This window comes from Mauremys reevesii, linkage group 5, assembly GCF_016161935.1.
Source record: "Mauremys reevesii isolate NIE-2019 linkage group 5, ASM1616193v1, whole genome shotgun sequence".
Lineage (NCBI taxonomy): Eukaryota > Metazoa > Chordata > Testudines > Geoemydidae > Mauremys > Mauremys reevesii.
The window spans coordinates 81,280,522-81,568,879 of NC_052627.1; the positions used below are offsets into that span (position 1 = coordinate 81,280,522).

General features: G+C 41.3%; 2 protein-coding genes and 2 long non-coding RNA genes across 15 annotated transcripts in view; 2 read left to right on the forward strand and 2 right to left on the reverse strand.

The window, feature by feature from the left end:
* The first annotated feature begins 70,689 nt into the window (after positions 1–70,689).
* On the forward strand, positions 70,690–112,067 carry LOC120406655. Of its 3 annotated transcripts, none has more exons than XR_005599453.1 (7): positions 70,690–70,762; positions 70,883–71,051; positions 71,408–71,497; positions 76,253–76,423; positions 79,856–80,002; positions 106,015–106,157; positions 111,931–112,067. It is a non-coding gene; the product is annotated as an uncharacterized LOC120406655 (long non-coding RNA). The 3 variants fall into 3 exon arrangements; XR_005599452.1 differs by lacking the exon at positions 111,931–112,067 and adding an exon at positions 108,339–108,461; XR_005599454.1 differs by lacking the exons at positions 106,015–106,157; positions 111,931–112,067 and adding an exon at positions 80,108–80,196.
* MTNR1A (melatonin receptor 1A) lies at positions 107,995–205,792 on the reverse strand. Its single transcript, XM_039541666.1, has 3 exons — positions 205,414–205,792; positions 200,021–200,217; positions 107,995–109,045 (listed from the first exon to the last, which is right to left on the reverse strand). The coding sequence occupies exon 3, from the start codon at positions 108,909–108,911 to the stop codon at positions 108,177–108,179; it is 735 nt and encodes a 244-aa protein (XP_039397600.1). The 5' UTR covers positions 108,912–109,045; positions 200,021–200,217; positions 205,414–205,792; the 3' UTR covers positions 107,995–108,176.
* Positions 166,245–181,369, forward strand: LOC120406654. Of its 6 annotated transcripts, none has more exons than XR_005599448.1 (5): positions 166,245–166,437; positions 171,927–172,124; positions 173,401–173,438; positions 174,742–174,867; positions 181,276–181,369. It is a non-coding gene; the product is annotated as an uncharacterized LOC120406654 (long non-coding RNA). The 6 variants fall into 6 exon arrangements; XR_005599446.1 differs by having other exon boundaries at positions 171,927–172,087; XR_005599449.1 differs by lacking the exon at positions 181,276–181,369 and adding an exon at positions 179,776–179,901 and having other exon boundaries at positions 171,927–172,087.
* A 63,078-nt stretch (positions 205,793–268,870) lies between the features above and the next one.
* The window catches only part of FAT1 (FAT atypical cadherin 1), a 179,255-nt gene continuing 159,767 nt past the window's right edge, over positions 268,871–288,358 (reverse strand). For 3 of the 5 annotated variants that reach the window (XM_039539918.1, XM_039539919.1, XM_039539916.1), the window contains 10 exons: positions 282,227–283,028; positions 281,097–281,228; positions 280,825–280,988; positions 279,625–280,087; positions 279,120–279,273; positions 278,712–278,822; positions 276,600–277,231; positions 276,120–276,257; positions 271,364–271,399; positions 268,871–270,361 (listed from right to left, as the gene is read on the reverse strand). In XM_039539918.1, the coding sequence (XP_039395852.1) occupies positions 269,736–270,361; positions 271,364–271,399; positions 276,120–276,257; positions 276,600–277,231; positions 278,712–278,822; positions 279,120–279,273; positions 279,625–280,087; positions 280,825–280,988; positions 281,097–281,228; positions 282,227–283,028 (3,258 nt within the window). In that variant the 3' untranslated portion in view covers positions 268,871–269,735. Of the gene's footprint in view, positions 270,362–271,363; positions 271,400–273,909; positions 273,970–276,119; positions 276,258–276,599; positions 277,232–278,711; positions 278,823–279,119; positions 279,274–279,624; positions 280,088–280,824; positions 280,989–281,096; positions 281,229–282,226; positions 283,029–288,358 lie in introns of all 5 variants that reach the window. The other 2 variants (XM_039539923.1, XM_039539917.1) reach the window with 2 other exon arrangements.

The following is a 288,358-nucleotide window of genomic DNA, read 5'->3' on the forward strand; positions in this document are numbered from 1 at the left end:
TTTAATTGGATATATATGCAAAAAGTTTCTTTCAAAGGAAGAAGCCTGCTAAAGAGAGAATATTTATTTAGTATAAGTAGAAAAGATTTGTAGACGGAAAAACTTTTTTTCATATTTTATTAATGTATAATTAGCATTTTCCTCTAAGCACCAGTAATATTAGGTTTCCTCTACTATTGATTTTATTAGTGTCTATTAAATATTTTAAGTATCCATTAGTTGTTGAAATAATAAGCTGCAAGCCAGATACCTGATGTTTGTCTAGTAACTTCTTTATTTTATGGTATGTCAGTGACAAAGCACTCAGCTATGCTTACAGAAATACTTAGGGTGAAATTCTTGCCCCATCTAAGTCAATGGAAAACTCCCACTGGCTTCAGTGGTGCTATAATTTCACCCTTTAAGTTTTCAGATACTCCAATTGTGTGATTTGTGCTTATGAAATTGTCTGTTTATTTATATTAAATGAGTAAATGCAAGCTTAAAAATCAGTCTTTAAATGTTTAATCTAAACCTCCAAAACTTTGGTCTAAGACTGCTAATTGAATAACAGATTGTGAGGAGTAAAAGAGACAGATCATCTATATCATTAGATCTAGTGCACCTCTCCTTGCTGCTTTCAAATGGTTTCCTGCGTTATATTTTCCAGTTCATTGTCCTTCAGTCCAGGAAATTCTAATCAAAATCTCTGCTACTGAAAAAACAAACAAACAATAGCAAAGGAACTCACAAGATGTATAAAGGAGCTGCTGATCTCTTGTAACTCTTCTCCCATACCCTCCTATCCTAACTTTTTTTTTCTTTCCAATCCCTGTTCTGTTAGGCCTTGTTTAGGCCCTATAATATGGTGCCCACCACCCCAGGCTCCCTTGTGGCCAAAGGTCACTCTGCAGCATCCTGCCTTTGTTTCCCCCCTCCTCACTGGGCAAAGATCCCCCTCACTCTTCCCTTTTAATAGGAGAAATAGAAATTCCTGCATTCTTCACCATATGTGACGCTGCAGGGCTTCTCCCCAGCTTAACAAGCACTCACTGGATTCCCAGTTTCCTTTCAGTAGGCTAATTTGTCCAAACATAAGCACATACTGGAAAAAAACAATTCCTCAGCTCACCCTTTGTCGTAGGGGTCCTCCGAGGGGTCCTGTTTCTTGCAGCTTCCCTGTCCCAGCCAGTTTCTGGTCTTTTAGCCAGCTCTGCTCCCTTTCTGGGGCATCAGCCCCAAGGCTACTTCCCTGAGCACCTGGCCCCTTCCCCCAAGGACATACCACCAGAGTTATCTTCACACTTCAGTGGTTCCTTTCCCCAGACACTGCCTGTGCCAATCATTCCTCCACTTCTTTTTGTGTTTTCTGGTGAAGCAGACTCACTTGCTGAGTCTGAGTGCTAAGTACTGGGCACCATGCCTAATTCAAGAGTTAAAGTCTTTCACCTTTCCCAGTATTCTTAAAGAACTGCAATATTGCTTTTTTTATAGGTCCCCATTTGCCTGATGCTCTTACTCGATGTTGCTGTGAACATTTTGATGCTTTAAGGCCTCCAAGCTTTTCATATTCATATCCCTGTTTGGTGGTACACTTGCAAAGGAGATGATCAACTGTTTCCTGGACCTTGCACATCCCATGTAATATATTTTTGTTTGTTTGTTAGAAACAAATTACTGTTTAACTAGACAACCACTGGGTTGATTTTTTTTAAGGTTTCTTTTCCTTTGCATCATTCTTCTTGTTTCTTTAGTTAGATGAACCCTGATAAGAGAAACATGGCTCACTGAAGCTGAGCAAGAAGCTTCCCTCTGCTTCCTATAATTATATCGCTGCTTCCCCATGACTTAGTCATAGTGCCTTATGCTGCTAGTCGGAAATCCATTTCCTGTGCAGAATATGAGTCATCTTATATAGATGAAGGAGGCTGGGAACACCAATCTAGCAATCGTGAGCCTAGTGTGCTCATCTGTGACTCCTACTGATTGGAAGTCTCATGGTCAAGGCAGTATAAGGAGCTTTCCAATTTTTGTTTTGTGGTGAGGTGAAGCCACATGAAGTCTGTATATTGAAAGAAGAGACATGGTTAAAATAGATAAAAACAGACTCTCATGAGAATGCCTAGGCCCAACCCAAGCAAATTAAAACCTAATCACCATCACACTGCCTAGACTCAACTTCCATGTGCTATATAGGGCCCGATTTTACTCATTATGTTCACACAAGAAAGCACAGGGAAGTAAATAGCCTGACTCTGCTCTCAGTTACAATCGTGTAGCTAAGAAAAGAACTGGACCCATTAGGACATAAGAATGGCACTACTGGGCCAGACCAAAGGTCCATCTAGCCCAGTATCCTGTCTTCCCACAATGGCCAGTGCCGGGTGCCCCAGAGGGAATGAACAGAACAGTAATCATCAAGTGATCCATCCCCTGTTGCTCATTCTCAGCTTCTGGAAAACAGAGGCTAGGGACATCATTCCTGCCCATTCTGGCTAATAGCCATTGATGGATCTGTCCTCCATGAATTTATCTAGTTCTTTTTTGAACCCTGTTATGCTCTTGGCCTTCACAACATCCTCTGGCAAGGAGTTCCACAGGTTGACAATTCATGTAAGGCAAACAGACTTTTTTCTCATGTCTGCTTCTTTATGGAAAAAACTGCACCCTTGGAGCAAACTATAGGAGGATTTATCCAGATGGAGTTTAATGGTGTTGGAAAGGTCTTGCATGGAGGAGAAAGACAAAAATAGAAACATTGTATTCCATAAAAGAAAGAGATATTATTATTTTTCTCATAGTATGAGGCACCATAAAGTCACATCACAATGAGCAGTAAACCCAGCACATGGGCGTCATTGGCCAACACTTTTCCTCCACGTTTCAGGGTCTTTCCACAGCCTTGAAGTTTCCCATACTGCATGCCATCCACTCAGCCACAACACTGAACCACACTTGCCACAGGCACCAGTCCCTGCAAAACTCTCATCAGCAGTCTTCCGCCACTCATCCCACCCACGTCTTGCAAATTCAAGTTTTCTCTGTCCGATCATCTTGATGATATCTGGTATCACTCCAGTTATACCCTATATTTGAATAATTTCCTCTTCATTATGCATGTGTGGGAGGTATAGCTATGGCACAGCAATCACCTCTAGCATTTCAGTTTGAAGGCAGAAAGCATCTTAATGTCCTAGTTCCTCAGTGTTCATGGAAAATGCTGGAGAGAAAAGACTGCACAAATTTCAATTTATGCTTTATAGTGGCTGAGTGTCACTAGAGCAGTAGTCACAAGTCCAATTCTATGTCAGATATCTAAGTAATGCATAGCCTCCCTTGTAGTTATGCTACCCAGATGTCTGAAGTGCTCAACACACTCCAATGGCTCCTTAGATTTGGATAGGAATATCTTTGAATTTTCAACAGATTTAGATTTCACTAACAGGCGATAAGTATGGTTTTAAAACATAATGCAATATACTAAAACCAATCAGAAAACTGGGTTCACAATCTTCAACTCCCAGTGGGAGCAGAGGAGGAGAGGAGGGAGAGAAAGAAAGCACTGTCAGAACAATAAGCATAGCTAGGTAAGAGTAGGTGATGACTGGTTTGTAAATGGTATGGCAGTTGTGCCTTCTGCTCTTTCAACCTATAGAGAGAAAGATTAACAGTTCATTTCAGGTTCTAAAGCATTATGATACATGTGCCATAATGTGTTGACTTAAGTTGCATCAAATAAAATGACATAACCAGATGTGATCGAGCTCTAACTGATGTGGAAAAGTGCTGCTTTTTCCCTAGAGGGCAAGAATAGTTTGGGTACCCATGAGAAGTGTTAATACAATGGTGATTAGTTGATCATTTGAAGAAGCAGACAGCCTAATGTCTTTACTGAATATTTCTCAATTCTTTTTGTATTAAACAGCATCATTGGAACTCAGCTATGAAAAAACCCTGATCAATCACATTTCAAAACATAATATATTTGTCTTGTATATATCTTTATTGCAGTTGTCACAAGTTATAACATTACAGAAACATGGCAAAGAATATATGTATTCTTCTAGGGTGACCAAGAAAAGCAAGTCTACTGGTAAGTGTGAATTTTAATGATGAATTGCTATTCCCAGGGCGGGAAGGGGCATCATTGTAAGTAGCTATTCAACACGTCATGTAATCTGTTTACTCGTTGAAATTCAGTTGTAACACATTTAAAATGCAATGCCTCCACAGGACTAGAACAGCTCTACAAAGTTAAAATGTACTCAGAATCTTAATATATATTATGTAGGACAAACATTTAGATTTTATACTAATGACAGGGTTGGACCCATTAACAAAAGTGAACTCAGTGGTTTATATTTACATAAATATATGTATGTGTGTAACTCCCACTAGTAGTTCAGTGATAGTGCCACCATCATATATATTTTTTTAAATAATATAATTTTTTTTTATAATGTGTGTGTGGTCTGTCTTGTCTTATGCGGGGTTTTTCCGTTAGCGTTAGTTAGTAAAACCACAAATAGTGAAAATACATTTTGGGTTGATGAATGCTGGAATATCGCACGACAGAAACACAATTTTTTATTGTTATTTTTTTTTTTTTTTTTTTTTTTTTTTTTTTTGTGTTGCTAAAAATCACGCATGTTAAATGTGCGTAAGATGCGACAGACCTGTATTCTACAGGGTAGGTAAGTAAAATATTGCAAAACACAGCCAGATCTTCGCTTATGCCTATAAACAAGTTTACAGACTCCAGTTCTGTTCAGTGATGAGTGTGACATCAGTTGCAAAGATGTATGAGCATCATCACACTTGTTTGTGGTGGTTTGTGGATTTTTTTTTTCACAAAAAAAAAAAAAAAAAAAATTAAATGTGTTAACACAACACAATGAATTAAATGCCCCATTAACTTGGTCATTTGGGGCAGTCAGTACACAAACTTGTAACACTTTATTAAAAATTACATTTGCGGATCACTAAAACATCCTAGGTATTTTTTTCCACAATAGTCAGTGTGCTCAGCTGAGGGATTAGAGGAGTTTGTTGTGGATAAAAAGGGTCATGGCAAGAAGGGCATAATTATATACTTAGTTAAGACCATAGGCCTCAAAGCTAGAACTGCAGCAAGAGACAGGGAACAGCAAAGCTCCTGTGGCATTTTTCTCCAGGGTAGTTCAAAGCCACACGTTTCAAGTTTCTTAATTAACCATAGCACACTAACAGTACTTTAGTGTAAGTTCCTAAAAATAACAGGCACCTTTGCTGTATGCAGTATTATTTGCTGTCATGTAGAAAGATTGTTCTAACTAAGTGGCTGGTTTTAAATGTTTCTTCTGTACTGTTCATTGGTTATACAGATTTCACAGTAGAAATCTCCTCTCCATAAAAGTAGTACAGGAGCAAATGTAGAAAATGCATTAATTTCTCCACCAGACAACTGTTTATATCTTATCAGACCATGTTTTGATCTAGGGAAAGTAAAGGTGAGCATGATGCCATACAATAGCGAAAATGGAGTTGAAGTGGGTCATGAGCTTAAAAGAAAAAAATGAAAACAGTGGTGAAGGATAATATTTTCTGATGCAAAGGATTTTTCAAGCACTCTTATCTTTAAACAAAGTCAAGAAAGAGAAAAAAATAAAGTGTTTGCAAAAATTTCCTTTTCAGACAATGAAAGCTGCTTATTTTCCACATTTGAAAACCCCACACCAGCCAGTACAAAAACAATTCAAGGTTTGAGATCTTCAGGATTTAAATCCCTACGAAGCCTGGGCCAATATCTATGTAAACATTTTGTGGGGAGAGAAGAGGAAAACTCACCTTTTTCTGCTCAGGTTCACCCTTGTGTTTTCACTGACACTCGACTCGCTAGTCCAGGGGTGGGCAAACTATGGCCTGGGGGCCACAGTTTTATTCTGGCCCTTGAGCTCCAGCTGGGGAGCAGGGTCAGAGGCTTGCCTGGCTCCGCACGTGCTGTGACTCCACACAACTCCCAGAAGCAGTGGCATGTCCCCCTCTGGCTTTGACATGTAGGGCAGCCAAGGGGCTCCACACACTGCCCCTGCCCCAAGTGCTATCTCCACAGCTCCCATTGGCCAGGAACCATGCTTCCGCATAGGAGCCGGAGAGGGGACATGCCACTGCTTCCGGGAGCTGCTTGAGGTAAGCACCATCCAGAGCCTGCACCCCAACCTCCTGCCCCAGCCCTTATTCCCTTCCTGCTCTCTGAAGCCTGGAGCATTCCCCCATCAGAGCCCACACCCCCTCACACACCCCAGCTCCCAATTTCGTGAGCATTCATGGCCCACCATACAATTTCCATACCCAGAGGTGGCCCTCAGGCCAAAAAGTTTGCTCACCCCTGCATTAGTGGGTGTCAAAAGCATTCTCTCTGGTGGTGGCCTTTTCAAGGTCAAATGGAAATGAGTCCCAGCAACCACCAACAACCTACCACCTTAATGAATAGTACTATAGAAGGCTGCAGTGGGGATGTTCTAGACCAGTGGTTCTCAACCTATTTACCATTATGGGCCACATATGCAGCTCTCTGTGTTATGTATACACAATATATATTTTACCGGTATGGCCCTGAGTTGTCACATGGGCTGCAGCTTTGTGCTGTTTGGGCCGCAAGTGGGCCATGGGTTGAGAACCACATGAAAGTAGGCTTCTTTGTCACCTGGGTACTCTCTGTATGTGAAGGGAATCCCCTGGTAGCCAGTTACACCAGCCTTACACCAGGCTGTTTACGGTAATGTTGAGACTATAAACATGCAGCTGGTTTCAGATCAGCTCTTTCTTACCACTATAATGGCATTGTTCATGCACTGTTGCTTTCATAACCCCCAGAGCTCTGGAGTTCCAAAAGGATAATGTATGACACAGTGTTGTCAATTCTCACAATTCTAGCAAGCATCTCACAATATTTAGTTTGTTTGTTTTTGTTTAAAACAGCCCCAACTCCTGGAAACCTGTGATTAAGTGAGAATCTCAGCTTTCTTTAAAAAAAAAAAAAAAAGTGTTTCAGCTTTTTTCCACATCTGGAAGGGCTAGAAACATACACCCTAGAGACTCATTAAGGCAATTAAAAGGAGCCCTCAATTTATTTTATAAAAATCTCATGATTATGAAGCCAATCTTCTTATTGTTTGGGAGGCTGACTCATGATTCTTGAACACTTAGGGCTGGCAGTACTGGATACCTGAGGGGAGTTAGCCATCCACCCCAAACATGTTGAAGGGTTGGTTGTTATGAAAAAATTCAAAAATATGTGTAAGATTTTAGAATGTCCAGAGAGAAAAGTCTGACTGAGATCTTTTATGTGCTCTGCACTTTTTTCACTCCTGCAACATGAAGAATCTTCCATTAAGCCCTCAGGCTGTGAGTAATCCTAATCAGTTGTGCATGTCTAAAATGATAACATGTAAAATCTATGAAATATAGTGCTGGATATAAAGTTTCTACCTGTTCCCACTTCTTACAGGCACTATGCTGAAGTATCAGAGAATCTCTCTATAGTCAAACACAAATAAAAGCATGAAGCTGGATTTAGATTTGAACTCAGAAAGCATAAGCAGCAGCTCTATGATTTCTTCTTATGCAGGTGCACTGCAGGAAGGGAAGAAGGCGGCTACTTTCACTCTTCCCCCTCAAAGCACAATAGTGCAGATGTTGGCATAATTTGGCTTTTTATATGGGATAACTTTCCAAGTCAGTTGCAAGCACCTATGGTTTTTGTGAATCCCCATTAAGGAAATAGACCTAAAATTGCTATAGTATAATGGATCGTTGCCTTTGTAAATGAAGCTGAAGGAAGCTCATTCATTGCAAACTCCTCACATGGTTTGTGCTTCTCCTTGTTCAATACAAACTCATCGTATATAACTTGCAATTTATGGGCTACAGTATCTATCAAAGCTCTGTGTTAGAAAACCAGGAAACTGTTTGCACCTGAACCATTTTTGAAGCTTTGAAATATTGATGCTTTCATAGGCTCAATCTTGCAAAGTGCTGAGTACCCTCTGTTCTTAGATACAATTTGCCCTGTGTAAGAGGCAATGCCCCAGGAGCACACCAGGGACAGAATTGTGCCTCAGAGACTTGAATCCTTCCCTGACTAGTATAAGATTAGTACCACCCACCATGCTACTAGTTCTCAGCTGTGCTGGCTGGTGTGTTGTGCAGCAGAATCAAGGTCCTTCCCATTCTGCATAGGGGGTGTGGGAGACAAGTGAATATCTAGGCCCAGATCCTCAAAGGTATTTAGGCTTTTAACTTCCATTGATTTCAGTTCCATACATTTCAGGATATGGGCCATATATCTCACTTACCTTACCACACCTAAACCAAAGGTCTGAGTAGACTGTGCAGGGCATAAAGCAGATGAGTGGGGCTTACTTCCCCTATGCTTCTGCATAGATGCACAATGCCTATTTGATACATAGCTGGAAGAGTGGTTTTCATCATTTGTTATTGTGACAAGTACAAGATTACTTCCCTCTCTGCAATAGCTCAGTAGAAATATTTCTTTGCACCAGAGAAAATATTGATCCACGCACACCATGAATCTTATGGAAAGAACTCTGGTGTGCTTTTGGATATTGCCGGATCATGAGACATATCTTATTCTACATAAACAGGAGTTCACGCCACCTAATTTGATTAACACAATCTGACTAATTCTTTCCCTTCCCTTCAATTGTAAATCATGTTGGATTAGATATATCTTTTGCAACAAGCGGGAGGCCATTGTTTTTCATAATGGCCTACATTAATTCTTAACATTCTATTGAGAGGGGTGCATTGTGTTGCTTTCTATGCACTTTTTGTAACTAATAAGTTTGGCATTTCCACTGATTCTTTTTATTTCAACACAAAGGGCTAGATTGGGCCAAAGAGAGAGAGAGTAAGCTTGGCAATAGCAGATGTCAAGATGCAGGTGTGTTTTAAGCCCTGCCCCTCTCAGGGAGTTAGGTGCCAAAGTTTGGGTGGAGGGAAGTGACTATTTCTGTTTGGGATCCACAGCTGGGAAGCCTATCCTGGAGTCAAGTGCCTAAACCATTTCTTGCCCTCTTAGACTACTGGTCTATAGAGTAAGTGTACATCAAGCTGGGGTGTAAATCTACAGCACGCTAGCATACCACACCCTACAGCAGGGGTCGGCAACCTTTCAGCAGTGGTGTGCCGAGTCTTCATGTATACACTCTAATTTAAGGCTTCGCATGCCAGTAATACATTTGAATGTCTTTTAGAAGGTCTATCTATAAGTCTATATATAACCAAACTACGGTTATATGTAAAGTAAACAAGGTTTTCAAAAGTTTCAGAAGCTTTATTTAAAATTAAATTAAAATGCAGATCTTATCAGTTTAGTGTGATCCTTGCCCTTGCTTTTCTTTGCTGAGTTTTCCAATGTGTGGTGGCACGTATTTAAATACTTTAAGCTGCACACAGGCTTCTGAGTTATAAGTTGATAACCGTCTGGCAGGAGGTCAGCGGCTGGAACCCCAGATCAGCAGCTGGCTGAGCAGCTCAGCCCGCCCCGCATGCCATCAAAAATTGGCTCGCGTGCCACCTTTGGCATGTGTGCCATAGTTTGCCGACCCCTGCCCTACAGCATGTGTGGACCCTGCTACCATACACTAGAAGTTCTCTACTGTGCTTTAATCTACTCTGAATGGAAGGGAAGGTCGTGTGCACTAAGGAACTTCCAGTGCACAGTAGCAGGATCCACATGGACAGGGTGCATCATGCTAGTGTACTGTAGATTTACACTCCAGCTTGCACTTGACTTGGCACTCACCATTCATCTAGACTATCCCAATTCTCACTCTTTCAGGCACAGTGTGTTTTTAATTATGTACATATATTATGCCTAAGGAGGTTGTGAAGGCTAGAACTATAACAGAGTTTAAAAGAAATTAGATAAATTAATGGAGGTTAAGCCCATTAATGGCTATTAGCCAGGGTGGGTAAGAAATGGTGTCCCTAGCCTCTGTTTATCAGAGGTGAAGATGGATGGCAGGATGGATGCCTTGATCATTGCCTGTTAGGTTCACTCCTTCTGGGGCACCTGGCATTGGCCACTGTCGGCAGACAGGATGCTAGGCTAGATGGACCCTTGGTCTGACCCAGTATGGCCATTCTTATGTTATGTTATATACAGTGTTCAACAGGGCAGATTCCCATATTAGAATATTGTTAAATTCATGGCATACAGAGAAGTTAGATCAGCGGTAGGCAACCTTTGGCATGTGTGCCGAAAGCGGCACACGAGCTGATTTTCAGTGGCACTCACACTGCCCGGGTCTTGGCCACTGGTCCAGGGGGCTCTGCATTTTAATTTAATTTTAAATGAAGCTTCTTAAACATTTAAAAAACCTTATTTACTTTATATACAACAATAGTTTAGTTATATATTATAGACTTGTAGAAAGAGACTTTCTAAAACATTAAAATGTATTACTGGCACACGAAACCTTAAATTAGAGTGAATAGATGAAGACTCAGCGCACCACTTCTGAAAGATTGCCGACCCCTGAGTTAGATAAAAACATAAAATGCTGTTTCTGGGAGGTTGCAATGTAACACTACTTTATTCCTTGCAATCCAGAATCTTAAAACACAAGAACCAAAACCAGAGCGATAGACAAAGCAGGCAGAGAGGAATAACCTTGTTAGGCTGGCTCTTTGCAGACTGACTGCTGAAAGACCCAGAGTTCCTACAGTGCCCGTAGCATGTAAGCAGGACCAGGAAAAACCTGTGAGAATTTAAAGTGATAGCTTATAATTTTAACAACAGTTTTCAATACACTGTCAATATCCCCCAAACAGATGTGGCTAGATCCACAAAGGGGTTTAGGTGCCTAATGCCATTTTAGGCCCCTCTGTCCAAAATTTAAATCCTCAAAATCCCTGCTCAGCTGCTGCCTATACTTGTAAGCACCTAACATCCCTGGAGCTTAATTTTCCCCTTCTAAATTCCTCTAGGTGCCTAACTTTCTCTTGGTGGACATGTGCAAAGCAGTTTAAGTCATGACACCACTAAGCTGGTAGGATTCTCAAACTAGGCTCACTAGGGGGACCTGAGCTGATAGGTGTGCTCAGAGGCACCCTAAGAGCACACCTACTAGATCCAACCCTGCACAAAACACAGCTGAGGCAGTGGCATCCCCCTTATACCGCATAGTCCAGTGGTTAGAGCACTCATCTACAAGATGGGAGACCCTCATTCATGTCCTAAGTCTGCCTTAGGACAGGAGCAGGAACTTGAACCCAGGCCTCCCACCTCCCAAGTTAGTGCCCTGGCCACTGGGCTCTATCCTGTTAGAGCCATTAAACTTTGCATAAACTACTTAAATATTCACTGGAGCAAAGACACCAGTCTGCCTCTCCCAGGAAAGTGCACCAACCACTAGGTTATAGAGTCACTCATGCTCTTTCTGGCCCAATGAAATTTTAAGTATTTTATACAAAGGGGAACAGCTTCAACAAAACATACGAGAGGCTCCATCTTTCTGAGTTGATGAGGGTGCTCAAGACCTGCTCCGCCCCAGGCCCCGCCCCCACCCCGCCTCTTCCTGACCCCACCTCACCCCACCTGGTCACCCTAATTTGAGCCCAGTGTATCCTCTATATTTTCCTAGACTTCCAATCCTTTTGGACTCTTGCTGAAAAAAGTGTAAAATGAAGGCATTAAACTTATAGCTTTTAAAATGCCTTTTGAAGATTCTGCAGCTCGTACTAGTGCTAGTTGGAGTACATGGCATCTGCAGTGTGTATAGGAGAGATTAGGGTTACACTTTTTTCTGAGCAAAACTTGTACTGCACTATGTCTTCCAGAGACGTTTACAGCTCCATCAGATTCACAAGCAGCCATCTCTTTAGGGGTTCAATTTACAAGCATTTCACTCTTCTAAGATGTGGGTTGTCAGAGATGCAGCTGATGTGTCTTCTATAACCTGAACATCTAGAAATTCATCTACTGGCCTACCACTGACATCAAGATAACGTACACAGTAACTTAAAAGCTTCTGAAAATTCTACTCTTAGGCACCTAGCTCTCCCCATGCATTGTATAGGGAGTCTGGGTGTCTAAGAGGTGTTCAGAATTCCACTGGGAAGTTAGGCATTGCAACAGTGAGCCTAAGTCCCTTTTGCGGATCTAGCCAATGAGTTTGTTGCATTAGTGAGGCATGTAGCACTTGGTCAGACTGCTCCATTCCATTTCACCGTCTATTCTTGATTCCTCTTATTCCTCTTAGTTCACTCCCATCGTGTCTAGCCCCCACCATCCCACTGAAGACTCGGTGTCCTGTCCATCTCTTCTACCCATGGTTCGCAGTCTAACTCTTTTCTCCCAGCCCACCAGAGCAACCCTCTATGCTTTGTATTACAGACAGGCTGGATTCTGGGATGTGGAGGGACCACACAGACTGTGTTCTAGAAGCCGATGGCTGACAGGAGTGTAGAGGAGATTTTTTGTAGTGGGAGGAGAGTGGAAAATGGGAGTCAGGACTGATATGCATTCTACCTCACTTGTTCTGTGTGTCTTTCTGTCTCTGAAGTAATGTATAATATTCCTGCCCAAAGGGCTTTTTAATAGGGCTGTCAAGCACTTAAAAAATTAATCATGATTAATTGCAGTTTGAATCACACTGTTCAATAATTATAGAATAGCATTTATTTAAATATTTTTGGATGTTTTCTATATTTTCAACTATAGGATCAGGGCTGGGGGCTCTGGGCTTCAGCCCTGCTTGGGTCTTGGGACTTCAGCTTCTGCTCAGGGCACGGGAGTCCCGGCTCCAGACCCTCTCTGGACTTCAGCCCCCTTGGTGCGTGTGGCTTCAGCCTGGCACTTCAGCCTCCCTCCCCCCTTCCTCCATCTGCAGATCTGGATGCTGGGGCTTCAGCCCCCCACCACCTTAGAAGTTCCATGCTGAAGCCCCCCTGCCAATGCCTCATTCCCTGCCCAAAGGTATGAAATTAATGCATTAATTTTGTTTTCCGTTAATTGATTTTTAATCTATGTGCCTTCATATAAAGGATCAAATAAAACCAACCACAATCTTTCAATTGCACTAGAACCCATGCCTTTGGCATTTTATATTGACCAGAATACTCTACTAATTAGAAAGCATTTGGGAATATTCAGCCAATCAAATCCCATGATTGAAAGAATACTCCTATCCTGCTAGATTTAAATAGATGGTGACTCACTGGAACAGTGGCCATAGCAACAGACTGACTGTAGGGGAGGGATGTGGAAAAATGTTGCTCTTCAAATGTGCCTATGCCAATATAAATAAGTGTGCTATGAGAGCTTTATAATACATGTACAGTCTGTTACAAGCTTCATCTCAGTGCACGTTGGGAATACATTTGAGAGTACAGACATCAGGAAAGAACCAAGCTGTTTTGCTCTGTGGTCTTTCATTGTGATGTTTGCCCTGCTCAGTAAACACCTTTTCAATCAAATGGAGATTAATTTTGGAACAGTATAAACAAAGTATTATGACTAATGGTTTAATATAGTTTATAAGTATAATTCACAAAAGTGAGATCCAAACGTTAATAGAACTCAATTCCAATTTAAAAAAGAGAAAAAGAACAGAAAACCGGAAGGGTTAGGGATGTAAAACGTCACATGCCAACATGATACCCACACAATGATATTTTTAAACACTATCACCACAGAAACATGACCCTCTCTTCACCTGCTAGTTTCCTGGCGTAAACTGACTCCTGAAGTTTAAATCACAAGTCAAAATATTATTTTTCACGTTAAAGTAACAGCAATGAATAATGAAAAGGTCCCCATCATGAGCATGCCCATGAAAAAGAATGATTAGATCATTTTGTAGAGCAGTCTTTGAAAACAAAATACATAAATTTAAAAACCAAAATGCTGGAGGGAATGCCATGTCTTTATGGAACAATGTTCATATCTTCTGGGAATGCTCCCAAAATAAATTTTTCTGCTCTCTCTCCCTAAGGTATTTCTATAGCCCCCATTCCTGTGCTATCTGAGCACCTCACAATTGTTAACATATTTATTCTCACAACATCCCTTTGGAGGAGGCAAGTATTATTAGCCCCCTTTTTACAGGAAAACTGAGGCACAGTGACTTGTCTAAGATCACACAGGAAAGCGGGCTAGAGTGAAGCTAAGTGGCAAGGGTTCTAGGCGAGAGCCTTAACCATTGGACCGTCCTTACTCTGCACTGTAAGTAGAGAACATAGATGCAAGAGCTATTGCAGGAAGCTGGGGCCTGCTCCTGCAAACCCTAACTCCCTTGACTAGTCTTGTTTACTTAACTTGACCTACTCATGTACGTGTCTACAGGATCAGGCCCACATTCCCCAATTCCTTCTTTTTAAAACAATGATTAAAATGACCACAAAAAAAAACCCTCACCCTGCAACAGCAGTTTGTGCAGCTCCTGTCCACAGACTGGGCTCAGCACTCCACTGCAGCTCACTTCCCCTCCGTCGTCATGACAGAGGGGCGTTTGGGCCAAATGTGAGTGAGCAGCGCTGCCACCCCATGGGCCAGCTCACAAGGCCGCTCACTCAGATTTGCTCTGAGAGTTCCCAATTGCACTCCCATATTTGAGCCTGAGGTAACCAATGTGTTGATCACCGAAGGTTGCGAGTCCTCTTCTGTCAACATGGAGAACAATCTCCTGGCTGCTGTGGATAGAAGATGACATCCTTTGTGGCTGATGCTATTTCAGTATCTAGCAGTAAGAAATCAGGAGAGTTTGGAGAGTGCACACTATTTGAAAGATAATGGAGTGCCACAGATAGAAAACTGGAAGGCAGAAAGCACCCACCAGCAAAATCAAAAGTCAGCACCTATGCCTCAGACTCACTGGACTTGGTGCAGTTCTGCTATGCAGGGTTGTGGGATGGGATTTGGGGATTACGTGCAGTGGTTCATGACCTTTGCACACTATGGAGCACAGCGGCACAGGGCCTTTTTGTTCCCAAACATGTCAGGGTGATTTGAGAGCAGGATAGAGGAAATGCAGGGTAACAGTCACTGGATCCATGGCTACAATGATTCATTAACTATTTCTCACCAGGGATGCAAGCGCTTTGGCTTCAGGGGCTATGATGTTCCAGTATGGTAGCATCTACAGAGGTATTTTGTTGTGATTTCACAGCCTGTGGGAAATTCCTTCCCTCACATCCCTTTGGCTCTCACCAGCACACCCCACCTGTGTTTCTGCGCACACCCAGATCTCCCCCCCCCCCAGGGCAGGTGGAGGGTCCGCAGCTATCCACAACTGCCCAGGTGGCTCTTACCCCAACCTGGCTCCAGCTTTCAGCCTGGGTGGGGCCTCAGGGGAAAGAGGAATGGCAGTGGGAAGGGCCTGTGTTAATAAGTGGACAGGACAGACCCATCCACTTTCAAAAGTGAGAGGGCCATGACCCTTTGACACCCCCCCCCCATTGAGTGTAGGAACTTATTAATGATCTAGTAAGAATCAGTGGTTGTTCAACCCCGTCAGACAGGGCAAGCTCTGAAGAACATTGATATTCTGGAGGTCCACAAATGGAAGTGTGAACTTCTGTTCCAGACCAGTGGAGGACAGCCATCTGAGTATAATAAGGAGCTATTTCAGCAGCTAATGTCCAAACAGCACATTGAGGAAAGGAGGGGGCTTGTGAGTTACAGAGGTGACCCTAATAAGTATGCCTTGCCCTGGAATATAACAGACTGCCTGGAGTTCCTACTCCATGAGAAATTTGCTTTCGTCACCAGCCAGCAACAGGTGAAAATTTGTGGTAAACCAACAAGATGCTAAATTATCATGGAGCTGTAACACAGCCTCTTTGCAAGCACCCTGCAGCCATTGATATACCTGACTCACTTTTGTCCTAACAAATAGATTGACACCCTTTGCTGCAGTTTGGATTTGTCAGCAATGGACCAAATAGATGCACGGTTTTGTATAGACTAATGTAACAGCTAGGTTTCTGGGGACTCAGTTCACAGGCAGTCCGGAACTCTGTGTGTGTGTGTGTGTGTGTAGCCAGTTCATAAGGTGCTCCATTACATGGGAGTGGTATGTGAGGCTATCAACAAGTTCACACTCTCATTTAGCATAAGTAATTAGCACATATTTGAAGGGACCATTCAAGGTAGAGTGGCCCACTAACGCCTCTGCAATTATAGAACAAAAAGATGCAGATAGTGGGTCACAGATTACTGTAGTAAAACATAAATCCAGTGTCTCTGTTTAAAAAAAACAGGAGTACTTGTGGCACCTTAAAGACTAACAAATTTATTTAAGCATGAGCTTTCGTGAGCTACAGCTCACTTCTTCAGATGCATAGAATGGAACACACAGACAGGGGATATTTATACATACAGAGAACATGAAAAGGTGGAAGTATGCATGCATCCGAAGAAGTGAGCTGTAGCTCACGAAAGCTCATGCTAGCTCATGCTTAAATAAATTTGTTAGTCTTTAAGGTGCCACAAGTACTCCTGGTTTTTTTGCGGATACAGACTAACACGGCTGCTACTCTGAAACCTGTCTCTGTTTAGTCCATGATTTTTGGTGTTTAGCAGAATAATGAATTTAAGCTCCCAGGCTTGTCTCTTAAAAGTATTGTGCAGGTTTCCTTTGACTTCACACCCCTAGTTGTCACCTACCACCTCATTGGAACCCATGTAGAGTAAAATCAAACAACTACAACCTATACTCCATGGGGTCCTATGACGGCTGAGGTGTTAACGGGCCACTCTATCTTTGAATGGTCCCTTACAATATGCGCTAACTACTTATGCTAAACAATCGGTTCCACCTTGCATTTTGCTGTGATTCTGGGAGTTCCTTTCCCAGATCTGAAGAAGAGATGTCTGTAGCTCGAAATCTTGTCTTATTTAATAAGTAACTATCTATCATTTAATTTATTTATTTAATTTCACTCATTGGTGAGAGCACAAACTATCTACTAGTCTTCAAAAATATAGTTTCTTCTTTAAGACATCAAATCATACATGGTAAATATATATGTATTGTACCTATTTTGCCCCTCATAAAATTATAATAGCAGTGCTTCTTTAAAACACTAAAATAATCTGTGGCTTTGATGGCTGTTATGCTGTTCTTTACTCTGTAATTCATAAGAGAGCAGTTATTGAAATATCTACATGGTACACACTCAGGAAATGTTTAAATTAACAATGCAAATGTTGGAGGGCAACAGGTCAAGGGTGTTAAGCAGGCTTAGAATGTGTAGATAAAGTAGCTTATGCAGCTTGCTTGCAGGCCACTACACCCGTCCACACTTGGGCCACACAACAACACACCGCACCTGAAAACCAGTCCTGCAGCGCTTGCAGGCTGGCTGCACTAGGAGTTGCAGGCACAGCAGGCACCCGCAGCGCGCACTGCAGCACAGCGCTGCTCGCACCTGGTTGCCACCATCCCCCAGCCTCCTCCACCACTCTCTGCTGTTCCCTGCCCAGAAGTGCACACACTCCTGCAACTCCTGTTTTTAAATGCCCCTCTCCAATGTGCTCCTCCTTAAAAATCTCCTTCCCCTTTAAAATTTAAAATCTCCTTGCTGCATCCAGCCATCAGTTATGCACTTAGCAGGTCTGCGCCAGGTTAATCAGCCGCCATTGTGGAGCTTACAGTGCAGCATGCAGCATGAGTGCAGAGGGCATGCAGCAGGTGCAGATCAGTGGTTGGGGTGGCTGCAGGATCAGGCAACAGCAGCCAGCGGCCAGCATCTTAGGGTGCTATCTAGGGAGGATATCGCAGGACATGCTGGGCAGCAATCATAGGGCCGCTAAAGAGCTGAGGAGGGCCGAAGACAAGCTGACAGAAGGATGCAGCAGGGGCCCATCCGATGAGAGGGCCCGGAGGATCCGAGGATGGACGGGTTGCCAGGGGGTGGCCATGGGACAACATACTGGGGGTGACCCAGGAGAGCGGGCCAGGGGACTGGAGAGGAGGGGGAGAGGAGGAGGGGGGGGGGGGAGGAGGGAGAGGGGGGGGAGAGGGGGAGGGCAGAGTCCAGGATGGGGAAGGAGGCAGCCAGGAGGAGGCAGCAGCAGGAGAGCTCAGCAGGACAGCCAGCAAAAGCAGGAAGGAGCAGCAGGGCAGAGCAGCAGCAGCACAAGAGGAGGCAGAGAGGTGGGCGTCTTTAATTTTTTGGGTGGCTGGAATTCTGGATGCAGAGGGGGGGGGGATGGGCAGCATGGATGGCAGAGTGTTCATGGGTTGCGCCGCGAATGTCTGTCAGTATGTCAAGCAAGCATGTTATCTCAGCAATCAGAGCAAAGCTTCATCCAGAGCAGGCCATGCAGGCTCGTGTGCAGTCCATGTGGCCGAGCGCGCCCAGGCCTTGTCCCAGTGACGCTGACCCAGTCCCGCTCAGGCCTTACGCGCCCAGGGCGGGCGCACCAGGGCACTCCTCGGAATCCAGGCACGCTGTTCAACATTGCTCTCTCCATCCTCCAGCTGTTCCAAATAGAAGTCCCGTGAGTCCTGTCTGAGAGGTCTTAGTGAAAGGATTAAGAGATAAGGAGATAAGATCCAACTCTCTAGGAGACTGATGCACTCCCATCCCCCCTCCCTCTCTCACCCAGCCCCTCTCACCCTCACCACTCTCACACTCTCTCCCTGTTCTCTCACTGTCCTTTCCTTTTTTGAGAACTCCCAGTTTCCTTTTGAAGTGAGTTTTCCCTCAAGCAATAAAGAATGTGTGTGATGTAAGAACTTCATGTTAAATAGTGGATAAAATGTTGCCTGTGGTGTCATGACTGTGACTGGTCTGTGTGACCTCAGCTCATCACAAAGTCTTTGAGATTCAAAAAGAGAATGAAAAAGAAAAGATGAAAAAACTGAGAAAAAGAAAAAAGAGAAAAAAAAGAGCAAAGAAAAAGAAGAGAAAGAGAAGAGAAGAAAAGAGAGAAGGAAGAAGCAGAAAGAAAGCAAAGAAAGCAGAGAAAGCATCAGAAAGAAAGAGGAGTCTAGAGAAAGAGAGGAAAGGACCACCGAGAAGCAGCGGAGAGACACCACCATGTCAGCAGCGCACCTCATGCCCCCACCCCCCTTGTGCACCCCCCACCTTTGTGCCCGTGCTCCACAGCCCACCCCCAGCCTTTCCACCCCTGCCTCCTTCACCCACCCCCACCCCAACCACCCACCACCCTACCACCACCCCACCACTCCCCTTACACCACCACCCCCACCCCCCTGAAGTGCCAACCCCACATCCTGGCATCAACCACATCACACAGTGCATTCATTAAACAAACAGCAGCACAACCAACCCAACCAATCCAGACATGCCATGCAAAATGTTGTGTGTCTGTCTGTCTGTTCTTCTGTTAATGTGTTTTTTCTGTGTGTTGTGTCTGTTGTCATTTTTTTTTTTTTTTTTTTTTTATCTTTCTTGTAAAAAGAAAACAGTCTTTATTAATGCAGACTTAAAAAGAATAAAATTATTTATATGGTATATGCAATAGAAATTATTATTAATATTAGTATATGCAACAGAATAAGCAGTGCAAGTTCACTGCCAGGCCAAGCAGCATTCTCTGGCCCTTGCCTCATCTTCTTCCCCCTTCCCCCCCTCCCTCCCTCCCCTCTCTAGCCCTGCTCTCTGCCCCTGCTCTCCCTCAGCTCTGGCTGTGCATATTGTGCCTCAGGACCCCACCCAATCCTTCACATTCCTCATGTTTCACCTTCCCTTTACATCACATATAGCGCAGGATACAGGCTTAGCCAATGCTACAACTTCCCCATAACTTGCTTCAACAGAGCCTTCGAGCACTCCACAGTCAAAGCCCACAATCCAGTCATTGCTCAGTCAACCTGTCAGTCATTCTGTCCCTTTGCCTCCTACCGCTTCCTGTCAAACCCCTGTGAGCCCAGGGCAGGGCTGGAGGCCAGGTCTCAGGATCACAGTGGGCATTTCGACATCCCCTACTGTGATCTTCCTGTAGTCCTAAAATCCCCCTTCCTGTCTGTCTCCCTCTTCCTGACTGCGCCTTCAGGCCATGCCATGCGCACAGGCCAGGCCAGCCATGTGTGAATGTCCTTCAGCTGATGTAAATGCCAGAGCCATAAAATGGAGAAGAGAAAGAGAACGAATGAGATGCCAAGTGGGGATGGGGGGTATGGTGGGAATATATAGAATATCGCCAGAATAGGGAAGCCCATTCCCAAGTTAGGAAACCCATTTGTGCAACCCATCCACCACAGCCATCCACACGTCAGAGTCACACGGTCTTTCTTGCCAGGCAAACTTGCAAATGCTTCTTGCCTTGCATCAACACGCAAACCCCCACCAAACTGGACTCAACCCACTTCCGAGCTGTCTACCGACCGGCTCCTGTCTCCATCTTCTTTTCCCCCCCCAGCCCACCCCGCTTTTCAGGGCGTCAGGGCAGCTCAATCGCAGAGAGGTGCGAGAGCAGGTCCGGGGCGGTCTGATCCCACAATTTCAAAGGCTTTTCACAAAGTTCTGCAGCCTCCATCCTTGACTTCCCAGACTTCTCATCCCATGACCACTCACTGCCACTCAGCTTGTGTTTCGAGCCTCAGCGAGTGCTTGTTGTGCTTGCCGCAAGCATGAATAGCAGCACGGTGTCACACGGCGCGCAGAATCATATATTGATATCGCCGTCACACTCTCACACTGGAGCACTTTGGAAGGAGGAACTGCTGCGTGCTGTGCTGGTGACACGTGCTGGTGACACTCTCAGCATCATCTCTCATCATTGCCAGAAATCCACATTCACAGAGAGTAACAGAGAACACAACACAAGAAGCAATGGCCGCCAAGCGCCGGAATGCTGAATGAATGCTGCGAATGATGGGATGCGGCGCGGGCGCTGAGGCGAGGGAAGCGAAGCCTTTCCCCTCTTTCACTTTTCCCCCCAATACACTCCAGCAAAAAAACGGGCAAAACGGACGAGGTGTTCTGCCCACAATGCACCTCAAACACCTCTCATACAGCGCTGCTGCAGTGTGGCTGCCACACACTGCGCTGGTAGCGCTGGTCAGTGTGCCCACCAGGCCCCCGCACACACTGCATTGCAGCAGCGCTGTAACTCCCAGCGCTGCAACTTGTAAGTGTAGCCAAGCCCAAAGACAGGTTTCAGAGTAGCAGCCATGTTAGTCTGTATCTGCAAAAAGAACAGGAGTACTTGTGGCACCTTAGAGACTAACACATTTATTTGAGCATAAGCTTTCGTGGGCTACAGCCCACTTCATCGGATGCATGCAGTGGAAAATACAGTAGGAAGATAGATAGATAGATCTATACACAGAGAACATGAAACAATGGGTTTTACCATACACATTATATGGAAAGTGATCAGTTAAGGTGAGCTATTATCACCAGGAGAGAAAAAGAACTGTTTGTAGTGATAATGAAAATGGTCTATTTCCAGCAACTGACAAGAAGATGTGAGGAACTGTAGGGGGGGAGGGGAGAATAAGCATGGGGAAATAGTTTTACTTTGTGTAATGGCCCATCCACTCCCTGTCTTTATTCAAGTCTAATTTAATGGTGTCCATTTTGAAAATTAATTCCAATTCAGCAGTCTCTAGTTGGAGTCTGTTTTTTAAGTTTTTTGTTGTAATTTTGCAACTTGTAGGTCTGTAATCGAGTGGCCGGGGAGATTGAAGTGTTCTCTAACTGGTTTTTTAATGTTATAATTCTTGACGTCTGATCTGTGTCCATTTATTCTTTTATGTAGAGACTGTCTGGTTTGGCCAATGTACATGGCAGAGAGGCATTGCTGGCACATGATGGCATATATCACGTTGGTAGATGTGCAGGTGAACGAGCCTCTGATAGTGTGGCTGATGTGATTAGGTCCTATGATGGTATCCCCTGAATAGATATGTGGACAGAGTTGACAACAGGCTTTGTTGCAAGGATAGGTTCCTGGGTTAATGTTTTTGTTGTGTGGTATATGGTTGCTGGTGAGTATTTGCTTCAGGTTTGGGGGCTGTCTGTAAGCAAAGACTGGCCTGTCTCCCAAGATCTGTGAGAATGATGGATCGTCCTTCAGGATAGGTTCTAGATCCTTGATGATGCACTGGAGAGGTTTTAGTTGGGGGCTGAAGGTGACGGCTAGTGGCGTTCTGTTACTTTCTTTGTTGGGCCTGTCTTGTAGTAGGTGACTTCTGGGTACTCTTCTGGCTCTGTCAATCTGTTTGCAAATTGGACACCATTAAATTAGGCTTGAATAAAGACTGGGAGTAGATGAGCCATTACGCAAAGTAAAACTATTTCCCCATGTTTATCCCCCCTCCCGCCGGTTCCTCACATCTTCTTGTCAATTGCTGGAAATGGGCCATTTTCATTACCACTACAAACAGTTTTTTTCTCTCCTGGTGATAATAGCTCACCTTAACTGATCATCTCCTTATAGTGTGTATGGTAACACCCATTGTTTCATGTTCTCTGTGTGTGTGTATATGTGTATATATCTATATCTATCTTCCTACTGTATTTTCCCCTGCTTGCATCCGATGAAGTGGGCTGTAGCCCACAAAAGCTTATGCTCAAATAAATGTGTTAGTCTCTAAGGTGCCACAAGTACTCCTGTTCTTTTTGTAAATAAAGATAGGTAGGAAAGAAAATAAATTATTCTAAACAAAAAGATCAAAAGATAAGATGGACTAACTTAAAATCAATAGATCCAAGAAAGCTTTCAAGTACACTACACTATTTAACTCAGCTCTGGAGGCATAACTTGTCTGCTGAACAATAGATATACAGTGGGGCTTGGAAATTCAAATAGCTACTTGCAGGTCAACTCACTGACGTCTCCTCTTTCAATTGCTGTTAGCTGGGTTTCTTTGTTTTCTATTTGGTTGGTTGTTTTTTTTACATTTTATTCTCCAAAATGGTTTTCCCTGAAGCTTACATTTTATACTGTGTACTCACATGTTTGTTGTGCTCATAAATGTGAATTGATGGATCAAATGTATCTACGTTCCTCTCATAATTAAAACAAAATCCATTAAAGCATCATAAAATTCTTTTTTTCATGAGGATACCTCAAACATTCTTCAAATCTCTATCTTTGGTGCCTGCATTATTGTGGCCTTTTGTGATTGCCAGTCTGCTTTAGTGAGTTGCTCTTTCAGATAGATATTAATTCTTATTACCACATGACATCCTTCTTGAATTAGATTTATATCTTGTAATTTAATACCGTAGTCATTTTCATTTCCTGATGTAGCCAAATCTTGTTTACACCAAAATATCATATTTCTCTTGAAATGCATATATTTGCAATTCTTCTATCTTGTTGGTAATACTCCTTGCTTTTATGAAGGGGAAATCATAATCTACATTTGTGTGCTTTGTTTCTTTTTTAAAAATGAAATGTTCTAGCCTTCCACATTCTCTTCATTATTCTTTTCTAGTTTAAGAACAGTTATCTATCAGTAACTTCCTTTTAATTTTCACAGTCTACTACTATCCTGAACTCGTTTAGTCGTTCTCAACTTATTCACCATTATGGGCCGCATATGCAGCTCTCTATATGTTACGTAGGCTGAAACCATACAAGTAATCACAAGATCTCTGTATGACTGAGAACAGGCCTGTAAATGCAAATAAATCCTCTTACCTGAAGTGAGCTGATCTCTGTGTGAAGTAACATTCCCATCAGTGGAACAGTAGCTGCTCCTAGAGCTCATGCATTCAACTGATGAATAAGGCATTTGGGATTGGTCCTGCTTTGAGCAGGTGGTTGGACTAGATGACCTCCTGACGTCCCTTCCAACCCTTATATTCTATTATTCTAATATATATATACTAGCTGTATGGTCCTGAGTATATCACATGGGCCACAGCTGTATGCTGATTTGGCCACAAGCATGCCACGGGTTGAGAAAGAAGTTTATTCTTTACACCAACCCTCTATAGCAGTAGTTCTCAACCTGTGATCCTCGGACCCCTGGGGGGGTCCGTGGACTATGTCTAAGGGGTGCGTGAAAGATTTAGACTGAAAACTGACTAAACAGAATTCAACTATATATATATATATATATATATACACACAATAGATTTCCAAAGGGGTCTGCACCTCCATTTGAAATTGTTTTAGGGTCAGTAAGTGGAAAAAAGGTTGAGAACCACTGCTCTGTACATCCCAAATGTAACAACTGCAGACATGAAGAATTTAAATAACCAGTCTTTTACTCCCCTTCCTCAACTTCTCACCAATGCATGCTTCGTGTCTTGTTTTTGTGACTGCTGAAAAAAATGTAGCTTTCTTTCCTTCACAATTACAAGTTTTTGTTCTTTACATACTCATATAACCACAATTGCAATTTCCCTACTCTCTCATTTGGCATATTATCTATCTCATTTCTCCATTGCCACTAATTCTGATACACATTTTTTCCCCCTTTTTCTTTTAATTAAGATTCTGGTCTCACTGACAAGATTTTTATTCTGGTATAACTCTATTTACTTCAGTTGAGTTACTTTTGACTTAAATCTGGCCCAGTACATGGATCAGCCCCATTTTCTGCAAACCATAGCATGAAGTTTACATCAATAGACTTGTGTACAGAACTCTAAATTTTCTCTTGTTTTATCATCAACAATCATTTTAGCATTTAATGTGTGTTGTATGTTTTGTCCACTCTTTGCTTACTGTATTTTTTTTACTGCACTTATTTGTTTACATAGACTGTTTATTAGGGTGGCTTGCCCTGGCCTGGGGAGTCTGAGGCTAAGCCAGCCTGATTGCAAGATGAGCCCCATCTGAGAGGCATCAGGTGATCCCAATATAAAAGGCTACAGTGAGGAGGGGTGTAGTAGAGAGAGACTAGCTGAGAGTGTCAGAGGTAGGAAGTGAACTGGGGGAAAACCTCAGGATATGGATGAGCGACTGCTGAGTGTGTGAAAGGCTCCTGCAGGGAAGACCCTGGAGACCAAGGGAGCTGCAGTGAGTAGAAGGCTCCTGTTAAAGAACCTCATGGGGGGCCTAGAATACAGAGGGCTGAAGAAGGCTGAGCTGCAGCCATGTAAAACCCCTGAGGGCTTGGCTACGCTGGAGAGTTGCAGCACTGGTGGTGGGTTTACAGCGCTGCAACTTAGTCACCGTCCACACTTGCAAGGCACATACAGCGCTGCATCTCCCTGGCTGCAGCGCTGGCTGTACTCCTGCTCTGCCTGGGGTATAAGGATTGCAGCGCTGGTGATGCAGCGCTGCTCCGCAAGTGTGGCCACCAAAAGCGCTGTAATTGGCCTCCGAGGTATTTAGAGGTATCCCAGAATGCCTGTTCAGCCACTCTGCTGTTTTGTTGTGAACTCCGGGCTCCCGGAGCTGCTTATCTAAAAAAACAAACACAGCTCCTGTTTGCTCCAGCAGAGGCAGGCACGGGGATTCTTTTGGAATGTTCACAGCTAGTGTTTGCTTGAGGAGAGAAGCAACACGGCGGGGAGGGGAGTCCATTTTGGAGCAGCTGCTTATCTGGTCTGAAGGCTATTTGCATTTAGTGAATAAGAGAGGGGTGGAGGAAGGGGTCCAAACTTTTTAAATGATTGAAGGTTGGTGCTGTGTATCTTCCAGTCCTTAGAACTTGCAAGGCAGGGAGCTGACACTGTGTCAGCTCCAAAAATCCACTCTCTCTGTCTCCCCCATGCTCCCTGTCACACTCCACCCCACCCCCATCTTTTGAAAAGCATGTTGCAGCCACTTGAACGCTGGGATAGCTGCCCATAATGCACCACTCCCAACAGTGCTGCAAATGCTGCAGATGTGGCCACACTGCAGCACTGGTAGCTGTCAGTGTGGCCACACTCCAGCGCTTTCCCTACACAGCTGTACGAAGACAGCTGTAACTCCCAGCGCTGCACATCTGCAAGGGTAGCCAAGCCCTGAGACTTTGTATTGGGACTTAACTGAGGGAAGAAAGGAGGAGGTTTCTCTACCTTAAGGGAGAGGGTGACTGAACTGAACCATTGGGGCCTGGAGGGCGTGTATGTATGGGCTCAATAAATGGGACCTCCCCAGGAGGGGAGTACTGTAATTACCTGTGGACTGAGAGTTAAGGGGAGGAATGTATAGCAGTGCAGCCCAGAGTGATCTCTAGTTGTGAGGAAGTGCTTGGGAGGCAGTAAGCAGCTGTGGTGCTACAGGCTGGCATTTTCTTCTCTACTTATTTGGTCTCATCTCCTCAAGACTTTTCTGTCCTTGTGTTGTGCCTCAAATATTAATACTTACAGATTTTTTTTTCTAGGAGATATGACCCCATTAAGGAATTCTGTGCTTTATTAAGTGACACACACACATGCAGTTCCTGTCTGCATCCCGTATAACATCCCACACTATTAAGCATCTACACTCAGATTAAGTCAGTCTGGAGCCTTTGGAGTCCTTTTGGACACCATGCTATGGGACTCCCATAGAGCATGGTGGTAAAAACAAACAAACATACACTTCCATGTCGGTGGCCAGAAAATTATATCCCATCCTAACAGGCTCAAATCAGACCACAGTGATCTATGCATTCATGATCTCCATCTCTCACTGTTGCAACTCATATCTGGCCATGCACAACTAAAAAAGCTCCAGCTATCAAAAAATGTAGCAGTCTGCCTGCTTAGAAACACAAGTCACTAGAGAGGAAAGTCACCACAGTGTTCTACTCTCTAATAGGCTCCCCACTGTGTACAGGCTCTAGTTTCAGGGACTCTGTCCTGACATTCAAAGCCCTCCTTAGAACTGGCCAAGGTTCTATCCCCATACATAACTATGACTTCCCATAACAGCTGTGTTCAACTGAAACAATTGAACTATCAGCCACTAGGGGATGGCTCTTGAGTGTGAACAAGCTTTCATAGGAGCAGGACCTAGATTATGGATCTTACTTGTTCAGGAGATGAGTCTCACCTGCCCTGGAGTTGCCTGAGAGTGTGGCTGGGGAAAATGCTGGTTGGAGTGGCAAGGCAGCTTGCATTCCTTCCTTCCCAGGAAATGTTCCCATGCTTGCTCCCTTACCCCCTTGCCATAGGCCCCCATACTTTATCCTCCACTGCAGCCCTGCACACCATGTCCTCAAAGGGGCCGTCTGAGCCAGTGTATTCGTGCTGCCATGGGAGCCGCCTCTTCAGAGCCGGGTGACAGACTTTTGGTATCCGGATCCCCTTTTTCAACCAGGCATTCCAATTGAAAACCGGACACCTCACAACGCTAATTAAAATGCATATTGTTTGCTTGTGTCCAGGAAAACCCACAAATTGTGATGTGTGAAGCACAAAGGAAATGCCCTGTTTGTTCTCTAGAGTATAAAATGGTGCTCAGTGAAGCAAACTGTCATTCTGATTGGGCCACCTCAGCTTGCTGATGTTAGGACTGTGTTTTGATTGGTTCACAATGCTTTTTGAAAATAGAACTAGTCAACAGACCACCTACCAAAACAGAATACAAGAAGCATAATACTTTCAGCAAATGGCTTTCTACAAGCCAAAAACACTGCATGAGACATCAAGGAGATCTATAGCTGTTGGCCTACTGACTAGCTAGCTACCAAGGATGACTCCTAGTGGTGGTAACTTCCTTCTTCAGCCCTATAGGAAGGCTAGTGAGACAACAGAGCAAGAGTACATCAGTAGCAATTACTTGAATTGAAATGAAGTTTCTGCCTATTTGGGGGAAAACCATCAATCTGTCCTACAAAAATACAGAGCAATACTTATTTTGCATAAGAAATAAGACTTGATTATTCAAGGTTAAATACATCTCTAGGAGTATGTAATTTAATTATAAAAAGCTTTTAGATTACTTAACTGCATGACATACTTGTGCTTCCCTAATAAGTCTCACCACAGATGTCTAGAAATAGTCAACAAGTAAAGATTGTTGAGACTAGAAAATTTATTAGTTCAGCATAGCACTATTTTAACAAGAAAATGTATTTACATGCACTGAAAAGATAAAAGAAAAGCATGGCAGTTGCATTCTAGAGATTCTTCAGATAACACAATTTGGAATATCACCTGAAACTGACAGCTTGTAAGAGATGGGAAGCTTGAATTAATGAGTTGTGAACTAAAGATTTATCATTATTTTAACACTTGATTAGAGTTAAGAGTTTATAGTAAACTAAAATTAGGATTACAAATATCTGTGATCACAGCTATTCAAGAATTTCCAGAAGTAGCTTTGTATCAACAAGTACATATGTGTGGGTATTTGTGTTTGAAAGAAAAAGATTCAGCTATTTATCTGGGAAGTTATTTTTAATGGAATTTACAGTAATTAAGTCGTTGTTTACATTTCGAAAATGTCTAACTTCAGAATTATTTTTTGGTTGAAATGGTCAATACGGAATTAGGAGAAAATTGTTGTTTGATTAGATATTGTGATTAAACTTTGATCCTTTTTATTTATTTATTTTTTGGTTAAGCTTTAACATTATGTATTAAACTCATTCATTTGAACTTTGTAAAAACTCATGTATCTATCTTTATGTAATTGTACTAATCAAAATAGAATTGAAATTTAAATGTGTACAGATTTACAAGAATTCTTGAGTCTATACTTTAGCTAAGTATGCTTTACCTAGCCTGAAAAGTAAAAAACTGAGACAGGGTAAGGATAACTTTTAGTTAATTAAAACCACTATGCATTGTATGTGGTATTTACTCCAATGTTCTCATAAAATCCAAATAAAAGGAAACTAAATATAGTCTCTCTTCTCTTCACCACAGAAATATTAGGACTGATGAGATGAGTCACCCATTAGGTCCACTGCCAAAATATTTTCCTTCACCTCTAAGTGAAAGAATGTAATGGGATCCATGTATATCCACTAGAATCACAGCCAGTTTGTTTGTTTGGTCATGTTTCGTTTTTTGTTTTTTTTTTTTTTTTGGCATAGTGTCACACTGCACACACTGCAGCTGCAAACACTTTGTCCTCACAGCTTGATCCCTTTGAGATCCAGGTGTGCCCCAGAAGTCTCTTCACCCAGTGCCATCTCGTGCCCTTTGGAGTATTGCTACAGTTGGCATTAAGAATTCTGACCTATGTGAAAACCAAAGGTGACAGCTGCGCATATGTGGGCTGTGAACAGGGACACCATTTCTGAAATGGTACCAGTATAGCTGAGGGACTAAGTTTCCTGACAAACTAGGTAGAGGGCAAGAAAATATCAAATAAATGGAGCCTTGAAAGCCTGATTTATCACTGTTGCAAGAGACTTCCCAATTATTTTTTTTTGCATGTTTGGAATGCGGCAATACCTGAACTTCTGAAATGGACAATTGACCACATTCACAGTATTATAACACACACAAAACCCATGTCAAAAGCTGAAGCTATAATCAAGGGTTTTACTTGTCGGAAAAGATCTCATTGGCATGAAGTAGCTATTTTTGACCTAATAAAGAGCTGATCTCAGGGAATGGTCTGTGGTGTTAAACAACAACTCAAAAATGTGGCTAGGATTTGATGTAGCATTATTTTGGAATGAGCTCACATGTGAGCTATGAAAGCCATATGACTTCATTAAGTGGTGGTAGAATCTTTGCTCAGCTACATCAGGAGAGCATTTTTGCGTCAAATATTTTGTTTTAATATTTACAGTGGGATTTTCTATCATTTCACAGTGGAATATTTTTAGCTCCTTTAAAAGCCAGTACCTGAAAAGTGAGATGACTTTTACAGAAAATAGAGATGCTACCCAACTCTAATTTGAGATAAATTTTCCTGTTAACAGAAGCCAGCATGACTCAGGGAGTATCTGGAACAATATGTAAAGCAAATTGATTTCAATGTGGCTCTGTACACATACAGGAATCCACCCTGAAAGAACAACATGAATGATTGCAGCTATAAACTTTGCAAAGTCCAATGGAGCATTGCTTTAAGGCTATATGCCACACAATCTAATTTAGTTTTGTTGTGTAGTGTGCAAGAAAGTTTGTCAAGAAAGGGGAAATAAGTTAATAAGTAGAGTGAATGGGTTAATCTAAATAACTGATCTAGAACAGAGGATTTAGAAAGATCATCTGGGTCCAGGATGGATTTTATTTATTTATTATAATATTCACTTTGTTTTAAAACAAACCTGTTTAAAATGAAATTATCTCTTAAAACATTTGAATAAAAATATCAATGTAGAATCCATAAGCCTCTTTCCAAATGTGTTAGAGGTTATTTTACTACTATATAAATGTTTTCTCCCTGGTTCTAACTTTTGAGGTCAAGATTTATAAATATGGAACAAGAGGTCTATAATAAGCGCATAATCCTATGGGGGACCTAGGGCTATGCTATGGGTGGAATAGACTGGCATAGTCATCATAGGCACTGAGACCATCCACTGAGCCCATGAGTCATCTTGCATTCCTTTTTATAGCTCCTTCCTATGTGAGCTCTGATTGGCTCAGATCTCAAATTATGAATATTTGACTCCACCCATCAGAAAACTTACCTCCAAGTCCTGGAAAAATACTGATCTGCCCAATAACTACCTGTGCTTGCTTTTGGATGGTTCTGGGCACTTCAGGTAAAGGAACTTACTCTGGCCTCTTACATGTACACAGACAGATACAAAGATTCGGAAATCCATTAATTTCTCAACTGCATCTCTCTGTCTCTAAGCAAATAAAATAGTGCAGTGCGAAAGGTGTGTGGGTTACATGAGCAGAAGCTTTGGACTGTTGTTCATTCTTTTGTTTTTTCTGGGGGTGGAGTTGGAGTGAGGGAATTCTGTAATAAGGGTGAAGTGCAACTAGAAAGAAGCAAACTGGTGTCAAAGCAGGCCACTGTGGGAAGAAAAGACAACATTCTTCAGAGTGCAGCCTCTAGTGTTGATTGCAACACCTGGGAGCTGGAGGAAAAAGACCCTATTCAGGAATATTTTCAGGAAATTTTTACCTTTGGGTAAAAAAGGAACACATGCCAAATACAAGCAGTGCAACAGAGAGACACAAGGCCTGGATGTCAGAATGAAACAACATTATGAAAATTGCTCCTTAGAAGGCAATGATTCTGAAGATGATGATGGAAACATGTCTGAACAATCTGGATTAGCTGACCAGGAAACAAACTTATTTTTGCAGCATTCTTCAGTACTGCCAACCATGTCTCACTATTCTAATACATAAATTGTCATAAATTGGTTTTGGATGGATTACTTACAAATTTCAAAATATATTTTGAAACAACTTAAGTATTTATCAATTACATTTTTACTGTTACATAAGAATGGCCGTACAGGGTCAGAACAATGGGCCATCTAGCTCAGAATCCTGTCTTTTGACAGTGGCCAATGCCAGATACTTCAGAGCGAATGAACATAAGAACATAAGAAAGGCCGTACCGGGTCAGACCAAAGGTCCATCCAGCCCAGTATCTGTCTACTGACAGTGGCCAATGCCAGGTGCCCCTGAGGGAGTGAACCTAACAGGCAATGATCAAGTGATCTCTCTCCTGCCATCCATCTCCATCCTCTGACGAACAGAGACTAGGGACACCATTCTTACCCATCCTGGCTAATAGCCATTTATGGACTTAGCCACCATGAATTTATCCAGTCCCCTTTTAAACATTGTTATAGTCCTAGCCTTCACAACCTCCTCAGGTAAGGCGTTCCACAAGTTGACTGTGCGCTGCGTGAAGAAGAACTTCCTTTTATTTGTTTTAAACCTGCTGCCTATTAATTTCATTTGGTGACCCCTAGTTCTTGTATTATGGGAATAAGTAAATAACTTTTCCTTATCCACTTTCTCAACATCACTCATGATTTTATATACCTCTATCTTGTCCCCCCTTAGTCTTCTCTTTTCCAAACTGAAGAGTCCTAGCCTCTTTAATCTTTCCTCATGTGGGACCCTCTCTAAACCCCTAATCATTTTAGTTGCTCTTTTCTGAACAGAACAGGCTGAAATTCTGGAGTACCAGAGCATGGGGTTGCATCCCTGACCATCTTGACCATAGCCATTGATGGATCTATGGTCCATGAACTTATCTATTGTTTTTTGGACCCAGTTATACATTTTGGCCTTCACAATATCCCCGGCAATGAGTTCCACAGGTTGACTGTGCTTTATGTTATGGCTGGACTTCTGAAAAAAATATTTTTATTGTTCAACGTGATCAAACATCCTAAGTGAAGATGTCCTGTATAAGGGTAAATATTTATTTATTAGGCATTTATGAATTGCAACATTTTAAATTTTTTCCCCAAGCTGTTTTAATATGTTGCAAAAGAAACGGGTTTACATAGCTTTAGATAATCGTTATGATTTACTAATTTTCCTTAAGAACTGGGCTTATAATAAATCATCATTTAAACAGTACAAAAAACAGCTGTAGCAGGAGGAATTTTTCATTTATGATTTTTTTTTAAAGCAGTGTAGTGAGTAATATTTAATGAGCTTTTGTTTTAGGATCCACCTTAGACATAAGAGGTTATGTGACTGTCCCTCACATAGGCAACATGTGGCGGGGAGTGCAGGGTCAAGTGCCTCCCTGATTTCTGCTTGGCCTGCTGTGGAGAGGGCGAGGGAGTCTGCCTTTCTCCTGCTGTGCCTGACCCCTAGCATGCTTGGCCCCTGTCCTTGGCAACTGGGCCAGGTGGAGAGTGAAACGTACATGGCCAGTCACTTCTCATGGTGGCCACTCAGGGTCTCTTCTCTTTGCAGCATGGTAGCACTCAAAAAATATATATATAGAGAGAGAGAGAGAGAGAGAGAGAGAGAGAGAGAGATCTACCTATCTCATAGAACTGGAAGGGACCCCAAAGGGACATTGAGTCCAGCCCCCTGCCTTGACTAGCAGGACCAAGTATTGATTCTGCCCCAGATCCTTAAGTGGCCCCTTAAGGATTAAATTTATAATCCTGAATTTAGCAGGCCAGTGCTCAAACCACTAAGCTATCTCTCCCCAAACAAAACAGTGTATAATTTTAGAGCCTACAATTCCAATCAGCCCCACTTCTTGTTCAGCCAATCATTAAGAAAGACACGTTTGTTTACATTTATGGGAGATACTGCTGCCTGTTTCTTATTTACAATGTCACCTGAAAGTGAGAACAGGCGTTCGCATGGCACTTTTGTAGCTGGTGTTGCAAAGTATTTACGTTCCAGATATGCTAAACATTCATATGCCCCTTCATGCTTTGGCCACCATTCCAGAGGACATACTTCCATGCTGATGGTGCTTGTTAAAAAAACAGTGCATTAATTAAATTTGTGACTGAACTCCTTGGGGGAGAATTGTATGTCTCTTGTTCTGTGTTACTCACATTCTGCCATATATTTCATGTTATAGCAGTCTCAGATGATGATCCAGCATGTGTTCATTTTAAAGATACTTTCACAGCAGATTTGACAAAACGCAAAGAAAATACCAATGTGATATTTCTAAAAATAGCTACAGCACTCGACCCAAGGTTTAAGAATCTGAAGTTCCTTCCAAAATCAGAGAAGGACTGGGTTTGGAGCATGCTTTCAGGAGTCTTAAAAGAGCAACAATTCAATGTGGAAGCTACAGAAACTGAGCCACCAAAAAAGAGAATCAACCTTCTGCTAGTGGCATCTGACTCAGATGATGAAAATGAACATGCATCGGTCCACTCTGCTTTGGTTTGTTATTGAGCAGAACCCATCATCAGCGTGGATGTATGTCCTCTGGAATGGTGGTTGAAGCGTGAAGGGACATGTGAATCATAGAATATCAGGGTTGGAAGGGACCTCAGGAGGTCATCTAGTTCAACCCTCTGCTCAGAGCAGGACCAATCCCCAGACAGATTTTTGTCCCAGATGCCTAAATGGCCCCCTCAAGGATTGAACTCACAACCCTGGCAAATAAATATTTTGTGATGCTAGCTACAACAGTGCCATGCAAATGCCTGTTTGCAGTTTCAGGTGACACTGTAAACAAGAAGCAGGCAAATTGTAACCAGACTTGTTTGTTTGAGCAATTGGCTGAACAAGAAGTAGGACTGAGTGGACTTGTAGGCTTTAAAGTTCTACATTGTTTTATTTTTGAATGCAGTTATTTTTGTACATAATTCTACATTTGTAAGTTCATTTGGGTGAATTGAAAAATACTATTTATTTTGTTTTTTGCAGTGCAAATATTTGTAACAAAAATAAAGTGAGCACTGTACGCTTTGTATTCTGCATTTTAATTGAAATCAAAATATTTTAAAATGTGGAAAACATCCAAAATATTTCAATAAATAGTATTCTATTATCGTGTGATTAATAGTGATTAATATTTTAAATCGCTTGACAGCTTTACTTGTTATACACCGAAGAGCTGAAATCACCGATCCCTACGTCTAGGCATTAAACCTGCTTTGGGGCAGTGTCTCTGACGCAAGAGACTGCCCAGTGTGCACCAGCAGTGAGGCTTCCCCACTAACAGCTGAAATCACTGAGAGCTGTGAGACCTGAAGACATCTAGGCAGATTGGTGTTTGGCTGCCAGGGAAGGAGGCAGACAGTCATGGTGATTGGCCTGCAGGGCGGCTGGTGGAAAGGTGCAGCAATTGGGCAGCAGGGCGGATGGTGAAGAGAAGTGGAGAGGAGCTCTGCAGAGAGGTGCGGCAATTGGCCAGCAGAGCAGCTGGTGGAAAGGATCGTGCCAATTGCCTGGCAGTGCAGCTGGCGGAGAGGAGCAGAGTGGATCCCCAGAGAGAGCAGCCAGCAGGGCAGCCGACAAAGAGGAATGGTGAGTGAGTGCCCAGGCAGCAGAGTAAGTGAGGTGCCTTCTTACTCCCCACCCCTACCCAGGGTGGGAGGTGAACTCTGCAGATGCACCTCTGGACTCTGGGTGTGCTCTGACCAAGGACAACAACTGTGAATGGAGTGCAGAGAAGGGACGGGCATGTTAAAGGGACTATCGGTTGCTGAACTTAAGAAGCTGAGGGGAAAAGGACACTGCCCAACTTACTTGGGGTGGGTCTTTTGCTCATGGTTTATGTTTATAAACCCTGTTTGCAGTGTTTTCCCAATTTAATACCGGGTTACTTCCCTCCTTTTAGTAAAAGTTTCCTTGCTATACTCAGACTCTGTGCTTGTGAGAGGGGAAATATTGCCTCTTAGAGGAGCCTAGTGGGTGGTGTGTAATTGTCCCATGTCACTGGGTGGGGGCTCTAGTGGTTTCATTTTGTATAGTTGAAAAGGAACCCCTAGATCAAGGGTCAGCAACCTACAGCACGTGTGCCAAAGGTGGCATGCGAGCCAATTTTGCCTGGCATGCACTGCTAGCCGGGGTCCCGGCTGGTGGCCCCGCTCAGCGTCCTGCCGGCCTGGGGTTCCGTTCACTCAGCTGGCAGAAGGCTGAGCAGGGCCGGTGGCTGGGAACCCAGACTGGCAGCAGGCATGCTCCCCTTCACTGTGCTCAGGTACTGCAGCCAGGGCCTCCCAGAGGATTCAGGGGGCCTGGGGCAAAGCAATTCCATTAAAAAAAAAGTTGCAATACTATAAAATACTATATTCTTGTGGGGGCCCCTGCGGGGCCCGCGGCCTGGGGCAAATTGCCCCACTTGCCCCCCACCCCCCGGGCAACCCTGACTGCGGCTCCCGGGAGTGTGAGCCGCCAGGGTGCGGGGCCCTGAGCCTGCTGCGGGAGGGGTGGCGGCAGTGGTTCACACTCCCGGGAGCTGCAGAGCCCAAGCGTGGTGAGGAGGGAGCCGGGGGGCTCACAGGGACTGCCGCCTGCATGCATCTGCTGCAGTAGCCCCGTGAGGGGGCCACCGGGCTGCAGCCTGGGCAGGCATGCCCCGCAGGTGCCCCCTCACTGTGCTTGGGTTCTGGGCTCCCGGAAGTGTGAGCTGCCGCTGCCACTCCTGCAGCTCGCCCCCTCCAGCTGCCTCAGCGCGCCACGTGGAGCCAGCGTCTGACCAGCATGGTAAGGGGAGTCCCAGGGGGCAGTCAGGGAGCGGGGGGGGGGGGGTTGGATGGGGCGTGGGAGTTCCAGGGGTCTGTCTGGGGGTGGGGATGTGGGTAAGGGTTAGGGCAGTCAGGGGACAGGTAGGGGGTAGGATCCTGGGGGGGTAGTTAGACATTTTAAAAAACTTGTTTACTTTACATACAACAATAGTTTATAGACTTATAGAGAGAGCCCTTCTAAAAACGTTAAAATGTATTACCTGCACGCGAAACCTTAAATTAGAGTGAATAAATTAAGACTTGGCACACCACTTCTGAAAGGTTGCCAACCCCTGCAACTGAACTCGACCCTTATTACTGCCAACTCTGTCCGGCAGAAGGGTTACATCTATAATTAAATATATTTTCAATTATATTTTTTGTCTGTCTTCTCTCAATTTTGCATAATGTTAAGTTTGGGTTTTTTAAAAATGTTTTCATTTCCAAAGTTGTTGCTATGGGCTTTGAATAAGCCAACTGCATTTTGCATCTAGATGAGCCGTGACCTATTTTTTTCCTTCTGCCAAAAGCATTGCCTTTTAAAACAAACTATAAAAATCAAAGACTTGCTGAAATATATTAGGATAAAGTGTTCACTTCTAGTCCATCAATACAACACAGTACATTGGATTACAATAATGAATGTGCTGCAGCTCATGTGAGCCTGATCAATGAGTTCAGTGGAGTTTTGCCCAAGTGATGAATGCATAATCTCGTGCTGTATGAGATCATCACTCTGATGTTTCTTGTTACAGAATCCCTGGCTGCTACACTGAAGCACAACCTCCATGCTCCCACCTCCAACCCCTAGCGTTTGTGAGTAGAGTTCAGAGTATTACCTTAAAACAGTCCTTATATTTGACTAGTTGTTTCATTTAAAACAATTGGCAACCTATACAGGACTTTAATTTGTAACAAATCACTCCTTTATTTGGGCTTTGCCTTTAAGGCTACACAATCTGGTAGTGTTTTTGTATTTACCATGCACACAGCCCCATACATCTAATTGAATATTTAGGAATAGCTTCAGTATGACTTTGGCACACAGGCTGAAATAATGTTACCAGTTGAAAGGAACACAGGTAGAACAATAGGCTGGCATTTGGGAGAGCTAGGTTCAATTCTCAGCTTTGCTACAAACTTCTAGACTGAGCTTGGGTAACTCATTTAATCAATTTGTGCCTCAGATCCTCACATGTAAAACTGGCCTTTAACGCCCTTTGTCTGTTTATCTATTTAGATTGTAAGCTCTTAGGGCAGGGACTCTTATTATGTATTTGTATAGGACCTAGCAAAATGGGGTCCTGATCCATCCTGGGGCTTCTGGTTGCAACCGTAACACAAGTTATTAATAAAAAAAAATCCCTTATTAAAATTTCCCTTTTGGATCCAGTATCGTCAACCATTAAAATGCTTATACAACATGAAAATAGAACTTCAATTTCACTTCCAATGCTGCTAGTGGCATTTCAGTTACATAATAGCAAGAAATGGTACCGTGCAAGGGAAGGGAGATGTATTCAGACACTGAGCAGACTGCTCTGAAGTGGTTCAATCATTGCATTTCCCACCCTTTGGGACTTAGAGAAAGTGGTGGCAGCTACCTTAATGGTGGCTCTGAATGTCCCTTTCAGAGCATCTGCAGAGCACTTACATCCTTTGCCGTCTTAGCTAATGGATTTCCTCACACAGAGGACTGTGTACGGGAGAGAGAAGTAGAAGGGCTCCTCTGCCTATAAGTACCAACAATCTAAGGCAGTGGTTCTCAACCTTTCCAGTCTGCTGTACACCTTGCAGGAGTCTGATTTGTCCTGTGTGCCCCAAGATTCACCTCACTTAAAAACTACTTGCTTACAAAATCAGACATAAAAATACAGAAGTGTCACAGCCACACTATTACTGGAAAATTGCTTGCTTTCTCATTTTTATTTTAGAAAATAAATCAAATGGAATATAAAAATTGTACCTATAGTTCAGTGTGATACTTGAGCCTGTTTTTCACTTATAAGCCTTCGCTGAAGCCTGAGCCCCAGGTGATGGGGCTGAAGCATGTAACTTCACTTCACGGGAACCCCTATGGCATCAGTCCTTGGACAATTGCCCTGCTACTTGCCCTCCTAGTGCCAGCCCTGCACCTTCAATCCCTTAACCTTGTCCTGTGACTCTGATGGGGGCTGCAACCCTCAGGTTGAGAAACACTGATCTAGATGAGTTGATGTGCACCCTGGAAGACCTCTATGTACCCCCACGGGTACACGTACCCCTGGCTGAAAACCACTGATCTAAGGAATAGGGAGTCAGCACAAGACAAATCAAGCTGAGTCAGTTACTTGCAGCTTAAAACCCTTTGGGTTAAATTCTGCTGTCAGTTACATGTATGCAGCCCCAGTGGATTTGGCCACTTTTTTCAGTTCTTCTAACCCCACCCTGTTCCCCCAGGATATGCTCTATCTGCATCTGTTTGTGTTTTAAAGAACACACATGAGACATGAAATTCTTGTGCAGTCTCAGGACTTCACTTAATTTCCCTCTTCCCTACTCTCAAACTGTAACCCAAATTAACACTTCAGTCATTATTTCAGTTTCTGTTCACAACTTTACACATAATGTTGTTATATGCATTTTACCATAATATTACTGATCAGCAAGTTATGAATTTTCAAATGATACCTTACCAGGGATGTCTTGTAAAAAGATTATTACTGTAGGGTGTATGGTGTGAATACAGGGATACATTCATTCACATGCAGATTCTAATTTTAAATCTCTAATGTACTTTTTCATATGCTCTGGTTTGCAATGTAGACACAAGGTTTCTACAGACAATCAGATAAGTATTTTTAATATAAATTATCACATCAGAAATGGAGCTTGTAATATACTCTTTAAAGGTAGACTTGTATGTTTAACTACAGCATTAGTGTTTAAAGTAGGGTGACCAGATGTCCCGATTTTATAGGGACAGTTCTGATTTTTGGGTCTTTTTCTTATATAGGCTCCTATTACCCCCCCGCCCCCATCCTGATTTTTCACACTTCCTGTCTGGTCACCCTAGTTTAAAGTGACTGCCTTCCCTTTTTCAGGGTCTAAACTGAACTTTCCTTGATTTTGTTAGCAATTGCTTACCACATTCTTATCTCTTTTAGATTAAATGTATGCTTTAAAAGATGGCTTGGGTGACAGATTCTTTAATTAACTTTAATCTACTACTTAACTGTTTCCACTGACTTATATAGATCATAAATATTAAGCACATTTGTGCATATGCAGAAGCATGTATCTATTTCCCTCTTACCACAAATCTCACACAAGCAATGGTAATGATAATTACTTTATTATGGAAACTTGTATGTTAATAAAATGAGTAGTTTATTTAATATTTGAGAGTCAAGAAATTTGTTCAAATGCACAATCGTGCACAAAAACAGCTACACTATTTTATTGCACTTCCATGCTTTAACCTCCAGAGCCACCATCCTCCAATCAACTGGAGATGAAACCTCTTATATGTCAGTCTAGAGGTCTAGCCAATTAACAGACTTTAAGTTTATGGGATTTATTAAATATCATCTTCTGATGTAGTTTGTCGGAATTCTAGTATCCCATACTAGGCAAAGATCATACAGGACACAAAGTGTGACAAACAATGTTTGTACCATTACTCGCTCATTAAAGAAACACACACACACAAATAGATGTAAGAAAGCAGGTATTCAGCTAGAGTGGGAAACAGTTTTTTCACAAAAATATTAGCATAGCAGAAGGTTTATTGAAGGAAGTTCTATATCAAGATTCCAATCACAGTGAGCGGTTCTTAAAACAGATCCTTTGGCCCTTTTTGCAATAATTCTGCAACAGTTGAGTGCTTGACTTTGCAACCTTAACATTGTTTTAATGTAGTTTTTTGGTTGTAATATTTACAGAAAATGAGGAAGCTAATATAGTCCAAAGAATTTTTCTGTTTGGATTTTAAGTATTCTTCTTTCATAACAACTTGAGACAGCTGCTTGGATTTATTACAACACACTTATGAAGGCAATTCTGCTAAACAGCTGTAACTGACAGCAGAATTTGAAGACACTTAGATTGCTCAAACTTTGAATACAGAATTTTGAAGATATATATTGTCTTGTGAAATTTAAATTGGTGGTGATGGTGCAAAAATAGGAAAGATCACAGCTTGACTTCAAGATTCTAGTCTGAGATTGCAGGAATGACAGTTAGAAAAAGACTTTTTTAACTTGCAAAAAGAGTAAATTTGGCATGCAAATCAGAGAGACAGCAGAAATCTGCAAAAACAACGAGGAGTCCTTGTGGCACCTTAGATAATCCCATAATGACATTGTCACACAGTTATTTCTTATAGCAGGCTTAATTTCTCTAAGGACTTGATTCTGCTCCCACTGAATCAATGGGAAGGATCACCCTAAGGACATTATCATTCCAAAATACTGGGATCCAAGGTCTGATAGGTGTCTCATAGCAGAATGACTGCTGACATGCTAGAGGGCTTGTATAAAGGCTCTTATTTTTAAATTTGTAATAATTCTGATATGATTATTTAAAGCTCAGGAACCCATCAACATTCTGGTCTTTCATTGCACTGTATCAAGTGCTTTGGTGGGAGTTAGTCTGAACTGAAATACCATTGTTCTATAATACCTAATAACAAAAAAAATTTCACAAGCATTCTTTGGAACATCCGTCAAGATCCATCTTGCTCTCTCAGGTTAAACAAGATTGGAGCCAGACTGTATCCAATTGTAGGTAATGTGGAGCCAGCTGTAAAAGTACCTCCCAAGGCCCCATTGCAAGCCTTGACATAGAGGGTGACTGGAAGGCAGAGCCGTGATCAGAGATTTGTGTTGGAGGTGGGGCTTGGGAGAGAAGACTGTTTAAGGGATGGGGCCACAGCATGCAGTACTGAAGAAATTCTGTAGAAGAAGCACAGCACAGAATCTCTCCCCATGTGGCTGGAATTCCTTTTGCTGTTAACCTTAGGAGAAACTAGGTGATCACGTAAAAGAATCTTTGAACTAAGATGTTTTTGACATGGAATTTTTATCTGCCTGACTAAATTTTTAAATATATTTAACTGGTAATTTATGTGTAGCTTTTTATATTGTTGCCCAAAATGTCAAAATCAGGTGTGTGCATTAATATAAAATAAAGATGCAAATCCTTCAAAAACTTCTGCACATGCTTTGCTTTAGGCACACAAATAGTCCCACTGACTTTAGTGGGGCTAATGATGTACACGCTTACATCTTTGCAATAGTGAGGCTACAATTATTCCTCACTGTAATTTGCCTTTAGAAATATTTGTTTTGGTTGCAGTTCTATTGTTTCTTAAAACAAGTCAAAAATTTATTTGTCTCAAAGGTTCCCTTCTTAGTCATGGCTTCTAGATAAAACACTTGCTGGTGTAAATTAACCAGCAGGGCATAAACTCTTTTTTCCTACACTATAGAAAATAACTGTGCCTTCCAAGATAAGCTTTAGCTGATTCAATGAACAAACTAGGATTTTTCACAGTGCTTCTCATTCATTTCATTTTAAATTCTACAGCCTTAAATCAAATGTTCTTTATCTATATGACACTGCCAACCTGTGTATGACCCATAACAACTTAACAAGAGACATTACAATTGTAATCAAGACAATTTACTTGTATGTGAATGTCAAAGACTAGACTAACAATCATTAACCCATTCATTTGTAGTAATAGAAATCAAGGGAGAGGCTAAGTGTATTTGTTTGTGTTTACCTAAAACTTCTAACAAGATAAACAATGTAACCAGATTAGTTTGTAGATGCTAATTCCCGTTCAGGTCTTAATTGCTTTACATTATGTATGCAAATTGTTCAGTTAACTTTAAACTTAAAGATGTGAGATACTGCAGGAAACTAATAACAGTATCTACATTGTCTTCCGTTTAACTATCTCTGTTATAATGACCAGCTGTTGTTTTATACTGTACCTGGTTTACCAGTGTATGCATAGTAAGTAGGATGTTAACTTCAAAGTGATGAATTGTCAGTCATAGGCTGTGTTCAAAACACTTAACAGCCCGTTTCAGTTATACAAGTGAAACCTCAGGCCTGATCCTTTCATCTCTGGGCTGCTTAATCCTTACCAGGAAAAATCTAAACCATAGATACCTGGATTACCTTGAAATTCTCATGGAAAAACTCTAACAGATTATACACCTGAACTGCCTGTTGAACTATAGCCCTTTGAATGTATTCCAGAAAGACTTTTACAAATCAGCAGCCTCACCATCTCTGCTATGAAATTGACCTAAGGACTTTACACACATTTGTATGTATATCGATCTCTTAACCATTTATAACTTTCTTCTTTCTTTTTCCTTTTATTAATCTAAATTTAGTTATTAAGGATTAGCTGACAGCGTGATATTTGGGTAAAATCTGAGATTCATATTAACCTGGGGATAAGTGTCTGGTCCTTTGGGATTGGTGAACCTTAAATATGGTGAATGAGGTTTTCAGTAGCTTCTCACTATATTATTCTTGGTTGTCTAAATGGGCTGGAATGCCTAAAGGGGTTCTTGTTAACCAGTGTGGTACTACAGAAGCTCTTTTTTACTAGCTTGGTGAATCTAACTATAGAATAAACCACCAGTTTTGGGGATTATCTGCCACATTTCTTGCAGTCTGCCCTCAGTGTGGCCCATTCAGGCACTCGATCACAATCTATCTTTAAACAAACAAATGAGGTCATGATTTTCCAAGCTCTCTCAACTGGTCTCTAGCATCATCATGTGGCTTTTAATTCAACCTTTGAAATCCAATGATAGCCCAAGATATGCTATAGATTGAATATATAGCCGGCAGCATTTAGGATCTTTTTGATAAGAAAACAAGATCCTTTAGCTAATCTGAGAAAGTCCCGAATAAGTTTAACATATTTTGTGTTTTATTAGTTGGTAAGTTAATACATTCTATGGTATGCATGATGATAATTATTTTCTTGAAAGAATTCCCCCACCCCTTTTTTTGTATTAATTCTAGGTAAAATTCATCTAAATGCAGAGTCCTTGCAACTCCCAATACAAAATGCAATGACATGTTGAACACTTCTCTGCACTGGCAGACTAGAAGACTGTATTGCCTATACATGGTCTGGGGATTCTGCACACAGGGGGACAGCGGAGAAGTAATGTTGAGCTGCTACTCCAGCTCCATGATAATTCTATGCTACCTGCACTTGGAAGTATCCTCAGGAAGCTGCTGATGATAGCTTTGTGGGCACTTTGTGTTGTCACAGCAGCATAAGAGGGCGAAGGAACAACTACAGCAAGGCCAAGTATTTGGACCCATGTTTAAATCTGGAATTATTCTTAAAACCTGTGGTGGCATGAATACTACAATCTGTGTATACTTTAATTTAAGAAGGCATATGAGATGGGGGATGTCTAATATCCCTACTTTTCTATACTCCGGATATTGAATATTTGAACTATTGCCATTAGGTAATATCCAATTTTAATTATCTGGTAAATATAACATTTCTACATTCTATATCAATTGATTTTTATACTTGTGAAAGTTATTCTTCTGCACATCAGTGATGTCCTTCAGCTATGTGGTGAATGTTCTTGTTGGAAAGTTAACTTAGAGGCAGTACCAATAGGAGATATATATCAAAGGATTCCATCCCACGATTTTCAGTTAAATTCATCTCTGCCATATTTCTAATACCTTAGCATGAAATGATTAATTTCAGATATTTGTAATAAAAATATATCCCCATTAATACAAAATATTACCATACATTTGATTTGGAAAAAAATGGTAATATCATCCTCTTTTATTGGGAGGATGAATATGTTTTATTAAAATTAATATCCCATCTTATTTACTGTACTCTTTTCAGGTTTTTCTAATCTCACAACTGAGAAGAGAAGTAGATCACATGTACAAATTTTATATTGAGAAGGGAAAAACAACGATAACTCTAGACAAAACAGATGGTGGCTTAGTATTCCCTAGTTGACAAACATATAATTCATCATGTTCCTTTTGTAATGTATGATAATGGCTCCATTATAATCCATCTGTAAACTTTTATCGAACTCACATGCAGTCAAGAATGATATGCTTCATATTAGATATCCATATAATCTTCCTATTACTACAAATTACATCCAAATTGTCACTTACTAAAAAACCAGCCTGTCAGAGCAATTACCAGTCACACATGGCATAAAAGACAAGAAAACATCTTAAAATAACTGTTATGTGTTTAAATTTGAAATGATTTGCGATTGTCAAATAACAGGCTCAGATGGAATTATTTAATCAAAGTTGATCCAATTAATACAGCACTATACATAATACAGAAAGAATAGACACATTACCACCGTTGGTGTAAAGTAAAGAGCTAGTCTCTGTTTCTGTCTCCTCCGACTCTGGTGGGATGATGGCAGTTTTCACTCCCCAACCTACCTTTCAAGTCCTCTGTCTTTTATAGAGTGTGAGACAAAGGTCTTGTCTTCACTACCGAGGAGATCGATGCTGCTGCAATTGATGCAGCGGGTGTCGATTTAGTGGGTCTAGTGAAAACCTGTTAAATCAATGTCAGAGCACTCTCCAACTGATGCCAGCACTCCACCTCTCCAAGAAGAGTAAGGTAAGTCGACCGGAGAGTGTCTCCCATCCATGCAGTGCAGTGAAGGCATCGGGGTAAATTGACCTAAGTTGACCTAAGTTAAGTCGACTCCAGCTACGTTATTCATGTACCTAGAGCAACGTAACTTAGGTCGACTGATCCCCCAAAAAATCTATGCATGCAAATTTAGGGCCTGATCCAAGTCCTGTGAAAGCTGGATTGAACCCTGAAAGATGATGGTTTGAAAAGGAAAAGAATCTTTAACATTCAAACAACAATCTTAATTTCATGCCTTCTTCCCTCCTGCCCAGTCTCCACATATGGCCCATGGAAACCCTTCCCTGGTTCTACACAAAATCTTTATTTGTCTCTTACACATATTAGTTACAATATTGTGTATTTGCTGCATAGTTTAAACTTCATCCACCCTATTGTACTATATATTTAGAAGGCTGGGCACAGTTATTGCCTCATCTGTAATCTCACATTAAATCCCATCAGTATCAATGCTGGATGCTGAGTAAAACGATATGATCGATATCTAGTGGACTACTTTCATGAGTAGAAGTTATGTTCATATTTATGTGCCTTCAAACAAACAAACAAAAAAGGGCAGTGGTATAAGAATAGCCAGCTGATAAACTGCACATTTTGTGAAATTAAAAGAACTAGTGGGAAAGATCACATGAGTGGTAGCATGAATAAGCAATAGGAAATTCACTTCCTTTTGTATTCTAAGGGACACTATCACTGAGGCAAAATGGATAATAAGTCTACTACAAAAGAAAGATGTAAGTAAAAAGAAGAGGCCAATGGGAAGCAACAAGACAGTTATAAAACAGAGAAGGAATCTCTGACAAGAATATGAGACAAAACACAATATTTTAATATAGTAAATGCAAACTGTAAAATAAAATATAGCCAGTGTAGGGAGTCAATGGCAATGTTTTGTAATTGTATCTAGGGTAAAGGAAAAACTAGGAAGGAGACTATTACAAAATAAGCTTAATAGCATGTTACAGGTACTCAGCTATGGATGAAATACTCCATTTATGTTTCCGTCTGTCTTTAAATAAGATACATTGAGACATATGCAGGAAATTAATAGCTAAGGAGGATTTGAGCAAGACAATGTAGGTATTTGTAGGTTTCTTATCCATCCTTTCCAATCAGCAGCATCACTGAATATTTATTGTAGGTCTTGAAGAATTGTTTGTGAATATGCAGTCAGAAGTAGTCCTCTTTGACGACTCACCAAATACAAGAGAAGGGGAATATAGTAACTGTGTTTAGAATAGAAAAGAAGTGGTGGGGGGGTGTGAGGAAAATGAAGATCAGCTAGACTAACTCCAATGGCAATTAAAATACAGGAATAAGTAATAAAGAAATTGATCTTCAAGCTCTTCATTGAGCAGCCTGACTAATACTAAATAATGATAAGCAGCATGAGCTCATAAAGAATAAATCAAGCCAGAAAAACCAAATAGTGGCATTATGATGTTACTGAAATGCAAAATGTGTAGTTTTAAGGCATTGCTGTGTTGGAGTAAGTGGGTGTGAGTGGAGAAAAGACTATACCATGGTAGCAACTTCTGGAGGCACTGCACCATAAGCAAGCATATCTTCCTCCAGGAGTCCTAGGGAAATGCGGGCTGGAGAAGCCCCTGTTACACCTCAACAGTGAATGTAGAGTTGCTACACCTTGCTCTCACCAGCAAGCTGAGCTCCATAGCCTGCACTAAACTTCCCTTGTTGTTGTGAAGCAAAAACTAAAGAACTCAGATTGTCTCTGGCCTCTATACATGCTCACTATCTAGGTTCCATGGTATGCACATTTATTAACATGAATACAAGATTTCTCTCCTCTCTCTCTTCTCCTACCTCACTCTGTATGGATTTACTTTTAAGTGTGTGGTTTTGTGGGGTTACTGAGGGAAGGCTAAGTGGAAAAATTATGGAGCAGATCCTCAAGGATCCATTTAGAAGGACTTGGAGGAGAGGAAGGTGATCAGGAACAGTCAACATGGATTCACCAAGGGCAAGTCATGCCTGACCAACCTGATTTCCTTCTATGATTAGATAACTGGCTCCGTGGATATGGGGAAAATGGTGGACATGGCATACCTTGACTTTAGCAAACCTTTTGATATGGTCTCCCACAGTATTCTTGCCAGCAAGTTAAAAAAGTATGGATTGGATGAATGGACCATAAGGTGGATAGAAAGCTGGCTAGATTGTTGGGCTCAGTGGGTAGTAATCAATGGTTCAGTGTCTAGTTGGCAGCTGGTATCAAGCAGAGGGCCCCAAGGATTGGTCCTAGGGCCAGTTTTGTTCAACATCTTCCTTAATGATCTGGATGAGGGGATGGATTAAACCCTCAGCAAGTTTGTAGATGACACTAAACTGTGGGGAGAGGTAGATATGCTGGAGGATAGGGCTAGGGTCCAGAGTGACCTAGACAAATTGGAGGATTGGGCCAAAAGAAATCTGATTATGTTCAACAAGGACAAGTGCAGAGTCCTGCACTTACGATGGCATATTGGGCTGCATTAGTAGGAGTGGCTGAGAGAACTGAGCTTATTTAGTCTGCAGAAAAGAAGAGTGAGGGGGAATTTGATAGCAGCCTTCAACTACCTGAAAGGAGGTACCAAAGAGCATGGAGCTAGGCTGTTCTCAGTGTTGGTAGATGACAGAACAGGGAGCAATGGTCCTGAAGTTGTAGTGGGGGTGGTCTAGGGTGGATATTAGGAAAAACTATTTCACTAGGAGGGTGGTGAAGCACTGCATTGGGTTACCTAGGGAGGTGGCGGAATCTCCATCTTTACAGGTTTTTAAGGCCTGGCTTGACAAAGCCCTGGCTGGGCTGATTTAGTTGGGGTTGTTCCTGCTTTGAGCAGGGGTTGGACTAGATGACCTCCTGTCAGGGGCAGCTCCAGGCCCCAGCACGCCAAGCGCATGCTTGGGGCAGCAAGCCACGGGGGGCACTCTGCCGGTGCCGCGAGGGCAGCAGGCAGGCTGCCTTCGGCGGCTTGCCTGCGGAGGGTTCGCTGGTCCCGCGGCTTCAGAGGACCTCCCGCAGGCACGTCTGTGGAGGGTCCACTGGTCCCGCGGCTTCCACTGGTCCCGCGGCTTCGGGAGGTCCTCTGAAGCTGCAGGACTAGCGGACCCTCCGCAGGCAAGCCGCCGAAGGCAGCCTGCATGCCGTGCTTGGGGCAGCAAAATACCTAGAGCCACCCCTGCCTCCTGTGGTCACTTCCAACCCTGCTTGCACATCAGTTCATTGAGGGGCAAACAGGGGCAGCTCTAGGAATTCCGCCGCCCCAAGCAGGGCGGCGCGCCATGCGGGGCGCACCATGCGGGGCACTCTGGCGGTCGCCGGTCCCGCGGCTCCGGGGGACCTCTTGCAGACATGCCTGCGGAGGGGCCGCTGGTCCCGCGGCTCTGGTGGACCTCCCGCAGGCACGTTTGCGGGAGGTCCACCGGAGCCGCGGACCAGCGGACCGTCCGCAGTCATACCTGCGGGAGGTCCGCCGGAGCCGCCTGCTGCCCTCCCGGCAAAATGCTGCCCCAAGCGCACGCTTGGCGCGCTGGGGTCTGGAGCCAGCCCTGGGGGCAAATCCCAATGAGCTTTTATAGCTCTAACTGTACCTGTTACCTCTGAATTATTAAAAAGATATTTCTTAATGATCAGTAATGAATACAGTCATACAAGAGCAGAGGGGATATTTTATTATTGGGTTGTAAATCTTTTTCTCTTAGAAAATAAATCATATAGCTGCTAAGAAGGAAGATCTTGTGTGTGAGTCACATGCCTGGGAGTGAGCAGATCCATGTTCTATTCCCAGCTTTTCCTCAGAATTCCTGCAACACACGGATTCTTCTCCCTTGCAAGGCAACTCAGAAGAACATCTAGAAGAGCTAGCTCTTACATAGACATATCGTTGGGCCAACATGACACCCATATGCCTCATTTTCAACTGAATAGGCACATTGCCTCCCAAGAACTCCAGAGAGCAGGGATAGGGAGTGTGCATGGTACACCATCCCTAGAGGACATGCTACCATATTTGCAAGCAATGTGGAGAAAGTTGTAAGGGGAACATGACCAAGTCTGCAGCCCAGCACCTTTCGAGGGAATTTGTGCACCAAGAGTACCCAGAGTGAGTCCCTTAAGCAGGACTACTTGCAACCAAGTACTATGTGTCCTAGGGTGCAGGACAACAGTAATCTGTCAGTTTATGGTTAAAGAGCACTTCAAATGCCATTATATCTACTAACTGATGATTAGACAATACAGCACTGAAGCACTTGTATAACCTTAACCATGTGAGTAGTCCTGCTATGTTTAAAGTTATTCACATGCTTCAGTGCGTGTAGCAGGGGGGCGGGAGAAATGCTGCTACGCTGGATGGAGTTATGTATTACAACTCCTATGGCGCTGTGTTTTAAAACTATTAATATTCAAGATTTATTTTGCCAGAGGCATCAACCAAGTTGGGGCCCCATTGTGCTAGGAACTAAATTGATACATAGTAAATGATAGTCCTCAGGTGTTTACAGTCTAAAGACATGATATAACAGGTGCATAGACAAACAACTGGGCAGGTTGTCAATGGTGCATATGGCTGTGGGATATTTCTTTTAGAATGAAATCCAAATTAATGAATAAAGCATAGCCTACCGAGAATCAGCTTTGCAGTTGACAAATCCCACTCAGTTAATTGCTCATCTAACTTTCAGCAAGTTCCATGAAAATTTAGCTCTTTATCTCTTAGATAAAAAATGTACTTCTCTCACCCCATTCTCTGGAAACCTAACTACTTGGTGGCTTAGTTGATAGGAGTTCATTGTTTTTCATTTGACTTTCAGAATATGCTATGCAAATATTTGAGTAACAGTACCTCAAAAGGCAGGAAAAAGGCGGCGGGGGGGGAAATGGTTGTTTTTCCATACTTAACTTTCAAAGTCATTTTCTTTCTTTGTGAATGTTTAACAATATTAAAGTTAGTAAAACAAGACTTTTTTAAAGACGTGATGGTCCAAGTATAAATAAACTCACTTTGTATAAACATATTAAAATACTTTATATTTACTTCTCAACCATGTAATTGGTCTCTTTTAATCTGAACTCTGAAGAATATTCCCATCTTGCATGATAAACTATAATCTAGGGCTTCTTCTGAATTCTGTACCACTGTTCTGGAATGTAACCAAGATTTTCAATGGTGATCACAGAATCTGCTTTTCAAACAAAAATGCAATATGATGGGATATCAAGTTATTGAAGAACCCTAAATATAGAGGCAGAGCTCTTCTTCTGACTCACACTGGTAGCCAAACTTAATCAGTTTTATGGGTGTGCAGGGGGGCAGCAGCCTTGCAGAGGTGGTGGCGCCGCTACGGGGGAGCAGCTGCGCCTGCCGTCCCTCCTACCCAGGCTGCGGCCCGGCGACCCCCCCCTTGGGGGGGCTCCTGCAGCAGATGCATGTGGGTGGTGGCCCCCATGCACCCCCAGTTGCCCCCTCACCGCCCTCGGGCTCTGCAGCTCCCGGGAGTGTGAGCTGCCACTGCCTTAGAGCGGTATTTCTCGATGACCAGTCCGTGGACTGGCACCAGTCCCTGAGATCTCCCTGACACAGTTTAGAAAGGCAGCAAGCTAATCCTTGGTATCAAAAAGGCTGAGAAGCAGTGCTTTAGAGTACTTTATATTCACGATTTCTTTTCTATATTTCAGCTGATATTAGCCAGGGAACAGTGATGTGCTCCCAGGGGCTTATATTGATTAAAGAGATTTGCTGTTTCAAAGGGGACTGTTTTTTGTTTTTGAAGGCCAGGGTTTGTGTGCTAGGTACAGTGCATTACAGTAATCAAACCTAGAGTTTGTACAGCTGTAATTTCCCCCAATTCCTGTCAGCAGTTGCTACTGAGCAACCACAGGGGGACCCAGCCACTGGAACTATGCTATAGATCTAGCAGATTTTTTTTCCAGGTTTCACTGAAAAATGAGTTATCTCGAAGAATATTTTTTCATTTCTCAAAACAAACAAGTTGAAACAAAATGTTTAGGAAAATTTACATATTTTTATTAATTCTCAATTTGAAATTGGATGAAAATTCACATCTTCTCTCAATTATTAACTTCCCATGGATCCTTTTTCCACTGGAAAAGTTCTTTAAAAGTTTTTGCTAAACTTTTCTTCCTGTGATGGAGTATATATCTCACCCTGGCTCTGAAAGAGTTAATTGGAGCAGGAGAGATTAATTAGGGCACCTGGTTGCAGGTGGAGGGTGGTCCAAGCCCAGCTTAAAACGAGCCTCATGTGAGGGAGGAACTGATCACTATGCAGAGAGGAACCCCAGAACAAGAGGAGGCTGAAGGGAGAGCAGGAAAGAATTCTGCAGTCTCTCTCTTGGCATTAGCGAATGGCGAGAGAGTGGCAGGGTTAAAACAATGAGGAGTCCTTGAGGCACTTTAGAGACTAACACTTTTATTTGGGCATTAAGCAGTTGCCCAAGGGAAGAGTTGGCCTTGGGACCCTCTCGAGTAGAAAACTTGGCAAGAAGCCAGGACAGAGACAGAAAAGCCCCCAGGGTAGAGCAAGCTCTAGTGGTGAGCCCTGGCAAAAGGACAGGATCTGGGCTTATAGGGAGAGAGCCCTGGGAACTGTTCAATTTAGGGATGGAGCAGCTGATGTTAAGAGAGAAGAAGTTAGAGCCTGAGGAGGGCAAAAGTGGCTTACGTTTGTCTTTTCATATGGGATTTGTTAGACTGCAGGAAAAAGCTCTCCCTAGAGAGGCTGTAGCGGCCTGGAAGATAGAGATGGCTTGTAGCCTGAGAAGAACACAGGGTACACAATGACCCCAGGAAGGGGCTGTGGGAAGGAAGGGCCTGATGACAGGCTGAGGTAGGAAGAAGGCAAGGGAGGTAGCGGGGACATGTGTGAATAGATAGACTTTGCCTGCTCACTACAGGGTCCCTGGGCTGGAATCTAGAGGACAGGGTTAGCCTGATATAAAGGGATAAAGACTTCTAAAAGCCCTAAGAGAAGAGGGTGAAGGATCCTGGGGCCCAGAATTGGGAGCTGAAGACCTGATGTAAGGATATTGAAATGTTGTTGGTGGGACTATTGCCCTGGAATGGGAGAACTCATAATGATCAGGTTGGATGGTTGAATCATGAGAAGAAGCAGACCACTACAGAGCTCCAGCAGCTGTCATCAGGGGCTGTCACAAGGGGAAAAGGCTTATGCCAGCCATAAAGGAGTGTGCCAGCAGTGTGTGCACTCTTCTAGATCCCTCTTTTCCAGTGCAATGTGAAAAGCTAAACAAGCTGGGGAACGTGAGGTTTTTCCTATTTTCTCTCACTTTTCTGTTGGAAAAAGTGTGAAAGGTTTAAAAAAAAATCCTCCACTCTTCTCCACCAGCTTAAAATAACAAAAAAAATTTTTCTCTGCACTTTCCAGAAAGGAAAAAAGGCAGAAACTAAATAAGTGAGAGAAGGGAAGGTGGGGGAGAATCTGAAAACTGAAAGGTATTTTGGTTTACAACAGAAAAGAAATAACAAATTTCAATTTGAAAGCAACCAAATAGGTATTTTTGTTTGTTTTTGAAAAAGAATAATTTTTTTCTCAGAAATAAAATAGGATTTTTCAACTAGGAATAATGTGCTGCCAGGAAATTTCATCCAGAGGCAGCAGAATATGGCTATGCAGAAAGACAGAGCAGGAGGGAAATTCACAAATTCCACTAGAAAATCCTCTCGGAATTTCCCAACCTCTCTGGTTTTCACCATGACTTCCATGCAGGAATGTGGATACTGTGATGTCCTCCTGCTCCACCTCCAGCAGATCTTGCACCCTCCCCAAAACTTTGCAGAGCTCCTTCTGTGCACAGGAGCAGCTCACTTGTGGGATCTTGGGAGAAGTGTTCTCCCAGACAACCAATCTCTTCCTCCCCACTTCAGCATTGACAGAGAGGTACATCCTCAAAAGGGAATTTCCATTCCTATAAAAACATATTGGTTTGAATGTATCCAGAGAAGGGAAACAAAAGTAATTAGACTTATTCTCTATTGTACAGCACCTAGCACAATGTGGTCCTGATCTTGATTGTGGCTTCTTGGTTCTACCGTTGTATGTACTACAAAGTAACAATGACTTAGATAGATGATACCTTGAGCTGGATGAATAATTCAAAGTGAGTAACTTAATCAACTAATTTTTCCTGTTTTTCTGCTGGAAACTTGTCCATGAACAGATTGTGATTTTTCTCTCACACATTTATTGCTTTTTCAAAACTACCTACTTATTTCTGTGAGTAATCCTTGGTCTGGCGCTTGCTTGTGGGCACTTTATTATGAATATTCAGTATTTGGAATGCAAATAATTTTTTATTGGATTGGTCATAGATAAAATAGCGCATTTCTGTTCTGAGAGTATTTTTAGAATCAGGTTACTGGAGCATATATGAACATAAAATGAGATCTCATGCTTGTAGCCTCTCTGACTTTTGAATCAAATGTGCCCAGTACTGTACAAATATTATAATACAAAATAAAGCTCCATAAGTAGATACATAAATATCCAACGGTGCCAAAGCATTTCACAGATGAGGAATATGAGGCTGAGATGGAGACACAGAGGCCACTTCCTCAAAATCACAAACCAAGTCAGTACAGAGTCAGGAATAGAATCTAGCTGTCCTGACTTTGCTGATGAGATTCTCAACCCCTATTCTGCCTGCGTTGTGCTGCCTTAATGAGACAAAATAGGCAGAAAACTAAATGGACAGTTGAGGCTTCCACTGACAGCTCTGTATGTGTCATAGACCCAACATAGCTGAATTTGTCCATTGTGACTTTTACCTCAATCAGGTAGGTGGCGGCAATACAGAGCAGTGCTAATGGGTGAAAATACGAACTATTTGCTTTGTAAAATGTTGGTGTTAAAAAGCTTGTAGAAATCTGGGAGACTGTTATAAAGGTATCACTCATCCAGCAATAGAGGTATGCCAGGTGCTTTACAAAAGGTATAGCAAAGCTCCCTGCTTCAAAGAATTTGGAATCTAAATTAGACATATGATAAAACAATAAATAGATTAAGCAAGGTGGTGAGAGCAGACTACCAGCAAAAGAAAGGTGCATTAAATAAGTAGGATTTAAGGAGAAGTTTTCAGAGAAATATTAAAACAAAGAGTAGAAAAGATTGGTTTTATTTGCCCTCGGAGCTGAAGTGTTTAAACAAAACAAAACAAAAATATGGACAACTACACAAACAAGAAATGCTGAAAATTGTTATGAAGCCCCATGGTATTTAGGAGGCAGGGGAAAATGGGACAGAGGGAGCCCCACTGCCCTAGGGCTGGCAGATGGAGGCCCCACACCTGGGTTCAGGCTCTCCTCCCCACCCCCTCAATCCTGCACTTAGAAGTGGTGGGGCTCCAGCTGTTAGCCCCTGGGTGGCAACAGCAGCACACAGAATTAAGGGTGGCAATAGGATTCTAAGTCTGTTGTGAATAGTCATATTGAGAAATATCAATTTTCACATTGCCTTCCTTACTGCTGTGGTGCTGCTGGCACGGTGCTGCCTTCAGAGTTGGGTGCCTAGTCAGCAGCTGCTGCTCTCTGTTCTGCCTTCAGAGCTGGGTGGTGGTATATATACTTGGGGGGCATAAACAATGACAGACACAAAGAATGGGGCTGTGATCAAATAAATTTGAGGCACTGATTTAGAGCAATCTGTATTGCTTGGTAAATTGAGTGCAAGTAAACAACAGAGATAGCTCAGTGGTTTGAGCATTAGCCTGTTAAATCTAGGGTTATAAGTTCAATCCTTGATGGGGCCATCTAGAGTGAAAATTTGTGTGGGGCTTGGTCCTGCTTTGTGCGGGTGGTTGGACTAGATGACCTCCTGAGGTCTCTTCTAACCCTCATATTCTATGATTTTATTATGGCTAAATATAAATTAATACATCTAGGAACAAAAAATGTAAGCCATACTTACAGAATGGGGGACTGTATCCTGGGAAGCAGCAACTCTGAAAAAAGATTTGGGGGTCATTGTGAATAATAAGCCTAACATGATCTCCCACTCTGATGCTGTGGCCAAAAGAGTGAATGGGATCCTGTGATGCATAAACAGGGGAATCTCAAACAGAAGTAAAGTGATTATTTCACCTCTGTATTTGGCAATGGTATGACCGCTACTGGAATGCTGGGCCCAGTCTGATGCCCACAATTCAAGAAGGATGTTGAGAGAGGGGTGAGAAGAGCCACAATAATGATTAACAGATTTGAAAGCATGCCTTATAGTAATTGAGCTCCTTGAGTCTATCTCGCTATCTTACTAAAGAGAAGGTTAAGGGGTGAGTTGAATGGGGAACAAATATCTGATAATGTGTTTTTCAATCTTGTAGAGGAAGGCATAGCACAATCCAGTGGATGGAAGTTGAAACTAGACAAATTCAGTCTGGAATTAAGGTATACATTTTTAACAGCGAGTAATTATCCACTGGAAAAATTTACCAAGAATTGTGATGGATTCACTGACAATTTTTAAATGAAGATTGGATAGTTTTGCTAAGAGATCTTCTCTAGGAATTATTTTGGGGAAGTTCTAGGGCCTGTGTTATACAGGAGGTCAGATTAGATGATCACAGTGATCCCTTCTGGCCTTGGAATCTATAAATCTCTCATGTAGATTTTAAGTTGTCAGTATTGCTAGAACAGTAGTATATGCTTGTAAGTTATACACAGGAAAGATAACAAGCTCAGCTGAGGAAACTGAGTACACAGTGTATAATGAGACACTCTGTTTCCCAGCTAATAATGCTGCAGCTCCATTGTTCTTGCATACCCAAGTCTTATGGCCTTGGTAATATACAGCATACTAATTAATACATATGTGTGTGTGTGTGTTGACTAATGTATGCTGGCTAAAATATATATATATATTGCTAATAATACAGATAGACAGACAGTGTATATTAATCAACATATTATTATAATTCTTAAAAAGTGGGTCAGGAATCAGAATCTCAGCAGGATCCGTCAAAAATACCTTGTCTTCTTGGGGCTGCTTACAGAGAGAGTTCAAAACATGAGTCTCCTTTTCAGGGAACTTCTATTTGCTGTAACAAAACAGGGAAAATTCAAGTTGAACATGATAGAAAACTTTATCTGAACATTTTCATATATAGAGTAACACTTAGTACTTACAGGGACCAGATCCTAGATTCAAAATTATGTATACTGAAATTATTATTGTAACAGAATTAAAACTCTGGGTTTTTGGTTGTAAGGGGCATCTCTTATCACTCACTGGCACTTCAGAGAAGGGTTTTTGGATTAGTTTAGATGTAAACTTTTGTTATATTTTATTAATATATTTGACATAACAGCATTATTGTTAACCTACATACATTCATTTCAAGTTCGAAATTGTTATAAATACTAAGTTACTAGTAATATGAGACTAAAGAAATGTAAAATTAGTAGAAAAGCATGTCTCTATTTTTCACTGTGGACTTGACAGCATGTGGATGGGCACATCCGCGTTCTAGTAGAGAGGAGGCTAATGACCTCTTCTGGGCTCATCCAGCACTAACCAGGTGCACCTGTGAGGCTTGCTCTCTATGGGGGCGGGGGAGCTGGCTTAAAAAGGGAAAGCTTGGCAGGGGTGGTGAACAGGAAGAAGATGACTATGGTATCTCAGAGACAGCTGAGTACAGAGAGATCAGCCAAGAAAGACACCATTGCAGGCCACAACTCCTGAGACTGCATGGAACAGATATGAAGTTGGGTGACTTGAGAGGAGGGGCTAGAGGCAGACCCTAATTAAAGATATGCATATTAGCTGATAAACCAAACCTCAAAGGCCTGACCCCAAAAGACTGCCTAAGGGAATTTATTACCAACTCACTTAGCCGACCAGGCGGCCCAACGCCCCACACTCGAAGCCAGCTCGACTATGGATGCGTGCTTCTTTATAGTACGAGCTGGGCACACGGAGCTAAATCACACTGACAGGTTATCAGCTCCGGCTTGGTGCTGCAGATCGAACTGCCCAGACTGCTGGCCAGCCCACCTTCGGGCACCACCTACAGCAATGACAATCATTGTCCGAGAATTCTTTCAGCCCACTGGCGCTTGCAGCCATTCCAAAAACTTGACATACATTTGCAACGGCGGCGTTTCCTGCAGCAGAGGAGTCCGGCACATCAGGCGAGCAAAGAGGTCAGAGCCCCGCAGCACCTGAGAGGTCCCATCATCCAGAGCTGGAACAGACGAATCTGATCGGAAGCATGGGAGGGTCAAGCGGAACGGATCCGAGAGGGGCGGATCTCGAAAGTCTCGAGCAAACTCCATGGAAAAGGAACGCTAAGCCTGATGAGAAGCAGTGAAAGCCGGAAAAAACAAAGGATAGAAAAGCAGTGTGGTATCAAAGACGAGGAGTGGCAAAGCCCAGAGACAGCTCCATCCCAGACCAGAGTGGCAAACAGACGCCCGCAGCCCAGCCCCAGACATGCTCGGCTTCTCCGAGGCGCGACGGTGGAGGTGCTGCGGCGGACCCAGTGCCCGGGACCTCAGTGACGGGGTCATGGGGAAGATGAGAGGGGACGGAATCCTCCTCCCGGAGACGACCTGAGGTCTTCGAAGACGGCTTGGAGGACGCCCAGGACCTTTTCATCCCCTCCCTCCTCTCTCCCACCCTCACACCCCTCCTCATCAACCCAGAAATTCACCCCGGTACTCACGCCCCAGGAAGGAACAATTTTTTTTTCAAAAAATAGGGATATATTAAAAAAAACAAAATATATTAAAATAAACAAACAGGGAAAATATATAAAAAAAAATACTATATAAAAAAATAATAAAAATAAAACTATAAAAACAGAAGGTCTACACACATAGGAGAGCAAGCAAAAAGCCTCAGCAAAGAGAAAAAGCATTTCAGTGCTTTATTCAGCGAGCAGCTGAAGCAGCCTGCTTCTCCGGTAGGCCATCCTCAGGTGGCTTACACCATGCTCAGCTACCCATGCATGGCCATCAGCAGGTCCAGGGGCATCCGCCTCTGTGTGGCATCCGCGGCCTCTGGTCTGGTCTGTGCAGGGCTTCTGTTAGCATGGTGGAGTGCTCTGTGTGCCTGGTGATCTAGGTGATGTCGTTTGCATTGCATTGTGGAAGTTAGTACTAACTTTGTTACTTTATAGAATGACCTCGCTTTTAGTTTTACTTAAGAACCTCAGACCAACAGAGTTTTACTTACAGCACTCACCCACAGCCACAAAGGCGGTGTTGCAGGCCCATCTTTTCTGCTTTGCAGCTTCGCTCCGGCAGCCATGCTTTTGCTTCTTGCACATCATAACCAGCAGGAGAGCACAGCTAGCAGGCTTACTTGGAGACACTAGCTAAGCACTAACTGATACGCACTCTGTACACTGGCTTCGCTGGCGCAGCTAATGGGATGCCGCTGTCTCTCTCAGAGCATGCAGATCTCCTGCAATGATCTCGCCATTGTCCGTTCTCGACTGAAACAGACTAGTTCTGACTGTTTGGTCTTCTTGGAACAATTTTGTTCACTACTTAAACTGTGTTTTTTGCATGCATTTGTGTATTTGTTCAAAGAAATCACCTCACGCAGCCTACTTTTCGGATTCCCTTCTGCAAGAAACTTCCCTCGACCCTGGCTCAGACGCCACGCCAAAGAAAAGCTGACAGAAGCAGTTCCCAGAAACTGATGGCCAGAGAGGATGGCCCGCAGCAGCAGAGCATCAGAGAGGAGGAGAGAGGATACAGCAGCAGCACACACATGGAATGGGAGATAATGTGGCGGCAGGAAGACCAGCAGGAGACTCAAACGCTGCTGGTCTAAAGAGGGAGCAAAACGGCTACGTCCGCTTGAGGAGGAGTTCTGCAAGACCGCAGTCAGATGTGAGCCAAGACCGCAGTCAGGAGCCCTCCCCCCCCAACGCAACCTGCAGTGCATCTGCCACCCAAAGTGAACTGTCGGAGCACCCAAAGTGACAAGACCCCTGGGTGAGCACACACCGATAATAAATTTGTAGCACCACAGCACCAAAGCATCAACCGACAACTTCTTTCCAAAATAATCAACCCCAATTGCCCTTAAAGTAAAGCCCCACAAAGTACTGTTTATTAAAAGGCCCGTTCCGCTTGACTGGTTCGTCTCGTTTTCTGCTGGTCTGTGAAGACTACTGGTTTCTTGCCAGGGAGGGTGTCTGAAGACTTTCTGTTGTTGTGTCATGGTGGGATGGCACTGCAGGGCACTGCAGAGCACACAGCACACACACACAGGGCAGTCTGCAGGGTGTATGCTGTGGTGTCACACCATGTGTATGCTGGAGTTGTCAGGGTCCTGTATGGTCCTGCAGGGTCCTGGTAAAGGCATGTCCCCAGAATGTTCAGGCAGGCTTCCCTCATGCCGCAGGCCCGCTCCCACGCCCCCTCCTCCCAAAGATCCCCCCCCTCCCCCTCTCCCCACCCCCCCCCCCTCACCCCCTCCAGACCTTCACCCTCAACCCCTTCACCCCCCAAAACCCCTTTCAACCCCCAAACCTCATCCTCCCCCTGCAAACCCCTGCACCCATCAGCACTTTAAACCCACACCCTGCACCAATGCAAGAATGTTTCAACGAAGAAAGAGAAAATTTCAGTTAACAAAGAAGATTTATATTATTAAAATTAATTATAAATTATTAAAAAAAAAAAGGCCTTCGGAAGTGGAAGTGGGGAAACTAAAGTGGGTAAATGTAAATCACAGGTTAATCAGCTAAAATCAAGACAGTCAAGCAGGAAACTCTGAGGAAAAACGCCTCTCGCATAGCCTCCCCTGATGCATATCGTGTCTCTCTCATTCTTCTCAGCATGTCTGGCTGCAAAGATCAAGCGAGCAGCCTCTCAACCTCCTCCCACCCAAAGGTCTAAAGAAAGCTCTCAGCAGAGATTGTCACAGAGATTGTGGAGCACAGCAGCAGGCACTCACGGGGATATTCTTTCGCTCATGTGAGTCAGTAAAGTCCGCCCCCATTTCACTTGAGACGCTTCTCACCCACACCACACACACTCTGCACTTGCAGCCGGTAGGAGAGTGAAGAGTTCCTTTCACTGTCCAAGGCTTCTGTAGGGGCTTCATGAGCCAAGGCATTAGGGTAGGGCGGTCCCCGAGATCACTGTGGGCATCTGCATGCACATCCCCATTCATTATTTTTGTGGTCTGGAAGAAAGTGCCTAAACAGTGCAGAGCCTAACAGACCCACGAACTGAACACGCCGCCACACACCCCCGCCCGAACCTTGCCCGCCCACCCATGACCCTAAAGTCGGTAAAACAGCTGCACCAGCCAGCACCATTGAAAAGCAGTAGCTGGCCTGAGCCTGGGCTGCCTGGGCTGGCCAGGGATGTGAGGATCTATAGCCCCCCCATCCCCCATCCCCCCCCCAGTTTGGGAATCCCATCGCGATGGCGCTCGACCATCCTATGATGACCTGACATTTCCACCTCACTACCATTTTGCTTGCGGCTTGGGATTGCTTGAATCACAGCAATCCAGCAATCCCCACCGCCAAGTTTGCCCACTGAAAAGTGGTTCTGTCTGGACCTGGTCAGTTTCCAGAGGCAAGTTTCCAGAGGGCTTCTGCCACTTCAGGCTGCTGGCTCCTGCATCCTCAGGTCCTGGCAGCAGGGGGCAGGACAGCAAGTCACACAAAAGTCAATGAAAGTGCCCCCACGCATCCTGAAGTTTTGCAGCCCTCCCAGTCATCCCAGACCTGCAGCACCCACTCCCACCCCAGTCTGTGCTTTTTGTTTCCCTTGCCCAGAATCACCTGACCCATGGCCACCCACCACCCCCACCCACCACCACTCGCACACTGCCCGAGAGGTCTTTCTGAGAGGTCTCACCGCGCTGCCACCGCCTGCTGCCGAGCCTGCCATCTGACTGTTCTCAGCATCTGAAGAGGTGGACGTGTAACGACGAACGGCGGCCAGAAGTGCAGCATATGCACATCAGCGAGCGCTGCGGCGGTGCTGTGCCGCATGTGGCGCAAAACGCGACCAGACCAGACAAGAGCGCGAACAGATTTTTCCGGGCCAAGGAAAAGACAGGGAGGCGGATGACGGTTCAATGAAATGACACATTTTTCCCCCAGCATGCATTGGGGGAAAATCCCAATGGGATGGGCAGCGGGGAGTGGAACTGGATAGCTTCCACACAGTGCACCGGTTCCAAAGTAAGCTGGCCCGTGAATGTGGGACCAGAAGTTCGAATTTGTGTATTTAGTATGGATACACAAATTCGACTTATTAAGGTCGAATCCACAAATTCGACTTAAGTAGATTCGAAATAGTCCTGTAGTGTAGACAAGCCCTAAGAGTCAGAGAACTTTTGCCTTTCTTTTCTTTTACTCTGATTCCCTTCTCTCTCAAGGGAAAGAGGGAGAAAAGGACTTTTTGTTTGGTTAACCCCTTGTGTGCTACAAACAAGGGAAGGACATTGCAAACACCTTGAATTGTGATCTGGTGGGGATGCAGGGGAGTCCCAATCCCCCTGCAGCACATATTAGTATTATTAGCTATTTATCACAGAATACTGTCTAGAAGCCCCAACTAATGTTGAGGGCCTATTGTGCCTCTATACATAAGCACTGGTATGTAGGCACTGTACAAACACATAGTATGAAACAGTCCCTCCCACAAAGAGTTTTTAATCTAAATATACACGACAAAGTGTGGGAGGGGAAATAAAAACAGAGAGATATAATATGACTAGGCCAAAGTCACACAGTAGGACATTGGCAGAGCCAGGTCTCATGAGGTCCAATGCCTTATCCACAGTATGATGCCACCTCTCACACTTTGTATGATCAGTTTCCCTTGTACGGTCATTTAGTCATTTTCCATTATGTGCGTTGCTTACTCAGTAAGTTGGGAAAGAACTGCATTTTAAATAATGTGGTTGGAAAACAAACCCAAATTGGCAGGAGAGTCAGAGGACAGTGTAATGTCTGCAATAACTGATTTGATTTGATTTCAAGTGCAGTGTGTCCTTTAAGCATTACTGAAATTGAGAGCATATTTTGTGCAATTTTAGCATGAAAGGAACCTGTTATGCATTGAGATAGAGGTCTTGAAATAAGTCTGTCGGAATCAGCCTGATTGCCTCTTTTATTTATTATTTGGATCACTGTAGCACCTAGGATCCCCTCTCATGGACCAGGACCCTATTGTGCTAGGTGCTGTACAAACACAGAACAAAGACAGTCCCTTCCCTACGGCGCTTATAATCGAAGTAGAAGGCAAGACACAACAGATGGATAAAAACATGGGAGAGTCCAAGTAAACAGTGAGAAAGAGTTGGACAGTATGATAGGCAGTGGACTCACCACCCTCCTATTGTCAAGATTTTTGTAGGCATTGTGGCAAAGGGAAGTTTTGAGGAGGGATTTGCAGGTAGGTGGTCAGGTGAAATCTTATACCCACTTGGTTCTTCTACACTGGGTGAAAGGACTGGAGTACTGCAAAGGGGTTCTAAAAATCACATCGCCAGTCAGTGAAAAATTCCTTCAGTGTGAGAATGAGGGTAGGCAGTAGCAGGCTGTCCTCTGAGGACCCCCATGCAGCCCTTGGCATAAGGGACATGCCAGGGCCCAGTTGGGGTGGGAGGAGCATATTATGCGAACTTTCAGCACATAGCGCCGCAGAGAATCTGGGCACTGCTGCCAGCCACAGGGAGCTGAGAACAGGCTGCTGTAGTTTAAATAGTCCCCAAGGGCTGTCTAAATTATGCCCGGAGGCCATTCCAGCCCCCTGACCAGCGCAGAATCAGGTGAGCACAAGCATGACTTTAAAGTCATTTTAACCACACCACCTACTGGGCTGAGTGGTCTGTGCTGTGCCTCTTTGAGCCAGAGGGTATAAGCATAACTAGATTCTGGAGTTAAAAGTAGCGGCAGGATTTAGGTATTGGAAGATTCAGATCACAGACACGTGCTCTAAAGTGCACGAAGCAAACTCTTGGATGTGTCCCAATTTTGTTTCAGGGAACTAAGAGTAGAGTCTTTCCTGAAACTCAGAATGGAATTGTTGGTGTTATGTAACTATTGACCAGAGCTGATTGAAGCTGCAGAAGAGCTGGTGCATTCCAAGATTAGCACATCAGAACATAGGACTGGAAAAGACCTCCAGGATTAGTGAGTCCAGCTCCCTGCTTTTGCAGGTAGTCATACAATCCTATTCATAAACTTATCTAGCTCCATCTTAAAACTAGTTCCTTCTGGGAAGCTGTTCCAGAACCTCACTCCTCTGATGGTTAGAAACCTTCTTCTAACTTCCATCTTAAATTTATTTATGCACAGGTTATACTCATTTGTTCTTGTGCAAACAATGTAGTTTAGCTTAAACAGCTCTTTTCCCTCCCTCATATTTACTACCCCACCCTCTGATGTATTTATAGAGAATGATTAGTAAAATACCTACCTCAAAGACTTTAATAATTAGATTAGAAATTTAAAATCATCAGTACAAGCTTAAAGTTCATGTTTAAGGCACCACTTTCCTAATAGACACTGGATTTTTATTAAGTAATTAATAATATGTGGTCACAAACAGACAGTATGCAACAGCCTCAGACCCCAGTATCCAACCAGATAACCAGGCAGAGGCTCTAAACCAGATGAAGATAACATGAAATATACCATATACAGACCAATGGAAAGTTTGGACAGGAGTATCTGACCTCCTTGGGTTTATGGAGGATTAAATCCTGCATAATCTTTTAAAATGACATATCCGAGAAACACCTGCATATGGAGATGAAGAATATAGGAGCCCAATGGGAGGGGAAAATAACCATTAGTAACCCCATCATTGTGACATTTTCTGACAGAAGGAACAAGAAAAACATCTTAAGAGAGATGAAGAAACTATAAGGAATATTTTTTCTTTTGAGACCTGTGATTGAGGCAAGAAAATACTTTGTTTCTCTTAAAAGAAGGCTTTTATCCAGTTAGGTTCAGAAGTAATTTAATTTAATCCCATGCTACACCTGGGCAATATAAATAATGCTAAATCTTTGTTAGAGAAGGTGTCTCCTTGCAGTGATGAAGATGACCAATAAGTGCTGAAAATATCCTGAAAGATGAGACTCATATTTGCTTAGTTTTTCTAGTTGGCTCCCTTACATTTTTATACGGGGTGGGGGGAAGGGGACAGCTTTTAAAGTTAAATCTCCTCCTTTACAGAACTGGATGCTGCATGTGCTGTATTAGCAGTATACATCATTTCCGTTCATCTCTTGTTCTGTTTGGGGTTCTTTGTTCAAATGCTGAAAAAATCCTATTTAATTGTGATTAAAGATTTCATGCTGATTGTTACAGATTTAATTAGTTTTTCTGGTTTCATACATGGATAACTAAGCTTCCTCCACTCCCAAAACTTTGAAGGACTCCATCTGAATATAGTCCATACAAAGGGAATATTAGTTAGCTATTTTAAACCTTGAGTGTTGAGAAATAGACTTAGCCACCCTCAAACAGCTGTATTTGGATTTGTGTCTGAGCATTTCACACTAAACTGCTTTTTTAAAAAAATATTTCCATTTTAAAGGGTAAACTGTCTCATTTAAATGCGTGTGCTCAGCTATAACACTAGCAAATATCTACTTGCTAAAATTTGGCCGGGTGGTTGAAGCAATGGATCTGTGTTATAGTTTAGTTTGGGGGAGGGTGGCTTTAAAAAAAAGCCTCAATGCTTTGGATGAAATGGGAGCCCTACATATAAAATATCATGGTATGTGTCTGTACAACCAACAACTTAAAAAAAAGTATTCTGACTATGAATGGGGAGCAAGGAAAATTACATATACAAGTATGGAAAAGAACAGTTAAGGGAAGATTGAAGGTATTTTAATATTTTCCTCAGTTCACAACTTCCCAATGAAATGTATATGTGTAAAATTTCACATGCATATCTATCCAGAATGCCATGGTATTTAGCCTCCACTCAAGCAAGGACGCCAATAACCATATTTCTCTTCCTTCCTTGTCAGCAAGAGATTACAATTTATTAATATTAGTGTAAGAACCCCGTTGAGCTCGAGCTTAAGCTTGAGCAAAGAGATAGGTGGTCATTCTTATTTCTTCTGACAGCAAGTTCCAGAGTCTTGGTCTGGCTCCTGTACTCACAGATACCTCTCTAATGGTTGATATGAGGAACGTAACTGTCATGGGACAGTGTGGTTGCACAGAGAAGCACAATCTCTTAGGGCTTGTCTCCACTTACTGGGAATCAATGTGTAGTGACCAATCCACCGGGGGTCAATTTAGCAGGTCTAGAGAAGCTCAACTGCCGATCACTCTCTCATTGACTCCACCGGAACGAGAAGCGTCAACTTACCTTATGGGAGAGTTTCTCCCAACGACCCAGCATGGTGTAGATACCACAATAAGTCAACCTAAGGTACGTTGACTCTAGCTATGTTATTCACGTAGCTGGAGTTGCGTAACTTAGGTCGACTTTACCCCGTAGTGTAGGCCTGCCCTAGAGAGCCCTATTCTATCCCTTGGACAGATTTCAAAAATGAAAACTGAAGCCTTGAAATAGATTGTCTGGTATGCAGTTAGAATGTAAAAATTCAAATGTCCTATATAAACACCATAAAAATTGAGAGCATTTAGCAACTTAAAAAGAGAGAGAAATAAAAGTGACAGCATTAAAGTTTTGTCTTTTTGTTTCATTCCATATAAAAAAAAATACAGTCACTGGAGAGTTTAGGATCTTTACCTAGTCTCCAGCTCCATACTGCAATGTGAAGTTTAGGATCTTCACAGAGTCTGTCTCTACTCTTATTTCATTGATGCTCTGAAAAGCATGTGAGCTTCTGTCCCTAGCTCCTTCTGCATCTCTTTACCCTGCCAAGCTTCAGAGACCCACATACTTCCCAAATCAACCCCATTGCATGTTACTGTGGGGAGCAGTTTGCAGGGTTCTCATTATTTGCCTGGTTCTCCTGCATTGACTTTAAAAAATACCTACCACACAGACTTTATACAATGAACATCACTATAGAGTATGATAAGGCCTGTTTTTGTAAAGTAGTATTTTGGTTTTCTCTCTTTAATTTTCAAATGATGGCCTAGGCCCTTGAATTTTTAGGGGTCATGAAGTTTTACACTCCAGCTATATTTTAGCTAGCTAACTCCTCAGATGAGTTACAGAAACAAGGTGGCAGGAGGTAATATCTTTTATTGGCCAACTTCTGTTGGTGAAAGAGACAAGCTTTCATGCCACACACAGCTCTTCCTCAGGTCAACATTGCAAACTCCAATGTTAGACAATTAAAGAATTCCAGTAGTACACTTTCTAAGCATCTCTAGTTTAAAGATCCACTTAAGCCCCTCAAAGTTGGCATGTGCCCTAGTACTAAAGACCTTCAGGGAGAGTTCCACCCTCAGTGCATTGCTATAAACAAAACAATTTCTGCTACATTACACACCTGTGACCAAGCTGTAGCACCATGGCCCTTTAACTCCAGATCATCAGGTTGCAGGTCCCTACCACTTGAGGTAATGGAAACCAGTTGCTGTGGTGCTGAAATATATACTATGGTGAAGCATAATAGAAGAGGCATTATGTTAAGCTTCAGCCACATACAAGAGGGCAGACTGTTCATACAGAGGTACGCAATCACCTTTACACTTAGTTACAACTATCATTGATATCTTGGTTTGATTACAGCCTATTTTCTTCAAACAGCACATGCACAAACTTTCAAGAGATTTACATGGAAAATTTGAAAGGCTACCAACAAGCTGCTTTTGGACTACAGTGACACAAAGAAATATGATATCGGAGTAGAGCTAGGTAAATGAATATTTGAGGCATCTAGAAATCTAATTTTCTTGTGTGCAAACTTTCCTCAAAGAAACAGATTTTTTTCCCTGAATTTGTGAGCTCCTCCTAATTGTTCAGCATATCACTTGCCTGAATTAATGGCTATGGATTAGTCACGCAGTGAGCGGTATGAGTCGTTACTTGTTATGTGTGATTGACTGCCTAACTCGCATAGTATCATTTATTTATTCATTCCTTGGTGGGATTAATGTTTTTAACCTAGGGAAAAAGTGACACATAGAGAATAGCAACAACAAATATTCTTGTTTTCATGTACCTACTCTCTGAGGTGACCTCTACACCGCAGCTGGGGGTGAGATTACAGCTTGTGTAGATGATAGATCACATGGGTACATCTAGCTAACTCACTAAAAATAACAAAGAATCCTGTGGCACCTTATAGACTAACAGACGTTTTGCAGCATGAGCTTTCGTGGGTGAATACCCACTTCTTCGGATGCAAATCTGATACTTCACTAAAAATAGCAGTTGAGGATGCCGCAGTTTGGACTAGGAATGCATGTACATGTACAGCTTCCCCTGAAGCCCACACCTCCACATCCTTGCTACTATTTTTACTGAGCTAGCTAGTTTAAAGCAAATTAAATCCCCAGTTGCAGCATAGATATAGCTGTAGACACCTTTGGACAAGGACTGTATTTACCTTTATGTACAACACCTACCAGAACAGGACCTTGTCATGATCAGTGCCTCTGGGAGTTACCATAGCATAAATACTAAATAATACCCATATTTGCTTTCAAATGTATCCTTAATTTTAAAAGATTTAAAATCAAAGTTTAGAATGGGGTAGATCACTCCAACTGCCCTGTTCTGTACTCTTCCCTGAAGCTCTGGTACTGGCCATTGTCAGTGACCGGATACTGGGCTGGCTGGACCATTGGTCTGACCTATTACGGCTGATCTCATGTAAATAAAACCTAACACTTGGAATTTATTCAATTGTCAGACAGAGCTATCCATTGGGATATGCAAACAGTGCACTCACACCTCTTGTCCCTTTGTACATTGTAGCTAAAACTCTGGGGTTGGTGATTTAAATATAATTTTTTTTCCTGTTTACATAAGGTGGAAGGCGTAAGTAGTAGGAACTTCCCGCTGTAAGGAAAAGGGGGAAATGTACAAGTTTCTTTAATAGCCAGTTCTTGTGCTCTCTCTAAAAATGTGCACAACCAGCACTGTAGCCGCAAGTGGATGTTTGAGTTATGGATGCTGTATTAGTGTTAAATGGCACCAGAACACTCTTGGGGATGTAATTCTCTGGTTACTCACTGGGTTATTTCCATCTCCATATCTGGCAGTTCCAATAGTTTTTTTTGCTTTGTGTACAAAGTTCTAATACAGAATCATTGCCTGATCAATAATGAAGAGAAAGAAAAGGGGAATGTAAATTTTACTCTCACATTTCACTTCCAAATTACATGGGTGACCTTGGTATACTGTAAACACTTCAAATGGAGGCATGTACTTTAAAGAGCATTTCAATTTTGATTTTAAAACTCCTGGCTTCTGAGGCTGTTGTCAGATATGACCACACTGGCTGACGTCTTATTTGTTAAAATACTATATTGTTAATACCACACCATCTTTAATCTGACCTTGATCCTTATTCATAAAGATACATGCCTGGGGGGCATGGATCAGTGTTCACGTCATGTCATGCTCCCTGTCCCTTCCCCTGGCCTGGGCTGGGGAAGCTAATGATCCAACCAGCGGACCAAATTCGGTGGTGAATCCTGGTCATGTGCCCCCTGAGGCATGTTGTTCATACATGAAGAAGTAAATGTCTACATTCAGCAAAATACATATTAAGCATATACCTAACTTTGTATTTCAGAAGTCCCATTGACTTCTATGGAACTAGTCACAACTTAGAAAAGCTTTTTTTTTTCTTTTTCTTTTTTAAGGCTCTCTTAATAAATGTAGAAAACTGGAGTGTGGGGATGGGGAACAAAACAGTATGGTCTTTGATGAAGATCCTCAAAGATATTTAGGTGTCAAAACCCCCAGGCACCTAAATATATTTTGAGGAGCTAGGTCTTTGTGTCACAAACTTAACTCATCCACTGGTTTCACTATTAAAAAAAAATCACCAAAAAACTATTAAACTTACCATTACACAAAGTCCTAGTGAAAATTAGACCTGAGGCAGCATGAATCTAATCCTCTGCTTGCAAGTTGTCTGTGAAGTGACTTCATTTTTTTTCTAATTCCCTTGTTATTCACAGTTGCTAGGCACTTTTTAATGAATACATTTCAACATGTGGCTTGCTGAATCACGTAGTATTGTTTCTCTTCCTTAATGGATAATCATGACTGACTTTTTGAAGGGTGTGAATAACTAACTGGGGTTTTGATTTAGTTTGGGAGAGGGTGGGATCAGTTCAGGGAAAACAAAGCAGGTCTAGAGGATTGAAAACTCCCCCCCCCCTTTTCTACAAGAAAGAATATTCTGATTATATAGGTAGACCCTAGATTTAAAAATACCTGGATTTATTCCTGGATGAGGTTGAGAAAGGTCAAAATCTATAAACTCCAAAGCTAGAAGGCTTAATGGAGAGAGCCTGTCTACACCTCTTCTTGGTGAAAGAGGAAAATCCAGCTGCTGGCCAGTTTAATTTAAACATTATAAAATCCATTTCTTGCAGCTCTAGACAGTGTTTGTGTGGCATTTGGATTCCCTTATGTTCTATTCTTTAGGATTGATGTTAAATTTGTCGTGTCAATATAGAAAAGGGTGTGTGAATTATGAAAGGTATGCCAAGGAGTCACTCTGCTCTCCTGTAGTGGATTCTGGTTGCATACTGAGCCCAGAATCAACAAAAAAGAGAGCAAGGACTCTGTCAGGGAATCTTGCTGTGATCTGTACTTTGATTGAGCTGACATCACTGAACCAACAGCAGAATTAGGTAAGATGGCATTGCTGAGCCACACCTATCAGCAGTGGACCAGCTGAAAGGGATTTAGTTAAGCAAGGACCTCATAGCAGCAAACCTGGATGAGCTGACTTTGTGGGGCTGGATCTGGTAGCAGCAGGCCAAGACAGAGCTGGCTTCTTTGCACAAGTTCCAAGTAATAGGGGACCTGCTAGACCAGGGCCTAACAGCGGCAGATATGATGGAATTAACTTTGCTGAATGAGACCTGACAGCGATAGAGTGGAATGGAACTTGGCAGTGCTAACTTCCCTGACCTGAAGCATCCTCCTGGGGCCACTGCTGAGTGTATGAGGTATTCCCGAATGAGGTATAGGAATTGTTTGAACAAAAGTTTTGGGCTACACAGAAGCTAGATAATTAAAAACGGAGTCAGTGGTATCTGCCATGCCTTTCATACTCTTTTGGTTTTGCTATTTTCCTTTTATTATGATAACTATTTATCTTTTTCTTAAATGCAAAGCATTCATATTCCCTGAGACTTCTGAATGGTTTACAAATCAGAAAGAAACATCTGTAAAAACAAACAGCCAAGGTGTTTAGATTTTAAGTTGTTAACCTGGACATGGACATGGACTAACAACTCAACCCAAGTAGCTCAGTTAGGTACTATGTGCATTCCTACTTAATCCTCTGTGGCCTGACGGTGCTGCGCAGAAGGTGGAAAAACTCCCTGGTTCTCTGTAAAATTAGTCCATGGGAGAAAAAATTCCTTCCTGACCCCCAAATGGATGATCTGCTAGACCTGCAGCATCTGTCAGGCCAGGTTCCCATTGCTAGTTTGGGTGGGTAGGATGAGGCTGCTGGAATGGAGCCAAAAGAGACTTCATATGGCCCCTGCTCCAGGTTAAATCCTGGGAGCTGGGGAATGCTGGCTAATCAGTATCCCTCCTCCTCAGCTGGCCAATGGGTGCCAGAGATGCCAGAGGGGAGGAGCTACCTGGTGTCCCTCAGTGAGTGTCCTCTCCCTCACTGCTGGGACTGTCCCCCTTCACTGCCTGCCCCATCAAGTTTCCCCCACCCATTGAGGCAGGTGGATGGCATATCAAGTTTGATTAAAATGCTTTATTACAGGTTCTCTAGCTAATGGTTTCAAGGACATGACACCAGTGCTCTCATAGATTTGATCCAGCAAATCACTTAGGCACATGCTTAACATTAATTTCTGTTGGTGCAGACTCTCTCAGAATGAGGGAGCTGTAGTCAGTTTCCCTGAACAACCATCATCTTCAAGACTCACCAGACAATCAAGCCCAGTGTTTTCAGAATGAAAGCTCAGATTCTAGAACTACATGCTGTGGTTAAGGCTGCATTGTCCCATGCTATTACTGGTAGCATAGATATGCCACCTGCTCTCCATTGTGATTTCTGTTGTATGTCCATATCTGGTACCTTTCACAATGTTGTGCTTGGTTTCAGCGTGCAAATCCTGTCCTGTTATAGTCTGGTTCCTACTTCCTCTCATTGTATCTCCATCCTTCTGTCTTCAACAGGTTTCGGTCTTCCAGCCCATCAGTGCCTGCACAGGACTGTTTTGCATACCTGTACTGGAGTATTTCTGTGTGCCAAAAAATGCTCATGAGGGATCTGAACCAGGAGAAATAGCCTCATGTAACAATCTCTTAGCTGTTTTCAGAGCTGACTCCACCTTACCATTGCTCTGTGAGTAGGTTGGGGAGAGAATGTGGTGGTCAAATTCCCATTTGTATGCAAATTCCATTTATTTACCTGAAGACAACAAAATTATAGGGTTGAAAGGGGGAGAAGATAGTAGGAAAGGAGTGATGTCCCAGGGCTGATGTCTAGAAGGTGATAAGAAATGTGTAAGCAGCTAGAGGAAAGAAGACCAAGGCTATTTGAACTGCCTTAGCAGATCCCTTAGAAGTCCTTGGAACAGGCTAATATTCAAGATTTTTGGTGGATATTGAACTTATTCTAACTTTTGTGTGGGTGCTGCATTTTAGCCAAACAAATCTTAAAGGCCAGTATTTCTTGATTTTTTTTTATGGCATTAACAGATGGATAGTTGCCATAGCAACCAAGGAATATACTTCTTAACGCAGCTCATTCAGAACCTGTTCAGAACTCTTTCAACTTTACCATCCCTGGTGAGTCAAATGAGGCCATGAGACCATAAAAACTACTTTTATTTGTAAAACAAATGTAATCACATATGAACAGAATAATAATGTACTTCTGGTCCACTTATTTAAAAACAGTTAAAGCCTAGTTGACTCTGTGGCTCAATGGGACCAAATTCCATTAATTTATTCTATCACAATGATTTTCCATGATTATTATTTTTGAGGATTTGTTATGTTTTCCAGGCTTTCTGGGTTCACTTCTTGAGCCTTGGCTCACATAATATTGTCCAGGCAGCTCTGCTCAGAACCTTTTTCTCCTCATTATGATCCAGAGAAGGAAGAGCGTTTGTAGCTGGCTCCAACAGGTTGGCTCCTCAGGCCTTATGCTCTTCAGGCTACTGAGCTTGCCCACCTACTATAATTCTGCCTTCCCGCTCCCTGGTGGTGAGAGAGAATCCAGATCTTCCTCTGAGGCCCCAACTCTTGTAGCATATCCCCATGGAGCAGTGCAAGGAACACGCACTGTAATCTAATTAACTGCCTCTTGTGGGCAAAGGTACAGAGCACGAGCCAACTGCAGGTATGACCCATCAGGGAGGTTGATAGGTATCTGGCTGTAGCAAAATGACAAATTCCATGGCAGACATACTGAATTTTATGGCATCTTGGAAAAATGCCAAATTCTGCAATTAGGAAATTGATTGAGATGAAGGGGGCATATTGCACCTCTCAGAGCTACTGTTTTAGGCTGTCTTTGCAGACCCTGGCAGCTGATACTGCTCTGCTTTACACTTGGTTTGTGTTTTTTAAGGTTTTCTCTGCAACTGGAAAAGCTAGAAATGTTTTATGAAAGCTGAGATTCTGGAGCACAATTTTGTGGCAAGGGGATATATTGTGAGGCAAATTCAGTGGCTGCAGAATCATAGATTATATCTGGCCCTAAACACTAGGTAATAAAAATAAAAAGCCAGAGTGAAAACAGAGCTCCGGGAATTGGATTTTCTGCTTTCTGTCTTTCAGCTTTGGAACTCAGCCCCCATCTCCCCCTCCTTTGTTAGAAATGTAAGACAAACATTGTGCCATGTAATTTCTGAAGCACAGTGGAAAGAAAACACCTAACAGAATATAGTTTTTGTTGGATGGGAGGACTAAAACTCCAGTCAGATGAAAGGAAGGAATGTGAAGTCACATGCATGGACTGTTTTCAACTAAGTGACCTGCTGAATGCTTTCTTTAGCTGCTATAGTCATTGCTCATCATTTTATATATCTAAGAAACGGCAAAATGCTTTCTTAGAAGCAAAATTGCTAATTCATCAATAACAAAATGGCTATGCTGTAACATAAAAACAGATCAGTGAAAAATAGCACTGCTTGATTTCATTTAGACATAAAATTTAATATCTGAAATCAAACAATATGAACACATTTTATATCCTCTATCTAGTTACTTAGATGGCCTGCATCACCCAATATACCTACTGTTAACAGTTCCTAGAATAATTCACATTAGATATCAGAATTGGTGAGATCTTTAATGAATGTCACTGGAAGATAGAATTCAGTTTTTTAACCTAATCAAGCAGATGTTAGAGCTGGACAACTATTACAAAAGATTTTCTATAAATAGTTAAAAGAATTCATTTAAACATTCAAGTTACATTCATGTTCCATTTCTTTTTTTTTCTTTTTTTTTCCTGCAAATGTTCTTTGACCAATCTTTACTAGCATGGATGTTTGCAAGAGACTTATTTCATAACTGCATGGCCAAATATTAATTGAAATAAAATTTTAAATGTACACATAGGAGTATTTTTTTCCAGAAGTGCTTGCATTCTCAGACAGTTAGATCACATGGTATTTTTCTGGTCCATCACTACCACGCAACACAGCTCAGACAGCAAATTTAGGATCTCAAATACCTGTAAAAAGCTGTTTGCAGTCAATCCATAGCATTTTAAAACAATGCAAAAATTAATTGAATTGTTTCAAACAAATAAATGTGAGGAAATTGTACTCTGCTTGCATATGAACAAAAAAAGGCTTCAGATAAAATTAGGCTTTGCAAATAATTCATCCATCTCTACCAGGTTGCTGCAACTAAACTTTAGTTAGCATCTCATTATAACAATCTTTCTATTGTAGAAATCCAAATAAATAAAATCTCAGGGAGGACATGACTCAGAAACCATTATAGAAATTAAAAGAATAGCTGGAATATACATTTCAGCCTTCCCCCAGCACAACTCACTAGGAGTGCTCAAAACCAAAATGGGTAACCAAGAAGGTAACATACAGATTTAGACCAAAGGTCCATCTAGCCCAGTGTCTTGTCTTCTGACAGTGGTCAATGCCAGGTGCTTCAAAGGGAATGAACAGATCAGGTAATCATCAAATGATCCATCCCCTGTTGCCCATTCCCAGCATCTGGCAAACACAAGCTAGGGACACCATCTCTTCCAGTCCTGGCCAATAGCCATTGATGGACCTATCCTCCATGAACTTAACTAGTTCTTTTTTTAAAAAAGAACTATTATAGTCTTGGCCTTCACAACATCCTCTGGCAAAGAGTCCCATAGGTTGACTGTGCATTGTGTGACCACATGTAAGTACATCAACCCAGGCAATAAATGAACCTATGGCACCCAAAAAGCAGTACTTTTGGGAATTAGGTTACAAGCATTTGATGATAAGCACTGTATCCCTGTGATTCCCAGATGTCTCTTTGATAGCCGTTCTCAGGTATGTCAGATAGAGAAGCTAATTAACCTAAAAATACCAGTGAGTCTACAAACAGCCCCATGTCCTGAGGTACCTGCAGCAGGATAAGCCTGTTTGCTTTGAATTATTTGTGCTGTTTGCTTTTAATTACTTGAGCCCAATTGGTACTGTATACATAGCACAATATAAATAATTTGGTGTGCTACAGTAATGCACAGATATAAATTCTGACAAGCAATAGTTTTCCCCTTGTATAAGATGGCAATGAATTTTCTTTTAACAATTTCTTTTAAAGCTATTTCCAAAGCTTGAAAATAGCCATCCTTTCATACATACAGATGAATCATTCTCACATTTCTGTAGATGGTCAATTTGCTGCATAGTATTTGTTAACCCTGAGGTGGTATAATGTACAGTGCTTGCTTTGTGTAGGTGCATGAAGTTGGTGACTCTCAGTAGCGGCCTACTACTTCTAGGAGTACCTATGGGAATTCTCCTATAACCAGGCCCCCCTGCAAGGAATCACTGTAATTTGCCAGATTCTTCTACATGCCTGGTAGCACTGTGGAACAGACTCCCCTACATGGTGTCACTGTGAGTGCTGCGGTACACCAGTTGCCTCTAGATGTCTGACAATGTGCTCTATTTACCACAAGCTTGGAGGCCCCACTATAAGCTCTCCAAGAACAAGGCTTTAATTCTCCAGCCCTTGGTAGATCCCTGGTACTTCATCAGAATCTGAATATTGAGAGGATTATTTTATTAAGACTGCCAGAAAATTAAGGGGGAAAAATACTCTTTCCACACCACCCCAACCCCAGCGTCTATATTTTGGGGATGGCTAGCCAAAGCCTCTGCTTCTCTCAAACCCCCCGAGTCTCCTTGAGGAGCCAGGAAGTAGCCTGACCCCTGCCATAAGGCAGTGAGTTAGGGAAGCCCTCTTTTTGCTCATAGCCTTCCCCCTCTGCTGTCTCCTGGGTTATTCCCTACTGGCGGTTCCAGGAGTACAGGCTGGCTGCTTCTTCCACTTGTCCTCACACCAAGAAATCTCACATGTATATACAAACACACTTCATAGGGAGCCAGGAGAAGGAAACCCTCTTTCTCAGGCAGAGCCAGCTGCTGCAGGAAGCCCAGGGCCAGGTATCAATGCACAAGGTTTAATATGGTAGCCTTAGCATGAGTTCCCTAGCTATCATGCTAAGCCTTGGATCAGGGAACTAGTTAAACCACATTGTTTTCCCCTGCTGTAAGTTTATGACTTCTTCAACATACAAAGCCATTTTAATTGTAATGGCTCCTCTAAAACCCAGCCTGCTATTCACAGGCATCTGGGTCAGTGGCCAAGGGACTCATAGTAGCTATGGGACAGAGAAGCTCCAGCCATATTCTTTTATCCCCAAGCCACACTCTCAAACCTTCTGGAGAGTGTGATGAGAGGTGACCTAGGAGCTGTTATGCTGGCTCTATGACACTTGAGAATTCCCCTACACTGGTGTGATATTTCTTGGGCCAGATATGGCAGCTTTAGGGTCCTTTCCCCTGATGGGATTGTGCAAAACAGCCATGGCATAGGCTCACTGGCCCACATTCTCTCCTAACATTTAGTTAAATAAAGCCAAAATTTCTCATTCCCTGTTGGTGTAAATTTACATAGTGCCACTGAAGGCACCAGAGCTCTAGCAGTTTAGCACATCTGGCCAATCATCACTGTGATTCCAGATTACCACTGGTGTAAAATAGTGATGAATCAGGCCCAATGATACTTGGAACATTCCTGGTTGGACTGAAAAGGTTTATCTTGATTATCAATCTCTTAGTGGTAAAGTACACTATAGAATATCATTAAGAGTCAAAAATGAGATTTTTAGCTCTATAAATACATTTTGTTCTGGTAATGACCTGATGTTCCTTTCTTTGTGTAACTTTGTGGTCAGAGGCAGAGCAATACACCATGAAGTCATACCAAAGTTTTATTTCCTTAGGAGAAGCAGTCCCAAGGCAAATGTACACTGTTTGTTGCCAGACTGACATCAGCGCTTTCTGTTGTCTCTGACAGCAAATCGATGGCTAGGATCTCTCCGCTGTGTTTTTGAAGTCCTTTGGCCAGGATCCAGAATGTTACACGAGCTATTGCCATCCACTAGATGAGGACACATTTCGCTTGTTGAAGATAACTACCAGTTGATCAAAATGGTTCATCCCAAGGACTGAAATGGGCTTCTGATAGGTATACATAAATTATTTGTGAACTTCATTTCTTTACCCACCCCTCTGCCCACCTCCCTGAGCACCTTTTCATTTATAGTCATGAAGAGCTCAGCTAACTATTTACAGTGCATAGTTTAAGGAATTCTATCTTTTTCCACTCAAGAACTGTCCACAAAAAGGTACCACAAGTCAAATTTTGATTATCTGGAATTTGCTTTTTTTTGTTTCTCCCAGAGAATAATTCTTGGTCTGCAAATTGTTTACATTGTGATCACAATTAACATAATTTGCGTTTCATGATGTAACATTCATTTGAATCATAGAACATCAGGGTTGGAAAGGACCTCAGGACTCCAATTAAATCATCCCAGCAAGGGCTTCATCAAGCCTGACCTTAAAAACCTCTAAGGAAGAAGATTCCACCGCCTCCCTGGGTAACCCATTCCAATGCTTCACCACCCTCCTAGTGAAAAAGTTTTTCCTAATATCCAAGCTAAACTTCCCCCACTGCAACTTAAGACCATTACTCCTTGTTCTGTCATCAGGTACTGCTGAGAACAGTCTAGATTCATCCTCTTTGTAACACCCTTTCAGGTAGTTGAAAGCAGCTATCAAATCCCCCCTCATTCTTCTCTTCTGCAGACTAAATAATCCCAGTTCCCTCAGCCTCTCCTCATAAGTCATGTGCTCCAGCCCCCTAATCATTTTTGTTGCCCTTCGCCGGACTCTTTCCAATTTTTCCACATCCTTCTTGAAGCGTGGGGCCCAAAACTGGACACAGTACTCCAGATGAGGCCTCACCAATGCCGAATAAAAGGGAATGATCACGTCCCTCGATCTGCTGGCAATGCCCCAATTTATACAGCCCAAAATGCCGTTAGCCTTTTTGGCAACAAGGGCACACAGTTGACTCATCCAGCTTCTCATCCACTGTAACCCCTAGGTCCTTTCCTGCAGAACTGCTGCCTAGCCATTCAGTCCCTAGTCTGTAGCAATGCATGCGATTCTTCCATCCTAAGTGCAGGACTTTGCACTTGTCCTTGCACCTCATCAGATTTCTTTTGGCCCAGTCCTCTAATTTGTTTAGGTCCCTCTGTATCCTATCCCTACCCTCCAGCATATCTACCACTCCTCCCAGTTTAGTGTCATCTGCAACCTTGCTGAGGGTGCAGTCCACACCCTCCTCTAGATCATTGATGGAGATATTGAGCAAAACCAGCCCCAGGACCGACCCTTGGTGCACTCCGCTTGATACTGGCTGCCAGCTAGACATGGAGCCATTGATCACTACCCATTGATGATCTAGCCAGCTTTCTATGCTTATTAAGTTGCTTTAAGTTGTGTAAGTTAATTATATATTCCAGTCCAAATTTTGCAGTTCATACTTCATGCCGCATTGGAAATTTAAATTGGAAGTTTTACAAACACATACAATTGAAATAAGTTAAGAACTGTTTTCATGAATATTTGTGCTATCACAGCTCCAGCACTCAATGCCTGCAAAAAGTGAACTCAAAAGGATCACAAACACAGTCTCTTTCAAATAAATATTTCTGGAAAATTTTCACTTAGCTTTAGTAAGCAAACTTTTGCTTCTTATAGGAGATGTGTTCTGCATTTTTACCCACATGTAAGAATTTACCTTATGTAAGTGCCTTAACGGCTCAGGAGGGTTCATTTGGGTTGACAAAAACATCTGTGAGGTAGCAGTAACTATCACATTTGTAGGTAGCTCACCTGCTCACCCCTCACTTTTACATTCCCATAATTTCACTTAAAACATCTTGGGTATGTATTAAGCACCATAAGAGTGCATGGTATTTTGTAGACAAACAAAAGGTAGTATGTCTTACAACCTAGTTTAAGACATGACATTGTTTCATGTACTGCATGTTGGGTTATAAGGTGAAAGGAAGAAAGAGAAATATAAGATATATTGCAATTGCAACTACCCTGCTAGTGAAAAAGTTTTCCCTAATATCCAACCTAAACCTCCCCCACTGCAACTTGACAGAACAAGGAGTAATGGTCTCATCTGCTACCCTGAGAATATCCGAGCTCCATTCTCTTTGGAACCCCCTTTCATGTAGTTCCAGCCACATGCACACGGACTTGCTTCCTCCAGTCTCTTCCCTCCTGCAGCCTATGCTCCTTCCTTCAAGTTCCAGGTCGGTTGCCAGAGACATGATGAGAGATGGTGAACATTGACTGAGTAGCGGAGGCAAAACAAGAGCTGCAACAATTAGAACTTTTATTTGCATTGATTAGTAATGAGAAGGTCTTGACTGTTTCACATTTTCTTTTAATGGTCTTAACTAATGTTTGATTCACATTGATTTTTGAGGGGTCCTTATAAGATTTAAACAGATGTTAGAATAATTGTTTTTGAAATGAGTAGGATTTTTGTTAGTTTTGTTTTGCAAAGCCTGGTTTGTTACTTTTTATGATTGTACAAGCTTAGCCAATAATTTTACTAGGTTATACATATTTGGGGTTTTTTTTCCTATACCTTGTTGGATTATGTGTGGGGTTTTTGTAACCTCCAAAATAATAATTTGGAATGTAGTAATCTAATTCAGTGGCCCCGAAACATATTGGATATCTGAGAGAGCTTTCAGAAACCCTTAGTCCTGGGACTGTTATAGATGAAAAATATGAGTGAGTTCTGGTTCTGTTAAATCCTGAATCCATCAAAATTCCTTGTTGTGTTAGCCAGTAGATTTGTTGGGGACTGTAGCAGTGTCCATGATCACTGCATAAAGATCATGGTATGCTTATCAGCATATATTTGCCACTTTAATTGATTAATTAAATACATTTTCTTTCCATTGGCCATGAGTCAGTAATGAAATACCCACCTACTTACCTATAGACATGCCCACTAATACACCTTATCCTGTTCCCCGACTACCTTGATTGACTTTCTGGATGTATAATTTCCTATTTATGAAAATTCTAATTCCCTCCTGATATAAGCAGGACATTTCCTGAAAATTTTTTTTAGCACCATGAGTAAATTGTAATGTCAGCCCTTGTCATGGTCTGTTTACTGCTAATCTAATCTTTGTGAGCATTAACATGCACTTCATCCATAACCAAAACCAATCAGTTTTGTCCTCTAATCCTCTTTATCTCTTCAATTACAATAATAAAGCAAAAATACTTGTTTTTTTTAAAAAAGAGAGAACAGTTTCCTAAATAAGGGGAAACTGTAAATAAGTGAAGTAATAAAATCCTAGCTTTTTGTGGGTGGTAAAGACCTGTATCTCTTAAGCTCTTGGGTGAAGCTTTGCTGTGATATTCTTATGTCATTTACTGTACTCAGTCTTCTGAAAATCCTGTTTATCCCTACAGTTCTAAGAGTTATACACAATTTATATAGCACGCAGCTCATTTATTACCTGACAAAAATTAGTTTGCAATTTTCTCACACTACCTGGTCCTACAATAGATTGTTTGAAAATTCCGAACTCCAAAGGAGAAGGGAGCAGAGGTATTGGAACAGAGGTGACATCTGAACATTCTGAAGTTATTTTGCATCCTGGTAATGGCCAGGCACACAGAAGCTCAGTGGACATCTGGGGTTGGTGGAACATGTGTAAGTCAGTGTTTTTTGGTGCACATTGGTTTGCATATATTTATATTGGCATAGAGCTTCAAATAACACAGCAACACTGAAATTAGTTTTTTCTGTTTTCTTAAGGCCTCGGATCCTGGTGTCAGTGATTACATGAGAATCTCAGCTTTCATTGAAAAAAGTTTCTATCCCTCATGGTTGCAAGGAAAAGCTTGAAAACATGAAAGCAAATGTTCTCAACCCCTCATATTTATTCTTATTTAATATCTTGTGATCTTTAAGCCAAACTCATAATTTGGGGGTGGGGGAGCTGACTCATGACTTGTGAACAGTGTTTCCCCCAGAAATTGAAATTAGTGTTCAACTATTCAGGTGCGGGTGAGGAGTGTTTGAATATATAAGGGGGGGGGGTGAGGGACAATGACCAGGAGGGCAAAGGTGGGCTGCATCACATGATAGTAAAAACTAAAAATGTTTCACAACCACTTTATTAGATTTAATTCATGTTTTAAAATCATAATACACATTTAAAGTTGGTTACTCGTGCCTACTATGAAGCACTACATCTACATCCTTCTTGATTTCTTGTAATTTTGCATAACTCTATTAACAAACTTCTCATATGCAATGCATTCATCTTTGGTGGCTTCTCATGTGTCTGGTACTTCCAGTCCTTATTGATATGTTCATGATCAGGCAGAAGGCAACTTCTTTCAGAACACACAATTCTATTCAATGAGAAGAAAGATTGCTCAATTTTAGCTGTTGTGACTGGGAGTAGCAAGAAATGAATTCCTATTTCTTTCATCCCAGGAAACATAGCACAAAGATTGGGTCAATCCACTAGTCACGATAAAGAAGAAATTGAAGTCAAATCTTTATTTGTTCCTCATATGATATTTCACTCTGTGTTCACATTGTCTATTCTGTCCTGATCACATGGCAGCCCCATTGCTGGTAGTGCTTCGCTCCACTCAATTGTCAATGTTTTATAAGCCTGGGATCTGTAAAAACTACATAGAGACTGAGTAGAATTCAGAAGCTGCTGTTGTAAATTTGTAAGAATCAAGTCTGTGTACTTTACTTTTCAAGCTGGCTTAACAAACATTACTTGTCCTCTTCATGTAAGGAGTCAGTATATGTGCCTTAATTAGTCAACTTCTGAGCTGAAGTCTTTGCTTCTTCCGGTATGTTGTGGGTTTCTTTCTTTCTTTCTTTCTTTCTTTCTTTTTGTTAAATGGATCTCCCTCTGATCCAAATGTAGCTTTTATTACTGGGTAAAGATCTACTACTTTTGTAGCAGATGCTTGGATGGCATTGTTTAATGACCCATGTGATTTCAACAGTAGACTTAGAAGAGAGAATGGTGATAGTCTTCTCTGAACTTAGAAAAAGTAGTCCACTACCCTTACTACTTAAATCTGTCCCATCTCAGTAGGTACTTTCCAAAGCCAGTAATAATGGTTGCAGTAATTTTCAGAGAACAGCCAAGGATTGCTGATGAGAAAGCCAGTGGTTTTCCCAGGTTGGACTAATTTGAACTTCAGTCCCAGTGTATCTTCTATTTTTTCCAAGACGTTCAATCCTTTTGGACTTTTGCTCAAAAAAGAGTACGACAAAGCCATTAAATTTATGGCTTTTTAAATGTCTTTTGAAGATTCTGCAGCTCTTTGTGCTAGTAGAAGTAGATGGCCTCTGCAATGTGTATAGGAGAGATTTCTTTGAGCAAAGCTTGTACTCGACTATGTCTTCTAAAGAAGTTTGCAGATCCATCAAATGCACAAGCAGCCATCTCTTTGGGGTTCAATTTATAAGCATTCCACTCTTCTGAAATGTGAGTTGTGACAGATGCAGCTGATGTGTCTTCTATTACCTGAACATCTAGGAAATGCATCTACTGACCTACCACTGACATCAAGATAATGTATGCAATGACTTAATGCCTGATGCCTATTTGCATTGGTGCATTCATCAGCCATGTATGCATATTTTCTGACAGAGTTCTTCATTTTTTCAACTGCTGAGACTTTCAGAGTTGCACCGCATGCTTCTAACTAGGCAGTTGAATTTCTTGCAGAAAGATAGTGAGCATTTGCTGGTCTTGGATGGAAACAGTGTCCAACTTCAGGATTAACAAGTGACGATGCACTTAACATTGGTCTCCAGTTTGTAGTGTGTGGTGCCTCTTGCTTAAATAGAAAGTGTGATGTGACAACCACGTTTGTTTGCATAAACTGTCTCCAGCATTCTTAACAGCTTCATAAAGTACTTCTAAAATTGGCTTATAAGGTTTTCTTCATGTTGATGCAGTCCAGAGATGTAGTGTTTTGCAGCCTTTTCACATAGGTTGTCAACACTGGCTTTGTTGATCGGTCTGGCAAACCAAGTCCTCCACTTTTACTATATCCATGGTTTGCCCACATCTTAAATACTATGTGCAGTTCTGGTCATCCCATCTCAAAAAAGATATATTGGAGTTGGAAAAGATACAGAGAAGGGCAACTAAAATGATTAGGGTTATGGAACAGCTTCCATATGAGGAGAGATTAAATAGATGGGGACTTTTCAGCTTGGAAAAGAGACTACTAACAGGGGATATGATAGAGATCTATGAAATCTTGATTGGTATGGAGAAAGTGAATAAGGAAGAGTTATTTACTCCTTCACATAACACAAGAACTAGGGTTCATCCAATGATATTAACAGGCAGCAGGTTTAAAACAAAAAAAAAGTACTTCTTCACAAACACACATTCAACCTGTGGAACTTTTTGCCAGGGGATGTTGTGAAGGTCAAGATTATATAACAGGGTTCAAAAAAGAACTAGATAAGTTCATGAAGGATAGATCCATCAATGGCTATTAGCCAGGATGAGCAGGGATGCAACACCATGCTCTGAGTGTCCCCAGCCTTTGTTCACTAGAAGCTGGAAGTGGACAATAGGGGATGATCATTTGATGATTGCCCTGTTCTGTTAATTCCCTTTGAAGTACTTGGCATTGGTCACTGTCGGAAGACAGGATACTTGGCTAGATAGTCCATTGGTCTGACCCAGTGTGGCTGTTCTTATGTTCTTTTGTAAAAAAAAATAATTTTAATAATAAAAATATTTAGTACAGATACTCAAGATGACAATCTCTCAAGATAGTAACAATGTGAAATAACTACCTTGGCAAATAATGCATTTTACAAATCTTGGCCTACTAGGAAATGTATATTTGTATGTTTCCTAGTCACAAATCTAGCATTCTGGAGCAAAGTCACTAAAACGTAGTCCAACAAACAAATGTTCCTTTAACATACCCTTCCCTTCCCCCTTCACTGCACCCCACTCATAGTTGTTGTCCTTGGTCAGGGTCAGTGGAGACCCAGAGTTCAGAGGTGGTTTTGAGTGAGTTCACCTCCCACCCTGGGGGCAGGAGGAGGGAGAAGGCATCTTCCTCGTTCCTCCAGCCGCTCACCACTTTGCTTTGGCTGCTGTTTGTCGTACCAACATTCACTCCACGTCTCTGTCGCTGATGGCTCTGTGCCATCACCTTCTGCTGCCACCTGTCACTGTGACCTCTGAGTCAGTCTCATGAGGTTCCACCCAGGTTTCAATGATTTCAGCTCTCAGTGGGGGAATCTCACTGCTAGTGCAGGCTGGGTTATCTCTTTCACAGAAACTTAGACCTGATAATCAGGTCTATTTCAGAGCTAGTGGTCATTTAACAAAACAAAAGACTTGAGCTTAATCAGCTCTCTCTCTCTCAACAGAGGAGAGGGGCAGGTCAAATAGTGCCTGTGACTCGTAAGCAGAAAGCCCAGAGGTGCTGGGGCCATGAACTGCCAAGCCCCAGCACCAATTAAGCACTGAGGGAGACCCTCTCATTCAGGCAGGCTAAGCAGAGTTCTGCTGCCCTTTACTCATACAATAAGGATAACAACATTTCATTACTCCTGCATTCAATACTAAAGTGATTTGTAACCCAACACCAGATAAAATTGATTACTTGGGCAACAGAGCTGTCAGCTGGATACCTAGGCAGAGTAGGTGTGTTCATATGACTATTGTCTGGTCCTGAAGCCTTTTCCTCTCACTCCCCGGCTCATCACTAGATGTCAGCAGAGAGCTTATTCAAACCTTGCTTACAAATAATAATCTGAAATTATTAGATTGGGCAACATCACCAAAATGAATGCACCAACATTGTCATAAAAAGCAACAGCTGTGTGAGGAAGCTAGTATTTGTTCACACTTTTCAGACCTATTATGCTTTTTCAGATGCAAGTATTTTATCATATACTGTATATGCTTTTAAAGTCTACATTATTGCTTCAATTTCCATTCAAATTTCCAACCAATGACTAAATTGGCAACACTGCATGTAACTAGTTCACCCCTGGGGAGGCATGTTGGGGAAATCAGGGTGTGGGGGAGGAAATCCCTGCTTGTGAAAGCTTGGGGCAGACCATACTGACTTTCAAAGTAACACACAGAAGATTAGTTGCAGACTGTAACTCAGGGGTCGGCAACCTATAGCACGCGAGCTGATTTACTGTGGTACACTGCTGCCAGCCTGGGGTACTGGCCGCCAGCCCTGCTCAGCCCGCTGCTGGCCTGGATGGATGGAACCCCGGGTCGACAGCAGACTGAGCGGGGCCGGCGGACGGGACCCCGGCTGGCAGGGGCCAGCGGACGGAACCCCAGACCGGCAGCAGGCTGAGCCACTCAGCCCGCTGCTGGCCTGGGATCCCGGGTCTGGCCCCCCTCAGCCCGCTGCCAGTCTGGGGTTCTGTCCGCCAGCCCCTGTAAATGTAAAATGTATTACTGGCTCTCGAAACCTTAAATTACCGTGACTAAATGAAGACTCGGCCCACCACTTCTGAAAGGCTGCCGACCCCCACTGTAACTGAGTAACTCTGTGATTATCTGTCCTTGCCCTGGTCCAGAACCATAACAAATCCTCAGGAAACAAATTTGCCAACAATCACCATTTTGACTTAATTCTAGTAGGTTTTTTTTAGTTAATTGTAGTAATCCACTTGTAAACATTGGCAGCCCCATTAGTAGTCTGTTTGTATCTCCTTTACTTCCCTCCTCCAGCTTCACAAGTCATTTCAGAAACCCTTAGCCCAAAAAAGGGGGTGGGAGGTTATTGCAGCAACTCTAGTTCTGTTGTTATGATGCCTGGGTAGAGAGAGGAAACAGAAGAGAAGAGCTAATGGCATTGAAGATGGAATGAGGTTAGCCACAACCTGAGGCAAATACAGACCCAAGCAAAATTACATTTTGCAATCCAGAGCAGGTCCCTGTAATATGTCATCAGACTGTTACATCTTATCACTAAGATGGACTTGGGGTGTGCACAGTTGGTTTTTCAGATCCCCAAATAGCTATGAACTCCCAAATGCACTATTCAAAATACAAGAAAAGACTCAAGGTAACAGCATGCTTTTGAATAGGGAGAGTCATCTCATTCTGTTTGCATGTGAGTGTATGTATGTATTTGGTAGTTGGAGAAATTGGATTATGCAGGCCATGTCACTCATTACTAAAGGGGATCATCCCAGACATGCAATGCATGTTGCAACTCTGTGTGTGTGTGTGTTGATGGGGCGGGGGGAAGCATCAGCACTACATAATAGTTTAGGGCAAAAGTGGAAAACAATACTACAATCAACTCAAACTGCAGGGCAGACTTTGTGTACGCAGAATGTAATTACCCGGATTTGAGCAGGGTCATAACTCTCATATTCTTTCAATGGTATCATGAGGGGTATGCTTAGCATTTCAAGTACTAATATCTTGATTATATGTCTCATCTGAGAAACATGTCCCCTAACATAGTGCTGCAGAATTTGGATCAGAACTGACCAAAAGGGAAGAGGACCACCTCCTACTTCACTGATAACACTTCTTGAAGTTATTGCTGGTCCCATATTCAAGAACCAACCAAACTCAAATTTGCTTAGCTTGTGGCATATGCTGATGTTACAGCATATGCTAGTATGGCTGCAAGTAAATATCAATATGGTTTTAACATGAATTCTTTAACTAACATTGCAGTTCTACTATGTTAAAATATATACCTTTTTAATTGACACAGAAAATTTTTAATTTCCCCCCTTTGAAAAAGCAACAGCAATAACACTTCCAGATCTCTCGTCTCGAATCAGCAAGCAAAAACTCTTAATACTTAGTATCATGGCAGAGTCAAAGGCTTCTGTCTAACAGCCTGGCCCATGATAATAGCAATTTGCAATAATAACTGCATACTGTGCAAACCTGAAAAAAAGAGAAGAATCTGGATTATAGCACATAGAAAATAAAATGATAAATTGGCTGAGGAAATAGGACCTCAATAGTTCAAAATAATCCAATGTTTTTTGGGATTGATGAAACAGTTGATGTGAGCTGTTAATGATTCAGTCACACTGTGGCTTTGAGTAGTCTTACTTTATCTGTGGTGAACTTGCATGGCAGCTACAGTAAGCAGACCCAGTCCCACACAAACATGATTAAAATCAAATTGCTTGGTACCTTTAAAGAACCATCAACTGCTAAAGAGATTTAATCTGAAAATGCAAAGAGAGACGGAAACCAAAAGTGTCATGGGCAGATTTTAGACCGTCTCATTCAATTGAGAAGGGTTGCATTGCAGATGGCTCTTTTGACAAGTTAAAATATTTAGTTTGAGTTCTGCAAGAAAGAGTTGTCAGAAAGAAATGCATTACATTTATTAGATGTGTAACCAATACACCTTCTAGATGTTATAGGAATATTCTATGAAGATTAAAGAGGTGGAAAAATTACTGTTTAGCTGGGTAAATAAGATGAACTTTTCAATAGAAAAATTGGTTTCTTGGGAGGCTGCATTTATAATTCTGGAGAAATTTAACTTTGCATTGTAATGAAATAGTGTAGTGACAAAGATGTTGCTCCAGAACACCCCCAGGCAGCCAGATGCAGTGATGAAGCAACTTCTGCCTCAGCTTCCCACACTTATTTGGCCTATTCCAACTGTAAGAATGTCCTGGTCCTCCTGCCAGACCACATTATGTAGTCCTGCCCTTTTTGATGCATAAGATTATATACTAAAATTCAACCAAAATATATAGCGAAGCCAAGCCTTCAGCTTGACTGGGCTCTACTGGCAGCAGCCTCACTGCATATATGCCTCAGCTGCTCTAGACTACCTGCTTGTTCCTCTTGTGGGTCTTCTCTGAACTCCTCCATTTATCAACATCCTTCTTGAATTGTGGGCACCAGAACTAAATACAGTATCCCAGCAGTGGTGGTACCAGTGCCAAGTACAGAGGTAAAATAACCTCTCTACTCCTACTTGAGATTCCCCTTTTTATTCGTCCCAGAATCGCATTAGCTCTTTTGGCCACCGCGTCACACTGGGGATATGTCTACGCTGGCAGAATTACAGTGCCAGCAGTTACAGCACTGCTCAGAGAGTACTGAAGGGAAACTGCTGTTGTGTGTTCACGCTGTCAGTTGCCTGCACAATAGTGTGTTCACACTTGCGGCACTTGCAGTGATATTTGGAGCAGTGCACTCTGGACGGCTATCCCACAGAGCACCTCTTCCTCTTCTGCCGCTAAGAGTTGTGGGAAGGTGGAGGGGGTCGCGGAGCATCCTGGGTCCTGTCCCAATGCCCCATGATGCATTGCTTCGCATCGCAGCAATCCCTGTGCTTCTGTCCGCATTTGGTGCCATCTTTCAATGGTTTGTGTACTGTGCGCTCCGTCTCTTCAGACTACCAGAATGGATCCCAAACTGTTGACCAATATGCTGCTCTCTCTGACTAAAACGTCACGAGTGGCAGTGGAGTTATTCCTTAAACTACAAAGGCAAGAGGAATGTGATATTAATCTCACCATGCGTAGTAGCTATGACACGAGATTGCTTGTGGCATTCACTGACCACAGTGGAATGCCGCTTTTGGGCTTGGGGAAACAAGCACTGAGTGGTGGGATCACATCATCATGCACATCTGGGATGACTAGCAGTGGCTGCAGAACTTTTGGATGAGGAAAGCCACGTTCATGGGACTGTGTGATGAACTCGCCCCAGCCCTGTGGCTCAAGGACACAAGAATGAGAGCTGCCCCGCCGCTGGAGAAGTGTGTGGCCATTGCATTGTGGAAGCTGGCTACTCCACACTGCTATAAATTGGTTGCTAACCAGTTCGGAGTGGGAAAGTTGACCGTTCAACTCATGTTGATGGAAATGTACAGGGCCATTAATTGCATTCTGCTCCAAAGGACCATGATTCTGGGCAACGTCCAAGACGTGGATGGCTTTGCACAGATGGACTTCTCTAACTGCAGAGGGGTGATAGATGGCACGAATATTCCAATTCTGGCACCAGACCACCTACTCACCGAGTACATTAATTGGGAGGGGGAGGAGTGAAATGCCATGGATACAGACTGGAGCAAGGAGATTTATAAGAGTGTGGTAGTGGTGGTGTCTTGGGGGTGCATGGAAAGAGTTTTTTGCGACAGTGGCTGCAGGGGAGGGAGGGAGCAGAGCTGCTCAGTTTCCAGTTTTACTATACCAGTGTCCACTTGGCGCTCCATAACACTTTTAAAAGCTGCTCCGTGGCCTCATTCTGGTGTGCCACATTCTCCTTTCAGTCCCTCTTCTCACTGTCCTTCAATTCTTGTTTTTCGGCTGTAGGGTGCATCATGACCTCACAAGAAAGTCCTCTTTAGTTCTTCATGGCTGCTTTCTAATTCTGTGCAGCCGTTCAGCCGGCCATAACAAAGAGGGAGTCTGGGCTCCGAAGGTTATCTCTGTGAAGCCAAAACGCAGCATTTTACAGAAGCAGTATTGTTTGCAACACAGAGAACACTGATTCAGTGATTTAAAACACAGCCGCTATTCATATACCTGTCACTAACTGGCTGACACCAGACAAACACATATGAGCCACAAGACCCCCAAAATGGTGAATAACTGTAGGGGCAGAGGAAATCAGTGTTCCTGGACCCTAGTGTACACGGGGCACGTGGCTCTTGGGGAGAGCCAGCACTGTAGGGGGGTCCTGATAATCATTCCTGTCCCCACATTTTCCACAGGATGTGATCATTCTGGAAGATATCTCGCTGCTGAGGGGAGCAGGGAATCAACGGAGGGTCTTCTCCAAGACTGTGGCTTCTGCCCTGGCCCTTATGTGGTTCGCCTATGTGCAGCAATGGTCCTCCCCCAGTGACAGCAGGGTGGCACGGGAAAGTTACCAGGAAACAAAACATCTCTCCAAAGTGGATTGCCCAGTATCTCCATGAGAGATTCCTGTGAAGTGAGGGAGTCAATCAACAACCCTGTTCCACTGCATTTACAGTTACAGCAGTTAGGATATTTTAATCCATTTAATGTGTGCCATGTTAATTTTATATCTCTCTAGTTTTTTTCTCTCTCTCTCTCTCTCTCTCTCTCACAGTATTAAGTCAAATGTCTTACAGAAATCTAAATGTATTACATTAATACTATTGTCTTTATGAACCAAACTTGTAATCTAATCAAAAACATATCAGGTTAGTTTAACAAGATCTATTTTCCATAAATCCACATTGATTTGCATTAGTTATATTACCCTCCCTTTAATTCTTAATTGAGTCCCGTATCAACCACTCCCTTATCATGCCACTGATCAGTGTCAGAATGACAGCCCAATAATTACTCAGCTCATCCCGTTTACCCTTTCTAAAAATTGGCATAACATGAGCTTTCTTCCAGTCTTGCTGGAAGTTCCCCAGTGCTCCAAGACTTATTAAAAATGAACATTAATATTCCAGTCAGCTCCTTAGCCAGCTGTTTTAAAACTCTTGGATGTAGTCAGGGGCGGCTCTAGCCATTTCGCCGCCCCAAGCATGGTGGCATGCCGAGGGGGTTGCTCTGCTGGTCGCTGGTCCCGTGGCTCCGGTAGACCTCTCACAGGCGTGCCTGCGGATGCTCCACCGAAGCCGCAGGACCAGCGGACCCTCCACAGGCACGCCTGCAGGAGGTCCACTGGAGCCGCCTGCCGCCCTCCCGGTGACCGGCAGAGCGCCCCCCGCGGCTTGCCGCCCCAAGCATGCGCTTGGCGTGCTGGGGCCTGGAGCCGCCCCTGGATGTAGTTTATCTGGACCTGCTGACTTAAAAATGTCTGACTTTAGTAGCTTCTGTTTAACATCCCCCAGGGATACTAGTGGAATGAAAAGAATGGTATTCTTACCATCTGTTTTCCCCAAATACACAACATAAATATTTATTTAACACTTCTGCCTTTTCTACATTATTGATAATTCTACCGTTTCCTTGTAGTAATGGGCCAATACCAGTGTCAGGATTCTTTTTTCCTGATTTTTTTTTTAAAGGGTGTTTCCACTCCCACCTTCTTAGTAAAGAAATACTGCAAGATGAATGATCATTTTAACATAATGTGTGGTAAGAATGATTCACAGACTGAATATGATAGTCTATAATTTCACATACTGTGTTTATTTGAAATTGAAATGTGTGGCTTATTTTTCAGGACATATCTAGAAGCCTGTTTTAAAATAGCTACTGTATTTTCCACCTAATGTGGAAATATTCATTTCCCCTAGAACTTCCTTATTACTCTCAGACAACACAGTTTAAATTCGACTGGGGAAATGATGATAGGGCAGACGTAGGAAGCATTATGTTAACGAGATTTTTCAAATTATTTATTAAAATTAATTCATAAAGGCCAATGTCCCACTGAGGCAATTCTCGGAGGACTCATGGCAATGTCCAGGCAATAAACAGCTCATCAACTCAAATCAAACTGTTACATGTTTTAGAGATACAAAATTAAAATCTTCTAAGAAAACCCTGTTTGCCAGGCTCTCTCACCTCCTGTTTTCATCCACTCAACGATGGATCTGACCCTACTCCTGGGAATTTTGCTTTTGACTTCAATGGGAGCAGAGCTGGGCCCCTAACAATGAATATCATGCTAAACTTTTCCCAGTATTTTCAAATTAATAGCTCTGCTTATGCTTATGATGATGATGGAATTTATTTGCATTTGGACTTCAATGATGAAAGCAGTGTAAAATGTTGAAATAATGTAACCTTTTCATTTAGAAATGCTGACATGTAAGTGCCTATCTCTGCTAATTCTTTTGATACTCACTATCTGAGCAATGATCATAAGTGGCCCCTTCCATGCCCAAAACATCAGAGTTGTACTCCCACCGGAAGGGCTATTTTCAATAGGGCAGCAAGCAGGGAGATACAAAGGGGTGTGTGTGTGTGTGTGTGTGTGTGTGTGTGTGTGTGTGTGTGTGTGTGTGTGTGTGTGTGTGTGTGTGTGTGTGTGTGTGTGTGTGTGTGTGTGTGTGTGTGTGTGTGTGTGTGTGTGTGTGTGTGTGTGTGTGTGTGTGTGTGTGCGCACCTAAAAGGGCCATAACAGTGCTGCTTTCCTCCTTTATGTACTCTGTATTTATCAACATTCACCAGGGTTAATTTAAATTTAACCTGGCTGGCTTTTTCTGCTTCCCAGAATATTTTATCCTGTAGTTCAGTACAGTGTTCAATTGACGTGTCTGCCTCTTTAAATAACAGCAATTATGAAAGCACTTTTTTACCATCTAAAAAAATTATCATTTCAGTGAGTTTTGACTGACTCCGCGCACGCTTTTTTTTTTTCAACAACAACAGTATTACACATGCATTACTGACTGCTCATGAGTAAGGTTTGCAGGATCAAACCCTTAAACTGAAAATGCAGAATTTGCTAAAATATTTCTGATGCACTGTTCAGTTGGATTTGATTTCATGTTGGTTAGCTAATAAGATTGGAAGAACAGCATGTATTTATTCTCAGATTCTGCCTTTATTAGATCACATATATAGTAAGTGAGGTTGGTAGCAACACCTAATAATGAGGTTGCCTGTACTTCCCACTAGAAGACACTGTTTTCAGTTGGTTATACCTTAGCCAAACTTAAACAGTTTGGGCTGATATTTTCCATACCAGGGGCAAGGGCACCAGAACAAAGGGAACCAGGGGGCCATGGAGAAGAGTAATCAGGGATGGGGCCTTGGGGAGAAAGGGCAGAGCCTCAAGGAGAATGGGCAATGTGGGGTAGGCCTGGGGGGAGGAGGGGGGGATGCTCTCCACACTTTTAGGGAGCTTCCACGTCTCCTGACCAGGCAGAATTTGTTTTTGGAAAATTTTGACCAAAATAGTTCAGCCATTTGCAAGAACAAGGTTAGGGAGAAATACATTGTTTTGCCCAGGTTAACAATTTCTGGTGGCCTGTTCTTTGTTTTTGGATGAGGGACTCTCAAAACTTGGAAGGTGGGTGGCCTCTGGGTCAGGGATGTGCCTTTTGCCTTCCTCTATGAACTCTGTACAAATGTGGCCAAGCTGAAAAATCCCAGTTCACACGTATTCAGTACAGATGTCTGAAATTTAGCTGCTAACTTTGCTTAAGATTCTGTCAGCACTGGACGTATTCCAGCCTGGGAAGCAGCGCTGGACTGCTGTGGAATGTACTAAGTCCAAGTCTGGGCCCAAGCACCTGTGCAAATAGGATAGAAACTGTCTCTCCTGTGCTCTCAGTGGCTTCCTGCTAGGTCTTCCCCATATGAATGAGAGAGTTGCCTGATATGATTGCAGAGGGCACAAGACTTGAACCTTGCGGGATGGGAAGGAGCAGTAGATTGGAATAAGCAGCCAGGAAGGCAGAAACTGGGAGCAAAGTCTGGCTGGGCAGAGAGGGAAATTTGGGACTGGGAGCTTGGGGTGAAGGACTGGCTAGGCAAGGAGCACTGAGGGTGGGGGACAAGGGATAGGGAGATTGGACAAAGAGACGAGGGAGGGAGATTTTGGACTGACAGCCAGGGGGATGAGGTTGTGGGGAGACTGGAAGCCAGAAAGGGGATATGAGTGTTACCTATCATCTCTGTGTTCTTGGGGAACCAGGGTGCCGTACTCAGCCTTTCTGACTCACAAAAGCCCTCCCCCTTCCCCCCCCCCCGCAGCCTCTACTTGAACCAAAGCCAATCAGAAGAAAGACTTACAAAAAGCAATGAAAAGGCAGTGGGAGACACACCTAAACCCCTCAGACAAGGGTGACAAGATTCAGGAAACTCCCCTAGCCTCATTTGCATCGAAGATGGGACAGGGAGGCATCTCCATTAGTATAGAATAGAGAACAGAGATTCCAAGGCAAGAGCCACATGGAACTCTGGGACCAGGAAAGCACTGCATGATGGGGAATCTCTGCTCCAGATGTTAATGAACCCACGCCTGCACACACCACGCTCAGTAGTTATCAGACCAATTCTAGTAAAAAATCCTTTATTGGTATCCAAAATACTGAAGCTGCCTAATTGCATTGTGAGCTCCCTCAAAGGAACACTGCCCATAGCCAGGAATAATCAGTTCCTATTGTCTTGCCTGGACAAAACAACTTTGGTATACTCCCTTGAGCCATCAGTTTACCCATAAACAAATCTAGTGTTCTCCCTTCAACCATTGTTGTTTCCCTACAAAACCCCCTACCCATGCTCAAGGAAGTGCTCTGATGCCTGGATCCAAAATCTGCATCAGTTCCACTGGGACTTCATCTTCTCCTGACTGATTTGTGCTGGGGCCTCTGCCTGTTTCCAGCACTCTAGACCCTCAGATACCACCTCCACCACCTGGGACCCTCGATTGATTCAAGAGTGGTGAGAACCCAGTGCTCACTCTCTCTCGGTATACTTCTGACCCTGACCTGTGTGATCAGTTGTTATAGTTTTCTAAACCTGAGTTTTATAATCAAATTTAAGTTAGATTTGATATTATAACTGTTTTGTTTGTTTGGCTCCCCTTGCATGGTTATTACCTGGCAAGAAATAACTTTCATGCTTAAGCTAGTTGCTTCGTTCTCTCTCCTTCTCCCCCCTCTTTGGTGTTTTTTTGGCTCCCCATTCGCTCTGCAGCAATGCGCCTCATACCTAAGCTAAAGATCCCTGCAGTGCCCAAAAATCCTGTGGGATTTGCTCATCAACTGGGTTACTATGAGAACAATTGTAGCCTGAAAGTGGGGATAGGGACGTGCTGAACCTGAGACATATGAGAGTGGCAGATTGAACATGCTGCTTGACCCAGCCTGCTCAGGCATACTCTATTCGGGTGCAGTGCCCATGGCATACGCAGGTGACAGCTTGGAAATGCTGCTCGACCCAGACTACTGAGTCCAGGGACATATAAGCCGGGGGGGGGGGGGGGTCAGCTTGGGCGTGCTGAGTAACCCAGTCCTCTCAGAGATGCTCTGTTAATGTGTGTGGGGTCATCTGATTCTGGGGCTGGAAGAACCCAGCCCTGGGGAACATAGGTCCGGCAGGATAGCTCCATTGGCAGGTAACTTGCAGCAGGGACAAGTAGAGCTCCATATGAGAACACAAGCGACACAAGCAGTATATTGATAGAATTACAGAACCCCCCCACCCCAGAAGAGTAACCCTAATAAATGAGCATACCCCAAAGTAATGGGCAAATCTGGTAAAAAGAGAGAGAGAGCGAGCATAAGAAGATGGGAGTGGAGGACTGGGTCTGGCAGGGCAAAGAGCCTGCAGAGAAGAAGCTGTGAGGTAGGGAAATGGACATGGCTGGGCAAGGAGACTGGGACTGTGTGAGGTGGGGAACACTGAGGTGGGCAGTCTGGCGTGGTAAGACAAGGACTGGCTGGACAAAGAGACTGGGACTAGGAAGCGAAGCTGAGGCGTGGAGACTTGTGATGCATGGCCAGAAAGGGCTAAGTGTCCTGCAGGATAAGTGACTCCAATTCAACCCTTAAAGACATATGGGGAGATAATGTTTGTGTTTTTGTATATTTACATATATATGGGTAGTGGTCAACAATGTAACCAACAGTCCCTGTCTATGCTGTATTCTGATAATTCAGTGATCAAAAGAACATCCTAGCATTGAAATGAACTGTAAAAACGGGATACCACTGTATTTATCTCTTTGAAATGTATATAGCTGATAATTTGCAAACGGTGAAAAACAGGCAATTGTCTTATGTTAATTTGTGTAGCTAATTACCGGTGATGGACCTACTTCAAAGTCTCTCTGATTACCTATTGTAAGCCAAGGGACTCTGGCTTGTCAAAGAAGGCTTGAAATTGTATAAAAGATCCTTGGGTCCTGATCCTGTCATCTCAGAACTGCTTCAGCTTAATCAGGGGAAGTTTGAGTCGCAAGATTGAGATCCCAGGTAAGCTGGTATATCCTGAATATGCAACTACAAAGCTCACCATCTCTGCCATGAATCTGAACCTCAAGAATTAAACTCGTTTCTGTATGTATATTGATTTTTAACCTATACTCTCTATTTTCTTTTTAAATAAATTTTAGTTAATAAAAAATTGGCTGTAAGTGTGTATTTGGGTACTATCTGGAATATTCAATAACCTGGGAGGTAATGTGTCCGATCCTTTGGGATTGGTAGAACCTTTTTCTTTTATATGATAAAATAAGATTTTTCAGAAATCGTCATTGTATTTGACTTGGGTACCTGGATGGAGGCCTGAGGCTGGGTTACTTTAAGGGAATTATGTTGTTGGCTTCTGGGCAACCAGTGAGGTATTATAGAAGCTGTTTTGTGCTGGCTTGGTAAACCTAAGTATTGAAATATCCACCAGCTTTGGGGATTGTCTGCCTCATTCTTTGCAGTTCAGTGACCTCAACTGGCTCCCACTGGGCTCCTGGTCACAAGACTGAAACTGGCTAAAAGAGAATAGGATTGGGATAGGAGCCAGGGGGGACAGGTTGCAGGGGAGGAGCAGAAGGGGTCATGCCTGGGGAAAAAGGCAGTGGAGTTTGTGCAGCACACTCCAGAGCCTGGAATGGACCTCAAGATTCCTGACTCTCACCATTCCTCTGCTGCCAGCAACTACTTGTTAAACACACTAGCAAAGTGTCCCTCTCTTTGAATCAGCACTACAGAAAGGTGGATGACCTACTACTATTGTTATCAGTTATTGCCTTAGCTCTCGTCGCAGAGGTCTGTGTGGTGGATCAGCCCTGCTTATGAATCATGTAGGTGCCAATATGATTACACGTGACAGAAAGTCTGGTTTTTTTCACTTTTAAAAAAAAAAAAACCTAAGAAATTTATACACAAAACCAAAACCTGTTTTAAATGACCATACATTGCGAGGCCAAGCACTCAAAAGATAGTAAATGCAAGAATTAAAGTTGCCTGTGCAACTTTAGTTCCCCAATGAGTATGCATTATGATACACTTTTTAATCACAGGATCAGAGTTTTTTTTTTCAACTGGACCCCATCCTGATTCAGAGCATAGGATGGACGTGCTCTGGTGATGAATCAGGATTGTGTAGGGAAGGCGGAGAACTTCTGCTTTCTTTTTTGCAGAAGTTGGAAGGTGTTTAGTGAATGAGGCAGGGAACTGAAGGGAAAAAAGAATGGGCTCAATCTTAAGGCAGGTGAGCACTGCTCATGAGAACTGGACTCTGTTGCAGCCTCTGCCACAGAGTTCCTATGTGATGCTAGTCAAGTTGCCTAAACCAAATGTTTTACAGCTGATTACTGATTTTGTGTTCCTCATTTTCTGGGTCCCTGGGGGGGTCTGATTTGCAGAAGTACTGAACATTCATCTCTGCGACTGAAATCAAAGGGAGCTGGCTCTTGAATATACAGAGTGCTACATAATACTAAATGCTCTGGAAAATCAGATAATAGGTGTCTCAACATTGGTGGATATTTTTTTACCTTAATCTCTCTGTGACTCATCGTCTCTCCCCCTCGCCCCCCCCCCCCCACTTCACAAGAGCATTGTGGAAATAAATTAATGTTTGTGTAGCACTGAGCTACTGTAGTGATGGGTGCCATAGACCAGCCCATGGGGACATTAATAATTCTGACTTCAAAGCAAGGTTTGAATTGTGTGCAGGGGTTTGACTAATGTGCAGTAAATAAGCCCTAGGGTCATACATCGAACAATGAGGTGAACACAAAATATTGAATAGCTGCTCATTAAGTGAGCTCCATACATTCTATGCCCTAAGTAAAGCAGAGGTCTATGGAAAAAATAATATGCAGTAATTTAATTAAAGATTGTCTCATACTGCACGCACATAAGGAGATGAATTGAGGTTGCCCTGGGCAACCGTAATTCTTGCATTTCCTAACTTTGGCATGTTTGACTTTGCAGCCTTAACATTCTTTTAATGGAGGATAAGGATATATATGTATAAAAATAGGATATGAAAAATGTCTCAATGGAGGAGCCTGCATTAGTATAACTTTATTGGTACTATATTTTTAAGTTATAGTAGTTATTAAAATATTTATAAACCCAATGCTTCAAAACTGACAATCATTGGGCTTGAGCCTTTTTTCCTTGTATAAAGAATACAGGATCACCACCTGCTATTTCTTTCCCCGCTATATTCATTAATCCTGTTTCTCCCACTGATATGTCCTCAAGATTTGTGTGGCGCTAGAACAGCTATTCTCAGTAGCTGAAATTACATTGATTAAAAATGACTGAATTTGATCAACTTCATCCATGCAAACTGGAGACCTTTTTTTCAGTGTTTAAATACTGTTAAAACATTGCTAAATGCTTGATTCTGTTGTTTCCATCTTTATGCGCACAACAACAAAATAAATTTAATATATTAAGGCCTTGGGTTTCTTGGTGGTTTCCAGTATTGCCAACTCCAAGCATTCAAAAATGAGTCAGGCCCCCAAAATAATGATTAAAAAAATTGGATGGTTTCTTTTTGCTTGTCTTCTGGTTTCCAAATGGTGACACTGTGGTCACATTTTCAAGCTTTACTCTGCAACAATGAGGGCTAGAAACGTATTTTTTGTTTTAAATAAAAGCTGAGTTGCTCATCTAGCCACTGGACTCCAGGATCTGTGACTGAAGAACAACAGATGTTGCCAGATTCCCAATAAAACCATGACCATTGGAAACATGGTGTTTCATGTCAGTGATAGAAATGCAGGAAAGTATGTTTTTAATACCTCAGCTATATTATATAAGAGGGTGTAATTACACATCTTGGGTTCAAAATCCCTTCCCCTCACAAAGAGTTGGTGTTCTCTTGATTTTTTTTCTTATTGCCTTGTACTAGGATGAGAGAAATTTTACTTAGACCCTGATACTCTGAAGTATGGCCAGGGCACCTGTATGGAGTTCCATTGCCTATTATAGGACCCGGCCCAGTAGTAAGTGTCCACCACATAGATCAGATCATAGGATCAGGCTGGAATTTGTGAAATTTCATCCCCTGCATTTAGAAACACCTGCTTTTGTACCCCTAATTTTTAGCATAATCTTACATTTCTAAAAGTTCTACATTCAGTCGTTTGGTAGTTTGAGAGAGATGGCTAAACATGTTGATAAATTCATTTTTCAAACTTGGGTGCATTATGGAGGTTAGTAGCTAAACATGAGCTGCTAGTACAATGGTGTGGCCAAAATGTGCAGGCATAGGCTACACCTACAGTTGGAGCTGGGGGTGTGATTCCCAGCTCGAGTAGACATACTTGCACTAGTTCTCATGGCCCTAACGCACTAAAAATAGTAGTTTAGTCGGTAGCACAGGCAGCAGTGAATGTGTTGAAATGGATCTTTTAATGGCCCACAGTTGGGCAGTGGTTTACCAGTACCAGTGAGAATCTGGAAACCAGTATGCTTCATGCACAGTCATTTATTTGAGAGAGAATCACACAGGCAGTTAAAGTTACATGGTGTACATTCTTTTCCATAAATCTCAGTTTCCCAAGCATTAAACCCTCAGTGACTATGTTGTCTTACACAGTATCCTGATTGGCAAACAAAGCAGATATATCGACCAGCTCTAGATGGAGACTACTTCTCTTCTTTCCCCTCTAAGGCACTTGGTCTGTCCCTCAAAGCAGATGACCTCTGATTCTAAGATCCTTCCGTCTTTGGATATTAATTGGGGAGCTGATCTGATTTCATTCACTTTGCTTAGCATTTATATACCCTTTTGTTCTCAAAGGAATCACATGTTCCAGAAATATGCCTTGTAGGCATTTATTACTGGATTTCTTCATAATTTTGGAAGGGACTGCAAAGCAAACACACAGACAGACCAAAGCTCATCCATAATCTACCCTCTCATAAATCATTCACTCAAGCTCTTAGTGTGAGGTTATTCAAAAAGGGTCATTTTAAGCCATGTCACCAAGCCTACTGCTCGCATGATCTTACATAGAATCCTGTGGCACCTTATAGACTAACAGATGTTTTGCAGCATGAGCTTTCGTGGGTGAATACCCACTTCTTCGGATGCAAGCAGTGGAAATTTCCAGGGGCAGGTGTGTATATATAAGCAAGCAAGAAGCAAGCTAGAGATAACGAGGTTAGATCAATCAGGGAGGATGGGGCCCTGTTCCAGCAGCTGAGGTGTGAAAACCAAGGGAGGAGAAACTGGTTCTGTAATTGGCAAGCCATTCACAGTCTTTGTTTAGTCCTAAACTGATGGTGTTAAATTTGCAGATGAATTGGAGCTCAGCAGAGTTGTTCAACCTCCCTGGCCACACAAGTGTTCAGAAGTGTTCAACCTCCCTGGCCACACAATAGCAGATTTTAAGGTGGCCATCCTCCAGCAAAAAAACTTTAGGACCAGACTCCAGAGAGAAACTGCTGAGCTCCAATTCATCTGCAAATTTAACACCATCAGTTTAGGACTAAACAAAGACTGTGAATGGCTTGCCAATTACAGAACCAGTTTCTCCTCCCTTGGTTTTCACACCTCAGCTGCTGGAACAGGGCCCCATCCTCCCTGATTGATCTAACCTCGTTATCTCTAGCTTGCTTCTTGCTTGCTTATATATACACACCTGCCCCTGGAAATTTCCACTGCTTGCATCCGAAGAAGTGGGTATTCACCCACGAAAGCTCATGCTGCAAAACATCTGTTAGTCTATAAGGTGCCACAGGATTCTTTGCTGCTTCTACAGAACCAGACTAACACGGCTACCCCTCTGATACATGATCTTACATGTTCTTTACTTTGTGAGCAGGTTCTCTGTTGATATATTCCAAAAAAAATTGGGATTAAAACACACATGCCCATCGAGCCATTGTTCACCATTCCAGTGCAGTTTCAGCACCTTCAGTAGTATTCCACTCCATTTATCTAATGCTAAGAGACTCTTGCTCCCAAAATCCTCTAACAGGTTCAAACATACTAAGCCATACCAAACTCATGCGTGCCACATGTATCCATATCAGTCACAGCAATTCATAATAATTTGGCACCATCTCAACAAATGGCAGCATGGGCTAGCTGCCCTGAGTACAAACACTCTCAGACCCCTGTGGGGCTGTACTCAGGGTGGCTAGCCCATGCTGCAGCTCACCTTGCCTGTGCTACTACAGCTACACTACTATTTTTAGTGCACTAGCCTAATGACAAACATGAGTATGTCTGCTTGAGCTGAGAGTCACATCCCCTGCCCCAAGTGTAGCCATAGCCTTAGCTGCATAAACAGGGGGATCTGGAGTAGGAGCAGAGAAGTTACAGTACCATTGTATTTGGCAGTGGTGCAACTGCTGCAGGACTATTGTGTCCTGTTCTGTTGGCTCCAATTCAGGAAGAATGTTGCTAAGTTGGAGAGGGTTCAGAGAAGAGCTATGAGAATAATTAGGGGATTGGAAAACATGCCTTATTGTGATAGACACAAGGAGCTCAATCTATATAGTTTAACATAGAGAAGGGTAAGGGGTGACTTGATCACCGTCTATAAGTGGAACAAACATTTGATAATGGGCTCTTCAATCTAGCAAAGGTATAGCTTCCAATGGCTGGAAGCTGGAGCTACTCAAATTCAGACTACAAATAAGGTGCATGTTTTTAACAGTGAGAGTAATTAACCATTGGAACTACTTACCAAGGGTTGTGATGGATTCTCTAGCATTGGCAATTTTACATTCCAGATTGGATGTTTTTTTCTGGACAGTATGCTTCAAACAGGAATTAATTCAAGGAAGTTGTGTGGCCTGTGTTATACAGTAAGTCAGCCTAGATGATCATAGTGGTCTGGTCTGGGCTTACAATCTATGAAGCGATGGTGTGCATAACTGTGTATTCACTTTTACACTTCCATAATTACATACAACCAGGTAATGACAGCAGAGTTGGCTGAATAATCAAAGCAACTGAAAACACTGTATGTGAAATTGTTCTTCAATGTTACACATTCATGAATTAACATTCAATTAAAATCTTGTGTCATTCTCCAACATGAGGAAGTTTTGAAAAAGTCCATTTATATTTAAATTTTCACAAATTTCATCCAATTTAATGATCATACAAATGTTCAAAATCTTGATCAATAGATATGTACTCGTAGAATGACACATAACAGGCAAAGCCTGGGTTTCACATACATTTATGTAGCTGTTATGAAATTCAGTGTAATTGAAAGCAGAACTAGGACCATCAGGTTCATTAAACTGCCCAAAGGACCATCAAGTTCATTAAACTGTTCCAAACACTCAGCCATAGGAAATTGGTCAGGCTGCAGGTAGACATTTATATGAACAATAATTGTAATAACTACATTTTTATACTAACTGGGCAGGACAACCATTTATAACCTACATATTTCAGGCGATTAAGCAAATTACTCCCTGCCTGGAAATTCTTCCCCAGCTACTTTATTGTGAAGTTGGTCATTAAAGAGGTTGTTCGTCTTCTTCAGACTGTAGTGACTAATGTCAGAGAGAAGATACAAACTAGATGGAGCATTGGTTGGAACCAGTATTAGTGAGGCCATTAAGGTAGCTATGCTAGGGAGGCGGGAAGGCCCCTGGGAAAGTAGGCCGAGTTGTGTTGTCTATCTGATGTGAGGCTTCTCCCTATTGGGAACCAAACACCACCTCCCAGCCAATGCTGTGAATCTAAAGTGCACGAGCTTTCTGCACATTAACTGGCTGTGTGGACCTTGCTATTGTGTGCTAAATATTCCATAGTGCGCTTTCAATACTCCCGTTTCAGTGCATGCTAGGCAATAACTTTCCATGTAGACAAGTCCTCAGTGAGAGTTTGTTCCCTCCCTCAGTCCAGGAAGCAGAAGGGGAGGGTGTCATGTGACTGCAGAACAAGAAGAGTGGGGGGTGGGCAGCAGTGTAACCACCTGCATTTAATGGAAATAAAAGCAAACTGTATGAAAAATACAGGACACATCTTTTTAAGGAACATCACCTCATGGTGGTTTATTCATGGTACAAAAAAATATACATTGGCATCACAGTGTAGAACCCTTTGCATGATTATTGCTTAAATTATATATATTTTTAGCTGATAAAATGCTTATCCTTATTAGGTATGGGTGGAAGCCCATCTGACATCCCTTAAAATAAAGGACTGGTGGTTACATTGGGGTGGGGTACTCTGGCACACAGCCGAGAGCACTGCTCGTGGATTGGCTGCAAACAGGTGGGGGGGGGAGACAGGTTGGCAGCATGCTCAGAACTGGGGGATAAAGGGCCATGGTTTGGAATATGAAATCAGAGAAGGGTTAATTCTGAAGGGAGAGGGAAGGAATTATCCTGGAATATGGCATGAGCTACATACTGGGTTGGGGCAAATGCTCAGGTTGAGCATATACATCATCAGTGCAACTATCATCCTTCTGTTCCAAGGGCTGTACACTGGTATTTTGGATTTAAACATGCATATTTTGATGTATCGCCTGAACATGGATACAAATGTCCACCTGAGGATAGTATAGCTGTCCATCCTTGAACAAATTCTCCAATGTTTCATCGGGTATTCAGTATTCTGTCACACTTTCTAATTTATGGCTTCTTAGCAGTAATTTAGGTTACTATTCCAGGGCTTGATCCTACAGCAGTTAAACAAGTAGTTCTTGCTGAAGTCAATGAGCTTACTCCATTTTCATGAGAATACTTGTCTGAGAAAAAGAGTTCTCAGGATCAGGACCCATTTACGTGTTTGTAATTAAATGCAATCCTTGAGCACCCATAAGGGGACATCACTAAGGGGAAGTGTGTGTGGAATGTCTATTTCCATACATCCATAGAGTTACATATAGGTGATAATTTCTGAATATCTGCCAAAAGCTTGTAGGATTTCACCAATATAGGAACATTGAAGCATGGCTAGATAACAGAAGTTTAATCAAGCCATTGAGTTAATATATTTACTTTATTTAAAAAAATAAATCACATAAACCTCATCCAATGGAGTTGTCTATTTTGCAGAGATTTGGCAGGCAATTTCACATTCCTCAACAACCTTGGTATAGAGCTGGATAGCTGACAGTGATGGACTCTTTAAAATTAAGAGAGAAATTTAGTTAGTGTATGAGAGGTGTCCTGTACATGTATGAAAGTAAATACTGCCAGATCCTCAGCTGCCATAAATCAGTGGGGCTATGCGGATTTACATTAGCTGAGAAGCTAGTCTTTTATCTTTAATATTGTTTAATATATTGGAATAATTTGTTTATAGGCATGTTATACATAATATATCAAATATTATGGTCAGTATTCAGTAATATGGTTGTTTTGGGTGGCCAATGTGTATTAAAGTAATCCCAGATCAGTTTTAACCTATGCACCTCTTCCTTTCACCTTTCCTTTCTTTCTTCTAGAATAGAATCTAAGAGGTGTATACTGTGGGCAAGTTCCACTCTTTGTTATATAATTATAACTTCCTAGAAACATACAAGGTATTGAGGTAGGATTTTTTCCTTATAATCGAAAAAACTGAATCACATAATGGGGTTCTCATTTAAATTAGGCAAAAATTTGAGCTACAGGTGTATGAGGCCACGACTACTGTGTTTTTCTATAGATTCTGAATTGGCAAGCAAGTTTAGATTAGCTGGCACATAGCTAGTCTAAAGCCTCAGTCAGCAAATGACAGACAGTAGCAAGTCTTAATTCTTTTAAAGTGCTGGGAATTATTAATTATAAACAGAAAGTGCACATATTGGAACAGGATTAGAGAATATCTGTTATTTTGCATTACTACTGCTAGGGTTCTAGGTTTTTTCACTGACAGTGTGTGTGCTTATTGTATTTAGGTTGTTTGTTGTGCAGTTTCAATGGACCAATGAATTCCTTTGTGTCATAACTCTTTTTGAAGCTAATCAACAACAATATTGCAAAGGTAATTAAAAAAGCAATCCAAAGGTGCAGTATAGACTGGTCATAGCAGGATGAGTTATTTGTTACTACACAGACTGATTACAATAGAATAGATTATTGAAAAATAATCTTCTGAAACCTAAGGTAAAGAAAAGCCAGATAACAGCTTTGTTGTTGCTCTGATGTCCATATAAAATAACACATTATTTGTTGTTGTTTTTCCGTGTAGCAGAGTGGAGAGAAAGAAATATCGTGACGAGCACTATAAATAAATTATTCAAAATTAATGTACATAGCTGCAAACTATACAATAAACACTAACATATTAATGTGTTAATTTCTGTGCTAGTTAAAAGGAAACAGTGCTTTACTTTTGTGTTACATAAAGCTTTCTGTGAAAATCATCACCAATAAAATGACTGTAACAAACAGTGCAATAATGTTATTCAGGATGTGATGACACACAGTGTCAGACTGGTTGGTAGCACAGCAAGGATCATACATAAAAAAGAATTTTCATAGGGCAAATTGAGACTCGTTTAACCTTTGATCCTACAACTACATTGCAGGAATGGGGCCTTAAAGAGTGAAAATCACCCATATTCAGAGGGCCTATGCACCACTTAAGCTTCCAAAATACAGATTAATTGGATTAAATGGTGTAGCAGCCCTATGCTGGTTTTCTACATGGGGTGAATTTCATCACTTTGAAGGTAAAAATATCTTTACTTATATCTCAGGGCTCATCCATTTGTACAGTTCAATTGCAAGACAGTTTGTGTAAACCCACAACTACCAGAGCTTAGTCCTATTTTTACTGAGAAAGAAGCCTCCAAGGTGCTGTAGACATTACCTATTGATTATAGATGGCCCAGTTCTGTGAGGTGCTGAGCAACTTCCAGCAGTTCATCAGCTTGCAAGCCCCTCACAGTATCAGGCCGTAAATCATTCTAGGGAACTAAACATTGGTACTTTGGTTTTAATTTGCAGTCGTTTTGCATTTGGATGTGCTACTGGTTGGGAGTGACTTCGCAAACCATTCCAAAAAACATACTATGGAATGGTAAAAAAATAAGCAGAAAAATGTGAAGAGGTCAGCAAATAAATTTCCTAAAACTTCCAGCCAGCTGGTCATTAATTTGGGGGCAAACAAATAGCTACAACCAACAATAGCCCCAAAAGAGCAAGAGATTAATCTTTTTAAATTATTGCTATATTTAGCAGCTCATATCACCACCAACATACACAATTTCTGTAGTTTTAGAATTAATACAAATATTTCAAAATACCAGATCTGAAAAATGTTCTCAATTTTGATTACAGGCCTGCTCACCAAAATATAGACCTTTTGTATAATATATGATTTATTGTGTTTAGCAAATGAGTTTTTTATTAGAATCAAAAATATATATTTAGCACTTGTGAATTAAAAGGGATTTTAATTCCTCAGATAACCCAGATTAATGGTTGTTTCAAGGCTTATATGTGTGTAGAAATGATAAACATGTAAACTTCCAGTTTGAAACAGGCAAGTGAAGAAATCTTTGACAATACTAAATTCACCGATGGTTAGGCTTCTGAAACTACCTTTATGCTACTTTATCAGATTAATCATAAAATATTACATTGTTTTAAGTGAAAATATTTGTTTTAAATTAGGCAAGACTTTTTGTAGTAATTTAAATAGTGTATTTCCTATGTGACTAATATATGGTGGTCTTGCCTCCCTCATTATTGTGATATAACTACACACTATAAGCAATGTCATTACACAGCTAAGCATCCTCTAAGGATGAAATCACTGAAGGAAGCTGTGATATACTTTATACTGTTAATCATATCATATGATGATACCACAATAGAAGAGAACTGGTTATTTACACAGCGGTTTTTACATTACAGATTTGAATGTAAACAAAGATGAGTCAACTACCTTGATAATGCAGTGACCAGCTTGTTCATCTGGAAAATGTTTCATCATTGTTAGTTAGGTTCATTATAAGCCTGAAGTGAGTGAAGGACAACATGACGCACCTGTTTTTAAGGTAAGAAACTATTCAGTTGCCAACATGTTAGTGTGGTTTCAAGTATGTATGAATATGTTCTGTTTAAGCTCATAATTTATATTAAGTCAACTGTACAATAATATATGCCCAAAAGATATGAGATGCTTTTAAGGTCATCTACAGTTAAGGAATTATAGAATACAGTGAGTATTTAATGTTTTCAAAGACATCTAAGCTGTTGAAAACGAAATATTTTTCTAGTGTTTCATGTAATTATTTTAATGAACCAGTTTCAATATAGTGTATATTTTAACATATAATAACAATGTGCTGAAAAGCTATTAAAACCTCTTAGTCCTGTAGAGATGGCTGGAACTATCTTAGAAAAGCTCAAGCATCAGTGATTGTGGGAAGTAAATATATGCCAGGAGAGGATGGCGAATGATTAGAAAGCTATGATAGCTGAAACTTTTACAGATCTAATTCAGTGGATCATTCCTTTTAATGATAGTGCGAGTTAGGGAGAGAACAGTCCTTGCATAGTGTTTGAAAGGATCTCAGCCCATTAACTGAAAAAGCTGAAACCTGTTCTTGTAGGGAAAAAAAAGTTTTCACCTAACGAGTTCACTGGAAGTAGAGATTTACTGTAGAAGGCCAGGGCCTGCCTAGCTGCACTTCCTCCCTTCCCCACCCTCTTCATTCTCTTGCCTATGCATGGAACACATCTATGGGTAGGCCACATAGGAGGTAGCTGGTCCAATACTAGGAACCATCTATTCCTTTGTCCCTCTACCACAGGGTAGCGGTGCCTACTCTTTTCTGTTATTCTGGTCTGTTAATCACGCTAGGCTTTTATACCATTTTCATCACTGGTAACTATAGATGAGGTGTTTAGATACCAACATTTCAATAAGCTTTTTTGGACAATTTTGAGAAGCAGCCAGGGCTCTAGAGGCTTCCAGGGGTTAGAACAGGGTCACATGCTCATTTTGGAAAGCAGTAAGGGAATTTGATATGATTATCTCAATCCTCCAGGCTTCATGTGGTTGAGAGTTCAGCTAAGCGGTCAGACCCCACAGAGGCCTCGTCCTTCTCCAAACAAACTCCTGTTCCTCTCAGATGCCCCTCTTAAGTGCATTTGGCTTCCTGAGAGGCCCAGTGTCTGGTAATTCCTAAAAACATACTATGGAATGGTCAGGGAGGAGCAACAGCACTTCTCTCTGCTATCTCCAGAGGATATCTCTGCCATTTTCTCCTTTTGGGTAGCTTCCAGGCTTCTCCCAGTTGTATTTCTCCTGGACATTAGGGAAGTTGGAAGATCCCATACCTCAAAATCACCCGGTGTGCTTTGAGCTCCTGCTGAACCCATGTGTGCTCTATGCCACCCCTCAGCATGCCCTAGTTGTTCTATAGGCCCATGTAGCTTTTGAGATAATCACACATGCATATTTTTCCTCCTCTTTAAATTTTTTTTTTTAAAGGAGAACTCAACAAGGGCTGTAGAATTACCTGAAAGAAGTGGTGAGGCTTACTTGCCACAAAGCTATGACTACTGTAGGAACTTAAATATATAGACTGAGATTCTTAGTGAAGCATTTCAAGTATTCTCCCTCGTCTTTTCACGTTCTCTCACACTGGAATGAATAGCTCCCATTTTTCCTTTAACAGAAGTTGTTAAGGGTGGCAGGATCAGTACCATAACCTGCCTTGCAATTTAGGCAGTCCAGCTGGGGGTAGTGATGCTTTTTCAAACAGTTATTATGGCAGTTCAGTTCCAATTCATCTTCAGTTATCTATGTAAAACAAAATTTAAAAAAGTCTGTAACCCTGTAATACCGTAAGCATATAAGTGAGTCATTATTTGAAAGACATGTTGTACAACAGGAGGCTCTTTATGTCAAGGCTGTGTTACTTTGGCTCACAAATACTGTACACAGAACATTGTCCAAGTACCTTTCATATAGGACTGGTATTTCACTACAGCACTTCAACTGTGTGGCTAATAAAACAGATCTAGGGTTTGAATGTTGTAGATTGGCAATGGTGAGGGCCCCATTTTCACACAGAGTCTACCTTCACTTGATTGTTGTTCGTAATCAGTGGTGAGGGTTTGGTTTTCATCCTATCTGCTGCATCGTTAGAACTATCCTGAAAGAAAACCTTTGCTGTACAAATTGTGACAATAATTCTCTTGTATTCTCTTCTGAAATTCTGGTTCAGGAGTCCATATATGATGGCATTAAGGCAGCTGTTGAAATATGCCATGTAGTAACTGGATACAAACAACCACTCTGGAATCCTGGGGATTATTGTGTCTGGGTCAACAGCCACAGCCAGGCCTATGAAGTTCAAAGGAGCCCAGCAGATCGCAAACAGTACAAATACCACAAACATGGTGACAAAGTTCCTAAAGTCATGTGGCTTCAGCCTGGGCTTGTTGTCAGGTTTAACCCTTCGCCTTACCTGAATAACAAGGATCCATATTCTCAAGTAACAGAAAGTAACTATGGCTATGGGAAGCATGAAATGGAAAAACACCACTGCTATTGTATATGGTGAGCTCACAGATTGTGCAAATGTGCACGAGTAGATCCGTGGATCATATTGTAGAGATCCAACAAACAGATTGGGAACAATAGCAACAAATGTCAGGATCCAGATGAGAATGACATAGCACAGAGCATTCTTGTCACTATACAGCTTGTCATACTTGAGGCTGTGGCAGATGTAGCAGTATCGATTAATAGCAATGCCTGTAATGTTGAATATTGATCCAATAACACTTAGGCCCATCAGGAAACCACTAATTTGGCAGTGGAGGTAGCCCAGATTCCATCCATTATGAAATACAGATGTCAGGACCAGTGGGTATGGGTAGATCGCCACTACCAAGTCTGCAATGGCCAGGCTTACAACAAATATATTTCCTGCAAAATAAATATGGAAAAAAATATTTATTTCTCTTTTTTCTTTTGTTCTTTGTGTCTCTCCATATTTTTAACAGCTAGTCTCAGAGGAAAACTCTAATTTCTATTAACACCAAACTTTATTTTCATGTATTAGAAATAAGACAGTTATTTTTCTTTAAAGAGGAAATGGTTCAATTCTAAGGTGTACCTTTAAAACTAAGGTTTTATTGGGTTTAGTTACCATAAAAATTCTACGTTTATTATGTCATTTACTTGGGTTCTCCTACTCACACAGATCCAGAATTCATGTCTTATTAAAATAGTCTCTTGAAAAATGAGCATGAATAATATGACGACTACTATGGTGCCATTTAAAACTCTCATTCGCTTTTCACATTTAACTCCATTGCTTTTCCTTAAGTTATCCCCAAACTTTTCTACTTCTGAAACTTAAATCTGTTTTCCTGTTTGTATCTCAAGCCTTTCTTGGATATTATCTTAATAAATTGTAAAGACTCCAGCTACAATATTGCAATTGTATTAATATTTAGAGAAGTTATCCTTCTGGTATTTCTCAAGTAAAGAGTTTCTAAAACGCTAAAAAAAAAAATCCAAATTTTTCATCCTAACAAAGATAGTTTTAAGATCTTCCAAATGGAACACTGATGCCACATACTCTTACTTCTTCCTGATTGCTCTACCTAAAAGGTAAGCAAAGCAGATGCAGCAGCAAAGAGAAATTGCTAAAAAGATACTGTTGACTTTTTAATGGGCTTTGGATAGAGCCTGCAATCAAGCAGGTAAATCAGAATCAATCTATTTTAGGTACTTATACAGCATCCATTGCTGTAGCATCTGAGCACCTCATAATCCTTCAAGTATTTTACAAATGTATGAGTTTATATTCAACTAGTGTATCCTTATGCATTTTTAAAACTAGTCAATCTACATGTTTATTTGCTTCTATATTGTAAGTATGAAGATTATTATTCTCATAAGACATTTACATCATACACTGGAGGTCACATGTAAGGTCTTATTGCAAATATAGATATTCCCTCTAGAGTGCTTAATCCCTGTCTACTGAGCACATACAGAACTCTTAGTTCTGCTAATCCCAAAGGAATAGTGTACACCAGGTTGTAAAATTCCACTCAGTATCACCACATTATTTAAACACACAACACTTAGATATAGTGAAAATGATAAGTTTATTATCAAACAAATTCAAGCGATAGAGAGTCAGAATATTGGTAACAAATGGTTACATATAAAACAAAATCATAACATGTTTTCTAGCGACTAACAGGGAATTCCCCTATTTCCTACAAGACAGCTTACCCCAAGTCTTTTCCCCAGCGTTTTCAACCAATTTAGTTGAGACCCTTGCTTCTGAGATCAAGCCTGCTGGCAGCTTATCTTCACAGACTGAAGTAATCACTGGGGGTTCCTCTGCACCACCTAGATATAGACTCTCAAACCATTGTTTTAGTTTGAGAACAGGATATCATTCTGCACAGCTCATTTTTTCCCCCGTGAGCTTTTTTCATTGATTTCACATCCCTCCATTAGCATTTGACTCAGTATGTAAATGTTTCTCTGCTGTAAAGCTTACAATACTTCACTTGCATGTAGCCAGACAGCTAAACATTTCTTACCTCCTGTCTGGTGGAACCATTCTAAAACATGTCACCTTACTTGCTTTAAGAACATAATTTTTGTACATACATAGCTCTTTAAATATCACCTGAACATACATCTCTCAATCATTAAGATGACCAGTATGACACAGACTTTCATTAGAGACCTTATGTGACACTCTTTCGTGAACTAGAATGTAAATTCCAGACCCAGGGGATCCCTGTAACCCTAATGCACTGCTAATAGTTGATATCACACGGTCCCTAGGTCACAATCAGTAATTTACAAAACCTACAATAATAGGTGTTCAATGTCCAGAAGATTATACAATGTAGGGAAGCGTGAAAAAGAAAAGTTCTGTAGATGCTGGAAAGCTTGTCTCTTTCACAAACAGAAGTTGGTCCAATAAAACATATCACCTCACCCACCTTGTCTCTCTGGGACCAACACTGCTACAACCACACTGCAAATTAAAAACAATGATAAGCAAACCATGGAACCAAAATTCAGATAAAAAATTGTGGCAGATTGATTATAAGGGATGAAATCCCGGCATCATGGAAGTAAATGGAATATTTGCTATTGACTTCAATGAGGCAAGGATATTTTTTAAACAAGCTGAGGACTATGGGCAATACTAATGATTGGTAGAACTAGTAATGCACCAAAACACCCAACGTGTTCTCTTATCTTTCTATAATTTTTTTTAAAAGCCAATTTACTAAAAGAATTTATTAAAAGCAAAAGTAAATTTTCTAACACAGATGTGTTTGGGACAATGTTTTAGTCAAGTTTTTCAGCATGTAAGCAAGTACCATACTGTTAAACTATACCTGAAAATCAGCTTTAAAATGAAAATACCAATGCAGTAACAAGCCCTTTGAACTAGTGCAATTCTCAACATTGTGCTCCACTTCTTTTAATATAATTACATTAATTATAACATTGAAAAAAGCATTTTCTCCTGCTAATCCCATGCTTTAAGTGTTCATAGGGAAATACTAAATCTCAAAACACACGCAGAGATGCAGAAATGTGGAAATTATTTGGCTCAGAACAGCATGTGGGTTTTTTGTATTTTAATTGTATTCAATTCAGGCACATGATGCCCATTAATAACAGAAGCTGGGATAAATGGCCTTATTTAAAAGATTAAGATACACTGTTTTTATAAGTTTTGTACCTAGTTTTCTAGTTGCCTTTCTCTTGTTGATTTCTGAAGTTGTTTCCTCTTTTTGACTGAGGATCTAATGCCATCCTAGGGTCTGCTTCTGCTGAAGCCTGTGGCAGAGGTCCTATTAATTTCAGCGACAGCATAAAAGGAGGAAGTTTGAATAGAAAGAGAAGGAAAATATAAAATCCATTCCGTCTGTTGGTCTTTGCTCACAAAATCTGTCCATGACCCATTGGAAGATTGTTTGCAGAATGCTGTAAGTGTGTAAATACAACACTATATAAATTACAGGTGGGGCCGAGTCGCTTCCTATTATAAGGCTCTGTTTCATTTGCCCATAACTTTGCCAAACTAACTATTTGGGCTGAAATTTTCCATGCTGGTTTCTTCTGCAGGCTGATTTTTTTCCCCCAAAAAAATCTTCAGCCATAATGGTTTAGCCACTTCCAAGAACAAGACTAGCGAAAAAACTGTTTTGCCCATATTGGAAAAACTTTGATCTTTTCTTTGAAAAAAATGTGCTAGCATCTCTGAACTTTGGAGCTGGGGCTTGAAATTTGGCCGCAGGGGGATTTCCGTGTCAAGGGCTTGCCTTTTGCTTTCCTTGTGAAAATCAGTCCAAATTTGCCCAAATTAACAGACTCTTGAAAAATCAGTTTGCACGTGCTCAGTAGAACATGTGTAGATTTTTAGTTGCTAAATCCCCAAATGATTCTGTCTGCACCAGGCATGCTCCAGCCAGGGGCTGAGCAGAATTCTGCCTATAATTGCAGCTTTGGTCTCCTATTCGCTGGGCTGAGGTCTGGCAACAGAACTGAGAGCAAGCAGCTTGTCAGCCTGTGCTGGTTTGAATTCAGAATTCTCAAGAGCTAGACTTCATGGGGGCACGAGCCAGAGGGGAGGCTGTGCAAGGAGGCTGATGGGAGAGGAGAGAACGTTGTGCAGTAAATAAGCCCTGTGGCTACACTCCGAACAAATTCTGAGAAAACAAAATATTAAATAGCTGTTCATTAATTGAGCACCTTCCACTGTGTGCACTGAATGAGCCGGGGGTTCTGTGGAAAATACAGGATGCCATCATGCAATTAAAGACTATATTGCAATGCATAAACACAAGGGGAGTTAATTAAGGTTTCACATGCCATCTGAATTCTGGTGTTTCCTAACTTTTGAGTGCTTGACTTTTCAAACTTAATAATGTTCTTTTAACTTGTAAAGAAGTGTGGAGAAAGTTGAGCTGGGCTGACTAGAGTCACTAGGCTCTGCTTTTAGATAGTCCAAAGAAATGCTCCATAAAATATTGGTAGAAGAAACCTGTGAGACTGCTCTTAAAAAGTACATGTTCCATATCAGACCAAACTGCCATCTTACAATTTTTACTAAAGAAAAAGAAAATGATCTTCCACACAATTCCACTTTCCCAAGAGGGAAACACCACATAAAATGAATGGAATAAATGAGACACAGGGAAGTTGTAGGAAAGACTAATACCATTAATTTTCATGATGCCATTGCCAAAATAGATGGAGAAGCAGCACAGAAGATCCACAGGCTGTTATACTGGCAGTAATTGATATCTCTGTAATACATAGCATTTGTATGCTTGTAATGATCCCATAGACTATGTTTGGGCTTGATCCTTTAGCACTGACATTAATCAGAGTTTTGCCTGTGACTTGAATGGGAACAGGATCTAGCACAATACGAGAAGAACCAATAAACGACAAAATTGCCAATGTTGAACCTCAGACTTAGCATTGAGGGAACTCAGCACCAAGCAGCCACATTAACAGGGAAAAGAGGCCCAACTTCTGCCCTCAGTTTTGCTGACACAACTGAGAGCAGACTTTGGTCTGAAGACCTGATGTCAAGGGGGAGGTATTGCTAGGGGCAGAATTGACTCTCTCTCTGCTGGAAGCAGTGGTAAGAATCAGAAATTTTGGAGGTTTTAGATCTATGAGGCAAAATAACTACATTTTATAAGGTTGGTGAGTCCTATTTAAGATTTTGGGATTATGGAAAAACGTTAATTGAGTAGTAGAGTGGGAGGACTGGAGATCTTATTTTAGTGGCGACAGTGATAAGGGATTGCTATTATTTTTCAAACATTTATTTAGACTAATATTTTCCAGTTTGCTGTTTCTACTCCTTACTTTCTTATGCTAACTTTTTATTCTTCACCCAAAGAATAAAATTATTTTATTACTACATTTATTTTCAGGTGGATTAATGGTCTAGCCATATTGTTAATCCTTGGTGAATACACCAATCTGGTTTCTGAGTTTCAGGGAACAATTTTAGTTTTGAGAAATTTGGCTCTGAGAAACAAGCAAACCAATAACCAGCACAAGCAAAGCAGCAATAACTTAAATATGAATAGAAACAAAAGAAAATCTAGAATCATCTCAATGAAGGGAAGAAAAGAAAAACAAACAAATAATTATTTTACATGTATAGAACAGCAGAGAGTTCATACTTTGTCAACAGCCACCATGCTAGAAATAGGAAAACTATTTTCCACCTAAATAAATAGATCAAATCAAACATCTGCATTCCCCCCTAAAAGTTATTAAACACCTGTAATTGATCTTCTCCCTTTCAATCTTCTTTACACCTCAACCCCTATGCTTTTTACCCTAACGTTATTTAAAAAATTCAGTCATACATTCGGAAAAAAATATTTTCCTGAAAAAAGACCAGTTTGCATCATTAACATCATTTAATGACACATTTAGTATTTGTTTTGTATTAATAGCTAGAGGCCTCAGCTGTAACACGATACAAGACTCCAGTCCCAATATCTTCTAAACCTGCATGATATGTATGCATGTTTAACATATTACCTGCAACCTTATTCTAGCTTTTTGCTTAGGGACCTCCCACATCCAAGCTCATTGCTATTGCGGTGTGCCATCTGCTGTGTATTGGGTATCCAGGAGCCACAAAAACAGACTATATTGCATTCAGGTAAACAATGCCTTCTCTTTCTTTTAGTGGACTGTTCACATTTCATATTCACCTAGTCTAAAGGGACACAAGCATGTTTTTACATTTTTCCGAGACATTTTTCAGCCTTTCCTTTTTTACCATAAGTGTTTATTTTGAGGCAGGACCTGATCCTATGGCCACTGAAATCAATGGGAGTCTTTCAATTGACTTTAATAGTAGCTGGATCAGGCCCTTAGTGTTTACTTATTAATTCCCCACTCCCTAATGATAGTGATATGTAACATTTACAATCTAGGATCAATTATGAAATCAAATTTAGTTTCTGATTAGAATGTCTATGCAGTTCCTAACTGCTTTTTTTTAAAATCACCTCTCAAACATGCCCAGATGTGAATGTAGAAGCATTAGCTTCTGATCTTGATATAATTATAGGCTAGGCTTAATTATTGGGATGTTTTTCTATAAATGTAGGTCAAACTCTCTGGAAGTATAACTTGTTCAAAATGCTTCACTGCCAGGATTTGGTACCCTTATCACCATAACTTCACAGTAAAGCACTTGAATTCTTCTAGTCACATCTTATAAGATTTCTGGTAATTGCTAAAGTTTTTACTGGTTATGTCCAGGGGTGTCTCATTGTAATTTTATTTAATCATGAAGCTATATTTTCCCTTTAGTCTAGATATTTTCTCATTTAGTTCTATAAAATGCACAGACTTAAAAGATAAATCCAAAGTTGTACTGTAGACTGGCCGGACTCACCCCTGCGGCGCCTCCTGCTGGTGACTTCCGGGAATTAGCTTGATTCAGCTCTGGAGCGCCCTCTGCAGGCTGGTGATCCGCTTGTCCTCTGGCCCCCTGTGTCCCTCCCTGGACCCGGTGCCCCTTTTACATGGGGTGCTGCCCCCTGGCAGTAACCCCCTTTCTCTCAGGATCTCCCCTCCCCGGGGGACCCCCACCCTCTATCTGCACCTTGCCTCAGTGTAAGGCTACTGCCAGTCATTGTCTAGCCCACACTCTGGGGCAGACTGCAGTATCAGCCAACTCATCACTGGCAAGGAGTGTTTGGACCTGCTGCCTTGGCCTACCCCTGGGCTGCCCTCTGCAACCCCCAGTACCTGTTAGCCCAATGCTAGGCCACAGCCTGGGGCTTTCCAGGCTAGAGCTCCCCAGCTCCTCAGCCTTTCCCCAGCCCTGCTTCACTCAGGTATCCAGTCTCTAGCTCCTTGCAGCCAGGCCCATCTCCCTCTATAGCTAGAGAGGGACTGTCTTGGCTTCTGGCTCACAGCCTCTTATAGGGGCCACCTGAGCCTGATTGGAGCAGGCCACAGCTGAGCCTACTTTCCCCAATCAGCCCAGGCTTCTTGCCCCAGCCTAAAGGGTGCTTTCTCCTGCCACAGCCCCTTCCCAGGGCTGTTTTTAATCCCTTCAGGGCAGGAGCAGGGGTCCACCCTGCTACATGTGCATTATTAGATAAACAGCTAATTCAACATTATGTCACCAAACACGTGTGCAGCAAAGAAGGGAGAGTCAAACATTGTGCTCCATAGTCATAAAACCAAACATCCAAACAAGCTGATATTCTCCTGTAAAACTAGCAACACTTTATTAAACTAGCAATCCTACTCCAGAGCAACACGATGCTAGGAGTGACCACAGTTCCAGATTATAGTACTTCACAGGCAAACCAGAAAGTACTGGTCTAGATTGTATGGAAAACAAGACTAGAAAGCTAAAAACAGTACAAAGTGAATTTACCTTTACTTTGCAGAAAAGGCCATGAGCTACTTTCCTCTGGATGCCATTTCTGTTTTGTAGAATAGAACGGTGCATACTCTTAGGAAGCATATCATGCTGCCATTTTCCCTGTGACCACACTGTTTTGTGAGGTCAGTGTCCCCTTTTGGTTTGCACAAAATGGCATGCATAAAGATTAGACCAATCATGAACAGGCTACCTTCATACTGTGTGACAAGGGATGCCCTAAACATTCCTTCAATTTTAACATTTGTTCATTGATAACTGCTCTCCAGTGGTTTTCTAAGTGTCCAGCGCTATTTAAATAACCTACTCTTCTTTGCATTCCTGGTCCTGTAAACAAGTAATTTTAAAAATGTTCCATTTACATTCAAGATATCAATATGTTCATTACTTGGTACAACTATGATGGGCCTAGGTCTGTTAGAAATCAGCTACAGTCTCTGATGTGGTTATTTACTACACAGTAGGGAGATGATCCTGCATTCCATGTGCACACTGATATCCCCCAAAAATAAATTAGTTGCAATATTGAGTGTTCGACGAAAGCAGGATCAGGCTCCAGTCCAGTATCTTCCCAGCGGCAATGCACAATGTGAAAACTGCTACATCTAAGTATCTAATTCGGAATTCCACAAGGGTTAAGTGCCCCACAAGTATTATATGGAGAGGAAAACTGTACCCTGCAAGTTGAGTCAATTACCATTTCTTCCCTTCAGGGTTACTTCTCAGACATCATTTCAAAGCCAAATAAGTTTGCTTAGATAAGTAAGTTTGATCAGACAGTCCCAGTTTCACTGAAACACAGGTCCTAGAGGATTAAGAAACTAATGGTCTATACAACTCTGCATCAAAATGGTACAAAACCATTCAAAAGAAATGCAGAAATAAATATTGTATAAACTCGTGTTACTCTTGGGAACTTCATTCATTTTACAGATCATAATATCAACTCCCTTAGATGTGAAATGCCTATTTTTAAAATCAAGGCTCTATTTCTAAACCTGGCTTGCATAAAAAATTCCACGTGCATATTAAATTTTAATTGCGTGACAGAGGCCTTTGGGGTTTACTCCTGATTAACAAATTAAATCTGGTACTGCAGGTGGTCATGCAAGAGGATGTGAATGGCTTTAAGCCCAGCGTGTACATTTCAGCATCAAACACGTGCATGAAAACATCTCACTCTAATTTTCTTTTTAATCTGAAAAGATGCCTTACATTACATTAGGGCTGTATTGTTATAATTGTTAGACAATTTCTCATAATGGAAACAATGTTCAGAAGGGCACGAAAAATCCAGGATTGTGATCCTTGACCTTGCAGGCACGTGTCCTCTTGCCATAGGACTATCACCTAGTGAGGGCTAACCAAACCTAGTGTGTAATTATTACAACCATAGAATTTGACACATCCATAATGTCAGGCAGGAAGCTTGTTAGCACTCAGTAGACAGTATTAAATATTTACATTCCCACTCATTTATAACAAGCCTAGTAAGGCAAATATTTTGAATACCACAGTACAGCTCAGATTCTGTCAGGAGCTGAGTATCTTCAGCTCCTATTGAAGTCAATGGGAACTTAGGGTGCTCAGGACTGGACTCCAGGAGAGCAGGAACGATATACTATGTGTGAGAGATGAGAAAGAATAGATACATAGCTAGTGTTGCATATAAGATCATAATACTGTGTTTAGATTATACTTAACTGTATACTGCAGAACAGAGTTATCATACAGAATCGTCCAAAGAAGCAACAGCAACAAATTGATTTGAAATGCCTGCTCATCCTCTATTCAAGGAAAGTATATGCAAATTAGAGTGGTTGGAGGAGAGCAACAGTAGGGACTCCCACTATACATGGAATCAAATATTAGGGATCAGCTCCAGGTTGGCCTTGGCCAAATAGGTTGTGCATATGAAGAAGAGTGACTAACAAAACAAGTTTGCAAATAAAGGATAACGTTTAAAACAATGGTGCCTAAAGTTAGGATCAAATGTCCATATTTAGGTTCTTAAATAAGTTGTCCAATTTCCAAAAGTGCTGAGCAGCCAGCAGCTCCCTTTGACTTGCACAGAGAAACACATGTGAAATGCTTATCATGTCAACAATATCTCTGAATTAGAGCTAGTGAACTGGGAAGATTTCTGCAAACAATTTTGCAAAAATGTGTTCCTATTTTTCCATCAAAATTTACAAAATTCAAAATTTTTTGACCAGCTCTACTCTCAACACTAAAACCTGTATAAACAGAATTCCCATTATATTAATATTCTAGGTTCTTGTGAGCTGCAGAGAACTGAAAACGGTCACCCAATTTTAGATTCCTGGGTAACGTATGCTTAAGGCCACCTCCCATTCTGACATTTGTATTGTGCTTCTAAGAAAGACCTCACTTGGTGAAAATGATCAAACTGTATTGGAGTTGGGAGAACATGGAAAAAACCCAATGGGGAACCTGGGCAAAAAACAAATGGAAATAAATGCTTGCTTACTTAACCTTTTCCATGCCTCAGTTGACATAAGGCATATTTTAGTCAAACAATGTAGGCTTATTATTATTTTGAATGTATTTATGGGGCAACAATATAACACAGTTTATGCTTTATAAAAAAATAAGACACTATCTATCCTAAGTAGCTTACAGTCTACTTCACTTGTAGACAAAACAGATCAAACCCAAATAGTAGGTATTTACCAAATGATTTTGGAAGAGTTTAAGTAACTAGCAGTGGTCAGTTTTATAGGCTTTGTAGAAATGCATTTTCAGGAAGGATTTGAAGTAGAAGGTGGTAAGGTATCTGGGCTACTGAAATAAACAAAACCTCTGTGGACATAATCATTCTGTTTTTTTAAATTTATATTTTTATAAATATTTTATAACAAATATTTTGGCTCGATCGTCCAATAGATATGGCTTGACGTCTGTGTACAAGATTTTTGCTTAAAAAAGCAGCATCAAATCCATAGGAGAAATATTCTCTAACATTTTTATCTTGAGGTGGAAAATCTGTTGCATTAAATTAAAACGGAGGTATATAAAATCAATAGATTTTTAATGCATTGAAAGCTATTGAAGAAAGTCACACTAATTAACTAAACAAAATATTCTGATGCCAACAATTGAGATTTGCTAACAATCCATTACCATTGTTTGCATATCTGCAATAACCATTGAAAAACTGATTGCTATTTAATCACTATCTTACAAATATTTGAAGTACTGTACGCTAAACAAAACTTAGTATCTTCTATGATAATCAAAATCAATATCATTTATTGTATCACAATGATAATCTGAACCATTCATTTTATAACTGGGTAGAGAATTTCACAGCTGTACAGATTAACAGAAGTTTCAGGTTTGTCAATAAAGTGTAAAAATCCTACGTTACCGAGGTGTTCCTATGTTTTAGCCCTCCCCCAAGGTCGTATTATCTCTTTTGGTGCATGGTATGGAAGAGATCAAACAAGCTCAAATAATAAGCCAAATGTGGCTAGTAAAAACAGAGTGGGAAGCAGTATTAACTGCTGTCACCCTGAGAGGGTGAAAGCACATATCTCCCTCTCACTCTTGGATCAAAAGACCTAATCGTTACACAGCATTATCAGTGGGTAAACCTGTGGAGTGTCTGGTATCAGTCCAATATTGTGTTCAGGATTAATGCTGTTGATGCATTCTGTGGCTTCCACCCCCACCCCCACACTGGGGATTGAGGGGTAGGGTGAACCACAGACAGGCTACCAATGGCAGCGCAGCATGTGTACGAGCCATATTGTCATGGGGGTGGGGACTGGAGCCCAAGGAAACACAATGGCATGTGAGCAGATTGCCTGAGCTCTGTGGTACTGGTTTTGGCTCTCAAGGCATCTGCAAGGATGGGAATTCTCTACGGATCCCTGGGCACAGAGTGGTTTGGAGGTACCACCATCTGTCCCCTTCAAATGTCCACGAGCCCCTCCTCCTGAGAGAGAAATGCATCAGAAACTGAATGGATTTACCTGAGGAACTTATCCACTTTCACAAAATGGGTTTATATTGATCATTTCCACCTTTAATTTCTATCATTCATTTACAAAACAATTCCTACAGATCAGCCTATGCTCCAGTGCTGTTTCTTTGCCTGGATGTTTCAGAACACTAGTGTTATCACAATTGTAGAAACTGTATACAACTGCTTAGAACAACAATACTACTTAGTGTCACAAACTGTAGCACTGGACCCCTGCAGAACATTGTCTTCCTCAGCTGCAAGCACTGTGGAGACTGAAAATGAAGTGTAAAATGAACCAGGGTAGAGAGCCAGCAATGTTAATTAAACATGAGTTCTTAAAATAGCCACCCCACTGCTTTCTCCTCAATGCAGATATGTAGGACATCCACCAGGGAAATACAAAATAATGTTACAGTAAAAATCAACTGAGCAGGGGTGGTGGTGTGTTTACTCTTGCTCCCCCCAACCCAGTCCCCTTTCATTTCTTTATCCCTTTCTTTCCTTCTTGGACTTATTCTATCTCCTCACTCCCCTCTATCTTTCCCCACAGCGTCTTCTCTCCTATCTGCTTTCCCTGTGAGTTCCCTCACCTCTCCATTCAAATCCTTTTTCTCCTTTTGCCTCCTAGTTCCTCTTACTGCCCTGAGTCCCTGAAAGAGGTGGGGAGGAGCAGAAAGAAAGAGTCCTTATTTCTCTCCCCCCCTCCCCCCTCCCGAAAAAAAGTTTATGATGCCTTAGATAGGAGCGCTCAGCTCTGCTGTTACTGAGGGGAGTTATGAGTTGGTGTAGTGGCCTGCAGCTGCCTCTTTGTCTACCTGCAAGGCAGTTGGCATCCCTAGATAACTAAATTGAGTTGTTTTAATACATTAATTAGTAGGATCTGTTTGTGTGGGTAACTTTACAAAGGGCTCTTTGGCAATGGAACACTGCTGATGTGCAAAAGGGGGAAACTGTGCATAGGGGGAGAGGGAGGTGATGTTAGTCCCTCTCGAGAACAGCTCCTTGCTCATCAGTTCATTAAGTGGAGAGGGGAGACAGGAGGCTACCTGGCTGGGCCAATGGAAGGAGGAGCTAGGATCATATGATCCACTACCATATGGATCTTCTTCCTTGTGAGGAGCTTGCATAAAGGCCTGAGGAATCTACTTCAGACACTGGGCTGCAGTAACCTTTCCAAAACAACTCTGCAGGAGCATTCCATGCACGCGCGGGGGTGGGGAATACCACCCAACATGCCCCTGCCCAATACTCACCCTAGCAGCTAGATTGCTTTGTCCCTTACTATTTTAACAACTGTCAGAACAAAATGTTTAACCTGAACTACATACACAGAGTGCCGGTCAAAACTTAAATGTGTCAAGGTTACAATTTATGTTTCAGACACCTGGTTTAGGAATAGCATTTAAGCTAGTAAATGCCAGTATAAAATCTGCGTAAGAAAACAGTACTCCTGCTACAGCAAGCAAATCAATTAATTGCAATGACAAATAATATGGTCATGTCAAAAGCTTAGCAGCAGTTGTATAACTTTGCTTCTTAGATCTCGCTTACAAGAACCCTAGATTCAAAGGTATGATACAGCAGAACTGTTTTATAAAGGTATTTTGGGAAGAATGCAGTTTTTCATGGCATCCATTCAGCAAGGTACTTTAGCATGTCCCTAATTTTCAGCATGTGAGTAGTGTCACTGACTCCAAAGGCAACGATCATTAGCTTGAAATTAGGCAAGTGCTTAAGTAGCTTGCTGAATAAGGGCATAGAAAAGTAACAAATCTGCAATCAACATTTTGCAGTGGGGAAGATAGAATATTACTTTCAATCCAATATGTATTGTAATTTATTTAATAAAGTTTGCAAAAATCTCTATTCAGTTTTTTTTTTAATTAAAAGTTTAAAAAAAAAGTATTTAGTCTTCGGCGCACTATCAATACCTTCATGCCACATCAAATCATGATGTACAATTTTACAAATGCACATGAATTAATCCATCGGTCACCACTGTAGTGTATTCACTAGGCCTTTTCATAAATTAAAAGAATGCCAGTTGGCTGGGATATTGTAGTTATAACAGTGTGGATAGTTCCATCAGAGCTTCACTGATAGCCGATATATGAATTTGGAGTGTCTTGTCTTTATACAATATGACTAGTGACTACTCATGATAGCTTCCTGTAACAAACCCCGTTGCCTACTCTGTTCCCATATCTACTCTAGTGATACCATCAGAGGACCCAACCACATCAGCCACACTGTCAGGGGCTCATTCACCTGCACATCTACTAATGTTATATAGCCATCATGTGCCAGCAATGCCCCTCTGCCATGTACATTGGCCAAACCGGACAGTCTATATCTAAAGGGATAAATGGACACAAATCAGACAGCAGGAACGGTAAAATACAAAAGCCAGTAGGAGAACATTTCAATCCCCCTGGACATTCAATAACAAATTTAAAAGTAGCCATCCTTCAACAAAAAAAACTTCAAAAACAGACTTCAAAGAAAAACTGCAGAGCTACAATTCATTTGCAAACTTAACACCATTAATTTGGGCTTGAATAGGGACCAGGAGTGGCTGGGTCACTACAAAAGCAATTTTCCCTTTCTTGGTATTGACACCTTCTCATCAATTTTGGGGAGTGGACCACATCCACCCTGACTGAATTGGCCTTGTCAACACTGGTTCTCCACTCATAAGGTAATTCCCTTATCTTCATGTGTCATTATATAATGCCTGTATCTGTAATTTTCACTCCATGCATCTGAAGAAGTGGGTTTTTTACCCATGAAAGCTTATGCCCAAATAAATCTGTTAGTCTTTAAGGTGCCACCGGACTCATCATTTTTGAGCTCATGATAGGAAATTAGAACTGCACGATTATTTGGGGAAATGTGAAATATGCATGAATTCTTGTGATTATATCTTTTCCCAATATAATCTTTCCCCTCTTAGAGTGAATGATAAAACTTCCTTAGACTTTGGTGGGAAGAGAATCAGGCCCTGAGCCCTGGTATACTCTACAAATTTATGTCAGTATAACCACAGAGTTTTATCGACCTAACTCCTGGTGTAGACAGCATTATGTCGATGGGAGTGCTTCACTGCACTGCTACCACCTCTCAGGGAGATGAAGTATTTATGCTGATGGGAGAAGCTTATATAGAGTTCTGTTTTTTCCTACCCGAGGGGATGTTTTACTCTACTTAAAAGAAATTTACCAAGCAATGAATATACTCAAAGAACATTCAAGATGTGACAGAAGCTAATTGACCTTTTGTACCTAGCCCTAATGGGGTGACTCCTTGGCTATTTCCATAATGCACCATGTTGTACTTAGGTCATTTCAAGTCAGGCTTTGGCTACACTACCCAGCTTTTAGCAACATGGCTGTGCCACTACAGTCAAGCGGCTAAAAGGCATGCAATGTAGCTGCTGTTTATCAGGAGAGAGCTCTTCTGATAACAAAAACCTTCCACTCCCAACAAGTGGCAGAAGCTTTGTCAGCAGGAGGACTCTCCTGCCAACAAAGTGCTGCTCACACCGGCGCTTTTCGTCGGTAAAACTTTTGTCCTTTGGTTTTTTAAATGACGAAGTTCTAGCGTAGACAAAGCCTTAGTCTCAAATAAATTTCCTTCTTTTTAATACCTTCTGTCACACAATCTTAACATTTTTCAGTGTATTTTGAGTAATTAAATAATACATGGCTTTGTTGCACTTACGTATTTAGTAACATTAGAATGTGGTTAGAAAGTGCATCTTTCCTCCTATCAGCACTGAACAAAGTACTTTACAATATACAAAGTTATACATCACCAGTGCAATGAGTGCATTGGCAAACATGGTAGCTTATGCTTAGAATAGGCTCCGAAATTAGGACCAAATTCTATTCTCTGTTATAGTAATGCAACTAACTCGACTGATTTCAAACAGGTTGAACTAACCCAATGTACTGAATGCCTCCTAATGTCATTATTGAGGATATTATGTTGGTACACCTGAGCCTGGATTTGGTAACTTTAATCTTGCACATTTATCTAGGCTTTTCCTCCATGTGTAGTGGAGTTGAATTTTTTTAGAAGCTTCCGTTTATCTAATGTTTGATGGGTATAATTCAATTACCCTTGGTTCTTACCTGCTGTGGTGCCCAAGCAATTCTGTCAGGTGCAATGCAATAAACAAAGAAGCCATAGTTGGAATTTTTATTAGTGTAAATCCCACCTGGATAGTTTCTAAGGAATAGAAAGATGGACCTCAGTTTAATATCTCAGCTGAAATATTTGTAATCATTGACTTCTTTTTCAGGATACAGAAATATCTGCTCATTGCAAGAATCAAAAATATTCACTGCAAAAATCACAAAGTTCAGAGCTTGTCACATGCATTTGAACATAGCTCCCTATGCAAAATGAAAATAAATATGGAAAATCATACCTACAGTATAATCCTGTCTCATTTTAGACTCATAATATTGTGTCTGTTATAACTTTACTGATAGAGCCCTTTCTGCTTTTTTATTTCTGTTTTATGCAGTTTTTTTTATCTCTATTTAAACATGCAAGAATAAGTCTCACACCAAAAAAAGCTTTTAAGGAAACTGAACAACTAAATATAGACAGCTAAAGATAGTTTCCTTTTAAATATTCAATGAGAACTCAGCCTGTTCTCCCTCTAAACCTTACTCTTGAGTTCTCCATCCTTTTTTTAGCTACACATCTATATGTAAACCTACTTTATTATTTAACAAGATTTAACAAACCAGAAAACAACAAGGAAATTCTTCACTTAGGAAGCTAAAAATAAAAAAGGGTGCTGACAGAAGATGGGATAATTATCTCAATGGATAACAATCAAAAATTCCATTATCAAATCTTGAAAGGATGGCAAAATGCTGAGAAAATGGAGAGGTACTGCCTAACCAATATATGTACTTTTAAGGCCTAGTATAATGGCACCACTGTGATACAAATGCATTATAACATGAAGTTTATTATTTAAATAGTGCATTGTGTCCAAGTTATACTACAATCTTAGTTCCTGGCCCCAATGGCAAACCAAAGTGACCAGATTTAAATTCATCCATTTGGTTTTCTTTGAGAAATCTCATTTCAGTAGGGACAATCACCTTTAAGTCTTTTAGAATGTCCACGTAAACTGGCTGAGCTCTTCTAAAGAGGGCTGAAGATTAAAACTTGGCAGTAACCACTTGGCGAACACATCCTCTTTTCACTTCCTTTTGCATCCCTATTAGGGCCTTCTAGCTTTCCTTGTTTCTATAAACATCCCTTTATCCAGATTTTTAGGTGAAGTGGGGTTTCTGACACAAGGTGGGAAGTGAAAGACAGTTTTGGCCTCTTGGCGAGCCACTTAAATGCAATGGGTATTTTCCCAGGTGAACACAAGGCCCTATTCTATCTGCAGGTAGACAGAAGCAGATAGATGCCTTTGATAGTAACAGAAAGTTTAATAGAAAGGTTGCCTCCAAATAAATGAGAATGTTTAGTTCTTTGATCTTGTAAACAAGAAACAGAATCACTTAACCCACCAGCACTCTGCTCTGCCCCCGTGATGCTACAGTGGTGGTAAAGGGAAAGGGCTTTTTGATAATCTGGAGAGGTGGCTCCTTCAAATCCATCTTATAAAACTTGGGGGTCTCAATGCCAGCCATTGAAAAGAGAGAGCGCTATTTGTTACATCTCTATATAGTCTTCTCCACAGGCTAGTGTTCATTACAAGTACCAATTCCAACCCCTTCAGTCAACGATAGCAAAATTCTAAGTGTTGCAGGTCTTGTTTTGCCCAGAAACATACGAGTTAGGTCAAGCCATTTCTTTACTGATTGAACTTTTATCTTAACTGCAATTACTCTTATTTGTTATGATAAAGACTAGGGCTGTCAATTAATCGCAGTTAACTCATTTGATTAACTCAAAAAAATTAATCGGGATTAATCGCACTTATAACAATAGAATATTTATTGAAATTCATTAAATATTTCTGGATGTTTTTCTACATTTTCAATATTGATTTCTATTACAACACAGAATACAAAGTGCACAGTGCTCACTTCATATTATTATTTTTGATTATTTGATTATTTTTTATTTTCTCACCCCATCTCAAAAAAGATATATTGGAATTGGAAAAGGTTCAGAAAAGGGCAACAGAAATGATTAGGGATATGGAACGGCTTCCATATGAGAAGAGATTAATAAGACTGGGACTTTTCAGCTTGGAAAAGATACGGCTAAGGGGAGATATGACTGAGGTCTATAAAATCATGACTGGTGTAGAGAAAGTAGATAAGGAAGTGTTGTTTACTATTTCTCATAACACAAGAACTAGGGGTCACCAAATGAAATTAATAGGCAGCAGGTTTAAAACAAATAAAAGGAAGTATTTCTTCACACAATGCATAGTCAACCTGTGGAACTCCTTGCCAGAGGATGTTGTGAAGGCCAAGACCATAACAGGGTTCAAAAAAAGAACTAGATAAATTCATGGAGGTTAGGTCCATCAATGGCTATTAGCCAGGATGGGCAGGAATGGTGTCCCTAGCCTCTGTTTGACAGAAGCTGGGAATGAGAGACTGGGGATGGATCACTTGATGATTACCTGTTCTGTTCATTCCCTCCGGGGCACCTGGCACTGGCCACTGTCAGAAGACAGGACACTGGGCTAGATGGACCTTTGATCTGACCCAGTAGGGCTGTTCTTATTACAAATAGATGCACTGTAAAACTGATGAATTGAAAAATACTATTTCTTTTACAAGTACTGAAGTGCAGTCTTTTTATCGTGAAAGTGTAACTTACAAATGCAGATTTTTTTTGGTTACATAACTGCAATAAAAAAAAATAGTGTAATACTTTAGAGCCTACAAGTCCACTCAGTCCTACTTCTTATTCTGCCAAACACTAAGACAAACAAGTTTGTTTACGTTGACGGGAGATACTTCTGCTTTCTTCTTATTTACATCACCTGAAAGTGAAAACACATGGCACTTTTGTAGCCTGCGTTGCAAGGTATTTACATGCCAGATATGCTAAATATTCATGTGCCCCTTCCATGCTTCGTCCACCATTCCAGAGGACATGCATCCATGCTGATGATGCTCATTAAAAAAAGTAATGCGTCAATTAAATTTGTGACTGTACTCCTTGGAGGGAGAATTGAGTCTCCTGCTCTGTTTTACTTGCATAATGCATATATTTTGTGTTATAGCAGTCTTGGGCCTGGTCTACACTAGGGTGGGGGGTCGAACTAAGGTACGCAACTTCAGCTACGCGAATAGCGTAGCTGAAGTCGAACTACCTTAGTTCAAACCTCTTACCTGTCCAGACGCCGCGGGATCGAAGTCTGCGGCTCCCCCGTCGACTCCGCCACCGCCGTTCGCGGTGGTGGAGTTCCGGAGTCGACGGGAGCGCGTTCGGAGTTCGAACTATCGCATCTAGATTAGACGCGATAGTTCAAACTCCGAGAAGTCGAACGCTACGCGTCGACCCGGCAGGTAAGTATAGACCTACCCTAGGATGATGACCCAGCACATGTTTGTTTTAAGAACACTTTCACAGCAGATTTGACAAAACGCAAAGAAGGTACCAATGTGAGATTTCTAAAAATAGCTACAGCTATTTAAGAATCTGAAGTGCCATCCAAAATCTGAGAGGGACGAGGTGTGGAGCATGCTTTCAAAAGTCTTAAAAGAGTAACGGTGCAGAAACTACAGAACCCAAACCACCAAAAAAGAAAATCAATCTTCTGCTGGTGGCATCAGACTCAGATGATGAAAATGAACATGCATCAGTCCGCACTGCTTTGGATTGTTATCAAGCAGAACCCATCATCAGCATGGAAGCATGTCCTCAGGAATGGTGGTTGAAGCATGAAGGGACATATGAATCTTTAGCATATCTGGCACGTAAATATTTTGCAATGCCAGCTACAACAGTGCCATGCAAATACCTGTTCTCACTTTCAGGTGACATTGTAAACAAGACGCAGGCAGCATTATCTCCTGCAAATTGTAACCAAACTTGTTTGTCTGAGTGATTGGCTGAACAAGAGGTAGGACTGAATGGGCTGGTAGGCTCTAAAGTTTTACATTGTTTTTTTAATGCAGTTTTTTTTACATAATTCTATATTTGTAAGTTCAACTTTTATGATAAAGAGATTGCACTACAATATTTGTATCAGGTGAATTGAAAAATAAAAATTTTTGTTTTTTACAGTGCAAATATTTGTAATAAAAATAAATATAAAGTGAGCACTGTACACTTTGTATTCTGTGTTGTAATTTAAATTAATATATTTGAAAATGTAGTAAGCATCCAAAAATATTTAAAATCAATGGTATTCTATTGTTGGTTAACAGTGCAATACATTTTTTTAATCGCTTGACAGCCCTAATAAAGACCAAACCCTGCTCAGTTATACTGAGCCTGTGTATCAGAGAGATGATATCATTGCCACTTTTGCTTATCACCTTGCTCTTTCTTTAATTATTTGTACTACTATACTCCAGAGTTGGAGCACTAGTGTACAGGGTGCTGTACAGATACGTTAAAAGACAGTTTCAAAGGAGAACTGAGAGAATCCAATGGGTAATGCCTACATTGTAATTAAAAACCTGTTCCCGTTGGCCTGTTCCAGCTGACTCAGGGTATGTCTGCACTACAAAATTAGGTCGTAGGCTTGCAGGGCTCAGGAGCTGTTTAATTGCAGTGTAGATGTTCAGGCTCATGCTGGAACCCAGGCACTAGGACCCTGTGAAGAGAGTCTCAGAGCTCAGGCTGCAGCCCGAGCTGGAATGTCTACATGACAATTAAACAACCTCTTCCTTTGATAAGTGGTTATGCCACTAGTAAAATATCTGTGCTTATTCACTCTTCTCCCACAAACCAAGTCCTGTCAGCAGATCAGAACACATGTACATTTCCATTGGCTATGTTTGTTTGCAGTTGCCCTTTCACTCTTGATTTTTCATGCTATTACCAAGGGGCAGTAAGACTAGAGTTCACTGCTTTCAGAATACTGCTCTATTGTTAGAATACTATGCCTGGAAGCAACAGAATTAAAATATTAGCTTTTGCTCATCTATGTCATTCATCTTGAGAGCTACTTGAAATGTCTTTGTGGACAGTAGCTCTGGGTTATTCTTTTTTATGCAGTTCAGAAAATAAAGAGCAGGTTTATTTTTTATTGAATTGAAATGGAGTGTGAATAAATAACTACATTTTAATGGTAAGATATTGATCTTTGCAAGTTCCAATGCTGTAATCAATATTGGACCAGTCCCCAGATTAGTATACCTGTCAAGTCTGTCTAGGTGTTGGCTGTAGAACTTTCCCTGCTTTTCACTGCTCATTCTCCAGGCAGAGGGACTGGTTTTGTTGTTGTTGTTGTTGTTGTTTTTAAAGAAGCAGGAACACTAGACTGGATTGAGAACGTGATGTGAAGTGGTAGCACTGAGCTAAGACACCTGCCTGAAATATAGGTTCTGCTAAAAGGTCAGAGGAAGAAGCAGCAAAAGCTGCTACCCTTGGCATTTTCAGGGGTAGAGAAATGAGAAACTCCCCAACCCTAGGGCTATCAGAGAGCTGCAAAGCTGCTTACTGCTCATCTCCACCAGCCAGAGTCTGAAGCTAGATGTCTGGCAGCAGAAGAAACTAGAACTAATTCCCTTATTAATAACGTTCAGCTGAAGGGATTGCAGCCAGAATGGACATTACATGAGGCACATGGGGGGAAGGATTTCTGTCCTTCTGGGGATAATAGAGGGGAAAATTGAGGAGGCGGCATATTCCAGCTCCAGTGAATGCCTCATAGATCAAGATCTGACACTGATCAACATTTAGAGATGCTCTTTTTTCTTCTTCAATTCTTATTATCACTGCATCTTTTTGACATTTCCTTCACCTAGAGGCAGTGGAAATTAAATTTAAAAAAAATAACATGTGTCCAGCAGCATATACTCCATGATTCTGGAGCAAGAAAGACAAAAAGACAGAAGGCAAGTGAGAATATGTACCTACCATTAATGACAGTTATTTTGATCTTCTTTCTTGGTAGGTACTAGCATACTGCTCTGCTCTAATGGGCTGTAGACAGGGGCGGCTCTAGGAATTCTGCCACCCCAAGCAGGGCGGCGCGCCGCGGGGCGCGCTCTGGTGGTCGCCGGTCCCACAGGTCCGGGAGAACCTCCTGCAGACGTGCCTGCGGAGGGTCCGCTGGTCCCGCGGCTCTGGTGGATCTCCCGCAGGCATGCCTGCGGATGCTCCACCGGAGCCGCGGGACCAGCGGACCCTCCGCAGGCATTTCTGCGGGAGGTCCGCCAGAGCCGCCTGCTGCCCTCCAGGCAAAATGCCGCCCCAAGCGTGTGCTTGGCGCGCTGGGGTCTGGAGCCGGCCCTGGCTGTAGATAGTTAAAGGAGACCCTCTCCATAACAATATATCATATTCACATTTCAACTAGGCAGACACAGAACATTATTGAATGTCCCAACTTAATTCTTACCATGAAGAATTTGTAGATCATGCAGGCAGTTAAGAGAGAACACTACTTTTTCCAATGGCCTATATCATGCTAAAGGTGATTTGATTGTACTCCTGATATCCTCATGTAAAGCTGCACTGGAAGTCTTACACTATAGTTTGTATAAGTGTCCTTTACTTGAGCTCTTGATTTTTTTTAAACACATGGCAATAATCAATTCAGACTGAGGCTTTATAACTTAATATGCAGATTTTCAACAGCTGAAAATTTGGGTGGTTAAAGTTTGGTCAAAGTTTAGGCCAAACAACCTTGACAATATCCCAGTAACAAAAGATAAAGCCAGTCTCTATTGATGGCCTGCAGACCTGTCAGAAAATGAAAGTCCCTAAACTCTGCACTGTAATGTAATACCTTTGAAGTCTACGGCATTACACTAGCATTAAAACACCTTCATGCTTTCTCCCATGATGCCTCTTCTGGTTGGGCTGAGCTCTCCATAAACATTCACAAAGCTACTTCACTATCCTTCTTCAAACTCTCCTTTGCTATGGTAACTACAAAAAATTTGACAACGGTAAGCTCACTGGTGCATTGAGACCACTGTCTACCCTGCTGACCAATACTATCTCATTATTTCCTTGTACTTCCTATTATATTACTTCTAAGGAGGAGGTCCAGGTTGGTCTGCCTGTAAGCTTTTTGGGACAGGAACAATCTTTCTGTGTTTGTACAGCACCTAGACAAAGGGATCTTGGTGCTTGACGAAGGCTCCTAGACACTGTGGTACTACAAATAGTAAATAATAATAATTAATAAATACAGCATAGTGGAGAATCAAACCTATACTTTTAGCCTTAAATCATCAACACTATGCAAAGAAGGATAGATACACAATTCTTTTTAAAAATTAACATCCAAACCCTGTCCGTTATTCTATTCTAAAACAGTCTGTTAGGAATATTGTTAGAGATATGAACATACAATTCTTAAGAAACCAAGAGCATTTGAACAACTTATTTGTTCTAGGGCCTATTCCTCAATCACATTACTCAGTGGATGTCATGGCAATGAGTATGAATGTTCTTCAAATCACCCTATCAAATCATGCTCTGAGATACCCAAAGGGTCCTGCTCCTGGATGGATAAACTTGATATGAGAAGCTTGCCATTACAAATGGCCATTTATTAACACAAGCATGAAACAGAACTCAAACAATTAAGCACCTAAGAACAGGTCAGCAATGACTTCATAGCCCTCTTCCAGCATAACATACTGGATCTAGTAGGTACAATTTCAGGGATTTCAGACTTCTGTTCCACAGCCAGAACTGACATCTGCTCAATCCTATTTAAAATGTTAACTGTAAAAATAAAAGTTTAATTTGCTAATCGTTGGCACTGGCTGATGATTATAAATCATAAAACATGATTTATATTTCTAGTTACTGTCGTCTTGCTACAAATCAGCAAAATCAGTGTTAGAAGAATTTTTGAACTCTGATTACTTATATATGTTAGATAAACTCTCTTTTGACCCCAGTGTTAGCCTACAATTTTGAGACTGATATCACTTGAAAGAAACAGAAAGGGCTTATCATGGCAGCTCAGTCACAATTTGAACTACACAGCTGTTACTGCTAATCTACAATGATTATGCCTAGCGGAGTAGAGGGGTCAGAGAGAGTAACGGATGAATACTTAATAGCACAAAGACTTGTATATTGAAGGTGATCAACAATCTTGGTACTCCTCTGGTTCTTACCTGGCTGAATCTGAATGGCTCAGTGTAAGAAACTTTACCAGAGGTGAGAAGGAGATATACAAAAAGAAATAAGTGGTGTAGTGTCCGAAAAGCATTTACATTTGGCCATGGCGTGCCTGCTTTTGGAGGCTCAGTATGTGAACTTAGAGCTGGATGGGAATATTTTGATGAAGCAGGTTTTTGTTAGGATAAGCGGATTCATGAAAACCAAAATGTTTGGCAGAAATGTTTCAGTTTTGATGAACTTTTGCTGAAATACAGTCAGGCAGGGTCCTGACTGAACCCTGCCTGGTTTCCTGCCACCTCACTTAGTGAACTGCTGAGGAGCCTAGAGTTTCAATGGTGGTTCTGGGGCAGCCCCATCGTGCTGACACCTCAAAGTTGGGGACCCCAGGGCTTCCTGGTCCATGGCATGGAGGCTGGCAGCCCTGGAAATACTGAGTGGACTTCTAGGCTCCCCCACTCCTTTGCCTCACAAGGCTTGCTCCAATTGCAGGGAACTCCCTGAGCTGTTCTCTGCTCTCTGGGAGCAGCACAGAGAGTGCCATGGGGGCAGTGTGAGGAATCCCTGAATTAGGGCAGCTGGCTGCTCTGGTTCTTTCAGGAAAAATAAAAAAAGAATGGATAACTCAGTTTTTCCAAAATGAAAATTATTTGGCATTTTCACAGAAAATGCCTAAGTTTTATTCCAGTTTAGAACTAAACATTTTTGAAATGTCATAAGTTCCTGCAGAACAGAAATTCCAAGTTTCTACTAGCTCTATCTGAAATATAAATGGGCCCAACCCAGAGAATTTGGACCTAGACTTCTAACCTCCTACCCACAAGTTTAGGTTGGGGGGGCTGGTTCAGGCCCATGTATAATCTGCTATGCAGGAGACATGCCTCTGGAATGAATTAGCAGAATCCCAAAGATCCTCAGTTAAGTAAGGTTTATGGTTAGTGAAAATGTTTCAAAGAGTCATTTTTTGGAAATAGGAAGTCACATATCTAACAGCAAAATTTTGCCCAATGAGTTTTGGAGAGCATAGATATACTTGAGAACAGTTCTGCATAAAGCCAACCGTAGCCACCATTAGGAATATACTCAGTTAATTCAAAGGTTTTATTAATTTAATGAATAATTTTCCCCCAAAGAAGATTCCTGCTGCTTCATAAAGTTTTAATTTACATTTGTAATATATTTTAAAAATCCTGAACAGCTCTGAGCTGTGAGTTAAAAGACATGGAAAGATCTTCTTCCAGGCACTTGTTTGCTCATGCAATAAATTACACACAATATTTACGTACCTGCCAAGCTTCACTCATTTGAAGTGAGACTAATAGCTGGCATGCATTCAAAATTCATTTGCTCAAAGAAAAAGTTATGTATAAAGAAATGCTGACATAGCTAAAAAAAAAGCTTTGTTTGAGCAACAGTTGAGTATTCAAATTGCAGTGGTAGATCTATTCTAGGCAAATATTCAGTAAATTTAGTCATTTTAAATATACATTCTATGAATACAACCAAAGATCTGTTTTAAAAAGTAGAACTAAGTGACCTGAAAATTGTGCTGTCAGGTTGCTCTCACCTCTTAATGTTTGGGTATTGAGTTAGTCTCTTCTCTCCGGGTGGGATTACAGACAAAAGAGGTGGTGAATAGGTTCATAAGTAAATGTAACGTGGAAAATAAATCTAGAAGGTACTTGTAGCTATTGACAAGGCCAAGGATATTATGGACACTAGTTTGGGATACATTATCTTTTAGTTTTTGTTTACTAAGACACAATTTGTAATATATTGAATATTTTTATAAATTTTTTCTACAAAAATTACCACCTATGCAAAAATCTTCCACGAGATTCCAGAATCCATAGTCAACTGGCATGTGATAACTAACTCAGTGGGTGTTTGCACTGTATCTTAATTCCTTTTAAAGCTGGGTCTAGGTTGAATGCTGCCAGTAGTAAGAGACAGTGGTAGGAATACCACCGTAAGTAGGAAATACGCATTGTCCCTGAGGCTCTCTGCTATGCTGGAGCAGGAAAGTAATTTGCAAACCTCATATTCAGGAGGCAGCATACTACTCCACTGCATCTTCAAGCTAGTGCATAGGGAAGCAGCATTATGGTTACCCACCAGTTCTCATGTTGAGGGGGAGGGCGTAACGTGGCATGCAGCCCATTATGCTCCCTCAAATACTGAAGTAGCCCTAATGCAGGCCCTGTGCGGGTGTGTTAAGACTAGGCACAATCTAGCCTTTAGTCTTATACACATAAAGCCACTGTTAACAGTTTAAATAGAGTGTAATTAGTAATCACTGATTTAAAAGAGAGAACTCGATAGTTAAATTTGTAATTCTAATCGATGAATCTGAAACAAGATAAATATCTGTAATCATAAGGCATACTCAGATGGATGTTGAAATGGAACTGCCAACTCATTCCAACTTTTCCGTAGAAAAATAATTGTAATAATAGACTATACTGAATCCAATGGCAAACATGTAAATGATTTTTTCCTAACCTCTAAGATATTGATGCATGAATTTTATAAACAGGAAAAGCCATTCCAGGACATTGGAGGATTTGGAACCGTAAACAGGAGTTTTAAAGTGGTCATTTTAGACAAAAGATTGACTGACAGTTTTGTAATAAAATGAAGTACCTACAACCACCAAACTAAAAGCCAACAAAGTGTAATATGTGGAAGAGTATTATCTTTAGAGATGTACATCTACATTACAAGAAATGGAGATGCTTTGAAGAAATGAGATTCAGCTCCAATGGATGAGCTTTTCAGCATCTAATTTCAGGCATGTACTCCCAGTTACAGTAATGCAAATACAATATCATCTAAACCACAAGAACAAATTAAGGTCTGCACAATAGTAAAGGACTTAAATACAGTAATTTAAAGATTAGTATTTTCCTACTAGCTGGATACATGATGAAAAAATATTGTAATTTGGGCACATATGTGGTATATAATTGCTTGAAGTAATAAGGAGACTGAATTATGCTGCCAGTGATCCTCCACCGGTATAAAGCATGTGAAAAGCATACCCACTGACAGGTACTTCTAGTGAATTAAAAGTTTGTTTAACTGCTTTTCCTAGGCAGTAAAAGTCATAGCCAAATCAGGTAATGGGTTTGAGTCCCTTCTCAGTGTAAATTAGGAGTAATTCAATTAAAGGCAATAGAGTTTGACCAACTTAACATTATTCGGAGAGGCAAATCAATCTCAGCATTTTTAATGAATATTTAGCTCCGAATCATGGTCAAAGCTGCATAGCTATGCAGTGGCATAAGAGAGAGTTAGACCCCTCTCTCTGCTTCCATGTAGCATCACTGGACTTTGGGTCTGGGAGCATAACGGTAAGCAGATTCTGAGCACATGCAACTTCCTCTTTGGAGCAGGCGGGCGGGATGGGCCATAGAGTACACAGAGACTAGGCTCTGACCTCCAATCCTCCAGCCAACTCAGTTGAGACAGCAAGAAGGAGTAGTAAAACTATTGATATGGGGCTAGTAACCAAGTACCCACTGGAGTAAACTGGGTTGCACGGAAGGAATATGCTTTGAGACCCCTTTTAATAGGGCCAAAATAAATGCTGAGGAAGAGCCATAAAGATTCACTAGATGAAAAAGATAAAACAGCATTAAAATTAGCTACAAAAGGCCACGTGTTTGTCTCCATATGAAACAGTCACATGTAGCAGAAGTATATCATGGCCTTCTTCACTCTTGTACAGCTAATGGATGTGGCAAGCAGCTTATCAAGCAAGTCAATCTGAATTCCATTACAGCAGTATCAACCAATCAGTTATCTATTTGGTGGCAATGGCTGATGCAGCAATGAAATATGAAAAGCAGTCAATGAGATGTATTTCTCCAGTGACAAGAGAAAGCTCTTCCCTGGTGAGTTATATACAGTTATATACTGCAAACAAAGCATTAACCTGTTCCCCAGTGAAATAATCTTATTGAATGATACTTTCAAAGCCACCATGGGTATTTGCATTCACATTTTACAGTAATTGTAATTAGAAATTGGCCCTCCAGCTTCTCTAGGAAAATCTCATCCACCAACTTCTACCTTACTCCATTGTTATCCCTATTGATTTAAATCAGGCCACTTGCAGAGTATGGTATTACCCACCATGAATAGAGATGCCAGAGCCAAGACCAAAATAAAGAGCTGGAGAGGGAGGGGAAAGACATTTTTGTCTAAAATCCAAGATGCTGTGAAGAGAAGATGAAAACAGATTTCTGTAAACTTGTCACATTGTATGTCTACTTCACAGTTCTCTGCTGTACAAGCTGTGGTGAAGGATCTCAGTCAGGGTGAGGTGATTTTTAGTGACAAATATAGTTCCTGGCAGCAGGATTCAACTTGACTTCTAAGCTTACGGAAAACTGTAAATGTTTTTAGATAAATCATATACAGAAACAAATGCACTTTGTATAAGGGTGAGAACACAAAGGAAATACAGTGAAAAAATAGAATAAAAAAGACACCACTGCAATATTAAACATGATACTCCTGTTGCAATAAGGGACTTTTTCTGAAATGGATTTTAACAAAGAAAATACATTTTTTCAAAATACCTGTTTCATTTTGCCAGCCTCTCTTTCTTGATCCCTCATCTCAATAGTTATGTTAGCAGTATTTGGGTACCCAGTGCCTCTTTGTCATCTCTATCTTATACCATTATCATTCCATTCAGTCCTTCTCTCTCTTCTCTTTCCCTGTGGCCACGAACCCTTAAATCACTTTCTCCTCATCTTAGTACCATACCTACCTTCTGAGTGACTTCATTTGTCATGTTCATAACACTTCTGATTTCATAGGAACATATGATGTAAGACTGGAAGGAACCTCCTGGATCATTGAATCCAGTCATCTGCTACTGCAAGCAACCCCATAATGTAATCCTATTAATAAATTTGTCAAACACCATCTTAAAATTAGTTAGGTTGTTTGGTCCTGGGAATAGTGGGAGCAATCAGACAGGGGGCCAGGAGGACCATTTGGCCAGAGCCTCAAGTTCAAAGGGGACCTCAAATTTAGACACTTGTTGATTTTTTGGCACTTTATAAATTTCACAACTTGTTTTTATGCACATTCCTATCGGACCAAAACGTGACACTCTTTCAGCTTAAAGCTGCAAATTTAAGCAAATAAGAGATGTGATTTGGTAAAAGAAATTTTTTGCACAGAAAGGCTAGAAAAGCATTTGTTAAATAAAAAGATATTCAAATTCTGTCTCACTTTTTTTTGATGCCTTATTTTGTTTTCATGTATCATCATTTTTTTTATTTTTATTATGGCAAGGGGCTTCAAAAGCCTGAAGTGGCCCAGACCTCTTTGGACCTCTGAAAGGGCCTGGCTATTCCTAATGGAAAGCTGATCCAGAACCTCACTCCTCTGATGTTTAGAAATGTTCTAAGTTCTACCCTAAATTTTTTCATGACCCGTTTATACCCACTTGTTTCTGTATCAATATTGTTTTTTACCTTAAAATAGCTCTTCTTCCTCCTTAGCGGCTACCCCTTTGATGTATTTATAGAGAGCAAGCATATTCCCTCTCAGCCTTTGTTTTGTTAGGCTAAACAGGTCAAGCTGTTTTAGTCTCATCTCATAAAATAGGCTCTCAATTCCCCTGATCATCCTAGTAGCTCTGCCCCACACCTGTTCCAGTTTGAATTTGTCTTTCTTGAACACAGGTGATCAGAATTGCACACAATATTCCAGATGAAGTCTTAGCAGTGCTTTGTACAATAGCATTAATACTTCCCTCTCTCTAATGGAAATACCTCAGTTTATACATCCTAGGATTGCATTTGCCTTTTTCACAGCTGCATCCCACTGATGGCTCATAGTCATCCCAGGACTGACTAATACACAAAGGTCTTTCTTCTTCTCCCATCATTTCCAACTGATAAGGCCCCAATTTACAGCAGAATTCAGATTAGTCCCTAAGTACATGGCCTTGCAATTTGCACTATCAAATTTCATCTTATTTCTCATTCTAGTCTTCAAAGTCATTCAATTATTCCTACAATACTCTGATCCTCCTCTATATTGATGATGCCTTCCAACATTGGGTGGGTGAGGATGGGGAGAGTGAGTTGGTCTGGAAGCATGGGTAGGGACAGGGCTGGCTCCAGGCACCAGCACACCAAGCAGGTGCTTGGGGCAGCCAATGACAAGGGGCGGCATGTCCGGCTCGTCGTCGGCAAGTCCCTCTCGGAGGGAAGGACCCACCGCCAAATTGCCGAAGAACAAAGTGGTGGTGGTAGAGCTGCTACCAAAGTGCTGCCGATCGCAGCCTTTTCTCCCCCCCCCCCCCCCGCACCACTTGGGGCGGCAAAAATGCTGGAGCCGGCCCTGGGTAGGGATGTGGAATTATTCACTATAATAAATATAACACTACTGGTTTTAACTGGAATTTGAGTATGTTGTGCTGGGTTCACAAATTATTATGACAACTAACAAAAACTAGAACAGAAGTTATATTTATTGATATGTCATTATTGATAAATTAGACATACTATAATATTTAAAGAACAGTTCACACCACATGGAAAAACTTTAAAAAGCATTCAATTTAAGGCAGAATTAATTTAGTTATCAAATTACAGATGTGTGCATTGTCAGCAGCTCTTTAACATTCTAACTATGAGTTTTGCACCAGTTAAGTAATTCTAATGTCTTATTCCAGGAACGTACAAAATAATCATTTCAGAGAACTCTGAAGGAATTTAAAATTCCAGAAGCTATTTTGCCATTTGAAGCCGCAATAGCAGTCACTCTAACTGCAGGCAGAATGTGCTGGTACTATCACCAGAATTAGATATCATATTATGGGCCTACTAATTTAAAAATAAATAAAAGCAAAAACCATTCCAGTGTAATTAGATTGCCTGTCACCCAGAACAATTTAATTTCACAGATGCTATGTTAGAGAAGAAATTTCTTGGGGCCAAATGCAGTTCTGGTATAAATAGGTGCAATTGCTTGCACCTCTTTGCAGAGTTGCACCTGCTTGCACCAAATTGGAATTTGACCCAGAGCCCCTCCAGAGCCATAGCGTAGTTTCACAAAAAACTATTCAAGACAGAGGTGGTTAGTTTCAGAGCTTGTCCTTCAGTAAATGGCACTCTGTTCTTAGGTCCTCTGAATTAATCTTTGGAAGAACATTGGTAAGTACTGGTGATCTGGGAGGACAACATGGTCCAGAAGCTAGAACAGAACATGATGTTCACAGTCAACATATTGTGGTAATCAGTGCTTAATTTGTAATGAAAGAGGCACTGGGGCTCAAGCAATATTTTTACTCTAATAACTGACACAGCAAGCCCAGAGGACCTGGGGCTATGAACTACCAAGCCCAGAGGTGCCAGGACTCAGCCAATGCAAGCCTTAGCACAAATTATGCATTGGTTGTAATGTCCCACATTATCCCTCAAAGTGTGCAGTAGCATCCTCAGAGGGCAGATCACAGAATCATAGAATATCAGGGTTGGAAGGGACCCCAGGAGGTCATCTAGTCCAACCCCGTGCTCAGAGCAGGACTAATCCCCAGACAGATTTTTACCCCGGTTCCCTAAATGGCCCCCTCAAGGATTGAACTCACAACCCTGGGTTTAGCAGGCAAATGCTCAAACCACTGAGCTACCCCTCCCCCCACAAGGATCATCTGATCATCTCTGCATGCACTCCTCATTGACAGGACACTGGTAAGACCCATGATAGAGGTGTGTTCACTAAACTCCAAACATCTCTCTCTTCACTTAAGAACACATACAGAATCCACAGTGTGCTCACTTGTATGTATAGAGCCAAAACTCATTTGGAATAAATCTAATTGTTGATATGAAAACCAAATATCTCAGGCCAAAGTTGTCATCTGCATGTGTACACTGCAGACCCTCTCCCCATTCTCCACCAGAGATAATTTCTGGTGACTCTAGTACAAAGACTGCCTTTCGATTGGCTGATGTAAGATGCATTTCTATGTTAGTAGTTTATAAGTCCTAAGATAAAGTTAAGTGGATGCACTGGAAGGACTTCATCTCTCGAATCAGACATTTTATACATCTCAGGTCAGACACTAACCATCCCAACACCTCACCTTTCCCCTTCCCACCATTTGCGTTACACTATGTGGATAGCTAAGAAGAATTGCACTATTACAAGGCCTACACATAGGTCTCAGTGATATATAGCTTTAATATTACATTCATGACCATGTCATAGATAGATATTTCAAGAATATCCATGGCCAGGAATCTGAATGCTAGTGCATTAATGATGACCAGCCTGGCATTCAAGTTTAGGGTGACCAGCCGAAATTTAGTGTTATTGTCACTGTCGCTCTGTGCTTTAGAGATTTGCTGCCAAAAGAACATCTCATGAATGTCTACCACTTCATGTTTTTTCTCCCCATGCAACTTACAAGAATAAGAGATGCAGCAAAAGGCAGGAAACAAACCAACAACCACCATACCGAACCCAGATCCTGCAATTGATTACACTAGCAACATGCTAGATTTCCAAGGAGAGTCATTCTATCTTCTTAGTTCTCTGGTTAGAACTGTGACAGCTGTGACTCTGAATTAAAAAAAAAAAGTCACCTGGCAGTTTGCAAGAGGCTTTTTTCTCCCTCCCCTTTCTGACACATTCCACATTAAAGCAGAATCTGTGTATGTCTGTGTGTGTGGGAAAACCCTCCTAACATCCTCCTCTATTTCAATTACTCCACTATTGGCACTTCATCCTTGGGCAACACATCTCTCACACATGCAATATCATTCAAATGAGGAAAAAATGACCTTTCCATTAAGAATGTGGCACAAGAACAAGAAATAGAATGAAAAACTGCACTCCAAACGATCTGAGAGCTCAAGAGAGACCCTTTCCTCCAGCTCACAAACTCACTTCATGTCTATCAGAACATTTAGATATACTGTATGGATCAATCCCATGACTGAACTAAGTTGTCACTCTTTTTTGACCACCTAGCTATATACTGTATATCTAGAAAAGGTCAGAGTATGTCAAGCATACAAAAGTGAGATACCTACAGAACATAGCAAATTAGAAAAGAGTTAACCACTTAAAAGCTCAAGACACAATTGGAGTTATTACCCACCTTTTCCCCCCACCACTTCTGGTCTTCTCCCCCCCACCCCCCACCCATCCCCAAACTAGAGTTCTCAAACATGAGTTGAAAATAATCTGCAATAGAATCTCTTCTACAAACATTGACAAATACATTAGAATTGGCATAAAATCTGCAGAGTTTAAAGAACATACATCTCCTAGTTCACTGCACACTACACACATTTATAGTTTCATTAAAATCATCATTACTTTAGTAAGGGCTTTTTTCCCCAGTAGAATTTCAATGTAGAGTTTCAAAATCTTGAACCATTTACTCGTTAATGGGCTACAAGTAACTTGGAGAACAAAGAGTTAATCCTTTTTATTCTTGCAGACAACGTAACAACTGGTCTTTATGTTCTGATGTTGACTCTCCCCAAAAGGACATGATTCAAAAGTAGGTGCATTTAATACTTCAAAGGCCAGATTCACAATAGTGTCCACACAGGCCCCACGAAGGGGGCCATCAGAGGCTAAAAGGCCATCAGTCTTGGGAAAAGTCTAGGGAGGTTATTATTTGGGTTTGACCATTCATAACTATGAAATATGATCTGATCATGTCCTGAGGTATTAAAGTTGCAGTCTATAAAGTTTGGGAGCATAAAACTTTTAGAAGTTTATCAGAAATATATAAAGATACTTTTTGAGGTTTCCCAATGGTCATTTATGTTACAGTCTTTGATAAACCAATGAAAGAACCACGCCCATAGAATGTAGACTAGTTTTACAAAGGATTAACGGTTATATCATACTTTTATTAGTTACATTTGAATAATCATCTTAATTATCAACATACCATGTTGTATGCAGTGAGAGAACAAGCTTTTAATCACTGGGTGCATAAATAAGGATTAGGACTCCATAAATCTTGAGAGGTAAAGCTGGAGCAGAACACTGTAGGGTTTTTTCCTAGCTCTTTCTTTTCAGATTTTGCATTCCATTTATGTGGCTGTATGTTGGACATCTACAACTTCATAACTATGAAGACAATAGGAATTGAGGGCACTCACACACCACGCAGGATCAACCATTTGAAATCATGTTTGATGGAATTTGATGGGCTGTATTTTTAGAATAATTTCAGAGTCACAAGCAAAATTTTAAGTGGCAGACATTTGTGAAATTCATAGAATAAGTACGTGCTGGGCCATATAAGTTCTCTTTTTAATATGTAATATGAGAAATTATACTGAACATATAATGGAGCTTATGCTCCAATAAGTCTCTTAGTCTATAAGGTCCCACAGGACTCTTTGTTGCTTTTTACAGATCCAGACTTACATGGCTACCCCTGTGATACTGAACATTATGTAATTCATGCTTTTGAAAGTTTGCTGGGAGATTAACTATGTCCTAGTGGCTCAATTTTATTGGATTTGGAAAATAGTTTTAGTTGCTGTGAAAATTACTGTTCAAGCAGTGATTTGGACAAAAGTATTTTGTACTAAAACTATTCCCAAATGTATAGCTATCTACACATACACATATTGTGACACAGAAAAGCAATGACTTCTAGTTTGATTTCACGTATGCCTCCATATAGCCTATAATTTCAGCTAATCTAAACAATATTTTGTTTTCTTTTTTCTCATAGTGTACTTATCAGGGAACTTGATAAGTACATTAAAAAAACCCAAACAGATGAATGTCCAAGAAAGTCATGGAGATAGTAGAGAAAAATGAGGAATTAACTTACACAAGTATATATAGATGTATATATGTCTAGTCTGTTTTTAATTTTCAAAAAACTGGTTGCATAAGGACATAAGAAATTCAATAAGGACAAATGCAAAGTACTCCACTTAGGAAGGAACAATCAGTTGCATACATACAAAAAAGAGAAATGACTGCCTAGGAAGGAGTACTGCAGAAAGGGATCTGGGGGTCAGAGTGGACCACAAGCTAAATATGAGTCAATAGTGTAACACTGCAGCCAAAAACAAACAAACAAACAAAAAAAACACAAAACAAAACCAAAAAAAACCCCCAAAAAAACACACCACATCATTTTGAGATGCAGTAGCAGGAGTGTTGTCAGCAAGACATGAGAAGTAATTATTTCACTCTACTCTGCGCTGATTAGGCCTCAACTGGCAGTGTTGTAACCAGTTCTGGATACCACATTTCAGAAAGGATGCGGACAAATTGGAGAAAGTCCAAAGAAGAGCAACAATGATTAAAGGTCTAGAATAGAAAACATGAGTAAGGCTACATTTTAGTCACAGGTATTTTTAGTAAAACTCATGGATAAGTCAAGGGCAGCCAGGACTTGTACCATATATCCCTGACTAAAACTTGGGTGCTCTGAGGCGGGAAGGGGTGCAGGGGGTGCTCTGGGATAGGGGGCAGCCCAGGGGCTCTGTGGGTGCTTTAGGGAGGTGCAGCTGAGGATCCCCACTGGTGCTGGGGGGAACAGGTGGCAGCGTGCAGTCTGGGACCCCCACTGCCGCTGGGGGTGGGCTGGCAGGCTCCCACCTGGCTCTGTTTAGCTCCCAGAAGCAGCTGGCATGTCCCTGAAGCCCCTAGGCAGAGACGCGGTCAGGGGGGTCTCCACGGTGCTCCCACCCCAGCATCTGCTCTGGCACCGGCAGGCAGAGGCAATGCACAGAGTTGCCTGGCCGCGCCTCTGCCTAGGAGCCAAGGGAGGAACATATTGCTGCTTCCAGGTTCCCCTCCACACACACACACAGGTAAGCACCACCCAGAGCCCAAACCCCCTCCTAAACCCCAACTCCTTGCCTCAACCCTAAGCCCTCTGCTGCTGGAGGGAGGGGCGGGCGCAGTGCACAGTGGCTCAGGCAGCCCCCAGACCAGCCACACCGGCCACTGCAGAAGTCCTGGAGGTCCCAGAAAGTCACAGCATCTGTGACTTTCATGACCTCCGTGACAGACCCACAGCCTTACCTATGAGGGAAGATTGAAAAGACTGCGTTTGTTTAGCTTGGAGAAGAGAAGACTGAGAGGGGACATGATAACAGTTTTCAAGTACATAAAAGGCTATTAGAAGGAGGAGAGAGAAAAATTGTTCTCCTTAACCTCTGAGGATAGGCCCATAAGCAACGTGCTTAAATTGCAGCAAGGCAGGCTGAGGTTGGAAAAACATTAGGAAAAACTCCCTGTCAGGGTAGTTAAGCACTGGAATATAATGCCTAGGGAGGTTGTGGAATCGCCATCATTGGAGATTTTAAGAGCAAGTTAGACAAACACCTGTCAGGAATGGTCTTGCTAATACTTGACATGAGTGTAGGGAACTGAACTAGATGAGCTCTCGAGGTCCCTTCCAGTCCTATGATTCTACAATAAACTGAAATAGTCCTGAATCAGTTTTAACAAGCATGACTAATGCTTACTCAGTGAGTCAACATGAGCTTCCAGGACCTTGGTAATCCAGCAGTGGTATGTTATCTCACAGATGAGTAATTCTTGAACCATTAAATTTATTAGATGCAAATAGGTTTTCCCAAACCATCATGAATGAAAATCATCTTTCCACCTGGTTCTTTTTTTTTTTTTTTTAGGAAAAAAATTAACATTGATATTGTTAAGAAACTGCAATTTTCCATAAGAATTTCAGTTTCCCCCATACGTCTTTTATAGTATCTTAGGTTACAGAGGGAATGCCAAGCCTTATTATAGAACAATTTCTTCTTCTTAAAGAAGTCACCTGAACTTAAGGTACAACCAAACAAATAATGTCACCACACTGACTGGCACTATATTTTTTTTAAATACAAACATTTCTCTCTCATTCCAAACAGTTATAAAATCATATCTTCTTAAAAGAAATATCATTGTTTAGCTGAAAATTTATGAAGTATTTTAAATAGAAAATACATGCCATAAAAATGACATAACTGCAGCAGAAAAACCACTGGATATTATTGTGCTAATCTAACCCTTCTGCCTGTCTGAGTTGGCAGCAACAAGGACTGGGTTCAGTATCTAGGGATTCCATTTCAATAACACTATGCAAAACCGGCTCGAGCCCCCACCCAGTGACCTGGGACAATTACATACCACACCCCCTGGGCGCCTCTCGCAAGCACAGAGTCTGAGTGTAGCAAAATCCTTGCAATAAAGGAGGGAAACAATGTGGCATTATGTTAGGGAAACACCACAAACAGGATTCATAACACAACCCATGAGCAAAAGACCCACCCCCAAGTAAGTTTGGCAGTGTCTTTTCCCCTCAGGGTCTTAAGTCCAAAACCGAAGCCAACTGACCCACCTTTCCGTGGGGCTCTGCTGCAGCCTTCACCGTGAGCCACTCCACCAGCCACTCCGTTCCATCAGCTGTCCCGTGAGCCGCTCCAGCCATCCCACGAACGGTTCCGCCCCGCCAGCCGCTCAGCAACATATCTTCAGCTCCCCTCTTCACCCTCTCCCCCGCACTCAGTGATTTCATCTCTTAGTAATTTCAGCTCTTTAGTGATTTCAGCTTGTAGTAGGGGAGCCTCAGTGCTGGTGCACCATTGGCCCAAAGTGAATTCAGCTCAGCAGCCTGTAACTAGATTCCTAATGGAATCAAAATTAGCTCTGATATTCCACAGTGGAGAGAGGAGGTGGTGCAATTGGTGTTTCAGGCCCTCAAAAGGGGCGCATACCATCAGGTACAAATGCCTGTCCCCAGCCTCTCTCCATTCACTGGGTTTTGGAACCCATGTCCCTTGTCTAGCGAGTGCTACTTAGTTGATAGCGAGTCCCTCTGTCATAAAACAGTTCCACTGTCCTTGATTCAAATAATCAGGGTAACACTTTATTCTTCCTGCCTCAATAACAGAGAAACTGGGGATTCCACAGCAGCCAATGTGACCATTTGAGCTGCTGTGAGCTCATGCTAGGTGGGGTGAGTGTGCCTATGCAAACACGATCAGCCCCTGAAGTTCTTTTCCACAACTTGCCACAATTCACCACCAGATGTCAGGGTAGAGCTCATCCCGACTCTGCTTACACTAATATAGAGAAACTAAATCAATACAGTACTTTTCATTTATATTGTTGTACTAGTTTTCAGCTTCATTATGACTGATTTTCTCAATGAGAATTTCTTTCATTGAGGATTAATTGCAATGCTATGGAACAACAAGCTTGGTACTGAGTACAGCAGAGTTCAATTTTGTAGAATGCAGATTAATCCATCTTGAATTACACTTAATCTTTGTTAGTAGATTAACAAAATGTATGTTCCCATTTCTTGCAGCTTACATAGAAATGCTTGCTGTAAACATAGATTGGCGCTCAAGATCCAAATCTTCTATAGTTATGGCTAGGACAAAAAACATTAACTGTCATTGGCAAACAGTTTATGAAATATGAAGACACAGCCAAATCAGAAAAAAATAATATTTATATAAAGGTGCTTCTTGATGTATCAAGAAATTCTTCTCTTAATGTCTCCTCCTGTTCCCACTTAAGTTAATGGGGCCCTTAGTGGTCTTTTAAAAAATTATATACATAGGGTCAAATTCATCATTGACATAATTACAGCAACATGGAGTAACCCATATGATAAATTTGGCACACAGAATGTTGGTAGACATATGAATGGTGGCAACGTAACTATATACTGCAGGAGGTACTGAACCCTCACTTGAACTTTAGTTAAGTTCAGATTCATATCCAAATTCCCAAAACTGAGCCATTCTTTGTAGATGACAAATCTGAGGAATTGTCACAGATTGAAGTGTCACCAGAGGTGGTTTTGGAATTAATTGATAAACTTAACAGTAACAAGTCACCAGGACCAGAGGGCATTCACCCAAGAGTTCTGAAAGAACTCAAATGTGACATTTCAGAACTATTAACTATGGTTTGTAACCTGTCCTTTAAATCAGCTTCTGTACCCAATGACTGGAAGATAGCTAATGTAACGCCAATATTTAAAAAGGGCTCCAGAGGTGATCCCGGCAATTATAGACCGGTAAGTCTAACATCAGTACCGGGCAAATTAGTTGAAATAATAGTAAAGAATAAAATTGTCAGACACATAGAAGAACATAAATTGTTGGGTAAAAGTCAACATGGCTTCTGTAAAGGGAAATCATGTTTTACTAATCTATTAGAGTTCTTTGAAGGGGTCAACAAACATGTGGACAAGGGGGATCCAGTGGACATAGTGTACTTAGATTTCTAGAAAGCCTTTGACAAGGTCCCTCACCAAATGCTTTTACGTAAATTAAGTTGTCATGGGATAAGAGGGAAGATCCTTTCTTGGATTGAGAACTGGTTAAAAAGACAGGGAACAAAGGGTAGGAATAAATGGTAAATTTTCAGAATGGAGAGGGGTAACTAGTGATGTTCCCCAAGGGTCAGTCTTAGGATCAATCCTATTCAACTTATTCATAAATGATCTGGAGAAAGGGGTAAACAGTGAAGTGGCAAAGTTTGCAGATGATACTAAACTGCTCAAGATAGTTAAGACCAAAGCAGACTGTGAAGAACTTCAAAAAGATCTCACAAAACTAAGTGATTGGGCAACAAAATGGCAAATGAAATTTAATATGGATAAATGTAAAGTAATGCACATTGGAAAAAATAACCCCAACTATACATACAATATGATGGGGGCTAATTTAGCTACAGCTTATCAGGAAAGAGATCTTGGAGTCATCGTGGATAGTTCTCTGAAGATGTCCATACAGCGTGCAGCGGCAGTCAAAAAAGCAAACTATGGTAGGAATTATTCAAAAAGGGATAGAGAATAAGATGGAGAATATCGTATTGCCCTTGTATAAATCCATGGTATGCCCACATCTTGAATACTGCATACAGATGTGGTCTCCTCATCTCAAAAAAGATATACTGGCATTAGAAAAGGTTCAGAAAAGGGCAACTAAAATGATTAGGGGTTTCGAACGGGTCCCATATGAGGAGAGATTAAAGAGGCTAGGACTTTTCAGCTTGGAAAAGAGAAGACTAAGGGAGGATATGATCAAAGTATATAAAATCACGAGTGGTGTGGAGAAAGTGAATAAGGAAAAGTTATTTACTTCTTCCCATACTATAAGAACTAGGGACCACCAAATGAAATTAATGGGCAGCAGGTTTAAAACAAATAAAAGGAAGTTGTTCTTCACACAGTGCATAGTCAACCTGTGGAACTCCTTGCCTGAGGAGGTTGTGAAGGCTAGGACAATAGTAGGGTTTAAAAGAGAACTAGATAAATTCATGGAGGTTAAGTCTACTAATGGCTGTTAACCAGGAAGGGTAAGGAATGGTGTCCCTAGCCTCTGTCTGTCAGAGGGTGGAGATGGATGGCAGGAGAGAGACCACTTGATCATTACCTGTTAGGTTCACTCACTCTGGGACACCTGGCATTAGTCGCTGTCAGTAGACAGAATACTGGGCTGGATGGACCCTTGGTCTGACCCAGTATGGCCATTCTTATGTTCTTATGTTATGGCTCAAGCCCATCTCTGTTATGAACACAGATCAGCCAGGTATTTTTTTAAGATGCATTCATCTGATCCAACCTGGTAATTTGTTATAGAAATTGTTAAATAAATAGTATTAGAAAACAGTGGGAAACAATAGTATGCAACTTGATTGTTTAATATTCATAAATCTTATCAACAAGACTCATGCATTAGGGATATATTTTCCCCTTGTTGAACATACACCAGTCTCATTAGTATTACTTGGACTAATGTATGCATATTAGGAGTGAAGAGGACATTTAGCAACCGCATTAGCAACTGCATGGATACGTGCTCAAACAAGCCTATCATTTACTTCTGTGTACTTGTGGAAGTCATTATCTGAAACTTTTCAATCATGCTAAGTAGGCTGGTTTGCTGTCTTTGTAAATATTTGCAGTCCGTTACTTACAATGCCTTTCAAAATGTGTACTTTTGAACATCTCCTTGATATATTTTACACAGTATTAAATATATCACTTCTAACTTATTTAGCACCCTGAAAAGTTCTTCTCATTAGGCATATAAATTCATTATTAGTCAAGTCATTATACTATGAGAAAGCCAGGCACTGGCAAGTGATTGGTAGGAAACAAAGTTTCAAAGTCATCATGCAGTCACATTCCTAACAGATTAAATGAAAATTATAGTCTGGTAATAACTTTTCAGAAATTTAAACTAACTGTAAACAAGCTTCAAACATACAACTTCTAATCTGGTTAAATATATACAAAACAATTCACTTTCTTATGGAAATTGATCAACTTGTAGAACTCCTTTCATTAATATTTGGCTGCTTTTGACTATCAGGACATAAGTGCTAATGCTCCACCTTTGATGCTCTCAGCTCGGAGCACGAGAGACGTCACGGTACATATGTGGCTGCCCCTATGGGTATTGCTTGAGAAAACTTTCCCATGCTGCTGCACGAGACACGCACTGCCTACAGCATAATAGATATGTGCAACACATCTCAAAGAACATTAGTTACAAGAAGGTGAGTAACCATTTCTTGTGGAGAGATGGATATAAAATAAAGAAAGGCTAGCATGGAAGAAGCATGTACTTTTCATTTTGAATGGCTGCCAACCCAGCAGTGAGAGGAGACAAGGTTAAGTCTGTTGGTGAAAACTAGACAATAGTAAGAATATTCACAAATAGGTTCTATATAGATTAACCACAATAAAAAAAACTGAACTTGAAAATCTTTTTACAGCAAATAGTAATTAAGGCAGTCATGTAACAAAATCCAGACTCTTATTTTTACACTGGTATATTATTATGGAATAATTAATAGTTAACAATGCTATTTCCAACTGCATTTTCAAAAAATACACTTCTTTTTCCTGTAAAACTGTTTGCTCCAGAGAAAACTGAACAGCATAGAACAATATAAAATAAAGGCAAGCAGGACAAACTGAAATTGCTGAAGAAAACCACAGGCTATAATTTCTACTGGGATAGCCATGAAGAGTAATTTAGCAACATGTTCAATATATTTTTCATCAGGCCTGTGAACAGTGAGTTTATTCAAATAGTCTTAAATTATCTATAGAAGAACTCCGTTCCCTTCATATTTTCTTGGACTTCATAAGGACTAAATAAGAATCAATATAAAAGGATAGCCGGTGGTTCTGTTGATACTGGTGGAAACTAAAAGTAGAAACCCCTCATGCATAAAGGGAACAATCCTTTTCAAATATTCAAAAATGAACACAAAACATGACTTCATATAAACAGGGAGGACAATTTTATTATAGATTTTCTTTTCTTTTACAGAACATGACCATCAGTCCTTCCAATGGACTTGCATTCTCTGTGTAGAGAAGCTCTAGCACTATCAGTGGTGAGCTGGTGAATAAAATGAAGCAACTTTGCTGTTTCATTCCAGTGAAATGAGTTCTGTTGCCACAAGAAGGATTTTCTGGAGGGGAAGGTTAAGGCCTCCAGCTCATTATTCACTGTGTAATTTTGGCTTTGAGTTTTCTTTTCCTTTGCTTGCTTATTTTACTTATTTCTTTTCACATCAGCATTCAAACCTGTTCCAAATCTTTGAGGGTGCAGAGGAAATAGATTTGCTTCTAGATGGCAATAAAATGAGACTGTGTGGTGTTCATATCTTCCTTATTCTGGATTTTTTTCTTAGTAACCCAATTTTGTAAAACAAAATGGTGTCCTCCCCACAGCATGACCTTGCATGCCCATAGAGGACACCATTTTGTAGTTTACGCCTTGTATGCAAAAAAGTTGTGGCATGCCTTACTGAAAGTGTCACGGTATGCCACTGCTCAGGCTGAGTTTTAAAACATTCAGGTGCTGCATATCCTGTTCCGCAAAGCTTTCCAGATATGACCACGTCACTGTTTGCCTATACAGTCCATGTGCACACTTTGTACTATACTCTATACCCACTCCTTCTCTTCAGGTTACAGATTTGGTTCTTTATTCAGCATACTCTTCCTATTGTAAAGCACTGATGGCACAATATAAATAAGAAGACCAAGAGCAGCAGAAAAGATATTGGCCAATCAGTTATTTAACAACTCAAGCATCACAGCCAGTTGGTTATTAAAATAACATAGCTGTTTTCCCTCTCTCTTTTTTGATGGACTCTGATAATAATGATAATGGGGAAAGGGGCTGCTGATAGGGTCTTCTCTGTGAAGAACAGAAGTACAGTAACTTTCCTAAATGAAAGATTAAGTTGATCATGAGAGAGTCATACTGAAGAGAAGAGGTTGTAAATGCCATTCTTTGTCCCAGGTTTGGATTACTCTCTCCCCTTTGAAAATAATCACATAGCAAAACTGGATAAATCAGGAGACTCTCCTCTTTAGGGTTACTATTTGTAATCAGTGACAGTCTGTCTACCTGGGCAGGAAGGCTCATTGTCAGCTGGATTGTAACTATCCCTGCAGTGACTACAGGTGTATATAGGATAGGTATCCTAACATTCTGTCTCTTGGTTGTTTGGTGATTAGAAAAGAGTCAGTGACCTCTGCTCATTTCCTAGCAAAGAGATGTTTGCAGATCACAAAAACCACCACCAGATGATGACCCTGATTGGCAATCTCAGCAGAGAGGCCAAGTAGTGAATGGCTCTGAACTGCATGCTCACCTGTAAAGGTCCTCAGTCAAAGGAGGCAGCATATTGGCAATATAGGGAAGTGTGCGCTATTGATAGCTAGATTTAACTTCAATTTCTAAATTAATTTTAGAAGAAAACAGTCAGATGGAGAAAGTTTGTCCTGAGAATCCAAGTCAAAGTCCTTGTTACCAAAACAAGAAGATAAACAGTTTTCTTATTGGAAAAAAAGAACAAAAACCAGCTTCTTGTAGAGGATCTTCGCTAGATTGTGAAAAAAATCTGTAGGTTCTTCTGGAGACATACTTTCTTTTCAATACAAAAGAAAAAAGTAGTGTCTCCTGAAGCAATAGACTTTTGGCCCTGTCTTCTTCCCTTACTTGCTATTACTATGCCAGGTAGTGGAGGTGAAAGACTGCTATTTCATTAACAAGATTACAAAAATTGTTCCCTGCAGATATATAAAAAAAGAAAGTAGAGGAAATGTGGGTAATTCATTGTTAAATGAAAGAATGTTAAAAAAACCCTAAATCTCTCCAAGAAAGCGAGTGCCAGAATATCAGAACTGATACACATTGAGGGCACAATATTCTTCTTGTAGGAACAACAGTAGGCTGCTCCTTCATTTTAACTGACTGATGATTGTTAGCTTTAAAACTGCTTTCAGTTCTCTGCAAGAATGGTCATAACTAAGTAGTAATGATTAGTAGACAGTTTTAGAAAAAAAATGCAGCACTTATAGTTAAGTGTGTCTATTGTACTGAGAAGAAGGGGAGAAAGGAAAACATTAAAACTGGTTCTCTTTTGGTCTAATCCTACAGGGTGCTGAAGTCCCTCAACTGTTGAAGAGAGCTAGAGTTGAGGGACCTCAGCACTGTACAGGAGACATTCTGATTCTGTACCCTAAAGGAACACAGCTTCTGGGAAATTCAGACACATTGTAGAATATGAGACTGATCCAGCAGTCCTTAGTCAGGCAAAATCCCCACTGATTTCAGTGGGGTTTACCAAAGTAAGGACTGCATGATCGGGGTCTATCATAGGCTGATTGTAAATTACTGCTCAGTAAAGAAATATATTATGGTGCGCAGTGCTGATTCAAGAAGCTATTACAAAATGACTGCTGTATAGTCAATCAATTGTTACTAGTGCTAGAATATGAGTGAGAAATGCTAATGGGCTATACCTGGAACCAGCTAGAGCGAATGGCCCAGGATAGAAGACTCTGGAGATCTGTGGTTGGCGGCCCATACCCCGGTTGGGGTGACGGGCATGAATGAATGAATGATTCTATTTATGAAAATTGGTGGGTAAGGTGAAAAGTTCTACATTTTGGATTGTATCTCTAGGCTCGAAAAATGTGGAATATTTTTCCCTCTGGTGTCTAAGAGGTGAAACTACAACAACTTGAACGGATTTTTGAGCAATTCCAGTATTTTAATGGATTTTTAAAGATTATGAAACTTTGCTTTAGGTCAACGGCATGTTGAGATATAATTTGATTTTAGTAGACTTTATTTTCTAATTAACTAGAGATTGTGGGCCCAGTCCTCCTCCCACTGAAGTCAAAGACAGACTTGCCATTAACTTCATCGGACCTGCATCCCCCATTACAGGGGTCAGCAACCTCTGGCACATGACTCGCCAGGCCAGGCCAGTTTGTTTATCTGCCACATCAGCAGGTTTGGCTGATTGTGGCCCCCACTGGCCGCGGTTCACCTCTCCAGGCCAATGGGGGCTGCGGGAAGCGGCGCGGGCTGAGGGATGTGTTGGCCGCAGCTTCCTTCCATCCCCATTGGCCTGGAGCGGCAAACTGCGGCCAGTGGGAGCCGTGATCGTCCGAACCTGCCAACGTGGCAGGTAAACAAACTGGCCTGGCTCACCAGGGTGCTTACCCTGGCGCGCTGCGTGCCAGAGGTTGCCGACCCCTGCCCCATTATAATAAAAATGGGAAGGGAGGAGGAAGCTACTACAAAAATTAGCTGCATAAGTTAATTTATATCATACCACTGAGTCATAAGAAAATAAAATTTTAGTAAATGGCAGTGAACATGGCAAGAAATTCCTGTTGCACAGGAAAATGTGGATACTTTAATAGGGGAAGATGTGAAACAATGCACTGCTACATATAACAGTATAATCTGTAATAAAAGGCCATAGCTTCTAGACATGGCCAACATACTTTTCCAACCCCCTTGCAATCTTAGATTAAGCCTACCACTGAGCCCCACTATTTATCAGTGGGTCTTACAGGTTTAAGATATTAACTTCTCTGTTAAATTTTACCACATGACTCTGCATATTTTTGCCTATAAATTTTGCCACTCAGGACTGTCCCATTTTCTGTAACTTACTTGCCAAAGTAGCATTTGCAGCACTTTGCTGTTGCTGACTCGTCACACATTTTTTTTCATACCAAACTCCTTACCCCACCCGCCCAATGAAGGGTCTGCCCATTTCCAGAAGCAGCATACTCCCATCCTCGCATGTGGAGGAAGGTGGAGAAAAGAACGGGGCTATGGTTCCTCCTACTCCTCACCATTCCCTCCTCTCTTGCTCTTGAAGGTTTGGAGTGGGGGAGAGCACAGAACTTTCCTGCTCTCCCTCTACCCAGGCTGAATAAGACTTGAACAATCACACAGAGGGAGAGAGTGGAAGAGCTATGTAGGACTGAGTCACAATCAAGTCATCAGATGTTAGCCCCAGTGTTGCTACTCTCACAATAGCATTGCAAGCCTCACAATAAAATCAGACATTGCAAGAAAATCTCAGCTCCCTGATTTAAACACCTTTCCTAGAAATGAAAAACGTACTTACTAATTCCAACTGATTTTCCAATTTAGTTTAGAATCATGCCAGTTTCAGTAAGGTTCCAGGTTTCATGGCACATAGGGGGGAGGGATAGCTCAGTGGTTTGAGCATTGTCCTGCTAAATCCACGGCTGTGAATTCAATCCTTGAGGGGGCCATTTAGGGAACTGGGGTAAAAATCTGTCTGGGGATTGGTTCTGCTTTGAGCAGGGGGTTGGACTAGATGACCTCCTGAGGTCCCTTCCAATCCTGATATTCTATAATAGGTCATTTAGAAACACCATATGTTGGTGTTCCTGAAATGATTTTTTTTATTTTTTATTTTTAGTTCATGGAATTTTCTAAGCCATATCTTCTGTGCACCAGAAATTCTGAGTTTCAGCCAGCTCAGGTTAAATCTCATGAGAACAGCTCACAAGACATATGTGCTATTGATTCTGAACTCATCCCCTAGCCCCGATTTAACTTTGAATCTATTCCCAGACTCTGATTCAGTCTCAAACCTGAACCCTACTCTGAATCTCATCTAGTTCTGGAATCAAATACCATGCTTTTGGTCATCTCTACTATTTACTTTGATCAACGTTTCAAATCTCTTTTCCAAAAAAATCACAAATACCATTATTCCAACTTTTTTATTGGCTCTGTAATATTACTAATATGATTTTGCTGTCCCCTAGGTAAGAAAAGATGCACTGGACTAAAAAGGGCAAGCCTCTAGATGAAGTGGAAATCATATTAAGGTTTCTTTTTATTCTCAAGCAAGTAACCATTCATGCACGATAGTTAAAAAGAGCGAGCAAGATGACGTACTTCATTTCACTGAACCAAAATAAGCAGAAAGAAACCTTTGCTCTTTAGTAGTGCACATAGTCACAATACAATCTGTTTAGGTATATATCTACATCTGTACCCTGAAGATATTTACCTCCTCTAGGGAAAAAAAGAAAAAACCTAACCAAACATGGGTTTTTGTTGGGATTGAAAACAAGAAAAAGAATTAGTAACTCAACCTTTCCATCAAAAAATATTTACTTTACTGGGATCATGGAATACCATCCGCTGACAAAGGCTTAAATAATTATTTCTGAAAATGCAAAACAAATTGAAAAATTTGTTAGAATATTTATGCCTGCACTCTAAAACTGGCAATGGTTAATTATAATTTCTATTAATCTTCACAGCTGATGGGAGAATTGTTTTCAGTATATACAATATTATCTGCTTTGAATGACGAAGAGTGTGCATCACTGTTTCTACTGCAGTTAAGCCTTGCTTTCCCACCTGACCCCAACGAACAACAAACCAACACAAACAGCAAAACAGGTACACATGGACTATTTACTAAAAAGGAGACTAATGAATGTTATTTTTATTTTATTTTACTGCTGAATACATCCAAACCATTGTGTGTTACTTCAAAAACAAACATTTTTACTGATCCCAGGTTGAATGTATCATATGGAGCAAACGTAAAGAAGCAAGGGATTTAGGAAAAGTGCCATCAAATGAAAATTAAGAGCCTAGCTTCTTATTTCATACAGAAGCTAGGGACACCATCCCTGCCCAACACCTGTTTCATAATGAAAAGACTTGAATTAGCTCTGCAGGGTTTCAAGTAACAGCAGTGGCAGAGATCATTTTCAGTATGAATGAATAAAAGGATGATACCACCCTCCCAACTAGGTTATCATAAACCTTACCCTTTCCTCTTTTCTTCCTGTTACCTTTGTGTTCTAAAGAATACAAAATGGAAGACTAATTGGTTGTAGAGGGAGTTCTCTGTACATGGCAAGCTAATGAAATCTGACTAATGTTGATGTAGGCTTTAATGCTGAGTTTAACATATTTGAAAGGGTAAAGTACTGTATTTTATTAAAAAATAAGGAGTAAAGTATGGAAAATATTTGATTTCAATGGGTTAAGTTTTGAAAAGGGCCACAACCTAAATTTGCATTCAGAATTTTGTAGAAGATAACCACCTGTGGTTGTTAATAATAGAATTCATATATCTCACTTTCTGACTGCTTTCACAAAAGCATCTATTGGACTAAGTCCTCCACCATATACTTTCTCCCAGCATACAGTTGTCCTTTCTTCATTCAGTACCACTGGACAAGCATTCCAACTCTTATCTGATGCAGTCTCATTCCTTTGATCCTACTTCTCTTATCTACACTCATGCATTTAGCACCTTAAATCCTGTTCCCTTTCCATTTATTTTCCTTCTCTTTCTTCCCATGTTCCCTGTCTTCCCTTGCACTCTCAGTTATTCATTCCATGGCTTCTAAATTCTCTCTCTTTTTTTGCTTCTTCCCTTCTGCACTTACATATGCTGTTATTCCTATCCTAATAAAACCTTTACTCGACCCATCCCCTACTTCCCTTTTCTCCAAGCTCTATGAATAAGATGCCTACTTCCAGAGTCTCAGCTTAATTTCCTCTAGTGCTCTCCTTGATTCTCTCCATGCAACCTAAACTGCCCTTGAAGTTACTCATAACTCTTCCTTTCAAAATCTCCTCTCCATATTCATTCTTCACAATCACTCCCCTGTATTTGATGTTGTGGAGACCCCTCTTTTCCTTAGGCATCTGTGACTGTTCTTTGCTTGCTCTCCACCTACCTTGGTACTGCTCCATCATTACCTTTACATTCCTCCTTCCTCTTACTCTGCACTTGAATTTCCCAGTCAGTCTATCCTTAGTTCCCTCCTTTTTCCTTGTCTACACTAGCTCTCTGGTGGCCTAATCCACTTCCACTCTCATCAGCTCTGCGCTAATTACTCTCAAATCTTTCTCTCCTCATTACCGCTTTGCCCTCTGGACAGACTCCTATCTCTACTTGTTGCTCTTATATCACCTTCAAGGATTTCTTACAGCTCCATAAAATCAAATTTGAGAAAAAAACAAACATCTTTCCTGCTAAACTCTCACCTCTGCCTCCTTCTCCATCACCACTGACAATCCCTTCATTATCTACCCAGTCACTCAAGCATGCACTGTTGTGAGGATTTGCCATTACCTCTGTGATAAGGAAAAAGAAAACTTAACAGGAATATTTACCAGCTGGAAGGAACAGAAATGCAGCAGAGAGCTGCCAAATGGATACTATCTTTGCCAAATGGAAAGAGCCAACAATGAGAAAAGCATGTTGCGAAAGATAATCAGCATATTCAGCCAGTTATTACTATTCATTATTTGTACTACAGTAACACCTACTTGAAAGATTCATAATTCTAATAAGGGAATGGATATGATCAGCTTTTCAGTCTGACAGCTAGTTTTCTCCTTAAGAGACTCTCAATAATTGCAATATAGGCAGTCTCACAGTGATATGTAAAACTTACCAAAAAAAATTATATACCTGTAGAAGCAAGTTTCAATGCCTTGTGACAATCCAACATAAATATACTCTATGTGCATCAATAACTTCTGTCACTAGATGCTGAAACTAAAAGAAGCTGCAACATATTATTTCTAATGTACTTTAATGAAGACAACTGCCCTATGGGGGAAAAAAGTTCCAAGGAGTGTTCCATTCAATATTATTAAAGTGAACATTTTTAACATGGTAACTACTGCCAAAAGCACTGCCAACAGATTATCTTCAAAATCTCAAGCAGCAAAAAATCTTATAAAGCTCTGGTGAGCTGTAAAAATCTGATGTTTGTTGAACCTTTGGCTAAGTGGTGCCAAAGGAAGTATAAATCAACTACTTTGCCTAAAATGGCTTTTTAAGAAAATCCCTCAGAGTTTGTTGTAGATGAATTAACAAGCAATTGGTTGTAGAGGGAGTTCTCTGTACATGGCAAGCTAATGAAATCTGACAGGTTGAATGGTGCAAAGATAATGGGCTGAGCTGTCCACTGACTATAAAGCAGAAGCTGATTAAGGTTAAGATTTTGAAACAAAAACCAAAACCCAAACCCTAGAATTGGGCTGAAAGGAACTGTGTGTTCAGTTTAAGGGTTCAACTACAAAGGTTCAATTTTCTTACTAAAGTATTAATCTAATTCAAGAAGAATAGCACTCTCTACTTTATGCTTATATCATCACTGTGTAATTCACCATTGCCTCGATTCTCATGATATCATTCATCTCTCCATTCTAAGTGAGCGCACACAAATATAGTTATATTTAGGCATTTTAATATAATACCAGAAATTTTCTCTGATTCAGTTCAGCATAGAGATTCTATCATCACTGCATCAGAACACCACCATTCCTTAGAATAAATGTTCAAAAAACACAGATCTGTCCTGAATCAGACTGCAGAAGTTGAAGAGTTACAATAAGATCAATCCACCAGTTCAAATAACTGTTGTGCAATTTAACTTATAGCAGAAAAAGCACAGTTTGGTGCTTTTAAAATAATGGGCTGCTGTCAGCAAGACTATATGTAAGAAAAAATACAAAAGAGATATATCTGAGAATGGTGATTTTTTTTGTCCACTTCAGGGTCAGCCAAAAGTCATAGCGAGCTGTATAATCAACAAAAGCTATCTCCCCATAACCATAAGTCAGGTGCCAGCTAATGCAAGGCATTCTCCTTATCCACATCACAGAAAAGATTTGAAAGCTCCACAGGATCATACTGGAGCCAAAGATGGAATCTGAATAGATTAAGGTGACCATATAATTTTGCCAAGTTGACCTAATCACAGGAGACTTAGAAAGTGCTGATAAAAGTGCTTTTTACCACAAGATGTATTAAATGCTTACATCAGTAAGATGCAATTGATAAAGCCCAGCAAGAACTCTCAGGGTACGGAACACACGGATAGGCTGTTCTCAATGGAAAGCTCTCAAGTTTGAAAGACTACCTGGCCAGCAATAAGGTTGGGTTGTGACTTGCCACTCTCAAAACACAACACAAAAACTTGGAGTACTGTAAAATAGATCAAGGACATTTTTCTCTTTCAAAAGAGAAATCTCTCACCAAGCACACCCCATATAAATACTATATAGCTTTAAAAGGAGCTGAGAATTTGGGACTCGATCCTACAAACACTTAAACGTGTATACTTTTACTTGCATAGGTTTAAATGGGATTACTCATATGAGTTAAGTTATGAGCTCATTTAAATTTTGCAGGATCAAGTCTATGGTCTTTAACTGGTAGAACTGTTGGGCAATTTTCATTAAATGTTTTATGGGTGAAAGTAGAGGGAAATGACATATTTTGGTGATACATTCTTCATATTTTTCTATCAGTTCTATTAATAAGAAATCAATTATTTTTTTTAAATCCTTGTATGAGACTCCTAGATGCAAGGCACATCAGGGATAGTGAAGGTTAGCAACTCCAGCCAGGAAAACAAAAATTAAAAAACACAGCAGGTTGATTGGCAATACAGCATTTGCAGTGTACCACTCAAAGTTGTTGCTTCCAGATTATGATCACTGTAAGCACTGCACTAGAAACAGGAAGTAAGGAGACTAGGCAAACAACAGCCAATTTCCTGGTGAGAGTGAGACTTAAAGCTGATCTCTGCTATTCATAAACTCCACCATTTACACAGAATTAATTTAACAGGTTGTGAGAGAAAGTGATGGACAGGAAGGAAGTAGGAGATATATCCAGTCTGAAGATGTAAGAGGGCCCTTCATGTTTTATCCTGAAAGAATGCAAAGATTAACCAGATGAAGCACAGGAGGATGTGGCAAATCAGAATTTCTTGCCAAAAGCAGATGCCATAACTAATATGCCTTAGGGCCTGACAAATGCCTTAATGCCTTTAATTAAGCAATTCATCCATTCTTCATTATTATTATTAATTATTTGTTGTGCCCACAGGCTTCATTGAACACTGTTTGCAATCAGAAAAGCACATTACACTCATTACAATCTATCAGCTAGAAACCAGAGAACAACTCATTTACACTTAGTTTCCAGCCTCTTCAAATATGCTGATATGAAACATGTTTCTAGTTAGATAACTAGAATGTGTAAGTATAATGACAGATGGAGTGTAAGAAGGGTTCCCATTCAGTGTAAGCGCCAGTCACAGTAATAGACAGTTTATCCATGTCTGGAAGAGGCATTCCTTTCTTGAAAGTTTAGCTCAGAAGTCTAAAAATGAACAAGCACCAGACAGATACTACTTTATCACAATGGCCAACCTGTTAGAAAAAATTAGGAAAAAAGTTGCTGTTTGAACTAGCACAGGAGACACAATCAAAGCATTAAGTCATCAGATGCAGTAATGAAGCAGTTTATCTGGTCGAAGTGATCAAATCTGACCTATTGTTACATGAACCTTAGTAATACATTCTGAAAATGGAAAAAGATGCCTATTAACAGTGTCAAATAGAGTTCTTCAAATAACAAATATTCTAAGACAGAATGAAATGCATACTGAGACAGGTGGACTAAAATCATCCAGAAATTGACAAACCAGGTAATCTAACCTCCAGAGACTATCCTAAATTTCAGATTGAATGAGATGGAAAAAGTCAGTTTTGACTACCCAGCATGCAAACAAAGGTATCACAAATTTTATGTTGATTAAATGCAGCTGCAACTATTAACTTTTGTGAAAAAAAAATCAAGCAGCTATAAGAGCCCTACTCCCATCTGTAGGAAATCCCACACTGGTACTGTTAAATACTCTATGCCCTTTGGACTATTGATGGCTAGATCCTGTTTTAGTCACATCATATTCAGTCCCAAGACTATGCATGATAACGAAGACAACCATTGCCTTCTGTCCTCCCCCAAGCATTTGATTGGGGAGGACAGAAGGCAATGGTTAGGAGGAGATGGCTGACCAGGGGCAGATAGCAAGAGGACATAAAATAGAAAGCAACTGGAGAAAGGAAAAATCATGGCACTAACAAGACATGCCTCACCCTTGGCTTTAGTCATTTTGCTAGTATGTTGTGTGCTTTTGCTACAGTCTCTCACAGTATTCTTGCTAGCAAGTTAAAGAAGTATGGACTGGATGAATGGACTATAAGGTGGATAGAAAGCTGGCTACAGCGTCGGGCTCAATGGGTAGTGATCAATGGCTCCATGTCTAGTTGGCAGCCAGTATCAAGTGGAGTGCCCCAAGGGTTGGTCTGGGGCCAGTTTTGTTCAATATCGTCATTACTGATCTGGAGGATGGCATGGACTGCACCCTCAGCAAGTTTGCAGATGACACTAAACTGAGAGGAGCGGTAGATATGCTGGAAAGTAGGGATAGCATACAGAGGGACCTAGACAAATTAGAGGATTGGGCCAAAAGAAATCTGATGAGGTTCAACAAGGACAAGTGCAGAGTTCTGCACTTAGGACAGAAGAATCCCATGCACTGCTACAGACTAGGAGCTGAATGGCTAGGCAGCAGTTCTGCAGAAAAGGACCTAGGGATTACAGAGGACGAGAAGCTGGATATTAGTAGACAGTGTGCCCTTGTTGCCAAGAAGGCTAACGGCATTTTGGACTGTATAAGCAGGGGCATTGCCAGCAGATCGAGAGACGTGATCATTCCCCTCTATTCAACATTGGTGAGGCCTCATCTGGAGTACTGTGTCCAGTTTTGGGCCCCACACTACAAGAAGGATGTGGATAAATTGGAGAGAGTCCAGCGGAGGGCAACAAAAATTATTAGGGGGGTGGACCACATGACTTATGAGGAGAGGCTGAGGGAACTGGGATTGTTTAGTCTGCAGAACAAGAATGAGGGGGGGGGGGGATTTGATAGCTGCTTTCAATTACCTGAAAGGGGGTTCCAAAGAGGATGGATCTAGACTGTCCTCAGTGGTTCCAGATGACACCACAAGGAGTAATGGTCTCAAGTTGCAGTGGGGGAGGTTTAGGTTGGATATTTAGGAAAAAACTTTTTCACTAGGAGGGTGGTGAAGCACTGGAATGGGTTACCTGGGGAGGTAGTGGAATCTCCTTCCTTAGAGGTTTTTAAGGTCAGGCTTGACAAAGCTCTGGCTGGGATGATTTAGTTGGGGTTGGTCCTGCTTTGAGCAGGGGGTTGGACTAGATGACCTCCTCAGGTCCCTTCCAACCGTGATATTCTATGATGTCTGTTGTTTCTTTTGTTCTACCCTTTTCCATTGTTCAAGCCTTTTCAATTTTCTATTTAGATCCTAAACTCTTTGAGGCAGGGATTTGTCTAATTCTATATATGTGAGGCACCTAGCACATTTTGGCACTCAATAAAATAATAAACGATAATACCAAAGCTGTTCCTGGATACTTTTTTTAAATAAAAAAATCTTATGGGAAAGATTTATTCTTTTAAACTAAATGTACTGATCTCTGGTCAGAAAAAAAACAAAACAAAAAAGCAAACCCGTAATCACAGGGCCTGAAAACACAATTCAAAGGTTTTGTGTAGTTTTTCCTCCTGAAATCATGTGCTTCAGTGAAGCGGTTACCTAAGGTCTGTTCCTACTCCATGGAAGTCAGAGTTTTACCATTGACTTTAAGGGGAGAAGGAACCTACCATAGCCTATTATTTCTTGAAGATGGATTAGAACAGTGGTTCTCAAACTGTGGATTGGGACCCCAAAGTGCATCACAACCCAGTTTTAATGGTGTCACCAGGGCTGGCTTAGACTTGCTGGGGCTAGGGGTTTAAGTCCTTGGGCTTTGGCTCTCTTTCCCCCACCCCAGACAGTGGGGCTTTGGCTTTTACCCCCCTCCCACCAGGGCAGCAGGGCTCGGGTGGGCTCAGGCTTCAGTCCCCCCTCCTGGGATCATGTAGCAATTTTTGTTGTCAGAAGGGGATCATGGTGCAATGAATTTTGAGAACCCCCTAGATTAGAATATGCAAAAATAATTACAAGGGGGCATATCTTCAAATGATGTAATTTATAATAGATAATGGAGCTATGTCAATGTACACCAGCTAACGATCTGCTCCCAAGATACTAATCAACTGGTTAAAGAGAAGAACTGCCTAACTCTGTCATGACACATGAAACTCCAGTATCACACAACAAACTATGGGCAATGCAGGCAGTACTGACACAGATAGGTGTAAAAATTCAGCAGGCTTGAACCTAATTTGGCAGATTGCACTGAACTTCCATCATACAGATGAAATAATACACTGAAGTGAAAGAACAGATTGAGAGACTCCACAGGAATCTCTTAAATCCTGTTTGAAGATCAATATACCAGTAGAGCTGCATGTATTGTGAGGACAGCCATTCTAAAAACCTGCAATTAAAGGTGTGACTGTTAATTAAGATCAAATGATAGTCTGATGATTAATAATAGAGATGTTTTTATTAACCTGCTCACTTGCAATCTGCCATCCTCTAACATAAGTAAAATACAATTTAAGGCTACAATACATAGACTCAGAATGTAGGACAGACCCAAAATACTCATTTAGTTCATTTCTAATTAATTGATTGTAAGTCCTCTGGGACAGGGACCATCATTTTGTTCTGTGTTTATACAGTGCCTGCCACAATGGGACCCAGGTCCATGACTGGGGCTCCTACACATTAGTGCAATACAAATAAATAACAGTAGTAATGGCCATGCTATCCTGGTAAGCATAGTCCTTTCCCCCATCACCACCACCTTTTTCTGAACACTACAGTATATTACAGTCTCATGAAAAACAAACAAAACAAAAAGTGTGTAGAAAAACAAGAAATTCTTCCTTCTAAATACTCACAAAAGTGGGATTGGAAAGAAGGAAAAAGTTTTATTTTGGAAAAGTGGAGAGGTCTAGATCTAGTGAGCTTTTGATCCTGGTGAGTTTTGTATGTGTTTATAATGGCTGTAGAGCAAATAGATATTGTGGCAGAGCTCTGACCTTGTCTCCGTGGGACCTGAACTTCTGGGCAGTTTATGCTAGCCTCAGTGGCTCACTGTGACCCTCTAAGTAGCCGTTCTCTCTCTAGGGCCAGGGTTACAGTCTACTGAGCCCTTTTCATCATAGGCTGCAAGGAGGTTGGTGAGAGAACTCCCACAGTCTCTGTTGTCCCCAGGGGAGGCTCTATGTATTTTGCCACCCCAAGCACGGCGGTCTTGCACATTCGGCGTACCACCGCCAAATTGCCGCCAAAGCCGCGGGACTAGCAGACCTCCCGCAGGCATGCCGCCGAATGCAGCCTGACTGCCGCCCTCACGGCGACCGGCACACCGCCTCCTGCAGCTTGCTGCCCCAGGCACGCGTTTGGTGTGTTGGTGCCGGGAGCCGCCCCTGGTTGTCCGTAGGGGCTTATTTCAGAACAATTTAGACTCTTGTTCTTCCCCTCCCACTAGTGGCAGTTTGGAGGGAACCCAGGCCCGCCCTCTACCCGGGTTCCAACCCAGGACCCTAATGGTAGCAGCTGTTGGCAGCCAACCTTTCACTGCCAGAGTTGCTACATTTCTCTGGGCCACTTCCCCACAGCTCTCCTGCTTCTCCCTTCTTCACCCTTACCTTAGGACTCCCTTACTGATGGTTTGAGGGTGTCTTCATTAACCAATCCTTCAACCGCACTTCCTCTCCTCTGGCTCCCTAGCTCTCTTCAGCCTGACTGGAGTGAGCCCTTTTATAGTATCATAAAGGCCTTAGAGTCAGGTGTTCACATTACCTTAATGGCCTCACCTGACTCTTTGCAGGTTAATTGGAGTCAGGTGTTCTCATTAGCCTGAAGCAGCCCATCACTCAGGAAACAGAAAACTGCTAATCCAGTGGCCGGTATATCTGCCTTCTACTACTTTGTTGTACGCAACTGGCCTGGGTCTATCACAATATGCACAGGAATATGACATTCTAGATCCTCAACCCTCAAGTGTTGTAAATGGGGAAACACTACACCAACCTGCACAGCACTGGCCTGCTAAACCCAGGGTTGAGAGTTCAAATCCATTTAGGGATCTGGGGCAAAAATCTGTCTGGGGCTTGGTCCTGCTTTGAGCAGGGAGTTGGACTAGATGACCTCCTGAGGTCCCTTCCAACCCTGATATTCTATGATTCTGTGAGGTCATAGCACTCGGAATTACTCTGGAATTTCCACACACAAAACCCACTGGGACTAATAAGAAAAGTCTGTCATCTGTACGTGGAAGTGTTAAAGTTGAAAAGTTTCACATATAAGGGGAAGTCAGAGTCTGCTAATCAGGTTCTTACCGACTACCTAGGACAGCATCATTATACCATTTCACTTTAAAAGAAAAATAAGTAAGAAAGATTTCAAACTTAACATCACTGACAAGGCAACAGTAGAGGTAATAATTAATTTTTCCACTGTCATGGGTATTACACTGTTTCAGTTGTGCATAGGAAACAAGATGTTTTATATTAGGGAATTTAATAATGAACAACTGATTGATAAGAAGAGCATTAAAACTGGGAGATGAGGTGAGAAGATTGGGAGACACTCTCGAAATCTCCATGCCTGGCTTCACAGGAGAATGAGTGTATAGAAATGGAAATTACCACATCTGAGATCTGAGACTTAGAGAGCTTAATGAGCTCAACTCGGCATAAGTGAATAATTTCCCATCACAGAATGCTGAAAAAATTGGCACGAGATTGCTAGTCTGGTAGCAAGAATGTTTCATGAATCCATGTATCTATCTGTTTAGGGGGAGTGGGGTGGCTGAAGAATAGATAACAACAGACCTATATTTAAGGAAGTGATCTAACCTCGGTAGCATGCAAGGCTTTAGAACAAACTGTGAAGAAAAGAATAATGAAATTAAGGGAGGTAAATGGTAACGGGGAAGTAATGCAACCAAAACAGATCATGCCAGACTAACCCGATTTCCTTCTTTGAGAAAATAACTGATCTTTTAGATAAGGGAAACACAGTAGATCTAATATACTTGGACTTCAGTAAAGCATTTGACATCATACCACTTCAGAAATTATTAAACTAGAGAAGATGGGGATTAATATAAGAATTTTAAGGTGGCTGAAGAACTGGCTAAAAACTGGAAAAGACAATATGTTGTGCTATGGGACTGGAGGGAAGTTACTAGTGGAGTTCCTCAAGGATCAGTCTTGAGACCCATATTATTTAATATTTTTATTAATGGCCTTGGCACAAAATGTAGGAGTGTTCTAGTGAAACTTGCTGAGGATACAATGTTGGGAGGCATTTTCAATGCAGAGGATCACTAGAATATTATACAAGAAGAGCTGTATGACCTTGAAGACTAGAGTAACAGAAATGGGATGAAATTCAATAGTACAAAGCGCAAGGTCATGCACGTGTGCTTTAATAAGAATTTCTGCTACAAACTGGGATCTCATCAGTTGAAAGTGACAAGGAGGAGGAAGACCTGGGTGAGCTTGTCGATCACAGGATCATTATGAGCCACCAGAGTGGTGCAGCTGTGAAAAAGGCAAATGCAATCCTAAGATGTATCAGGCAAGGCATTTCCAGTAGTGATAGACATGTATTAATGCTACTGTAAATGGCACTGGTAAAACCTCATCTGGAATACTGCATACAATTCTGGTCATTTATGCGCTAGAAAGGTGAATCCAAACTGGAACAGGTGCAGAGAACTACTAGGATGATCAGAGGAATGGAGGGCCTATCTTATGATAGGAGAATGGAAGAGCTTGGCTTGTTTAGCCTAAACAAAAAGGTGGCTGAGAGGAGATATGATTGCTCTCTATAAATATATTAGGGGAGTAAATACTAGGAAGGCTGAAGAGCTATTTAAGTTAGGGAACAACGTTGGCACAAGAAGAAATGAGTAAACTGGCCCTGAACAAATTCAGGATGGAAGTTTGATGATTATAAACCTTCTTCTGAGTGAGAGTCTGTAACAGCCTTCAATTATGAGTTGGCAGGGAGTGGGAGGAGGAAAACATTAGTTTTAAGAAAGAGCTAGAGAAATGTCTAAGTGGAATTATCTGACAGGGATCTTGTGATGGTAGGAGGCAGGGCAGCAGCACTGGGGCTCCCTTATGGCTTGTCTTATGTTATTAAAGCTCATGCTTCAGGAGTTCAGCCACCCCCCTGCAGGGGTCAGGAAAGTATTCTCTCCCCACATTCTTCCTAGAGCTATTTTGTTTTGGCTTGGCTTGTTCTCCTTCCTCTGAAGCATCACAGATGGCCACAACTGGAGATTGGGCATTGGACAGGGAGGGCCAGGGCTTTGAAGCCACACTGAGCATTCTCTCTCTCTCTCATGGCTGGCTGGCTCTTGCTCAGGGGCCCAGGATCTAATTGACCTCCATATGTGTGTTCAAGGAGGAATTTTCCCCTGGTCAGATTGGTGGAGAGCTGTGGGGGGCGGTCACCTTCCTTTGCAGAGTGAAGCTGTGGGTCACTTGCCAGGATTACCTTAGTGTATCCCATTTAGTCAATTCCCTGCCATTGCAGGGGCCACGTGTATTGGTGCATCTCAGTCCCTCTTATTCTCTGCCTGTGACACATAACAGTTTAGTCTCTTGAGAGCTGTAGTTATTGGATTTAGTTTGTTGGTGGTGGTGGCCTGTGATATACAAGAGGTCAGACTAGATGATGCAGTGGTCCCTTCCAGCCTTAGACTCTCCTTCCACCTACAGATTTTTAATTTTTAATAATTAAACACATTTTATAAATAACTTACACTGCCTTAGACTAAACACAAGTTCCATTATTGTCTTTTTATGCCACTTCACCTTTTACTCCTAAAGTACCCAAGTTGTGTTTTTAAGATTTAACACAAGACTTATTTGACTCAAATCCAGGCTAGAATTTAATTAGGGACCATGATATATCCTAAATGTCAGCAATCAAAATATAAATATAAGAGCAGTGCGACCTTTCTGCCCTGGATACCCAATACTATAATATCACTTTAAAATATACTGTTTGGCATGAATATAAACTAATTTTATTGTAAACTATTAACAGATTAAACAATGATTGTACACTATTTGCATCCTCTCATTTACTTAGGCCTTTCTGCTTTACTCTCACCTATGAATTATTTCTGTAATATGGGCATGTGAAATAACTGAACTATTTACTCATATGACATAAGCTCATCATACATGTTCCACTTCATTCTCCTGCAATAAAGGTTACCTGCCTCATGCTTTAATTTTTCAGTGTAATGCTTAGGGTTTTTTTTTTTTTTTTTAAAGGGGAGCCTTTTTTTTTTTGGTAAACATTACTTTGGGATGCCAGTGCAGCTTCATTAAAAGATGTTTTGAACTTAACTCTTTTTAAATGCTGTTTGTTGTTTACAAATCCATAGTTAAATTGCAAGATTCTACTAAGACTAAGCTTTGTGAGGCAGGAATTGAGTCTCCTTCCATGTCTTGTACAGTATGACATGCTCTGGCTGCACAATAATACAGTAAAGTCTGAATATAAAGTGCTGTGTAAATTAACTATACTATACACTTTGGTTCTTGGGTTTTTTGTTTTTTTAAATAATTATTGATATTTGTTATTCTCTCTAGAACACTTTATAACTATCTTCACTGTTTTGATGAGCCACTAGTCCTGGGGGTAATTATGTATCTTATGGTTCACAGAAGCATTACTATCCCCAAAACTGAATTACTAGTATCCGGATTTGAAAGGGTGAGTTCAGTGAGTGTACCAAAAATTTAACCTGGAATGGGTCCAGCTGGTACAAAATACAGACACCTGACTACGCATGGGCAATAAGTGAATTTACAACTACAACTTTTATTGCCTTACACTTTCAGTTTGCCATAGACCAGAACCAAGGCCAAACAAAGGCCTCGTCAGGTTAAGGGTGTTCTGAAGTGTAACCAATAGTCTGCATTAGAAAGGATAGTAAAGCTTCTGCACTTTTAAATGTCACACAAAGCAGCTGGAACATATTTGAAATGCCTCACAAAAAATAAAACACAAACAAACAAGGGCAAAACCTTGTTTGCACATTGTTTATTTCTGCATAAGCACCCCACCAGCAGCTGAAGAGGTGGTAAGACATCCCTACATTGTGGGGCTATGGAGGATTCTATTTAGTGGCAACTGTACTTTAGCTCCCACGGAGACAAAGCACTGAAGGTTGGGGAGGTGAGGACTGGAATCAAACAAACAATGCCAATTACTCTGTTCTGAACTCTGACTTCTGGCCAAATGCTGATCCTTGCCTCTAGCAAAGACAGTTACAACATTCATTTGGCAAGTTATGGGATTTTGAGATGGCACAGCTACATGTAAGGCAGTGGAGCCAGAGAGCAGCTGCTCTAGATTGCATGCTCCTCTTTGAATCCCACAGAAATCACCTCTGAAGTTTATGTTGCTCAGAGCATCATAAACTCCATGCACTTTGTATCCCTGTGGGGGTTTAATGCACAGCCGAGGAGACACTGGAGGGGAGACTGAGCAAGCTGTGCTGCAAGAGGCAGGAGAAGGCTCCACAACATCATGAGAAAGGGAAAGCAGCCCTGGGATCATTAGGGCTAGTTCAAGGATTCCTTGTAAATATCTGAGCTCTACAAAAATGATAGGGACCATTCTTTGCTTCAAGTTTGTGCCTGTGACTGTTGTGCCAACCCACCACTAACTGAGGCAAAAAAGTGTCAAACTTAGTTTCCCCCCTTCTGCACGTTGCTGCTTGAAAAAGGATTATTTGGTTTATAGAACTTTATATGCTGCAAGCAAGACACTGACTGCTTCTCTGGCCTTTCAATAGGATTCCCTTGTGGAGCAGCACACACCTTGTTTGTAACTCTTAGGTTTCTACTCGTGCACAAAGAACATAGGGATTAATACATTGCACTAAGTACTATTGGCAAGTGCCTGGAACATCTTTGGCATTCATAACGGAAGAGAGCTCATTTTGGCCTCCCAAAGAGCTGAAGGCTAAAAAGCAAATGAAGGGCAAACAAAGAACTTAAACCACAGAATTAGCCTAAAGGCTTCTTAAGGTCATTGTCTTTAGATGCAGAATTTTATACACATGGAGAAGAAAAACAAAAAGTAGTATGTCGCGAGTAACAAATCTCTGTTTTTTAATATAGATTTAAGTTTCTAAGAAGGAAATTAAGGAGCAACTTGAAACAACTGCAGTTATGACAAAATGAACTTTTATTGAGTAGGTAAAATCTAAAGAATTAAGTGACAGTCTCATGGTAACCCACCATTATGAATGTCTCATACTCTATGATGACACTGATGAGGAAGAATTAGTTGGAAGCAAGACACACAAGAAGGAAATGTTAATCTTAAACTGTAGGAAATCGAGAAACATATTTTGTTGACTTGTGGCCTGATCCAAAGCTAACTTAAGTCAATGGGAGTTTTTACAGCTATCATGAAACATTTTACATTATATTTTTCCTCCACACCTAAACAGAGTCAGTCTGTGACAGATCCAGTCAAGTACCCCATCTTGGCCACTCACCAGACTACTGGGAGTGGATCAAACAGTTTTAAACCTCCCGAGTCTGAACCCTGTCTAAGGGTACAATCTCAGGGTGCAGATCCTCTACTGAGCACCCCCTTCTGAAAGCAGAAGCCTCAGTTTTGCCCATTACTAGGGCTGACCCAGCTCAAAACACACCAGCTCCAAGAATTCCAGCCATGTGTGTGTTCTGGTCTGCAGGTTAACTCTTCAAAGGAGCACGCATTAAGCATAAGATATAAAATGCATACAATAGACTTTGCACAGGATTCTAAGATGCCATTGTTCTTTATTTAAGCACAAGAAATACACAAGAGTATATATAAAGACAACAAAACATTCTGAATGCAATGCCCCTGACTCTACCTCACTCTTCCTTTGAGGGACCATTTGAATTCAAGGCAGGGTTCCTCCCTGCCACATCGGACTCCTGCAGCAGCTTCCATCTGCTTGAGTTGGTGAAAATGGCTGAAGACCATGAACAGATCAGCTCCTGCCTTTTGTACCTTTCCAGTCCCTCTGTCTAGAGGATAAGCCTGCTCAGGTGATCCCAGACCTTTACCATGAGACTTCTTTGCCAGGTGACCTCTTATGATGAACCAGCACTCTTGAATGGAAGCCAGTCTATTGTTTAGCATGTTTGTATTTGAATGAAGGGCCATCGAGATTTAATAACCCTCTTTTGTCAGCCCTGTATCATAACCATTTGGAACACTAGTCAACATGGAGGTAAAAGGACAACAGAGAAGACAAAAGGCTGCACCTTTAAAATTGAGTTTGCAGCTTGGTCAAGGCACAAAAAATGAGTTCACAACCTCTCACAAAATTCATGAATTGTACAAAACAGATTCCCCCAAATCAGAGTGTTTATTGTTTATTTACTGGAGGACTCCTTACATGCTTAAAGTTAAATCCATGTAGAATTGTAGTCATCACATTTACAGTGACTGCAGTGAGCATGCATGGAGTATGCTTGAAGACCACTAAGGTATGTCCACACTGCAATGTGAGCCCATGGTTAGTAGAACTTGAGTTTGCAGATTCTACGTTTGTTAAGGTGGGGCTTGAGCATCTACATTCGTTTGTAACCTCAAGTTAGGAATAGTTAAACTCTGGGTCCTAACCTGGAGCTCCAATGCTGCATTATGCAGGTCCGAGTCCAACCACCCATATTCCAGATTTCCTAGTGCCCTCACAAAATGTGGCCACTCTAACCCTTTGTTCATGGTACAGTGTGGAGAAACCTGACTGTCCACCAAACCTGACTGTCCAGACGACAAAGAAAATCACCCCATGAGCTTATGGGATACTTTTGGCGGATGTCCAGAGCATGAGTCAGGTGGGGCTGCATTTTCCCTGAAAGGCAATAGGGTTTGGACCCCAACTTGACTCAGGCTTAGATCCTCCATCCCCAGTTGGGTCCTGGGACCCTGAGTATGAGACCTTGGTTAGCATGATTTGTGTGTAGATGGAAGAGGGAGGGGTTAGGCTTGAGCCGGAGTTTGAATCCTAGTTTACACTGCAGTGTAAACATATTCCAAGAACCTTCAGCTTGCTCATAATGTAGCTGAATGAGTATGAAGCAGCATTTCTTAGACAGGGGAATTTTACAGTTGCAGTCCAGGCAATGCCCTCACTTCCTTCCTATCCAACAAAGAGTGAATCTCTCTCTCTATGTTTGACCTTTATTATACTGCTGGTTCTGGCATCACTGCCATATTATCCAACTCATTTCCTGCCTGCACCAGTTCTTTGCACACTCTTCAATAGCCAAATGCACAGGAGGAGAAAATAGGAGAGAGAGTAACTAGAGACTCGTAATATTAAATGCTCTGTTTTTTTACTTCTTTTTAACAGAGATCTTCAGACAAGAGTCTTAAAGAACCTGTAATAAGGTGATTTTTAAATTTAAGTGAAGCTACATATGAAAGAGAGTGAGAACGCCAACATAGCTAACATTTTTAGGTGCTGAATTTGGCAAGGGAGGGGAGGAGACGAGGACAGAAAGAGTTGTTAGTTTCGTAACTACATGCAGTGGACATTCCCAAAAAGAAAAATTTATAAGGGAACACCAAAATAGCTATTTCCTTTCTGTCATTCATCTACTTGAAATAAAGCAGCCTTGAAAATAAAGTTGATAAACTAAGAGGAATATTTTATATGTTCAACATACAGAAATCTCATTAGCATCAATCTGAGTTCTATGTGTGGATGAAGCGTAGAATGTCAGTTTAGGAGCAGATTCTTACCTGGAGATTTAGGGCCAAACTCTACACTTGTTCACGCTCTGTTAAACTTCATTTAAACCAATAGGATTGCATGATATAAAATCAGTACAAAAAGTTCTGAATTTAGCTCAGGCATTAAAATCAGAATATGACAAAAACAACTGAGTAGAAGAAACAAAAACACAAACATGACAAAATCTAAAACAAACTTTTCTGCTTTTAGGGTTATAGATTTTTGGGTTTTTTTTTTAAACAATCTTCTCTTCCAGATTTGGGACCAGACCCTTAGCTGGTGAAAATCAGAAGAGTATCATTGATTAAGCCAATGTACAGCAGCTGAGGAACGAGCCCTTTATTTTTAAAATAGTATCCACTAGGAAATGTCTGCTGAAACTAATTTGCAGATATTGCTATATAAAATTGTAAACCAAGAACAATATTTTCTGTGCATCTCCAATCCCCTCAAATGCAGCCTCAATTTTGCTCTCAGGTCAGTAATTTCAGTAGGCAGGGGAAATGTATATTGTTTTTAATGCGACAGAGGCTGTTTAATTTAGGAGGGTATTCTGACACGAATTTTGTATCCACACTGTAACCTCAAAAGAGTGAAAATTCTTCAGTGGTTTCCTTTAAATCAGAATATTCATTGTCTGTTAAAATTAGCATCAAATTAGCAAAGTAACAGTAACAGCATAATATACTGAACTGCTCTTGATGTCTATGGTGTGAAGAAGTAGAACTAGAATGATAGTAACTAGCACTATCATCTACAATTTTAGTGCCAGGCTATGCCCTTGATCTATGTTGTCCCTTGTCGTCAATGGGATTGTCATACAAAGATTGAGGGCAGTAATTGACCCTCAGCTGGCATTTTATCTTGCTCACAAGAATGAACAATTCTTAACAATTTCATCAAAAGCTTTAAATGATTCTTAAACTAAAGAATCCCTGTATTTCTCACTATAAATAGGTCTCAGGGAAATCTTTCAGTGGGAACATCCGAAGGACAAATCAAGGACAATATTCACTTTTGAAGCTGTTCAAAGGAAGATGATGTTTTAAAACTCCCATGAGTTAATTCACCTGACTTTCACAGGTCAGTTTAATTTCAGCTTATGGATGTTTAAAAATAAATATTTGCTCCCTCTGATTTGACATCACTATATTGTTGTAAACATGCCTAGAATGTGAAACAATGAATTAACATGTCAGATGAAGCCTAAGCAGTAGGAACAGATGAACCATCAGAGTGGAATGATCCTTTTGTCCCACACATGTCCATAGCTGACTAAAAAAACACAAACATAAAACATCAGGAAAGGAAGATAAAAGTATAAGCAAAATCGCTTTAAGTATTTTTAGACTCCTTGTCTTGGTAGATGAATCTCAAAGGGTTAAAAGTTTTGGGGTATGATTAAAATCAGTGATTAAAGTGGAATGTCAGACACAGCAGAATTCTAAACACACCAATCAACTCTCTGTCCCCTTTACATTGTGCTAATTGCCTAGCAGTGGTCACTTAGAACAGCTCTCTCTTCGGTTTCTGGAGACAATTACTGATTGAAGAGTGAGTTTATAATCCCTACCCAAGGTATTCTTGAGGTCAGTCTCTTATCCACACAAGATCACCTTTTACACGGCAACACAAACCTGGGTCTCCCATTAGGCACTCTGACCACTCCTTCAGACTTATTTTCCCAACAAGGCAGGAGGGGAGGGAAGCAGTCCTCAGAAGCCAGTTTACATATGTTATTTAGTACAATTTGGCCCTATTTTACCAATAAACAACTGCTTTCCAAAGAGCTGAATGACCCTCTCCAAAGTCTGCTTTTCTTGGCTCTCATTCTAGTTTGACTAGAACAGTTTTACAGAATGCTCAACATTCTGATTTACTCAATGTGCATCATGGAATCCTGGTAATTACATTTGCGCAATTTATTGGTCCAAATTTTACAGCAAAATGAAGTCTCTCAAAAGAAGGAAAAAAGCTGCTTTCAAGTGTAAAATCCCTGGCCATGACCATACAATCTGTTTTGCTGGCACAAGAACCTTCTGTATGTGGCAACTAACAATGTGAATAATAAAATCTTAGAACTTTTTGTAAAAAGCGGCTTGGATGCAAAGATGATACTTCCCAAGCCCAAGGCTGGCTTCTACAAATTGTTAGATTTTTGTTTTTATGGAAAAATATGATAATGAATTTGACCAACAGAAATTGACAAAATTCCAGTAGATATGCAATGGAAACAAAAACAAAAATCTTGAGTATCTCAACAAACCATGCCACATGTACATCACATTGTAGTGACTACCGGGCTACCATACTTGAATAAAGTATCAGAGGGGTAGCCTTGTTAGTCTGGATCTGTAAAAGCAGCAAAGAATCCTGTGGCACCTTACAGACAAACAGACGTTTTGGAGCATGAGCTTTCGTGGGTGAATACCCACTTCGTCGGATGCATGCATCCGAAAGCTCATGCTCCAAAACGTCTGTTAGTCTATAAGGTGCCACAGGATTCTTTGCTGCTCATACTTGAATAACTAATTTGTAGCTGATTTTTTTTTTAAAGGAGGGAAAGCTAGTATTTACTACTTTGTTTATTATTAAACAATCTGCACAGAGATGCAGGCCTGATTTTCATATAGACCCTGAAACAGCTTCTGAGCCCATTGAAATCAATAAGAGTTTTGTCAGAGATGAAAAAGACCAATTAGGTTATCTAGTTCACTCTCTAAAAGTGAATGATGATATTCAGAAAATGCTTTCTAGTGCTTTCTCCAGTTCACTGTTAAATGACTCACTTATACAGCTTTCCCTTAAAAGACCATTCAGCATTGACGGGTCACAGGAAGTTTTTCCTTTTCCTGATATTTTCCCCTAACTATTCCCATCTCTTTATTGCATCACATTACAGTTCTATTTTCAACCTAATCAAATCCACTCTCATATTAGTGTTTGCATCTTTCAAACGTGTAGGACAAAATACAGTACAGACGTATTTTGAAGCTGCTGAGTGCATTCCATATTATCTTTACAGAATCTTCCATCCTGGAAAGAGACCATGAAATACCAGTTTTCCTCCTCTTGAGCAAAGGGAAATTCAAAATAATTTCCCACTGCACCACATACAGACACACACTCAGCTTGTTCTGTTTTCTGCTTATATTTTGCTCAGTACCACCTGGGCTAATAGCAAGCAGAAAGAAAGCAATAAATCTCTCTCACTTTGAAGCAGAACATGGAACATTCTACATATCAGGATTTTTACTCGTTCTGTTTTTGCTACCAGTTCAAATGGAGTATTATGCAGCAGCAAAACAGGGGGAGAAAGTATGAACACACTCAGGGGAGGAAGACCAAAGAAGGAGGGGGAAAAACGCAAAGCAGGTAGAATGGGGAGCATTAGAAAAGTCTACCTGGGCTAGTGTTGTGTTTCAGTTACAGTACTCTCTCCTATGTGGTCCCTTCCCAATACTAAAATGGCAGAATAAAACCTTCCACATCTCAGTGTCCAGGAATCCAGTGACTATTAAAATTATTGGACTTTGAGGATAAGGACACTCAGTGCTCCCCAATTTAAATGTTCATTTTCGGCTTCATTAAGTCTCTGATGGTTAAAATAGAATGAAAAGTTAAAATACCATAAATGGTTTTGACAGAGAAGCTGATATGCAGTTCCAAGCTGTTCTGCTCCCTAAGCACTTACTGATTAGAGCATTTTTTTAAGTTTCTAACATGTAGAAACTTCTGTTTTATATACACTGTAGTCACAAAAATAAGTAATGATAGCTTATCCGATTATTACTGAACCACTCTGCTGTCACCTTTGCCTTTCTACGCAGATAATACTGCCTTTCTTGCAGTATTTGCACATGTCCCTCATTCAAATAATTTTTCTTTGGCCCACTAGACTACGAAATATTTTTAAATACCGTCTGATAATCTGAAGGTTTTCCAGAGAAATTTATGATGTCATCTAAACAAAGGAGTGCTGATTAACATAACAAATCAGCCCTAGCAAATGCAATAGTAATGGGACTGAACACATTACTCTAATATTCCCACCCCGACACACACACTTTAAAAGGAAAGAGAAACATTGCTACTGTGTTTCACTTGCCAATTGTTTGAAGGAAGAAAAAAGTGGTTGAACTAAGCATTACTTTAATAATATACATTGCTGAACTTCAGTACCTGAGCGGCAACTTCAGGACACACTGTAACCAGCCACAGAGCATTAAAGTGCTGTGTTATCTTCAGTAACTGACACTGCCAATTTCTAAGGTACCTACATAGCTCAGCTTTGGCCTCTGTTGGGTTACCTAAAGCACTGACAGTCATGCCATGTTGTTTCTGGCCATCCTTGAGGAACTATACACACACAGTAAACTCATTTTACCTGTAATCTAATTTAGCTCTGAGGTTTCCAGCCATGAAAGGCAAATGCATTATCTGCTGTATCATCAGGCATCCAGAACGCAAAAATTCTTCACATTATGGCTCTGGAAAGCATACTATATAGCTTCAGAGATTGTTAAATTAAAGTAGACAGACCAACAGGTATGGTTGTTCCTCAAAGATCACTTACTAGCTTTTAAGACAGACAAACCGTCTCCTAATTGTCACCCACCTTGTCTGAGGCATAATTTTCTAGCTAAATGCCTATAATTCAATCCTTATGCATAAAAACTCTTGAGAATAATCTACGCAATTCTATAAATCATGGGGTTTATCATTTACTAACAAAAAATTCTCATTTTGTAACAAAGTATACATAATGATTTCTGGAAGGCAGGAGATTAAATATAACTGGATGAAACATTTTCTATAAATCATGCTGGACAACAATATACTAACATCCACTGTAAAACTTGAGTATTAACTTGAAAGACAATTCTGATCAGTAGGTTAGCCACACATGAGTTACAGCAGGTGTTCTTATCACAGCTGTTTAATGGAACTCTTTGCTCAATGATACCCTTCTTCTTGATTTCTATGTCATAATCCATAATAGCATCCTATTCAAACTGCTTTGTTGACTTTCTACAAGGCAGAACTTAAACAAAATAAACTTTAAAATAGTACTGGGGGCTATTTTCTGAACACTCACATATTTCCCTAAATTATGTCATTAGGATGGATCCAACTTTCTTTCACTGCATTTCATAAAAAAATTTTAATCCATTTTGAGTGTACACTCATGTCTCTATCTTCCATGTTGCACCCTTACACCATGATTCAGTAAGGTACTTAATGATACATCTAACTTTAAACTAGTTCCAGTGAAGTCAGTGAGACAACATTCATGATTAAAGGTAAGCATGTGACTAAGTGCTTTTCTGAACCAGGTCCTATATATCCCTTGGTTTGTTTTCACACAAGGTACAAAAGCATTTTAGTAATGTTTCATTCCACAATATTATAATCCACTAAGATTCCTGTAAATTTAAAAAGACACTTTCAAGGTTTGGGGCCTTAGAATTTGTGTACCTCAACAACAGTCTCATTTACTATATAACAGGGGTCGGCAACCTCTGGCACACGGCTCGCCAGGGTAAGCACCCTGGCGGGCCAGGCCAGTTTGTTTACCTGCTACGTCAGCAGGTTTGGCCGATCACGGCTCCCACTGACCACTGTTCACTGCTCCAGGCCAATGTGGGCGGTGGGAAGCCGCGGCTAGCACATCCCTTGGCCCGTGCCACTTCCCGCAGCCCCCATTGGCCTGGAGTGGTGAACCGCAGCCAGTGGGGCCTGCGATCGGCCGAACCTGCCGATCCAGCAGGTAAACAAACTGGCCCGGCCTGCCAGGGTGCTTACCCTGGTGAGCCGAGTGCCAGAGGTTACCGACCCCTGCTATACAACATACACTAAAGATCTGTTAATGACTCATCAGTAAATATTTTGTTTAGATAACAATTTATCATATTTTCTGTCCTCTCTTCCTATTTGTTTTGTTCGGTTTATTACTACTAGGCAAATTTGCATTAAAAGTTTATTATTTAGGTTTTCATCCGCTCCTGTGGTTTAGTCCTCAACTGAAGTCATAATCCAGTTTGTGACCATAGACATCAAGCATCAATGTCCACGCTATTCCTTCCAAAATGAAAAATGAATGCCAGCCATACCGCCTTTGGTACCAGTAAGAGTGGTTCTGTGTTCTTCTCCTTGGTTGATTCTAGCAGAGATCCTTTTGTTAATCTGGTCCAAGTGCCTCTCTTGGGAGCCATTAGGTCTTTGGACTGCCATCAGGAACATAGCTCAAGGCCAGTGCCAGGGTTCATGAGTGTCCTGATTAAATTAAGTCTTATCCTCTTACTTCCTTTTCCTAATCCAGCATCTACTTTATCCAGGCCCTAAGACTCAGGTAATAGATTCATGGAGGCTTTCTGGACCTCTTCATCATCATGGAGCCATGGGTTCCTTTGGCTTTTTTGGTACCTCAATATTTAGAGTCAGAACCAAAGGGCAGATCTCCAAATAGGCTAGACAGATGTCTCCTTCCTGAAAATCTCCACCTAAGGAAGTAAGATCTATCAGTCCTCCTGCTGCTGCCACCAACTCGGCCTTCCCACAACTCTTGGTTTAGACTGAGAGGTCAATAACAGATTGAATGTAGATGGGTCCGATGAGCCAGTCAGAAAGACCTCCACCATCCTCATATTTCCAAGAGGAGTTTGTAGCCTTCCTATCTCCCTCCCGCCACATCTTGAATCAGTTATAATTTATAGCAAATCCCTTAGAAGAGCTTCAGTATCTTTAACCCACATCTGATAGTTTTCCTATAAGTAGCAGTGGCCCATGGGGGGTGGAGGGGAAATCTGACAAGGCTGGATCATTTAGATTTATGTCCAAAGATAAAAATGTCTTCTAGTCCTATGGCCCTTTATATTCATTATTGCTGATATCTGGTTTTGAGTACCAAAAGTACGCTTGGCACTTAAATTGCCCTTGCCCAAAGGAACGTACAGTCTAAGATGAAGAGAAAAATACAGACCCAAATAGTGCATAGTATGTAAATATACGAGTCAGAGGTGGCACAGGAAACTTGCAATGATCATTTTTGAAAGGATTCATAGAAGTAGTAAATGGGAATTTTAGGTGCACATGGACTACAAGTTCATATCTGTAATATCTTTAATTGAATCACTTAACTCAAACTCATTTTCAAGATTCATATTTTTCCTTTTCCACATTGTCATTATCCTGGGAACTCTTAAAGGCAAAATTAAGTCATTAAAGTAAGTAATCTGTTCGGACAATTAACAGAGTATTAGTTACTGCATTAAACAGCTTAGCTGCAGCAGATTTTTTTTCCAGAGGTTTGAAGAATCCTTAATCCAAAGAATTTAAAGTAGCAAGAAGCAAAGAACGCTGTTAATTAAATCTCTTCAAGAACCTTGCACAATAATACTGTAGTTAAGATAGTTTGGTAGTAAATTGAGAGAGAAACACAGTGTTTTTCTTCTGACATTCTTTGGAAATAAAAAAATATTATCTCCATAGAAAAGACTGATCCGAATCTGAACATCTGCGGGTGCTTTACACTGACTTGTAAACGGAAGAGATTTGATATGGAAGTTACTGAAGGAGAATAAATATGGAATGTCAAAGCTGTAATGTTTAAAGTCTTTTTTTCTAACTGTAGTCACACTGTAAATCTGTGTAGTGCTGTGTACTGCATATTGAAGTAATGGATTGAGACATTCAGAAAACAAAAGAAGTCAGTGATTTTTAGCTATTTTCTATACTGAGTTAATTTAAGTACAGCAGCAGAAAACTATATTTATAAGAAATTAACCTTTTCCAGTGCACAAAATTATAAGTAATGTTATTCAATCGAAAATTACAATACAATGTATTTTAATACAGCATTTTTCATGCAGAGTATCACAAAATGCTGTACAGAGAGTGAAAATTATAACAAAAAGGGAAAAGAGTTTAAAGGTGAGATTTAAAGAAAAGGAATGACTCAAGAAGGAAAATGTAAAGGTAATCAAGACAGATGGAACAGCAAAAATGAAAGAACAGTCCCAAAAATCAAAAGTCATAGGGGAGGGAGAGAGAGGAGGAGAGTTTCCGCACATGTGGGATAAGAAGCAACAGGTCCACAAAGCAGCCAGAAATACAAGAGGACAGTTTTGAACTCAGTTTGGAGATGGATGTATAGTTAAGTCAGTGAAGATTATAAAGGATATGTTGATATGGTCCCATTTCCTGGAGGAAGCAGGAAACCTCACTGTAAAATTCTGGACTCTATGAAACAGAGTAAGGCTGCAGGAAGATCATAGAAGAGTTAACTGAAGAAGTCATAATAGAAAATCATTAAGGCCAAATGAGAATTTTTTCAAGAAGCACAACTGAGTAAAAAGAAATTATGGTACTGAACCAGAGGTGATGACAAGGAGATGTGGCAGAGGACAGGGAGTAGATAATTTTCAAGATAAAACATTTCTGAAATTTCTAGCCTTGGGAGCTATGTTTTCGGAATTAAGAAAATGAACAAAGGCAGAAAAATTCAATAAGGAGAACTTTTTTACCTAAAGAAAGAATGTCAATGGGAGACAAAGGGATAGGGAGAATAGAGCTGAATGTCAAATGGGAAACCACCAAAAAAATTAGACATCCCCGAGAGAGTCTGAGGCATTCCATAGGAGAACAGATAGGGAACAATTTAAAATCTCTGCTAGAAGTGGCAAGGATTATGTAAATAGGATTAAAGCCAGGATAGGAGAATGCTGGAGAAACTGGCTTCTTCTATGATGTGCTCAAACCATGATATGTGAGCCATATACTATAAAAAAAACATAAGAACAGCCATACTGGGTCACACCAAAGGTCCATCAAGCCCAGTAGCCTGTCCTCTGACAGTAGCCAATGGCAGGTGCCCCAAAGAGAATGAACAGACCGGTTATCATCAAGTGATCCATGCCCTGTCACCCAATGCCAGCTTCTGGCAAACAGAGGCTAGAGACACCATTCCTGCCCATCCTGGCTAATAGCCTTCAGAACACCCTCTGGCAAGGAGTTCCAGAGGTTGACAGTGTGTTGCATGAAAAAATACTTTGTGTTTGTTTTAAACCTGCTACCTATTAATTTCATTTGATGGCCCCTTGTTCTTGTATTATGAGAAGGAGTAAATAACACTTCCTTATTTACTTTTTCTATACCACTCATGATTTTATAAACATCTATCATATCCCCCCTTAGTCGCCTCTTTTTCAAGCTGAAAAGAGACCAGCAGGAAGCGCTGCAGGGGTGAGTCCACATGTCTACAACCCCCCTCAAAGAATTCTAGTAGAAAGGTGAGACATGATTTCCTTTTGCAAAAACCATGTTGACTATTTCCCAACAAATTATGTTCATCTATGTGTCTGAAAAATTTGTTCTTATTCATGGAAGATAGGTCCATCAGTGGCTATTAGCCAGGATAGGCAGGAATGGTGTCCCTAGCCTCTGTTTGCCAGAAGCTGGGATTAGGTGGCAGGGCATGGATCACTTGATGATAACCGGTCTTTTCATTCCCTTGGGGGCACCTGCCATTGGCCACTGTCAGAGGACAGGATACTGGGCTTGATGGACCTTTGGTGTGACCCAGTATGGCCGTTCTTATGTACATTTAGTCACATTTAAAGTTGCATCACAACCCACCTTACCCATCTGCCCAAAATCTTACAAGTGTGAAAACAAGAACCTAAGAAAAGAGTGTCCACTATTTCTTCAGACACACCACTGAGCCACAATTCTTTTCCTGTTTCCTCCTTGTTCCATGGGAGGAGTAACTTACTATTGGACTACCCCAGCATTAAATGATTACCCCCTCCCACACCTCTACTATGCTAGGTCAACTTCTCTACCCTGTGAGGGTTGAGATGGAACCAATGCTTACCCATTCCCTGAACACCTGTTCCAGGAAAAGAGCATGCAGGCATGCACTTACATATAGGCATCCAGTGCCAAGGTCCAGGCAATCACAAAATGATGTAAACAGAATTCCTAGTTCACTTGGGCCCAGACCCTCCAAGCTAGTTAGGCACCTAGCTCCCATTGAAGTCAATGGATCTGAACCTTTGAGGATCTAGGCCTTAGATTATATAGCCACATAAAGGACTAAGCCACAATTTAACCCTTACTAATCAACGGAATTGGGAGTGTAATGTCAATCATGAAGTGTTCTCTGTAAATTCAGATTTTTTGCTATTTAACAAGTATGAAATGCCTGTAGTGCTTAAATATTTAAGATATTTGTATTTGAGTCCTTTATTTTTTAGTAACAGCCCACTGTGCTAAAGCATACATATTTCTGAGAGTTTATAGAAGAAATGATCAATCACATACTTCATACTTCAAAAGCACTTTTCATACAGGCACTAACAAAAAATAAATAAAAATGTAAAAGCCATGTTTAAACTTAACCTCATGATGTAACTGCTGCCATAGGTTACTCATGTAGTAGCTACTGAATTTCCATTAAGCATATAGCAGGAAAGAACAGCTATGAAGGAGTTCATGATTTGAAGATCAATTTGCAAAGGAAGCAAGATTGATGTTTTTAAATAAGGTAAGCAAAAGATGTAGACACAAATATTGTTGTCCTATCACAAGGAATTGTCAGCAATTCAATACACAGACAGGTGAACCTCATGGAATGATGATTAAGAAGTTTTTATGAGGAAATATGGTAGGAAGAGAATGTAGAGTTCTGAATTTAAGCAAATATAATATAATATAAGCTCTTCTGGTAATCTATGACATCCTCTCAACACAAGAATAACATGCTCAGAGACACTGATTTCAGTCAGCATGTTTTCAGACAAGTTCTGTAGCTGCTACTGCTTGAGGGAAGTAAGAGAGAGACCCACAAACAAAAACTTACAATTAAGTCATGTAAAAGGTTTGTGACAAATGATTGATATCCCAGATAGAAAGCAAATGCATATAGGCAATTGGATTGCCAATCCACCCTTTCCTGAGATCCCTGATCACAACTTACTTACCATTACCTTAACTTCAACCAATGTGTCTACATTAATCAGGTCCAACATCTCTTTTTAGGGCCTCACATTACTTGTGGAGACTAAGATTATTCAAGGCTTCAGGCTTTATATCAGGACACAGCACACAAAGAGCTCTGTTCAATTTGACAATCATCTCTAGATTGTCTTTATTATGTTACAGCAAGTCTTCCAAGGAAAAATGACCAGGGAAGAATAGCGGTCCCTTTTAAAATGGCAGTGTGCTATGCCCTGAGAACATTTCAATAGCCTAACATTCCAGAGATGACTAAAAACAATTTCAGAAAATGTTTAACATGAGCCTTAAAGGAAAGCCCACTGTCAAAACCAGCTAGTAATTCCACAAGATATCAGAGCAAAATTGAAATATCTATCACCAAAAAAACAAGAGAAAAGTATTATTCAATTAAACACAGAAGGCAACTTAAAGATGGTGCAAACTTAAACCTTGCTCTGAGTAAAGTAATCCTTCAATATGAGAGTGCTCACAGAAGCTACAGGAATCCACAGATATATCAGGGAGTGGTCTTCATACTTGCATATTAAACCTATGAAGTATCCATTAAAAGCATTCAAATGTACAACAAATAGAACCAAGAGAAATTCCTAGGAGCTTCCAGAAAGTACTGGGAAAAAATGGATATATGAGACAAACATATAGTGCTCTATGGACTGAAAAAAGGTAATCTTTAAATAATGCAAGTTCTGTGCCAAGAAAGCAATGAAAGTCAATGTAAGTGTTCCATCAGCTATCAAAGCACCTATAGTCAACATTATTTTCAGTCACTGCAGAGATTCCCAGTAGTAGGTTTCACTGACTGTGGAAGAGACAAGGCAATCAAGAAGTAAGCTGAAAAGTTAGGCAGACTTATAATGGAAATAACCAAAGAAATGCTAACACGTTTGCTAAAAATAATGTTTAAAATAACGCATTTCTGGTAGGAAATAGCAAGTGCGAGAATCTTATGATCTTTACATTAGTTACCACCACATACTGGGACATATCCTTGGCCCTTCTCCCCTCCCATTGTTCCTATCCAAGCTGTGCACAGAGGAAGGAAAAATAGCTTAACCAGCCAGCTGGAGATTATCCTTATTGGCTCTACAACACCCATTCTTGAGCCCATCCCTGATATACTCTGTGTGCACACATACATGCAGACACAAATACATATATGCATATCATGTATATAAACACTCAGACCAGCAATTTTATGCAAACCGCTCATAAATTTGCAAAATTTGATAATCTGGAGCATTTGCTTTTGACTAGAAGGCAGAGGGGGGCAAAGAACATCAAGAACAGATTGATGTTATCCATCCAGACAATGTGGATCCAGGCAAACTGTCCTTGATCCACTGAACACAAAATCCATTTACTGACATGTTTAGACAAAAGAGGTATTGCAATAGTGTGTGGTCTTCTCCCTGCCCGCCACCTTTCCCCTCTCCACAGAGAATCCTGAATCATCAACATCTGAGTCATAATTTATTCATCTAACATCTAAGAAATTTCAACTGGCTTACTAGTACATACTCCCCAAAGGATACAGGGATTGGAGAAGGGTTAGTAGACAGATTCAGTACATATGGCCCGCTATGTAGCCGCGTACTTCCACTAAGGCCTGGTCTACACTAGGAGTTTATGTTGAATTTAGCAGCGTTAATTCGAATTAACCCTGCACCCGTCCACACAACGAAGATATTTAGTTCGACTTAGAGGTCTCTTTAGTTCGATTTCTGTACTCCTCCCCGACGAGGGGAGTAGCGCTAAATTCGACATGGCCATGTCGAATTAGGCTAGGTGTGGATGGAATTCGACGCTAATAGCTCCGGGAGCTATCCCACAGTGCACCACTCTGTTGACGCTCTGGACAGCAGTCCGAGCTCTGATGCTCTGACCAGCCACACAGGAAAAGCCCCGGGAAAATTTGAATTCCTTTTCCTGTCTGGCCAGTTTGAATCTCATTTCCTGTTTGGACCTCGGGGTGAGCTCAGCAGCACTGGCAGCGATGCAGAGCTCTCCAGCAGAGGTGTCCATGCAATCTCAGAATAGAAAGAGGGCCCCAGCATGGATTGACCAGGAAGTCTTGGATCTGATCGCTGTGTGGGGCGATGAATCTGTGCTTTCGGAGCTGCGCTCCAAAAAACGGAATGCAAAGACCTATGAGAAGGTCTCCAAAGCCATGGCAGACAGAGGATACAGCCGGGATACAACGCAGTGCCGCGTGAAAATCAAGGACCTGAGACAAGGCTACCAAAAAATCAAAGCGGCAAACGGACACTCCGGATCCCAGCCCCAGACATGCCGCTTCTACAAGGCACTGCATGCCATTCTCAGTGGGTCTGCCACCACTGCCCCACCAGTGTGCGTGGACTCTGACGATGGGATAGTGTCGACGGCCGGTTCCTCGGAGATGTTCGCGGACGGGGAAGATGAGGAGGACGAGGCAGTCGACAGCGCTTACAGCGCTGATTTCCCCGACAGCCAGGATCTCTTCATCACCCTCATGGAGATCCCCTACCAACCCTCCCCGGCCGTTAACCCGGACCCTGAATCAGGGGAAGGATCAGTCGGTAAGTGCTTTAAACATGTAAACATTTATTTCTAACAGAACAGGAATATTAACTATGTGAAAAGAAGGTCAATATATATGTGGATAGAACAGAAATCCTCCTGGGAGATCTCCACGAAGCTCTCCTGGAGGTAATCGAAAAGCCTATGCATGAGGTTCCTGGGGAGAGCTGCCTTATTGGGTGCTCCGTGATAGGACACTTTTCCGCACCAGGCTATCATCAGGTACTCCGGGAGCATTGCCTCCACGAGCATGGCAGCATAGGCCCCTGGTTTGTGCTGGCTTTCACACAGCATGCGCTCTCTATCTCTCTCAGTGATCCTCCTCAGGGTGATCTCACTCGGCGACTCCTGCATTGAATTAGGGTAATGTTAGTATTGGGAATGCTTCAATGTTCCTTTGCATAACAATAAGCGGCGGTTTACAGCCACGTGGTGGAGGCTGCAGAGGGGCAGCATACAGGGATCTTTCCCGGGGACAGCCGCGAGGGGGTGGAACAGGGGCAGAGTTCATGCTTTCCGGATTGCCTGCAGCAGGAGGGCACTGCTATACATTAAGTTTTAAGCAGCCAAAAGTCTACGGCTTACCATGTGTGCCTGCTCCACGGATTCTGCTGTCCTGCCCCGCTTGTCTGATCTCCAGTGCAAGACCCCAGGCAATGAATGCGAAGGCCGAAAATTCAAACTTGTCCTGAGTGCGCATGAGATAGGTGCTGTGCATGGTCTTGTTCACAGAGACAGACTAGACTGTGTTCAGTGTTCACAAAAATGTATCTTTGTAAGTAATTCACTCCCTTTTTCCCCTCACACAGCTGAGACTGTCTCCCGACCTGCCCCAGCATCCCCCTCACAGAGGCTGGCGCAGATTAGGCTGCGAAAGAAAAGGACACGGGACGAGATGTTCGCTGAACTTATGGGCTGCTCCCGAGCCGAGGCGGCCCAGCAGAGCCAGTGGAGGGAGAACCTCTCTCAGTACCAGCGCTCACACAGCGAACGGGAGGACAGGTGGCATCAAGAAGACCAGCAGGTGACTCAAACGCTGCTTGGACTAATGAGGGAGCAAACGGACACGCTCCGGCGCCTTGTGGATGTTCTGCAGGACCGCAGGCAGGAGGACAGAGCCCCCCTGCAGTGTATCTGCAACCGCCCTCCCCTGCCACAAAGTCCCATACCCCCCTCACCCAAAATAACCAGAAGGAGGGGCGCCAGAGGCCGTGTAAACTGTCACTGCACCCCAGCAGAGTGCTCAAGTACCCAAAAGCTCTCATACCCTAATTTTTGAGAAGTCCTTCCCTTCCTGGATCACCCAAGCCCAAATCCCAGTTTCATCCCTTAACTGTCTAGTTGATTATTAAAAATACTTTGCTGTTAATTACTGTTTCCGTCATGTTCTTGTACAGAAGACTGTGTTTGAAGGGGGGGAAAGGGGGTTGGTAATTGCATAGGACAGTCACCTTTACCAGGGTACAGACACGGGGGCAGGATCATCAGCAGGTCACACACACAGTGCAGTCAGTAGGCACCCTGGTTGGTCTGGGAGGTGGTTTTCATGTTCTGTGTGGGTCGGGGGTACGTGACTTTGTGGCGGGGGAGGGCGGTTACAGATCTTATGCAGCGGTCCTTGTCCTGGACCACAGAGCCACGCAGCAGGGGAATCTGTAACCGTTTTCACCCTGCCACAAGGTCACATAGCCCCCGCACACAGAGTCCCAAAAAGGAGGGGTGGCAGGCTCCGTTGAAACCACCAGACTGGCACTGCAGACTGCTCTAGGAGCAGGAGCCTGTCATTCCTCGAGTTTAGAAGCAGTCTTTACATCACTACACACCCTACCCAGCACAGTCTGCATCCCAGTTTCAACCCTTTAACGCGAAGTCATTAATAGAGACAACGTTGTTAATTAACAATGTTCCATGTATTTTATTTTTAAACATGTGTTGGAAGGGGGGAAATGGGGTGAACGGGGTATGTAACTGCAGAGGATAGTCAACAGTAACTGGGTAAAGAAACAGGGGCAGGTTCAGCTTCTCTGTAAAGAAACTGAACAGTCACTGGTCATGCTGCTCTCTGAGGAACCTAGCTTTCAAAGCCTCCCGGATGCACAGCGCTTCCCGCTGGGCTCTTCTAATCGCACAGGTGTCTGGCTGAGCGTAATCAGCAGCCAGGCGATTTGCCTCAACCTCCCATCCCGCCATAAAGGTCTCCCCCTTGCTCTCACAGAGATTGTGGAGCACACAGCAAGCTGCAATAACAATGGGGATATTGGTTTCGCTGAGATCCGAGCGAGTCAGTAAGCTCCTCCATCTCCCCTTGAGACATCCAAAAGCACACTCCACCACCATTCTGCACTTGCTCAGCCGGTAGTTGAAGAGCTCCTTGTCACTGTCCAGGGCGCCTGTATAGGGCTTCATGAGCCAGGGCATTAGCGGGTAGGCTGGGTCCCCGAGGATCACTATAGGCATCTCCACATCCCCAACAGTTATTTTGTGGTCCGGGAAGAAACTACCTTCCTGCAGGCATCTAAACAGACCAGAGTTCCTGAAAACACGCGCGTCTTGAACCTTGCCCGGCCACCCGACGTTGATGTTGGTAAAACGTCCCCTATGGTCCACCGGTGCTTGCAGCACCATTGAAAAGTAGCCCTTTCTGTTAATATACTGGCTGGCCTGGTGGGCCGGTCCCAGGATAGGGATGTGAGTTCCATCTATAGCCCCACCGCAGTTTGGGAATCCCATCGTGGCGAAGCCATCTATGACGACCTGGACGTTTCCCAGGGTCACTATCTTTGAGAGCAGTAGCTCAACGATTGCGTGGGCTACTTGCATCACAGCAACCCCCCCGGTAGATTTGCCCACGCCAAAGTGGTTCGCTACTGACCGGTAGCTGTCTGGCATTGCAAGTTTCCAGAGGGCTATGGCCACTCGCTTCTGCACATTCAGGGCTGCTCACATCCAGGTGTCCTTGCGCTTCAGGGCAGGGGACAGCAACACAGAGTTCAAGGAAAGTGCCCTTATGCATGCGAAAGTTTCGCAGTCACTGTGATTCATCCCAGACCTGCAGCACTATGCGGTCCCACCAGTCCATGCTTGTTTCCTGGGCCCAGAATCACCATTCCACAGCATGAACATGACCCATTGCCACCATGATGGCCACGGCGCGGGGTCCCGTGCTTTGTGCCACTCTCACACTTCATGTCCTCACCGCGCTGCCGTAGCCTCCTTGCCCGATTTCTCAGCATCTGACTGTGGAAGAGGTGGACGATAAGGTGCGAGGAGTTGACAACGGCCATAAGTGCAGCGATGATAGCAGCAGGCTCCATGCTCGCAGTGCTGTGGCGTCCGTGCTGTCACTCACCAGAAAAGTGCACGAACTGATTGCCCGCCGGCGGGAGTGACGGTTGAATGACAACCGTTACCCAAAACCACCCTTGACACATTTTTTTCCCCCAGCAGGCATTGGGGGCTCGCCCCAGAATTCCAATGGGCAGCAGGGACTGCAGGAACTGTGGGATAGCTGCCCACAGTGCACCGCTTCCAATGTCGATGCTTGCCCCGTTAGTGTGGACTCACAAAGTCGAATTATTGTCCTTAGTATGGATACACACGTTCGACTTTGTAAGGTCGATTCCACAAATTCGACTTAAGTTAAATTGAACTACTCTGGTAGTGTAGACATACCCTAAGTGTACTGGTCCCAACTATATAGCTCTCTGGGCATCTGCACTGAACATCAGCCCCACTGCGAGCTGTGTAAGGAGAAGATGGGGGACCAGACAGCACAGCTGACTTGGTGGTCATAGTCTAGCCAGGACAGTTCTAGGTTTTTAAAGATGGTCCCAGGGCACACACAGGATGGGGAGAAAGACGTTATGTCTTGGTCCTTTACTGCAGTTACTATTCATGCATAAAAAGGGTAGCTGTGGCAGGGTCCCCAGTGCCTGGCAAGTATTTGGATCCTGACTATGGCAGATCAGGATTCCTACCTTTCATAGTCCAATCACTGGGCCTCCCCACAAGAAGATAATCACCTGTAGGTGAAGGGGCACCAGATATGGGTCAGAATTTTTTTTTTTTTTTTTAAGGGAGAAATGGGATCTCCATGAGTTCTGGCTGCTTAACTGAAATCAAAGCCAGCTGAGGCCTTGAGAATTAAAATATTAATGTTACAAATCACTTCAAAGTCTCTTCAGAAATCATGCCATACCTTTTCCCTCCCAACTCCCCCTGAGCAGACTCCAGATTACCCCCGTTTGTTGTCAGGATATTTTGAAATGCTGGTATCTCTGAGCAGCCATGTTGCTTTGGTCCCTCTATTTAAGGTAGAAACAATGGAATTCAAAGCTACAACGAAACTAGCTTCTGCTGAGCTTTCTGTGGGAAAATCTACAGGTTCTGAAGGAGAGCATACCGTGTCGAGAAACTGTTCCCCAGCCCCATGATATTTCCACCAGTCACACTACCTCCCAAAAGCAGCAGAGCCCCAAACATGTTTTCTTCACATGGAGGGCTTCACAGCTCAGGTGCCAGGGAAAGCACACTACAAGACTCCACCCCCCTGCTTTGCAGCATAATTTTCGTGATTAGATGAGGTTTGCTCTTCTCCTTGCCCTGCAGTTTTAGTTTCACTTAGCTCAGAGCCAAAAATATTCAAATTTCATTAAATGCAAATGATTTTTTTAAGATAAAGAACCAGATTAATGAACATCCCATGCTCAACTGGAATATGGAAAAGCATGTATTTTGTTTCTTTAAAACCATTCACATGGTAACAACAAAAGGGTTGGTATGTTTTGACTGTAGAAAAAGCCATCCTGGAAGCCCACAGTTACAAAAATATTACACTTCCAGCCTATAAATGTATCAGTAAATAAAAATTTGCAAACTGAATCATATTAAAAACTGTAATTATCTAAATGCCCGATTATTAACCACTGCATTGCTAAAACATCAACACGGATTGTTAGTAAATCATAATCATATGAACCTGAAGTTAGATTAACAGTATTACAGTACTGAAGTATTATAATCAGATGGAATCCCAGTAAAAATGAATTCAACAAAAGATAATCTGAAGAGATACTTTCTATGTAAAGATTCCCCATAAGTGAGCCATGACAAATGCATGCACCTTACTAATAATATAAAAATGTTTTAAAACATTTTATTTCAATTATCCCCATATTGACTGGGAACATTTCACTTCAGGACGAAATGCGGAGATAAAATTTCTCGATACTTTAAATGACTGCTTCATGGAGCAGCTGGTACGGGAACCCACAAGGGGAGAGGCGACTCTAGATTTAATCCTGAGTGGAGCGCAGGAGCTGGTCCAAGAGGTAACTATAGCAGGACCGCTTGGAAATAGTGACCATAATACAATAGCATTCAACATCCCTCTGGTGGGAAGAACATCTCAACTGCCCAACACTGTGGCCTTTAATTTCAAAAGGGGGAACTATACAAAAATGAGGGGGTTAGTTAGACAAAAGTTAAAAGGTACAGTGACTAAAGTGAAATCCCTGCAAGTTGCGTGAGCCCTTTTTAAAGACACCATAATAGAGGCCCAACTTCAATGTATACCCCAAATTAAGAAAAACAGTAAAAGAACTAAAAAAGAGCCACCGTGGCTTAACAACCATGTAAAAGAAGCAGTGAGAGATAAAAAGACTTCCTTTAAAAAGTGGAAGTCAAATCCTAATGAGGCAAATAGAAAGGAGCACAAACACTGCCAACTTAAATGCAAGAGTGTAATAAGAAAAACCAAAGAGGAGTTTGAAGAACGGCTAGCCAAAAACTCCAAAGGTAATAACAAAATGTTTTTTAAGTACATCAGAAGCAGGAAGCCTGCTAAACAACCAGTGGGGCCCCTTGATGATCAAAATACAAAAGGAGTGCTTAAAGACGATAAAGTCATTGCGGAGAAACTAAATGGATTCTTTGCTTCAGTCTTCACGGCTGAGGATGTTAGGGAGATTCCCAAACCTGAGCTGGCTTTTGTAGGTGACAAATCTGAGGAACTGTCACAGATTGAAGTGTCACTAGAGGAGGTTTTGGAATTAATTGATAAACTCAACATTAACAAGTCACCGGGACCAGATGGCATTCACCCAAGAGTTCTGAAAGAACTCAAATGTGAAGTTGCGGAACTATTAACTAAAGTTTGTAACCTGTCCTTTAAATCGGCTTCGGTACCCAATGACTGGAAGTTAGCTAATGTAACGCCAATATTTAAAAAGGGCTCTAGGGGTGATCCCGGCAATTACAGACCAGTAAGTCTAACGTCGGTACCGGGCAAATTAGTTGAAACAATAGTAAAGAATAAAATTGTCAGACACATAGAAAAACAAACTCTTGAGCAATAGTCAACATGGTTTCTGTAAAGGGAAATTGTGTCTTACTAATCTATTAGAGTTCTTTGAAGGGGTCAACAAACATGTGGACAAGGGGGATCCGGTGGACATAGTGTACTTAGATTTCCAGAAAGCCTTTGACAAGGTCCCTCACCAAAGGCTCTTACGTAAATTAAACTGTCATGGGATAAAAGGAAAGGTCCTTTCATGGATTGAGAACTGGTTAAAGGACAGGGAACAAAGGGTAGGAATTAATGGTAAATTCTCAGAATGGAGAGGGGTAACTAGTGGTGTTCCCCAAGGGTCAGTCCTAGGACCAATCCTATTCAATTTATTCATAAATGATCTGGAGAAAGGGGTAAACAGTGAGGTGGCAAAGTTTGCAGATGATACTAAACTACTCAAGATAGTTAAGACCAAAGCAGATTGTGAAGAACTTCAAGAAGATCTCACAAAACTAAGTGATTGGGCAACAAAATGGCAAATGAAATTTAATGTGGATAAATGTAAAGTAATGCACATTGGAAAAAATAACCCCAACTATACATACAACATGATGGGGGCTAATTTAGCTACAACGAGTCAGGAAAAAGATCTTGGAGTCATCGTGGATAGTTCTCTGAAGATGTCCACGCAGTGTGCAGAAGCGGTCAAAAAAGCAAACAGGATGTTAGGAATCATTAAAAAAGGGATAGAGAATAAGACTGAGAATATATTATTGCCCTTATATAAATCCATGGTACGCCCACATCTCGAATACTGTGTACAGATGTGGTCTCCTCACCTCAAAAAAGATATTCTAGCACTAGAAAAGGTTCAGAAAAGAGCAACTAAAATGATTAGGGGTTTAGAGAGGGTCCCATATGAGGAAAGATTAAAGAGGCTAGGACTCTTCAGTTTGGAAAAGAGAAGACTAAGGGGGGACATGATAGAGGTATATAAAATCATGAGTGATGTTGAGAAAGTGGATAAGGAAAAGTTATTTACTTATTCCCATAATACAAGAACTAGGGGTCACCAAATGAAATTAATAGGCAGCAGGTTTAAAACAAATAAAAGGAAGTTCTTCACGCAGCGCACAGTCAACTTGTGGAACTCCTTACCTGAGGAGGTTGTGAAGGCTAGGACTATAACAATGTTTAAAAGGGGACTGGATAAATTCATGGTGGCTAAGTCCATAAATGGCTATTAGCCAGGATGGGTAAGAATGGTGTCCCTAGCCTCTGTTCGTCAGAGGATGGAGATGGATGGCAGGAGAGAGATCACTTGATCATTGCCTGTTAGGTTCACTCCCTCAGGGGCACCTGGCATTGGCCACTGTCGGTAGACAGATACTGGGCTAGATGGACCTTTGGTCTGACCCGGTACGGCCTTTCTTATGTTCTTATGTTCTTATTTGCAGATCACCTATACTAATTTGCTTCCCATCCAATATCAGAAAGTTTGCTAAACTCTCTCCTAGAGAAACTCTTTTTGAAGTCAATGAAGTTGTACCAGGAATGAATTTGGTCTATATGAATTTATACGGAGAACATATATTTATAGTTAATGGCCAGTGTCTAGCTTTTCACCAAACCTAAAAGATCTTCAGTCCTAGCCTAACAAAGCTTCTCCATGGTCTCAAAATAAGACTGTGGATACTGACACAAGCTTACCTATCCAAGGGGAGCTGAAGAAAAGCAAAAATGTCAATACACTGCTCTAACTCAACAGCCAGGAACTAGAGAGCTGCTTGCTCATAGAGTGAAGGGGTGAAAGGTGCCATGTAATGAGAAGTGATCAGGGGCGGCTCCAGGCCCCAGCATGCCAAGTGCGTGCTTGGGGCGGCATGCCGCGGGGGGCACTCTGCCGGTCGCCGGGAGGGTGGCAGGCAGGGCTCCGGTGGACCTCCCACAGGCATGCCTGCGGAGGGTCCGCTGGTCCCCCAGCTTAGGTGGAGCCGCGGGACCAGCAGACCCTCCGCAGGCACGCCTGAGAAAGGTCCACCAGAGCCGCGGGACCGGTGACCGGCAGAGCGCCCCCCGCAGCCTGCCACCGCGCTTGGGGCGGCAAAATGTCTAGAGCCGCCCCTGGAAGTTATCATGGAAGTAGCTTCTGTCCTTTCAGGCTTTCCAGGTGTACATGTTAAACTTGTTTCCCCCACCTCCAATTGGGTCATATCACTCTGTCAACTCTAAGGGTGAAGTAAATGCACTTATTTGCCCCCAACACAGATTGGGAAAGGAATAGGTTCTTACAATTAGCTAGGAGTAGGGAGGCTCATTCAATCTAGCTTGTTGATGTTGACAGTAGAGGCATTAAGTTTATTGCTGCTGACAATGGAGAGGAGACTACCCACAAGAGTTGCTCAAAAGTTTTCCACTGAAACTGTTTTTCAGTAGAAAACTGGGGTTTGCATTAAACAAAATTTTTCCATGAAAAGCACTTGCTTTTTGGATATTTCATCAAGGAAACAAATGCCTGAAAAGCAAGAAGTTTTTAGCTCTGGACTGAAATATTGCAGTTTTTGGATGAAAAACATTCATTTTGGACAAAATATTTCCATTTTTAATGTTTTGCCAAAAACATTTCAGGGAAATTTTTGATGGAAAAAACAAACAAAACCCCCACTTTTGTTGAAATTTACTGTGGCAAATATCCTACTACTCACATAAACAGTTTGCTTCTGGGACTTCCAGTATTTCTCCTCTACACACCCTTCACCTTCACCTCCCTTACAAAGACTAGGTTTCGTAGACTGCATGGAAATCCTCAAGACTGTATATGGCACTTACCCCTCCATCTGCTTGGCCAACAATTCCTGAGTAGTCAGACAAGGAAAGGCCTGCATGAGATTTTTTTACCTATTTTTCCAAAGGCAACGAGTGACCACAGTTCCCATGTACTTCAAATGGGGTTATGAGTGTTCAGGCCCTAAATGTCTTCTGTGGCTGATTAATCCAAGATCGTACAGTAGTACTGTACTCCTATTCAGGCTTAGTTGACATGGCCTACTAACAAAAGCTATGTTATTGATTAGTCACTTGGAATATCAGTCAGCAAGATAAGAACTGATTCCTGTGTTAGGACACGGGGAGGATTTATTTACTTGGAAAATCCTAACCCAGGAAGTCCTGCTCAGAAAATACTGCTAAACTTGCAGCTGCTGCGGGCTCCATCCCAACAGTGACAGGCTACGGTGACAATGCACAGTTTACCATTCACATTCCAGAGCCCATGGTATAGAGTACAGGCTGTTTCACAATAAGAGCTCTGTGGACAAAAATTGAGTTCCCTGGGGAAAACACATTCGTTTTGATCAAATTCCCAATTGGACCTCACCCTATAGATCACAAACCTTCCCCCTGTTTTGATGGCAGAATTATTAGAAGTAGGGTGAAGATGTAGGGTCCAGAGAGAAGTATACACATGAATCTTGGGCCTTGCAGAAGGCAGCCCAATTGAATAGCTTTACAGGAGTCCCGGATTTGTTTGCCATTCAGCCACCGTGAGGCACCATTCCCATAAATCTGATGGTTATATAGGCCAGTTAAGTGAAGTGAAGCCAAAATCCATCCTTGAAAGGGGAAAGAGGACAGTCAACCACATACATTGAATTGCCAAAGCAACATAAGGGGATTTAGCTAACTTAATTCATTAATATCAGTGAGAGTCTTATGAGTAAATGTGGTGACACGAGTCAAAGGAAAGAATAGTTTGTATCCTGTTTTCTACCTTTGCAAGGAATGTCATCTTTAATGATTGAAAAATGGAGGTTATACATTTAATGCATAGTACATACATAATCTCTATAAAATATCTATGTAGCATAATTTTATGTCAAAATAAACTTTTCAATTCTGAGTTGCTCCAAATGTTCTTCACTGTTTAAAAGCATTGGCTTTACAGAAATGATAAAAGTATATTATTAAAAAAACTTTGATAAGCCAATAAACTATAAAAAGTACATTTGAAATATAATTACTTTTTGGATTTCCTTTCTGTCATTAGAGGAGAAAATGATGGTGCATATTCTTCAAATTTTGTACCCGGACTTCAATTTCTAAACCAACAGGAGGAAGATCTATTTCTCCAGTCATGTAACCTATACAATCACTTAGTTAAATACATGCAAAGTGTGGGGAAAGCCCCTATTGTAAAGTGATAGCATTTTAATCTCACTTTTATTTATGTTGGTGGAAACTACCAAACCAGAAGTCAATTTCCTGACCTCGTTAGGACACTCCCTACTGGAACCATGAGCATATGCTTCTATCTCCTGTTTTCGCTGGAAGAGCAGGGGTATGAGGGAGAGGTGCTCTAAACTGCAATCTCTATAGTTTGAGTCCTTTAGGTCTATCCTAGGACTCTAAACTATAAAGACTGCTAGGAGTCCTCCAGGAGTCTAGAGAATGGTCCCTAATCTAATCACATTACTTCACACTATGCAGTGCTACAGCTATCACTAAAGCCACATCTCTAATCATGTGTAGGTTAGGGACCATGCCTTAGGAAAAGTCTATATATTCAGTATGTTATGGAGAGTCTCAATGGGGAAAAACAAGCCACAGGTGTTGGGGAAGAAGAAACTTGAGGAGGGGAAGCGGAGGGAGACAGAGAAAGGGAGGATGATGGGAAATCTTTGGGGCTGAAGGGAAAAGAAGGTAGCAGTATGCAAACAAAGTAATGCATATCAGCATATTTCTGTAACTGTGGCTTTACAAGGTATGCCAGACAAGGCAATAGGCACAGAAGAATCAAGAATAGAATTCCTGAGCAGGTGCTAATCCTGTCTGAAAGTGTGGAACCAGAAGCAGTGACATTCAGGTATGATTTTTGTTTGTTTGGGTCCTCTCGCTATTGGGGTGAGTTGGCTGAAGATATTTCTGGTGCAAAACTGCCTTTAAATGGAAATTGACATGGCTTTGCACTTTTTAAAAAATACTGAACTTGGAGCTTTTGTATTATTTATTACTGCACTACAAAAGGTGTCCATCCAGTGCTCTAAGTAACCCAACCCATAAGTTACAAATCATAACAAACACCCTCCTCAAAAGCCTAACATAGGAGAGGAAGATGGGGTTGCAGCATACCCACAGAGTTGACAAATCTGTTCTCTGGCATACCATAGGATTCTTATTTCGTTTGTTTCATTGTATTTTCCATCCTTTAAATGACATAGGTCAAAAGAATGGTGAGACTCGTTTCAGCATGAAAGATACACACCTTTACAACCCTATTCAGCTCAATCATTGCCCCCAATGCTGGCGGACTTTGGAAGGGCTACCCTGCTGGAAGGGTACTTCTCTCTTGGTAGAATTTATATAATAAAGGCTCAAGAATTATTTACATACATATTAAAATACATGTTTATGTGTTTACAAAAGACCCATAAAATAATTTTTAAAAGCTATTAACACTACACATTTTTGTATCATTCCAAAAAAGAACTCCTTTACTAATCACGTTCTCCTGGAGGAGAGGTTGGCACACATTCCTCAAAAGTGGAATGTTAATGTGATATTTGAGGCAGTTTTGAAGCAAGTGCATAAGAAAAAAAAGATTGCCAACAGAAAGAGTGCAAGGTGTTTTTTCAGACTGCAAAATTGCACTCTGGATGCGCAATCCTGGTCTGACATTGCAGACTTTTTATTCCCCTATGAAAGCAAGCCACAATGTCTAAGAGGGGTTTGTTAGTAGTGCTACTGGTATCGGATATCTATTGCTGGTAGTATTTCTATCATTAGAAACTAGAATTATTGTTAGTATCTAGAAACATATGTAGCAGTGGAGAAAAAACAGCAAAGAGATAAGAGTAAAAGAACAGTAAGTACTGGGGGGCAGAGGAGGAAGAGAGGAAGTGAAAAGAGACTAGAGACAACAGGCGAAGAAGAGGGGGAAAAAATGAAGAAAACACAGAAAAAGGGTGAACTAAAATCTAGAAGAGACAAACTGTTTCCAACCAGAAACAGTGTTTCATGACAGCAAGAGACCCGAAGCATTGCCACCAAAAATGTAAGCCAGTTCAGAAAATTAAAAACTGACGGGAAGAGTAAGGAAAGACTATCATTTGACAGAAACTACAAAAAAACAAAAAGAAAAAACCACACATGCTTTTTTTTTTAAATGCTTACCCCTAATTTTTAGTTACTGAAAAGATGAGGTCTCACTTCAAGTTTAGGGTTCACTTCAGAAACTTGTTGAACAAATTATTAACCATTCTAAAGGAATTGTTTTGTTCAAAACTGTACATCTTGCTTTATAATTTTGTCCATCAGGTGGACAAGTTCAACAACTCAGCTAGACATTTCCCCCTCCACCCCCAATTGGCTTACCATTTTTGCTACCTGAAGTAACTCAAGTCTGAAATACCAAATGTTCATTGCCATCAATATTTCAGTCAATTTTCTTCAGACCCTTATTTTTCGTGTTATTATTTGGTCTTCTACAGCTGTTCTCTCTCTCCGATGATCCAAACATTTCTTGGGCTACCCATTTTCTCCCTGGGTATGCAAAAGTCATCCAGGGAAATCTGTAATAAAGACAATAATTCCTTTATGTTTCACAACAGAAGAAGTTTGGTTTCTTTTTGTAAGCAGATAATGACAAATATTCTGTTAAAGAAGGTCTTGACATTAAAAAAACAGATCATCAAGAACAATTACCATAATGAAAAGGCTGAATGAAAGCTGCAATCTGATCATCTGAAACCCCCCATGTATAATATTTCCAATAAATGTAAATATTGAAACTAAGAAGTCTCTTCACCAACCAGATTAATATGCTGCTGTGCAACATATTTAATTTTTTTAAAGGGCTCAGTTCTGTAAGTCCTCCACATGCAGGATTCCAACTGCCTGTGCCCCTGATTCTAAAAATACAAACAGTATTAATAAAAATACTTCAGGTTATTTTTTATTTAAAGGGACTTTTAAAAAAGACATTTCACATAAGTAGCTATCTTCCTTCATTTTTTCCTGGATGTCCCCAATGAACATACAAATTTAATTTGGGGCTGCTCTCAACCTCATGCACTGCTCTCCTGACATTCTTGGTCCTGTCTTTACAAACTATGCTCCCTGAACCCAATTTAGCAAAGAAATGAATTCAGAATATAAAAATTGCCTTCTCCCTTCTTTGCTTCTGTCTTGAGTCTTGATTCAGGAAGGTTGTTATGCACACGCTGAAGCTTAAGCATGTGAATAATCCTGTTACCTTGCTGTATCAGGGCTTTGGAGCTGTATCAATATCAGAACCTCTTTTCTGCACTCTTAGCTAGTGACAATAGTGTTTGTTGGTAATAGACATGCTGGTAATAGATTCAGCTACTGATTTGGGAAACTGAACAAACATGAATAAAAGACCAAATTCATCCCTGAGCAGAAGCAGAGTGCACAGCCATCAATGGCCAGGATGAGTAATTCCAACAGCAAGAAATAGGCCCGGGGTAGGAAAGGCCTGGTCACCACTTCTGGCCTGTGGAAGAGGGTGAGGAGTGGAGGCTCCCCAGGAATTCAGTGGGTGGCTCTTCAGACCACTTTATGACTCCTTTATGCTGGCTCTGCCAAGTAGCCATGCTAAAACCAATGACATTGGCCCAAAGAATACAGTTTGGAAGGGGAAGAGGAAGAAGCTCAAGAGGGATAAGACTGAAAGCAGCTCCCTTTATTAACAAATAAGGTCCCAAACCTCCAATCCTTGTGTATGCAAAGCTCCCAGTGATTACAATGGTTGTTTTGTGCATATGCAAAGAGTGCAGAATGAGGTCCTAATAGGGGACAAATCATTTTTAACTTACCACGTGATAAGCTATTTTTTGCAACTGCTTCATTGCCTTGTTCTTGATGCATTGTTTTCTTGACAAGGAGAACAAGGAAGGCATAAGGACAGTCAATCATATGAATTCTTACTTATAACATTTTATAAACTGCTTTAAGTTACCTGCTTTCTAAATTCACTGAGGTGCTCTAATATTTTGCTTTTTTAGTTTTCACATCACATAACTTTATGACTATCTGTATTTCCCCACTTACCTTCCCTGAGGCTAGTCACTTGGGCCCAGATTTTTAAACTATTTAAGCATTGCTCTACTCAGCACTGAAAGGCCTAAGTGACTCAGGAGTCAAAGTCTTATATTCACAAGTGATTTAGGCCCAGAGCCTCAAAAGCTATTTAGGCGCCTAACTCCCCCTGATTTCAGAAGTTAAATACCTTTGAGAATACCTTTGGGTCTTAGGCACTTAAGAGCCCAAGTCACTTTAGACTTTGCAACACTGAGCAGAGCAACTGAGCAAAAATCTGTGTCTATAATTTTTCAATTCAGGACTTTTATTAAAAGAATTTATCAGCATAAGCTGATAAGAATTATAAGAATTTATAAGCATTAACAAAGAATCATGAAACACATTCCATGATTTATACTGAACCTATTTATAAAAAAAATAAGAAAGCACATGAATAGTTTAGTAAAGTTTTACCTATCTAGACATCAGGTCAAGACTTAAAACATCAGATTTCTTATGCCTTGAATGTTTCCCATTAAATCTATGTCAAAGTTAAAAGACATCAGGAGCCAAATTGAGCCCTGATGTAAGCCAATGAGACCTGGGTCACAGCTGCTTGCACCGAGACTGAACTTGGCCTAGTAGTATGTTGGATCATAAAAATCACCATAACAATAAGTCAGAACTATGAAACCCATTACAGTCAAGTACATTAAATAAAAGAGGATCCTACCAGTTGCATCATCGGCTTCTGTGTCTAGAAGAGCATCTACTGAAGCCACGTCTGTGACTATGAAGGAGTCTGGTGTATCAGACACTCCTCGCTTGCAGAGACAAAGCTTCTTTGAGATACTGACTCCTTTGCTTTGATCACAGTACCTCACTAACCTTCTGACTGGTAGGCAGGTGATACCACTTCTTGTGAAGGTTTTTCTAGGTTTTCCTACTATTCCCCAGGGCATATGTTAGCAATAAAAGTAGTCCCCGGATTGACTTTGTAGTTATATATGAGAGAGAGAGAGAGAGATGGAGACGCAAGATATTTTCCCCCACCACATCCACCTGTTGTGGTACAATGTTGAATATTCCATAGTTCAGTTTGTCCTCTTTTCAGAGAAAGAAGAGAAATCTTCATTGAAATACATATTCTTCAGGAGGCATCTTCTGCTCCTCCCTGAGGAGGAATTTTCACCTGTGTCCTTATTTTCCTCAATGAATGTGTCAGCAAATGTCTTATTAATATGTGATGCTGCAAAAATCAGAAGTTTCTTTCTCATTATGGCTCTGCAAATAGTTGCAGCTTTCTTTATAATTAACAAAATAAGATGTCTGACATTTAAAATGTAGCCTGTTCCTAAATATCCTGATTTAACAGCAAAAAAATTAAAGAAAATCCTCCTTCCCCTGCTCAAAATAATATAAGGCCTGGATCCTAAAAATACCTACACACATTCATAACTTTACTCATGAGTGGTCCCACTGAATTCAGTGTAATGTTCAATGGGGCTACACACATCTTTGAAGTTATGCACTGCTTAAATTTTCGCTGGGTGGGGTCTGAAAAGTTACAAATTAGTTGTATGAGGATTATAAGATGTTTGTTTAACCATTTTCTATGTTTCCCAAGATCCTGAAGTCCATACATTTTCTTTCAAAGTATTCAAAGTTTTTCTTACAGGACAGAAGTTTTAATCTATCTCCTAGGAAACTACTTTGTTTTACTCTTAGATTCTATCCTGAAACATAATATGAATTATTTCCTGCTATTAAGCCAGTTTTTTAGTTAAATTACAGCAGTATCTGTCCCACAATTCAATATCCAAAGAACATTCTCTGGCCTTGGCTCTATGTTATAATTTGCTGCAGTTCTCAATAGCCACTGAGAAGGAAAAAGGCATAGAGTGAGAAATGTGACAAGCGAGCACATGTGAGTGGGATGTGCTGAGAGCAAAAGCAGAACAAATAGAGATATAAGAGTCTAAGGATTCAATTCTACTCTTAGGTACACATCGCTATATTTTGTGTGGTTCTGTTACTATGGATCTCTAGACTTCAGATTCCCAAGAGAAGAACTGAGGCATGTGAATTAACACTGGGGTTTATCTAAATCCATTAACTCTCACCCACAGACCCATTACAAATATACACCTACGTCAACAAAAAAATCCCTAGGATAAAAAGAAAGGTCTACATGAGAAAAAATGGCAAAACAAAGTTCAGCTTGACTTGGAATTCTAGAATCTGATTCTGTGCTCACACCACTTTTGGTTTTGATGGAAGTACTCTTTATTTACATCAAGGTAAATGACAGAAAGTTCCAGTATCTACATTTTAGATCAGTGATAACTACAGAAGAAAACCAGTTTGCCTTCATTTTAATCATGCTTATTGACATTATTTTAATTACCTTACTTAGAAAGTGACCATGAAACCTTTTATGCCATGTCAGTTAGATTTATAATGCAAACAGAGAACAGTTACATAGCTGTTGTCTAGATTCAAACCCAAGCTTCCTCTCTCACACCAGTGTCAAGTCAGTCTAACTCAGCTGACTTCTGTGGAGTTAACACTGAAATTCTGCAGGCCATTCATCAATAATAGGATCCAATCCTTTACAATAGTTTAGGGGGTGGAAAAAAATAGCAACACACAGTCCTGTTTTGTTTAGCACCGCAGCTCCCTGCATATATTGCCTCTCCCCCCATGAAAGGTTCAAAAGGGTTTAGAGTGCACCGATTTGGTACACGTGCGCAGCAGCTGGTCTGACGTGATAAAGCAGAACGCTTCTGAAGGAGAAGTTCCGGTCTGTCGGACCAATAATCAGTAAACTAAGAGGGATTTACTCAATAGCCCCTCACAGATCCTAGCCTGTAAAAAATCCACTTTTCTGAGACGTGCCTAAATCTGCTTTTCTGTCAGATGGTTTCAGTCTTTAAAAGAAGTAAACAGCAAGTAGCTGGTGAACAAAGAGAGATGCTCATCAACATTGTGCCTTCGTTTATTCTGAATTATACATCAGCCATAACTGAACCTTTTGACTTTGTCTGATGTCACAACCCTGTTATTTTATGCAGAGAGATGTATTAAATAATATTAAACTTAGAGATCAGTAGCGTGGCATCTGGAAGGTTCACCTACTACTTACATGCTATGGCACCCTCCCTCCCTCCGTGTTTCATTCCATTGCAAAACACAGCTTGTTTGTTTGTTTTTATACCGGCTCACACTTTTACTGAACGAAAGCTTTAAATAGCACCACGGTTTGGTTGCAGTTGCTAAAAATACACATCAGAGAGCTTGAGCTCTGATTTGCCGTGAAACACGCGGCTTTGGGCATCTGTCACATACTGTATCCGCGGTCTCGCAGTGAATTTTAAAGCCCCATTCCCCAGTTTTATCTACAAACGAGCAGGATACAACAGCTAGAAAACCTCCAGTTGTGGCCGGTTAAAAATAGCTCTGCAGAAGGGGGCTGGCCGGAGGCTCGGGTTCCAAGGCACCGCGTTTGCTACAGACGCCTCAGCGCCAAGGCAATGAGGACCAGCCCTCCCGGGGTCCCAACTTTCCGTGCCCAGCCGGTTGGCGCCAGCGACAGCCGTTGGCTAGCAGCGCCCAACGCCTCACTGAAGCAGGGAGGCTGGGGTGAGGGAGGAAGGCGCTGGGGCTGGCACGGCCCCTCCTCTGCCCTCCGCCGTGCACTTCCACCCCGCCCCCCACGCCCTTACCAGCGTTCCGCAGCTTCTTGTTCCTGTACACGGACAGGATCACCAGCAGGTTGCCCAGGACGTCCACCACGATGGTGAAGATGAGGATGGCGGCCAAAGTGGAAGCCACCCAGGCGGGCCGGTCCAGGCTGAGCTCCGCGGGCGGGTGGGAGGCGTTCAGCCCGCTCCCATTGCCTCTCATGCTGCTCCTCCTCCTCGCCCCAGCCTCACTAGCCCAACATCCCGGGGCCACGTTGGGGCGGGAGGGGGAACAAGGAGCGGGCTCGCCGGCAGCCCTCGGGGATCCGCCCGCCCGGCTCAGGCGGAGGGTGTCCGGCGCGGCGCAGGCTGCCCCAGCGCCTTTCACGGCCGCGGCCGGGCCGAAGTTTCCCTGAAGTGTGCACGTGCCGCGGAGAGTTACTTTTATAGCCTCCCCTCGCCCCCTCCCCCACCCGCCACCGCTGCCTCCAGGTGACATCTAGCGTTGGCGGCGCTCGGCCGCCTCAGCCCCGGACACGTGCGCGGCCGGGGGATTCCAGCCGCCGCCTCTGCCACGGCGGGGCAACAGCGCCCCGGTGCGGCGCTGAGACGCCGCGGCGGGCGAGCGGTTCATTCATTGCGAGCGGGCGGCGTGTGGCTGCGCAGCGGGGCCCCATTCATTCTTTTCCCGGCTCTCCCCATTCACGCGTTCGTTCATTCATTCATTCCTCTGGACAACACCGCGTGTGGTGCAAGCGTAGGCACCCGTCCCTGCTCCCCTGCTGCTGTAAGCCGAGATCGGTGCCCTTCGAGCTCCGTGGCCCAGTATTTGGGGCTGCTTTTTTATTTACTTATTTTTGACCGGTTGGATTAATATCTCTTGTTAATTGCACTCGTACTAAATTTGTCCTTTACTGACGGACAGGCGGACTCAGTCACTAAAGTGAAGCCGACGAGGAGAGTATGAAAGTCCCAAGCTTGGATCTGCTGTGTGTGCTATAAAAAGCTCTTTGCGAAGCTGGGGGGGTGGGGGAGGAGGAGGGGAACCTCAGGACCCGAATCCCCAGAGCAGCACGTGCAATTGCTTCCCTGAAAGCGAGACAAAGCGAGAGATGGCACCGACCGACTGTCTCGTCTTTGCATGAAAATACACAGTGGAGACATTTCTTCCTTTGCAATGCAGCCTCATCTCCTTCCCAAAACGTGATTGGGGGGGGGGGATGCATGTGCAAATGTACGAATCTGACACACAGTCCGCTTTCGCCGCTCCCCAAAAGCATGAGACACAAAATGAGGTGCCGTTGCTAAAAAGATAGCAAGGATCTGATTTTAGTGAACGTGTTATTTCTCGTGCGTAGTTACACTGGATTCTATAATAGGAACTTCTCATCCCCCAGAAAGTGTTTTCTGCTGAATGTCAATCGCTGTATTGAAATACCTCGTTTATGTGGTGGTATGTCGCATGAGACTAAAAGATGTAACCCGAGAAAACTGATCTGCACAAAACGTCCTAGAAATCACACTTCTATTCGGGACCTGCCAGCTGTGATTTCAAATGGTAATTCACGTTGTGTTTTGCTAAATGCCACAGTAGTGGATGTAACCCAGATAAAGTATTTGCACTATTCAAACAGCCATGAACGATCTCCAGCCCCTTAAATTATGCTTGAAACCTTCAGCAGGGAGCTGTCTCGTGGACTTGAAATCTAGTAGGGAAAGGGATGATGGAAGCCTAATGTCTTCTGCACAAAGAAGAAAGTTACACTGGGAAGAATGAAAACTCTCATTAGTTCAATTTGTGTAATTTGGGAAACTGTTTTCAAATTGCATAAAATGTTCTACTGATTATGATTTTATTATAATGCAATTTGCACATTTTGAAGTCCTGGGTGATGAATAATTAAAACCATAATGATGAGCAGTAACAACATAAGTATGGATCCATAAACTAGTTAAGTCACAAAAAAGTCATACATTTTACTAGGAAACTAAGTAACATTAAAATAAGCAAAGTTTAAGAAATGTAGGTAGCTTTTGTTTGCCAGATTTTGACCTGTTATTTATGAAGAAATTAAAATAAAAATAGAATCCAATAGCAGAAAATTCACTCCCTGCCAGAGTTGTTTTTCAAAATGTTTTGATGATAATGTTGGCAGATATTCACATTAAAAACCTCAACAGTAAAGCTACAGGTGCCTTATCCTGCTTACACTGAAGTCTGATAGCAAAACTCCCACTGACTTCCATTGGAGGAAGATTGGGCTCATTTACACCAGAGCTGCAAAAGCTGTTAGAGCTCAATCCCAGCCAGGGAACCCTTGTCTCCCATTGAAGTTCCTATGAGCTGAGGGTGCTCAACACCAGAGAGGAGCAAGCCCTAGAGACAATTCTGTGGTGGATTGTGTTTAAGGCTAAAATCATGCTGGCCTTACTTAAAGGCATCTTTCATTTGTTTGTTTTGTACCAGACCTGGTGCCTCCCACTGCATTCCATTCAAGTTTTAAGTCTGACTCTTGGCATCTAATCATCCGTTTCAAGTATCCTGTTGCACTGATGAAGGAACTGTCCAACCCCCACTAAATCCTCCATCTCTGAATTTGCCCTTAGTACATTGAGTCTGGCTATGATTGAGGAAGTAGCTGATTGCCAAGTGCAAAATACCCACCCTGAGGGCACGACCCAGAATGTGAAGCAATAGATATCACATCTTATGCAGTAGTCTGTATCTGCCTCGGCTTCCCTCCTTTTGGCTGGGGTCTTCCATTGCACCACTTAACTATGCCTTGGTTTCCCTGGTAAAGGAAGGCAGTTGTCTTACCTCTTTTTGGGATTTGGGTAGGCTTTCTCTGCATCATCTGTGTGAAGCACCACTCCTCTTTAAACCTGCCACACTGGAGACTGAAACTGCTACCTGCTGGGGCACTCGCCACACCATACACCTTCTCCATGCAAGGGCTGCATTCTCACTGGCCTTTGGCCCTGCATTTCCTCTGCAAGTTAGATCAAAGCTGTCTGATCAGTAACATTCTGCCTGTAGCTGATACCTCCACTCTGTTGGCTGCTGCCCAAACTATACATGGCCTGCAGGGTGCCAGTAGGGTGGCTTCACTATCCCTTAGTTTCCAGACACTAGGATAGACCCCCTTAGTTTCCAAACCCTGCAAATATCCCTGCCCATCTGCCCTAGCTCTGTCATGCATGGTGGGAGGGGGCAGGGTGAGGAGAGCCCAGTAAACCTAGTCCATTTCTGGTCAGAGGGCTTATAGGAAGGGATTAGAGGACCATCATGTTTGTGTTGTGATTGCCCTTAGTTGCACTTCTTTACTGTAGCTGCTTTGGGGTCTGCCCCATAGCAAAGGCAGCAGTGGCTACATCAGAATGTAGCACTGATGGAACATGGAGGCATGTGGATGTATGAACGCAGAACATATTAAGGAGAAAAAACTGGCAGTTGAGCCTGAGTTAAGTCTGCACTGGATGTTAGACTGAGGTTAGGACTGACCTGGTATTTAACTAAAGAAAAAAAGTGGATCCCAGACACTGAGCACTGAAAGAGTTTTCTAGATTCAACACAGGTGATAGCACTTTAGGCCTGGCCAAATGCTTGCACATACTTTGCACTGAAAAAGTGAAGGGAGCATTCTACTCCTGCTAACCAAATGCAAGTGCAGTATTAAATCCAATAGTTGATGAGAGAATTGCTCAGAGGACAACATCCAAAAAGAGAACTTGTCTTACTATTCTTCAGCACTTAAGGATCTGAGCTTCTTGGCCAGTAAACACCACTGAAAAGATTAAAGTGGTAGACTGAAGAGCTGTTGAAATGGCAGATGCCTGCACGCTCTGCTGCAATAGGTATCTTCAGAGGGGCAGCTTTATATGCCAGAAGCTGCAGATCCTTACAGGAGGCTACTGGGTGCTGACTTCCTTGCCTTCCAAAGAGAGCAGGATGGGAGTTACTGTTAGATTTGACTTCGCTTCAGAGTGGGCTTTGAACATATATATTCAAGCATTTGCACTGGAAAATCTCTGCAAATTCTAATCTTCCACAGTTACCGCCCCAGAACCCCCTTTGATCTCAACAGGAAGCCATTTGGAGGTTTCTCTGGCTCATCTCAGAAATTGCTATTCACACTCGTTTTCATCCCCGTTGTTGTGAGGTGGCAGTTTTTGAGAAGGGCATCTCACCCTTCAGAAGTTGTTACTGCTACCCTGGGAGGGTTGTAGACAGACAAATCATTTAGATGCCACCTGATAAGCAATATATGAAAATGTCAGGAATAAAATAAAATAAAAACTCTCTAATTCACAAGAATTGGAAAACATAAGGCAGGCAGTATCATGGACAGTGCATGTGATACCATGATTGCTGCTTGCCAAACAAAGCACATCATGTGCATTGCTCTTCCTTTTATAACCTCTCTAGTTAGTGCCTTGAAAAACTCAAACTGTCTGTTTTAGCACCCCTAAATCAGTTGTGCATTTTGGATTTGTGATTTTCAAAATATGAGCTAATGAAGTACAGACATACTTGAAATGAGTAACAAGTGACAAAATGGTTGGTGAAAGTGGGTAATTGAGAAAATCAGATTTGAGATTTTTACTTGTAGCCTGATTCTTCCACTTATATTTGTGTAAATCAGGGAAAACTACACTGCGATCAATGCATTTACTAGGTGTGAGGTCAGAACCAAGCCTTTGGCAATTTTGTTTTAATGCATTAAATAACACAATGTCATAAATATCACTGATTTGACTTGTTTGTAAGTGAAAAGTAGGTCAATGAAGCTGCCCAAGTACCCCTGGCAGGTGATGTACCTCAGGGATACCTGCCAGACACACAATCCTTCAACCTTACTTTGAGTACCTCGAGTTGTGATCCCTTCTGCTTATTCCTACGTGCTGGTGCATAGTCAACATAACAATTCAGTCCTCTGAACACTCTCTCATTCCTGCTGTACCCAAGAATTCTTAATCTTGGACAACTACTGATTGTGGGAGCTGAACTGGAGGAATGTTTTTGGATATAATGGGCAAGGCATAAGCTATGGGAGAGGTAAAATGTCTTATTTCAATTAACACTGGTTTTCTTTTTGTTATTTTTTGTCTATTTGAGTCTGGTTTAGTCAGACCAAAATAATATTAATTATTAGGAAATACATAACAAAAGTACTGTACACGTGAGGTATTTGATGGCAAAGAGTTACTCACATAGAACATCTGTTTCTCTTAATTGAGTCTCTCTAAAAATTTGAGAACGTGTACTGTATTTAATAAAAAATCCAAACGGGCATTTGAATAGGTGTTCTTGGGGTGAGGGCTGATATGTCTGCATTTGAGTAACTAAATGGCCCAATCCTGCACATGCATGTTCATGACTATTCATATGGCTAAGGGTTGAAGGAGTGAGTCCATGTTTTCATTGCAGGTTGACACATAGGGCTTGATTCTGATGCACTGCAAGTACTACTATAGGGCCTGATTCTCCCAACCTTACATCACTAGCTCTGTTGACATGAATAGATCTATTTGATTAAGGATCAGTCATGTGACTAATTCCTCTCAGTACAGCAAGACTACACATGTGATGAGGGTAACTTGTGAGTAGATTCATAGATTCCAAGGCCAGAAGGGACCATTGTGATCATCTAGTCTGACCTCCTGTATAACACAACCCAAAGAACTTCTGCAGAATATTTCCTAGGACATATCTTTTAGGAAAAACATCAATTTTTATTTAAAAATTGTCAGTGATGAAGAATCCATGCTTCATAAATTGTTCCAGTAGTAATTACTCTGTAAAAAAATTATTAATTTCCAGACTGAATTAGTCAAGCTTCAGCTTCCAGCCATCGGATCATTATACTTTTCTCTTCTAGACTGAAGAGCTCATTAAAAAATATTCAATCCCCCTGTAGATACTTATAGGCTGTAATCAAGTCACCCCCTTAACCTTTTCTTTGTTAAGCTAAATAAAGTGAACTCTTTGAGTCTACCACTTAAGGAATGTTTTCTAATCCTTTAATCATTCATTTGGCTCTTCTCTGACCCCTCTCCAATTCATCAACATCCTTCTTGAATTGTGGGCACCAGAACTGGACACTATTCCTGAAGCAGTCACACCAAAGCCAAATACAGAGGTAAAATATCCGCTCTATTCAGGGGTGGCTCTATGTATTTTGCCACCCCAAGCATGGCAGTCAGGCGGCTTTTGGCGGCACGCCTGCGGGAGGTCCACTGGTAACGCGGATTCGGCGGCATGCCTGCGGGAGGTCCGTCGGTCCCGCACCTTTGATGTACCCGCTGCCGAATTGCCGCCAAAACCGCGGGACTGGCGGATCTCCTGCAGGCATGATGCCGAAGGCAGCCTGACTGCCGCCCTCACGGTGACTAGCAGGCCGCCCCCTGTGGCTTGCCACCCCAGGCACGTGCTTGGTGTGCTGGTGCCTGGAGCCACCCCTGGCTCTATTCCTACTCAAGATTCCCTTGTTTAGGCATCCCAGGAGGGCATTAGCTCTTTTAGCCTCAACGTCACACTAGGAGCTCATGTTCAATTGATTATCCACCTCAAGCCCCAAATTATTTTCAGGATACTGCTTCCCAGGATAGAGTCCCATAAGTTGGGCCTACATGCTTTGTTCCTAGATGTATACATTTAGCCATATTAAAACATTCTTTGCTTGCACCCAGTTTACTAAGCGATCTAGTTTGCTCTGAATCAATGACCTGTCCTCTTCATTATTTGCCACGGCAAACTTGTCTTGTTTGTCTTCTGCAAACTCTATCAGTGATGATTTAATGTCTTCTTCAAACTCATTGATAAAATAATGTTAAACAGCATAGAGCCAAGAACTGATCCCTGTGGAACCATACTGGAAACACTCTCTCAATGATGAGTCCCTGTTTACAGTTACATATTGAGACCTCTCAGTTAGCCAGTTTTTAATCCATTAAATGTGTGCCAGGTTAATTTTATTTTGTTCTAATTTTTTGACCACCATGTTATGCAGTACCAAGTTAAATGCAAGTAAGGCTTTCAGGATTGGGCCCGTAAAGAGGACAAGGAATTAGGCGTCTGTCTATAATACTATACAGTAGTAGTTAGGGGCAGGAGCACCACCAGCTTTTCTGCTGCCCTAAGCGTCAGAAGGTCCCGCTCCCAAAATACCAACAACAATTGGGGTGGCCGAAGATCCGGCCGCCACGGTCGCCGCCCCCCAAATGTTAGCACCCTAGGCAACTGCCTAGGTCGCCTAATGGGTTCCGCCGGCCCTGGTTAGGGGGCTGGTCTGCCTTTTGTATAGCAAAGAAGTGATTCTGTGGCTGCTTTTATGAAAAGCATAGTGTGCATTGATAAATCCTCCTTCCCGCAAGGCACCGAACACATCCTGTGAGATTGAGTGCCTTCAGCAATTCTCACAGGTGTTAGCACCTTGCAAGATTGAGCCCTTAAGGCCCTACTTTCAGAGATGCTGATAGGAAATTCCACATTTCATTTTGCAGGAAATTTGTTTTCATTCCAAGTCAGAACAAAACCAAATATTTTTCCAGTTACTGTACAATGGTAGAACGAAAGTGAACAGTAAATAGAGAAATGATTACAGGCTAATACAGATATTGAAAATAGCTGCTCTTCTAACTAGAACACAGTACTTAACTTATTTCCTAGATCAAAGTATCAAACTGTTTCATTATGATACAAACAGGAGACACTTTGATCTAGGAAATAAGTTAAGGCATTTCAATCCATACAAAGTACGGATTGAAACGCCTTAACCACTTTAAAAATAAAATGTTTTGATTACAGTGTCACACCATATCACATCAGTAGTAGTATATAACATTAACCATTACTCCTTATGTGTCATGAAATAATGTTCAACATAAAAGTAAGTAAATAAATGTAAAACATTTTTAAGTGAAAATTGTGTTTCAGAACAAAACTTATCTTTTTTAAAACAAATTTTCTGAAGTATTGAACCACAGTCTCCTAAGCACTGCGCCATACAAAATTTCACTTAAGGTGAAAGAGGAAGTATCTTGTATAACCCCGAGGGCTCCGCCACATCAATTTACAACACAATGTGAGTACTCTAGAACATGATCAACACAGAGGTGGTATAGCATCCTGAATATTTTTAAGCTTAAAATTGGTCATGTAAAATATAGAACTATTGATTCATCCTGACACTCATTGGGGTAGAGGGCATGGTAACTGGATGAAGGTATTATGTAGATCTGTGTGAATAATGGATTTTTTAGTATTTGGTAATTACCAAAAAAAATTGTTTCATGTCAAACAAAATGTTTCATTTTGAGCATTTTTAATATTTGGTGTTTTAAATAAAATTAAAGGAAATTGTTAAATAAAAAGTAGTTTCAAATTTAAAAAATTAAATGTTTTGTTGCAAAGGTAAAAATCTTTGCATCTCACCAAGTGACCATACAAATAACACACCTGAATGACTTCAGAATGGCAGCACCTAATCTTGCAGTGCTCAGTAACTAAAGGATAATTTTCTTTTTAAAGAGAATTCAGAGCTCTTTAAAGGTACCTAACGGACAGTTCTGAAGACTGAAGTCTTCTATACATAGAAAAGATACAGTATACACAGTGGGTAGTAGTACAGACTCCATTGTCAATGTGCCTGAACTTCTACTAAAGGGACAATTTATAGAGATGAGAGAGTAGTTCTGTCTCCATGCTGATTCAGCCGTTGGCATCTCTGCTGAAACTGCAAATTGTGATAGTGGTTATATTGACATGAACAGTGTTATGCTAGGACCTGCCAGGAGATAAGTCTATTTTATTCTGTTCAGGTTCTTAGACCATGCTGCTAACCTGAGATCAAAGTACCTAGTTCTCTCAGTTCACACTAACCATCAATCAGCTATGAGATTTTTGGACAGTACTGACCTATGCTAAATTTGAAAAGGTGAAGTAAAGGTGAAAGTCTTCACATGGGACAGGGAATTAGGACTCCTGAGTTTTCATTCTAGCTATGCCAATGATTTGCAAGCTAAGTCATGGCTTTAGCTAAGTCATATAACCTCAGTTTCATGTTCCCTATGTGCAAAATGGCAATAAAATACTTTCTTACCTACCGTACAGGTTTGTGACGATTTGGTGATCAGATTCAATGTTGATGGGCGTGTTATAAGAATGTAGATTAGTGTTTTGGCAATACACTGAAGATGTAAAGTGCTATATAAATGCCAAGTATTATCACTGATTATCTTGGGCTTGCTAGTCCTCCATAAGCTATCTTTTCATGTTAGCCCCCCAAGACTGTCAGCAAAGAGTCCACTAGAATCTGTGCAGAAGAGATGAATGTGATAGCAAAAGATAATACATTACAACCAACACAGAAGTGTAAAGACAACTAATCAGTCACCAACTACCACTCACAATGAATACAATCATCATTAAGCATAGGCCGATGACGTTTAATAGATTAGAGGTTTTACAAGGAACATATCTGAAGCAATCCTTGTGCTTAAAGTTCACTTTTCTGTATTCTTTATACTACTTAACTTTTTAAAACAAAGGAATTAATTATGAATAGCAAACAGCAAAAAGCAATGTTGAAAACAAATAATGTAACAAAACCCCCACTGATTCCAAATTAATTTTGAATGATTTGACCCAATTAGCACCAGGTATTGTTCACATGAAGGTTCATTTCCAGCTGTTTACAGAAGAATACTGTACTCAGAGGCCCTGATCCTGAAAATACTTGGGAATACTCTCATAAGTAAGATTACTCACATGTGTAAGTGTTTGAGGGATTGAGCTCTTATACTATTATTTGAATCATAGAATCTCAGGGTTGGAAGGGACCTCAGGAGGTCATCTAGTCCAACCCCCTGCTCAAAGCAGGACCAAACCCAACTAAATCATCCCAGCCAGGGCTTTATCAAGCCTGACCTTAAAAACCTCTAAGGAAAGAGATTCCACCACCTCCCTAGGTAACCCATTCCAGTTCTTCACCACCCTACTAGTGAAAAAGTTTTTCCTAATATCCAACCTAAACCTCCCCCTCTGCAACTTGAGACCATTACTCCTTGTTCTGTCATCTTCTACCACTGAGAACAATCTAGATCCATCCTCTTTGGACCCCCCTTTCAGGTAGTTGAAAGCAGCTATCTAATCCCCCCTCATTCTTCTCTTCTGCAGATTAAATAAATCCGTTTACAGAATTAAAACCCCTCTTCACCTAATATGGCAAAATGCTTCTATTTACAGCTCTCAGAAATCTTTAGAGCTCTTGAAATCGCATAGGCCAACACCAATTATTTTGTACTCCATGAAAGAAGTCAAGTTGAAATTAACGAAGCAACAAGGATTCACTCCCTTACAACAACAACAACAACAAAAGTACCCAAAACTAACATGTAAACAGATATCATTTCTGGCTTTTTCAGATATCAAACTTTTTCCAGTTTCAGTAAAAATTTCAAACAAACCAAACACCCACCCATACTCCCTTCTAGCTATATGCCTGGCCATGCTGTAACGTAGCAAAGAGGAGACATTTAAATCCAACTCTCACATAATGCACAATTAGCTTCTTTTGCAGTAGGATTCCTTTTTTATTTCTTGTTTTCCCCTCCAGCATGCATGATATGCAAGTGGTACTTTTGAGTTTAAGGAAGTAATGAATGCTGGAGTTTGCACTCCTGTTATTTGTTTCATTATGCTTCTCTTACTCTAAATGTTAGGTGCATGGAAATTTAAGATGGCTGCCACCATTTGAACTGTACAGTTAACTCTACTATCTACTGCTAAACATTTCTCAGCCCAAGCACTTGCTTGCTTTTTAGACAGAGGTTTTTTTCAGCCTCCCACGGTTTTCTTTCCCCATCTATACCTGATAATGATTTATTTAGTCCAATTTGGCTTTCTTTGTAAGGAATTGTGATGCCCTTAAAAAAAAGTGTGTGTGTCTGAGAGAGAGAGAGAGCGCGCGAGAGATGGAAAGTTATATCCAAGAGCACAAAAACTCTTCAAGTGATTAGCTGGTACCTGAACTTAATGTGTCTCAGTGCTGGGGAAGGAGTGTCCACCAAACAATCCTCCTTTAGAGCTCACTTACTCCAGTTAAGATGAGGGACCCTGAGAGAACACTAAATCTATTTGGGGCCTGAGATCATCCTGCAATCTCCCCCTTTTCCCCATATGTAGAGCCCTGGGGCCCAAATTCTTTACTGATTTACACTGTTCATTCCTACTGACTTAGAGGTTGTATGGTGCAGAGACTACTCCAGGGGGAATTGTGCACCAAAAAATAAAAAATTCTGTACCTAAAAATTCTACACACAATATTTTAAAATTCTGCATATTTTATTTATCAAAATAATGCAATATAATCAAGCTGGTTTCAATTATTTTGGTAATTTATTTAAAATACAATACAATGGATGGAGAATGGGAGTGGGGAGCATTGGAGAAAATCCCCAAACCCCCTTGCCTAACAGTAACATAGCTAGGTTTGACCCTCTATTTCTAGTTATTAGTCAACAAATATATGCAGCCATATGCTCAGTGTTACATCACAGAAATTGAAAGAGCAAATGAGGGCTGGGGAATCAAACTCACCATTTATATTGGCTACTGACCACCCCCAGAAAGGTCAGTAGCAAACAGTTCATGTAGCAGAGTTTGACAGGAAATTTTTTCAACCCAAAAATTTAGTTTCAGTTCTAATCACTAAAGCATCATAAGCATTTATAAGGCCATGCTGTCCTTTTCACCACTCTGGCTATGTAAAGGAGCCTTAAAACTTTTACACCTGTTTTATATTCCTGGGGGAATTCACAAAGACAATGGGAACAATTTACTAAGCAGGCAGGCTGCTACATTCTGCTCTGCCTGAGGGGACAGTGTCTGCTCCAGACCTACCTCCTCAGAAACACCCCAATACCCTGCTCCTCCATGATGAGCATGCTGCAATAGCATGAGGGAAGGACAGAGTGTCACACACACACACACACACCTGCCCAGCCCTCCCCACCCCCAGCAGTGATTTACGTCTTTACAGGCTGCTCCAAGTACCCAAAACAACCTGCCTGCGATGCCTGGGAGGGGCGCGTGACCACTCTTGTGGCTTCCCTTTGCTTCCCCATCAGAATTCATTTTTCTGCAGGGAAACAAAGAAATCTGTGGGGGACATAAATTCTGCACACGCACAGTGATGCAGAATTCCCCCAGGAGTAATAGACATCAGAGAATTTGTCCACAGAGACTGATAGATACTCTAAGTTGTGGAAATTGGACACTGGATCTCCTTCTGTCCCTAATGAAGCAATTGCCTAATCTTGATCTCATTGAAGTCTAAGGCACAGTCAATATATCAGAATCTCACAGTCACTATAGTGAGTACCAGATGAGAGAAGCTATTTCAAATTCACTTCAAAGTCACTAGCATTCAAGAAAGAAAATGAAACCTAAAGTAAGAGAGTGAAGCCCTTGGAGAATAATTGAGAGTGGTAACCTATGGATTTTAGTTATAATTTAACCCAGGTTGAGCTAAAGAAATCTAAATTCTGTTTCAGACTTGATATTCTGTTTTGGTAAAGAAGCATGCTTCCCCTAGAAGTTCAGTGTTGAGCAGGGGCTGTCCTTATACATTACTATGCCCCCTTTGGTCCCTTGTGCAGCAGCATTTGGACCAGTTACAGTTCATCCCTTAATCATAATTATGTACATATTCTGATGTAAATTTATTTTAGTGGAGCTGTTTTGATTTACATGAGCTGAGGATCTGAATATCTATAATTGTTATCAATCCTTACCAGAAAATACATTTTTAAAGTAAAAAATTAAAATTAAATTAAAATATTAATTTTTTCTTAACTCTGAAATAACTGACATAATGTTATTTTAAAGAAGGAATTACAATTGTCAAAGTGCAAAATGATTAAGGTACAAATAAGGATTTCAAAACGTGCAGGATCATAAAAAGTGCTTTGGTCTTAATTGACTGTGAAGAATTACAAAGGGATCTCATTAAACTGGGTGACTGGAAAACAAAATGGCAGATGAAACTCAATGTTGATAAGTGCAAAGTAATGCTCATCAGGAAAAAATAAGTCCAACTATAAATACAAAATGATGGAATCTAAATTAGCTGTTATCACTCAAGAAAGATTTTGGAGTCATTGTGGATAGTTCTCTGAAACAATCTGCCCAATGTGCAGCAGCAGTCAAACGAGCTAATAAAATGTTAGGAAACTCTAGAAAATGGATAGATAAAACAGAAAATGCCACTATACAAACCTATAGTACCCACACACCTTGAATATTCTATGCAGTTCTGGTTGCTGCATCTCAAAAAAAGATATTAGAATTGGAAAAGGTACAGAGAAGGGCAACAAAAGTGATTGGGGTATGGAACAGCTTCCATATGAGGAAAGATTAAAAGGACTGGAACTGTTCAGATTAGAAAAAAGATGACCAAGGGAGGATATGATAGAGGTGTACAAAATCATGAATGGTATGGAGAAGGAATAGTGAAGTGTTATTTACCCCTTCACATAATACAAGAAACTAGGGGTCAACTGACAAAATTAATAGGCAGAAGGTTTAAAACAAACAAAAAGAAGAATTTATTTCACACAGTGCACAGTCAGCCTGTGGAACTCATTGCCAGGGGATGTTGTGAAGTCAAAAGTATAACTGGGTTCAAAAAAGAATGAGAAGTTCATGGGCAGATAGGTCCATCAATGGCTATTAGCCAAGATGGTCACAACCCCATGCTCTGGGTATCTCTAAACCTCCTCTAACTGCCAGATGCTGGAACTGGACAGCAGGGGATGGATCACTCGAAATTGCCCTGTTCTGATCATTCCCTCTGAAGCATCTGGCACTGGCCACTATCAGGAGACAGACTACTACACTAGATAGACACTTGGTCTGACCCATTAGGGCAGTTTCATGTTATTAAGTACATAACAGCGACTTTCTGTATTTTTTCCCCACCAAAAAAAATAATTATTCTTGAGCTGCTCACTCTGGTGTGCAGCATCTGAGTACAAGGAATTCCCAGCATCCTCTCCCTGGTCCCTATTTGTGTTGGTATTACAAGCAGGTATTGCTGCATTCACATCTTTTCCCCCTCAGCTCACACTGCATGGGTGTACTATACAAGCTTCACTGCCACTCCCGGATGAATATAGGTTACCAGTGACTTGGCTGAATACTTCTATTTCTCCATCTAGTGAAATTACATGAAATAATGTGTCCTCTGCTTACAGTACTTGACAACTGGCCCTGTGATCATTCCTAGAAACATTGCAACATGAGAGGAAAAAGCCAAGGGGCATGTTAACAGCTTTTCAGATAAGTACTCAGGCACATAGATAAATACTTCACCACTGTGAAGAGCTACTCAGCTGTTTGCAGATGCTTGAATTTTCATGCATGTTCCTCATGCTGTCTTTGAATTTTTTCTGGTAGTAATTATGTTCAAAATATACATTAAGGTACAAAGGGAACAAATACTTCAGGAACAAAAGCAGGAAATAGGTTCAGTAGTTTGGGATCAATGTCAGTGGGACTTTTTCACCAAATGCCAACCTTGACGTTTATAGGTTCTTGTACCACCACTGCAATTAGACACAGTGACAAAGAGCCTGACCATCAATCTGCACATCAACTGCTCCTCCCATTGTCAAGCAGCAATTCCAGACCATCCAGCTTTCCCAACATCTTGCATAACTGTAGGTCTCTTAGCCTCCAAATCCTTAGACCTCTACCCTGTGACAAATACCAAATTTAACCAAATGCCAAAATTCTCCTGCTACTTGAGATGCCAACCACTCAGACCAACAACTCTTGTAGCTCCAAAGCTATCCCATGACCGATGTGACCTCCTTTCTAGCTTCCAAATTCCCACACCCCCATTCTACAACCTATGCGGGTGCTGGATGGTGGTGGTGGTCTGTGATACACAGGTCAGACTAGATGACCCGGTGGTCCGTTCTGGCCTTAAAAACTATGACTTTATGGCAACTTCCAGTGCTAAGCTCCTCCTAACTGAACTTCCTCCCAGCGGCCAAAACCCACCAGCGACTCATGACCAGACACCCCAAGGTGCCCACATACCATCTGCAAGAACCCCAGGGAAGAGTACTCTTGCATTTGCCCAAATTCCCTTGTTGTTGCTCACCTTCCTGACACAGTTCTCCAGCCACACTGCTGCATATCTCATAGCCACACTATCCAAATGCCAACAGCCTTGAAAGGTCCCATAGCATAAAGCTGCTCTCACTTTCCTGGCTATCAAAACCAACAAGACACCCCAATAACAGACCCTCCCCTCAAGAAACTTAGCATCTAAATTAGAAATAATGCAGAAATGGAGAGGAGAATGCCACAGAAACAATGACTTTCTTCATGTTTGGCACCTCCCTTGTTAGTTCCACATTTTTTAAAAGGTTAGCTATTTGTAGCAAAGCTTTAATTGTAATTTCAAGCCTTTTTGCTCTGCCTGGAATATCAGCTCTAGTAAACCTCTATTCTTTCTCCCACTCCACTCATCTCTAAGGCTACAACTTTATTGCATGGATTGACAGCATAACTAAAGATGGTGTCAGACTCTACAGTCTGAAGCTCATTATCTAGAGCCACAGATCTTGAGTCTGCATAGTCTGAATACCAAGGCAGGAACATATTATAGAAGAATTAAGGTCTGAAGTTGCTTATTTCCAAACACTTCTCAAAAGTATCAATTCCAAACACCATTAATTGTCAGCTTTTATTTAGAGAAACTTATTTAGCACTCAGGGAAATTTCTCACTTCATCTAGATACACAGAGCCAAATCCATTCCAGGTGCAACTCCTTTGACTGCCAGTGGAATTACACCTCGGCAGAATTTGGTCCACTCTCATTCTTCTTACATTTGTATTTCAATTACATGTGTTTTAGGGCCCAGGAAAGTGAAGAACTAGCAATTTCAGGACAGCAGGCAAGAGCAACAAACAATGTTGCCAACCCCTCCCTGCTCAAAAATCATGGGCCAGTTGTGAAATTGGCTTACAAATGATGAGATTTATTTTTTATTTTAAATTCCCATTTTTTGGTCTATTTTCTGATTTTTCTGGTTGTATTTCAGAAAACTCAGTCTAAAATGTACAAAACAACATACATTTAAATGCAGGGAGAGGATTCCCTTTTACTTTCCTAATATCTTTCCTCGATTCCCCCTCCTCTCTCAGCTATGCCCTAGGCCTGTAGCACCTTCCTGCCAATGGACAGTAGTAGGGCTGATTAAAATAAATGGGAACATTTTTATTAAGCTTTTCACACACACAAAAACCCCCTATTCCTTTTTTGTTGAAAAATTCCAAATTCAGCTCTAGGAATGACTCTCCCTTCCCTGACACTCTCCTGCCACTCAGCATTCTCTTCTTACATGGCTATTTCCCCCTCTAGCTCCCATCCACTGATACACTCCCCTGCCAACCAACATCCTTCCCCTCACCCCAAATCTGGACATTGGATCACCCCAACATCTCCCCCTGTTTCCTTCACACCCACCTAGGCACAGCGACTGCTGATCCCTGCCCAGACACTACCCCTGGCTCTCATCCAGCTTCCTCCCTTTGGTGACTTCCCTGACCTACTGTCCCCCTTGTTCCCATTTTCTGGCTATGTCCCTTCCATATAGCAGCTCAGTAGCAGTGGGATACACAAGGGAGAGTGCAGGTGGGCTAGAGCTGAGTCCTTGCAGGCCAGAGAGGAAGGGGGCAGAAACTCCTGGGATTCCCCAACTCGCCACCCCGCTCTTTGCTCATGTGCCCCTTCTGCTTGCTCCCACTGACACCCCAGTGCTGTCTCTATTCCCATAGGCTGCTGCTCCCATGCTTTACAAAGGAGGCAGCAAGTGCAGCTGCATTCTTTGCAGGCAACAGCCAGAACTACAGTCCAATGCCTACCCTCTTGCTCCCAACAGCAGCCTCTAGTAGCTGCAGCCAGAACTGCAACATCTCTTACAGCTGATGCAGAAATCCTGAGCTGCCAGGAACTTCTTGTGACAGTGCAAGAAGCCAATTTTATGGCTGCAAAATCATGGGGCTTTCAGCAGGGTGATATCCTGCTTGTCTTCACAGACTCAGAGACTGTTGGTTGTTAAACAGCCCAGGGGAGTTGGCTTACATTTGTTCTTACACCATAACTATTTCCACTTTCACTTTCTCCTCAGTTCTCTGTCAAAAAGAGGGAAGAACACTCTCTTCCCAGGGATCCTTTATAGTCTAGACCTGGGAGATTATACTGCCTTCCTGTGCCTTCTTATATCTCCTGTGTTAATGGACTAATTTGCTCATTAGTCCTTTCCAGCCCATTCTAACACACTAATTAGGTCCCATCAGGTCCACCCTAGGGGGAATTAATTGGTGTTTAAGTGACCAGAATGCTGTCTCAGCTTTTAGTTCCCAGCACTCTAACACACCACCCTGCCTTGCCTGCTGATGCTATTTTTTTTCCTTTGGGCTCTTCCTCCCTTGCAATATATTGGTGTTACTCCACCTAAGTCTCTTCTCACCCCCAGGATGGTCATCTAGGGTCCCCTTGTGCAGGTCTAACCCACAGAAATCACATTTGGTGGGTGGAGGTCACCCCCACAATTCTGTTTCTGCCAACAGGTCCTCACACCCGGGGGCTACCTGGGGACCAGCCTCCCTACACTTGACCCATTGACTTTGTGGGGCTTGTGGCCTCTCCTCCTCCACCTGGTTGCTCAGGGTCCCCATTTCTCCCAACCCTCCAAACTGTCTGGGCCCTGTCTCCTTGGTTTCTGCCATATGGGGTGGGGGAGGTTCTGATGACCACTCAACCCCAGCTACCAGGCTTGGGCTATTTATTATCCCTGCCTCAAATACCATATATCTCTGTTTCTCAGGGAACACTGCTTTCATTCCCTTTCTGATGGCCTGTTGTCCTAAGTCTGCTGTTTGCCAATCCATCTACTTTCAGTTTTGGTATTTCTTCCCCGCAGTTTTATTTCCTCCTACCTGGGTTTCATTTTCCACTGCTTGGGCTCCCTGGTTCCATACTGCATCCTAAATGGGAATGGGATACAATCTGTGCCCAATACAATGAGGTGAGCAACCTGTCTACTACCCCAAGCCTTTCCCACCCAAACCTTCCTTGGATCTCCAGGGGTAGCTGGGCCATAGGATAGTACTTCTCACCATGAATCCATTCCGGTTCTAATCATCCAGTGGGGTTTCACCAGCTCCTGCTGGATTAGTAAACAGCTCAAGACTGTGTCCAGTAGGCCTCTTAGTTTCCTCTTCCCCACCATTAGTGGTGTGGTTTACAGTTTTTTTCTTTCCCTGCCCAGTGGTCCCAGCACAATCACATAACTCAGTCCAGTAACATTGCATGTATGAGCAGTCTCTTTTTACGTATCCTTGATGCCCAAACCAGTAGCAAGATGGCCCAAGCCCCCACTGAGGGTTCTTCTGGGCTCTTCCTTTTTTTCCCCCAGGCCTTTTCTGAGGGCAAGTTCCCCTGCCCTATTCCCCTGGTCTAACCTCCTCTAAATGGTCAGCCCTGTTTCCTGGGAAGGACTGCCCCTATGGATTCTATCAGTTTAACACCCCCTCCAGTGTGGCAAGCTGATGTGTCCTGAACCATACTTCGGTGTTTTGAGGGAGGCTCTGTAGAAACTGTTCAAGGATCACAGCATCCATAATCACCCCCACACTCTGGTTTAAAAATAATGAGTTTTTAGAAAATAATAATTTTGGGGTTCTTTGTATGTGCCTTCTGGGTTTTTAGCCTTTTACTTTTTCAAACTTTTCTTTGTTGCCATGAGGGCTAGCAATGTACTTAAAAAAAAGGGAACTCAGATTCTCATGCATCACCTGACTCCAGGGACCAGGGCTTTAAGAAAAACACCAAATTTCATGTATTTCGGAAAACATTGCAAGAGTTTTCAATACTGAAGTCTCATGTGACCTACTGACTTGTGTAGTATATGCTGAAGCAGCTACTACCACACTGAACAAAGGGCTGCATTTTTGAAGCTGAAGGACTTAAGGTTGAGTTTGGAATATACAGAACATCTGTTCTGAGTATTTATAAAGAGACATATATACATGTTCTAGGAAGAAAAAAATAAAACATTACCATTATATTCCAGTGGGCAGTGGTTTCCCTGCACTGAGAATTTTCCCATAGCCCTATTCAGCAAGTGAAGCAGAAAGAGCAAGAGAAGGATTGAGCAAATTTAAGGTTTTGTCTACACTAGCACTTTTGTCCGTCAGGAGTGTGGAAAAAAACCCACACCCCTGACCAATATAAGTTTCACCGACAACAGTGCTATGTGAGCGGGAGATGTTCTCCCCAACTGCCGCTCATTGGGAATGGTTTAATTATGCTACCAGGAGAGCTCTCTTCTGTCAGTATAGAGCGACTACATGGGAACCTTATAATAGTGCAGCTGCAGCAGTACAGCTGTGCCGCTGCAAGTCTGTAGTGTAGACGTAGCATTGGAGAGGAAGAGAAAGATGTTCTGTCACCCAGTGATTCATCTTTTTCCTTGATACTGTTAATACTCATTTATAGGAGAGCATTAACGGGATAGTATTCATTCTGTGTCTTTGGCATGTTCTGCACTGTCAGATTTTGAGTCATCTTGCAAAGCAGAGAAAATAATAATTTTTAGATAATGAAAATGCCATTTAAATCCTCAGATTTAACAAGCCAACAGACTAGATTGTATAGAAACCATGTTTAACCACACTTAAGGCCAGATGCTCAGGTGGTGTAAATTAATGGCCTTCCTTTGAAGTCAATGGTGCAACATTGGTTTGCAGAAGCTGAGGATCTGGCCCTTAGAAACATAATGAAACAACCTACCTAGCTGGGATGTACAGATAATATCAGTAACTACGCAGTAGGAAATGAAGCTGAAGACAGTTTTATACTATTTAACTGCTGTGAAAGAGGATCAATTCTGAACTTAAACAGTTTGATATGAATCTTGTGACATAAAAATGAGGGATAGGCAAACCAGTTTGGATGTAATAAGAACTGAACTGCACCTTTCCTCAGAATTCAGATCAAACCTTTACTGCAGTTTGAATAAGTCCAGCTCACGTTTGTTTTCTCATTTTCATGTGCCACTACCCTCTCTGGTTTGGGCCAGGGCTGGAAGCAGAAGTAATGGAATACAGTGAAAGGGCATCCCTGTGGAATTCTCTTACCAGGACATACTGTAATATATCAGAAATGCTGTGAGACAGTTTCCACTCCTGAGACTTCCATTTCCATGTCAGGACCAAAGAAAAAGAGGTGAGCTTTGGATAAGTACCTACAGTTTTGAGGTATACCCATCAAATTAATTGATACATGTCTTATCACCTTAAACTGCAGAGACCTAGATGCTTTTAATTGGACCTTACAACACTACAACAGCTTCAACAGAGTACACAGGGATTGGTTCATAGTAGGGACAAGCAGCACTCCTGGAAGTTACAGAATTACAAGTAATGTCTGAGCTGACCCTTAAATAGATGGTGCAGATGGCATGCCAGTCTGAATTAGTGAAACTGCAAGTGATACAGCAAGATAGTGCTGGAAGTCTGGTGCCAAGTAGGGAGGAAATCTTTCCCCCATGAGGAAGAGAAAAATAAATGAAAACTCAAGAGGATGCAGGTATTGTTTTCATGAGGGAGAAATGCAGCTGTTACAGAAATGTAGAATCTAGGACAGAAAAGGTATTGACAGAAGACATAGGCTATTGGGAACTTTTTCTGTGTTTCTGGTCCCAAGCTATGCTTGAAGTGTTAACCCAAAGACAATTAACAATGTTGTTATCACTATAAGATAATTTGGTAATGGATGCAGCTGTGGTGTCAGACATCCAGAACAGAGGTTTAAAGGGGAACTGAAGGAACCACATCTGTTTTTCCCCCCTACTTCTCTGTTGGTGCTTAGTACTGTCTTCAAAATGAGTTAAATGATATATAGGTATTTTAAAGAGTCTACCCCAATAAAGACTAGGATTACTCGATGGTGTTTTCTTTGAGTACTACACTGCTCACATAAAGTCTAGTCAATGAAATGGATCTCCATGAAAGAACTGCATGGAAGAAGATGGAATTATATTGAGGGATAAACTGCATTAATTGTGGCATTACATGTTTGGTTATTTCCATTAAAACAAGAAGTCCATAGCCTATGTGGTCAGTGTGATTGGAAGATTCTTCACAGTGGTGAGAAACTAGAGCAGAAGCAGAATGGCATAACATAGTCATGGGATCATTACATGAAATCTTGTCTCCATGAGGAATGGTTAGAATCAGGCATTTAAAAAATCAACAATGGTCAAACCACAGGATACATCACTTAAAACTATCAGGTGAAATAAAAATAATTCATTACTATGGTGATTTATCACTCATGTGGCACCCAGAGGGCAAAAGCAGAAGGGAGGAAAGAACTTGTGTTAAGCCTGTATTTTTGGTAGTTTTGTTTTGTATATTTCCCCTTTGGTACCTGTCCTAGAAAACCAGGTTCGAATTCATAGGCCATATAGAATAGGTGGATGTTGAGCAGGGATCTAAAGGAGAGAGTGTGAGAGACTATGTGAAAGAAGGAGTTTCAGGTGTATTGTGCTGCTTAGAAGAAAGCATGTGTGGAAGGAAAACACTAAGGAGTTGGTTAGACAGTGATTTGAAGAAGGACTAACCAGGGTAAAAGTGGTGGGTAAGGTGAATAGTTTTGCAATAGCATTTTGGGAGGAGTGGAATGGAACAAGGTAGGAATCAGGAAGGCCAGAGATTAAATGAATGTAATGATATAAGAAAGAGATGATCAGGGTTTGGACAAGGGTTTATGCAGTAAGAATGGGGAGGAAGAGGTGGATTTTTGGAGATGATGGGGAGAAATCTTTTTTACAGTATTTGGCATCAGTATGAGCAGAGAAGGAGGGCAAAGGATTGAAATGATATATAATATTTACTATTTAGAAATATTCACAAAGTCAAACATTTGTATGACACAATAGACATTTTAGAGCAGGGGTCGGCAACATCTGGCACGCGGCTCGCCAGGGTAAGCACCCTGGTGAGCCAGGCCAGTTTGTTTACCTGCCACGTTGGCAGGTTCGGCAGACCGCGTCTCCCACTGGCCGCGGTTCACAATCCCAGGCTGATGGGGGTGGCGGGAAGTGCCGCGAGCCGAAGGATGGGCTGGCTGTGGCTTCCCGCCACCCCCCTTGGTGTGGGACGACGAACCGCGGCTAGTGAGAGCCATGGTCCGCTGAACCTGCCAACGCGGCAGATAAACAAACTGGCCCGGCCAGCCAGGGTGCTTACCCTGGAAAGCCGCGTGCCACAGGTTGCCAACCCCTGTTTTAGAGTATCACAAGGGATTAAACTTTCAAGTAACATTAGATTTTTCTTTCTACCTCTAAACATTAAATTGCAACACAATACTAACTAGGGAGAGGCTAATAGCTACTATGGATGCCTCCATAATCTCTCAAAGCCTTTACACCATTCTTATCACCATCTAAACAACAACTATTTAGAACATGTAAAACTATTACAGATTTAATCCCCTCCATCCCCATACTCTGCTAAAGAGAGTTAAAATCTCTTTTCTTATATTTGTATACTAAACTTGCTGCTCTGGTCCATCCAAAATGATCCTGCCATTATCATCTTTCTCATCCCTTGATTCAGCCATGTCCTCCATCTCTTTGACACCTTCCTCTAGCTCACTATCATACTATATATCAATTTCAAGCTTCTTGTCCTTGCTTCCATGGTCCCACACCACACAGCCCCTGCCTACAGCACTTGTCTTGTCCCCTTTTGCATTCCTGCCACCCTATCTTCTCCAGCAGTGATGACAGCCTTGATGCCTCTTTCATCTCCTCCTCGACAGTGATAAATGAAGTAAGTGTGTGTGTGGGGGGAAGAGTAGCTCCCTTTGATGGACACCCAGCCAGCCAGTTAGCTGTAAAATCCCTCTTGGTAGCTGTTCTCTACTTGCTTTACCTGTAAAGGGTTAAAAAGTCTCCAAGGTTTTAAAAAAAAAAAGTGGGCAGCTGACCAAAAGAGCCAGTGGGAAGGTAGAACTTTTTAAAATTGGGAAAGAAACTTTCCCTTTTTCCATTGTTCTCTGGAGAAGGAGACATGGAGCAGCAACGCTATGAGCAGGAATGCTGGGTAAGGCTTGAACCACGTATAAAAATTCATCTTCCATACCTAGAAGAAATCATTGGACAGGGCATGTTTAAACAGATGCAATTAGGTTTATTTCTTTATTTTGGCTTGTGGATCTCCTCTGTGCTAACCCCAGATGCTTTTGTTTTGCTTGTAACCTTTAAGCTGAACCTCAAGAGAGCTATTCTTGGTGCTTAATTCTTGTAATTGTTTCTTTTAAGATCTAGCAAAAAGCCTAAGTTCCAGATGTATTTTCTTCCTTTTTGTTTTTAATAAAATTTACTTTTTTTTTTTTTTTTTTAAGAACAGCATTGGATTTTTGGTGTCCTAAGAGATTTGTGCATGTTGTTTGATTAGCTGGTACCAACAGCTAATGTCCTTTGTTTTCTTTCTCAGCTCTTTCCGGGGGGAAGGGGCAGCTGAAAGGGCTTGAAGGTACCCCACAGGGAGGAATTCCCAAGTGCGCCTTCCTGGGTTCAAGGGTTTTCCTTTGCATTTGAGTGGTGGCAGCGTTTACCAAGCCAAGGTCAGAGAAAAGCTGTAACCTCAGGAATTTAATACAAGCCTAGAGTGTCAAGTATTAATTTTTTAAATTCTAGCAGCCCACACCTTCTGTACTCAAAGTGACAGAGTGGAGATTCAGCCTTAACATCGACAAATGTCTCTGTGCTTTCTTTCATGCTGCCTCTTTCACTGGGACTGTGTTCCCTAAATCTATTGACCAAACTATCTCCCTAGCCTCGTTCAAATCCTTCCTTAAATGATTCTCTTCTGCCATCACACCTGTGTAAAGTGAGGGAGGAGAGGGATATTAAATGCATAGACTCATAACATTTTAAAATGAAAAATGTTATTGGAGCCATCAAGTTTTGTATACATCTCACACAGTAGCCACAGGATAATGCTACCGTCTCTCTTCTCCTTATTAACCAGTCTATAACCTTTGTCCAGTTCTGAGTCTCCTTTATTGTCATGCTGAATTTAGATTGTATGCTATTCTGGACTGGGACCATGTCTTTACATTTGTTTGTTTATTTTTTTACTTGCATATTTTTGGGCACTCACAAAATAATAAGCGATAACAATAACACATTATCCTTGAGGGCTTGTCTTTCTCCCCCTAGTTAATCCTCTTGTTTGACTGGCTTGTTAGAGAAAGCCTCTTTCCATGTTTACTTCATATAGGTTTAGATTAACAATGACATTTTCCGGTTTGTTCTTATTGGTTAGAGTTCCCTTCCTTAAATTGCTCACCTTTGTCCTGCTTGTTGACTCATCACCATATACACTGGGCTTTTAAAGCTGGGTTGAAAGTTCAACATTTTCCAGTTTTTCATCTTCTAACAAGACAAAATTCAGAGATCTTAGCACACAGAATCCCTCGTGACTGATTCAGCTTCATAAAATATACAGTTCATTGGTTTCAACAACATAGATTTTCCTCTCACATATAAGTACATTGTAGGGTTCCATGTGCTACAAAATGCTGCAAGATGCCCCTGAAATGTGGACTCATTCTAACAGCTATACAAAGGCAATACAGCTCTTTGCTAACCTCATTTATGGGATAAAGGCTGTTACTGTACTTGCTTTATTGAAGTGTTATTTTGGCAGCTCAGTGCTTGTGTAATACATACTTTGAAGTGCTGGTATATTGTTATGTAAGGGCTAAATAGTGCTTCATGTGGCAAGGAGACACATCTGGGGAGCATCGTCCAGAGACAATGTGTCTCAGACAGACAGAATATTTCTGGAATTCCCTTGATATGCAATACAAGGAGTGATGCCTACACTTCACTAAGGATCTGATCATCTAAGTTCAGAAGCTTGAATTTTGGTCAGCCCTTTCATGAGGGAAATCAGGCCTCACCAATCTATTAGAATTCTTTGAATGGGAGGTGGGATGGGGGGGAGATAAACAAACATGTGAACAAGGGTGATCCAGTGGATATAGTATACTTATACTTTTAGAAAGCCTTTATAAGGTCCCTCACCAAAGGCTCTTAAGCAAAGTAAGCAGTCATGGAATAAGAGGGAAGGTCCTCTCATGGATCAGTAACTGATTAAAAGATAGGAAACAAAGGGTAGGGCTTAAACTGCAGCAAGGGCAGTTCAGGTTGGACATTAGGAAAAACTTCCTAACTGTCAGAGTGGTTAAGCACTGGAATAAATTGCCTAGGGAGGTTGTGGAATCTCCATCATTGGAATTTTTTAAGAGCAGGTTAGACAAACACTTGTCAGGTGTGGTCTAGATAATACTTAGTTCTGCCATAAGTGCAGGGGACTGGACTAGATGACCTTTTGAGGTCCCTTCCAGTTCTATGATTCTATGATTCTAAACCTGAAATTTAACTCATTCTATTGTGACAATTAGCCTACGTTATTAAGTACATCTGGAATATTATGAAAGATCTCCCAATGCCCTGTAGTCTCCCAAAACATAGAGCTAGTGGGCCATTTGAGTGATAATATTTTGTTAAAACAGGCTGAGTTAACAATAAAGACAAATTCTCCACTCATTTGCATCATGGGAAACCCTGTTGACCTCATGATGTCAGTAGGACCGGACAGCATCTAAATCAGCATAGAACTTGCACTGGAATTTAACCATACACCTCTGACTTCCTTGGTTTGGTTGGCACAAGCTTTTTCTTTACAACACCAGTGTGTGATTGTGTGTGAAAGTATTTCTGAAATAACATTAATTTAGGTGCCATTCAGAAACTATCTGATAAAATACAGGATTAGTAATATAAAGATAATAAAGAATGCAACATGCCTTTCAATTCAGTTATAATATACATATATTATAAGCAGTTCTAGGCAGGGCCAATTCAAGCAGATTGGGAGTGCAGATCACAAGTGGCTCTTCTGCAGATGCTGCAACAATTAAAAGTGACATGGAATAGGATAGAAGAGGAAAAGAGCGATGGACCTATCCAGCTAGCTTCAAAGAAGTCTACTCTTAAAATCTAGAGTCCTCCCTTCTCCAAATTCATTCAAAAGGACTATTTGTATGTAGAGAAATGTGCTTGATACCAAATCTATTTCAAGTGGGGAAAGGAGCCATGCTCGTGCAGTGAGGGAGGGAGAATGGGAATCAGCTAATAGAGAAGTCTCAGATTTCAATCTACCATTCCAGACAGGTCCAGGATGACCAGAATAGTTCTGTGTTGCTTGGTCAGCTTTAGTGAAATAGATTTTATTCTGGTTTCACTAGATTTTGAAGACATTTGGTCACCTCTCCTCTCAGCCAGCTCCATGGATCAGAGGAGGGAGGCTGTCATAAACAGATAGTTAAGGGTTAAGGTCTCTTTTACCTGTAAAGGGTTAACAAACTCAGTAACCTGATGAACACCTGACCAGAGGACCAACCAAGGGACAAGATAATTTCAAATCTCTGTGGAGGGAAGTCTTTGTCTGTGTTCTTTGTTTGGGTCTTTGTTCTCTCTTTGGATCTAAGAGGAGCCAGACATATCTCCAAGTTCTCCAAGTTTTCCTGAAGTATTTTCTACTATTCAGTATAGTGAGTATTAGAAAGGCGGATTAGTCTTATAATTAATTTCTGCATTTGCAATTGTGTGTTTGCTGGAGAAATATCTTTATTTCTGTTTGCTGTTACTTTGATTATTCTGAGAAAGAAGGGGTGGGGGGGAAGTCTCTCCAGGTTTATAAGCTAGACCCTGTATATTTTTTCCATCCTGGTGTTACAGAGATAGTGTACTTTCTTTCTTTCTTTTAATAAAATCCTTTTCTTTTTAGAACCTGATTGTTTTCTTCCCTTGTTTGGATTTTCAGGGGAAGGGGAGGGGGGAAAAGTGAATCCCTCTTTGTTTTGATTCAAGAAGTTTGAATCAAGGTGATCTCTCCCAAGGACTAGAGGAGGGGGAAGAAGGTGGGGGGAATAGATTATTTCCCTTTGTGGTAAGATCCAAGGAAGTTGGGATCTGTGTCCCCCAGGGAAAGTTTGGGGGAACAGGGAGTGTGCTAGACACTGGAATTTCTAGCTGATCTAAACTAGGATTTAAGTTTAGAGGAGTCCATGCAGGTCCCCATCTTGTGGACGCTAAAGTTCAAAGTGGGGAATAAACCTATGACAGAGGCAGACTGTAAAGCTGCTCAGCACTTGTTTTCCAGAAGGACATGAGGAGCTAGAAACAGAGGACCTGGGGCTGCTGCAGCACCTCTAAGAGGAGGGGAATCAGGCACACAAGGCAAAAATTCAAGAGGAGGAGCTGAGGCATACTCAGAGAGGAGCAGGGCAGCAGAAGCCCTGCAAAGCAGCAGCAGTAACTGGTTGACTTTGTGGAGAGAGGAAGAGACTTGATTGTTTGATTGGATGTTTGGTGGTGTTTTTCAGTCTGGGATTTTTGTCTCTTTTCCACTTGTATAGCAACTTGGTAGCATCCCCTTAAATAAAGTGTGAGCCCTCTAGTGGCACTCTCAGTTTCACTGTATTCCTGGATTAGGATCCCATCCTTGTCACCAATTGGTGTGTCTTTTGCTATTTACACAATAAATATAATATGAAGGACCCACACAGGCACAGTGGGGTCAAAATAACCATATTTACTACCTGTATACAGTAGAACCCCAGAGTTACAAAACACCAGTGTTACAAACTGACCAGCAAACCACACACCTCATTTGGAACTGGAAGTACCCAATCAGGCAGCAGCAGAGACTCCTCCCCACCCCCCCCCACCCCCTCAAAAAAGGCAAATACAATACTGTACTGTGTTAAACGTAAGCTAGTAAAAATATAAAGGGAACATTTTTTAAATGATTTGGCAAGGTAAAGAAACTGTTTCTGTGCTTCTTTCATTTAAATGAAGATGGTTAAAAGCAGCATTTTTCTTCTCTATAGTAAAGTTTCAAAGCTGTATTAAGTCAATGTTCAGTTGTAAACTTTTGAAAGAACAACTAGAACATTTTGTTAAGAGTTACGAACATTTCAGAATTACAAACAACCTCCATTCCCGTGGTGTTCATAACTCTGAGGTTTTATTGTACAACATACAAGGATCAGCTACAATATACATTGCTTCTCTGTCAGGTTTATATACACAGCCCACAGTGGATGCTACCTGAGGGCTCACAAACTAATTAAAGGGATACTACTCAGTTCCTATAAACTATGCCAATTTTTGTTTTTGGGGGGAGGAGGGGTGTGAGGTAACGACAAGGGAAAGTCAATTCACTCTTCTTGATGTGCGTGAGGGTTGAGGGACTTTACATTCCTAAGATTGGCTCTGGCAACTAGATGCAAAGTAGCAGGAAGCAACACCTGTGCTCCTAGAATAACCTTGAGCCACTTTTGGACCAGTGCTAGGGAGCATCTTTGGGCCATTCTGAGCCTCAGAAAGAGAACTGAAGTTCTGAAGTGGGAAAATATGTTTAGGGGAGGAAAGGGGGCAAGGCAAACTGGAGAAGGAAAGGAGAACAAGGGATAGGAAAAGAAATCAGAAAGAAGGATGTTGAAAAGAGAGCATGGATGGTAAAAAGAACTGGGGGAGTAGAAATACAGGGAATATAGGAAAACTGGAGTAAAGGTAAGAAGCAGCAAAAACAGAAGAAGCAAGGAAGAGGTGACAGACTTGGGGGAAGAGAGAAGTGTATCTGAACATTTTCAGGTCATGTTAGGTTAAAAGGAGAATGAGAAGGGTGACCATCAGAGAAGAAAGTCAGCAAAGGATGCAAGCAAAAACACAAAACAGCAATGAAGAATATAGGAGAATAAAGGAGAAAGGAACAGAGGAGCAGGGCCAGCTCCAGACCCCAGCGCGGCAAGCACGCGCGTGGGGCGGCCCTTCCCCGAGGGGGCGGCAGATTGGGCTCCTCTGCAGGGGCGGCTCTACCTTTTTGGCCGCCCCAAGCAGTCATGCCTGCAGGAGGTCCACCGGAGCCCCGGGAGGACCGGACCTGCCGCAGGCATGACTGCGGAAGGGGCGCTCGTCCCGCGGCTCCAGTGGACCTCCCGCAGGCGCGCCTGCGGCAGCTCAACCGGAGCCGCCGGACCTGCGAACTGTCCGCAGCTGCGGGAGGTCCAGCTGAGCCGCGCGACCCTCTGCAGTCATGCCCGCGGGAGGTCCGCTGCTCCCGCGGCTCCGGGGCGCCTCCCGCGCATGACTGCTTGGGGCGGCCAAAAAGGTAGAGCCGCCCCTGCAGAGGAGCATTTTTTGTTTTGAAGAATTGGTCACCCTACTCAATAGTCATCACCTAGTCTGTGGAATGAGGAGTGGAGCATGCTCAAAACAAACTGCAGTGATAATTAGGCCTACCCTAATTGTGAATTCAACTGTAAAAAGTAAGTTCAAGTTTCACTCCCTTTTTGGATCCTGAAAGAGACTTTGGGAGCAGGGAGAATAAAAAGAACAGACAGTGTTTACTGAAAAAAGCTTCATCATCCTGGCTGCCACCTCCACCATGTCTTGGGGCCCCGGGCCTTCCTCATCGTAATCGTGAGAGATGTCCTGACCAGACTGAGCCAAAGAGGGACCCAGATGACATTGCCACCTTGATCAGCTCCAGATAATCCTAACCACCACCTGGGATGAAACAGGATCAGACTTTAACAATGACAGCAACACTACCAGCTCCAGCCCCTCTCACCTAACTTCTTTCCCCGCCAAAACGACAGTTATGACCATCTTTGATACTATCTAAGAGACTGTCAAACAGGGGGGTTGGGGGAGGAGGTTTCATTCTAAAGACTCTCTCCAGTTAAGGGGAAAGGAAACAAGGGATGTAGTCAGAATGAAAGTCTTATTTAATACATAGAGAGACAAGGTGGGTGAAATAATATCTTTTATTGGACCAGCTTCTGTTGATGAGAGGGACAACTTGGTTCAATTAAAGATCTTACCGCTACCTTGTCTCTCTAATATACTGGGCCCAACACAGACAACTACAACTACATTACATACAACAATGGAAGTGATTTAATACATTATATTTCAAATGCTTTAACTGTTTTTCCTTCTTTTCTTTATCTTTTAATGAAAGTTAAAAGGATGTTTAATGGTGGGTTTGCCATGGTACTAAGCAGGCTGCAGTCTCTGTATGCCAAACCCCAGACCTTGTTTAACACTGTTTACAGTTGGAAAGTGACTGGGTTACGTGAACACCTTTGGCCTATATATTCCATCTAAATTAATACAACAGCCCTTCCAACACTGGTCCCCCTACAACCAACTGCAGGTTCTGCATCCTATGCCTGAAACTTGGTCAGTCTTTCTGTTCTGCTCTTTGTTTGAATTCAGATTACTTTTTTCCCAAGTCTTCCACTTCACTGTGGAATTTAGCATTCATTAAGAAAAAAACAATCCATTCTATCATCTCCCACAGACAGTAAGTTATATATTTCCTTGATTTTTCAACAGACTGGAAATACTCACATTTTATTATCATCTTCATTATAAGTTTTGATTCTGCTGTACTGAAATTGGCCTTGCGCTTCAATGATGACATCTTTTCTGGGCTGCTGCTTCCAAATTGTTTCTGAAATAACTAAATTGTGCAACTAAAACACACACATTGCATGCTCATTGGAGGCAATAACATATGCACATCCAATATTGTCATGCAAATCTGAATTCATATAATGATCACACATAGAAAAAAGTATTAAATAACGGTTGATCAAATTAGTGAAACCAAAATTATGCTCTTAAAAAAAGGCATTGACAACATTGTACATTGCCTAATAACACTGGAAACGTTAACCTTGTATGCATACCTATAGTAACTTTATGTATGTTCATATAGGGCTACAATGTGTCTAAAAGGCACAGCCCTAAGTATGGGACACAATCTCCCCCACCCCGGCTTGTCACTGTGCAGGTGTGCACATGTGTAGGCTGTTCCCACCCTGCTCCATCATCATCTCTCCCCTGCCTCCTTGTGGGGCTGTGCACTCCCAGGACGACATGGTGGATTCATGATTGCACCTTTCCCAATGCTCCATGCACTCTTCCCCACTGCTCTCCTACACAAGAGCCAGTCACATTGTGGCACTGAATATATGATATAATCATTGCTTTAATTGTATTTATTGGCACTTTCAGTACAACCTTTACTAGTTTGGAAATAGACTAAGAACTTATACTTAAACCAGACATCCAGATGCCAGAACATTTAAAGTCCAGTCTTCATGCCAGGGTATGCCAGGTTCCTAGCCACCCGGTGCAGAGGGGTCCTGGCCCACACCGCTTGGCAGGAGTCTGCAGTCGGGGCTGCCAGCCAGCCCTGAGGAGTCAGACGTTCGGGACTGCTGGCCAGCCCTGTGGGGTCATTGGTCTGGGGCAGCCACCCAGCCCCGCGAGCTCTGGGGTCCAGGGCAGCAGCATTGTGGTGACCGGGGTCGGAGCAGCCGCACAGTGGGGTCCAGGGTCAGGGTACAGGCTGCTGCTGTCCTGCCACCCAGCGCCTATGGACGAGATAACATATTGTGGGCCACATATGTGTAATAAGTTGAGAACCACTGATTTAAATAGATTTAGAAAATTTTTATTTTCTACCAACAAATGTCATCCTTCTGAGAGTAAAGGCATGACAAATGGGAGAGTCACATTAAAAAATGAATCCAATAATCACAGAATGGCTGGTGACAAATTTGAATAGGAGCTTTTGAAATGAAGCGATCACTTTACAGCTATAGTCCAATTATCTTGAGACAATGACCTGCTAAGGATTGTTATCATCCCATCACTTGTATATTTCTCACTTATAATTCCTGAGCCATCAGTATATATACCAGTAATAGTTCAGAACAAAGAATTAAAGTGAACCAAGCCTGACATTTGTTTAATAGGATAAATCCATGCTGTAGTCCACAAAAATAAACTGGCCAATATATTAAAGTCTGGGCTAGAGTGCATAGACTGAAATATTATGGTGTATTAAGACATACAGTATATAAAAACGTAACCACAAAATCCACCAACTATATTTGGAGAGCAAAATAACTTGGGAAACAGTATAGAAATGGACACAGAAATATAAGAACCAATCAGTATTAAGTTGTCTCATAGCATAAGTTTTTTGTAGACCCAGTAAAAGAGAGAATCTTTCTAGCTGGGAATCTTCCTAGTCCTTTGTCAATATTGACAATTACAGATGGGTAAAATCTCTTTTCAAACAAATTCTTTGGAAATTCATTTTATGCATTTTATCATCTTTGTAGTTCTGTGAAACCTGACCATGATTCATCAGACGGGATTCAACATGGCAGGTTGACCTATAATAATATTTCTGTGAATAACCAACCCACACCTGAAATAAATCGAAGTAGGAGATGACTTTAGGATAAGGAGATACAAATAAATGGTGCATTTGTACATTTTGGAAAAAATAAAATGAAAATGTGTAACAAGTAAGAGTTAGGCACAATAACATACATTTATTTTACTATGAGACAAGCCAATCTCTCTCTCTATATTCTTGTATGCACCCATCATTATAGTACCTGAGCCCTCACACAGACAAGGACAGAAAGTCTGTTTAAAGGCACAGTGTACACACAGGTTGTAAATTAGATGGGAAAAAAATGATACAAATCAATTAACATTTTCAACCTCTTTAGATTGAAAAAAGAAAAAAAACAAATTAACCCCACCCCAGTGACAAAAAAATCCCAAAACACCAAGCACAGATTACTTTTATTCTTTTTTCTGTCTCACAAAAAGATGCTTGGCTACACCTTATTCCTCAGACATATGTGTTTTCTGATAACCCTCCTCAGCCGAGGCAGGCTTTGCTACACCAAAACCATGTGACTTAGGTGACCAATACTAAACAATCAATCCAGCTCAAACATCAAAACTGTAACACAAAGATTTGTTGCAAAATTTCATCATAATAGTGAAAAGCTTAGTGGATAGGTTTGTTTGTTTGTTTGTTTGTTTGTTTTTAAAGCAGATTCAAAATTCTCAACCATTCTGTAGTTACATGGAATATCTGCCAATTGAAAAACAGACATATCTCAATTAAAATGTTTTTGCAAGATATATTTTACCTCACACCTTTGGCAGTGGTGTCGAGGTTCAGGGAAGATGATTTTAAGTGAGTTTTATGCTTGCAAAAATTTTTGGATAGATAACAATGGAGAAGAAAGTCTTCTTTTTGCAGATCAAGTAGAGTGAGAAGTAGCATTGCAAGCATCCACAGAACACTCTAACCCTGACAATATGATTTAGTTCTAGAGTTAGAATTTTTAATGCTGGAATGGCAATTCATTCTTCATCCTTACTCAGTCCTTATTCTGTCTTCTGAATTTGCCAACAAGAATAACTGATAGAGCTAATATGATATTTTAATGGTGATATAGACACTCGTCTCCTTTGAACTCGATTGAAGCCACCAACTCATTTCACCTAAGTCACTGAAAAATGAGCACCTATCAGATGGCTAACACAACCTGCATAAGCTTAAGCAAAATGGTGGTTTCTTTATAGGAGATGAAGCGCTCCATTGAAGTCAATTGAGCTAAGTTGATTTATCCCAATTGAGGGGATAGACTTACATTTTCTATAGTGAAATTGCAAATTTGTTAAAAAATGACTCCAAGAGTATGTGAAATTAACAAATTGCAAAAACATAGGTATTATATTATTATTCTTAATTATTTAACCAGTGCTATGAGTTTTAAAGATCAAATAAAAGGCAGTCCCCTGCTCTGAGGAGCTTCCACAGTAATTCAGATATAACACAGCAAAGAGTGACAATAAATTAAAGGTGTTTTGTGTGTGTAATGTTACTGCTACAATGATTAGGGTATGTCATAGACCACATAAAAGTTTACAATTCAAGTATTATGCCATGGCTTAGTATCTTTAGCTATGTAAATTACATTAAATAGAGATGCATCTGTTGATAAAGATGTTGGAAAGTACACTGACAAATTTAAAAGGAATCCACAGTAGGGAGTTGGGATTTTAAGGGAGCACAGCATACTTTCAATTGGCTTTCAACTGATTAACCATTGGGCTACATCAACCGTGTCAACAAAGTGGCTGTAGGTCTGATAAGCATAACTCAAACTGACAGTGCTAGAAATTACTGGCTGGTGTGTAACTTTTAATTAGCACAGCTGACTTGTGAATGAAACTGTGCCGTTTCATGTTCAGGTTAGTGATGCTGAATTTTTCCGCACCAAATCACAAAGGTCTTGGGAAGGCAAGAATTGGACATGATGAAACCGATGTCAAGAAGCAGATGGAGCAACTCATCCAATTTCTTTTCTTATACAAATAAATGTACTTATCCGTCAATGCTGGTATACCAGCAGAGTTCTCTGTTTGTTAAAGACAACCCCGTTAGGCCAGGAAAAGATTAAAGAGTTTTGTCTAAAAGTATTTTTCTGACAGTCAGCTTTCTCAAAATAATGGCAAATGTTAACCTGTTGCCATTGATAAACATTTTGGTTTTAGGCTGGCCCCTTTTGAGGTGGTTGTATTACAGTGTGATCTGATGTGTCTGTTAACATACGTTGTGACTGATATACTGGCAGCTGGGATACCTTTGGGAGTTTTTTCATTTGGTGATGTTATAGACATAGGACTGTGCATACAGGTGCAGAACCATTCATTCTGCTGCCTCTGACTCACTGTGTCAGGCCAAATAGGTCTTACTGACATCGCCTAAAGGGCTGGCTGAGACTCTTCTAAAGCAGGAGGGGCTAAAAGAAGGAACAATTTCTGAAAGGGGCTCTAGGAACAGTCAGGTTCAGGAGGTAGCTCAACCTGAAGTTCATGCTTGTTTTTTAGTTAATAATGAAGGAAAAACCCTAGATGGGGGGGTGGGTGAGTTTTAACAATATAATCTCTTTGTGGTATGAGCAGGTAGGAACGCCATCAATTTAACATAGGTTACTTCTAGTATACTGAAAAGACTTAATATTTTATTTGATCTCTGCAAAAACTGTGAGTAATTGTGAGAGCAAAGAACACAAAGGCTCAGCTTAGTAGCAGGCAAATCTATTTTATTGTTTGGATCCCTAATCTTCCTAATCCTACAATGAGAAACAATTTTTGCATGTGATTACAAAAAGGTTTGTGAAACCTGCTCTTCAAATCCTACTGTATGTTGGTTTTCTAGTATTAATGACAGATATTTCAGTATGGATACAAACTATTTCAGTAGCACATTATGTATAATTTAATAGAAGCCAGCAGCTATTAAAGTCATTTCTCAACAGGGATCCAGTAGTACTGCAAAAATCCAAGGACTTCATTAGTGTTCACATTTGGAGTTCTTAGCTTCACAAGAAAAAAATTTATAAATTTTGGGGTAGGGAAGAAAGCTAGATTATCATATGTTGCAAAGTCTTTAGACAATGCTGGAGTATACTCTAAAGATGTGGAGACTCGCATAGCAGCAGCTGCTTCCATGTTTTGGGCACTTCAGTGGTTTCTGTGGGGACATTATGACATCAGGCTTGTTGTGAAGCTGCAGAACTATAGAACCACAATTATACCCACTCTATTGTATGGCAGCGAAAGGTGGGCACTGAAAAAGTCTGAATAGTGGTAGATTAATGTTTTTGATTCTCGTTGTCTTAATAAGCTGCTCCATATTCAGTGGCTGGACAAGATCAGCCATGAGGCTATTCATAGACAAACCCAGAAAACTTGTCCATCAGCACTGGTTTAGTTTTGGCAGCTTTCTTAGTACAGATATATTATTAGAATGGAAAGACCAATGAATTACAAAGCTTGTTTACCAAAGATCACTACGCTGCTGGTGATCATATCATTACCAAAAACTTGAGTGGTGTAAAAGGTCACCAATGATGTACATGAACTAAATATTCAGGCCAATTACTTTAAGGACCTAGCTAGAAATTGAGCTAGTTGGTGCTTGATCTGCAAGGAGGTTACATGCCTTTGGGATTTGCTATGATGATGAAGATAAGTAGAATGGTCCTTAAGGAGATCAAACATGTTTATCTTAAAAATTGGCACAAACAGGGAATGTAAATTTCATATAACACAGTTATTGTTCATAGATTCCCTTACCCTATGTCAAATATTTGTAATTCACACCTTTAGTCAGTAGTCCTGGCCCTGCCTTCCCCTACAATCACAAATGTATAGTCTGAGTAGCTAAAAGCAAATGTCCAGCTCACTGAGTAGCACTTACTCATGCGAGTAGTACTTTAATGGAGCTACCCTCAGAATAAGGTACTATTCCGTGAAAGTGGAGCAGGAATGGTATGATGATTTGGGGATTCTATGTATAGCTTATGAATTCTCTTTGACATCTTTATGTGTATCTATGAGACTGCAAACTCCATTTTGAACGTGGGGCTTGCTGCCTTTGCTGTTGTCCTTTTATCTGCATGTTGGACTGAAATTTCAAGGGCTGATGGCACAGGGCTAACAATAGAAGGATGTTAAACCTGAGTTGTCCTCTATTTGAATAGAAGCACCCTTGGAGAAAGAGTTGGCTGTCACTCATAACAACTAGGCTGGCCAGGTGGAAAACAGATCATTTGATGAAGCTGAACACAAGGTCACCTGACAAAGGAGCTAGGAGATTATAAAAGACAGCTATTATTTTGAATAGAGACCAGAAGCAGAAGCAGCTTGGTTAGGAGAGTAGAAGGGCATTAACGGCAGAGCTCAGGGGAAGAGACTCCATGACTCTGCTGAGAAGCTGTGTGAAGAAGCAGCAACCTGGACTACTCAGAGGGCTCTGCCCTAAAATTAAAGGACTCTCTGAATTGGTGAGGAAACAGACAGGGAAATGGCTACAGGTGTGTTTATTGTTTTGGCTAGAGCTGTGTATTTTCTGGGCTATCTAAGAAAGGAGTGATGGTGTTTAGAATCCTGTGCAAAGTTTGTCTGTATGTCTGTTTGCTTGTGCTATCTCATGTCCCTGAAGAGTTAAACCCTAAACCCAGAGTACCCCAAGGTGGAATTATGGGAGAGGGTGTATATAAGATAAAAGAACTCTGGGTTGCCAGCTGTAGCTCCATGGCTAGGCAGTTGGACTGTAGGGTCAGAGATCTCAGAAGGGGGTGCTTGACAGGGGATCTTCACCCCTAGAAAGTGCCTAGAGATCACAGCCAGGGACAGTGCCTAGACTCTGTTCAGATTCAGGAGGCTTAAAGCACCCAGGGCCCAAGGAGGTGGGTTCCAAACACAACAGCCTTGTGAGCGCCCAGCCAGGGAGAGCTCTGTCTGGGCTCTGCGTGTGTCACACAGGGGCTTGCAGTTAATAAGCAAAAACTACATGTAGGTAGAGATTTTACAACTGGTACTTCAAGGTGTCCTTTGATATTATTGTGTGAGTTCAGTTTCCAGTTTTAATTTTTTGTCTTAGCTAAATAAAGAACCTTGAATGGATATATGTTGACCTATCTTTCACCTTTTAAAGCTCATTGGATTCCTGCTATTTTTCTATGCTAAGATTTCTTTATGTACATTGATAAAAGCACTTTGATCAGTCTGTCTTCATTACTAGGAAACATTTTGCAACCAACCTTTTTCATTTCTCTGATATATTTGTTCTAGTCATATTGATAAAAGTATTCCAGTTTTCCTGTCTTTGCTTTTGATCAAATTTTAAGTATAGAAAGTTGTGTTCTAAAACATTCAAGAAGGGAAAAAAATCATCCCATAGTTAGTAGTTAGGCATCATGGTGACAGGAAGCTTAGAAATGCTAATGATAGATAGATACATGCAGGTAGATTTTGCTGCTTCATTCATAGACAATAATGCTCATGCAGGGGCATGGGGTTCAGAAGCCCACCAGACACAAATGTCAGCTATAGAGGAGAAAGGACAAGTATCTGTCTTATATGGTCCTTATAACAATAGTATCTGAGCACCTCTAATAGATTTTATTCTTACTTCTGTGACATAGGAAATTAGTATTCCCATTTAGAGAGGGTGAATTGATAGGGAGAATGTAAGTGATTTGTACAAGTTCACTCAGGAAGTCTGTATCCTAGCTGTGAATTGATCCCAAAGTCCCAGTCCAGTGCTTTACCACAAGGCCATCCTTCTCATTTTATAGATTTTTTATAAGTGGTATAACTATTAGGTCAACCTATTTACAGCTCATTCCTCAGCTTAGGCATTTGCAAATAACCACCACCTTATCTGTGCCCAGAAGGAATAGTTTATGATATAATAATATTGAATTAATATTCCCACGTTTTTATACTTTGGTGTATACATGGATGTGTTTGAAATCCAAACCCACATCTGGATTTCACACATTGTCTCTATCATTATAAAGGCTCATGTTAGAGGAAGAGTGGCAGGATTGGCACCATATATATCCATCCTATCCTATTTTAGTACCGTAAAATACTCCAACTTGATTTTTTAAATAGTGTTTTAAAAAATGAAAGTAATATTTTGTTTTCCTCCTTCTAGCTAAAGAATATTCCAGCAGATTAAAATTCAAACTAATGGGTGGGAAATGTTCATATGGCCTTTAAAACTTCCAGGCCAGTTTAAACCTAATGTTAGTTAAAATGGCAGAAATAGAAATTGCTTAAAAAACCCAGCGCCCATAAGGGAAATTTTGAACGGACTGTTAACTATAAAGAGCCTGCCTTGGCACTGGTGTAGTGTGACAATTTCCCAAAATGACCACCACAATACATATTTCAGTAATGTGGCATAAAATACAGCATGGTTATCACAAGGTAATCCAACTCCTGTGCTGTAAGCAAGCAGGAAAGGACACAACCATATATCCATAAGGATACGGTATGACTAGCCTGTGGAGTTGTCTACTGTTGTCTTGTTAATTATGTCATTGTGTGTTCAAATGAATTATTTAAAAGAATCATATATGGATATGCTTTTGTTCTTGTAAAAATGCTAATTATGAACAGTCAGTGTGCAAAACTAATAATCTGCTGCTAGAGTTTCAAGCAGCTAGTCAAATACTCCTTGGTATACATTATTTGATAATTGCTGTTATTTTTCAGCCTTGTTATTGTACAGTTTAATGTGCTTGAAGAATTAACATTTCCTGAATGTTGAATTCTATTCATCTTGAGAGAGTTGAAGTAGCCTCTCCATGTCTGTGATGAGATTACAAGCAGAGAGAAATGTAAAGCTTTCTTGAGCTTCCTACCAGTCTCAGCTAAATGTTTGATTGGAATATTTATAGTGTATGTGTTACAGGGTGGGCCAGTCTATCCAAGAAGAGCTTTATGAGAATGAGTCCATTTCAGCCCTCCTGTAGGTAGTTAGCTGTATACATGGCTGCTTGGCAACTAACTGGCTAAGAAAGGACTGCCACAGATCAGTTATAGGGGATTGTTTCTAGAGAGATGTTCTTAAGGAAACAAGCTCCCAGGAAACAGAACAGAAGAACTCCTAAGGAAAGGACTTTAGGGAGAGTTCTCCATGATAGCTTCAGGAGATACAGCCTCTGAGGAGCGATATGTTGCCTGGAGAAAAGTTGCTGTTAGCAGGTCCTGCTGAGGTCCTGGCTCTATGGAGGAAATCAAGGCTGAGAGAATCTTTCAGATTGAAGGGCCTGAATATGGGACTGGTAGACTCAATTGTCTTTTTCTCGTATTGGTGTTGAACTTTCTGTTAATAAATGAGATCCTCAGAAGAAAGGTACTTTTGGCACTTAAAAGCCTGCTTAACTTACTGATGATTTAATTGGGAGAAACTATGGTAGGGTGCACCTGAAGTGCTGCACAGAAATGTGGGAATGGCACATTATTAAAGCATATACAAGGCTAAAATATGTCTGGAAGGAAAGAGCTAGCAGGAGCACTTAAAGGCAATGGGCTTAATCTGGCAAGGTGTTGAGCATTCCCCTAAGGGAGTGAGTGATGTCAACTCTTGTTAACTTCAGTAGATGATGAGGGCAATCGGGACTTCCCGGGGAACATTCAACACCTTGCAGGATCAAGGCCACTGTATCTCTGATTCAAAGGGAATGTGAAGCTGCTGCTTCACCCCTTGACTGGACTGAGTGAAGTGTAGGCATTTCTCTGTCCCAACATGAACTATGTAGCCAGCTCTACTGGCAGGTGTGGAGCAGGGTGAAGGGAGCATAGTGGTATGATTCTGCCCCTTCTGTATCCTTCCATGCCCAATTTGGTGAGGCTATTGACACTGATGCTATTATTATCACTTAGGATATGATGCTGCACTATTGAAGTGAATAGAAATTTAGCTAGTAACTTTAAGGAGAGTAGAATCAGGCTCATAATCCTTGCATTTCCTGAGCAGAAAGAATGCATTTATGTCTGGTCCCTGTACATGGGTGCAAGGAAGGAAAGCTCATTGTGCTGTGTTCCCCCTCCTTCCATCCACCTTCTCTGTATCCATACAGGGATGGACACAGTTGAGCCCACAGTAAGCAGTTGTTTGAAATAGGCCACATCAACACTGTGTCAAAATAAAAGGCTTACAATTACACTAGCTGAGTTTTTATTTAAATTAGCTCTTTAAAATGATATTGCAGCCTGATCTTGTAATGATGTATAGTAACAATGTGACTTTGTAAGGCTGGGAGTCTGTTTTCCAGATACACCTTTTCTATTGTTTGTTTGTATTGTACTGACCTCCTCAGTAACCTGACTGAAGATAGTTCATAAAGTTACTGCTAGGCAGATGTGATCTGTTCATATGTAATACAAAAATATATTAAGGAATTATGCAGAAACTCATGGGACCAAATAAACATCCTCTTGAAGAGAAGGGGGCCAAAAAAAAAAGACTTAAAAGCTATTACGTGTCCAGTAGTACCAGCTTTGGTCACTTATGACTGTCCTTACTGTAGCACAGATAGGCTATTGTGACTAGGTCCTCATTCAGGCACAATGTTTGGCAGGTTTTGGTAGGAGGAGCTGCTTCTTATAATGGATGCTTTCTGTGAATCCACAAGCAGTGGTGATCTGTTTCCCATTTATCTGCCTGTCTGTCCAGTGAGCTCCTAGTTGCAGAATAACTCTCATTTAGTAAATTCTTCAGAGATTGGAATTCTCCTTCTGCTCAAATAAGAAAACATTCTACAGATACATTAGAAGCAAGAGGAAGACCAATGACAGGGTAGGCCCATTACTCAATGACTTTAGTAAGGCTTTTCATACTGTCTCACAAAGTAGGAAATGGATCTACTGTAAGGTGGGTGAATAACTGGTTGGAAAACCATTCCCAGAGAGTAGTTATCAGTGGGTCACAGTCAAGCTGGAAGAGAATATCAAGTGGGGTCCTGCAGGGATAAGTTCTGGGTCTGGTTCTCTTCAATATCTTCATCAATGATTTAGATAATGGCATAGAAAGTACACTTATAAAGTTTGTGGATGATACCAAAGGCAGAGGGGTTGCAAGTGCTTTGGAGGACAGGATTAAAATTCAAAATGATCTGGACAAACTGGAGAAATGGTCTGAAGTAGATAGGATGAAATTCAATAAGGACAAATGCAAAGCACTTCACTTAGGAAGGAACAACCAGTTGCACACATACAGAATGGGAAATGAGTGCCTAAGAAGGAGAACTGAAGAAAGGGGGTCATAGTGGATCACAAGCGAAATATGAGTCAACAGTGTAATGATGTTGCCAAAACGCAAACATCATTCTGGGATGTATTAGCAGGAGTGTTGTAAGCAAGACCAGAGAAGTAATTCTTCACTCTACTCTGCGATAATTAGGTCACAGCTAAAGTATTGTGTCTAGTTTTGGGTGCCACATTTCAGGAAAGATGTGAACAAATTGGAGAAAGTCCAGAAGAGAGCAAAAAAAAAAAAAAAAGATTAAAGGTCTAGAAAACATGACCTATGAAGGAAGATTGAAAAAATTGGGTTTGTTTAGTCTGGAGAAGAGAAGACTGAGAGGGGACATGATAACAGTTTTCAAGTATATAAAAGGTTGTTACAAGGAGGAGGGAGAAATTGTCCTCCTTAACCTCTGAGGATAGGACAAGAAGCAATGGGCTTAAATTGCAGCAAAGGTGGTTTAGGTTGGACATTAGGAAAAAACCTCCCAAACTGTCAGGGTGGTTAAGAATTGGAATAATTACCTAGGGAGGTTGTGGAATCTCCATCATCAGAGACTTTTAAGAGTAGGTTTAGACAAATGCTTGTCAGGGATGTTCTAGATAATATTTAGTCCTGCCATAAGTGCAGAAGACTGGACTAGATGACCTCTTGAGATCCCGTCTAGTATTACGATTCTGCGATTCTATCTTTCATTTTTTAGTCTGCTATCACTCTCCTTAATTAAAATCTTAACTTTCCTCCCTAGGCCATTGATTTTAAAGTCATCTTTTACTTTGAAAGTTTCCTCCCATATCTACCTGTATTAAGTCTGCTTATCATCTGTTACATATATTGCTAGCTATCTTGAGTAATTTTGTATCTGCAAACTTTGCCACCTCACTGTTCTTCCCCCTTTTTCAGATCATATATTGACATGCTGAACATCATAGTTCCCATTATAGATCCTTGAGGGATCCCCATTATTTACTCCATTTTGAAAACTGATAATTTATTCCTACCCTTTGTTTCTTATCTTTTAACCAGTTACTGATCCATAAGAGGACTTTATCTCTTACCTCATGACTGCTTACTTTCTTTTCTTTAAGAGCCTTTGGTAAGGGACTTTGTCAAAGGCTTTCTAAAGTCCAAGTATACGATATTGACTGGATCACCCTTGTCCACAAGCTTGTTGATATCGTCAAAGCATTCTAATAGATTAGTGAGGGATAATTTCCCTTTATAAAAGAAGTGTTGACTCTTTCCCAACATATCATGTTCATCTGTGTCTGATAATTCCGTACTTTGCTGTAATTTCAATCAATTTGCCTGGTACTGAAATTAGGCTTACTGGCATTTATTGCTAGGTTTGTCTCTGCAGATTTTTTAATAAAATTCTTAAATTAGTCACCCTCCTGTCATCTGGTACAGACGCTGGTTAAAGCAATAGGTTGGATACCACAGATGATAGTTCTGCAGTTTCATATTTGAGTTCCTTCAGAACTCTTGGGTGAATACACTCTGGTACTGGTGACATAGTACTCTCAAATTTATCAATTTATTCCAAATCCTCCTCTATTGACACCTCAGTCTGGGACAGTTCCTCAGGTTTGTCACTGAGAAAGAATAACTCAGGTGTGGGCATCTCCCCCAGATCCTCTGCAGTGGAGACCAAAGCAAAGAATTCATTTAGCTTGTCCACCATAGTCTTGTTTTCTCCGAGTGCTCCTTTAGCACCTCAATCATCCAGTGGCCCCCTGACTGCTTGGCAGGCTTCCTGCTTCTGATATACCTAGAAATATACTTGCTTTTAGGTTTTTGGGTCTTTAGTTAGTTGCTCTTCAAATTCTTTATTGGCCTATTTTATTATATTTTTACATTTGACTTGCCAGAATTTATACTCTTTTCTAGTTTCCTCAGTAGGATTAGACTTATTTTTAACGAATTTTTGTTTTACCTATAACCACCTATTTTACTCTGCTGTTTAGCCATGACAAGAAGAAGAGCTCTGTATAGCTCAAAAGCTTATCTCTGTCACCAACAGGAGTTGGTCCTATAAAATATATTACCTCACCTACCTTGTTTAGCCACAGTGACTTTTTTTGTTCCTCTTAATGGTTTTTATTTAGGGTATAAATTTAGTTTGAGCCTCTATTATGTTGTTTTTAAATAGTCTTCCTGAAGAGTGCAGGCATTTCACCCTTGTGACTATTCCTTCTAATTTCCATTTAACTAGCTTCCTTATTTTTCTACAGTTCCCCTTTTTGAAGTTAAATGCTACTGTGGTGGGTTTTTTGTCATTTCCCCCTAGCTCCCCAAGGATGTTAAATTAAATTACATTATGGTTGCTTTTACTGAGCAGTTCAGCTATATTCACTTCTTGGACCAGATCCTGTGCTCCACTTAGCACTAAATCCAGAATTGCCTTTCCCCTTGTTGGTTCCATGACGAGCTGCTCCAAGAAGCAGTCATTTATAGTCTCTAGAAATTTTATCTCTGCATCTCTTCCTGAGGTGAGAAATACCCACTCAAATGAGGATAGTTGAAATCCCCCATTATTATTGCATCGTTTATCTTTTTAACCTCTTTAATCTCCCTGAGCATATCACAATCACCATTGCCCTCCTGGTCAGGTGGTTAGTAGTATATTCCTAATAATATACTCTTATTGTTCAAGCATTGCATTTCTATCCATAGACATTCTATGGTACAGTTGGAGTCATTTAAGACTTTTACTTTATTCGACTTTATGCTTTCTTTCATATATGGTGCCACTCCCCAATCAGTGTGACCCACTCTGTCATTCCTTTATATTTTGTACCCAGGTACACTGCTACCTTGATATAACGCCAAACGATATAAAACGAATTTGGATATAACGCGGTAAAGCAGTGCTCCGGGAAGGTGGGGCTGTGCACTCTGGTGAATCAAAGCAAGTTCAATATAACATGGTTTCACCTATAACGCGGTATGAGATTTTGGCTCCCAAGGACAGTGTTATATCGAGGTAGAGGTGTATTACTATTATTATCCTCATTCCAACAAGTTTCCATAATGGCTATTATACCAATATCCTGTGATCACACCCACAGTTCCCTGCCTAGCAGTTACAGTTTGAGAGGTAGGGGAACCCAGCCCTCCTCTTCCACTGGGTTCTGACCGACGGCCCCGCAAGGCCTATCTAGTGGCCTCCTCCTCAATTGCTTCAAGTCACCCTCCCTGGGCCACTTCCTACCTCCCTCTTGTCTTCAGCAGTCTCCAGTCTGTCCTGGTGAATGCTGCTCTGTAGGTTGCCTACCTGCCTCTGTCCCACAAGGGCTGCCACTCCCTGATATGTCTTCATCCAATCTGGACCTAGAAGCCTTCTGCTCCAGAGCGCCCAGTGCTGGTCCTCCTCCCTGCTCTGCTCACCCAGCTGAGCCCGCCACTTCCCTTTTAAACTCTGCCTCCAAGCAGAGCACGCTTGGCTCAGGCGCATAGGCAGGTCCTCCTCTGCCCAGAGTGGCTCTTTAACTCCTTGTTCTCCAGTGAGGGGTTTGTACATCTGTGACCAGGGGCGGCTCTAGGCATTTTGCCGCCCCAAGCATGGCAGGCAGCCTGCCTGCCGCCCTTGCAGCGACCGGCAGAGCGCCCCCCGCGGCTTGCCGCTCCAAGCATGCGCTTGGCATGCTGGGGCCTGGAGCTGCCCCTGTCTGTGACACACACTACCCCATGTTCACTACTTTTCTATGGTTATGATATATTTTGTACAAAGTATGCCTTATGATGTATCTGCTGAATATTATTATTCTGTTGAAATGCGTGTAATGACACTTCATGTGAAATTATGAGATTTTGCTGCATGATTGTTACTGAAATATGTTGTAATTCTGGGTAACACCCATAAACCCATTCCTCAGAGATAAAAAACCACATGGGCATGCCAGCAAAGTGCTAAAGAGCCATTACCTGCTTAATTCACCAGTAGGGGAGTTGTAAACAAGAAATTTACAATTCACCTGAGGGACAGCTGGCAGCTCAGCTAGGCCCTGGAACTTCCTGACCCCATGACCCAGCAAAGACATTTCTAGTACAAAAGGTCAGAGTATAAGGAGGGGGGAAATGCCTCTAGACACCTCTCCTCCCCCATCTCTATTAATAGCAGCAAGATCACTTGAAAGACAAGTATGCATCATTGAACTGGGGAGAGGGGTCCTGGCCTGGAGGTTTTTCCAGTCAGCACAGACTGCTGAAAGCTTTTGAGTGAGAGAAACTTTTTTGCTTTTAAACTTATTAGCCTTGGTAAAGTTTAGGAATTAAGCCTTCTCTATTTCACTGGATCTGTGCAACTAGGCCAGTTGTTAGGGATCAACCACTCAGCTGCTGCTGGCTTTCACCTAAAACTTTCCTTTCCATCCAGGTTGCTCAAACTGAAATTTTTTTTATAACTAAGCATAGGTTCTTACTGAACAGATCAAATCACAACCAAATATACCCAAGGGGAACTTGCATTTTTGAAGGAATTTGGAACCTTACAACTAAAGGACAAACATTTAACCTACCCTCAAGCATAACTAGGTTTAACAGAGAGATAACTGACCCATTAGAAAATGGGAAAGAGGAAAATAGATTCACAAAATGCCCCATAATATTGTATCCTATTTACACTGAATCACCTTTGGTACTTAACGTGCAAAATCCACGCAATCTCTTTCTGTGATATGACCCACTATAATTCTGGATCTGGCTACAGTCTGAGCTAAATGTCAGCACATGTTGTGAAAAACTTTTTGTTTGTAACATCTTGGCTTCTCAGTGTAACCCTGACCCTTAATATGATTTTAAGAGAGAGAGAGAGAGAGAGAGAGAGAGAGAGATGAGCAGTATAGCAAGGGTTCTGCTGATGAATGTTCCTTAGATTCTTCAGCAAACATCTTAATTTAAGGACAAAATTCTATTCCTAGATCTGCTCATTAAGAAGTAGTAAAAAAATCCAGTGAGTTTTCAGCATGGCTCCTTTGGCTGAGTTTCTAGGGAGCCTTATGTTGATGTTAGAAGGATATTTGAAGAAATACTTGCAGTCCTTGGAAGGAAAATGGTTTCCTTTGCTAGGAAAGATAACAGGAGCCTTCAGAAGAGACTCTAGTCCCAAAGGCAAGGGGGGTTCTCTGTGGGGAGAACAAGCCCAAGATTTTCAAAAAATGGGTGACTAAAGTTTAGCTCATAAATCCCCACCTAGACTTCAGAATATTTTTCTGATTTTGAAAAATGCCGAACACGGAGCAGCTGCCACTGAAATCAAAGGGAGCTGCTGAGCTTCAATCTTTTGAAAATCAGATAACTTATTTAGATGCATAAAAAAGGATTTAGAGGCCTCACTTTAGGCTCCTAATTTTGAAAATTTGGCATTAAGTTCTTGCCACTCCATCATTATATTTCATGGTTTTCTAAAAGCCCCAGTGCCTGGAGTTACGCAAATTCATGAGACTCTCAGCTTTCGTTTTTTAAAAAGTTTCTAGCTGTCACGCTTGCAGAGACAAATTTGGAAAGAAAGAAAAGAAAAGGCTTGGAAGCTTACAGAGAAAACATGAGCCCTAAAGGTTCAGAAACCTAGGGGAATAAAGAGACCCACAAAATTATTTTTAAAAATCTCATTAATTTCACACCAGTCTCATGATTTTTAGAGCCTGATTCATGATTTTTTGAGCAATTGGGGGTTGACAGTACTGAGGCATTAACACTAGTGTCCTTCAGCTGTCAGGCCCCACCACCAGGTTTCATTTAGGAGACAGCCTACCTCCAAAGCCTCTGTTTATGTGTAACCAGTTGGACTGAGCCAGTTCTTTGAGGGGAGAGGAACGAGACTGCGGATACAGCAACACAATGAAAAAATAGAGGTTTTCCCTCCATCTTTAATTTCCACCCTCACTGATGAAAATCTGGAAGGAAAGATTAAAATGGGGATCATTTAAAGGAGATGTCTTGTTTTAAAGGACATTTGTGTATGTTATTGTTACTAACATTTTCTTTCCTTGCTGCAAAGCATTGTGGATACTGCAGGTTATAAAATCTTGCCTCAACAAGCTAAGATTTCTATGATCAAAAGAGGGGCTGCTAAATTAATGAGTGTTTTAAACATGATTATTTTTCTTTAAGAATTGGAAGCTATATTTCAAGCATTCAGCTTCGTATAAAGCAAACAACAAACAAACTTAGCACTCTACCAAACTGGCCTTGGCAAATATGTGGTATTTTTTCTCTTTAAGGGAAGAGAGCCTCCTTATTAGACTGCCTACCTTATCGTCTATGGAAACCATTTACAGAAAGCACATCATCAGAAATGTTATTGAAATGTTGCCAGTCAATATGCTTTCCAACTGCATTTTCTCCCTAACACCATGGTAACACTTTCCCCCTAATTATTAAGCAAGTGCTTACATCTGCTTACATCAATGGGGAAAAAAATGCCCAATTTTCAGACCAAAGAGCTTTCGTATGTCATTCCTGGAGCATGCCTCTCTTTGCCTTCACATGAATATATACTTGATGAAAAGAGCTATCCAGATTAACAAAGAAGAGACCTCTTAGTTAATTTCACTTTATACAACAACAGGCTTTGCTTAATAAACTCTCCACTGTTGTGTGGCTTTAAGCAGGCAAATACAGCAGGGATCCAAGCATGGAATGAAATGTATAATGGCAATACAAAGCTCCCTGGGCCCTTTTAATATAATACACCTGTGCTTGTTAATTTTTTTCCAGATGATTTTTATCCTTCTCCACAAGAGATAAATCCATATTATCATTCTGTCATTGAACAGAGCTTCTGCTCAACTCTTCTTACATTTTTAACACTTATTAAGGTTATTTACCTTTTGTTCTATACCTGTGATCTCCCTTTGTGTTTAATGGAGCAAAATAGACAGGCAAAGTGGAACTGGACCCTTCTTTGTAATTACTATTCCAGCTGCAAAGTATTTGCAAATAATCTCATTGCCCTTGTTTTACTCTCTGCACAGACTCATCACTGACAAAGAGCTCACATCCACATACTGTGCCTTCTTAATGAAAACAAACTGTACCTGGGACACAGAATCCCAGTAGCTTTAGAGTTATCAAGTAGAAACACAAGTAATTAGTAAGCCCTCGTAGTGATGGGTTGTCATGCTTGTAACTCAGTATCTAACACACTCACTTCTGTTCCAGAGATTTCAAGTTCAGGTCCCAACTGAGGCACACATCATGCTTCAACTACTGTCAACCTAGTCTCTCTCATATCACATGGCTTACATTCAAAAGTTTTTTCAGCTGAAATTAATGTGCATATTGCAAGCCATTTAAAACCAGAGTCGGCCAGTTTCATAGCTCTTCCCCATGTTCAAAAATATATTTTACATTTGTCCTTTCCCCAGAAGAATAGTATAATTACACTACAGACTAAGCACCTGCAATGTCTGCTGAAGTGGGCTAGTGGGCAGAGTGCTGGAATAGGCCTCATGCGACCTGGCTTGTATTCCCAATCTGTCTCTGGATAACCACGCACAAGTCACTTCTCTGTGCCTCAGTTTCCCTGGCCTACCTGTAAAAAAGAAAGAGACAGGTTGGGGGGGGATTCCTAGATACTACAGTGACTGGCATTCTATAAATACCTTAATAAGTAGATAAATGAGCATCATCTGCCCAAATATCAGTGGAGAAAAGCTAGCAGAGAGTTAACACAGCCAGAAGTTACACTGATTGATCAGAAACCTCCTTTGCATTGAGGAAAACAAGCCGGGGGAATTCTGACAGCAGTGGGGGCACATAATTCTTTGCGTAGGCCCAATTTAAGTGACATTATAAAATAGCCATGATTGTTTTTGGAAGATACATTTGCAAACGTATACTTTGGTAGTATTGCTCTCTCCATGTTGTGGAAACAAGCTGAAGAGAGATCGTTAGAAACCTTTTGTGACACTCTGCACCTCAAGGGAACACCCAGCACCCCCATGTTCATCCTTGTAAAATGATTGTGTGGTATCCAATGCAAAGTTCGTCATGTCGGGTGTCTTCGGAAGGCTCACGATGCACTGAGCATTGTTGTTACAGCAATGTTATAGTAATGTTATAGGTTATAATTTTATGTATATAGTTATGAGGCTGAAAATGTGTCTTCATGGCTTAAAATAAGCCCAGGCAAAAACTCTCCAAGAGCAGAGAGGCATTCACACCTCATCAGGGCATATATGGGACAAAACTCAGCCTAGCCTTATAGGAACAAAGGATTCTGGCCTAGGTAGCAACAAAAGGAGCTGCTGGACTCTCGAGTGAGTCACCCCCCCTTTGGTCAGTTTGGGACTGCGATGAGGTAATGCTCACTTGACTCTGAAGTGGGAGGGGGTGGGGGGGCAAAGCCAAGAGGGAAGAAAGAACGTGATAAAAGGGAGAGACATTTGCCATGCTCTTCCTCTCTCTCCCACCTCCATCTACAGACATCACCACCAAGTGACTGAAGCGCTGATCAAAGGGGAGAGCCTGACTGAAGGGCAACCAGACAGCCTGTGGTGAGAAGCATCTAAGTTTGTAGGGGCACTGAAAGTATTAAGATCAGCTTAGAAGGTGTTTTGCTTTTATTTCATTTGACCAAATCCGACTTGTTATGCTTTGACTTATAATCACTTAAAATCTATCTTTGTAAATAATAAATCTGTTTGTTTAATCTGAAGCAGTGCGTTTGGTTTGAAGGGTGTCAGAGACTCCCCTTGGGATAACAAGCCTGGTACATATCAATTTCTTTGTTAAATTGATGAACTCATATAAGTTTGCAGCGTCCAGCGGGCATACCTGGGCACTGTAAGATGAAGGTTCCTAGGGTTGTGTCTGGGACCAGAGATATTGGCTAGTGTCATTTGGTTGCACAATCCAAGGAGCAGCTTACATGCCAGAGGCTGTGCATGAACAGCCCAGGAGTGGGGGTTCTCACAGCAGAGCAGGGTAAGGCTGGCTCCCAAAGTCAAGGATTGGAGTGACCTAGCAGCTCAACTGTCCAGATAAGACCAGAGGAGAATGTCACAAATATCCTTTATATATCCCTGTTGCAGGGTTCGGGTAAAATTTTACTTCAGAACGATCAACGTAAAATAATATATTTCAATGGTACTTAAATTTATCTGTTAATTTTTTTTTACGGTACCAATGGATGATTGACATTCAAATAGCATATGACGTATACAAAGTCATTATTTTAAACATAAAAATATAAACTAATGTATATACTTTTCTAACCTAATTAGCTCTTGTACTTTGGTTATTAACTTTATAATTAGGGATGGGTGATAATGTTCAGAAAAAAAAAACCCAAATCTGAACCTCTATCCTTTTGAACACTTCTGAGATTTCAAATGTTTTGGTTACCCTCAATAATTGTTTTACGAGTCCGTTAGATAACTGTAAGGGTGGATTATTGAAAGGAAACATTAAAAAGCCCGAGTAGTAACCATTTCAGTGATTTGCATTCCATCCCACATTATTAAACCATTTCACAATATTTGACACTTTGTATAAATATTATATTTCATAATATTTAAGGCTTTTTAAAATAGAAACCTTACATACTCATTTAAACTTCCATTGACAAATTATTATTCAGGTGTATAACAGGGACAACATGCTTACCTGACTTTTCCTCCTAGTTAATTTTAGGAATGGTAAAGTACAGAAATTATTATCTCCAAGTTTGGTTGAATTCTCTTGGTCTATCAGGAGAAACAAGACATCATTTGTACATGAAAAGATTTTACATCCTCATTGCAACTTTAACATCTCTCTCAATAGTTCTTTTCCCAACTGTGTCAAAAAGCAGAGATGACCTTTTGTGTATTTTGCATATTTATTTAGTTTTAGTTTGAAAGTGCCTATCTTTAGCTCTCTGCACTTGTGTATATATATTAAGCTGTTCAAGCCATTCTAATATATCCTTATAAAACCTAATCACTAAGCCATTTTGACAAAGGTTATAGATTCATAGACTCTAGGACTGGAAGGGACCTCAAGAGGTCATTGAGTCCAGTCTCCTGCCCTCAGTTATATTGCAGCTATTATGCATAACAGATCAGATTAACACAGAACAATTTGACTCCCTCCTAAAAATCTTCCCCACACGTTGCACTGTTCAAAAGTATGAAACTAAGAGCAGCTCACACCCATTTAAATGTTTTCTCCTCATTGAGATAAAATGGTGCATTGATTCATGCACTTGCTTGCACAGGCTACATGTAGGGATGTAGCTCAGTAGTAGAGTGTGTGCATGTGAGAGACCGGTATGAAGACATAGTATGTTCCAGTTTTGAGGAAGGATGGTCCAGCGCACAAGCTTGGGTTGGGAAGAACTGGGTTCAATTACTGCTGCACCACAAACTTCTTGCATTACTCTGGGCAAGTCATGTGTGATACTAAGGTACAGAGAGACTATCTTTAAAATGGGGATCATAGCACTGCTCAACCTCACAGGGATATTATGAGGATAAAGACATTAGAGATTGTGTAATGCTCAGCTACTACAGTGATGCGGGCCACGTAAATACCTCTGATAAATAGATAGGATGGTACCACGCAGACCATTCCTCTGTCAAGAAATCAGCAGTGCCCACTATGTCCCCTCAGCCTCCTCACTGACCTCTGCCTCTCTTATTCACTTCTCCTTGTGGCTTTCCAGCCATCAACTTAAACTCAACTTAGCCAAAACTGAACTTCAGACTTTTCCCCTCAAGTTCTCCTTACTCAGTAACTGGTCAGCAGCACAGGTCACTCAGGCACTGTCTTTGACTCAGCACATGCTCTATGCCCACCCCTCCTGCCCATGTTTAAGTGTTGCTACTCCGTCCTACATAACATTTCAAAGATCTGGCCTTTCATCCTTGCCCAAACCACCAAAACTCTCATCCAGGCCTTTATCATTTTACATTTTAACTCCTGAAAGTAGAGCTGAGCAGAGAAAGGTAATTCCATTGCATTGAGGATTTTGATATTTCAGAATTTTGTTTTGTTCCTATTGAAAACCAAAAATTTCAAAATTCTCCATGAAAAGGAATAGAACCCTGGTGCTGAGCAGTCTGACAGCTGTCCTGCAGCTGCAAACCCTGAGGTCCCTGACTCAGAGGCACTCCCCAAGTGGGCTACTGAAGAGCTTGGAGTCCTAGGTTCCTCTGTAGCCTAGCAGGAGGGCTACCAATGAGCTGTCAGGAAACCAGGCAGGCTTGGAGTTTGGAACCCTGCCTGAGCTCCATGTAGAATTCATCAACATGGAACCAGTTCTGTGAAATGTTTCAATTTCAACAAGTCAGCAAATTCTGATGGAAAATAATGTATTGTCAGAATTTTTCTAACCATCTTTAACTGCAATGTGGGACATCTGAAGTCTTGGATCACACATGGAAGAATTATTTACAGTGTAAGTTAAATATTATAAAAGGGAAAAGGTGGAAAAGTTTGAAATGTTTAATACAATGTAATTTCTTCCAATATATACCACTTCAAATTTATGCTAGCTCTGAAAACCGTTAACACTACTTGTTTTCAAATTAGTGCACTGGGGCTTATGTGAATGAGTCATGCTATCACTAATGAGAGGTGTGAGTGCAATTCCTCATACATACTGTAAAACTCTTCTCCCCAAATGAATACTCAACTATTGATAAAGAAATTCAGTTAATCAACAGCAGCAGGGGGTTTACAAGAGATGTTCATGAAACAAAACTATAATCTTTGAGAACTTTTTTTTAAAAGCAAACTGCTTGCTTCTAGCTCTGATTACAATTACTATATTTTTATAGTCATGGTTGGTAGCTAATCCTACAGACATTTTTATTCATACTTTTTATCAAGTTATATAAGGTTGCCATCCAGTAGGCCTCATTGTAACATAGTGTCTCAAGTGAAGAATATTTGTGGTGGGTTCGACAGAAAATAGCAAATAGATATTGATATTTGATATTCTAAGGCCTGCCGTGTTAATTAACGCAACTTGTGACAAAACCATTCAGGAACTTATTACTTGATATAAATTATCCTAATTAGTCAATTTCTCTCAAACTAGCTCTGCCTTTTAGGTTTCAATCAAGATCAAAGCAAATAAGTTACACATTCCCACTTCAATATGCTACATCACATACAAAATCCTTGCTGCCAACTGAACTTTATTTTCAGTAGCAGAAGAATGATTAGACCTGTCAAAAATTTGTTAGCTTCATGATGGGCTCCATGAGCACCTTTTTCTGTCTTTTATTTTTGTTATTTTATGCACATTGGTGTGGATTTGAATGCCAAATTTTAGGGGGAACTTCCCAACCCCCAACCTCAAAATTAAATTAAGCAAGAACCATAAAGTTTTGCTTTGCATCAGGTAGAAGCCATGCAGAACCACTGAGTTGCATATGCTTTCCAAATGAAGCCATCAATCAGCCCGGGTTCACACAAAAGCCTGTCCAAGTGTGCTCAAAACTAAGGTCAGGTTAACAAACATCTGCAAATTTGGCCTAGCATTTGTTTTTTCAAACAAAACCCAGAACGAAACTTTCATATTGATCTCAGTAGGATGGTGTTCCAAGACCTCTCTCAAATGAATATGTTGATCATCAAGACATTTTCAGACAAATTTTCAATGGTAGGTGCCAAAAGATGCAGATAGGTGCCTAGAGGGATTTTTAAAAGCACCTAGGTGCTTAACTCCCATTGATTTCAGATACTCCAATGGGAACCAGGCATGTAGGTGCTTTTGAAAATCCCACTAGGCACCTATCTGCATCTTTTGGCACCTAAATACCATTAAAATTCTGCCCAGTGAAATTAAGTTCAGATTTTCCCCTAAAAATATTTAAGACGATGTCTGCGGTAGCTCATTCCATGATCTAGCTTTATGTACAAGCTACTAATAAGAGAGATGAACTCTGATTGATCAACCTTCTCCCAGCTTGTAAATTCATTGAAATTTCACCTAATCATCTCTGAGAAAGAACAAGTAAAAACCACAAGAGTGTGTGAACAAATCAAAAGGAGTATGAGAATCTTTGTGTTGCCCTTCTCAGAGCACATTTAATCCACCCCGCCACCATAACTATAATAAACCCAACAGAAGGGGCGGTGGGAGGAAGTACACAAAGTAAGCAATTTTTTCTCACAGTGTGTTTATTTTAATGCATTAGACACAATGCAGGGAGTCTCATAGGCATTCCTTAGGTGCCATCCACCCTGTACATTGACTGAAACGAGGTCCTGCTAAAATAATGATTGTCTAATTAATTAGTTTTTCTTTTGATTTAACTAAAAGCCCCTATCCCTGACTCTGGGCACTTTTAGAGCAATTAAAATGCACAGCTACAAAAACAGAACTCACACCATGAAATACATTGTGGACTGCACTTGTAATAATTGTCACCCACAATGCCAAACATGTCTGGCCCCTGTACTCATCAACCCAGCTCCCAACCCAAATGTTCAAGAAACAGTGATGATCACTACAGCATGCTCTGCAAGTGCCATGTCGCTACCCCTCCGCCTCTTAAGCCGTGTAAATGCATAGACATAAGGATGCAAAACTTTAACAGGGCATTTTCCTGACTTTTGAGTAGCTAACTTTGCACCCTCAGCATTCTTTAATGTAGATCTTGTATGGCATTTATTTGTTGAAGTTTTCACAATTCTTTTTGTGGAGCTATTTATGTAGTAGTAATAATGGTTGGTGCAGGGCCAGACTGTGCTGGGGGAAAAGCAGGTGTAAAACCCTACACTCTCTTCCCTGGGGCTTCTCTAGATTGCCGCTCTGGGAGTGGGGAGAGCAGGTTATACAGACCCTACTGTTCTTCACACTCATTTACCACAATCAACAGCCTATCATACTCACTGTTCTGAACATTTGGGATTGGCAGTACTGAAATTCTTTCCCTGGACTGCTGAGGGGCAGGACAACTATACACCTCTCCTTAAACAGGGCTAGATGTAACGGCACCATCTAGCCCACCAAGATTAATATATGTAGTTATTGTAGCTCACATTAAAAGCAGTAGAAACCCCACCACACATCCCTGTGTCATAACAAGCTCACAAAACAAACTGTTAAGATTTCTTAGAGGAGGGGCACGCAAGCTGATTTTCAGTGGCAATCACACTGCCCAGGTCCTGGCCACCGGTCCAGGGCGCTCTGCATTTTAATTTTAAATGAAGCTCCTTAAACATTTTAAAAACCTTATTTACTTTTCACACAACAATAGTTTAGTTATATATTATAGACTTAGAGAAAGAGACCTTCTAAAAACATTAAAATGTATTACTGGCACGCAAAACCTTAAATTAGGGTGAGTAAATGAAGACTCAGGATGCCACTTCTGAAAGGTTACCAACCCCTGCCTTTAGAGGGTGTCTGAGGGCTTGGCTACACTTGAAAATTGCAGCGCTGGTGGAGGCTTTCCAGCGCTGCAATTAGTAACTGTCCACACTTGCAAGGTACATCCAGCGCTGCAACTCCCTGGCTGCAGCGCTGGCTGAACACCTGGTCTGGTTGGGGTGTAGCGAATGCAGCGCTGGTGATCCAGCGCTGCTCATCAGGTGTGGACACACACCAGCGCTGTAATTGGCCTCCAGGGAATAAGGAGATATCCCAGAATTCCTGTTCAGCCACTCTGCTCATCAGTTTGCACTCTACTGCTCTGGCCTCAGGTGACCCGCCCTTTAAATGCCCCAGGAATTAAAAAAAAAAAAAACCCTTCCTGTTTGCTGCAGCCAGGTGTGGAGTGCAATCAGTTAATCTTTCCAGGTGACCATGCATCCACGCGGCAAACGAGCCCCAGCATGGAGCAATGGCGAGTTGCTGGACCTCATTAGTGTTTGGGGGGAGGAAGCTGTGCAGTCCCAGCTGCGCTCCAGCCGTAGGAATTATGATATCTTTGGGCAGGTATCAAGGTCCATGCTGGATAGGGGCCATGAGCGGGACGCGCTGCAATGCAGGGTTAAAGTAAAGGAGCTGCGGAGTGCCTATTACAAAGCCCGTGAGGGAAACCGCCGCTCCGGCGCTGCCCCCACGACCTGCCGTTTTTACAGGGAGATGGACGCGATACTTGGGGGTGACCCCACTGCCAATCCGAGGACCACGATGGACACTTCTGAGCAGGGTGGGAGACAGGAGCAGCAGGAGGAGGAGGCGGCGGCGGCGGCAGCGGGGGTGGAGGAAACCACGAGTGAAGCTACTGGGATGGGGGAAGACACCCCAGAGTCCCAGGAGGCATGCAGCCAGGAGCTCTTCTCAAGCCAGGAGGAAGGTAGCCAGTCACAGCAGCCAGCAGTTGCTGAAGGACAAGCAGAGCAGGTTACCGGTAAGCAGCTTTTATTTTCAGGGTGGAAATGTTTCGGGAGAGGAGGGGGAGTTAGGGCTGCATGCATGCATGCCTAGATGTGGAATAGCCCATTGATGTGGTCTATCACGTCGTGGTAATCGGCTGCAGTAATCTCCTCAAAAGTTTCAGCCAGAGCGTGGGCAATGTGCCTGCGCAGGTTTATAGGGAGAGCCACTGTGGCTGTCCTCCCACTGCACGCGCCACTGTGGGGGACGGGGGGGGGGGGGCTGCAAGCTGCATAGGGGCAGGGGGGGGGGGGGCCAGGGCGCTGTGTAGAAAAGACCTTCGCTCTTTCCCCGGTCTTCCGCCAGTCTTCAACATCTCGAGATATCTTCCAGGATGTCTGGAAAAAAGATGGAGACTGACTGGCAGATCCCCTCTCTGCTGTCCTCAAACACACAGAACCCCTGCACAGCCTGAAGCAGTAAGTACCCCTCACACTTTTTTGTGGCTCCTGTTGTGTGTTGTGTGCTCTTATTTGGGTATGGAAAAGATGCTAAAAGTGAGTGAAGACTACTCCTTCAGGGTGTGGGAATTACTGTCTGGATGAGATAATGAACAATGCTACCCTGTTAACTGTTGCCATTTTTGCCTTCCAAAAGTGACCTTGACTGCTGGACTGCCCGGCTCCACCACTGCACAGAGACTACAAAATCTGAGGAAAAACCAAGGAAGACATGCTGAAAACAGTTATTGATCACTCTGCTAGAGAGAGTAAAAACCTGCAGGAATGGAAAGGGAAAGCAGGATCCGCCAGAGGGAAAGCAGGATCCGCCAGAGAAACACAGTGGCCAGGAGGAAAAGCACAGAGCAGCTGCTAAGCATCCTGTCGCGCCAAGCGGACTCTATCGAGTCACTCGTAACCATGCAAGCAGAGCACTACAGTGCTACTCCCCTGCCCCCTCCATCCCAAAGCTTTTTCCCTTGTGCCCCAATGTCAGCTCAAACCCCCCTTCCCCAGCATCCAGGTTCTTACCACCACCAGCTGCCTCCAACACCTGTACGTTCACCAACCAGCCCTGAGAACTACAACCCTTACCCTCTGCACTCAACCCCCATCACCATGCAGTATATGCACCCTGAAGTGCAGCAGTCATTGCACAGCACTCCAGACAGGATATATGCAAACTTGTGACTGTACAGTTCACCAACCCACCCCCCTGCCCTCTTATGTTCCTGAAATGTTGTGTGTCTGTCTGTCAAGGAAGTTTTTTTCTTTTCAGTAAAAGAATTCTTGGCTTTGAAAACAGTCTTTATTATTGCAGATAGTGAAAGATACCGTAGCCCAGTAAAGAAACAGGCACTGCAAATCATTTTAGGGATAATAGAATCCTAACAGTGTAACCACTGCACTTCACTCCCATGCAAGGCAGCAAACATTACTGTTGGCTTTCAGCCTCAAATTCTTCCCTCAAGGCATCCCTAATCCTTGTAGCCCTGTGCTGGGCCTCTCTATTAGCCCTGCTCTCTGGCTGTGCATATTCAGCCTCCAGGACTTGAACCTCGGTGGTCCATGCCTGATTGAATGTTTCACCCTTCCCTTCACAAATATTATGGAGGGTACAGCAAGCGGATATAACCGCGGGGATGCTGCTTTCCCACAAGTCTAGCTTCCCATACAGGGACCTCCAGCGCGCTTTTAAATGGCCAAAAGCACACTCCACAGTCATTCGGCACCGGCTCAGCCTGTAGTTGAACTGGTCCTTGCTCCTGTCAAGCTTCCCTGTATAGGGTTTCATGAGCCAAGGCAGTAACGGGTAAGCGGGGTCTCCAAGGATCACAATGGGCATTTCGACGTCCCCTACTGTGATCTTCCTGTCTGGGAAAAAAGTCCCTGCCTGCATCTTCCTGAACAGGCCACTGTTCCGAAAGATGCGTGCATCATGCACCTTTCCAGGCCAGCCTGTGTAAATGTCAATGAAACGCCCACGGTGATCCACAAGCGCCTGGAGAACCATAGAGAAATACCCCTTCCGATTAACGTACTCTGATGCTAGGTGGGGGTGTGTGTGTGCCAGAATAGGAATATGCATCCCATCTATCGCCCCTCCACAGTTAGGGAAACCCATTTGTGCAAAGCCATCCACAATGTCCTGCACGTTCCCCAGAGTCACGGTTCTTCTTAGCAGGATGCGATTAATGGCCCTGCAAACTTGCATCAACAAGATTCCAACAGTCGACTTTCCCACTCCAAACTGGTTCCCGACCGACCGGTAGCTGTCTGGAGTTGCCAGCTTCCAGATTGCAATAGCCACCCGCTTTTCCACCGTCAGGGCAGCTCTGAATCTTGTGTCCTTGCGCTGCAGGGTGGGGGCGAGCTCAGCACACAGTCCCATGAAGTGGCTTTTCTCATGCGAAAGTTCTGCAGCCACTGCTCATCATCCCAGACTTCCATGACGATGTGATCCCACCACTCAGTGCTTGTTTCCCGAGCCCAAAAGCGGCGTTCCATGGTGCTGAGCATTTCCGTGAATGTCACAAGCAATGTATCAGAGGGGTAGCCGTGTTAGTCTGGATCTGTAAAAGCAACAAAGAATCCTGTGGCACCTTATAGACTAACAGACGTTTTGCAGCATGAGCTTTCGTGGGTGAATACCCACTTCTTCGGATGCAAGTCAATACAAGCAATGTAGTGTCACACGTGGCAGGCGACTCGATATCATCGTCGGACTCCTCACTGTCACTTTGGAGCTGAAGGAAGAGCTCAGCTGCCAAACGTGTTGTGCTGGCGACACTCATCAGCACAGTCCTCAGCAGCTCGGGCTCCATTTCCCACAGAAATCGCGATTCCCAGAGAGAGTAAAACACAGCAAGCGACTCACAATGGCGCCAAACGTGGCCGGAAAAACTGTGACTGCTGGGATGTGAAGCGATGCGCCACGGGGCGTTGGAACAGGAAGCGGAATGACCCGCATCCTTCCGTCCCCTTCCCACAACCCACAGCGCCAAAATGGGACGAGGTGCTCTGTGGGATAGCTGCCCACAGTGCACCTCTCAATACAGCGCTGGAAATGCAGCAAGTGTGGCCACACTGCAGCGCTGTTAGCTGTCAGTGTGGCCACACACCAGCGCCGTCCCTACACGGCTGCACGACCAGCGCTGTAACTCCCAGCACTGCAATTTTCAAGTGTAGCCAAGCCCTGAGACCAGTTAGGAAAAGCAGTTGCCTTTTGGTGTATCATGTTAAAACTGTTGCAGCAACTGCAGAGCCTTGGTGTGTTCCTTGAAAGTTTTTTCAGTTTCAGGAGTAGAGAGTACAAAAGTTTGAAAAGGAACCCTCTGAAATCAAATGGCACGGTTCCATGGCAGCATTCAGACTCCCCACCATTCCTGAGTGTTGAGGGACCGAGATCCACCCAGATAGCAACTGAAGTGTCAAGTCTGTGTTTTAAAAGGGTTAAAGTTTCACAAGGTTGTTTATTTTGCATTCCTCAACATATTCATTGTATTTTTAATGATGATTAACAAATGTGATCATAACCAAAGCAGGCAATAGATTCTGGCACTCATGACAAGGCAGCATGTATGGCATTTCTTCTCTACTTTAGAGGGCAGGCTAACTCTCTTCACTCTCTCAAATACTTTTACAGCACATCATCTTCTCTACCCTTGACCTCTCCCTTCCTTTAAAATCGGGGATTCTCAAACTTCTTTGCATCAAGACCACAGGAGAAGGGACCCAAGCCTGAGCCTGCCCGAGCCCCCGCTACCCCAGGCAGGGGTGGGGCCAAAGCTGAAATCTGTAACCTGAGTCCCACCACTCAGGGCTGAAGCCCTCGGGCTTTGGCCCTGGGCCCCAGCAAGTCTAATGCCAGCCCCGGTGACCCCATTAAAATAGGGGTGCGACCCACGTTGGGGTCCCGTCCCCCAGTTTCAGAAACTCTGCTTTAAATCAATGATCAGTATAATGCCCTTTTATCTGTAAAAGACAATCAGCGGGTGGAATACTTTGCCTAATAATATAGTCATTGTAAAGTCATTAGAGGTATTCAATCTGAGATTAGGTAAGTATATGGAAAGTATAATATGGAGTTGGTCCTGATTGATGCAAGGAATTGAACCAGAGCCTTGAATCACTTGAGAATAACTCTATGCTATACTTTATTAATACACTTACCTTTTCCAAATGACATCGTCTGCACTGAGATTCCATTCAGTTTCTACTGCTTTCCATTTTTCACAAACCATAATTAAAAGTTTGGGGTTTTTTTAGTCTCAAAATTTACAGCAGTTTTCTTCATAGACTAAAAACCTTGACTGACTTTCAGGTTTTCCGAATTCAATCGATTTACATGTAAACTTAATTTCTGTTAAAGGCACAAACTCTTTGAATAAAAATGTATGCTCCTTTGATCTTGCCCACTGTTTTTGTTCGGTTTCAGTTGCTTAAGAAAATGTCAGTCTGGTATATTAGACGGATTGTCACCTCTCCCTTCTATTGGGGTCATGCCAATTAGGAAGCAGCTTTAGTTTCTGCACAGTCATGTTTTCCCCACACTGACAGGGTCCCATGCTGGTTAACTTTCAAAGTTGAATCCTACAGAGAACCAAGCACTAAGCAATCCTGAGCAAAAACTGCCACTGGCTTTACCATTAATAGGACAGTCAGGGACTTACCCAAAATACTGGCCCAGTTTGTTAAAGACTGCACCAGTAAACTTCCAAGTCAGCTACTCAACACAAGAGTTATTAACCACTCTAAGCCATTTAATAAGCAGATGCTTTTATTAATGAAGTTCTTTGAAGTAATTGTTATATCACAGTTCTTTTCTCGCAGTAAGAGATATAAAGGAAAAAGGCCATCTGATCCAACATCCCAGTCCGTTATCTATCTTAATCTTAGTCTCCTTAGTTTTAGTCATAAAAAAAAATCTACTATAATAATCTCATTTATTTACACTTTCAACTGCAATTGCATAGTATTATAGTGTAAATTATTCCATGATTAATAACCTTAGCAGATCTTATTTCTGTATTCCTTATTTACTAATGAGTTCCTAAATTTTCAAATGATGTTCATTAGATTTGAAAGCCTCACCCATGGATACAATTTATTTCCATAATTTACATGTATATTTTCTAAAACCTCTGTAAGGTCACCTTGAAGTCTCTTCTTTTCTTACATTATCTTTATTACCCTAAACTGCATCCTATGTATGGCCCCACTCCAACGCCCACTGCAATCAATGGAAAGACTCATTTACTTCAGTAAGAATTCAGGCAAGCCCCATGGCAATAACATCCTGTGTAGTGCAGTGCATTGCAGTGTTCCAATGAGATGTAACAAGTGCTTTGTACAAGAATAGCATCACCTTCTCTTGTTTTGCTTTTCATCCCTGTTTGCCTTTTTTTTTTTTTTTTTTTACTACAGTAGGGCATTGGACTGATTGTTTTAGTCATGTGTTTTTACCTTTCCCTTTATTTGGCCATCTTATACATTTGTCAGTTAGTGGTATGATCTCTGATAGCACAGTTATTAGCTCATGTTGACAGAGGTGTGGAGCTGCACTGTGCTAATGCTCGCTGGCACACAGGGGAATGTGCAGGCATATCATCTGTGGGGATGGTGCAGCCAGCTTCTCTCTGTTCACTAGGCCAGGAGCAGAGCAAGGCACTTTGGCCCAGCCCCTTCGCCACCTTCTTAAATGTGGATTGAGCCCCTAGTGGTACATGGAGGGAAGGTTCCTTGTGCAAGGGACAGGGGAAGAAAAGCATCTTGCTTCCTCTCCCCACCTGTGCACCTATTCTGTATACCCAGAAAAAACTGGCCCTTCTGTTTTTCAAACCCCTTTCTAGTCCTATAAACAAACACAGCAATAAATAAATAAATAAGTACAAACAAGGTAGCTGGTTCTACCATGGCACATTTCTTTCCTTGCAGAAATTTTATATTTATCAAAGTCAAATATTTTGAGCCAACTATGATGCAATAATGAATACTTCAGCAGTAGATTTTTTCTTTAGTGACACGGTGCTTAACACCACAGGATCTGCAGGAAATAACACTGCAACTTCAAACAATGGAAGTAAATTAGCAGGAAAGAAAACAAAACAACAAAAAAGTTGATGCACTCTTTGGGCAACACTTGTAAGAAGTTGCATGTATGATACAGGAAAAAGGTTGCTTGTGAAAAACGGCTTTGGAAGATTGCTTTTTATATGGATTTTTGCTGTGGTTTTAAATGCTTCTCAATTTAGACATTTGGTAATTCAATTAATTCAAATCTGCTTTCAAAAGAAAATGTGAACTAGCGAGAAGGCCACTTAAGTTTTGTACCTATATTTACTCATACTAGCCAGATTTCTTTTAAAAAGCAAAACAAAAACATTAAGTAGTTGCACACTCCCATCTAGTGGGCATCTAACATAACTACAGTTTGATTTTTGAAGAAGGAAAATGTGTTGCTTGGAGCCAATACTATTCAGTATAAAATAAATAGATTTCAAAAAAGCTGCACTGAATGCCTTGTCTTTTTTTGTATAATACATAACAGATACACAGAGGAAAGTTAAAGTATTTTATTAATAATTTATTGTCAGTAAGAAAGACTGGCTAATGGTAGTTTTCAGTAAAAACCTTTACAAGACCATTGCATCACAAATATACAGACACTATAAAAACTGTGTCATGGTGGTTTTGGTTCTAAACAGGTATGCAGAGGGTCCCCAACACACTTTCCAAGAAGGGAAAAAATGTTTACAATTCTAAAATACAGCAACCCATTTAAGACATTTCCATATATCTGACCCAGAAAATATCAGATCTCGTCTAACCTATGTACAGCTGGAATCGCATGAACATGCTGAAATCCTTATAATGAAATGCCAAACCTCAACGGGGGAAAAAAAAATACATACAGTGAAGCCCTGATTATAATAATAGTCAGGGTGCTAGTTTAATGGCACACTAACACCACTAGATTCAGTGGAAAACAAATTCACAAAATATCTACAAAATCTAGTTAAAACTATTAAAATCAAAACTGTACATAAAATTTACAAAAAAGATTGGAGAAAATTAATTTGCATTAGAACTATATAAATACATGTATCATGCTAACATGGTGAAGTGGTATGTGGTTTGTTTGGTTTTTTTTTTTTAATTTATTTAACAGACAAAAGTAAGTACAAAAAACACTTTCAGAAATGGCACAGCCAATGGAAACCTTTGATCTGTCCAATTACAGTAGGTTAGGAAATGGAAATAGGCTAATATGTTGAAATGAGCTGCATGATCCAGTGCAGCCATGCCAGTTTTAGCTCACTAAACAAACGCATTCAAGCACTGCTGCCAAGAAAAAAAAAAAAAAAGCTCTTCAAGAATCCTTAAAATTCATTCAAGCCTAGGCACTTTTGTTGAGTGTGAGTGTCAGACTTCTGTATGTTGTTGAGAATCAAGTGGAGGAATTGTCACATCTTCAAAGTGGCCATCATCTCCACTCTCATAGTCACTCATCATTACCTCAGACCCCATTTCACAGCATGCTGACACATCGGAGCACGAAGCCGTGGAAGTGTACACAGACAGGGACATGTTGTCTACAGTGGGTGCTTCAAAGTCTCTATTGTACCCTAAAGTGTAAGGAGCATAAGGTTCTCTATAATTACTGTTGACTCCACTGGTTGTATTCTGAGGTTCTGACATATCTGCTGGGTAGTGGTGGGGAAGGTATTGATTAAGGTTGAACCTCTGCCTGCTTCTTGTAGAAGAACCCAAGCTGCCCACTGCCGGCATGTCTCTGGGTGGCTGTATTGATTCAAACTGGTCACTGTATTCTGGTGGTAATGGCGGGAGCTCATCAGGTGCAGGAAAATCATCAGGTGGAGGTGGGAAATCGCTTTCTATGTCATAGCCTCCAGGATAGTAATCTGTATCAATGGCATTTGGATCTGTGTAAAGGGGAGCTGGCTCTTCAACCACCTCATAATTTGGGTACTCTTGGATACCGGGCAGTTCAACACTTGGCATCCAATCTGATGTATCCCAATGATAACCTGCAGTGTGAAGTGGGTTTAAAAAAATTGTATTAGTATTTTGCCCTCAAAGTACACTCGTACTGGAAAATCAACACATTGTACAGAAGACAACATGACCACTAGTAATAAGGACATAACTTATGTTAATTACTTCTGGAGCAATCTGCTCCCGGTTTCACAAAGACATTTAACACAAAACAACTTTATAGTATGCCATGCATGAAACATTTTATTATTTTGTCCAAATTTGGAGTATTAATATTTTGGTCATCTCACCAAAAGTGGGAGGCGCTGCAGTTCATCTATGAGATGTGCTGACACACACAATGGTATACAATCATTCTTTTGGTAAAAAATAACCAAAACAGCCTCCCTGAGGAACCTAAATTCCTATGGATCGACACTTGTTGTATAGTTACTGATTACACTGATATCAGTGGTCTTTTTTCCTATGAATATATATATTTAGAACATATAAACCTTGTGTTTCCTACTCAGAGTAGTAATCTATGTTTGGTAAAGTATATAGAATGTTTAAAGTAACTTTACCATTCTACTTAAGATTAACATACTGATTCCACTAATTACTGTCCTTCAACTCTATGACTACTTCAGTAACTGAATCCTGCAGCATATAATTTTTAAACATATTTGTAAAACCTTTTCATCTCTATTAGTAAAGATATTTGCATTCAAACAAAAACAAAATCACAAGATTAAATGTATCATGCATAAATAACAGAACTGCTCCCTGTTTGTAAGCTTTTTTTCTGAGTAAGTATACGCCAAACTAGTATCAGTGGTAGAAAACACCACTCAGTTTAAAGCCTTTTTACTTTTCAGATAGGCACTAAAAAGGAAAAATGTTACAGGATCTAAGTAAGATGTGAAGTCTAGCAAATAAACAGTAATTACTGCAAACAAATACACAGCAAACAACTGAAGGTAAGTCAGTATTAAAAACCAAATATTAACGAAGAGTTAAGTGAATATCAAGGAACAACTGCATGCAGAAGTCACCTCTTGAATTGCTGAGGTCAGGAACAGCAAAAGACTCTTTAGATGGCAAAGTGAGAAGAAAAAAAGGAGAAAACATCTGAATTAGGTATCAAATAGGTGAACTAATGTGAAGGCATACAAATAACAGCTGTACAGCATGATGCTTCTGATGGACATGCTATGCTCCCTTACTTTTCTCTATTATAATATTGGGGAGGGTAAATCTGCCATTAAGGGCACATCTACACTGCAAAGAAACTTGTGGCCGGCTTATGTCAGCTGACTTGGGCTCGCGGGGCTCAGACAAAGGGGCTGTTTAATTGCTTTGCGGTGTTGGTGTTTGGACATTGGCTGCAGACCAAGCTCTGGAAGCCTCCCACATTGCAGGGTCCTAGAACCCAGGCTCCAGCCCGAGCCCAGCTGTCTACACCACAGTTAAACAGCCCCTTAAGCCCGAGCCCGTCAGCTGGCTCGGGCCAGCCACAGGTTTATAATTGCAGCGTAGACCTACCCTGAGTTACACCTGTGCAACCAATGTAATGGGGTAACATTTTGGGGTAACTGAGGGCAAAATTTGCTTCCTGTCCTGTTGAATCTAGACGGGCTGGAGTGCCTACTTTAGAGACATTGATTATGAGAACACAGGGAAAGAGAGAATGAATACAAATGTAGAGACTTCTCAAGATATTGCTGAGCAGAGGCAAAATCAGTCCTTGCTTAGGCAAAACTCCTATTAAAGTAATTTTTGGGAGTTTTGACTGAATAAGGGTGGCAGGATTTGGCCTGATAATTGCTTCTTTGTTCTGCATGGTTTTATATGTGGTTCTTCTTACAACAAACAGAGCTCTGGGTTTTCTTTTTAAGCATAAGTCTACCACTAAACGCATACAGAAGATGTAAATTTGCAGGGTGTTTGGTAAAGCTTCAAGGTAGTTTAAATATCAACCCAGGTAAAATATTAAATGATTAAAAATAAAAACGTGAGTCTCTGAAGAATTGTTTTAAAGGATACTAAATGTCTGCATCTCTCCATCTTATCTTGATACTTGGCTACTGTTCAGATCACTTGTAACTCCCAATAAAAATCCCACAAACATCATTTTTTTCTAATTTCTAACCATCAGAACCACAGAAAATTACATTAGTCTAATTTTTTCAAAGGTTTCTTCCCACCCATTCTCACAACCATGCCCATTATACATGGAATACGCTGTAATTTTGAAAACCTTTGATCAAGCACTAGACAAGTATACTAGTGAAATGTTTTCCTGGCACTTGTAATTAGAAGAGGAAGTCTGTGCTTTAATCTACTTGCCCTTCTGTTTCTATATTTACTCTAAATACTACACAGTACTTAGTTTTTATAGGGCAATAATTCAAATGGCAGCCACAGCTACAATAAACAGTTTTATATTCTAGAGGTGGCTTCACTCTGAACAAGGTTTTAATTGATAAATCCTTTCTAGGAACACGTAATACATCCTTTCTAATTAAGGAATATGGAATATTCATAGGGGCAGGAATACACTTTTTCTCAGTAGCTGATCCCTGGAGTCTATTTCAGCCCAATGCCTGAATCAGCCTCTGCAGATCCATGAGGGGGTTGGGAAAGAATGGATTATTTGCATTGCATTGGATCCTTTGGCCTCACCCTTCCTCTGACCTGAAGGCAACAGGTCTGGAATGGGATTCCATGCAGTTCACAGGGTATGCACTCCTGCATGGACTTGATTCTCTAGTCCCTACCTTGACTATCCAGCTCAGACACCAGAAATATCTTGGGTTTGCAGGTAGGGGGACCTCTGCAGCCACAAAGCAAGGGCCTGGGATTTGATCCACAGTCAATATTTTGAGCACATCGTTTTATAAGGAAAGCAGTCTTTGTGTTACAGATTTTCAGTATACCAAAAAGTGGGACAGACTTGTTGGCAATGTTTTGTATCTTCTGGAGATTACAGAGTGTAAATAATTACATTATTGAAAGTTGTCTTTGTGTGTGAGGATGAGAGTAGGGGCTGCGCACTGGCCCAGATCCAAAGACCACCGATGTCAGTGGGCTGATTCTCACTGACTTCACAGGGCTTTGAATCAAGCCCATTGTGCCTAAGGCAGAAAAATGCCAACTGGATTGCACGATTACTTGGTGCAATGTGTGTCAACTCCCCTCACTGCTGGCCCAGCTTTGTTGCACAGTTTTGAAGGACAACTAGCCCATGGCAGCACTCTCTCCCCACCCTGTCTACACGCTAGAGCCTTGTGCAACAAGACTATAAGGACTAGGATTGTGCCTGATATGCTGCACAAGTATTTGTGGAGAGGAGGCACCTCCAAAAAACAGGCCAAATTTTGTTAGGTGCGTATATGTAGGCACTCACATTTGAAAAATTGTCCATACATTTTATATATCTGTACTGAGAATACACACAAAAACAGATGCTACATACATTTTCTGATAAGTAAACTACATTTCATAATTACCCATCTACTTTACTACCACATTACTACAAGACAAAAACATGCAATATTCTGCCAAAGCAGTAAATAAAAAAGTGAAAACACATATATACCTTCTTTTTCCACCGAGTCAACAACAGCATTGACAAGGTGTATTACAGTCACTATGGAAGCTTGTAAATGGTATGGAAGGAGCAAATTAAAACAAACCTATAGTTAGTATCAATTTAAACAGCATACATGTATATAAAGACATAACAATAAAAATACGTTTTCAGTGCTTTACTACCTTAGCAAATAACAATGTAATATGATATATATAGTCATTAATTTATTCTTCTGTATAATGGCAACTTGATACCATAACTAGTCCTGAAACCCAAATAATGTATGCACAAGCACAGGGTTTTTTGGTTAGATAGGAATTTCTGAAATGTTTTGTCACCAAATGACTTTAACTGTGGTACTTACTCTATAAAGATTATAAAATGGACTTTTCTAAAGGATCCCAATGGGGAGGTTAAAGGGATTAAACTAGGGCTCCAATAATATATATATATATATATATATATATATATTTAAAACCAAAAATTGTTAGGGAATCTTCCAATGAAATGGGACTGAAAATACTAGCGAGGATATAAAAGAGAACGAATAAGGAAAATACCAAGTATCTACATAGTTTACCTGAGCAATGTGTTTTTATAGTAGCAAGCTGCACCAGTAAGCTAAGTGGTCTTGTGCATAGCTGAATTTCAAAGGCCTTTGATTTGGCATAGCAAGTGCTATGTCACAATACTATTCTACTTAAAAACAAACAAACAAAAATGAATACAAATGAAAACAAAAAGCTTACTAGACTGTTTATGTGTGTGCACTCTCTGTCTAGGGAGGGGAAAAGGAACAGGAAAAAAAAGAAGTACTGTTGCAAAGTCAGATTCTACCTCATATACACATTGTTACTGAAGTGACTAGCAGTTGTATGTACGTATTTGAGAGCGGATTTGGTTTCATGGACACCTTTCTGACCCAATGTCCAGCAGAAGAGCTGAGTGACATTCTCTAGCTACCAAAATGGCATGAAAGAAGCACTGCGGTGATGCTAAAGCTGCCCCTTTTGGGATAAGGTATTAAAAGAACTCTCTTGCATTCAAGTTAAAAATGATATCCTTTAAAAGGGGAGGAGTGAAGAAAGAAAAGTGGCTGACTACCATTCTGGCCAAAACTGTTCTAAATGAGGGTCCAAACTTGCCATTGCTTCATGTCTAGAACTCCCACTGAAGCCAGGGGAGTTGTGTGCGCCTCAGTGGTTTAAAGCGGATTAAAGGTTAGTCTCTCCCCTATAACAACATTTTCTCTGCCTTCATTGCTCCAGGTAGGATATTACGTGACATATGGTACTTTTCACATCCATTTTTATCTGTTCACTTTCCCATCAATATGTGATTGAGATTCCAGGCAAAGATATTTGGAGATTATGAGGTGAAGAAGTGCTGTGCTATTAATATAACAGCAGCTTGCTTTTTAATGAAAACAGAAGTTAAACCCCCCCCCCAAACCTGCTTTATTTTATATATATATATATATATGTAAAAACCAGTCACCATCAAAATACTATTTACACTGATTATAGAATAATATTCTTGTTTTATGTACTGGCATGTTTTTGATACACAGAGGTTTTGTATATATTCATATCTGATCATGACAAAAGCCAGATAATTACTACTATACTTCTACAGTAAAATCCCTTTTGCACAACTTCCTTCATTACTAAGATAATCAAACTTACAAGCAGTCCCTTAAACTCTGCTCTCACTCAGTACTGATCTGATCCATATGGGAGCTGAGGCCGCAGCAAGAAAAAAAAGGAAACAAATGAAACTGTAACACCAAAAAGTTTTACTGAAAGCTGAATGTCAAAGCTAAAACTACACTTGTGCAGAGGCTAATTTTTTTATAAATTTATAACCAATTATTAGATATATCAAGAAACGTTTGTACCTCCCAACACCACCAAAGACCTAATACTGAATTTGTCGTTGTTAGTACTTTACAGTGGAGTAAATATTTTGTCAGGATACAGTATTTAACATGAAATGTAATCTAGCTGAAACACTTATTTAATTGTACAGGTTTAAGTAGCCTTCAGGAACTAACCTATAGAGATGTAAATAAAAATATCATATATTACATATATACACATATAGATATAAAATCTATCTATGGATATAGATAATTATACACTTCTATATGGGGTGATAGGCAGGGAGGGAAACAAATGAGCGTGAGCAATAGAAAAGAATGATTAGGCATTACATACCATTGTCATCGCATGACTCTGACTGGAAGGAGCTAAGGGACTGGACCTCAGACATACTTTCTCTAGTGCTGTAAGGATGAGAGGCCTTTTCCTCCAGAGACTTCTTTGAAAGGCAAGGATCAAGATCTACTACTTTAGCTGAAAGCAAAAAGAAATGTAATGTCAAAAAATTAATGTACTATGGATTGAACATTCTTCATAAAAATTAATGCCCCTCAGGAGTCCGAAAATATTTGTGAGAAAACCTCTGAGCAGGAGGCAACTCCCAGAGCCAGTAAAATATATCTGTGTAGACTGTTCCTCGTATATGATGTATCTTGTGTCCTGCTGTTTACAATAAAATCTAATGGACTCAATATTTTTTCTTTGTGTAAAACACATCCATAAACTCATAGCCCTATATCAGTACTATAGATTCAAACTCTGAATTCTAAATATAGTTGTACCACAAATGTATTTTAACAAAAGTAGATTGCTTACTGTCATAGTCAAAATCCCAGCTCGGTTTCTGAATTGAGTCACTGTCTGAAGGAGAGTTCGATGGAGGTGGCGGAGGCAAGTTAGGTGCCACACTGCAGACAGCCACTGCCTTTCGGTGGCCATGTACAGAATCTGGGTTAAAGGTACTAAACTCCGGATGCTCTGGGATGGTCGACCCCTCAAAAGAATTCCTGTCAAGATTGTTCCTGGAGTCACTTGGAATGCTTGGAGTATAAGAAATGGGCCGAACAGGCACCTGGGGTGGGATATCTGAGTAAATGTTCTTATTCAGTTTTGAATCAAAATATGGTCTTTGCAAGAAAGCTGTTGCTGTTCCCAGGTGTTTATCTTCAGACTCTGGCTGGCGTTTCTTCTTTCTACTGATCAGTTTGCGGCAGAAAACAAAAATCCCAACTAAGAAGAAGATTCCGGCTATGAAAACAATAATTCCGATTACTTCTGCTAAGCTAATGTTCCAAGATGTTGAAACGTATTTATTGAGAACAATCTCTGCACAATATCTTCCTCCAAATCCATGGCTACAATTGCAGTGATATGAGCCATATGTGTTCTCACAAAGGGCACCATTGAGACATGGGTTTTCTGTGCATTCATCAACATCAGTCAGGCACCTGTCAGAGCCGAGAAATAATAGTGAACATTAATGCTACTTAACTAATACTACATGAAACTCCTAGTACTCAGCAGTTGCAGATTTGTTTTGTTTTTTAATATACAGAATCTACATTTTGCTGTACAATTAGCTATTTTATTATATTGTTTTCTTATCTGAGGAGTACAGCTACTATTTTACCTGCATTTTTTCACTGCTGTTTCCCCCAAAATAAAAAAAAGGGGTTGTTAACTCTTCAAGTGCTGGTTTTCCACAGTGTCACATATACTATGGAGGGCACATAAACCGGTGTTACCACAGGTCAAGCATAAATTTCTTATTGCTAATTGACATCCATTTTACACTTTCCTAAAATATAAGCATTTCAAAGATGACAAGGCCAAGACACCAAACTTTCTTCACCATTTCAACCTTGTACCATCAACAATATTAACTGAACTGCTTTGCCTATGTCCAAACTAGATTCCGAGTCCCTAAACCATATCCCGTAATGGGATCTACTGACGTGAATTCCACTTGGGTACAGGCTTCTGTATAAGTGAATTTCACTGGAGGAGCTGGAGCTTCAGTTGTAAGCTTCATGCCTCCTTATATGTGGTGAGCATGTCACTTTAATAATTTTTCATCTTGATACAAACAATTTTATTAGGGAAAGATTTGGCCATCTTTATTTATGCTGAGCAGCACCTTATACTGCAAATAGCAGGAGCACCCAGGCTTGAGGTGTGATAGGGAAGTTCTAATGCTTTTTGCTGCTAAGCTGCTGAAGAATTATGTTTGAGCAATTTGCTCAGAAACAATGTGAATAAGGAAAAAAACATTGCAGTTTACAGAATGAACTGCAAATGACATTTTCAATTTTCCATTATGGCATTAGTTGATTAAAAACAGATTAGGATAAGACTGCCTCTTTTGATCCTGACACAAAAATATTAGTGCTTCCTTATTTACAAATGTACAAACTGAAAATATTAACATACTGATGAGTCTTTCCTCCAGAAAGGGAAATTAGGTCTATAAATTCCACACCGGCTAATATGGAAAAGACGGCCCTAAAAGAAACTCTTTTCTCTTAAGACAGTGTGGTTCCAATGATCAAATGTGCAAGGAATACAGCTTCCAAATTTATGTTGCTTGCACTGTGATGTACTACTATGAGAGCTTTGAAGTTTTAATATTCTGGACAGTATTTGTCATGAAGGAATCCAGATCACAACTCTAATGTGCATTTGAGTAAGATATAAACATTGTGCATACAAGGTAAGCACCTATTTTAGAACTATTAAGGGTGGGACATACTAAGCATAATTAATCTGAGTGACAGAACCTTCCTGCAAAATTTGAGTTTTCATTGTTACAAAATTCTAAGGGTTCTGGCCCAAGCTAAATGTTCTTATGTTCGTACTAATTCAGTTATGTGCTAATAAAAGTAATGTTGCTAAAACTGTAAATGTAACCAGATGTACAAAGCTACAAACCTTTCTCCACGAAAACCAGTCTCACACTCACAAACGGGCCCATCCAAACTATCAATACACTTGCCACTATTTTTGCAAGGGTTGTCTTTGCAATATGGACCCAACTGACACCTGGAAAGGGAAAAAATGTATAAATTATCTTCTTCCCATAAATAGTACAAACTACAGGCCTGATCCTGTAAGGTGTTGAGTGCCATCAACTTCAACTGACTTCAGTGGACACAAGGGTGTCCAAGACCTCACAGGGTCAGGCCCTAAATAAAGTAGATGGAAGAAGATATACAGAATCTTATTTATATTGTAGGACTCCAGAAGCATTCTTGTTACAGTAACATTATAGATTTATATAAAAAGTATAGACATTTAATGTAATGACTTGCTTTTTTATAACAAACAATGAAGATGTACCTCTGACCAGTGTACTGTCCTCTGCACTGGCAGACAAAATCATCACTGACCGAAATACAAGTGCCACCATAAAGGCAAGGATTGGAGGCACATGGATTGACACTCACTTCACAATGGGTTCCCATAAACAAAGCAGCACACTTGCAATAATAACCTAAAATCAAGCAAACACTGTATGAAAGACATGCATTTAGTGCATTCAAAGAAACTACCATTTCAACCTACTGGGGACGGGAGGGGTGGGGGAGAAGGGGAGAGGCAGGCTTGGCAGTCAATATCCCCTCTGAAGGGAAAGGAAGTCTAACTTCTCAAGTTTGATTAAAACAAATAGAAAAAAGAACACAAAATGGCATTTGGATGGAGACAATATTTGTTAATAGAAATATAAACACTTCCAGAATCCACACCCACTCAACACCCCTCTTAGAAAAAAAACTTATGGCCCAGGATCAGGGGATTGGAAAAGTGACTTAAAACAGCCAGCAAAAGAATAAATAAAGCCTACCTCCATTGGTCAGTGGATTGCATATGCCACCATTCTGGCAAGGACTGCTTGAACAGCCTTCAGTAGCAGTCGGTAAACATCCAGGAGATACATCTACAGATTCTTCCATATGTGCATAATTTCGCGGTTTGCTGTTTAGTGGTAGCTCTTGCCCATTAAGTACAATGGAATCCATACATCCTCTGAAACCATTGCTGACCTGAGGACTCCTCCCATGCCTTGTACCTTGTTGCCGAACATGTCCACCAAAAAATACATAGTTATCTAGGTTTAGTGTTCTAAGCGTGCCAGGAGCAGTACCAGATGCAGTGTGCACCCTGTCCAGAACCAGCCGGGCATAGTTTCCATCCACTTCAAGAGACACTGAATGCCAATGACCATCATTAATCTGAATACTCTGAACTGAGACAATGCCAGGACCACTGCCACAGTCAAATTTATACTGTAGCCTCCCATGGTGAATCTATATAGGGGAAAAATAAAAACAAAACCAAACACCCACACATCATTAGCTTTTATTTTACTCTGTGACAATCAACCAACATTATCACTTTAAGCAAATATGCTAAATATTTATGCCAGTAGAGGTTTCCAATTATGTTAAAGAAATGACAAAGCATTATTAGATGTTGGTCATATGGGAGGTTTATTGATGTTATATTTCATGATGATGAAGAATCATTGCGCATATGGCTCTTTGTTTGGCTTAATTAAAATGTGTGCTTTACTTTGTCTTTAATTTTTCCTGTGGTAAAGGAAGTGACAGATTGTTAAACAGATTAATTAGAGACTGTTTGAAGAACCAGGGTCTCCCTCTTCAGTGTTCCCACTTGGGAGCTGTTTCGAGAATATATCTTCAATATCATTTCTGTATGATATATCAGTATATTTAAGAAAGACTGATCTTTATTTTAAAGTTGATAGTTTTAGATAAATACCATCGGCTGTAACAAGAGCGAAGGATCAATTTTATTAAAGAAAAGGAATTATTACACATTAAAAAAAGCTTTTGATAAAGGTTTGCTGTCATCTGGATAAAACAACAATATTTTTTACTTTGAAGGCAATATTCATTATGAGAATTCTGCAATGGTGGAATTATTAAATCTTTACACTCTGGTAATAAAATATCTTTTAATTAGGCTGATGTAAAAGCAAAGTATGAAGTAGAGATCTATGCAATGGTAGATTATAATATACCTCTAAGATACTATAGTCTGTTCCTCGGGCATACATGACAACTGCATGGGTTGAATATGTTCTAAGCCTCATTGTGAGCTTCATTTCCTCTTTGTTTTCATTTTCCAAGAGACGATATTTCACATAGCTGCTCCCAGTAAATGTCACTGACGAACCAACTGATGCTTAAAAAAGACAGACAGGCATGAAATGATTTAACACAAGATTAAAGCCAAAGTTCCCTTTCAAAGTACTGCAGACTTATCCAAAGCATTTCAGAATTAAAATCTCACCAGGACACTGGCCAGGCTTGTCACTATGGCAAACACAGGTGTACTTTCCTTCCTTAAGATCTGCTATACATTCAGTACCTTCGGGGCATGGGTTTCCTTCACACACATTATTCACAAGAGGGCACTTCCCTTCTGTAAAACAGAGTAAGTGGTTTATTTTTCAGGCATGGTAATTTAAAGCAAAACCATCTTGAACTTAAAATACAAAACAAAACACAATTCTTAACTTTAGACAATGGGAATGTAAAGTGGTAGTTATGTTGGGTGACTGACAAGAAAATAGGCTAGGCAGCAAGTATATACGGTAGCTATGGAATTCCTAAACAGTCATAATTTCAACTCCTGCCAGCAGAAACTCTGAAATAAAAATGTGCTGGTGTACCAAGGTAAATCCAGGTAGATATTATTTTAGTGTGCGGTTGTTGGTTTTTTTTTTTTAAACTCTCGAAGGGTGGAGGGTTTTTTTGTTTGTTTGTTTTGTTTTTTTGAAGGTTACCAAAAGATGTGATCCCTCACCTACTATAAAACCTTAATTATTTTAGAAAATAATACTGCACCTACTTTAAAAAAAAAAAAAAAGATTCATAGGACAGATCCTCCTCTGGTGTAAATCAGCATAGCTTCATTTACTTCCATGGAGGATCTGGCCCGATATATCCTGTTCTACAGCCATGTTGTACTATGCCAGTTGAAGGTAAGGCTCCTGGCACTGTCCAGAGGTTGTGTGGAGCAACATTCTAAGCAGCACTAGGGAGATAGACAGGTGCTTTGTGTGGACTTGCATGTCAAAAGACAGGCAACTATCCCAGCCTTCAATCAAGAAGCAAAGTAGGGCTGCAAATTGGGATGTTCGCTTTTATAAAACAAATAAATAGAATGCTTTAGAAACCAAAAACCCTCTTATGGCTTTACGCTGGGTAAGCTATCAAAAGGTGGACAGCTGCATGTGGGCCAAGAACTACCCTGAAATCATTTCTTTATTCTTCTCTTATTTAGCATGAAATGACACAATCGTGTCAATGGTAGCTATAGCATATTTTTAGTGTTTGGACTATAAAATGAATGTACCATTAATGTCTCTGGTTGTCTGAAATTATACCATTTATTTTCAGGGTACATCTTTTCCTTACCTTTGCAAAGACAAACTGCTGTTCTGTGGTGACGTGGAGTGACAAAACTCAGCCTGGCTGTGCTGTGAGTTGACATGGAATTCTCATCTATGGTCACTTTTTCTTCACAAAATTTCCAAGGACAATCCAGGCCTGCACAAAGCTTGTGGAAAATGTCAAGTATCCGGACACCTAAGATCTCCTCAAGGTCAGCTACAGAGGAGTTTATCTTCTGGAGTAGAATTCTGGTTGGATGTTGAGAACTACCAGATTTCTCAACAAGCAGTAGTATATCGAGGTTTGAAGGAGGATCAGAGGGTTGCAAACTAACAATCTGTATGTCGCTTCTTCTCACACCCAAAATATTTCTTAAAGCTCTCTGGAAATTGCGCCAGTAGTCACCAATGAATTCTTCAGGAGCGAGGTTTGCAAAGCGTATAGCAATGCTGTGGTTTAGCAGTTCTTGCGTGATTTGTCTGATGTGCACTGTAATGTCAGCTGCAGTAGTAAATTTTCCATCTGTAACAGTGACATTCAGGAGGTACTGTCCTACGTCTAGCCTTTTGTGTGCTATCAGTTTACCACCTGTGCTAGAGACAGAGAATAAGGATTCCATCTTGGGATCCAAACTGTATGTTAAAGTGTCATAAACATCTTGATCGGTTGCATGGATTTTCCCAATGACACCACCTGAATATTCTTCTCCAAAGGCTGTAATAAAGATTTCTAGCGGCAGAATTGCTGGAGGATAGATGCTCTCCTCAATAATTCTAATGTCAATGTAAGTCAAAGATGACAACTGTGGTTTTCCATTATCTGCCACCTATTAGAAAATAGAGAAATAAAGAATGAATTTCTGCTTTGTCTCATCAGATTTGAACAGAAACATTTACTGTACTGTAGAGAGTAAAACATGCTTGCAAGATGCTGCTTTCAGGAAAAAAATATCATTTTTCTTATAAGATGACGACTTATTAAAGTTTCATACATAACACAGGTCTTGATAGAAAACCTAGCAGCGACAACATAAATAGTTCATATCAAAATTACAGATGTATTTCTATTATCTGTGCAATAAAATTTAAATTGATAAAGCAGCAAGGACACCTTTTAATAGTGTCACTGCTATTTATTAAAACAGGGAAAAAAGTTGTCAGTGTGAAGCTCCAAACACACTATTACACAATACTAGCCACTGATTCATAGTTTTCAGGCAATAATATCACAGTAAACATGAAAAGCTAAGGATCTGAAATAAAGTTTCAAGTCCTAGTGATTCATTAAGTATCTAAAAAAATTTCAGTCTTCAAAGATTAAACAGATATGCTGTTTATAAGAGTAGATTTCTTTGCATTTCCAGATACGTTGTTAAATAATGCACAGTGGCTTGTTTCAGACAGCAGATGGCGCTTGAAGTATTTTTTTTTATTTGAAACATGGAAATATCTTACAAAAAGTCACAGTGACGCATGCAATAAACATCCAACACACACTCTTCTCTATACAGTCACTGGGAGAACCTCAGTTAAAACAAATCCAAATTGCGAAATGCCAAACATTATATTAAATTGAAAAGGCAGAAAGTTATGTTTAATTATATTGTGTTTCATGATTTGTCATTGTGATGAATAAAAACGTCCTGTGATGGTATTTGCTTCAAATAACTATACAAATTATCTTCAACAGTATCAGACTGTCTAGTTCCAGCAAAATTCAAAGACTTTTAAAACATGATGCCAGTGAATCCACAACCCATTCTGGCACAAGGACGCATACTGTGATACAAAAAGAGGAAAAATAGAAAAGGAGAGTGAGATAATGTCCTCCCATCCTTTCCCTTCCATTGTTCTCATCCTTCCCTTCTCAGTTGTTCTTCTCTTTGCATTACCTCTCTGGAGCAGAGTTCTGTCACAGAGAAGTGAGCACTGTAACTCTAACAGGACACATGGTACAGAGTGGCACAGGAAAATCATATGTTGTGTTAAAAAAAATCTGTATAGCTATTGAATTACTATTAGAGCTGGTTAGTGCTCTTGGAGATAGGCGCAGGAAAATCATTTTATATTTTCATACACAAATCCAAACTTATGAAAATCTGAACATAAGATTTTTAAAAGGTATTACATGTGTGCAATATTCACCATTTTAATATTGTATAATCATTGTAGAAAGATCGGCTTATATCTGGAACGCTGACTTTTAGTAACCCAAATGTTTAAATAGGGAGACAGGACTCAAGCGCATGCTATGTTTGGTTTTGCCTAGATTTCTGACTGGTTGTTCTAAACATAAAGGGCAGAGTTTGGATCTCGGGGAGAGGTAAGAATGAAGAAAAGAGAAAGAATAAAAAAACCCACAAAGGGGCATGTAGAAAAAAGAAGAAAGAAGACTTAACTAATGTGGATATATTTAAAATAATTATATTGATAGTATTTTAAATGGAGCTGGTTAGGAATTTTTTGCCGTAACATTTTTGCCACAAACTTTTTGTGGAAACGTATCAGTTCAGACAGTGCATTAATCAGGACGGTTTCTCACGTCCAGGATGAAATTTTTGTGAAAACCAGAGACGCCCACCTCAGAAGAGCCTACTGATTAGGGCATTCATTGGGAGATGGAAGATGCAGGTTCAAAACCCTACTCTGCCTAATTGGGTGCCCTAGCCATGAGGCTATAGAATAGTCTTTCCCTGGCTAGGGTAGAGTATGCACTTGGGAGGTGGGAGATTCAGGATCAAGTCCCTGGTCTGATTCAGGTACAGCGGGTCAGGGTTGTGTTCTTGAAAAGGGCGACGGATGTCAAAATGACGTATACTGGGGACCCACTGTACAGCAGTGGCGTAGGGAGGAGGGGACACTTGGTCGGCAGGCAATGATGCGGGGGGGAGAGGCAGAGGGGTAGGAGTGATCTGGCCACCTCTCCCTCCCTCCAGCCGGTCTTGCTGGGCTCCCGGAAAAATAGGGTGACCCAGAAAAATGTCAATTGTCAGAGGCTGTCAGGGGACAGACTGACACAGAGAAAAGGTCTACAGAGAAGTCAGAAGGAGCTCTGTCTTTCTCTAGATCCAGGGAATCTGTAAGCCTTAGGTAATGCAGGAATGTATACAGACTGATTGTTTTTAAGGGCTTGGCTACACTTGCAGATGTGCAGCGGTGGGAGTTACAGCTGTGTTCGTACAGCTGTGTAGGGAAAGCGCTGGTGTGTGGCCACACTCACAGCTACCAGCGCTGCAGTGTGGCCACATTTGCAGCTTTTGCAGCGCTGTTGGGAGTGATGCATTATGGGCAGCTATCCCAGCGTTCAAGTGGCAGCAATGTGCTTTTCAAAAGAGGGGGGTGGGGTGGAGTGTGACAGGGAGCGGGGGAGAGAGAGAGTGTGGATTTTTGGAGCCGACACTTCAGCTCCCTGCCTTGCAAAATCTGAAAATTTCCTCGACCCCTCATTTACTCTTAACTGCAAATAGCCTGCAGACCAGATAAGCAGCTGCTCCAATGGACTCCATTTCTCCCCCTCCCCCCGCTGTTTCTCTCCTCAAGCAAACACTCATCCCCCTGCCTGCCTCATTCACAGCAAGGTAGTGGGTTATCTCAATTGATTGTTTACAGTCAGTTACAGATTGATCACAGCAAACAAGAGCTGTGTTTGAGCCCCGACTTCACAACAAAACAAAGAGAGTAATTTAGTTAAAAGCATTCTGGGATATCTCCTAATACCCTGGAGGCCAATAACAGCGCTGGTGTGTGGCCACACTTGACGAGCAGCGCTGCATCACCAGCGCTGCACTCGTTATACCCCAAGCAGACCAGGTGTTGCAGTGCTGGATGTGCCTTGCAGGTGTGGACAGTTACTAAGTTGCAGCGCTGTAAAGCCTCCACCAGCGCTGCAACTCTCCAGTGTAGCCAAGCCCTAAGATCTGTGTTTCTCAAAAGCTTTTATAGAGTCACAGACTAAGCTCAGAAGGGACCATTATGATCGTCTAGTCTGACCTCCTGCACAACGCAGGCCACAGAATCTCACCCACCCACTCCTGTAATAAACTCCTAAACTATATCTGAGCTATTTAAGTCCTCAAATCGTGGTTTAAAGACTTCAAGGTGCAGAGAATCCTCCAGCAAGTGACCCGTGCCCCATGCTGCAGAGGAAGGTGAAAAACCCCCAGAACCTCTGCCAATCTGCCCTGGAGGAAAAATTTTTCCCGACCCCATATATGGCGATCAGTTAAACCCTGAGCATGTGGGCAAGACTCACCAGCCAGACACCCAAGAAAGAATTCTCTGTAGTAACTCAGATCCCAACCCATCTAACAGCTCATCAAAGGCCACTGGGCATCTTTACCGCTAATAGTCAAAGATCAATTAATTGCCAAAATTAGGCTTTCCCATGATACCATCCCCTCCATAAACTTATCAAGTTTAGGTTTGAAGCCAGATATGTCTTTTGCCCCCACTACTCCCCTGGGAAGGCTGATCCAGAACTTCACTCCTCTAATGGTTAGAAACCTTGGTCTAATTTCAAATCTAAACTTCCTGAGAGCCAGTTTATATCCATTTGTTCTTGTGTCCACATTGGTACTGAGCTTAAATAATTCCTCTCCCTCCCTGGTATTTATCCCTATTATATATTTATAGAGAGCAATCATATCTCCCCTCAGCCTTCTTTTGGTTAGGATAAACAAGTCAAGCTCTTTGAGTCTCCTTTCATAGGACAGGTTTTCCATTTCTAGTAGACCTTCTCTGTACCTGTTCCAGTTTGAATTCATCCTTCTTAAACATGGAAGACCAGAACTGCACACAATATTCCAGATAAGGTCTCACCAGTGCCTTGTATAACGGTACTAACACCTCCTTATCTCTACTGGAAATACCTTGCCTGATGCTTCCCAAGACAACATTCGCTTTTTTCACGGCCATATAACATTGGCAGCTCATGATCATCCTGTGATCGACCAATACTCCGAGGTCCTTCTTCTCCTCGGTTACTTCCAACTGATGAGTCCCCAGTTTATAACAAAAATTCTTGTTATTAATCCCTAAATGCATGACCTTGGACTTTTCACTATTAAATTTCATCCTTTTCTTACCCAGACCACCTCCTGCCAACACCCCAAGTCTTGGGCTGCATTCAAATAAAGATTTTGTCTACGTTCTTATACTAGTGCCCATTACCAGAGCATCTGTGTATGACACTCAAAAGTAAACCACAGCTCTCTCTTTCTCTTCCTGCTTAAGGTAAGTATGGTATGGTTGTTATCTCAATATGGACTGAATTAGCATACACAGAAGAGTGGACAGGACTTCTCCAGGCCCCTGCATTAACAGGTAGGAGCTTATCTGAATTTTTTTGATGAAGCATTTTTTTGCCTGAAAACGCCAATTTGTCAAAACAAACTTGTTTTGGGAAAAGGCTGCTTTCAACAAGGTTTCTGAAGATGGAATTCCATTTAAAAACCAGAGGGAAAGACACTCACCCCAGAGTAGCCTGGCAGTTAGCCAAGTGGTTAGGGACGTGGGAGACTCTGGTTTAAGTCCCTACTGTGACTGGTTCAGAGGTCTCCCACAGCCCAGGAGACTTCCCTAACCACTAGACCAATGCCTATTCTTGGGTGCCTCTCTCTGTTCATAACAAAAATGAGAAAGGTCGCGGTTTCATCCCATTGTGGAAAAAGACAATGTTGGAAATCTCAAATATTTTTGCAGGATGGGAAAACAGTTTCCCCACCCAGCTTTAGTGGAAAGCAAAGCTCTGTTTTTTCATGAATGTTAAATATTAGTTAGAGGAATAATTTGGAGCTTTGGGGAGAGGAATTATTATTGGCCTTTAAAGAATTTTTAGGAACAGAGCAGAAGATTTCTCCCAAAACAAGAGGTCTAGAAATGAAATATAAGACTTGATCATGTGCAACATTTTGGGAAATTTTTTAGCCTAGAATCTTGATTCCTCTGTTCATAGTTATCTTATTTATCGGTCTATAGCTGAATTAAGATAATGAAGAGTCGTTTGATCTTTTCTTATGGCACAGTCATCTAACAGATATAAAAACGTATCTGGGAAAACTAAGCTATCAAAGAAAGTGAGATTTATTGAGTCAGACCATCTTCCCTTTATTGATGATTGCTTTGATAGCAGCCTGTTGGGTTAGAGATTAAGCCAAAA

Excerpts from the sequence above, each read along its gene's own strand:
- MTNR1A (XM_039541666.1), bottom strand. The coding sequence starts at position 108,911 with ATGGGCCTAAGTGTTATTGGATCAATATTCAACATTACAGGCATTGCT.